Source organism: Neofelis nebulosa, chromosome 6, assembly GCF_028018385.1.
Source record: "Neofelis nebulosa isolate mNeoNeb1 chromosome 6, mNeoNeb1.pri, whole genome shotgun sequence".
Classification (NCBI taxonomy): domain Eukaryota; kingdom Metazoa; phylum Chordata; class Mammalia; order Carnivora; family Felidae; genus Neofelis; species Neofelis nebulosa.
The window spans coordinates 18,871,924-19,158,181 of record NC_080787.1 but is presented as its reverse complement, the minus strand read 5'-3'; the positions used below and the strand labels follow the sequence as shown (position 1 = coordinate 19,158,181).

Genomic DNA, 286,258 nt, shown 5'->3' with positions numbered 1-286,258 from the left:
GACAGAGGGGGGTGAGTTTCTACATCTCAGCCACTTTGCGGTGAGCACCATTGGTCATGCTCCTGAACGTGGTTACCTTGTGTCCTGTGCTCGGGGGCTGGTGACAAACAGGGTGAGCCTTGGTGGAGGAGCACGAGGGAACCATGGTCATGATTGGCTGCCATTCTGGCATTGGGGAGCAATCTTTTCTCAGGCCTCCTGGAATTGCTAGGTCTCCTCGTATCTCAGCTCTAGGATCCACGGTTCAGCGTCCATACAGCTGCGTGATCCTGAAATTTTTACCCACCCTATGCTCCCATTTTTCCCATCCCGAGAGTATCTATTTCTGGGGAAGGTGAGAGCTCATCCCACAGCAGAGCCTCGCAGCATCAGCCCGTTCTAGAAACATGTTGTGAGCCACTCGCTCTGTGAGCTGGGCACCGTGCGAGATGCTAAGCATAGAATGACAAGTTATCCGAGGTCCTTGTTCTCCAGGAGAGGAGACAGCTATGTAAGCAGGAAGTGCTGTTGGGTATCTTCAGACTCCGGTGCCGTCGTCTGTAAAAGTGAGATGCTGTGTGTCTATGCCAGAGGCTCCTTGTGAGGACTGAAATGAAAAGCACTTAGAACAGTATCTGGCACATGGTAAGCATGGGGTAAGGGGTGGCTAGAGTTATTTCTGTCATCATGATGCCACTGTTGCCGTTAGCACTGACCTACTTCGTGCCCAAGGTAGGTCTGCCGGGTGCAGAATGGAAGGAGGGAGGTAAGGACCCAGGAAGGTTCTTCAGGGCAGGTCATTTTTGAGCTGGATCTTGAAGGGAGAGGAGGAATTGACCAAGAAGACAAAACAGAGAGGAATGTTCCAAACTGAGAGAAAGTGGAGAAGGCCCAGGGGTGTGCAGACATCAGCTAGTTTGGGGAACGCAGTGGTTCTGGAGGGCAGGGGAGGCCTTGCATGCACACCTTGGGTTTCTCTGTGACGTAGGAGTAGCATCGTGCTGAGCGACGGGAGCCTTGAGGAGACCAGGGAAGATCGTGACAGCCCCATGTGGAGGATGTGAGGGACAAAGGCCACCCTGTGGGATTTAGGGGAGGGTGGACACTGAATTTGGGGGCCAGCAAATAGGTAAAATCCACAGGAGAGAAACAGTAGGAGATTCTGATCTACAGTCTTTCAGATATGGTAGGAGAGGCGGGGTTTTTTTTTTAATGTTTATTTCTTTTTTTTTTTTTTTAATTTTTTTTTTCAACGTTTTTTATTTATTTTTGGGACAGAGAGAGACAGAGCATGAACGGGGGAGGGGCAGAGACAGAGGGAGACACAGAATCGGAAACAGGCTCCAGGCTCCGAGCCATCGGCCCAGAGCCTGACGCGGGGCTCGAACTCATGGACCTCGAGATCGTGACCTGGCTGAAGTCGGACGCTTAACCGACTGCGCCACCCAGGCGCCCCTAATGTTTATTTCTTTTTGAGAGAGACAGAGTGTGAGCAGGGGAGGGGCAGAGAGTAAGGGAGACACAGAATCCAAATCCAAAGCAGGCTCCAGGCTCTGAGCTGTCAGCACAGAGCCCGATGCGGGGCTCAAACTCACAAACTGTGAGATCATGCCCTGAACTGAAGTCGGACGCTTAACCAACTGAGCCCCCCGGGTGCCCCGGAGAGGCTGTGTTTAACAGGAGAACCAGAGCAGGCTTCAGGAGGGAAAGTGTGAGCATAGAGAGATGACTTAAACATCTAAACACAGACCATGGGAGCCATGGATGATGTGCCGGGAAGGTGGGCTCTATTTCTATCTCTGGGGTTTAAACAAAGGAGTGACATCAGGTTGGTGCCCTCAGGATGTCACTTTGGCAGAACTGTGGGGGTTAAACTATAGAAGGCCACACGGGAAGCAGACAGATACTTGGAGAAAAATCTAAGTCCCCAGAACCCTGCAGTGCCCCCTGATGTGGATTCCAGCTGTCAAGTTCAGAGAGCTCTGTCTGCATCACACACATGCCGTACGGCCTTCCCCCTCCCCACCATCTTGCTCTTATTGGCTAGGCTTCTGCCAGGCCCACCCACAGCCCACAAGACCCAACCATGCCCCCCACCGGTGCTAGATCACGTCCCGGAATTTGCAAGGTCATCCCAAAGATGCCCCAAGGGCTGGTCTGTCCCGAAGCTCCCCTAAGTTTAGAGCATCTCTGGGAAGCTTCAGGGACATTGTCGTGGAACCAAGGGGTGTTGGGTGTGTGCACCTTCCACCGGGGCCCAGGAATGGGTAGTGGAGCCTCTCTACAGTTTGAACAGCCCAACTGTGGATGCCACATGAGTGGGCCAACGAGCCCAGTCACCATACTCAGACTTCATGGAGGTCAAGTGTGGAGGTGAAGAGATGAGCTAAATAGCCCACAGACCGTGGAAGCCTTGCCTCTCCCCGTGGGGGCACCTGAGCCCTAGGACCACGAATCCTCCTAAAGCATCATCCCCAGGTTCCAGATGAGGGAATTAAGGCTAGCAGTACCGATGCCGCTTGTGGAGGGACATGCCATTAATGGACTTGAACCTAGGGCTGGCTTCTAGTCCCATGCCTGTTAGAAAGTGAATTTGCAACTACGTGGATGGAACTAGAGGATAGTATGCTAAGCGAAATTGGTCAGAGAAAGACAAATACCCTATGACTTCACTCACGTGAGGACTTGAAGAGACAAAACAGATGAACATAAGGGAAGGGAAGCAAAACTAATATCAAAACAGCGAGGGGGACAAAACACAGGAGACCCTTAAACACAGAGAACAAACAGAGGGTCGCGGGAGGGGTGGTGGGAGGGGGGATGGGCTAAATGGGCAAGGGGCACTAAGGAATCTCCTCCTGAAATCATTACTTCACACTATGCTAATCAACTTGGATGTAAGGTGTAAATTGAAGAAGAAGAAGAAGAAGAATTAAAAAGAAAGTGCCGGCTGAAAAGGATTATGTTCACGTGACAGTGGTAAAATTGTAGACACCACGGCATTTCCTAGAGCAGGTCTGGTTAAAGTTCCAGGGGTTTCTGTGATCACATAGAGCGCATTCACTTCCCCTTCCTGCTGCTGGTGAGCCTAATACTTAGCCTGATGGCCGTGTGACCCACACGGCTAATCCCTGGGTCCCTGAGCTCCCTCGAGGCGGGAAACCAGAGCGGGTGGGTGCTTGGTGGGGGCACCAACCCTGCTGGTGTCTTCAGTGGGGGCCCGCGTCCGTGCCCACAGTCCCAAGGTGGGTACGAGTGGTGTTCTAGGTCTCTTCCGCGCCCCCCCCCCCCCAGAACTCACGTGTGCCTCTTGCCCTCCTTGTGCTGCAGATCCTGGCGCCCCTGTGAAATTGCCTTGTCTGCCAGTGAAACTGTCCCCTCCGCTACCTCCAAAGAAAGTCATGATCTGTATGCCTGTAGGGGGGCCAGACCTCTCCCTGGCGTCCTACGCGGCCCAGAAGAGCGGCCAGCAGAGCGGGGCCCAGCACCACCACACGGTCCTGCCGTCCCAGATCCAGCACCAGCTGCAGTACGGCAGCCTCGGGCCGCACCTGCCCTCCACCACCGGCTCCCTCCCCATGCACCCCTCCGGCTGCAGGATGATAGAGGAGCTGAACAAAACGCTGGCCATGACCATGCAGAGGCTGGAAAGGTAACTGGCGGGGGGGCGGGAGGGGGGGCGGGGGGGGGTGGGCGTGGCCGGGTAAGGTGGTCGGGGATCTGACCATGACTGAGGAACATCAAGACCAGGGTAAGGGCTCATTCTCACTTGGGGTGGGGGGCGGGGGGCGGGGGGGAGTTTGAGAGTAAAACCAGACCAAAAACCGAATGTCAAGGGAAGTATGGAAGAAGAAAAAAAAATGTCGCCTGTTGCCAAACTATAGAACAGTCACATTTATCGGAAAGGAGAAGTGGGACATCTGGATGGCTCAGTCGGTTGAGCATCTGACTCTTGATTTCGGCTCGGGTCATGATCCCAGGGTTGTAAGATCAAGCCCCACGTTGGACTCTGTGCTGACAGTGTGGAGCCTGCTTGGGATTCTCTCTCTCTCTCTCTCTCTCTCTCTCTCTCTGTCTCTGTCTCTGTCTCTCTCTGTCTCTCCCTCTCTCTCTCCCTCTCTCTCTCTCTCTCTCCCCCCGCTCTGCCCCTCTCCCCGCTCTCTCTGAAAAAAAAAACAAAAGAAAAAGTAACAGATGTATCCACATACGTACTGTGTAAATAGCATATGTGTAAATATATAAATACGTAGATATATAATACATATTAAACATTTATGTTTGTAATAAATTATATATTATATAAAATATATATTTAATGTAAGTTTTAAATATAAATATATTGATATATGTATTTACATGTGAGTATATGTAAGTACATAAATATATATAAAGAGTAACATATATGTGTTTTATATATAACACATATGCTTCTATAACAACATTTCTTGAAAACATATACATACAGTTATTAATAGTGGAGGGCACCTGGGTGGCTCAGTCAGTTAAGCGTCCGACTTCTGCTCAGGTCATGATCTCAAGGTTCGTGAGTTCAAGCACCACGTGAGACTCTGTGCTGACAGCTTAGAGCCTGGAGCCTGTTTCGGATTCTGTGCCTCCCTCTCTGTCTCTGTCCCTCCCCCAGTCGTGCTCGCTCTCTCTCTCTCTCTCTCTCTCTCTCTCAAAAATAAATAAACATTAGGGGCGCCTGGGTGGCTCAGTCGGTTGGGCGTCCGACTTCAGCTCAGGTCACGATCTCACATTCCGTGAGTTCGAGCCCCGCGTCGGGCTCTGGGCTGATGGCTCAGAGCCTGGAGCCTGCTTCCGGTTCTGTGGCTCCCTCTCTCTCTGCCCCTCCCCCATTCATGCTCTGTCTCTCTGTGTCTCAAAAATAAATAAATGTTAAAAAAAAATTAAAAAAAATAAACATTAAAGAAATTAAAAAAAAATAGTGGCTATCCCTCAGATGGGGAGAAGGAGAGAAATTCTTTTATTTTTCTATTTCATATATTTCTGTACTGCTAATTTTTTATCTTGTGTATATTATTTTTATGATGGAGAAAGATGATCTGAATATAAAATAAGAAAGGATGAGAGCCGGCAGGACAGCAGCGGAGAAGTAGGGGGCGAGGAGAGGTAGAAAGGCACGCCCTTGTTTTTGCTGATGAAGGAAGCGGGGTGCTGTAGTCTGATTACTGAGCCGTTAATGTTTAGCCACACCTGATGCAGACCCCTCCTTCTCCAGAATCCTCCTCTAGTTACCTTGCTGGGAGATCTGCGAAGAGAATCTGAAGGACTCGTTCTGAATTGTGTGTGTGTGTGTGTGTGTGTGTGTGTGTGAGAGAGAGAGAGAGAGAGAGAGAGAGAGAGAGTGAGTGAGTCTGTGTGTCTGTGTGTGTGTTCAAATACCACCCCACTTCTGCCAGATTTCCCAGTGTGATTCCAAGGCGTGTTGCTTGACCTAATTCCCTAGCATCACAGGAAGAAAGTGTTGCACTCTGCCGTGCAGAAGGTGTCTGAGTTCAGGACCGTCTGTATCTGTCCCAGAGCAGTGACAGCTGTTAGCTGGGTCCTACAGATGGGAGAATTGTAGTCTGGAGGGCCCGCTGGCCACCAGAGGGCCAGAGGCAAGATGAACCTGGTCAGGAGCTTTCTGATCTAGTGTCCAGACTCTCAGCCATGTATTCTGGGTTTGGGTTCTAATTGATTCCAGAGGAAGTAGCCATTGCTGGGAATTCTGACTTGATGGTATATTAATATCCACCCTCACTGAAAAAAGATTGCTTTGGCCCCTTACCATCCTTTCCAACTACTGTTATTGTTAATAAGGAAGGGAGTCATTTCAAATTTGGATGGCACTTTTTCGCCTTTGATAGACTATTATCTTAATCCTCACATCAGCTAGGGAGGCTGGGTTAGTAGAGAAACTAAGGCAGGCTAAGTGAGCTCCCCAATGCCAGCTTCTCGGAAGAGTGGTCCACAGATTGCTTGTTGGCCATCTGCAACCCTATAGGTACAGAAACTGAGAGCAAGCTTTTAGACACTTTCCTAGTGATTGGACAATGATTTTATGTCTGTTGAATATGATAATAGAAAAGGGTTTCATTTTTTATGGATTTTCTATTATGTTTTACAAAAGCATCATTTTGTGATAGATTGAAAATAGAAATATCCCAACCAACCGGCCAACAGAACTGGTCCTTCCTCACAGATGTTTTGAAAAGCACCATCCCAGGTAGTGAATCGAGGGGACACATCCCCCAGCCCGGGTCTTCCTAATGCAAATCCAGAACTCTTTCCGCAATAGGACAGCTGTTTTCCTGGAGACAGCTGATACTCAACATAATTCCCGATCCCCACGCCGACTATATGTCCAGTAAGTCTTTGTATCTCGTAGGAACTTGAATCAATTGAAAGAGATTCTCGCAGGAACTCAGGACAGCATGTTAGTTGCTCAATACGTCTCTACTCAAAGGATGCCATTTTAAGAGTTTCCATGGAAAGTACTAACCAAGTGACACGCTGTTCTTCAGTCATTTCTGCGCGTGTTTGCAGAACATTTCAGTTGAGCGTAGACCAATGGATAGGTCTTTTGGACCCAAACCAGGTCAGGTTCTTTACTGAAATGAATCAAAGAAAACAGATTTGTTCTGTTCCATAATATCACAATATAATATGGACACAGGGGATAGGAAAGGGAACAGCACGACCAAGGCAGCCCCCTGTGCTCCGTGCTACCCTCAGACTCTTATTACTTCCTGTCTCACTCCCTTCCTGTCTTCGGTCAAGACACAGGGTTGTTCTGATAGACCAGCCAGGACATAGGGAATTCATGTATATATCACTCTAACAAGATCACCCTCCAGAAAAAGAGAAGCCTACCACCGAAACAAATAAAGATGGAGAGATTTGGAGGCACCTGGGTGGCTCGGTTGGTTGAGCATCCGACTCTTGATTTTGGCTCAGGTCATGATCTCACAGTTCGTGGGTTTGAGCCCCTCAGTGGGCTCTGTGCTAATCAGTGCAGAGCCTGCTTGGGATTCTCTTTCTCTCCCTCTCTCTCTGTTCCTCCCCAACTTGGGCTCTCTGTCTCTCAAAATAAATAAATAAATGTAATAAATTTTTTTTAAAAAGATGGAGGGATTTTTCTGAGCATCCAGGAGTCCTGGAAGGATCCGAAGCATTGAAGTCACAGGCCACCTTTTAGTTTAGTGCGGGATCCGCCGTTCTCTCTGGTGATGTTGCCCTTCTTTTTCACTGCCTAAAACTTCTCCCGGTTGCCTGTCAACATGATTTCATTCTTGTTCTGACCAAATTTAACACAGAAAGGAAGAGTTATTTCGCCCTTCTCCTGCCAATTTCCAGTGATCCCAAAAAACACTGAAAGAAGGAAGAGACATTACTGAGCACTTATGCAAAGTGCGTGCCACCTGCGAAGACCCCGGGGTCTCATGGGATGTCACGTGTAGGGCATTGGTGCAGACCTGTGGCCCGATCCTGACGGAACACTATAAGTAATGCGAAAATTGAATGAGGAATTAAGCAGCATTCGTGCCAGACTTTGGGCCATAAATCTGAATAAATTGTCATGTTATCATTGAAAAGGACCATAAAAAGCATCCAGGCAGCCAGCCCACTGGCTACTGCAGTGTTCCTGACCACCTGTCCTCTACTCCCCGTGAGAACAGGAACCCCCCTGGGTCCCAAGATAGCCCACCCCGTTGTCAAGAAGGTACGATTATTACAAAGTTATTTCTTACATTAGGTCAAAAGCTTTACTTCTCATAACTTATACCCCCTCAGTTTTCTTTCCCTGCCTGTGAAAAGCTTCCAAAGCTTTGAAGGTAGCTACCACTGACTTTATGAAGGGCTTCTCTCCTCCGCACGAATAATCCCTAACTCATTATAATAATCATTTATTGAGATGGCTTCTAGACCCTTTATCGTCTTGTTCGTGGTCTCCCAAGAACACTCTCGATCCGTTCCAAATCTGTTCTTACTCGTTACTCTAACCTGAACTTGCTCAATGACACAGAAATGTGGCACGGGGTTCGTTGCTCACAGCATTGGCTCACCCGTTCGGGGGGGGGAGGGGTACAGGAGGAGGGAAGGAACTAGAGACTAAGTTGAAGCAAACTTGAAGAGGGCCGTGTTTATCCGAGGTCACGGGGCTGCCCTCGCCTGCGTGGCCAAGCTGGAGGCCGCCCCCGCATCACGGTAAGCGTCTAGGATCCAAAATCGTAAACTGCTGGGATTTCAACCTGACACCTTTTCTTTTTGCCTTTGATTCCTCATCCGTAAACCAGGGAAAATAACACCACCAGCAACCTCGTTAGGGTTGTTTATGGAGAACGAGGGACTTAGTCCATCCAATCAGTTGTCTTGCTGCATGGCACGCCCTGAAAGTGTCCAAGAGGCAGTAGTGAATGTTACACCAGATTCCATGGAAAGTCACCCTTCAGTGGCCCCTAAAAGGCACATTGCAAATCGGTTTGATCCAGTCTTGTTGGAGATTTTGTTTTTGTCGGTTTCCTGAAATCCCATGGTCTTCGTTTCCTTTCCTGATGATTCGTATCTTTGTTGAAAGTGATGTTTTATTCCAGGTATCATGTGGTGTTTAATATCTGCAGTACGCTCTGTGATCTAGTTGACATAAATCCTGGAATTCAGACCTGAAATCGTAATCAGCCACTAATTTTCTCATCTTAATCCAGTTCATCGGTTCCTTGTCCTCTGGCTTCCCTATTAGTAAAATGACGATGGGAGGGGCGCCTGGGTGGCTTAGTTGGTTAGGTGGCCAACTCTTGATTTCAGCTCAGGTCATGACCTCACAGTTCAGGAGTTCGAGTCCCACATCAGGCTCCACACTGATGGTGCAGAGCCTGTTTAGGATTCTCTGTCTCTCTCTCTCTCTCTCTCTCTCTCTCTCTCTCTCTCCCCCTCTCCCTCCCTCCATCCCTCCCTCTCTTCTACCCTTCCCACGCAGTCTCTCTCTCAAAATAAGTAAACTTTAAAAAAAATTTTTTTATTGTTTATTTTTGAGAGAGAAGGACACAGAGCACAAGCAGGGGAAGGGCAGAGAGAGAGGGAGACACAGAATCCGAAGCAGGCTCCAGGCTCCGAGCCGTCGGCACAGAGCCCGACGTGGGGCTCGAACCCACGAACCGAGAGATCGTGACGTGAGCTGAAGTCAGACGCTTAACCCACTGAGCCACCCAGGCGCCCCTTAAGGGAATACACTTTAAAGGATTCCTGCTTAATTAAGGAAAAGGAAAATTCATACTTCCAAATGCTCAGGCCAGAAATCTGGACGTCACCCTTAACGCCCTTCTTTATCTTGTATTTCATGTCTGATGGGTCTGCAAATCCTATCAGGTCTATACTGAGAGCCACTTTGTACCTGCTCCTGCTACCCAGTGGCCTAACCTCCACTGTCCCTCCCTCCTGGTCTCCTGTTTCCATTCCTTCCCCTTCAGTCAGACAATGTGCAACAAAAATCAGATCACGACATGGGGCGGCCTGGGTGGCCCAGTCGGTTAAGTGTCCGACTTCGGCTCAGGTCACAGTCTCACAGTTCGTGGGTTCGAGCTCCACATCGGGCTGTGTGCTGACAGCTCGGAACCTGGAGCCCTGCTTGGGATTCTGTGTCTTCCTCTCTCTCCGCCCACCCCCCCCCCCCCCCGCTCGCACTCTGTCTTTCTCTCTCTCTCTCTCAAAAATAAACATTAAAAATTTTTTTTTCAAAAATCAGATCATGACTGAATTTGTTTTCGAGGACGGCCATCACAAGGGACCGCAGACTAGGGCACTTAAACAACAGGAGTTTCTGTGCTCGCAGCTCAGGAGGCTGGAAGTCCACGATCAAAGTGTCACAGGGCTGGTTTCTCCTGAGGCCTCTGTCTCCTTGGTTTGTAGATGGTCATCTTCTCTCCTGATCTCTGCTCAGGACCTGTCCCACTCCATAACCTCATGTTAGATAGATTGAAGTAGGTTGTTAGCTCTAATGTGAATGTTTCTGGGAATATGGCTGTATGAGCAAGTCCAGACCAGTGATGGTCAACCAGATGCCGAAAGGCTTCCAGAACCATGTTGAACTCTCAGCAATGCTTCTTGAGTACCACATGCCAAGCATTGTGGTAGTCACACAATAACATCTGTGGCCTTTCCTTTAAAATAATAATATTGCTAAGTGTAGGTATATGACTAGTTTAGTGTGCTTGCTTGTAATGTCCCCATTTTTATATTTATATATTAGCTGGGGATTAAGTTACTACCTGTCAAGAATATTAAAAAAAAAAGAAATAACTTCAACTTTGGACAGAAGCAAATGAAATCAGTAGCCCCCGCCCCCAAGATTCCTTCGATCTTTCGAATCCCATTATTCCAGAATTAGAGAACTTTCAAAGGGCACAGCTGATTCATAGTCCTAGGATAAATCCATTCCATGGTGACAAGTACTTTTTTTTCATGTGACCTCCAGGGTCACAGGGAATTCTAAAGAATAATTCATGGTCCTGAACTGGATGATTTCCAAGGGTTTTTTTTTGTAGCCGTAACAGTCTAATTACCGCATTGGCTTGTGTTAATAACGCTTCCGTCTACAAATCAGAGTGTTCTGTGATGGTAAGCAGATGTACATTGGTGCCCTGGCAAGGATGAAACTGAGCACCTAAATGTCATTTGCTTATAAAGTAGCACTGGTTTGAAGAAGTTCAGCGTTTTGTTCGTCACATATGAAACAACGTACGTTTTTAAAGAAATGCGTTTCCGGGAAAGGACTTTCCTCCTCGTATTGATGACCGTATTTGTCCCTGACCTCAACACCGGTATCGTCAGCCTCTTACTTTAGGTCATATCTTTGTGAAGCATACATTTATCTTCAAGTGGTGGCACGTCGGCAGTGTTTTATAATTTAACTCTCATTCTAAGGGGGGCGTGACGTGATTTCAGTGCAAGGTGAGGTCACTGGGAGCAAGACCGATCTTGCGCTGCGAGGTGAGGAGCAGACTGCTTAAAAGGAAGGTTAATGAGACCGCGCAAACCATTGGCACCTTTTGAAGTCTTAAGAGGATAAAAAAAAAGGGAAGTATATCTTCAAAAGAGAATCTGCTCCTGAATTCCTACGTGTGCGTCAGCAGAAGCCCTGCTCTTGCCCGATGCATGACTGTTGATTCTTTGGTCTTCTCAGAAACCGTTGTCCGGGAAGATTTTTCAGGCAAAAAATACAAAAACGCTAAAGGAAGTGTTTTGATAAATTCATGGGCAATATCCGTAACGACTGGTTGATGAAAAATGGCCAGGGTTTAAGTATAGCCCTAGTTAAAACCACCACCCCCAGCATTGACCGATAGGAAGCTCACCACACCAGCATTATCCTCTGAGAAAGCAAACAAGTTTCTCCATTCAGCTGATGAGGAACCAAGCCTGGTGTGTGAGACCCTGGTGAGTGGCCCAGCCGGGTCTCAAGCATAGGCCTCCTCACTGCACGTCCTACCCTCCTGGCATCCAGCCAAGCGTGACCCAAGACTCCTGCTGGTGTCTGCGGACAAAGTCGTGTGAGAAAGCCACCACTGTTTGGCTCCTCCATCAGGACCAGAGGATGCTGGGAAGGGTGGGCTGCGGGTCAGACTGTGTGTGCCTTAGGGTTTTCTTTCCTGACACCCAGCCCAGACAGGATTTCAGAAATGTGGGTCCCTGGTCCTCGTAAAGGGCAGAGAAAGGGTTGTGAATGAATGAAATTAAATTCATCACCACTGCTGGGGAGAAAGAGGCTCCAAACACATTCTCCACTCGGGAAGGCTCAGATCCTAGTCTATATATAGAACGGCATAGTTTCCTGCTGACTAAAGTCCCACCAAAAAAAAAAAAAAAAACCCACAAAAAACAAAGCTCTGATGTTGAGTTTCTTATCTTAGAAGGCCACGATCAAACACACAAAGCGTGCCTGCTTGCCTAAAATGAAGCCGATTAACGATTTTCTTGGATTTCAGTGGTTATTTCTGTCACTCTTCAGCCTCGGGCGCTGCAACTTGTACCCTAATTTCTCACACGTTTTTGGTCTCCAGGAAGAAAACCGTTCTCTCTCCCCTCCGAAGACTCTCTTTGTAACTCGTGGGCACCAGAACTCAAAAGCTCTTCCTCGGGAAGTCTCATTTCACTTTCAGTGTTACATTTGTAGATAATCAATTTTCTCTGTCCTTCGAGGAGATTAACTCCGTCTTAAAAACTTTAACGAAGCGTTGCGTCTGAAATCCGATGCCAGAAAGCGGTCTCTCCTTATTACACGTTTTCCTTCAGTAAGGGATGATAAAATGGTCCCCAAGTATTTTCAAGGAAGATTAGGATTTAAAATAGACGGTTTTTAATTTCAAAACCTGTCCCCATTTTCCTAAAAGAGTATCAAAGGTGTTTGATAATCCCCCGACGCATGGATGAGGCCCAGTGTCCTTCTGTGCCTCTGCCCGTTAACCACATGATGGAGGTAAAGCGATGATTATGAAGCTTTCTTGTCAAGAGGCCAGCTGTGGTCATGACCCTGAATTCTTGTAGAGGTTTTGGCATGCATTTCTTTATGAATTATTAAAAAAAAAAAAAAAAAAAGCTGTTTCTCCCTTACCATTAAGACAAGGCTCTTAATTTTCAAAGTCCAAGGATTTCTTAGAAACATGTGACTATTTAAATGATAGGAAAATGGCGGAGGGGAGGTGGATGGAAATCTGAGGGATGCCTTTGTAATCTCAGTCTGTGTGTCTCCTACTTGGCTTAATAAGAGTCGAAAGGGGGAGTCGGATTTTCCAAAGACTCGATCAGTGTTATTCTTCTTGGAGATAGGACTGAGTGAGCAAATAAAACTTTTCACTTCTGCGATGTATCGTGGGGCCACGACGAAGGAGCAGAGAGTTGGAAACGCATGCTTTTTCTGATGTAGGACTGCCCTTTTGCTCTCAAGCTTTTAGAAGTTTTCTGTTTTCTGTGTGTTGAAAGCAGTAGGCATCCCGTTTGAGGTAAATTTGTCTTTATACTCTCCTGTTGGTTCATTTTTTTTTTTTTTTTCCTTGAGGGAAGATACCATTTTTGGTCAACGAAGGCAAAACAGCGTCCGCATCCTTGTGGGCTTACGTTTCAGTGGAGGAGACCGATGAAAACATAATGTGCTTAAAGCAGGGAGGGGGCACTGAAGAAAAATAAGGCAGGGAAGTGGGACGAGATGATGGTGAGGCCTTTCTACCCTCAGTGATATAGGCATTAATGTGGCCACAAGACACCCACTGCATTCCCCCTTTCTAGTGACAGCACTCCATTATCCAAGGCTGGATTATTCAGCCTCCCAGTTATTCTCTCTCTTGTGTCCTCTTCTGCCTGAACACCTACTCACCCTGAAACTATTATACTGCCTGAGTCCAGAATTCAGACCTGCGTCTGTGTTCCATGATAGCCTTAGGGCTCTTCAAAGCAAAATTCCTAGCAAGAGAGTAGTTGGGTTCTGTGAGGATCTTGCTTTTTGATGGGTGGAAAATTATGTTTCCCAGTGTGTTTTCTGGAATTTGGGGTGCAGATTGCATTTCACAGCACGTACATGTACAAGAAAATCGTCGGCATCAAGGGTTCTCTGGGACAAGACGGCATGGGTGATGCCGAGGGCACAGGCTCAGGACATAAACCCACGTTTATGTCCCTGCCGTGATCACAACCACGTGATCACTTGTTTTCTGAGAAACGTAATGCCCTCGTCCGTAAGATCATAACAGTACCCTTCCTAACTTTGCAGCGTTTTGTGCAAATTACATGAGATGATGAACATTTGCAAAGCACTTTTCTAGGGCCCTTAAAGGACCATTTGTGTTAGCTATTGTCATTGTTCGGCAGGATGCTCCCTGCTCCTTCATCCTGAGCCGTGGAGCCCCTGCTATATTTAATGCGTAGAATGGAAATAGTCAAAATGGCACAGCTGTCCGATGTGTCGTAAATATCACCGCGTGTTCATCCCCAAGACATTTGCTGAGAAAATTACAACACGTGGAGCTACGTGAAGGGGAAAGAGAATCTCCTCTTTTTCCCCATCCCTGGAGAATAATTTAGGGCCTTTGGTGTTTATTTAAATTCATTATAGAATGTCATAGAAGAAGAAAGCACCTAGATTTCGTCTAGCCCAACTACCTTACCTTACAAGACAGTCTAACTCTGGACAGTCTTAATGGAAGTGACCTGATGAGCTGTGAGTATAAAATTGGAAAACGTGAGTATAAAATGGGAAATGAGCTGGGTGGCTCAGTCGGTTGAGTGTCCGACTTCAGCTCAGGTCATGATCTCGCGGTTCGTGGGTTTGAGCCCTGCTTCAGGCTCTGTGCTGACACCACAGAGCCTAGAGCCTGCTTCGGATTCTGTGTTTCCTTCTCTCTCTGCCCCTCCCCTGCTCACACCCTGTCTCTCATAAATGAATAAATGTTTAAAAAAAATTTTTTTTAATTAGAAAACATAATGACCTTAACTCTTTCTTACACATGTTCTGTGCTCACGTAGTCCCAAGGTGGAAGGCACGTGGGTACCATGACATTCTTCCTTGCCTAGATCTCTTTGCCTCGTCTCAGATTATTTTCTTAGGGAAACACTCTCTCGATCACGGTTTCCAAAACCTTAATTCTCCTTCCACAAGGATATTTTCCCTACGACGGCAAGGCTCTAAAGGTCACGGGGATCGTTATTTTATGAATTAAATCATAGATACAATGCATCCTACTGTGATTCCAGGAGACTTCAGTTCAAATATTTGCCTGACTTTTCCATCAGTTCCAAAAGCATGCACAAAAACGGGGCTGGGGGATAAAGATAATTAATAACCCGCCTCCATCAGCGATGCTCACGGTCGGTGGGGCAGGGGGTAGATGCGTAGACACGTAATCACAACGTAAGGTGACCAGTGCTCTCTCAGAGGTGGGCTCAGGGCCTGGAAGCAGGGAGAAGGGCCTGGTTTCTATTAGAAAAGTCAGAAAAGGTTGCTCAAAAGCAATGGCACATGAGCTATCCCCGAAGGGAGGGGGATGCCCCAGGCCACACTCCGAGGGGATAGTTCGGAGCCTGAGCGATGGCAGGAACAGAGAGGAGGCAGGAAGGCTCCCAGTGTGCTTGGGAAGCAGCAAGCAGCCCAGTGTGGCTGGCTCTGGGGTGAAGAATAGTAACAGAGAAAGGAAGCATAGGACCATCTCATGAGGCGTCCCCCTAGTCCAGGCCACAGGGGGTGGACTTTATCACGGTGACAGTGACACCCTTCAGCAGTCTCGACCAGTGGGAGAAGTACCCGATCAGACCTGTCTGGCAGCCCTAGAGATGGTGGGGAGGGGAAGGTTCTGGAAGCAGGGAAAGGTTCAAAGCCATAGCAGGACTTCCGCTTCTGCCTGGGCAGCGGTACGGTGACGTCAGTAAGGGGTAAGGTTCTGCTGTCTTACTGCCTGAGATCGGTAACGCTTGCACCACTGCAGCTGTGACCTTGGCCGTGTGCCTCACTTTTCCTCTCTAAAACGGGGGGATAACAGTAGTACCTACCCAACAGGGTTGTTGCGAGGCTTGCCTGAACCAGTATGTGGCACAGGGTGAGCTGTTAAAATGTCAACTGTTACCCTCTTTGTGTGCAGTAGTATGGTAACGGTAAAGGAAGGTTCCATTCGGGAGGCGGGGATGAGAGGCCTTATGTTTACCTGTGGTTTTAGTTCCCAGGCAGCTAACTGGGGAGAGGAACCGTGAACACAAACCACAGGCAACGAGATCCATCTGAATGCCAAGCAAACTCAGTGCTCCATCCCAAGGAGTTTTGCCGTGAATGGTCTAGAAGGGATGTTATTACATGAGTCAGCTTTTTCCTCCAGGAGTTTGACCGGGTCCCCAGTTGGTCCCCAGGGACTTTTGGCAACGTCAGGTGATATTTTCGGTTGCCACACCTGGAGAAGGTGCCACTGGTATCTACTGGGTAGAGACCAGGGACGCTGCTAAGCCCCCTGCAGTGACCCTCACCACAAGGAGTTGTCTGTCCGGCCCGAATGGGAGTCGTGCCGATGCCGAGAAAATCTGGTCTAGGCCATTATTCAGCTAAAATGTGACATATGCATTCCTGGTAGCACATCAGTTGAGCGTAGGACAACTTTTCTCTAAAAGTTTTTAACAGTCGCGTATTTAGTTTAACCTAAGTTACAAACACACATAATAATTAGCACATAAAACCCGTGGTTACAAAGCTGTTGCTTAAGATGGGGCTGGAATGGCGTTTGTGTTCTTTATTTATGTTTTAATTTGGGGGAGAGACAGAGGGGCACCTGGGTGGCTCAGTCGGATGAGCCTCAGACTCTTGATTTCGGCTCAGGTCACGATCCAGGATCGTGGAATCAAACCCTGCGTCGGACTCCACACTGAGCATGAAGCCTCCTTACGATTCTGCCTCTCTCTCTCTCTCTCTGCCCCTCTTCCGCTCACGTGCACTCTGTCTCTAAAATAAAAAAAATAAAATAGTATAAATGGACTTCAAATATGGCGGGCGCACACACACACACACACACACACACACACGAACTGAGTGTAGGTGTGATCGAGGTTAGGAAACGTTGGTTTAAGCCAGCGGTCAGAAAAGCTTGTTGTTTTTCCATTGACTGTATTCCTCATGCGGTCCTTTCATCCCTGTGACCTCTTCATTTCCATAACTGGAAGCCTGTACCTCCCACTCCCCTTCACCCATTTGCCCATCCCCCCCCACCCATCTCCCCTCTGGCAGCCACCAGTGTGTCCTCTGTATTCATGGGGCTGTTTCTGCTTATTCGTTCTGGTTTTTAGATTCCATGTATAAGTGAAATCATATGGTATTTGTCTTTCCCTGACTTCTTTCACTTAGCATAATACCCTCCAGGTTTATCCATGTTGTTGCAAACAGCAAAAATCTCACTCTTTTTTATGGCGGTGCATTATTCCATTGTGGAGATACAGATATATGTCTGTCTCTCTATATAGACATATATACCACATCCTTTTTATCCATTCATCTATTGAGGGACACCTAGGTTACTTTCATGTATTGTATTTTTTGCCACACCGTTCTGACATGTGTAAGGTGATACCCCATTGTGGTTCCGATTTACATTTCTCTGATGACAAATGATGTTGATCATCTTTTCAGGTGTCTGTTGGCCATCGGATATCTTCTTTGGAAAACTGTTCAGACCCTTTGCCCATATTTTAATTGGTTTGTTTCTTTGATATCGAGTTGTAGAAGTTCTTTATATATTTTGGTTATTAACCCCTTGTTGGATATGTCATTTGCACATAATCTTTTCCCATCCAGTAGGTCGCCTTGTTTTATTGATGGTTTCCTGTGCTGTGCAAACGCTTTTTCTTTTGGTGTATTCCCAATGGCTTAATTTGCTTTTGTTTCCTTTGCTTGAGGAGAAAAATCCAGAAAGTTGTTGCTAAGGCCAAAGAGAGCCCTACCTATGCTCACTTCTAGGATTTTTATGGTTTCAGGTCTTACATTTAGGTCCTTAATCCATTTTCAGTTTATTTTTGTGTATATTGTAAGAAAGTGATTCAGTTTCATTCTTTTGCATTTGGCTCTCGAGTTTGCCCAGCAGCATTTATTGAAGAGATGGTCTTTTCTCCATTGTATAGTCTTGCCTCCTTTGTTGTAGACGAATGACCATTAAAGTGTGGGTTTATTTCTGGGTTCTCTGTTCTTTTCTGTTGACCTGCATGACTGTTTTTGTGCCAGTACCATACAGCTTTGTAGTATATCTTGAAATCTGGGATTATGATCCCCCCACCCCCGCCCCAGCTTTGTTCTGCTTTCTCAAGATTGCTTTGGCTCTTTGGGGCCTTTTGTGGTTCCACACAAATTTCGGAAAACATTTTCTGATCGCTCAGATAGTAAATATTTGAGGCTCTGTTGCAACTACTCACCTCTGCCTTTTTTGGGCAAAAGAGGCCAAGGCAGTCAGCGTGATGAGGTCCTCAGATGAGTCAACAGATGAGTCCCTTTCCCAACCTGACCCCTTACAATGCAGCGTCCAAGATGAAGCCTTTAAACTCCGTGCCCAAGGGTGGCCTGACTGTGGCAAGGTAGAACACTATTACTTACTCTGGTTAGTAAGATTGAAAATACTTCCAAAGAAGTAATGCTATCTTGTACACGTTTCCTCCACCTTGCACATGTACAGTTAGTGGGGTTTGTCTTTAATGTAAGTTCACAGTCTTCCCAGTATCCCAATTCAGTTTTTAGGTACGGCGTACTAAAACATGATGAGTTCAAATTCCCACCCCCTTCTGTACGTCCTCACGGGCCTATTAATTGCCCTCCCAGAGCCTCACTTTCCTGCCTACTAAAACAAGGATAATGACACTTCTCCTGCCGAGTTTTATAAAGATGAAATGAGATGCCAGATGTGGAAGTTTCTAGAACAGTGGACAGCCCGACCAGTAAATGTTCACTTTTTCCACTCCCTCCTTTCCTTCTCTTTCTCACTTCTTCCACATATTTGATGAGGATGCCCCCTTTTTGTCGTTAAGCCATTGATGAAAGTGCCTGCCCTTCAAGGAGACTACAGCTTGGCTGGGGAGGGGAGGCAGCAAGCAAACAGATGATCACAGTTTTCGCAGTGGTGGAGTCCCTGGAGAACATAGGCATCACCTCAGGCATCGCCTGATGCAGATATTAAAAGCTACATAAAATTAACCCCGTGGAGGTGGGAGGGGAGCACATTCCAGGCCAAGAGCATGTAACACGTCGTTGCATGTGGCTGAGGGGTAAGTTACATGGAGACAGGGAACAGGGAACGAGGGTGGGTTTAATAATATGGGTCCAAAGGATACAGGAGTGCTGATGCATAGGGGCACATGCACCCCAATGTTTATAGCAACGCTTTCAACAGTAGCCAAACTATGGAAAGAGCCCAAATGTCCATCAACTGATGAATGGATAAAGAAGATGTGGTTTATATATACAATGGACTACTACTTGGCAATGAGAAAGAATGAGAAAACTACTACTGGGCAATGAGAAAGAAAGAAGATGTGGTTTATATATACAATGGACTACTACTTGGCAATGAGAAAGAATGAAATCGTGCCATGTGCCGCAACGTGGGTGGAACTGGAGGGTATTATGCTGAGTAAAATAAGTCAGAGAAAGACTGATATCGCATGTTTTCACTTATATGTGGAGCTTGAGAAACTTAACCGAAGACCATGGGGGAAGGGAAGGGGGAAAAAAATAGTTACAGAGAGGGAGAGAGGCAAACCATAAGAGACTCTTAAATACAGAGAACAAACTGAGGGTTGATGCGGGGGCAGTGGATGGAGGAAATTGGTGATGGGCATTGAGGAGAGCACTTGTTGGGATGAGCACTGGGTGTTGTATGTAAGTGATGAATCACGGGAATCTACCCCCAAAACCAGGAGCACGCTTTACACACTGTGTGTTGGCCAACTTAACAATACATTTTAAAAAATAATAATAATATGGGTCAAGTTGTGCAGGGTCCTGCACATCGTGCTGTGTTTAAACTATTGCTCCCAGGCTGATGGTTTTCACTTCCCTTTAACAGTGAGAACTTTTCCTGGGAGCAGATCTGCTAAGTGACAACTCTATTATAGAAAACCAGCCTTTACTAAGACTGATGTTCGGCTAGGTGTTCCCCTTCCTGCCCACAAACGCCAGGGGTGGAGGCCAGATGTAATCAGGTGGTCCGTTTACGTTGCTTTAGTTCTTGGCCTTGACTAGTATAGCTCATAAGGTGTTAACTGGATTTTCCCTTTGTGTCACTCTTGGAGCATTGGTTTTGTGGATGGGGCAGGTATTCAGAGTCCTAATGGGCGAAGCAAGGCGATCTGGGGTTTTGGCAAGTTGCCCTGACAGCGGTGTGAACAGTCTGAAGCTGAGAGTACTTTGAATCCACTCAGAAGGCCATTTCTCTAAATACCAGGAGAGGGCCTCGTTTACAGGCACGTCACATGCACGAACCCTCCTCTTAGGATAGGTTTACCTAATTTTGCCCAAGGAGACTGGGGCTCAGAGAGGTTAAATAATTAGCCCATTGTGAAGATTTGACAGTCAGCGGCAAAACTTGAACTCGGATGTGTATATCTTGACTCCTCAGACTGAGGTCCCATAACAAACTTTGCAGCCTCCCCTCAGCTAACTCTCCTCTCCTTTGTTTTTTCTTGCTGCCCTTTGGCTCCCCAGTGACCCGCTGTGTGGGATTATCTGGGTATTTGTCTTCTACCTAGCACCTTTCCTCACATACCGCTGGCAGCCAGTGGATATTTATGAATCAGACCCTTCTGATGGATGCACCTCGCTTCCCCGGGAGGCACCTTTTTTATCCTTTGTCTATCCTTGTGGTAAATTAGACATTCTATCACCTGCTAGATGCATACTTCAGCAAGATAAAGTGATTGGCCAGGCGGGGTCTTCAGAAGTATCTCGAGGGCCCCCAACAGGTGCTCGCCGATCACCATGACCAGTCCCTGTTTCACGAGGTGGGTGGCCTGATGCCTCGCACCTGCCACCGTGGCCAGCGGGCCCTCCTTACGGTCCTGTCCTCCTCGAGGCCTCAGTCTCCCCTGCACCTGTTGTGAAGGAGGAGAAACCACGGCCTCTTGTTTATCACAGCCTAGCCATGAGGCTGAATCTCTTACCTACCTTTGCATGATCTTTCTCCTTTCTTCATCCTCTTGAGACAATTTGGAGCCTTCTGTCTTTTAAATTTTTTTAGCATTTATTTATTTTTGAAGGAGAGAGAAAGAGTGTGAGTGGGTGGAGGGGCAGAGAGAGAGAGAGGGGGAGACACAGAATCGGAAGCAGGCTCCAGGCTCCGAGCCATCAGCACAGAGCCCGACGCGGGGCTCAAACTCACAAGCCGTGAGAGCATGACCTGAGCTGAAGTCGGAAGCTTAACCGACTGAGCTACCCAGGTGCCCCATTTTTTTTTTTTAATTTTTGCTATGCACTTCCTAATTTGCCTACAGTGAACTTAAATGGTTTTCATAATGAAGCAAACCATTTTTTTTTTAATTTTTTTTTTCAACGTTTTTTATTTATTTTTGGGACAGAGAGAGACAGAGCATGAATGGGGGAGGGGCAGAGAGAGAGGGAGACACAGAATCGGAAACAGGCTCCAGGCTCCGAGCCATCAGCCCAGAGCCTGACGCGGGGCTCGAACTCATGGACCGCGAGATCGTGACCTGGCTGAAGTCAGACGCTTAACCGACTGCGCCACCCAGGCGCCCCAAAACCATTTTTAATTAAAATATATATTTTATCTGAATGGGTTCAATTTAAGAGGTAAAGCCAAGAACGTCATCATTGTCCCCTGGACAACTGATCTACGAAATAACCAGACTGACATGACCGGTGGCTGCTGAGAGTCTGACACTGTCCTTGGGAGAGAAATCCCTCTAAGGCATCCAGGGACCTGTTGGCCCTGATGGTCACACATGCATCTCCAGCCTCGTGGTCCCGCCTCTACTCTTCCTCTACGTCTCCATCCATGACATTCAAAATTATTTCAGTCTCCTGGGACACCTGGGTGGCTCAGTTGGTTGAGTGTCTGACTTTAGCTCAGGTCATGATCTCATGGTTCATGGGTTTGAGCCCCGCATCGGGCTCTGTGCTGACAGCCCCTTCGTCCCTGAGGACGGGGACATCGGAGTTTTAGAAAGGTTCTGATGCATTTATGCGACGTGTTCGCCAGAATTAACGGTCTCTCTGCTTCTTGCCTTCGAACAGCTCTGAGCAGCGGGTCCCCTGTTCCACTTCTTACCACAGCTCTGCTTTGCACTCCGCTGATGGCGTCACAAAAGCAGGACCTCTGGGCCTTCCGGAAATAAGACAAGTGCCAACCGTCGTGATTGAATGTGATGACAATAAAGAAAACGTGCCTCATGAATCTGACTACGAAGACTCTTCCTGCCTCTACACAAGAGAAGAGGAAGAGGAGGAGGAGGAGGAGGGTGACAGCTCTCTGTATACCAGTGGGTACCTGCCCCCCCAGCTCTTCCCCCGGGGCGGGGAGGGGGGAGGGCAGGGCTCATGGGGGGAGCTGCCCGCCGCTCCAGGTTCCAATCCGGGCGTCCACTGGCCCGGGGTCATAGGGCAGCTCAGTGAGGAAGATAAAAGGCTAAATGTCCCCCAGGGACCCTCATAGCTGCAAAACTTGCACCATCACGCTGCCCCTTTCTTATCTCCTAGGTGGCTTTTTCCTCTTACGATTGCTTCCCTTGGGATCCGACCCCCTTTCTGGAAAAAAAAAAAAAAAATGAGGCAGGGACCCTGAAACTCAGTTCCAGTCCACAAAGTACTCAGAAATACTAGCCACTGTGTATGCAACAAATTCATTTGTAAACGTACCTCAGTGTTCCAGAAGGCCTGAATTTAAATTTGCATTTAAGGCCTTCACCTGCGCCAAGACCCAAGCGAAGCAAGGGGGAAAAAAAAAGCAAAGCCCCAAAGCTGTCCTTCTGGCCGTGAATAGTAAATTGTAGTTAAGTGAGTATACACTGATTATTTGGTCAGCTTTTTTTCTTTTTTGTAAGTTTTTCATGTTTGTTTATTTTGAGACAGAAAGCAAGCAGGGGAGGGGAAGAGGGAGAGGGAGAGAGAGAGAGAATCCCAAGCAGGCTCTGTGCTGCAAGCTCAGAGCCCGATGTGGGGCTGGATCTCACAAACCGTGAGACCATGACCTGAGCCGGTATCAAGAGTCAGGTGCTTGGGGTCCCCGGGTAGCTCAGTCGGTTAAGCGTCTGACTTCAGCTCAGGTCATGATCTCACGGTCCATGAGTTCGAGCCCCACGTCGGGCTCTTTGCTGACAGCTCGGAGCCTGGAGCCTGCTTTGGATTCTTTGTGTCCTTCTCTCTCAGCCCCTCCCCTGCTCATGCTCTGTCTCTCTCTGTCTCAAAGATAAATAAACATTAAAAAAATTTTAAAAAGAGAGAGTCAGGTGCTTAGCCAACTCAGCCACCCAGGCACCCCTATTTGGTCAACTTTTTAATGAAGTTCCATAATAGCAACCTTTTACTGAATACATACTGTGTGCCTGCCAGTATGCTAAAATCTTATTCTCTTATGTGCATCTTACAACACCCGGTGGCATGGGTACTGTGGTCCCATTTCACAGATAAGGAAGAATAAAGAGAGGAAAGGAACTGGCCCAGAGCCTCACATCTGTCTAAGAGGCAGTGCTAGGATTTGATGCCCGCTAGGTCTCATTCCCAGGCCCTTATTCTAAGTCCAGTGGGGGCTCAGTCGCTTGAGCAGTTGACTTTGGCTCAGGTCATGATCTCACTGTTTTGAGTTCGAGCCCCACCATGGGCTCCGTGCTGATCGTGCACAACCCCCTTCGGTTCCTCTGTCCTCCTCTCTCTCTGCCCCTTCCCCGCTCATGCTCTCTCTCTCAAAAATAAACAAACATAAAATAAAATAAAATAAATAAAATAAAATAAAATAAAATAAAATAAAAAGACCAGGGCACCTAGGTGGCTCAGTTATTTGAGCATCTGACTCCGGCTCAGATCATGATCTCACCATTGGTGGGTTCGAGCCCCGTGTCGGGCTCGGTGCTGACAGCTCAGAGCCTGGAGCCTGTTTCAGATTCTGTGTCTCCCTCTCTCTTTCTGCCCCTCCCCTACTCATGCTTTATCTCTCTCTGTCTCTCAAAAATGAATAAATGGTAAAATTCTTTTTTTTGAATGTTTTTTTTGAGGGAGAAAGGCAGAGTGTGAGCAGGGGAGGATCAGAGAGAGAGAGAGAGAGAGAGAGACAGAGAAACTGAAGCGGGCTCCGGGCTCTGAGCTGTCAGTACTGAGCCCAACGTGGGGCTCAAACTCACGAACATGAGATCATGAACCAAAGTCAGATGCTCAACCGACTGAGCTACCCAGATGCCCCTAAAAATGAATAAATGTTAAAAAAAAAAAAAAAAAAAAAGACCAGTGGAGGAAGAAAGACCAGCACTATTAAATAAAATCTAAAGGAACCCCCCCCCCCAAACATGGAACTTCCCAGCCTCTCGCTGTTGGCTTTACGCACACCAGGCTTCAGACAGCTAGCTGAACTGGAGAGCTGGGAAGAGGCCTGGTGAGCAAGCAATGAGGTGGTGGAAATAACATCGAAGAGAGAGAACCACAGACGGGCCACCAAAGCCCAGGGGACCCCTGAGTGGGAGTGGCTCCCAGCCTCTGCTCACCGTTTCCTGCCTGGAGAATTGAACGATTTATACCACGGGTTCTCAGCCTCGGCACCGCTGACATTGGACCAGATCATTCTTCACTGGGGGGGTTACCTTGTGCATCGTAGCATGTTCAGCAGCACCCCGGGCCTCTGCCCGCTAGATGCCAGGAGCACCCTCCCGCCCCCCCCCCAAGACCCCAGTTTTGACAACTGGAAAATATCTCTAGACTTTGCCAAGTCTGTCCCTGGTGGGGGTAGGGAAATGCAAAATCGCCCTTGGTTGAGAACCATAGATGCATTCCAGGCATAAGGAATCCCTCTCCTCGGCTCAATCCCAGAATGTTCCCTGTTGGAATGATCTTGCCTCCACTCTTGCCCCAAACTCCTCCAACTTTGCCCAACTATACTTTCCTTCACACACCCCAGGGTCCCCTCCAGCTGTCTCCTGCGATTACCTGGCTTCTCCATCATCTCAAAGGCTTTCCCCCTGCAGAGGGCCGCCAGCCACTGCTGGCCCCAAGTGGCCTCTGTCCCGCCAACACCGGCCCCTTCTCCTCTTCGAAGATCCCACAGCTCCTCAGGGCCTCTGACCACTCTGTCTTGCATTCTGTTGCACTCCCCAGGCCCCGCCAGCCCTCCTTTGTGATGCTGCCTGCCCGCTGGGGGTTCCTGGGGGAGCTGGGACCCAATCACAGGCTCCCCCTGTGCTCCTCACCTGCAAGGCACCTGGAACCTGCTGCTTTCGGGAACTCTATCAATGAGCGCTTTGAATGAGGCCTTAGCCATGCCCCGGGTGTTAAACCCATTATGTCGGCCTTCCTGCCTTTAACCTTGAGGCCCAGCCTCGCAGAGGAGGACAGGCAGGTTTGCATCAGCATTAATGACTCGCTTCTCCCTCCTGCAGCCTCCCTGGCCATGAAGGTGTGCAGGAAGGACTCCTTAGCCATCAAACTCAGCAACAGGCCCTCCAAGCGGGAGCTGGAAGAGAAGAACATCCTCCCCAGGCAGACAGATGAAGAGAGACTGGAGTTGAGGCAGCAGATCGGCAGCAAGCTCACGAGGTAGGTCAGCCCGCCGGCCGTCAGCTCCGCGGCCTTGAGTAGAATCCAGTTTCCATCCCCAGGTCAGGCCCGGGTGCCCCTTGAACAGCTGCCGGCCGGAAAGGTCCCCAGAAAGCTTTCCACTTTTCCAGGGTTGCTTTTATAGTCCCTTCCCCTTCAAGACTCAACCAGATCTTGGGAATTTGACTTGAATAAAGGTTCAGGGAGAAGCCGAAACGGCAGCTTTCCAGGGCGAATAACCGCCCGTGAAGAAGCACCACCATCCAATAAGATGGGACCGCCTGCATCCGTAGGGGTTGTGGCTTGGCGAGGCCCAAAGCAGTGAGATAAATACATTTTCTGCTACGCTGTGCAGCTAGAGGGGACCACAGGTTAATCGGGCCTCGTTGCTAACCTGAGCAGTGGCTCGTATTTGCAGCTATTACAGACATAGGTGTAGCAAGCATGTTACAATCGTGTGTTAAACACCCGTGCGTGTGTTTATAACCTAGGGCATGTTGATGTATCAGCTAACGCTAGCAGAGCGTGTATTATGGGCCTGGCTTTTCTCCTACACATTTTGCGCGTATTGAGTCACTTAGTCCTTGAGCCTCGCTACGAAATGGGCATCTGTGTGCCCATTTTACAGAGGAGCACACCAGGGGTGGAGACCTGTAGTTACCCTGTGTGCGGTGCTGCACAGAATGGCTCCAGAGCGCCCCCTCTTGGCCACGTGCGTGACACCGCCTCTCTGTTCTAGGAGCTGGCACACGGAGCCCCTTCCCTTGTAGGAGGCGCTGTGCCCAGGGTTTGGGCTGTGCTCTGCCTCTTGGCACAGTCGCCTTGAGTGAGTCACCTTTCTTCTCCGCCTGTGTTTCTGCATTGGTAAAATGGGAGTTGCAAGAATTCAGAAGCATAAGGAAAGCCTTCAGGCCCATCCCTGGCCCACAGTACACACTCAGTCATCTGTTATTATTTCGTTTTCTCCTCCCATCAAGTCCGGCAGGTAGCTTTCGTGGTCTCCTCAAGGACAAGTGAGGAAAGTGGTGTATAAAGAGCTAACAGAGGCGTAGCCGTCACCCAGCAGCGTGCTGGTATTCTCCCCTCCCAGCGGATTTAGTTCTTTACTTCCGGGGCAGCTCCTGTCTCGTGGTCAACTTGGTTTCGGTCTGGAGGATGCTGTTTCACTGGTGCAGGGCTGTGTAACTCGTCGGATGCTGATGGACGATATGGTCTCCCTTCTGCCGCCTTTAGAGTCCTAGGATGCAAATCGGTCACCACCTGCCTCTCGCACAGGCATATCGAATGCGGTAACCCGTTCGGAGTTTAGTGATCCGCATCTCTCTGAAAACTGTGGTGACGGCTCCTTCCAGCGCCCCGGAGAGCCTGTCCCATCGTTGGCTCGTTAAACGTTGTTCCTTTCATGCAACAGACATTTCTGTCCATGCAGCTCTCACCCCTTGTCCTCATTCTCCTCCTTCAGCAACTGCTCAGAGCCTCCTCCCTATTATCATCCCTCCTGGAGACGGCGCCACTCCCAGGGTATAACCAGCTTCTCTTTCTGGGGGTGGGATGGGTGGCTATAGGTGTGGGCTGCTTCCTGAGCCAGCTTGTTCCGTTTTGCACCTAATACAGATAGGGCCGGCCCTTGGTGGGACTCGGGGAAGAAAGAAAGAGCCATTTCTTGAGCCCAGCCCATCTTCTCGAAGGGTAGCTCCCTCATGCCAAGGGTCAGCACCCTTTATTGTGTTTGTTCTCCTCACTTCCCACTTCCCTGGCTTTGCTGCCGAACAAGCAGAGCCCAGGCATGTGAGGGGGGGAATGGGGGAGTTCTCTGGGGGACATGATGTCAGGGAGAAGCCAGGACATCTGCCCACCCAGGGTGGCATCTTCACTGGGGAAAGGGGGGGGGGTGGGGGTGCGCGGTGTAGAAAGCAGATGTATGGCTGGCTTCTCTGCTTACCCATTGTAGAGGTGTTCCACCTGGAGGTAAGCGACGAAGTGAAACAGGAAATTGCTGTCCCAGAACATACTCCCCAAAAGGGAGACAGCCCCCAACTTCTCCTGCCTGAACCCAAGTTCCCATCTGGCTGCCATGACCGGCCAGCAGATGGGAAGAGACCCAGACCATGCACGTGCCGGAAAAAGTCCTCCTTGAACATCAACCCTTGAACATCAAGTTCAAGTTATCCTTGAACATCAACCCTTCCCAACCCTTCCTCTTCTAACAACACTTAGCTACTGCCTGGAATTCCTAAAATCCACTGAAGGTTACCATTCGCCAGCCTCTTTCACCCTGATGGTGGCCCGGGGGAAAAAGAGGGGGGTAGGGAGGGCAGCATTGGGCATATTTGAGGTGTTGAGCTGGCCGGCATCCTTGCTCCAAGTTCACCCCGTCTTGGCTCCCTCTTCCAGCTAGGGAGTTGATTTCCTTGCGGTAAGACCCCGGGCATCTCTAGCCAGACTGTAGAAAGTGGATCTTAAAGAGAGAGGATTGTCAGAAGTGTTTAGCGGGCTGATTACTACGGTCTCCAGCGGCCAGGCCAGTCTGCATCTCAAGCCCACCTTCAACATAGTGCAGCCACTGATTCACACCCAAGGAGTTTTCGAGACCGTTCCCTTTAGAATGAGAACCCAGCTCTGTGCTCACAGCCACTCCTTTATCCCGGAGCCAGGGCCGAATGGAAGGGACTTTCTGAGAACCAGAAGGTGACAGTGGTGGAGAGAACTAGTTGTAGGACAGGAACCTTGGGTTCTAGCTCTGGTTTCTGCAGTTTCCTGAGCAGGCACCTGCCTTCCCTGGGCCCTCACTCCCTAACCCGAGGGGATCAGATTAGGTCATCTGATCACCTTCCGCCATTTGTGAGCTTAATTATCGAAAAAGTCGCTAAAAGAATGTTAGGAATCTGCATTGAGTTTGCTGCGGGGCTGTGGCATTCTTTGGCTGCTGGAGGTGGCACAGAAGGGCTAGAAATCTTACCTGCTTTGAAAAACACGAGGCCAAGTCTGCTGTGCTCACGGAGTGACAAGCAAGATACAAAACCTAATGTTAGCCTGGCAGTGTTAATAGCATAAAACAAACAAACAAAGCAGCATTCCAAGAATGCTCCCAGCTTGGGGGTGGGAAGCAAAAACACCACGTAAAACGATGTCAAGCATAAGGCAGAGAATGCAAAAACATTGTCCTTTCAAAAATATGTTCTCGTGGATGCCATTGGGCACACTCTCCAGAACCCCAATCAGGGAGCCATCTGGGTGTCTTGACAGTCGGTTGCCATTTGAGAAATGTGGGCTGCCCTTGAGACATGAACATGGTCCGCTGGGTGCACATTGGCTCTGCGCCTTCTGTATACAGACTCAGGATGGGTGCAGAGAACCAAGGGGTGAGCAAGCCCATCTACTTGGGTGTCGGGGGGACACAAGTAGCAAGACTTCTATTTAAATGTATTGTGTATCATTCTTTTTCATTTGATTGCGTGCGTGCGTGTGTGTGTGTAGTATATGAGTGCACTTGTGTGTGGCTAAGAGAAATGGCATATGTGGGGGTGCATGCCTAGATTTTATTGATGGAGTTTTTTTTATAGTTTTTTATGTTTATTTATTTATTTTGAGAGAGATGGAAAATATGAGCAGGAAAGGGGCAGAGAGAGAGAGAGAAAGAGACAGACAGAGAGGGAATCCCAAGCAGGCTCTGTGCAGAGCCAGACGTGGAGCTCGAACTCCTAAAACTGTGAGATCATGACATGAGTTGAAATCAAGAGTTAGATGCTTAACCAACTGATAGAGCCACCCACGCGCCCCTATTGATGGAGTTTTCAAAAAGCATAGAGTCCCCATGTCAAAGGGCCCTTCTCAGGGCTACGTGAGGAAGACTTGTCATCTCCCGTGACCTCTGGTCCATGGAAACGTAGAACCTCAGGGTAGTCCCTCAGCCCACCGGAGCCCCGCCCAAATGCAAGACCGCGCTGCTCTCCATCTGGGCCTCTTCTTGAGAGCCCTCCGGGCTGGACCGTAGGAGGTGCTCAGCCCAAGTGTGTGCTGTTAGCTGTCGGATCCACTCCTAGTTCTTTTCCTATAGCAAGCTGGTTATTCTCCCGAGAGAAATATTCAGTCCACAGGATTCCATTTTATGTGCCACCAATTTACCACCCACCCCCCCCCCCCAAAATCACAGAAGAAATGAGGGAGCCATGGCTCTCAGTGTCCGTAGCTCAAGTGGCCTCCTGATCAGCCAGGGATATGACTTCTGTTCCTTCTCCGCTCTCCAGCCAGGGGTGGCGACAGGGCCAGGGAGTGAGACTCCCCTGCAGGGCACAGAGCCCCTGGGAAGGGGGCTTTCAGAGACTGCACAGAAGCCTGACACCTAAAAACATCATGCTGTTGTCTCTGAACTATCCTTTAGAAAGCAAATTGTTCTGTAAGTCGCCAGGACTGCTTGTTTTAAAAGGAAGGAACTGAGACTCTGGAACATGGCTCGTTCATGATCACTCAGCAGCCAGTGGACTTAGACCTTCTCTCAGGGAGCTGCCAGCTCTCCAGACCTAGCCGGCTCGGTCCTCTCCCACCGAGACCCTCTCCGCCGTCCGCTCAAGTGCCCTCTGGAACGTTTAGATGAGACAGAGGGAGGAGAGAAGCCTGGGAAGAAAAATCAAACAGAAGGCGCCTGGGCAGTGGATGTAGGAGCGCATAATCTAATGCACGCTCGGGAGTAAGTGGGGATTGAGGCGGTCTGCTTCCCTCACACACTCGCCCCCCAAAAATACCTCTCCTCCGTTGAAATATCAGCCTCCCGCTCGGGTGAAGTGCCTTCACCTTTTTTGCAGCCACGGTTGACCAGAATCTCTCAGCACCGGCCTGAGCGGGTGCGCGCCCAGCCCCCACTTGTCTTTGGAAACATCTCCGTGGGGAAGCTCTTGAAAGCCACGCTTGGTTTGGGGAAGGATGTTTCTCTTCGGGATGTCCTTTTTCTGGACCAGACGTGTCCAGAGATTCAGGCCGTTCCCCTATGATTCCACCTGAGGATCAAAGGAAGAGACTTAAGCTTCTCAAAGTATTCTTTGCTGTAGATGCATCACCCTGATTGACCTGTGTGTTTATCTCATCTCCCTAGGAGTACAGCTCTGTGTCAAAATTTCCCCTTTTTATAAGGAGACCGACCAGTCATATTGGTTGGGGCCCAACCGTAATGGCCTTGTTTTAACTTGGTTATCCCGGTGAAGAGCCTGTCCCTAAATAAGGTCTTATCCTGCGGTACTGGGTTACGACTCCAACCTACAGTTTTGGGGGAGATAGGATTCAACCCATAACATGTGGGGAGGTATAAAGTGGGTCTAGCTAGGAAAGGGGCCCCAACCGCAAATGCATGTGGGGGCAGCCAGAGGGTGAACATAAGTGAAGCAGGCAGCTCTGAGATTGTTAACAGAGAGTGTTGGGCACAGAGGCACTGGTACGGGACACCTGGGTGGCTCGGTCAGTTACGCACCTGACTTCGGCTCAGGTCACGATCTCGCGGTTCGTGAGTTCAGGCCCCACGTCAGGCTCTGCACTGACAGCTCAGAGCCTAGAACCTGCTTCGGATTCTGCGTCTCCTTCTTTCTCTGCCCCTCCCCTACTTGCTTGCGCTCGCTCATTCGCTGTCTTTCAAACATAAATAAACATTAAAAAAATATTTTTAATAAATAAAGGCACTGGCACCATTCACCTTTAGCCCCTGTTGTTTTGCAGAAATGAAGGACTAGTTTGTCATATCCTCTGAAAACAAAATCCGGATTTGTTTAAATGACAGTTCCAAATTTTTAAAACTTGGCACAGAGCAAGGAGAATACATTTGTGGACCAAATCCAACCCCGGGGAGCGCATCTCTGCCTGGGTCCCTGGTGTTGACCTCTGACCTGGAAGACGTACTCTTTCGTCCGTGTGACACAACCCTACCTTCTGTGGGGAAGTGCGCTACGCATTTTGCTGAGATTTTGACATGGGAATATTCTGTGCGTCGCGTGCGTAAATGTGAGAGCGTTGTATGTGTGTACCTGCAGCAGTTGGGAATTAACATCTTGTAGGTATCATCCAAGATACACCTTGAATGTAGGTATTTTTGTGGATGGATCCTTAAAGCAGTCCACCACGTTCCTAGAGACAGCTTGTGATCCAGCGTCCTCTGTCTCGGGAGTTTAGTCAGATGACTCCTGAAGAATACGTTAATTTGGATTTTTTTCCTCAATGCCCACGAGTCTGGGAATCAGAAGGATTTCAGAAGCACCTGCTGCTCGTTGATCGTTCGAACGTACCCCTAAGGTATGAAAACCAGCACTAAGCTCCAGGTCCGGATCGGAGGTAGAACCCTCCTTTGAGAAGTACGAAAATTCTCCTCTCCTCCTCGCTGGGTACAGTCCCCGTCACTTAGCGAGTCGCTATCGTTATTCTGGCGGAGGGTGGTGAACGAGATGGGGCCGGTGGGAAAATCCCCCTGGAACTTACTATGTTCTTGCCTTGTATTTAGAACGTAATAACGTGGTAGAGAGAAAGAGTGTGCTAAATCCGTGTGTTCCGCTGCCAGGTGGCTCACAACTAGAGTCACCACGAGCAGAACACAAAGTGATACGTGCAGAGGATTAGGTCCTGCGTTAAATCAGAGTGCAGCGTTCAAGGGAGAAAATTGAAATCCATTTCTTACGCTCGTGGCACAGGCAATAAAAGACAGTCATTCTGACTTGTAACTGTGGCTTGCTCACCCACCGCTTGTGGTTTGGGAAAGTGCCGCCATCAGTCAGCCACACCAACTCTCATTCTGAGGTGGCAAACAGCATTCCCCACACCCCCGAAATCTAAGGACCAAAGCAAAGCGTGAGCTGGCATCTCCCCAGGCTAGGTAATTTCTTTGTTTAATTTTTTTTACTGTTTATTTTATTTTTGAGACAGAGAGAGACAGAGCATGAGCGGGGGAGGGGCAGAGAGAGAGAGAGAGGGAGACAGAGAGTCCGAAGCAGGCTCCAGGCTCCGAGCTGTCGGCACAGAGCCCGACGCGGGGCTCGAACTCACAAACCGCGAGATCATGACCTGAGCCCAAGTCGGGCGCTCAACCGACTGAGCCACCCAGGCGCCCCTCCCCAGGCTAAGGTAATTTCTGCTGCTGCATAAGCACGTCCTAAAACTAGGGATAAGACTCGAAGGCTCTATGAGTTCAGTTCAACCTTGGATGAGTGCGCCCGGACACGAATCACCGCGAGCCCCCACTCCAGTGAGGAAGGAGGAATGTAGACCCGGGTGCACTTTGGGAGGGGTGCCTTGTAGACCCCGCCTTGCAGGCCAGGCGGCTCCATCATGGTCATCCCTGGCATCTTGACCGTGGCGCGGAGCCCAGCCCCGGGGGGGGGACCCGGACCCGGGGAGGAAGGGAAAGCGGGTCATGGCATCCGCTCTGCGTCCCGTCCACAAAGCCCGGCTGGCTATCGCTCCGACCGGTGGGCTTTCTCTGCGGATTCCCAGACCACCCCCTGAACCAAAGTGCAACGAGGTCCGAGTCACCTCGCTGACGCTGCGCGAGTGCACGTGGTTCTTTGGCATCTGCGTGGCACACGCGTGGACCCGTCCAGTGGCTCCCACGCTTGATGCCTCTCCCGTCACCTGGCCGCACAAAGCAGGAAATCCTCTTTAAAAAGCCCTTCGGAAGCGCTGGCATCTCGTGAAAGGTGCTGAGCTGAGATCTGCATGAGGCACCTTGGGAGGAGGTGGAAGAAAACTTGCAGAGCACAGGTGTGGAGGCTGTGGCCTTGAGGCATGAGCCACGCCCATCACGGGACCCACGGCCATGGCCAACAGAGCCTCGTGAAGACCCAAGAGCCTCTTGCCGCTGTTAAGAAATGCAGTGAAGACAGAGTTCTTGACGTCTTGTTACCAAGACAGGCTTTCTGAGCCCTGACAGCATGCGTGTGTGTGTGTCCAGGGTGGGGGGGGAAGGGCGGGATTGCACTTTGCAAGCCTTATGGAGGATGTCAAGGAACAAAGCCACATCTTGTCAGGCACTTCCAGGGCTCTGTGCTTGTGACTCGCAGCTGCCCCGGCTGTCTGTTTTTCCATCGTCCAGGAAGGGGTGGCAGGCAAAAGGGCTGCTTTCTACTCAGCGAAAACAGAATCCATCTATGTTTAAAACTTGCCAAGGTTAAAAAAAAAAAGTGGCCATCACTGGGGGGGGGGGACAGGGAGTCTCATTTTGTTTTCTGCTTCATAGCTTTTCTGAACAGCTGATGTTTCATGCCAGCAGCATGTCAAATCTGGGGCGCTGCGTCGGGGAGGGTACAACTCTGTGTTGCGCTACAGACGAAGCAAAGAATGGGGGAATCTTCCAGGCTGCCGTATGGCCACATTCTAAGTTGTTAACGGCCCTTTTCGTTCTCCGGTGATTTGTGTCCGGGTCGTTATTGGGGTACTCTGCAATGATCATGCTTGTTTGTCGTTAATTTAGCGGACGGCAGAAAGGCCCTCTCTGTCTCTTGGAATATTTGGCTGGGTAAGAGAGGAATCAGCCTGTCTGCATTCAGAGGCAACCACTCAGGGTGATGGCCCCTGACATAACATTACATAAGACTCCAGAGGCCTCTCTGTTGATAACAAGCTTTCCCACTGGCATTTGAGCTGATAATTTTCATCTCAATCCTGCAAGATGGCCGTTGTTGGGATCGCTTCGTGTAGGTGAGGAAACCGAGCTGAGGATCGTAGAGGTGATAAGCGGCAGAGAGAAAGACATCTTTCAAACCCCAGACTTTCCTATTTGAGGCAGACATGCTAAGAAAAATGTTTAGTCTGGTTTAGTTTTTGTGTTGGACGGAATTTCCATCCCAGGTCCCCGGGGTTGGGCGGGAGTTGTGTGGGATGGTGGTGGAATTCTGGAACAGGGGCTCAGTCTTATGTGTGCAGATATCCTCAAGGGAGAGAGAAGCTATGGAAGGAGGAAGGGATAGGAGATTTCCTTCCATCTTGGACTTCACTGGGCTTTTTATTGCATTTCAGGAACACTGCCCACAGAGGGTAGGAAGAGCTGAGGTTTGAGTGTAGAGACACTCCTGCCTGTTAGAATGTGGGGAGCGAGGGGATCCACGCGCTGGTTCCCACAGTGTGGTTAGTGGCATTAGCGTATCCTGAGAACTTGCTGAAATGCATACTTTCAGGCCCCACCCAGACTCTGAATCAGAAATTCTGAGGATGGGACCTAGACATCTGCATCGTTAACAAGCATGATTCTGACACACACTGATGTTTGGGAAGCAGTGGTCTGAGGAGAAAGAACAATCCAGGCCTATGAAGCTAGACCTTAGATTGAAATTGCCATCCTCCGTTTACTGACTGGGTTCCCGTCCAGCCTCAGTGTCTACCTCTATAAAATGGACCTTCCACCCAAGGTCATCAAGAGCTCTAAATGAGTAATTCTTTCAGTTGTCCCCGATAACGAACACTGGTTCCTTCCCTCTGTCTGTGAATTTGAGTGTTAATATTATGCCGGCCTCTCCCTACTCAGAATAAGTCATGCTATTTGCCCTAACAGGCAAATCCTAAATCCCAGTGGCCTAAGGCAGTAAAGGTTTGCTTTTCACTGGAGTAAAGCCTTATGTGGATCAGATGGCCTCTCCATCATATAGCCATCACAGGCTTCTAGAACACATGACTCCAGCGTCTCCATAGCCAGGGAAGAGGGAGTAGAGGAGATAATCCACATCGCTTCTACTTAAAACCCACCAATGAGAACGAGGCTTATGACTCCAACCCAACTTCAGGGGAGGCTGGAGAAGGTGAAGGAGCATTTGTAGTATTTGATGAGCACAAAGTGCCTTAACTACAACTCTAGCCAGCCAGCGTTTGTCATAGTCCTTCTTTCCTTAAGGGTTCCGGTCATGGTGCCAGTCATATAAAAGGGGCCATCGTATCTAAAACAGACTCGATTAAAAGACTTTTCAGAAACTGGGGTGTGTTCACACAGTGGGAATATTACACGGTCTTTAAGACAAGAAGGAAATTCTGCCATTTGCAACAGCACGGATGAACCCAGAAGACGTTATGTTAAGTGAAATAAGCCAGACATGGAAAGACAAATACTGCACAAACTCACTTGTATGGAGAGTCTTAAAAACCCAAAAAGATCAAACACAGACTTGACAGAGAGTAGAATGGTAATTACCAGAGGCTGGGGAGTTGGGGGGTGATCAAGCCGCACAGACTTTCAGTTCTAAGATGAATAAGTTCTGGAACAGGTAATGAACAGCATGGCAATGAGAGTTGATAGTAACACATTGTGGGGGCGCCTGGGTGGCTCGGTCAGTTGAGCCTCCAACTCTTGATTTGGGCTCAGGTCATGTTCTCACGGTTCGTGGGATCGAGCCCCACATTCAGCTACATGCTGACGTCGCGGAGCCTGCTTGGGATTCTCTCTCCCTCTCTCTCTGCACCACCCCCCTCACTCGTGTGGGTACACGCGTGCTCTCTCTCAAACAAACATTTAAAACAAATGGTAGGTAACACATCGTATACTGTAATTTCCCAAAAGAGTAGATCTGACATGTCCTCACCACACATCAAAAAAAGAAAAAAAAAAGTACCATATGACACGAGGTGATGGATGTGTTAATTTGAGAAAATCATTTCACATTTTAAGTATACCCAGTTTCCATCTGTCCCAAATGAAACATAAATAAAGGCCTTTCCACTGTTGGCCGAAGTACAGAAGGCAGCCAGTTGGCGGTTAGAAGGCAGAGAGCACAGTATCTCTGAGGGGAGCAGACCACGAGAAGAGTCTTGGAGAGTGTGTGTTGGGGCCAGTGTCTCTGCGTGCTCGCGAACGGTGTCAGTGGATGAATTGCTCCTGAGGTCCAGTTGAGTAAAGCAACTCATAGCATTGAAAATCATCTCACTTAGAGAAAAAAGAGACCCCCCCCCAAATAAACACTGCCTGCATCTAAAGAAGAAAAACAAAGCAAAAACTAGCTTAAGTACAAATGGAGGGTGTAAGGTGAACTTTCCAGGGCCACAAGTTACTAAGGGAGACCACGGACCCTCGGCTTCAACAAATTAATTCTATAGTAAACTATTAGTTAAGCACCCACTGTGTGCACAACACTGGGCTGAGCGTCATTAAAAAACGTAGCTGGATAACCATCCCTCTCAAAGGATTAAGATGAGCTAGTCAAGGCATACTCGTTTTCGGGTTTACTCTGGGAAAAGATCAAAGTGGCAAGTTCTGTGGGGAACGTGTGGATTCTTCTGGAGCGCGTGGTTTTATTGGCATGAATCTCTTAGACTATTTATCTTCCCATGTTTTTCCTTTATTCCCAAACGAATGGCAGGGGTCGGCGGGGTGGGGGGGGGTGGGGGGCGGGATCATTTAAATATTGAATAATCCAAACCTTTGATTCAGAGTCATTTTCTCTGAAACCAGCACATTAATGGGAACATCTTCAACTCGAGTTGTCATAGCACTTTTCCTGCGATACAGTCTTTTTCTCGCCGCAATCTTTTGGTCCCCTTATAAACTAAAACAGATAAGGACATGTCATTTCTATCACACTGTGATCCAGGAAAGGACTCTCGGAGCCATTTGTGAACTTGCCAGGAGGCAATAAATACACTGAGTTCAGTTATCTTGAGAAGCATTCAAAGTATCTTTCGATCTTTGGTTGAAAGATAATTTTGTTGCTTGGAATTCTACCTCAAAATGTGGTCTGGTGCTTTCAGAATGGCTTATTCAGATTGTCTTTTTTTTTTTTCTTCCGCGATGGGCTTTGTGCCTGTATCTCGAGAAGAATTAATATACCTGAAATTACTATCACACTGTGTGTTAACTTTGTAAATAAAAACTTACAAAATTGGGGCACCTGGGTGGCTCAGTCGGTTAAGCGTCCGACTTCGGCTCAGGTCATGATCTCGCGGTCCGTGGGTTCGAGCCCCACGTTGGGCTCTGTGCTGACAGCTCGGAGCCTGGAGCCTACTTCAGATTCTGTGTCTTCCTCTCTCTCTACCCCTCCCCTGCTCACACTCTGTCTCTCTTTCTTTTTCTCTCTCTCTCAAAAATAAATAAACATTCCAAAAAAATTTTTTTTAACTTAGAAAATTAATATCCCTCAAAAAAGGGAGAAATATATTCACGTCTCTCCGGAAGAAACAGGCCAGTTATTTGATTAAGAGCTTCACAAGTCATATTCTTAGTTATTTTTCTCAATTCATGTCTGAAAGAAAAACAGATTACTTACAGCAGAGGTTTTGAATTAAATCTTTGAGGAGCATTTTCAGTCATCAAAAGGCCCGTGAAGAAAGGGATTCTTGAATTCTCACAGAGGTGGGTTCTTCCATGGGCACCGTGCCCCCCTGGATCGTGCTTATTAGCTCATAGAACATTTCAGCCAAAGGCCCAAGCGAGAGATGATTCCCCATCTTAGCAGATGGGGATTCAACTATAAAGTTGAATCATAGCTCGGAAAGTCTCAATAATTTTGAAGACTGAGTATAGGTACTTTGGAGGATCCTTTACCCGGTGCCTTAGTTTGGAGTTTGCCTACTCTCGCTGTCATTCGGATGAATGAAGCTCTAATCGTGTATTCTGACGATTTCTTTGTTCCTTGTTTTGATGGTGAAGTTGGCATTTCTGGTCTCCGGGATAATTTCCAGGGTACCTAAGGTGCCTTCTGCCTCGCCCGCCAAAATCGGCTTCGGGTTGCATTACAGGTGATTTTTCTGCAGCTTCCGTGTAGAGCTTGCACACGGTCCTGAATACTTAAATTGCAGAGTTGGATTACACTTGAGAAATGTGCAGTACAGTTCTTTTTCACGTCTGCCCGCACATCTTTGCTTAGCGGCGAAATACCGCGGATCGCATGCAAAATGCTAATGAGAGTAATTCATTTTATTTATTTTCATTACATTCATTTTACTCTTGGTTACAACGCAAAGATTTTTGTAATAGCCTCGAAATCTGCATAGATGCTCTCACTAAATAGAATATAAACGGGAAAAATCATCCAAAGATACAAACCCTGGAGAATCGCTTTTCCCTCTGATTCTGAAGGCAATTCCTTTGAAATATAAGTGAATGCGCTTCTATTTTAGGAAGTGTGATCATGAAAATTTTATGTTCTTTGCCCGTTGAATCGTGAAAACAATAGTTCTTCAAAACGGGAAGCCTTGTTAGTTCCTTTGGAAAAAAAGTAGGCAGGCAGATGAATAGTTCACACTCACAGGTAATCCGTCTGTTGAAAAGAGTTTTCGCTACCTTAAATCCAGCCCTCCTTTTGGCTTCTAGGATTTTCCTTGTATTGTTCATCTTTATACTGTAACTTACCAAGCTCTTCTTTTTTTTTTTTTTAATACTTTATAAAGTTTATTTATTTTTAAGAGACAGCACAAGCAGGGGAGGGGCAGAGAGAGAGACACACAGAATGTGAAGCAGGCTCTGAGCCGTCAGCACAGAGCCCGACGTGGGGCTCGAACCCACGAACTGCAAGATCATGACCTGAGCCGAAGTCAGACGCTCAACTAACTGAGTCACCCAGGCGCCCGCACCAAGCTCTTCTTAAAAGACGCTAAGGTAGGAGCGCCTGGGTGGCTCAGTCGGTTGAGCGTCCAACTCTCGGTCTCCGCTGGGGTCGTCACCTCACGGTTCATGAGGTCGAGCTCCACGTCAGGCTCTGCGCGGACAACACGGAGCCTGCTTGGGATTCTCTCTCCCTCCTCCTCTCTCTGCCCCTGCCCCCCTCGTGCTTGCTCACTCCGTCTCTCTCTCAAAATAAATAAATAAAATATTAAAAAATGAAAAGATGCCGAGGGTAGTCGATTGCGTCTCCCCGTGAGTTACTGATGACCCTGTACCAGGGCTGCCCTCCTGAATCTGACCGAACCAGGCCATCTGCCATCTGTATGTCCATCCCAAGAAGCCCGGCCCATGTCCCATGCAGGGACACCCTCCTTGTGTGGCCTGGCACCCCCTTTGTACTCGTGGGAGCTAAGTGGACGGCTTCTGCCTGGAGCCTGCCGTATGGGTCCAGCACATCCCTGGAGCCCCTCCCCTCCCCACCCCGGGCGCCCCCCATGTCTCAGTTCTCTGTCACGGTGCCCTCTTTCCTCACAGTCCTTGACGAGCAGAGTCCTTTGGGATTTCACAGCCCGTGAGATCTGATTCTCACCCCACTGTCAACGAGCAGGGCAACAAGGACATGCGCAGGCGTTTTCCGTGAAGGAACCGTAACTCCACGTGGCTTCATCCAGACACAAAGGAAATAAGCCCATTGTTTTTCTTTTCTTTTTGAAAGCCTATGTGCAGTCTCCAGTTCAGGCTCCTTGAGAAATTAGCAACAACAAAAAAAAAACGGTCACAAGTTTGCACCGTGTGTCACCTGGTCTCTGGTTCATAATTTATTCATAATAGAATGCTGAGGTATGTATAAAACTGTGTCGGTCATTTTCTTAAACATTCATCGTTCCCATAAAAGATTTCAAACAGCCCGTTTGGTCTGGCAATGGGCTGGATCCAAGAGGACATTCTGATCTCCCTTATGTACATCACAGTTGTCCTCCCGTTGAGTTGATAACAGAGCCCTAAGGTCAGGGACCCCGTGAGAAGGAAGAAATCATCCTCATAAGGCCAAGGAAGGTGGGGCAAAAACTCTTATTGAGGGAAGGGTGCCGTAAGTGGGGGAGCTTGCAGCTCAGCCGCACGGCCACCGCTCTCCTCCAACTGTGGAGCCATCGAGACTGAACCCCCGTGTGGGCCAACGCACGAGAAAGGGACAGGAGCCTGGAAGCCCCGAGGGAGGAGGATAAGAGCATAGCATGGGGACAGTTGGCATAAAAAAAAAACACTGCAGGGGAGGTGATGCCTGGGAGACAGGGCGTCTGCCAGATATTTGATCTGTTATGGCCGTGACGAGGAGGAGAGCATTGTTGTGTTCAGGTTCGCGGTCTCGTGTGTCGGGGACCCGGCATATTGCCTCTTCTTACGCGAGTAAGAACCACACAGCACGTGACTAGAGAAGAACCCTTCCATTTTGCATTGAGGAACCAAAACCATTCGTGTTGTGTGTGCTGTGACACGTCTTGGGGTTCCACTGCGCTGGGCACGGTTTTCAGGAGCGGGTGACACCCTGTGGCAGGGGCCACGAGCTAGAGCGTGAGGGCCACATCCGGCCTGTTGGGACATCCCACTTGGATGGAACTCAATGGCTTTTCCCTGGTATAGTGACAGAGTAGAGTGGTAGTGACAGAGATCACATGGCCCACCAACCTTGAAGTATTTACTGCCTGGCCCTCCGAAGAAGAAAGAAATGACACATTAAAGGATCTAGACGGAGGACGTTTGGAGAAGGTGGCCTTGCCTCCTGCAGATTGACATTTACGAAGCGCATCAGCTTAAAATCTCCCCGTTACGGGGAGAAACTTTATCTTCACGCAGAGAGGGTTCTGTTCCCTGTACTAGTTTCTATAATCAGAATGGTTCCATTTGCTTTTGCTTACTTAGCCCAAATCTGAAGCCCCGTATTGCTTCACAGATTATACTAGGGATGTAGTGCATTGTTTTTAAATTCGCTTTATTACCTGAGCGACTAGAAAGGCTGCTTCCAGGGCAACCGGGTGCCATCAGAAGCGGCACGGCCGAGCCCTTGGCCAGCAGAGGAGGGGTGGGCTGTACAGACAGATGAGAGAGGGAATCGGTGTAGCAGAAGATGTGTGTTGTCCTCAAGAAAGGAGGGGCCACACGCCATGCCCAGCAGGCCCAGCTGGGAAGGGAGTTTCAGCAGGAGTGATAGGAGGGTTGTCTTGTTTTTATTGCGGGAGCTGGATTCCGGCCCCAGGAAGAGGTACGAATGTGCCAGGAGGAGGGACACGAGGAGGAGACGTCCAGTACTGGCACCCGGTTCCTTGAACACCAACCTCGGGACGGGAGATCCAGGGGACACCTAGACCCAGCCTCGCACAGACGGGAAGACAGGTTGCGACGGAGGTTCCAGGTTCCTCCTGGAAGGTTCCAGCAAGCCTCGGAACCACAGACACGCGGGATGTGTGTAAAACTGAGGTGTCCAGGGGCGCCTGGGTGGCTCGGCTGGTTAAGCATCCGACTCTCGGTTTCGGCTCAAGTCGTGATCTCACGGTTGGTGAGTTCAAGCCCTGCGTCAGGCTCTGCGCTGAGCCTGCTTGGGATTCTCTCCCTCCCTCTCTCTCCCTCCACCCCTCCCCCACTGGCCCGTGGGCGTGCTTTCTCTCGCTCTCAAACTTTTGAAGAATTTAAAAAATAAGATTGAGGTGACCAGAGCCCGACAGAACCTCTGTAGGACACTTACTATGTGACGAAAACGTGTACTTAACACACGTACCCCCCCCCCACGTGTGCCCATGTCGGGAAAGCCCACGTTCTGACTGGGGACGTGGGGTGCTGAGAAGGACCCAGAGCTCTGCTGTGGTTGATGGTCCCCCATCCCTCCCCCCACCACCCGTGAAGGCCCAGAGGGAGGCCTTCCGGGGCTCTGAGAGGCCGAGCGTCCCCCCGTGGGTGGGATCCTGCTTTCAGGCAAGGCTCAGCCTCACGGTGTTCCCCGGTGAGAGATGTGGCGGTCGGGGTGCTCTCCCGGAGGAGGAGACCGCTCCTGACCGAGGGAATGTTCCACAGTGAGCCATTTCCCTCAGGACGGAGGGGGCCCTCTGACACCTCGGGAGCTGGTTTTGCTGGTGGTCCTGGGAGGGACGTGACCGTCACGGCCCAGGGCCGCTCATGGAATCTGCCCAGTTTTGTCTGGGCTCGTACTGGGCCTTGCAGCCCTGAGACCCTGCCTGCCCGTGCCCGGGTGCCACTGTCGAAGTGCACACGTGGGAGAGTGAGGGGCTGTGTGGGCCGTGTACCTCATGCGACCAGAACGTGAGGACGTCAAGCAGAAAACCAGAGGGAGGGACAAGAACGTGGGCTCTCATTCACCACACTGGGAACTAAGAGTCCTTTGGTAGCTACGTGCTCTAAGTTCCCTGTCGCCTTTTGGGGAATACATTTAAGGAGAGACAGCCTCTTCTCACAAGGGGTCTCCCAGAGCATTGGGTGGATAAGGCCAAAAGAAAGTAGGGAGAAATCATTTCTGTTTCCCGTATAATCAAGGTAAAATGTATTGGAAGTGTCCCTGTCAGTCCGTTTTCCCGTTCCCATTAAATAGATCCTTTCCCGGACAGGTCAACCCTTCCCATTCATCTTTCCTGATCCTTTTAGAATTAACAAAAAGGTTGCCAAAGAATGCAAAAATGCAAATCCAGATTGTTTAGACATTCCTAAAATCCATGCTGCCAGAAAGAAAAAGGGTGGGGGGGTGGGGATTGAGGAGGAAGGGATCTGGTCTGTTACATCACATACACAGAAAGATACGTCTTATGAAAGATGATCATGCCACAGGAAAGCACTTACAGTTTCATGAGAATAACTACATTTGAGAGGCACCTGGATGGCTCAGTCAGTTAAGCGTCTGACTCCGGCTCAGGTCACGATCTCATGGTTCATGGGTTCAAGCCCCACGTTGGGCTCTGTGCTGGCAGCTCAGAGCCTGGAGCCTGCTTCAGATTCTGTGTCTTCCTCTCTCTCTCTCTGCCCCTCCCCTGCTCACGCTGTTTCTCAAAAAAATAAAATAAAAGCATACATTTGATAACACCCCTTTGGGCTGCAGGGTATATTGGCTTAAAAATGAAGCTTTACATTTGGGGCACCTGGGTGGTTCAGTCGGTTGACTGTCCCAACTCTTGATTTCGGATCAGGTCATGATCTCACGGTTGGTGAGCTCTAGCCCCACGTCGAGCTCTGCGCTGACAGCACGAGGCCTGCTTGGGATTCTCTCTCTCCCTCTTTCTCTGCCCCTCCCCCAAGTTAGCTCACTCTCTTTCCAAATAAACATTGAAAAAAAGAGCCAGTTTTACATTTAAAATTAAGGAGTGAAAGGGGCACCTGGGTGGCTCAGCAGGTTGAGCTTCCAACTTTAGCTCCGGTCATCATCTCCTGGTCTGCGGGTTTGAGCCCCGCATCAGGCTCTCTGCTGTCAGCACAGAGCCCAGTTCACATCCTCTCTCCCCCTCTCACCAAAACCCCCTCCACCCGGCATCTGAGACTCTTTGGGGTTTTTGTGTCCTCATCTCTGGGTTTCTAAACAGCCTGGGATCTCAGCTGAGCCCGAGTTGTTATTTTCTCTAGAAATAAAAGCTTGTGGGAGGCTGTGGGAAGAAACTGGCCTCCAGCCACGCTGGGCGAAGAGAGTTAGTCTCCAAAGGAGGCCGGGGCCTCGCGTCCCCTCGGACCTCTCCTTGTTGAGCACTAATGGCCCTGAGAGATTGGCCCGTTGGGGGTGAATGTGAAAAAGTCAGGAGCTGTACATAGTCTGCAGCTCCTAGAAGGAGTCCAGGTGGGAAGAGACCGTGCAGGGCCTACATCCAACTTTTCATCCCTTGCCTTCCTTCGGAAAGTAAATCAGGGATCCCGCCTGCTGTTTATTGAGACCCAGCAAAGCAGAGGCATTGGGGAAATTTGGGACCATAACATTTTTTGAATGAATGGATGAATGAGTAGGTGAATAAATTAGATGTATACTTTTAGGCCATTCTCCTATGGTCTGGGCTGTGTACGTCACCCTACCCATGATACCGTCCGTGACTGTCACTCAACAGTGACACCCAGAGCTTCCTCTTTTCATTGGAACCACCCGTCATCCTTGCCCCAGAGATCTGTGTCCATCAAAAGCAATATTCTTTAAAGAATTAAGAACAGTAAGTCTAGAGATGCCTGGGGAAGGCTCAAGTTCAGAAAAGACTCTGTAGACGCCCATGTATACTTGAAGTTCCTGCTTGAGCCTAAATCAGGTCTTTGCGGAGACTCGGACAGTTGTGGACAAGTTTGGTGGACGTGTCCTGAGTCCACCAGAGGTCAGCTTTCTTGCACGAGATCAGCTCCATTGGCATGAACATCCATGCCCGCACGCTGGGGAGGCAGCCACTGGCGGTAAAATGACCAGGTATTGCCAGGTGGCTTTTCCAGCAGTGAAGGCAAAAGCCATCGGTGAAGGGGTTAAGGCGTGAAAGTGGCCGATGCTATCTGATAATGGCAGGACATGTTAAAAACTAAGCGCAGGGGTGGTACCTGGGTGGCTGAGTCGGTTAAGCGTCTGACTCTTGGTTTTGGCTCAGGTCATGATCTTGTAGTTTGTGAGTTGGAGCCCCACATTGGGCTCTGTGCAGGCAGTGTGGAGCCTGCTTGGGATTCTCTGTCTCTCTCTCTCTCTCTCTCTGTTCCTCCCCTGCTTGCATACTTTCTCTCTCTCTCTCTCTCTCAAAATAAATAAATAAACTTTTAAGAAAATTTTAAAAAGAAGCCAGAAATCTGGATTAATAATAAAAAAAAAAAAAAACAGGGTTCACCTGGGTGGCACAGTTGTTTAAACGTCCAACTTCGGCTCAGGTCATGATCTCATGGTTCCTGAGCTCGAGCCCTGCATCGGGATTTGTGCTGACAGCTCAGAGCCTAGAGCCTGCTTCAGATTCTGTGTCTCCCTCTCTCTCTGCCCCTTCCTGGCTCATGCTCTGTCTCTCTCTCTCAAAACTAAACCTTAAAAAAAAAAAAAAAAACTAAGTGGGGACTCCCAGAAACCGTTGGGATAATTTGTAAAGATGGGAGATTATATGTTTGTATGACATGGGACTATTGTACGTATGTCATCTGATTGTTTTTCTTGGCTTATTCCTCTTGGTTGGAGCACCGTACCCATGTTGAGCCTCTACCTTTAAAGAGAAATGGCACGATGATTATCTAATAAAGGTACTATTATCTCACATTCTCTTGATCCACCAGAGTGGATATGTGTGACAAAGCAGGTGTCTCCTTCTCCACTGGTTTTCCTCAGTGTCTCAAACAGGAAGCTTTCCATCCATCTTTCCACCAGGAAACGTATGGTTCACGAATTACAACCATTAACGGTCTTAATTTCTCTTGTAAACAACTCAGACACCCTTTCAAAAGTGAAGTCTTCCTGATTGCTAACGTTGGGTTTATGCCTGAACATGCCAATTAATACTGAAAGCATTCGCTGTGGAGGCTCTCGGGTCTTTTGTTTGTTTTTGAAGATTTTTTATTTTTTTCAGTAACCTCTGTACCCACCATGGGGCTCAAACTCACAACCCCGAGATCAAGAGTCTCATGCTCTACTGACTGAGCCAGCTAGGCGTCCCTAGGCCGTCAGTTTTTGTAACTTTTTCTTATCAAACGGGTTTGATGTGTAGCAAAAGCCCTTGTCTTTTCCAACCTGAATTCAACTCCACACAATCAGCATTATTTCAGTGTTTTCTCTGGTTTGCAACTCACAATACCTGAGCTTAGCCGTGGGGCCTCACACTGGGGCCACAGCCTCCAGGGGGGTAAAGCCAAAAACATTTTTTCTTTCTTTTTTTTCTTTTTTTCTGAGAGTTTATTGAGAGAGAGAGAGAGAGAGAGAGAGAGAGAGAGAGAGAGAGAACCGAGCAGCAGGGGAGTGGAGGGCCGAGAGGGGGGCAGTAGAATTCCAAGCAGTTTCCACACCGTCAGCACAGAGCCCAGTGCGGGACTCAGACTCACAAACCGTGAGATCATGACCTGAGTCGAAATCAAGAGTTGGACGCTTAACCGACTAAAAACAAAATGTTATGGTTTATAGTTACTTTTAAAAGGGACGTTTGCCTCCCATTCTCACCCGGGCCTCTCGGCCCCCCTGGGTGGCCAGCAGGCTGGCTTGTGGTTATGGCCACTTGTCAGACAGCGAAACTCGGCGCAGAGGTACTGCGACACGACGTGCCCTTCTGGTTAACGTTGGAGGCAGGCCAGGAGGCAGGCTCTGGACCCCAGTCCATTTTCTCCTCTCTGGGCTCTTTCCCGTGCTGTAGGCAGGCTACCTGTGAGTAGCTTGAGGGGAGTGAGGAAGAAGAAGAAAATTGAAAATCATTGACTGAAATTCCTGGAAGGAGTTGGGTGCACGGAGCAGTGATCGACAGAAGGGGTAGCAGGGCGTAGTTCTAAGGCATAAAAGCGGAATTGCTGTTCACTTTGCCCAGAGGAACCTCTTCAGTGGTAGGGGCACCTCAACGTACGACGCACAACTCCCGGGACGGATTATTATTCATTAATTGAATCACCCAAGATCTGTGGAGCCCCTCCCGTGTGCCAGGAGCTGCACTAAGTCTAGAAACACAGAGATAAATAAGACATCATTTGTGCCCGCGAAGGATTCCCCGTGTACTTGAAAAGGTGGTGGCGTCAGTGGGTGGATAGGCGTGAGGCCAGGATCTGGATGGGGGGAGCCCAGCAGGGGGAGCTGTTAGATCTGCTGGGAGGCTCCAAGGAGGCCACGCAGGCACGAAAGGCTGAGGCGTGGAGAGAAGTCCGGCTCTTCCGAGGTCCCCCCGCCTGTTAGGTGACAGACCCACGCTCGTCGCTGGCACGCACGGTGGTGTTTCTGAAGCCACCCCCAGGAGAGGCCACTTCTGGGGCTCTCCCCACGCGTGAAACCTGCTGAGGCGCAGGAGCTAGGGGTGTGGACAGAGAAGTAGTGAGAGCCCTCGAAAACCCAGCAGAGAAAGAGCTTCGAGAAGTAGCCGTTCACTAGAGGTGCCGCGTGGTAGAGAAAGGTCCGGTCAAATGAGGGCTCCGTAAAGGCCACTGGATCTGGGAGATCCATCCTCAGGGACCTGGACAAGAGCTCTTTCGTCACTTCAACGAGAGTTGAAGAGAGAACAGAGATTCGGGAGACCAGGGTTTCTGAACCTCGTCGCCGTCGTCGCTCGGCCCGGCTGGTTTTGCGTTGTGAGGGGTAGGCGTGTGCACAGTAGGACCCCGAGCTAGATGCCAACATGGGCCTCCCCGGTCGTGACAACCCAAGTGCCCACAGATGTGGCCGGAAGTACTCCGGAGGCAAAACCATCTGGGGGGAGAACCAGGGCGATAGAATGGTGTGGACTGATGGTGATGACTTAGTGTCCCCTCACGCTTGGACCACTCTTTGGAAAGGTCTGGAAGCCCAGAGCGGGCTGGAGATGGAGACTCCCTGGGGGAGGAGCAGGGTGCCAGGAGGGGAATCTCTGTTGTTTCTAATGGAAAACACACGTGCTGGGCCTCAGGAAAGAACTAGAAGACAGGGAAAGGCTACAGACAAGTGACAGTCATGGGGCAGCGTTCACTTACTGATTTCCCAAGTGTAGAGTATATCCAGTCACCAGACTCTGTGTTGGCATTGTGCATGCCATGGTGAGCCAAGGAAGGGCTCCTCATTCAAAAATTACTGAAAATTTCAGGGGCACCTGGGTGGCTCAGTCGGTTACACGTCCGACTCTTGATTCCGGCTCAGGTCATGATCTCACGGTTTATGGGATCGAGCCTGGCATCGGGATCTGAGCTGACAGTGCAGAACCTGCTTGGAATTCTTTCTCTCCCTCTCTCTCTGCCCCTCCCCTGCTCACACTGTCTCTCAAAATAAGTATTTTTTTTTAATTGCTGAAAATTTCAAAATGGCAGAAGGGCATTAGAGCCCAAGTGTGGGGCCCTATGCAGCGGCCCCGGGTGGTGAGGGTGCAGGGCAGCCCAGCCTTGCAGAGCTCAAGCCCTGGGGCCAAGCACCAGCATGAGGGAGATCCAGGACTGTTGTCACACCCTGTCAAGGCGCCTTCACCGAAAGGGTAGTAGTGACCAGAGTAAGTGAAGTGTAAGAATGAAGCTGTGATCTTGGGGATTAGCCTCAGTTACCCAAAGAGAAATGCTTAGCTATAAGGAAGGGCATGCATATCGAGAGGAAACCAGGAAAACACAGTTCTGTCCGAAGGATGGGGTCGCGGGGTTCTTGGCAAGTGGCCAGATCAGGAAGACTCTCATAGGACCTGGTGTTTTGACTCCCTACTGCAGGCACTGGGCGGGCATGTGTAGTTCTCAAGCAGGGAGTGGGGTGACCGTGTTTCCCCGGGGAAAGAGGACCCGAGTTGGATGGGCCATAGCAACCAGGAGAGGTGCTGGTGGCCTACTTCCTTGAGGTGGCTGTGGTGGGCTGGGACGGGGGACCATTTGGACCTGGTGGTGGACTGGCTGTTGAGGGTGAAGCCGAGCGAAGACAATTCCTAGTTTCCTGGCTGGGGCACTTCACCAGGATGGGGGGGGGGGGGGGGGACGCAAAACCATGAGGACAGAAGGGAAAGATGGATTAATTCGTTTTGGACCTCCTGAGTTTGACCACCTATAGGAGTATAAATTAGAAAGGCCATCTGGAACTCAGAACTACTACTGGAGGTATAGACGGCAGAGTCATCAGCATGTAGATGCCAAGTGAAGTCTTGAGTGTTGATGGGATCATCCAATGAGCGTGTGCGGCTAAGTAAGTACTAAATGAGCACCTATTATGTTGGCCGTGGTCTCCTAAGAACTGGGGGTGTAGCAGTGACCAAGGCCAGACAGACGCCCAGCCCACAGGGAATGGACGTGTTCTCTGGAAAGATTCCAAAGGAGGGGCCATACTTCAGTGCTTCTCCCCCTTCCCTGGCCCCATCATGCCTGTCTGTCTCCACTCGCTCCATTTCCCATCCGGGGCACCAGTTGGGAAACCCAAGTCCTTCCCGATCATTTTCTCTTCCCCTCTGTTCGGAAGGGCAGTTCCCTCCCCCTGGGCCTGAGATGCCAAAGACCAAAGTTTCCGCTTTGCTTTTTCCCCCCCGAAATGCAGATGGAGCATCAGAGATGCCAAGTTTAAAAAAACAAGGCCCTTGGGGCACCTGGGTGGCTCGGTCAGATCAACTTCAGCTCAGGTCACCAGGTCACGATCTCGCAGTCCGTGAGTTCAAGCCCCGCATTGGGTTCTGTGCTGATGGCTCAGAGCTTGGAGCCTGCTTCGGATTTTGTCTCTCTCTCTCTCTCTCTCTCTCTCTCTCTCTCTCTCTCTCTCTCACTCCCTGTCCCTCCCTCTCCCTGTCCCTCTCCCTCTCCCCCTCTGTGTCAAAAATAAACATTAAAAATTAAAAAAAAAATCAGAGCCATCCAAACAATAAGCAGTTGCAAATGGTAATGAGAGCCTTGACCTTGCCGTTCTGATGCCAGCAGCTGGCTCACTAGCTCCATGCGGCAGAACAAGTCCCTGTCCCCATCGAGAGCCAGAGCAGCCCAACCTACCGGGGTTTCATCACTTCTCTGGGGAGACAGCCTCCCCTGCTCTGCATACATTTAAAGCGTCTGGACACTTCATTCTCTAGCGTCCCCTTATTCCGAGGCAAATCCCACGTTGCCATGAGCTTCGGGCTTGTTTGTTTTTCACAGTCTTTTCACGCAGAAAGAAGAGCCTTCGTTCATTTGGTTGTTTCTTGTGGTCACCAGCATAGAGTCTTTCGCACTGATAATACACAAAATCCATTCTTAAATAGAAGGCTTAGATAGGGGGCTGGCATGTGGCCATTGATGGCGTGTGGCATTTAAACAGGAACTCCGTGACTTTTCGGTTTGCGGCCAATGCAGATCGTTTCCCTGTGGACCGTGGTAAAGAAGAAATCATCTGAGGAGTGCAAACAATTTTGCAGCTCAGAGCGGTCTTGTAAACCAGGGCCACACATGTAACAGCAAAGCGATTTAAACAGGTCACTTGCGCACACATTTTAAACTTCTACTTTTGGATAGTTCACTTTATGTAAAAGTTTAACTCCCAAGAATGTTTCTCTTACCGTCTAGCATATAAATGGCCGTGTCTGAATACCTAGTCAGGAACAACTTTTTAAAGTTAATGTGAGTTTATTTTTCTTAATATCACATTTATTGTCAAATTGGTTTCCATACAGCACCCTGTGCTCATCCCAAGAGTTAATGGGAGTTTAAATCAAATATAATTAAATTGTACCATCGAATCAGGGGTAAGATACAGCGCATTCAGAAAGCACCTCGGTCGTTTTCTTTCTTTGTTTTGAGAGACAGCAAATGTGTGAGTGGAGGAGGGACACAGAGAGAGAGAGAGAGAGAGAGAGAGAGGGAGAAAGAGAGAATCCCAAGCAGCCTCTGCGCTGGATGGAGCCTGACGCGGGGCTCGATCTCACGAACTGTGAGCTGAAACCAAGAGTCGGAGGCTTAACTGACTGAGCCACTCAGGCGCCCCACACCTCTGTCCTTATTCTGGAGTCGTCAGCAGCTTGGGATCACTCATAAAACCGACCGCTTCATTCATACAGTAATTGTGCTCTGCCGTCTGGCTTTCTAGTAACCACTCTTTCTGCACAAGGTAGATCTCGAAAGGAGCCAAGCAGGTGGCTGCCTTACATGGACCATGCCGGACTGCCCTGGGTCCTTCCCTAAGATGCTGGTCGCGAGAATTCTGAAGCTGGAGCTTTATCGTCCCTTTGGTTTATGAACTTGGCTCTGTGCAAAGACAGATCTGTCAAGGATAGAGAATAGTTTATGCTGATCAACGTACTTGTGTTGCACAGCACGTGAGAGCCATCCATTGGGAACTTCCTGAATTCTGATACCAAACTCACCCTCCTACGTACAGCACTCCCCGTCCTGCTCTGTCACGGTAAAGAGCCATCCCTCCCGCATGTGAGAAGTAAGGTCTTCCTTCTCTGTCCCCGGACCCCAACCCCTCCTGCCTCCTCGGGGCTCCGACACTACCAGCTGAACCCTCTCCCTCCCTCCGTAGGCAGCTTCTCACCACCACCACCTCATCTGGAGTCTTTCCAGGAAACGGTGTGAGCCTCACCGGCGCCCCCTGCACCTGCACCCTCTCTTGTCCAGCCAGGCTTGGGGAAGAGTCGCCCATACTCCTCCGTTTTCTCACCCCCCGTTCTCAACCCGCTGCAGCCTGGCCTCCGTCCCCTGCGCTCCCTAAAAGAGCGCCAGGCGAGCTTGCTAACGGCCTGCACCCTGTGCTTTTCCAGCCTCACCAGCCTTTCCAGCCTCACCTCCCTCTGTTGGCCGGGCATGTCTTCCCCCCTCGCTCCCAGGATGGGACATCCTCCGTCTTCTCCCGCCCTCACGCACTGCCCTTCTCTGACCCCTGGCGGGTTCATCTGGCTTGGTCTGCAGCGTAAATGGTGGGATTCTGTGAGGTTCCGGCCTACGGCCTCTCGCCTTCTCAGGCCATGCCCCGTCATGCTCCTGGCTTCGAATATTCTCCGTAGTGCAGACCAGCCACGGGTCTCTGTCGGTGGCCCAGACGTCTCCTCCCCACTGAGCTCAGTGCACGCCGCCGCCTACTTGACCTTGCCATTTGGGTGGTACAGAAGCATTCTGACTCAGCAGATCCAAACTCAAACTCGTGGCTGCCTTCCACCCTTCCTGTCCTCCTCCACAAAGCCCCGCCTCCCTTCCAGTGTTCCCATCTCAGCAAACGGCATTACTGTCCACCCAGTTGTGTTACGTCACGAAACCTAAGATAGATGGACAGACGGATCTCCCCCCCACACACCTGCTTCTCCCCACCCTGTCCATCTAGGCTCCGTCTCCGTGGATTGTCAACTTGGCTTCCTAAGCGCGAGCGCCTCAGCCGCCACAGCCCAGCCTGGGTGACCGTCCTCCCCCAGCAGGTGGCCACTAGCCTCCCAGGGCCTCTTTCCCAACTGCCTCTTGCCCCCCCCCCCGCCCCACCCCCAGCCCCTTCTCCATAGGACAGCCAAGGAGATGTGTTGTAAAGCTGAAATGTGACCCACTTTATCTAAAACGTAAACCCTTCGCGGCTTCCTGTTGGCTCCTTGAGAAAAGATCAGAACCCTGAACACAGCTTCCCTGGGCCACACGGCCTTGCCCACCTTCCTTCTTCCCCTTGCTCTCCACTCCGGCAAACTGGCTTCCTCTGTTCTTCAGATTAGGGCGCGATGTCACTTCCCCCCCGGGACCCCTCTCCCAACCCAATCGGGTCAGATGCCAGAGGCCCTGCCCCGGTGCCTCCTGTCGGAAGCTCTCACCACAGTCACATTCCATACTTACTCCCGTGACTATTTGATTAATGACTGCTTCCCCCAGAGGCAAGGCCTCGATCTGTCTTTACTCATCCAGTGCCTAACACAGAACCTAGCACAGAACTGGCCCTCAATAAATAATGAATAAATGAATTTACATTTGGATGGGGCTGAGAATATGGCAGCTGCTTCTAAGAACCATTCCTGCACATAATAGGCATTAAATCAGCCTTAGCCTCTTAAATTGCTATTTACTCTTTGCAGGGAAAAGAATGGAGTGGAGTCCAATACCTTGTCCACAGCAAGTCGGTTCAGAGCCGAGCCACGGCTAGAACCCAGATCCTTGACCTCCTGAGCTGTTCTATGCCTTATCCTCACAAAGCCACAGGATCATTTTCCTCCCCAATCTCATTTTTTTTTATAGCTTATTTATTTTTGAGAGAGTGAGAGTGTGTGCAGGGGAGGGGCCGAGAGCGAGGGGAAGAGAATCCTGAGCAGGCTGTGCTCAGTGTCAGCCTGGAACCCATTGTGGGGCGGCTCGATCCCATGAACCGTGAGGTCACGACCTGAGCCACAGTCAAGAGTCGGACGCTCAACGGACTGAGCCACGCAGGCCTCCACCCCCGCCCCCCAGTCTCATTTTCAAAGCCAAGATAGCTAATTATATAGCACATGTCCTTCGGGAGGGCTTAGCTGCATTTTATGGCTAGGATTAGCCTCGATGTTCTCAGACCCTTTCAAGGAAATGAAACATATATACAGGGCCTCATTCGAGAGCATGTATCTTTGACTAAAGGCTGCCTCGTTAACAGAATTTGCTCTGGTTGCAGTTCACTCATTGTTTCGTCCCCTCCAAATGTGACCCATAGGAAACACAAGAACGAAAAAGCTGGCACAGAATCAGCCGACGGGTCTGGCAACAGAAATCGATGGGCTTCTCAGCATAAGCCAATGGCGGAACTTTCTGCAGGCGCTTCTGGGCATGAGCTTCGAAAACGTTGGCCTGACTCCTGGGATGCAACCTCCACCTTGAATGTGGGGCTTGTTCGAAACATACTGACCCCAAAGCCCTAGCTTCATTCAGAGCCTGGGTTCTAGCAAGTGGTCCCATAAAGATGGCTGCACACCCCTTACCGATGAGCCAAGGATTCTGGGGGATGAGAAAGGGAAAGGTAAGGCAGGGCTTCCAAGAAGCTCATGCCGAGTGGGGTCTGCATTCCAGACAGATGACATAGTTTCCTCCGGAGGTCTGAGAATGCTATTTTAGGAAAGGCTTCGAGACTACGGAGTCCAAATTTAGAGCCTCCGATATTGCAGATTTCCATATATACAGCTGGTCCTTATCAGTGGGAATAAATAGCGCCTTAATGGGGCATTTCGAAAAGAAAATGACTAATGAACGGGAAGACGTTCTTATAAACTTAAAAATGCTTTGGAATACAATTTCCAGCAGTTTCCAGGGTGCTGTAGATTTTACAGACAGCTGACCAGAAATCCTTTCTCTGGTATCAAAGCCCATTCCCTACCTATAGCATATACGGTGATGACATTGGGGTTTCACAGGATCCATTGCTTGGCCCAGGGCAATGAGGAGAATTACAAGTGACCTCAAGCATTGCATTTGAGATATTGGCGCTCGCTAACTCCACGGACTTTATATTTTCACGCTGGGTGTCTCTGGAGATCCCGTGGTTGTAAACACCTTGCCAACTAGAGACACTTGGTTGCCGATATTTGGAGAAGCAGCAGGAGAGCGCCCCTTTCCACCCCTTAGGTCACAGTGCAGGACTCCGAGGAGCCTCGGACTCCTTCTACAGTTTTCTCATCTCACACACACCTCATCCCATGGGTGAAGCAGGAGGCTGAACTTTGCCGGGTGGTTGGTTAACCAACTTCCAAAAGCTTCAAAACAAAAACGCACAAACATCTCTGTGGATGGTGAGGCCCGCTGTTTGTGTGACTCATTCCTGGAATCTTTTACGCCCGTGCCAGCTTGTAGTTCTCCCGTGTGGCACCCTTCCCACTTTCTGGCGCCTTCTGTCACCTCGTGGGGCCACCATGGTCTGTCCCCTCCCTCCATTGCCGCATCGTGGCAGAGTTCATGCCCTTGCTGTCATGGTTCCCTTGTTATGGCTCAGTTCCGTGCCGGCGACAGGAGAGTCATTTCTGTTCCTGCTCGCTCGTCATTCCACGTCTAAGGCGGCCCTGGTGGTGACGGGTGGGGACAAGAAGACCGTCTATTGTTCTTTGCAGACAAGACATGCTCTCTTGCGTCACCCTGGGGCCATGACCCTCTTTATGGTCTAACTGGATCTGCACAAACATGGCAAGAAGCAAGCTCTAGCCTGGGGGGTTGGAGAAGAAAGGCAGAGGCCACAGGAGAGAAAGGGACCTCTGTGAAGAGAAGAGTCCACTTGCCTAGAGGCCCCAGAGGAGCAGGGCGGGGCAGGGGCCGATGACGGGAGGAAGGAGGAGGGTCAGCCTGGCATGACGTGACGCACGGTGCCTTTCCTGGGGTTGAAATTGAGGAACTGAGGATGAGGTAGTAGTAAGAGCCGGTCGTTCAGAGCACAGGATGGAACGGGACCTCCGGCCGCTCGCTCTGTCTCATGCATCTACGAGGGCTGAAGAGATTAATGACCCAAGGAGGATATGATATGGTCCAAAAACTTTTCCTGGATTTTTTCCGTAGGCGGCTGAGCCAGAGGCCGACCGCGGAGGAATTGGAGCAGAGGAACATTCTAAAACGTAAGTGACTGAGCCCGTGGCGGTCGCTGATGTCTTGCGGTGGCTTCGGTTATTCGTTCATCCGTGGGCCGCCAGCTTTGTCCCTCGTGCCCGCGTGGGAATGCCTGCGAACCGCTCTGCCGGTTGATGCGTGACCCTCCTCGCGTGTTACAACAGCCAAGGCAGCGTCCCCACAGAGAAGGCAGATTCGGGTTCACTAGGCCCACCCAAAGCTCACGGGCTGCAAGGGCCACCTTCCCTTTCGTGGGCTGTAAAGTCAGAGAAGCTGCGAGATGAGGGCAAGCAAAGCCACTCAATGATTCCGAGCAGGGTTAGGGTCACCTTCCAACCCAAATGGGCTGAGAACCCACAAATTTCTATACTGATGGCTAAAAGGGAGGCAGACAGCCGCTGGAAGGCGGGGGCTCGAAACCATGACCTTCCGTTGCAGCTGGCTCCCCCCCCCACCCCGCCCCGCTTTGAACATGAAATGCAAAGTCTAGGAAGGCATTTCTCAGGGAGAACGCTTCCTGTCCCCTCTCGGGATTTCTACAGCTGGCCCACGGCCTGCCTGCCGAATGCTCTCACCCAAGAGAAACTCGCCCGTCACCCTGGCTGTGGCCAGAGACCATGAACGAGCCCCTTGTTCGGTTCAGGACACAGGGATACTTGAGTAGAGCGAGGGAATCCACTTGGCGTCCCACCAGCGTAAAACGAAAACACACAAACATCTCAGGGACTGCATTTGGCGGGAGATCTTAAACAGTTAAAAAACAAACCCCCTCTGCCCACATCTGCCCCATCTTTATTACTGCTGCCACCAGCACCTGTCTAAGATGGGCAACAAATACTGTTTTTAGTTTCACTCATGACCCTTTCTCCCCACGCACACATCCGCTTCTACTTTCTAGAAAGGAGAAATAACGTGCTGTTGCACAGTTTCCTGGGAATGTCATGGCATGTGCACGCGCGTGTATGCATGCACGTGCACGCGCACACACACACACACGCCAGCCACGTGAAGCCTGTTTGAGCAGCTGGATATTTCCACTTAGACCAAACTCAAATGTGCTTGATCTTTTCTACCCCCCACCCCCCCCCCCTCCCCACTGTGGCCTTGAGACTCGCTGGGTTTTGAAGGGTTTGCTGCCGGGAGCTGTTGAGTTGCTGTGGGGGCAGGCGTGTGGCCCGCAGCCCCTGCAGAGGACCTGTCCCTGCCATATCTGCCTCTGTGGACATCCTGCCCGCCCTGCTCCCGGCCTTGCTGCCTCCCCAGCTCTCAGCAGGTGTTCTTTTCAAGGTTGGCATTCCTCATTGCTGCCCGTACCTCACATACCCGCTAGGTCTCTAGGAATTCGTGTATATGTAGTTTTCTAACCAAGAATGCCCTTCACGGTTTTGAAGCTAAATGTGCCATAAAATGAAAGAGAACTTTTTCAGATGATTTCCAGGGTTGGGGGCGGGGGGGACGTTTGGCCTGTGTGCTGTCTCTACCTTTCTGTCCCAATCGGACACCTGATCCATTGTAACCTTTCTGTTGTTGGAGACAAAGAAAAGCAGGTGTCCATTTATTCCTAAAGTGGGAAGGCAGGTAAGGGTGTGTCCTTGCCCCTCTGTTGCTTCACCCACACACATACACACACATAACACGGATCTGTGTTTTCTGGAGGAACCAATCTCCGTGCCATTTACTTGCTGTTCAGTGGCCTCCAACCTGCCCCCAAACAAAGAAGCTACCGCTTGGGGCGTCTGAGTGGCTCAGTCGGTTAAGCATCCGACTTCGGCTCAGGTCATGATCTCCCAGTTTGTGAGTTCGAGCCCCGCGTCGGGCTCTGTGCTGACCGCTTGGAGCCTGGAGCCTGCTTCAGATTCTGTGTCTTCCTCTCTTTCTGTCCCTCCCCTGCTCATGCTCTGTCTCTCTCTGTCTCAAAAATAAATAAAACATTAAAATTTTTTTAAAATAAAAAATTTAAAAAAAAAAAAAACGAAGCTACCACTCTCTGGGGGATTATTCAGGTCTCAGAAAATAATTCTCTCAGCAAGGGCAGGGGGTTTAGAAAGAGGAGGTCTAAAATCCCCAGCTCACCTCTGGCTTCCAGAAGGCACCAGCTCCTACTTGCTTGCCCAGATCCCTGGGAGACTGTGGGCAGGTCCTCACATTGGCTTTTTGTTGCCATCTAGAAAGACCTTCAGATCTTAGAGACCATTACTTTTGTCTGGTAAGCCTGAGAGGCTTAGATCCAGGGACCAGAGCAGAAAACATTGTTCGCATGCTCCCCTTTGGTTCTAGCCGCCCCTCTCCTCCTCATCCTGTTCAAACAGCCAAATGAAAGAACTGCCTGACCGCATTCAAACAGGTTGATCATTTCAGTTTTCAAAACTTCTCAGAAATGAACTTCTCCTTCGTGTGAACTTTTATTTTTTTCCTCTGTATTGTGGAACTTGGTTTTCCTAAACGTGTTTTTCTTCCTTTCTTTCTTTCTTTCTTTCTTTCTTTCTTTCTTTCTTTCTTTCTTTCTTTCTTTCTTTCTTTCTTTTCTCTTTCTTTCTCTTTCTTTCTTTCTTTCTTTCTTTCTTTCTTTCTTTCTTTTTCTTTCTTTCTTTCTTTCTTTCTTTCTTTCTTTTTCTTTCTTTCTTTCTAAGTTTGTTCTGATGGTTACTCAAGAGATGTTTTCATGGTGTAAGAAAACACCCTCAAACAAATTCTTCTAAACCTTGCTTTCTGGGTTCTGAGTCATTTGAGGAACCCGATCTCTGAGGGTGCTGTGGAGACACAGGTCGCGGCTCTGCAGTAGAGCTCGGAGGGCCCGCAGCTACCTTCCAGCCCCACCCTGCCCGCCCCCTGGAGGCAGCACCTGCTTTGTCCCGCAGCCAATGAGACACTGTGCACATTTGAGCACATAATGAGCACACTCTGATGGTGGCAGCAGGTGATGACATCACGGGCCTTTCTTAGCCTCTCTGTCCAGTGGCCTAATGGGGTTGTCTTGGTACCCTCAGCCTGAGAATTCACGGCCCTCGGTTTGTAAATGGCTTTGAACTAGAGGTATAGATTCCATAGGTGGTGGCTCGTGGCCCTGCCCCTCAGGGGGACCTAAGAAACACACACAGGAGAGGAAGGCTCCCTGCTCTGTCGCAGAATGCCGCCCTCTGTGGCCCGTAGGGGCTTGTAGGATGAGGAGAGGGTCCGGATTGGAGTTTGAGGCCAGTAACCAGTAATGAGGAGGAGGGGCTGGCCCCAAGCAAAGCATGACGGGGAAGAGGCTGCTTATTCCAGTGAGAAAAAAAAAAAGAGCTGGACTGTTTGTCTAACTAGCTGCGTGGCGTGGGAGTAGCCACTTAACTCCCCTGGGCTTTCGCATCCTTATTTCCAGAATAGGAGTGTTAGACTTGGTGGTCTCTTGGGCCCCTCGTGGCCATACTTTCCTGTGAGCTTGTACATTTTAACCAAGTTCCCTTGAGCTGCCTCCTGGGTACTCACTCTCCAGACCAGACCTCCCCTTCTGTACTCCAGCCACCTGCAAATGCAGCTTGCCAGGGGTCTCCCTTCTTCTTGCTTTCTGCCTTCCCGTTTCTCTCTGTTAGATGAGTTCGTACTAAGATGTTGATGGCTGACTGGTTTCATGGGTTTTTATCCAAGAGAAATTTGCCTATTAAAAAAAATGTTTTTAGTGTTTATTTTTGAGAGAGAGACAGAGTGCGAGCAGGGGAGGGGCGGAGAGAGAGAGGGAGACACAGAATCCGAGGCAGGCTCCAGGCTCTGAGCGGTCAGCACAGAGCCCGATGCGGGGCTCGAACCCATAAACCGCGAGATCATGACCTGAGCTGAAGTCAGACACTTAACTGACTGAGCCACCCAGGTGCCTCTCGAAACTTGCATTTTTAAAGGAGTTCTGGGAGGGAGATGGGATATCTTTAAATCCAAAGGAAAGGGCTCTCATGTGGGGGGCCAGGGCCCTGTGGGGCAAGCTTCCATGGAGACCGATGGTGGCCTTTGCCCACCGCAGGATGTGAGCATTTCTGTGCCCCCATACAAGATCCTCAGACGCACCCCACCCCCCCAGGCAGCCACAGCAGGCAAGCTGTGCCCCTGGGGGTGTCGCTCAAGGGCCTGAGCTCTGCTCTGAACTGCCATTGTCCCTTCCAGCCGGAAGTGTGAGTTGCCTCTGATTGTGGTGGCCGCTGTCAGGACCCGCAAGGAGGAACAGGGTGGGACCCCGCTTCCGTGCACAGGGGCTTCCCTCTTTTACCGACCTGGCCAGTCGTGAGCCAACTGAATGGCAAGCAAGTGTGCCCTGAGTTCAGTTACTGAAACATAATTTAGCAGCAGTGATTTGATGCGAAGACCAAGCTGAAGGAGATTGCCTTCACGGATGCCGTTCTAAATTCAGTGGGTGAGAATCAGAGACCTTCTTTGGACACGGTTTGATTTCTGTGACCTTCAAGGTAGACGATATTGGGCTTAGACCCTCGCCTCCATTCCAAGGCCCGGAAGGAAAGTGACGTACCCAAGGTCACTCGCTTTGCTTAAAATAAGCCCGCATTCTCTGCCCTCCATACCTCTGCTCCCTTCCCCAGACCCTCTAACCTATGGCTCTTTAAACATCTGGTGAGTAAGTCACCCCGCATATCAAGCCAAGAACGTTTAGACTCCGAAGTCTGCTCTCCTAAGACACTCCTTAAAAGTCTAAATGCAGGCAATTGTGTCCCACACTCTGGCCTCACACCTGCTCTGTGGACTTCTTGGAAGATTCAAAGAATTAATGGAATCAGGGCTTGCGAAAGGTGAGCGTTTTGAAATCCCTCTCCGCGTGCCCAGTGCTGTGTTCGGCCTCAGCCGTGCCTGGTTTCATTTCTGCAGCAAGTGGCAGGCACCCCCAGAGGCTGGTCTTCTGTTCTGTCTCCACGGAGCACCAGACATGAGGCCACATCACAATGAGCCCCCGTCAGTCACTGTGAGGCCCAAGGCAGAGTTGAGCCGGCCTGAGTCTTGTCCAAAGAAGGGAGCCTCGCCTCCCTCCAGAGGCCCATGTCCCTGCTAACAGCACCCTCATCCTGTTAGGACCTATCTCCCTGCCTTAGAGCCATACTTCTCAGCCCGGCATTTCTGCCTGGAGACTTGAAAACCCGTGACACACACGGAAAACACAGTAAGGTCAGCCAGCTCACTGTCAATTTGAAACAAGGCAGGCAGTTTAGAAAGCGTCCCTTAGGCAGGAGGGTGGCCGCGGTGGGGGGGGGGGGGGGGGGGGGGGAGACAGGAGCTCGCTCTCCCCTTGTTCAAGTCGTGAGGGGCTTGGCCTGGAGCCTGCAGAGGTTCAGAGGGTACACCTGCGTGTGACACTGTTTCCCAAAACCAAAGCATGGTCAATGTTTCTTGCAGCTCGGAATGAACAGGAGGAACAAGAGGAGAAAAGAGAAATCAAGAGGAGGTTAACTCGAAAGGTGAGCGGGTTCTCCAGGCGGGAGCTGGGACAGGACAGCGCGGGCCGCCCTTGGCTCCCGTGCCGCCTGCGGGCCCCGGTGGCCTTGCAGCTGCCTGGCCCGGAGGAAGTTCTGTCAGTGGCCCCGCGCCTTGGCTGTGAGAGCGAGCGGCTCTCTAGATTCTCCGGGACTCCCCCCGGGGACGGTGGTCAGCTCAGTTTCATGGCCTTCAGTGCTTTGGGCTGGTGACATTCCACTGCTTGATTCTGTGACGCCCATGCCTCCCTCCCCCCAGGCAGCTTGATGTCAGGTGCATTATGTTTTCTGTTACCGCGAACGTTTTGTTTTTGAGAAATTCACCGTAATGCCACCAAGCATGGGAACGTCATGATCAAAATCGGTAGTTCAAATGTAATGCAGTTATTTGCTGTGACCCTGGGAGAGTAAGTTTTCCTTGCCTCCCCTGATACTGTTCCTTACCTATGAACTGAGAACTACTTGGTTTGATTATGCCAGGTCCAGCTTGAATTACTGAATTTAGGAAGATGCCCAAAGTGCTGATAAATTTACTGCAGGTGTTTGAAAAGCACTTAAAGTCACAAAGCTGGAATTCTTATGTATTTTAACCCCCAGAATAGGTGATGCGGCAGCGTGACACAGACCCGAGTGGATCTAATTCCGTATGAGTGGCCTCTCTAGTAACAGACTCTTAGTTGAGGCTATTCCTGGATGGTGTTGACGAGTTTAATTAACTGATAACACACAGGAAACGGAACTATGTTCTGTTTTTAATCAGCCTCCTACAGTGACCTTCCTGAGAGAAAGATACTCAAATCTTAGAGACAGTTAAGAGACCCATTAAAATTAATTTTCAAAGGTTTATGAATGGACTTTTCTCCCTAGAAATATTATGTAAAGGAAGAAATGCAGAGATCCTAAAACATCATGCCAATTATTAAGGTGATGATTTGTGCGTCTCTGACTTTGTCTCCCTTGGAGCATCCCAAATACCCAGTGACAAGCCAAATGCTATCCCAATTATAAGGAAAATAAACAAGAGCCTGAAAGGCCAGATGACAGGCTGGCGTCCCCCTGGTTGGGAACTCGAACAAGAGCTAAGTGACCTCACTTTGTCCAGGTGCCCTCACCCAAGTCAAGGTCTGATTCTTTAAATCCCTAAGACCACCCCATCTTTGGAGGCAGGGCGTCCTTTCTCCCGAGCCTGAGTAGTGAGGAGGACAGGGGAAGATACACCACCTTGTTTTAAGTGTGTCCTTGAAATGACTTAGACTATCCAGAGGAGGCTGGTGATAACCCCTCCTTTCTGATACAGAAAGGTCTAGACATTTCAGGGGGAAAAAAAATCACATTTCTATAAAATTCATTGGGGTTGATTGCTGCGCCCAAGTCTCCTAAACTTGAGGGTTTCTTGCTAAAAGCTAGAAATAGGAAAATACTTAAGCCTATATTTAGTTTGTATCTTTTTAAAAAGAGTATACAAAAAGTCAGCTAATTGCATAATTTGGCAAGGGAGGAGGGTTCCCTCCCCAGCCATCTCCCGAAGGATGGGTACCGCTAGGGACAGGTGCCCCCAAATAGCCCCTCATTTTTGCAGGTCTCCAAGGCAAGAGAACTTCCTTCTCTTCCTCCTTCCTTCTCCCAGGAAAGCTGCCTTATAATTTCAGCATTTGCCCTTCCCTGGGACTGGCTTGGGGAATGAAAAATGACTTTAAGGGAAGGGAGAACCGCTTTGAAGGGGAAGACTGGAAGGCACTTTCACCTCTGTTTTTGACGACAGAGATGTGAGCCTGCCAGCAGGTAGGGAATTCTGTAGTGCCTCCTGGCCCTGGGCAGATCTTTCTCCTCTGGGGCCTTGAGCACAGCAAGACCAGATGCCAGTGACGATGGCTGTCGTTCGGTTACCCGCAGCCCTAAGGTTTCCTCAATTCAGTTCTATTTCGTTCTAACGCAGTAGGGAGAAAAATGAGAGCCAGGAGCTGATACAGGACACTGATAGCAACAGACCAGTCGTTTTCTTCAGCCAAATTGAGACTAACCTAAAAATTATGTGCTCTGTCTTTTAATAAATGCCAGCCTCCCCCTTTGGAAAAAAAAAAAACATGCTGGCTAGCTAAATGGATAGATGGATGGGAAGAAGAAAGGAAGGGAGGGAGGGGGGGGAAAGGGGAAATGCACTTGGGTCAAGTTGTATTAGTGGTGGATCGGGGGCCTCAAGTAATTTACTTTTCAGTATCTGCTTGCAAGTGATATTTCTGCCATAGATTGAAACATAATGCTTCCAACCTCTGCCCCCCCCCCGCCCCTTCTTCTAGCCCGCCATCCCCAGAAAACGGACTTCGGCCACAAAGATCATTTCCTCGCCATCTGAGGAGGGACCCTAGGTTCATGTACCCCAAAGGCAAGCCAAAGGCACATCTGAGCACTAAGTAGCCAGGGGCACGAGCCCATGCTCGCAGGGGAGAGTCCCAGGGGGCATTGGTTAGGTGGCCGACACACCACCCGAGACCCCCCCCCCCCGGGGAAGAAACCGGTCCCCTCCTCATTCCCTCCCTCCTAGCACTTGGGAGCAGCGCCTTATCGATTTGGAGAGATCGTGTCTAAAGTCTCCGATGGGACTCAGGCATGAAAAATAGCCCCTGACCTTTGGATCTAACATTTAGTTTTCTGTTCGCTCCAGACTGCCACCAAGTCTGTTGGTAAAGTACCCAGAGCATGATTTCTGGAAATATAAACTAGAACTTCCGTGCTTAACCTTCCTCTTGTCACAGTACACTTAGAAATTAGCACCGTCTGCCCAGCATTTCGCGGTAAATCTTGCTAGTCCTAAGAGGCACAAGAGATGTTGAGCAGAGTCCTTGTGTAGCTGGGGAAACAGGAAATGTTTGCATGTATTTTAACGAGTGTGCAAAAGCTGCCTGAACTCACATTGCAGAGGGCACATGTTTGAGTCCGGATGGACTGTTCACAGTACCCCACGAAGCCTGGGACAGCTGTGGGTTTCCTGCGACAGGCCAGCACTGACACCAGAAGGTCCTGTCCCAGGAACGCCAGGGCTGCCTCAGCACAGATCTGAACCACTCTGACAGGGGGCTGCGTGTGGCCCAGGCAAGTGGGCCACAGCCCGCTAGGCCTCTGATCCCCCACATCCCCCCTCCCACCATTGGCCAAGAGGGAGCCGCAGGCTGCTTTGGTCCCGCCTGCAGCCTGGCCGTACCCGGCTCCATTCTGTTTGATCCCAGCCGGGCAATCATCTAACTCCTTTTCCGCGTGCTCTTCCACGGTCCACCAGCTGGCAGCGGGCTGGAGCACGCTGGCACCACCAACGGTGTGTGGCAGCCGCGGGAAATCGAGTCAGGACAGCCAGGGTGGTTGGGATTCACTTGTGCGTCTGTGTGTGTTGTACAGGCCTTTGTGGTGGGGTTGTATCTGACTGCACTTTCTGTTGGTAGAAGTGAATACAGCGTAGGGCTTGGAGGAAGAAGTGCTTTAAGATAACGTCGGTTAAACGTGCGTTCACAGCATCCTGAAGACACGGCGACGGTGTTGCTCCAGGAGAAATAAACCCAGTGACGGGAAGCGATGATAGAAACGTCAGCCTTGTGCTGCCCAAGTACAAAGGGACGGTGCTCGTGACTGGGACCGCGAGGCGGCTAAATAAATACACATTCTCGTCCTAGTTGTTGCACCCCTCGCCGCAGACCCGTCCTGAAGGCCTGTCCCATGCCTTCCTGGCCTAAACCCAGCCTCGCCCTGCATTTGCAGACGGACTGTGAGGAGCAGGGTCCCCTCTGGCCTCCTACATCATGGCTGCGGACCCCTGAATTTGCATATTGTTTGCACATCCGCCCTTTGGGGGGGGTCTAAAACACACGCATTTAAAACGATTTCCAGCCCCATCCTGCAGAGCACACTCAATCTGACACACGGGCGTGGCTTACAAATCCAAAATGAGACCGAAGCCTGGTGTGAGGTTCCCGTCCCCGAGTGGGAGGCTCGGCACAGGTGTGGGAAAATCCACAGCAGACGCCCGCACCCACGCGGGCAGACAGGCCGCTTACAAGGAGATGCTGCAGTGTTATTAAGACCCAGCCTACCTGTCTATCCGGAAAAGCCTGAAGGTAGCTCAGGGGATAATAAAGCTCTCTCTCTTTGAGTTCTGGAAAAGTCCCAGGTCCAGGAGTCAGAAGCCCTAGGTCCCCACCCCGGGCCCTGCCCCTCACTTGCTGAGGGACGTGTTGGTTGCCTCTCAGGACCTCGTTTTCCCACCGACCCAGCAGTCTACACTCCTCTGGCTGACCGGGTCCGTCTCTCCCTCCCTGCAGCTCAGCCAAAGACCCACAGTGGAAGAACTTCGAGAAAGAAAGATCCTCATCCGTTTCAGTGACTACGTGGAGGTGGCTGACGCTCAGGACTATGACCGCAGGGCCGACAAACCGTGGACCCGCCTCACCGCTGCCGACAAAGTAAGCCGAGGGGCGAGGAGTGGGGTAGGGGGTCCCCGTGCCTCGGTCTCCCCCCGCGTTGGCGTTCCCGCTTGCTGCCGGGACCCCGGGCTGAGACCAGCAGCGAGGCTGTGGTTGCAGTGGCTGTCATGGGGTGCCAAGCGCCCCCTGGGCCTGCTTAGGGTGCTGCTTCTCCCAGGGCTCCAGATAACCTGCGGGGAGGTCACCAAATTGATTCTCCACTGCCGGAGAGAAGGCACGCGACAGTCACATAATGTCATGCTGAGTGACAGCAGGAGGAGAGGCCGTGTGGGCGGCTGTGCCCACAGAAACAGAACATCTGTATGGGCACAGAACAGTTCACGAGTGCGAGGCTCCAGGCTTCTCGCAGCCCTTTGTGGAGAGGACGCTGTCCTTGGCACCCAGTAGGATTCACAAAACTAAAGAGAGACCGGCTCACTGTGTCTGCGGTTATTATACCCTAACGGTAGAAACGGGCCACAAATCACAGAGATGGCAAAACGTGCCTTGCTACGCTAAACCGTCATCCGTTTGGAAAACAAGATGAATCTGAGGCTGAGTTTTGTAAGAAATGCAGTGAAGCAAAAGGGAATTCTCACCTGTCCCCTGGACCATAAATCGAAATGAACCTCTGCTGCATAATCCTTTGGGACCCTAGTCCAGTCACCGTTAGGAACTGGAGAGCTAAGGGCCTTTTAAAACAAAATCTAAAATAATGACCACGTCTGGTGTGCAGGTGACATTGGGGAGACTCTGGCACACACCGGGGGCCTTCTCTTGAGTCCTGCCTTCGCCCCACGAATTTATGTGGGCTGTAGGGTGAGGCCGTCTACAGCGCAGACTCTGGCCTGATCGAACGCAGGGAGTTTGAATACAGGGAAGCCGCGGCACGCTGGTGGGAACATTGGGGCCAGAAGCAGGCTTTCCAGAAATGCCTCCCACACGGTGGGTCCACCCACAGGTCCCGATGAGTGGAAGCCTCTGCCCTCCTCTTAAACGTAACACTCATTGCTTCCCCGGACAGGCATCTGTGGTAGTGACCCCAGGAACCGGCACCACCATCCACCAGACCCAGAGGCCCAGCCCCCAGGCTGTTGTGTCATGTAAACGGGAACAGAGGAAGGAGCCCTGGCGCCTTCTGCCTTTTGTTCACAGCCTGACTGCAGCACCCTTGCTGACCGAGGATGAGGGAGGGTATCAGAAAAGCGGGGGGAAAGTACAGCGCGTCTCCCCATGCACGTGCTGAAGTTGTGCGTCGCATTCAGGGAACCCAGTTCCTCAAGAGCTGCGGCCCAAGAACAGGAAGTGGCGCCCACAGAGGTGGGGTGTGCCTGCCTTCTCTGGGGGGAGCCACTCTGATCCTGCCTGTGGGCCTTTCCGGCCTCTCAGTGCCTTGACAGTCCCATCGAAGGAAATACAGCAAAACCTCGGATTGTGAGGAAGACAAGCAAACGTTTCTAATAAATGTTAACTTGATAAATGAGCGACATCTTGGAATGTGAGTAGAGCGTGACGCCGAACGTCACATGATCACAGCTGAGCCAGCGGTTCTTGAAATTCGCTTTGCTACACAAGTGCTTTGGATTACAGGCGTGTTTCCGGAGTGAACTATTCTCACAAACCAAGGTTTTGCTGCACTCCCATTAGAAGGAGCTCTGGGAGGGAGTGCCTGGGTGGCTCAGTCGGTTAAGCGTCCGACTTCAGCTCAGGTCATGATCCCACGGTTTGTAGTTCGAGCCCCGCGTCGGCCTCTGTGCTGACTGCTCAGAGCCTGGAGCCTGCTTCGGATTCTGGGTCTCCCTCTCTTTCTCTCTGCCCCTCCCCCCCCCTCAAAAATAAATGAACATTAGAAGTAGCTCTGGAAAAGAGCGCATGTTTAGAATTTCAGTGCCTGGGGAGGAAGTGAGGTTTTCTGCAGTGTCAGAACCTTCTGTTCCACCTCCTCGTCTGTCCTTGCATCCTGCCTGCCTGCCCTCCCTCAGCCGCAGCACATCTACGGGTGCTGCTGGAAGGGGGCAGCTACTCAAACGAGGCCATACCCTTGATAATGGCATAGACCACCTCCGAATCAACAGAGCTGTGAAAGAGCGAGGTCTTTGTAAATCAAACGGAAAGGAGGCAGCTGGCAATCACCCATTCCCTTAATTTGACTGAGGAATTTGACCCACCCCTTCTAGAAGGACCCATCCTGAGGCAGCACAGTGCTTGTGCTGAGCTTAGATTGTTTGCCTACGGAAGATGAGGGGTTGACATTTAAATGTGCACTCGGGGCACCAGGTGGCTCCGTCGGTTGAGCGTCTTTGTCTCAGGTCACGGTCTCACGGTTTGCAGGTTGGAGCCCCGCATCAGACTTGATGCTATCGCTGCAGAGCCAGCTTCGGATCCTCTGTCCCCCTCTCTCTGTTCCCCTCCCCTGCTTGCACTGTCTCAAAAAATAAAACATTGAAAAAACACCACAACTTTCAAAGTGCACTCAGGACCCCAGGAGTGTGGGGCAGATCTGCATGGCCTCTTGCTGCCCCGGAGGCACTCCTCGGAGAGAGGAAGAAAAAGACACTTTGGGCAGTAGGCCAGATATCATTTGCGATTTACATTTAGGGGGCGGGGGGGGGGGGATTCTCCGTCGGTTCCAGGTGATTTTCTTTCCCCTCCCAGTGAAGGAATTCATTTTCCGTACTTATACTGGGTCGTTCGGCTTTGTCAAACAAAACAGGTAATAAGCGAACTCCCTTCCATCTGTCTCTTCTGCATATTCACGGAGCTCTCTTCTTTCCAGGCTGCCATTCGAAAGGAGCTCAATGAATTTAAAAGCACCGAAATGGAAGTTCATGAATTGAGTAGACATTTAACAAGGTTAGTCAATTGAGGGGTTCTTTTCCCTTTTTTTTCCTTCAAATGGTCATACCTGCCTCCCGACTAACTGCCATATGCTGCCGGATTACAGGTGGTGTGGTGGGGAGGGGTGGGGGATAAGAGAAGGTCCGCTGGGGTTTCCGAATGGAGGGGAAGGAGCACCGCGACCTTCTGAAGGCCTAGTTTTTCACTTAAAGATCTGTTAAGTGCCAGACCGCCCGTAACCCCAGAGTGGGTTTTTATGGAAACCTAAGCTGAGAAGAAAAGCCCATTGACATTTATATCCAGTCAGCCCAAGCCAAGCCTGGGCAAAATACCAAATCCACATGGGACTTCCAGAGTGGGTTTGCTCCTGTGATTCCGTGTGCCCGTATCCTCCTTTGGGGAAACTTAGGCACAGAGAGATTTAAGGGGCTGATATAAGGTCACATGGCTAGCTAGTGGCAGAGCCATTGACTTAATTCTTAGGACTCCTGTGGCGAACACTTAGAGAAACAGGACGTGCCGACTGGTGCCTGGGCTCAGAGATGCAAGTTGGGTGCTCCACCTTGCTGCCGAGTCCAGGCTGAGAGCGTGGGCCGAGGGCCACCAGGGCTGTCCGGTTTGGGCCCCCAGGAGCTCCAGATGAAACTACTCCCAAACATAAGGTGAATTCCGTGGGGGCTCGAGTACTTGAGGAGTTCTGTTAGGGATGTGCCTTTGGCCGGAGGTTTAACCAGATTTAACCTGCCACTCGTCAGCCACGGGGAGTCTGAGGATGGGAAGCTCGGGCTGTGGCGTCCGGCACCTCTAGCAGCCCCTTGGTCTTGACTTAATTATTTGTTTTCTAGGTTTCACCGACCTTAACAGTCAAATTCCTCCTGAGTGCTATGCTGTCTTCGAAACATAAATTTATAAGAACCATAAGTGCTGGTATTTATTCACTTCCCCATTATGATGTAAATCTTCTGAACTGCCTTTTTTTAAAAAGAAGAAGAAGAAAAAGGAAACCCGATCAGGATTCTCTTTGCGAAAGCCCAGTGGCCACCACTCCGCGGTCAGAGCTGCTGGTACCGCCGCGGACTCCGAGGGCACCGGCAGGCCAGAGTGGAGACTTCCCGGCGCTCGGAGCGGTCCCGGTCCTCTCCCTCCAGGCCTGGCAGGTGCCGTGTTCATTTAGGCTCCAGCGAACCTCTTCCCCTCAAGTGTCTGTCACCTGGGTCCAAAGAAAGCTGAGGCAGTGGGTTCGGCCTGGAATGGACTGTGCACATGGTCTGGTTGGCTTTCTAGACTTGGCCAAACACACTGGCTCCGGGTGTGGCATCCGACTTGGGGGCCTCTTAGGAGGAGGCTGAGAGGGAGCACTGTTCTCAGTCACCCCTGTCCTTTCTCTCCCTTCAGCCATCATCCATACCGTGAACAAAAGGGAAGATGCTTTTCTGGGGGAGTCTGTGGTCGACTGTCTGTCTCGAGAGTGTGTGGGCTGCAGGTATGGAAGGCTGGCACTGAGCACCTATCCTGTCCCCTCAGACTGAGCGGAGCTGCCTCCCGGGAAGCTCTGGTGTGCACAGGGGAAGCTGTCATCTGCTCAGTTCGAATTAATTGACCCATCTGTGTTAAAAAAAGCCAAATGTCACGGGTGGTCTTGTGCACCTGGCCACTGCTGTGGGACGCCCGTGGCATTGGTGCATCTGAGTGTAAGAAGCCTGGTGAGGACAGAGAGGCTGGGGAGAGAAACTGCTTGGCTGATGTTCGTTTTCTCCACGCACCCCAGGGCCAGTGACTGTATGGGTTGGAAGGTAACAGCTTCTGAGTGTAGGACCAATGCATGCAAGCCAGACACCATTCCTGAAAGACTGGCTCGCCGGTCTCTGATGGACTGGGACTCCAGAACCACCCGATGGCCTTCTAGTCTCCTTTGCACTGAAGAGTTTCTGTGGAGGGCCTTCAGGGTTCGGCATATGCCAGAATGGCGCAAACACCAGCCACACCTGCCCGTGCTGTACCTTCCTGCTCCTACCCATCTGGAGAGCATCCTTCCTCTCCCTCGTGGTGCTGGTAAAGCTGATGGGAGGTGTATCTCTAGCTGTCCCATTCGCTTGGGACCACAGGAAGGCAGTGCCCTCCTGATGGGGACACCCCGGGTAAGATGTGCAGTGAGTGGAAGGACAGCCCCCAAACCCTAACCACTCTCTTCACGGGGCCCGTCGCGGCTGCTTCTGTTTTCCTGCCTGACAGACCCTGTAGGGCCCTCTGTCACCAAGCCCTGCCCGGACCTCCGTCGTGGTCTCACAGTTACCGTGATTTTTCTCGGTAATGGCTTGCTCTCCTCCACACATGCCCGAGATTTAGAAAGATCCCAGACTGGCCTTCACAGAAAGGAGTTGACCAGTTCCCACCCCAAAACGTGTGGGAAGCAAGTTACTCTTGGGATGCACACCCATCAGCGAGGCCGTTGAATTTTCGGCAGGCATTAACAGCCCCTGTGGCTGCCGTTAACCCAGGAGCTGTGCAGTCTGGGGGGAACTCAGGGCAGTTCTTCAGGCAGTGCCCAGTAGCCGTCGCAAAGTTGTCCCCGTACCACCGGGAGTGAGCACGCCGCTCCCTGGCCCAAGGAGGGGCCGTCACTAGATCCTTTTCTCTTTGAATGTGGAATCTGATAGTTCAGGGAAAACGTGGTCGGGATTTTAGCGTGGCTGTAAACACAGTCTTCCCGAAAGGCTTACTGACGTTTGAATGTGCAAATGATATGACGAAAGATGTAGGGCTCTTTCGTTTAACTTCTCTACAGCGGGCACGTGTTCCAGGCGGAGGTGCCTGCCTTGCCCGGGTTGGAGTCTGAGCTTCCTGTAACTCACAGCTGTCTTCATGCGGCTCACAGGGCTCTGACATGATGGCCAGGCCTTCCGCGGGCCCAGGAGCGAGTCCTATGGAAACTCATTCCATCGCCTGGACTCCTCCCTCGAAGGCCAATGGCTTCTTTGCTGGCTTTGGTTTTTGGGCCTCTGATGCCCTGGGAACGTGACGCCCAAGTCTGTTTCCTGCAGCCAGCCAGCAGCCCAGGTTTCCTGCCCAAAGTGCCCTGTTCTTGCAGTCCGCTTGGAGCTGGGGAGAAATTGAACACAATTTCAGCCTCCATCCCTGAAGAGCACCCTTTGGGAGAAGTCAGTCGCAGGAATTAGGGGTGCACCTGCTGTGCTACAGAAATCCCACCCGCCATCAAGGTGGGCGATTATTTCAAGCGCAGCTCAGGGGGCTCTGCCACCTCCGTGGACCACAGGTTGGCCCTCTGCCGCCTCCTCCCTTTCATGAAATCCTGAGGTCTTTCTAGAAATCTATCCCAATTTCTTTTTTTTTTGCCATATCGTTAGGAAAACTGGAAGAAGTGTTACTTTCTAAGATGGCAAATTGACAATTACAAAAAAAAAAAAGAGAGATGGGCTAGATGGTTTAAAATGCATCCCCTTTTCTGAAAAAGCTGCGATTCTCAAAGGTCTTGTGTGTGTCAGTTCCCAGTTGAGCCTTCTGTCCTCTGGGTCAGTGTGAGGAAGAATGTGAAGTTTCTCAAGAGGTTTCCCTCTTGAAAGCAGATATTGCCCCATGCTCCGCACCACCTCCTGTGGCAGAAGGGACTCCTGTTGGCCTCCTTGCTGTGTTTCAAAATTGCTGATCGATTCCTCTCCAAAGGCCCTCAAAGCCCTGTAAAACTTTTAAAACGTTAGCCTTTATGTCCAATTAGAGAAACCAAACAACGTGATGGTAGGTGTGATAAAAAAAAAAAACAAAAAAAACAAAAAAAAAAAAAACCTCTGGGTTTATTTTTCTCCCGCTATGGATGTGTATTTATATTTGCCGAATGAATATTGTGGTGTGTGCTTCGATGAATGGGATTTCAGACTCTCCCTGTGCACAGCCAGTGGGTGGAGGTCACCTCCGATGACTTTTTCTTCCCATCTGTCTGTCAGTCCCCAAACCAGTTGCTTTTTCCAGTGGCTTCCCGGGTGTCTGTACATAGTTTGTCTTCGTATAGGAGCGCTCTCCTGTGTTCTAATTTAACAGATGATGGCTGTGTGAGGAAGACGATGTAAATACAATACAAATTAAACTGGATCTCTATGGCCTAGGTTTTGTACATACAGAAACTGCATGGTATTTAAATTATTGTTTGTCTCTGATGATGTATGCAGTTTCTTTAAAAACAAACCAAAAAAAAAAAGTCTAAAAAAAAAAAAATCCTTTCCTTGGCTCCCGTGTGTCTTGTCAACCACCAAAAAGAGTTGGGCTGCGGCTGGGATGAAGGGCAGGTCAGCTCAGCAGCAAAGCGTCAGAGTTATGGAGGCAGACAACCTCCTCGTGTATCAGGTGTTACTGGGTGCGGGGAGGACGGCTGCACGTAAATTAGCTTTCTAGGACTTTCTAAGACATACTGCCCAGCTGCCCTTTAATAAACTGCAGTCCCTCAGAGTCCTCCCCATAAGAGCAGCTATGAGACAGCTTTGGGTACCAGCAGTGCCATGGGGTGTCACTGCCCCAAAGCAAAAGCCACCAACTACTTGGCTTTAGAGTACTTTCTTGGTCTCTGGGCGAAGTCTGAGTATTTGTCCTGTAAAGCTAAGAGCTTTATCGCCTAACTTTCTGGTCCTGACTTGTCTTTTTGAAGTGCTGGGGGGAAGGCAAGACAAGCTTCGGTGCTTGCTGGCTGCATTTTTCTAGGTGGGTGAAGTGACCGGACAACCAATGTTTGGCCCGGCCCTGGAAGAAGGTGACCCTAGGGACAGGGAGCTTACCCTAGCGCGGCTCCCCTGTGCCGCTCCTGGGAGTCCTGGTGAAGGTCTTACCACGCAGGTGCCAACTCAGGAAGTCTGGGTGGGCCTGAGAGTCTGCATTTCTAGCTAGCTCCCAGGACATGCTAATGCTGCTGGTCCAGAAATCATGCTTCTGAGTAGCAAGGGCTTGGACGACAGAAGCCACTTTTGCTTCACCTGGGAATCTCCAGCTCCGAAGACCAGAGTGAGCACACACACCGCTTACTTCTTTGCTGAGCAGCGACCACAAAGCCCGCGCTGGCCCTCAGCACTCTGCAGCATTGCCTCAGAGGGCACACGGGCTCTCACCTGTGCAGGCGGAGGGACTCTTGGAGCAGGAGTGGCTATGGCAGAGGGGGCGAGGGGTTACAGAAAGGTTTTCACGTTTCGTGCCGAGAGCTTTGGCCCCATTCTGCCCCTGCGCACCTGCAGAGCTCTCTGACTCATAATAAATCTAACCGCAGGACAGAACTGCAGGTACCGAAAGGCATGGAAGACCTATAAAGAGAAGCTTTGGTGGCGCCCCCAATAGGCTTCGCCCTGCAAGACGGAAGGAAACGGGCCATCATCCTGAGGGATCCCTTTCTGAAGTGAACAGAGGCTATGGCTCTACATCCCCAATAGGTAGAGGCGGCCGGGCGTGTCCCATCCTGAGATGTTTAGTCATCCTAGGACAGAATAGTGGTGGCTATGCCACAACACCTAACCAAGCAGTTTGTCTGAGTCATTTTATTTCTCTGGGCCTCAATTTTCTCACCTGGAAAATGGGGACACAATCAGATGTCCTATGATGTCCTTTAGGACATCAGCTTTCTATGACTTGGGTTCGTCTGAATTTTAAAACACTATGTCCCAAAGAAAGAGTAAGCTTTAGGTAAGTCCTGGCAGGGCAGTCTCTTAGAGAACAATCTGGCTTCCTCTCCTTCAGACCACCTGCAAGGCTGACGTGCATGCCTGCCACCCCTCCTTGCCTTAGGTTGGCCTCCTGGAGGGCTCGTTGCTGGTGGGACCTCCCTGCCCTTTCCCAGTGTGCCTTCGTGGGAGCTCATCCTGAAGCTGCTATCGACCAGACTACCTTCTGCTGTCCTGCCTTCCCCTTCCTCTGGGCAAAAAAAAAAAAAAAAAAAAAAACATCCTGGAGGGGCTTGTGGGCCCTGAGCAGTGATGCTTAAGACCCAGTCTGTTATCTTCTACACACCCCAACTTTGGGATGCATCAGTGATATGCTTGCCTACACCTGATTATTAACAGAAAGGACAAGTTGGACACCAGAAACACTCCCTAGCTGGCTCTCCACAGGTGCTAAGCACTCGCCTGGCCTCAGATGAACCACAGATCTACAGATACAGCTCAAATCTACCCTGAGCTCCTGGCCTGGGTTTCTGGAGGTCACAAAGCAGCCGTGGAGCATATGTGTTAGGAGCATGCAGTGCTGCTACCCTGGGACCACCTGGCTTGCCAGGTCACACTCTGTGTGGAGCCCTCCAGGCCCCCAGGCTGCACCTGCCTTGGCTAGGGTACTCCCCATGCAAAGCAGCCTGGGACCGTTCAGCCAGCACCCCGCTTCAGCTTCAGCTGTTCTGCCAGGGCACCCTCTACCTGGGGTGGCCCAGTACCCCCGGCCTGCGCCTGCCTCGGCTCCAGAGGCTCCATCAGGGTGCCCTCTGCACAGAACACCATGGGACACCCCAGCTCATGCCCACTTCAGCTCAGGCCATTCCACCAGGGCAGCCCCAAGCACAGCCTGTCCTGGGACCCCCCCCCCCCCCGCCCTTGCCAACTACAGCTCCAGCCGGTCAAAGTCACCAGGCACACACAGTCTATACAGGGCATAACCATACACAAGACCATTCTTTCAAATTAGGGGAAGTAGGTGCTCCCCCACCCCCGCCCCGCCATTCATATAAACACAAAATTGAGCAAAATGAGACAGAGGAATATGTTCCAAACAAAAGAACAAGACAAAACCTCAGAAAAAGAAAAGGAAATGAAGATAACCAACGTACCTGATAAAGAGTTCAAAGTAATGGTCCTTAAGACGCTCACAGGACTGGAAAGAAAAGTGGATGAATTTAGTGAGAATTGCACCAAGGAGAAAGAAAACTTTATGAAAAAGAACCAGATCTGAAGAGCACAATAATTGAAATAATCAAGAGTATATTCGAGGATGCAGAACAGATCTGGGAGATAGGATAATGGATGTATACAAGCTGAACAGCAAAAATAAAAAGAATTTAAAAGATGAAGATAGGTTAAAGGATCTCCTGGACAACAGGTCCAGCAAACAAACATTGGCATTACAGGGGCCCCAGGAGGAGGCGAGAAGAGAATGGGGCAAAAGGCTTGTTTGAAGGAATAATAGCTGAAAACCCCTAAACTGGGGAAGGAAACAGACCTTCAGATTCAGGAAGCACAGAGAGTTCCAAACAAAAGGAACACAAGCAGGTCCACACCACACCACAATACATAATAATTAAAATGCCAAAGATTAAAGAGAAATTTAAAAGCAAGAGAAAAGCAAAAAGTCACTTACAAAGGAAACCCTGTAAGACGATACAGTTTTCCAGACCAAAACAAAAAAAAAAAACAAAAAAAAAAACCCAAAAACAAAAACCATCATCACTAGACCAGCCTTACAAGATATGTTAAAGGAATCTCTTTAAGTGGAAAAGAAAAGGCCATAATTAGAAGAAAATTACGAAAAGAAAAAAATTTCATGAGTAAAAGCAAACATACAGTAAAGGTAGTAGGGCAGTCATTTATAAAGCTAGTATGAAGCTTAAAAGACAAAAGTGGTAAAATCAATTATACCTAAAAAATTAAGGGTAACAACAAAATTGAGAAATGTAAGTGTACACACAAAATGTGGAAGGAGGAGTAAAAAGACAATTCTTTTAGAATGTGTTCCAACTTAGGTCACCATCAACTTAGTATAGATTGCCATATATTTAGAATGTTATATATGAACCTCTTGGTAACCACACACCAAAAACCTGTAATAATAGGTACAAAAAAAAAAAATAAAGCCAAAGAAAGCCAAGCATAACAATGTCATCAAACACAAGAAAGCAAGTGATGCAGAGAACTATAAAACAGTCAGAAAACAACAAAATGATAATACATACCTACCAATAATTGCTTTAAATGTAAGTGGCCTAAATGCTCCAATCAAAAGACATAAAATGGTGGAATGGATGAAAAAACAAGACCCACCTATATGCTGCCCACAAGAGACATCAGATCCAAAGATGCACACAGACTGAAAGTGAAGGGATGGAAAAAGACATTCCACACAAATGGAGGCTGAAAAAAGCCAGGTATCAACACTTATATCGGACAAAACAGACTTTTCTTTTTTTTTAAGTGGACTTCACACCCAGCATGGAGCCCAATGTGGGGCTTAAACTTACAACTGTAATATCAAGACCTGAGCTGAGATCAAGAGTTGGACACTTAACCAACTTAGCCACCCAGGTGCCCTGGACAAAAGAGACTTTTAAAAAAAGACTGTAACAAGAAGGGCAATATATAATGATAAAGGGATCACTTCAAAAAGAGGATATATAACAATTGTAAACATCTATGCACCCAACATTGAAGCACCTAAATACGTAAAGCAAATATTAACAAACATAAATGAAGAAACTGACAGTAATGTGATAACAATAGAGGGTTTTAACACTTCACATCAATGGATAGGTCATCCAGGTAGAAAACATGGGAACAGTGTCTTTGAACAACCCATGAGACTAGATGGACTTAACATATATACAGAACATCCATCCAAAAACAACAGAATACAATTTTTTTCAACTGCACATGTAACATTCTCCAGGACCTATCACATATTAGGCCACAAACAAGTCCCAATAAATTTAAGATGACTGAAATCATATCATGCATCTTTTCTGACCACAACAGTATGAAACTAGAAAAAAATTACAAGAAAAAAATGACAATAAAAACAACACAATGGAGGCTAAACAACATGCTACTAAACAACCAATGGGTCAATGAAGGAATGAAAGAGGAAATAAAATACATGGAGACAAATGAAAATGAAAACAACAGTCCAAAATCTTTAGGAAGCAGTGAAAGCAGATCTAAGAGGGAAATTTATAGTAATACAGGCCTACCTCAAGAAACCAGAAAAATCCCAATCTAACCTTATACCTAAAGGAACTAGAAAAAGAACAAATAAAACTCAAAGTTAGTAGAAGGAAATAATAAAGATCAGAACAGAAATAAATGAAATAAAGACTTAAAAAATAGAAAAGATTAATGAAATCAAGAGCTGGTTCTTTGAAAAGATAGACAAAATTGATAAACCTTTAGCCAGACTCAAGAAAAAGGGAGAAAGGACCAAATATATCAAACCAGAAATGAAAAGAGGAGAACAACCAACACTACAGAAATACAAAGGATTGTAAAAGACTACTACGAAAAATGATATGTCAACAAATTGGACAACCTAGAAGAAATGGATACATTCCTGGAAATATATAATCTTCCAAAACCAAATTAGGAAGAAATAGAAAATCTTAATAGACCAATTACTAGTAACAAAATTAAACCGGTAATAAAAAAAAACTCAACCAAAAGTCCAAATGGGTTCACAAGTGAATTCTACAAAATATTTAAAGAATTAACACCTAATTCTCTACTCCAAAAAACAGAAGAGGAAGGAAAGCTTCCAAATACTTTCTGCAAGGCCAACATCACCCTAATACCAAACACACTGTTTAAAAAACAAAACTACAGGCCAATATCCCTGATGACCATAGATGCAAAAATCCTCAGCAAAATACTAGCAGACCACATTCAACAATACATTAAAAAATCATTCACCATGATCAAGCAGGATTTATTCCAGGATACAAGCATGGTTCAATATTTGCAACTCAATCAACATGACACGCCACATTAACAAAATAAAGGATAAGAATCACAAGATCATCTCAATAGATGCAGGAAAATCATTTACAAAATTCAACATCCATTCATGATAAAAGCTCTCAACACAGTGGGTTTAGAGAGAAATACTTCAATATAATAAAGACCATGTATAACAAACCTATAGCTAACATCACACTCAGCAGTGCAAAAGAGCTTTTCCTCTAAGATCAGGAACAAGACAAGGATACCCACTCTCACTGAGCACTTTTATTCAACACAGTACCGGAAGTCCTAGCCACGGCAATCAGACAAGAAATAAAAGGCATCCAAAATATAGGTTTAGTTTTTTTAGGCATCCAAGTTAGTAAGGAAGAACTAAAACTGTCACTATTTGCAGATGACATACTATACACAGAAAACCCTAAAGACTCTACCAAAAACGATTAGAAATTGTAAGTTAACTCAGTAAAATTCCAGGCTACACAATTAACATACAGAAATTTGTTGCCTTTCTATATACACTAATAATAAAGGAGCAGAAATGTAAACAGCAAACCATTTACAATTTCACCCAAAAGAACAAAGTGGCTAGGAGTAAAGTTAACCAAAGAGGTGAAAGACCTGTACTCTGAAAACTATAAAACATTGATGAAAAAAAACTAAAGATGACACAAATAAATGGAAAGACATACCATGCTCATGGATTGGAAGACTATTGTTAAAATGTCCATACTAACCAAAGCAATATATAGATTAAATGCAATCCCTATCAAAATGCCAATAATATATCTCCTAGAACTAGAAAAGATACTAAAATTTTTATAGAACAAAAGACCCCAAATAGCCAAAGCAATCTAGAGGGGAGAAAAAAAAAAAAAAGGAAGTATCACCAGATTTCAAGGCATACTACAAAGCTCTAATATTCAAAACAGTATGGTACCAGGACAGAAGGAGACATTTAGATCAATGGAACAGAATAGACAACCAAGAATTAAACCCATGTTTATATGGTCAATTAATCTATAACACAAGAATACACAATGGAGAAAAGACAGTCTCTTCAATTAATGGTGCTGGGACAAGTTAACAGCTACATGCAAAAGAATGAAACTGGACCACTTTCTCATACACCATACACAAAAATAAAGTCAAAATGGATTAAAGATGTAAATGTAAAACCTAAAATCATAAAACTCCTAGAAGAAAACACAGGCAGTAATCTCTGACATCAGCCTAGCAACATTTTCATAGATAAGTCTCCCCGGGGAAGGGAAACAAAAATAAAACTCTTGGGACTACACCAAAATATAAAGAAACGTCAACAGAAGATACACAACCTCCTGAATGGGAGAAGATAGGAGCAAATGATAAATCCAATAAGGGGTTAATATCCAAAATATGTAAAGAACTTACATAACATCAAAAAATAATCTTATTAAAAAATAAGGAGAGGATCTGAAAAGACACTTTTTCCAAAGAAGGCAGATGGCCAACCAGACACATGAGAAAATGCTCAACATCATTAATCATGAGGAAATGCAAGTGAAAAACCACGATGAGCTATCACTTCATACTTGTCAGAATGGCAAGCATCAAAAACGCAAGAAACAGGTGTTGGTGAAGATGTGGAGAAAAGGGAACCCTGTGCCCTGTTGGTGGAAATGTAAATTGGTGCAGCCACTGTGGAAAACAGTATGGAGGTGCCTCAAAAAAAAATTAAAAACAGAACTACCATAAGATCCAATAATTCCACTACTATTTACATGAAAAAAAAATGAAAACATGCACCCCCGTTTATTGCAGCGTTTACGACAGCCAAGGTATGGATGCAACCCAAGTGTCCACTGATAGCTGAATAAGGAAAACGTGAGAGTGAGAGCGAGAGCGAGAGAGAGAGAGAACCATTTGCAACAACACGGATGGCCCTAGAGAGTATTCTACAAAGTAAAATAAGTCCAGTGGAGGAAGACAAATAGCATGTGATTTCGCTTACATGTGGAGTCTGAAAAACAAAACAAATGGGGGTGCTTGGGTGGCTCAGTCAGTTAAGCGTCCGACCTCAGCTCAGGTCATGGTCTTCGCAGTTCATGGGTTCGAGCCCCACATCAGGCTCTATACTGACAGCTCAGAGCCTGGAGCCTGCTTCAGATTCTGTGCCCCCCTCTCTCTTTGCCCCTCCGCTGCTCACACTATCTCTCTCTCAAAGATAACATTAAATTGAAAAAAAAAATCTTAAACAAGCAAAAAAAATGGACAAAAGCAGACCCATAAATATAGAGAACAAACTGCTGATTGCCAGAGGACAAGGAGAAGTGGACAATTGGTGAAGACAGAGAGAAATATAGGCTTCCAGTTCTGGAATGCATAAGGCACAGGAATAAAAGGCACAGCATAGGGAATATGTCAATGGCACTGTCGTGGTGCTGTAGGTGACAGGTGGGTAGCCACACTTGTGAGCACAGCAAAACACACACACTTATCCAGTCACTAGGTTGTACACCTGAAACGGGTGCAACATTGTGTGTTGACTCTACTTCAATAAAGAAAGAGAAAAAGAAGAAGAAACAACATATGGCACTGAGCCCAGAAGCTCTGGGGTCAAATTCTGGCTCTACCCGTTACCAGCTATGTCGGGCAGGTCAATTTCCACTGTGCTGGGCATGTTACACTGTGCCTCAGCTTTCTCATCTGTAAAATGGGAGTAAAGGCACCTATTTTATGGGGCTCTGATGAGGGTTAAATGAAATATACATAAGGTGCTTAGAACAGTGTCTGCCGCATTGTGAGTTCTTACCGACCGTTAGCTGTCACGCGTGACACACGTCTCCCAAGCACCACAGACTCAGTTGTGTCTCACACTTCTGTTTCCACGTGTTCAAACCCTGCCCTTCTGCCCCAATCCTCTTCCTCCTCTTCCTTCCTTTTCCGGTGAACGTCATCACCTAGAAGTCACCTTCTCTCTTCCACTTCCAGCTGCTGATGAACACCTGCCAACTGGCAGGAGACAACTGGCCGATCATCTCCGGCCTGAATGATCACAGTCGCAGCCTCCTCGCCTGTGCCTCTACCAGTCCACAGGTGCCCCTGTGGTGACCACCTCCGGGACAACAAAGGGGCTTCAGGGACTGAGCACCTAGGCCTCCTTGGAGTCTGTGAGGGGGCTCGCTTAGGTGACCCTGGACTCTAACGAGGAGCCAGAGTACTCGTGCGTGCAAAACCAAAACAGCTGATACGAACAAATTGTTGTCCCCTATGGTCCCTGGCGTGTGGCCAACATCTAACGTAGGCTGTGTGGGCACCACACACAGCTCCCAAATATTAAAACGCTCATTACATACCCAGACTGCGCTACGCCATTTTCATGCATGATTTTATTTAATCCTTACAACACCTGGTGGCTTCCAAACCGGGTCTGACTCTAAAGCATCGCTCGTAACTGCCCTCCTAGGCCAATGGCTTTCCTGAGCTCTCTTTCTCAGCCTGCACCCAGTTATCCCACCTGCTTAAGTAGTAATATCATCTGACATCGATCAGGAAACACACCCAGCTCTCTCCAAGCCTCCAGGTAGAGACAAGCTGTTTCCCTAACAGCTCCACCCTCTCCCCTCCGTGCACAGCCTGTGACTCCCACCGGTGCGGACCTCACACAGTCATGAGCCAGTGGGCCAATATTTATGACTTCCTGCAAGGGAAATAATGTTGAGCCAGGCACCGGCCTGGCATGGGTCCCACCTGGGGCTGTGGCAAAGGCAGGAAGAGAACAGCATGCTGTCCAAAGCCAGATAGGACGAACATATCCGACATTTAATCAGTCGTGGACACGCAACCAGTCCCTTTCCCAAATACTGTTTTTGGTAAAGGGGGTCCTGCTCTTTAGGTGCCATTAATTAAAAAAAAAAAATTCCACATTTCACAGTAAGAGGCCATGATCATTCATACTTCCATGGGGCAACACCCCAAATTAAGGCAAAGGGCCATTTTAAATGAAGCAGTGAATTTGTTCGCAGAAGAGACAGGAAGAATAAACCACAGAAGCAGAATCGAACGGATTCCTCTAAGTTGACAAACCCGTCAAGACGCATGCCGTGCTGAGCTGCAATTCTGCACACTCGTCTCCCTTCTCCCCTGCAACAGATCAAGCCTCAATCTCGTGTTCTCCCATGTGGAGATACCCCTGCCGCCGTTGTTCCTTTAGGAAAAGACAGAGGGACGGTATGGAAGGGAGGAAGATTCCATCCGTTCCTTAACCACCACCCCGGAGTGGGAGTGAGACGGTTGTCACTGACACCTTGTTCAATGGGGGTTTCAGGGGTCCTTGGGAGGCCTGTGATTTCACAGCCCCCCTCCCAGAGGAGGGCAAGCGAGTTTTCTTCAGCTAAGCAGGTAAAAATACTTCACACCCTGGTGAGGCCCATTAGCTCAGAAAGTCCCTCCCGTGAACAGAATCAGGGTCAAAGGCACTTATCCCAGCATCCTGGGGGCGGGGCAGTGCATGTACAGGAGCTGGGGCTTTTCTGCCTTAGCCCCTGGGCCTCCGCAGAAGGAAAGCCCCAGCCGGGGTGCCAGCTCTACAGGGCCCTGTGGCTAAAATAGCAAAAATATCACCAGGCAGGAGGCTGGCCTTACTCACTTTACGTGCTGCCTTGTTGGGGGGGGGGGGGGGGGGGGGAGGGGGGCGGGTGCCACCTTTCCAAGCCACCATATAAAATGCTTATGGTCCTCCCCGCTGGCCCCCAGGCTCACCCCACCTTGTGACACCCACCCACCCACAGCACAAAAGCCCTCCGGCTGCAGGTGAACTCTCTTGGGTTTTCCTCAATTCTCTCACTGACTTGGTTATGACAGCCCCCAAAGCAGGCAGGACACGCTGTCCTTTCTTCCTAGATAAGCACATGCAACCCCATGCTTGTGTTTAGGCGGACAGGCGGCTTCTGAGGAAGGGAACCTGGGGCTGTCGCTGTTCACTGCATGCCCTCTCACCCTGGCTGCCTTCTATCCCCACACGCACACATCCCTCTTCCACTAAAAAAAAAACTTAGTTACAATTACTTAAAAAAAAAAAAAAAAAAAAGGAAGAAGAAGAATAATTTAAAAGTATGTATAGTACTGATTACCTTTAGTCATGCCTGAGCGAGGAACATACCTATGTGTAATGTTGTTTACTTGGACAAACCTTATTTTAAGCATATCAAAATTTAAAATCTGGGAACAGACCACAATAAGGAAATGGAGGCATTTTTCAGACCATCTGGCAGCTGGTCAGACACATGCAACCTCCTGGGGCCCAGCAGTTAGGTTCCTAGTTCAGGTCTCCACCCATCACCTCCTCCCCCTGCCAGGCTGGGAGATCAGGCCGCCTCTGCCTCTCGGTGGTTTCAGTTTCTTGTAAAGACATAGTTTTGCCCCCCAGGAACCAGCCAGCTCTGCGAGAGTGGAAACAGTGCAGGTGCAGAGCATGATTCCCTGGAGCTGGAAAGAGGACGGCTTTGGGTTTGGACGGTGGGGGAGAGAAATTTGAAGCAAAAATAAATAAATGAATAAATACATAAATAAATAGTCCCTGATTTGGATGGAAAAGGTGCAGCCCGTTCCGTTGTGGCTGGAAACACTCCTCTGTGGGCCCCGGGTCAACAGGAGAGGGAGCAGACACGGGCCCATTCCAAGGGCTCGGAGCAAGCAGCTGCTGTCAAGCGATTGGCGTTTCGGCAGCAAAGCGACGAGGGGAGGGGAGAGGTGGGCTGAGCGGCCTCCAGGGCCTCAGCTCGCAGCTCGCGAGCTGGCAGAGGGAAGAGGCGAAGGCACGTTTCTCGAGGCCCCCCCGAAAGCTGTTTGTGCTCTACCGCGTCCCCTCAACCAAATCACACGGACAGAATGTTAATGCTCACAGGGGCACGTCGTCCAGCCCCCCGGCTTGCGGCAGAGGCAGCAGCGTTCGCTGGCCCCGGCACACCGAGGTGCCCGCCTTGATGGAAGCACTGGGTGGTGGGTCCCTGCCTCCACCCCAGCCGCACCCCTGCCTCCCTTCAGGTCAGCACCGGCCGCTGCTGCCGGGTTGACCGTTGTGCCCTCACACCGTCATCCTGAGACCACCCCAACCCCAGCCGACATTAGCTCTGCACCCGGACACTTTCATCTCTCCTCCCCGTTTGACAGGCAAGGAGACTGAGGCTTAAAAGAACAGGACCACGCAGCCAGGGAACGGCAGAGCTAAGAACCCCAGGCCTCTGACTCTCAGTCCAGTCCCCTTGCCCCTACATGACTAGGGAAGCCCACAAAGGGTGCTCAGAAGGGGGTCAGATGAAGACGCCGATTTAAACCCGCGTCTACCCTGCTGAACCGCATCTGCTCTGGCAGTGTCAGCAACGGGCTCAGCAGCCTTCAGAGAACAGGAAACCCAAACTGTGGCCCAAACAACTGTACTTATTTGTTTGTGCAAATGAAGTCCGGAGCTAAGCAAGGAAAAGCTCGTGACGTCATCAGTGAGCCGCAACTCCATTTTTCTGCCCCATCATCCTTATCATGTGGTTTCCATCTTTGCGGTTGCCTCATGTTCCAAGGTGGCTGCTGGAGTTCCAGACCTCATGTACGTGTTCTAGGCAGGAAGTAAGATGCCGATTACCTGCCGACTGAGTAAATTCTCTTCAAATAAAGACCTTTTCTAGAAGGTCTTACCTAATGACTTTGCCTTCCGTCTTATTATCTGTCCCTCTTTGCACAAGAGGCTGGTAAATAAAGTTTTTGTAACATACTCCTACCTCAAATAACCTGAGGTCTGGTAAGGAAAGAAGAAAGGATGGATATGCCTGGTCAGCTATCCTTGTGTGGACAGCCACACAGCTGTCCTTGGTAATGAGCTGACTTGTGATACGTTATAGTGAAGGCACTTCCCGTGCCCCAGGGGAGAGAGAACAATTCATAGAGAACATCCACATCTCAGTACTGAGATTAAATTCAGGCTTTGATGAAGTGCTTTATAAACTTCTGGTCATATCCCTACCATCACCTAGAAATGAAGTCAGACGAATCATTTAAAAATGAGAAAACTGGGGCACCTGAGTGGTTCAGTCCATTAAGGATCCAATGCTTGATTTCAGCTCAGGTCATGATCTCACGGCTCCTGGGATTGAGCCCTGCGGTCAGGCTCCTGCTTGGGATTCTCTCTCCCTTCTCTCTCTGCCCATCCCCCACGGGCGCTCTCTCTTTCAAAATAAAGAAACTTAAAAAATAAAAATAAAAAAGAGAAAACGGTACGGGAAGGTGGCATTGTCTTACTTTGTGTATTTCTTTCTTTGTCAGTCAGAGTTAAACACTGTACTAGGCAAAACCTACTTTCCCTAAATCCTTGTATTCAAACTGTGGTCCCACGTCCAGAAGCATCGGCATCACCAGGGAGCATATCAGAAATTCAGAACCTCAGCCCCCCACCCCCAAAACTAAACCAGAATCTGCATTTTAACAAGGGCCCTAGGGGATTCCTCTGCACATTAAAGTTGAAGAAGCCCCATTCAAAATGTATGATTTAAAGAACCTGTAACGGGTTCGTAGTCTCCTAAAAGCCTCATCTCAGGAAGCAGACTCGTCTAAGACATTTCGTCTTTAGTGAGACTGAAAATTACAATGCTGCCTCTATGAGAAGAACAGACACGTGAATCGTTATCACCGGTGAGGCAGTTGCACCTAACGTTTATTGAGAGCTTATTCTGTGCCAGGCACTGATCGGAGGACAGTGTGCATCCTTCTGCACTTTTCCCTAACAACTCTGTCAGGTGGCTACTGTTACCATCATCCCCCCTGTTTACGGATGAAGACGACGGCCACGTCACCCAGCCAGCAAGCGCCAGCTGGGGGACACCCGGACAACGTTTTATCCCGATGGAAGGGACCCTGAGGATCAGAGAAGAGACTGGGGCATTGCTTCAGGGTGAGGGAGCAGCTCGATGAACCGAAGTACACCCCAGCCAGGAAGCAGGATGCCTGGGCTCTAGAAGCTGCTTGGCTATCTGTGGTGACCTTGAATAGCCCCCTTTACCACCGGAACCTCACTTCTCCTATCTGCACCCTGGGGAGGGGAGTGTGGAAGCAGATGACTTTCAGGCTTTCGTCCAGCTCCGACATGCCTCAGGTCTAGGTGTGCCTCCCCTGTGATCTTGAAATCAGCCGGCCATAGCGGCTGCAAACCCTAACTGACCTGACGCAGGTTCACCCAACTGCCACCAGGTCTGGCCGCCGCCCGACTCCGTTCTGAGACCCAGACGTTGGCCACCCCGGGGAGGAACATACACCCTCCCAAGCAATCAGAGGCAAATAAACACAACTGCTCCACTCGTCACCAAGCCCTCCCACTTGACTCAGGTTGGGGGAAGGAGCTGGGTGAAGCCAACTTTCTGTAGAGTTCCAGAATGAAGTTAGACTTGATACAAAATGTCCACAAACGCCTAGCCCTAGGAGACAGTTTGCTGAAGTTCCTAGTGGGGCATTCCCACTCTTCCTACCCCATCTGAAAGAGCTGACTGGGCCACCCTCCGACCGGTTGTCAGAAACCAGAAATGAGTGGTGACCAGAAAAGTCACTCAGACTTGGTTCAAGGCAGAGGCGCCTGGTACCCTTCCTGGCACCTTTGCAGGGTACGTATCCAGTTAACAGATTTGCTAAATGGAGAGAAAAGCTTTTCAGAGTGTCTTCTCAGTTCAGAGTGGACCCCGTAACAATGTCCCTCCCTCACCATCCCTACACTGCCATGGACACAAGGGAGGCTCCCGGTAGCCACGTGTGTGCTGAATGACCCCCTCCATTCCCACGGCTAGAGATGACCGGTCTGTGGGTAGCACCAGACCCAAGCTGGACCACAGACTCTCTCCCACAATCTGACGAACTGGAACCGAGAGCCTCTGTCTCCAAAGACTGGACCTATGGCAAACTAGCTTAGGATCTTAGGATAAGGCATCTTCTACCAGAGCGGTCCGGACAGCAAGGAGGGGGAACACAGCAGACACACAGAGCAGGTCAAAGAGAAGAAAGTCCAAGAGCACAGACTCTCTTTACCCCAGATCTAGCCCTAAGCCCTCTGGGTCCTGACCCTCACCCTGTGCCCTAAAATACAAATCTCCTGTAAGCCAGCTAGCCCCAGAACAACCCCACTGTGTGTCACCACAGCAGTCTGCATCAACACTGAGCCGGGCATGTACTCAAACTCCTATCCATGGCGAGCCCAGGCTGGCTGAGATGTGCTTGGCCCTGAGGGAAAGGAAAAGGGAAAGAAACACGATCTCTACCCTTGAGGAGCTCACAGGCTAGTGTGGGACCTCAGCCAGTGTAATAAAGGACACAGAGTGCCAGGAAGGAAACAAGCCTGGGGCAAAAGGAAAAGGGCAGGGAGCCAGGAGAGCTTTTTGAGGAGGGGCTCCTTGAGCTGAACCTCAGAGATGGGAGCCCGGCTTTAGGGAGTGGACGTCCCTGGCAAAGGTGACCGCACACCGAGGGAAGGGTGGGCCAGCACGGTTTGGGGGAGAAAACATTCATGAAAAGCTGGACTAGGTAAGGTGGGGATTGGGGAAAGGGAATAAGACACTGGCCTCAAGAGGCTTGCAGTTTAGAGGAAAACCGCATGGAAAACTTAGTAAAAGTCCAAGACTAGCAAACAAGACACTTCCAAACAATTACTACAAAATCAGTGGTGCCTGGAACAGCACAGCAGCTGAGAGGAAGGAGAATGCCCCTCCAGCTCAGAAGTTTACAGAGACTTTCAGAACGGGCAGAGCGGAGTTAGGCCTTGAAGCACTGTGTGGAGTCAGAGGCAGCACCTCGTCACATTCTTGCACAACGTGCTGTTAAAAATATTCAGTATTCTACAGAGCTCCAGATTTCTTAAACTGCTTTCACATCAAACTCATTCGATGCTCATGGGCATACAGAGGAGAGAGGTCACGAGTGTAACAGAACTGCCGTCTGGTCATAGGGAAGCAAATACACACCGAGTGAGCCCCTCAGGTCACAGAATTAGCGAGGGGCACAAAAGCTCAGGCCTTTCCCCCACACCCTGGCCCCGGCCCCCGATTAAAAAGGGACAAGGGACGGGGACAAAGAACGACACACATCAGAGTAATCCTGACCCTGGTCCGGAATTTCTGGGCTAACCCATGTTACCTTCTCCCCTACGGGGCACAGAGAGGATTGAAGAGTCCCTCTTAAAGACCAAGAGAACACAATGCGTTGGGCTTGTTTAATTTCGTATCTGTCTTCCCCGCGTGATTAAAATCTCCAAGAGGTCAGACACCCCGTGACTCGTGACTCGTTCAGCAGTTCGGCTCAGTTCCCGGCCCATAATTAGGAGTGTGTTCATACCGATTTCAATGACTGAATGAGAACTACTAGCAAAGTAAACGAACCAAACAGAAGGGAAGGGGGAGAAGGGGAGGAAGGGGAGGTGGGGACAGACGTTCATCACGGCGTTGAGGGCAGCCTTCTGACATCTGGAAGTGAACTGTCCAAAGCTCTCCTCCTCCTCGCTGCCTCCCTCACAAACCTTCACGACATTAAGTCCCGAGTGCAGGCAGAGGTGAGAAAAGAGAGACGCCAAAGCTACAAATGCCAGGTTGCTACTTGCTAACCCTCTGGGAGAAGGAGGGTGGCGGGAGGGACCGAACAGGGGGGTCAGAGGTCAGAGGCGAGCGTGTGCGCCTGCGGTCCCTGGCATGTGCACGCACAAGTTCCTGGTAAACGACACGTTCGTACCTCCATTTCAGGTGGGATCTGAGGTCTGAACACTAAGCACCCACTGTGATACTCTATTTGGAGTTCTGCCCGTTCAGGACAAGTTGCTTGCTTGAAGGATTTTTCCCATGTTCCTCTCGGATCACATTCTCCAGCTTCCTCCTGTGGTTACCCTATAGTAAGACCGGCTCCCAGGAGCAAGGTGGGGAATCCTCACCTCACCGGGCAACTAAATGTCCACTTACTTTTTAACCTCCAGAAGGCAACGCTGAAAGAAACCAAAACGGAGAGGGAGGAGCTGATCAGGAAAGCAGGAAAAAGGAAGGCATCCCCACCCCACCCTGTGGTCCTCCAAGAAACTTCCCAGCTCCCTCCATTCTGCCCCCCCCCCTTCCTTCCCACAGCCCTCCCTCCCACTCAACCTGGCGCCGACTGTGGGGAAGCCAACAGCGGACCTAGGGAGGTGAGGCTGCTGCCAAGAGCCACAAGCAGTTTCATTTGGCACGGCGTCTAAAGGAGAAACAGCTCTTTGTTTCATCAACCAGGGGGAACGCCACCGACTCCTGCTGCAAAAATTCCCACACTCCCCTCTCTGGCGAGGCAAAGGACAGTGTCCTCTGGCCCTTCCAAACCCAGACCATCCAGCTGAAGACAGAAGCGGCTTATCCGGTGTGACCACCGGCAGATGCAAAACGCAGAGCCAGAGGACCCACCGGCTGCCCACACCCCCAGCCTCCCAGAGGCCGCCTCTGGCTGCCGAAGTCTGGGCTCGCCTCCCGCTTGAAATCTCACGGCAGAGGCTGTCACTTGGAGCGAGAGGCCAGGCCAGGGCATATATGCTCTGTTTTTGCACTCCTCATCCTCATGGACTTCCCTCCAGATCCTTCATTTTTAGGGAGAAAACAAATCAACCCCTCACAGCGGGGACGTGATGACCACGTGACGGGGGACAAGTCAGAACCAAGGACGGACTCCTACGTAAGTCAAGACATGGCGGCAGGCATGTAACAGGATGGGGGCCTTCAGGGCTCTTCCTACACATCCTATGACTTGAGGGTCCCCCCATGACTTTCAGGCAAACTTTCCATTAACAACAAAAGCACTTCATTCTAATGAACCCAGACCCCATTTACTTAGGTAAAGTCAGACACACACCCACAAGCCCGTGGACAATGTGTTGATTCCATCTGTTATTAGGCAGAAGCCACACACCCCCCAACCATCCAATGGCCCTCAGTATCTCCTAGCAGAGCAGAGTTAAGAGCTTTTTCATCAGTGTTTATGAAGACACTGTAAAAAATAAATGAATGTGTGTGTGTGTGTGTGTGTGTGTGTATGTGTGTGTGTGTTAAGACATTGTGGAAGGGAAGGACTAAGCCTAAACAATGTTAAATTAATTTTCCAAGGGACAGGGAGGGAGAGCCCCCACGTATTAGCTGAAACAGTTTTGGTTACAACAAGAACCCTGGGCTGTAACAGAGGGGAAATTCTGCAGTATCCTGGCAGAAAGTTTTGAATAATGGGAATATGGGTGGATTTTCATCAGGAGCTTTCCTTCTCACCAAAGGCAGTGGGCAGAAACATTTTCAAAATACTTAGGCTCTCTGCAAGATAAAATTCTGATACCAAAATGAAATTGGACCCTCACCTATTCTATCACTGGGGGCCTTAAAAAACCCTGCTGCTGAGATGAGCCATTTGGCTTTCTAAGAAAACTGGTGATGGTATCAGATTGACTCACTTTAAAAGAAAATCCCCCAGGCCACAGCCCATAGCCAGAAAGGTTTGTCCAACCTGCTGTGACAGAAGATACTTGCAGAATACTTCTGTTTTGATCCCTTCGTAGGACAGTAAGAGTCTTCCCTTCAGTGTATCTAGACCCTCCCCTAAGTTGTAAAGAGGAATACCCCTGCCCCCTGAGCTTCTTTCCTCCCAAGAATCCCAGGAGCCCCCTGTGCCCCTCTCCCCCCCCCACACACCCGCTCTAGGGCATGCTAGTCTTCCCCCAGAATCCGGGATGAAGCAAGAGCACATACCTTGAAACTATCCTCTTGTTGAGAGGTTGCTAATTCTTTGTTTCTTCTTTTTCTGAAGTTGAAATTTACTATCACTTTATAATCTGTATTTTACTAAAAAGTTGTACTAATGTTATGTGGCTATAAATTAAATAGAAATAAAATTATTTTTGTTATAGGACTTGTCTGTGAATTTCACGTATCCCCCAAAATCACCAAATAGTAGACAAGTGGAGCAGGAATCCCTTCTTACATGTTTTCTCTCAGATCTCCAACTGGCTGGAAAGTTCTTTTGGGGGCAGAACCAGTCACTGAATGAATGCAAAGCATCAACTATAGGCAGCATTTTGCTTTAAGAAGTTTTCTTCTGGGTGTATTTTTTTGTCTTAAACATGAAACACTCTTGGATACGTTACTATACAGAAGTACCAGCTGGTTTCAACGACTTGACTCCGTTCTGAGTTTTTTCCCAACAGTTATTTTACACATCAGGGAAGGAATGAATTGTCCGAATTATAGCTCCGTAATTTCATGGTCTCCCTCCTCTTCTGGGTACAGGGTCCAAATCACCCCTCGGGCTCCTGCAGGTCTGGCAGCTCAATCAGGGCCTCGTCTCACTCACCTCTCTCAATGCCCGTAACCGCTCAATGAACAGTCACCATCGTGTGGCACAATATGGCCCAGGCCTGTTAGCTGTTAACCTTACTTAACCTGCCACTTCTCATATTCCAATTCTAGGTGGCAGAGTGCTCCCTAAAGCCCACCCGACATTGAATGACCCATCAGGAAGAAGCAGGAGTCCAGCAGGACATCAGCAAGCACTCTCCCTCCTAGTAGGTAAATTTAGACATGTTTTGTTCAATAACTGTTTCATTCCAACCGAAACTGAGAAAAAAAAAAAAAAAAAGTAAGGCTTTTATTTAAACCGATTTGGCAAGACAAAGCCTCAGAAAGCAGCCGGCTTAGATTTCAACAAGTACTGCATGAACGAAAGCCGAATCTGAGCTGTCAACAAAAGGAAGTTGTTCTTTATTCCAGAAATAGACCTTAGAAAGTAACAAGCGTGGTGCTAAGGAGACAGAAGCAGGGCGGGCTTGCTTATACACTGCCTACCGTGGCACGCGCTCACCCTGACTGAACTGCTTTGCAAACAGAGAGGCATTTTCGAATAACCCTTTTAAAATGCTATTCAGAGTTGAACTTTGTACCTCTGTGCACCCAAAAGGTGCTGCTCCACAACACAACGTCACCAGGTGTCGTAAATCATTTTACTGGAAAAAATGATGCTTTGAGTGCCAAAGCAGAACCCTATTTTCAATGAGTTTAGTAGACCGTGTCCTGAGAGCACTCTGCTCAGGGGGGACCTGGCAGGCCGTGCACGTGTCGGGAGTGGTCAGGCTGAGTGCACCGGGGTCCCACAGTGCTTGTGCCATAAGTCGATGGCCTTGCTCACGATTGCGTCCGAGCTGTCCTGGGGAATCTGTGGACAAGCAAACCAGTCTCTGTGAAATTTCAGGGTTTATAACTTCATCACGTCCCTTACTCACTATGGCACAGCACTTAATTCCCACCGGAGTTTCCACTACTTGCCAGAGAGTATCGTATAAAAGGCTGCTGCCAGGATCTTTGTTTCACGGGCCACCTGAGGACACACTAAGGAGCTCGTGACAGACCGCCTGGGTTTAAAACCTGCCTTGCCCACCGTGCGCCCCTGGGCAGGTTACCGAAGCTGCCCAAGTTCACATCCCATCTCCACAATGGGGCAAATGACAGCCTCACTTCCTAGGGCTGTTTAGGATTACATGGGAGAATCCATGAGAAATACTTAGTATGGGCCCTGGCACTGTTAGCCACCAATACAATGCTGATGATTCATTTACTCATCACATGTTCACTTAGTACTTACTATTTACTAAGCCACTATTCAAATGTCAATAGTGACCAATTTAAAAAAAAAAGAATAGACCTGGGGTCCAGTGAAATTCATCCAGATTCATTCATCCATGAATCTCTTCTACCTCTCGCCCGGTTAAGTTTATTTATTCTAAGATACACAGAGATTCATTTAGACCTTTTCCAACATGCACTAAGTATATACTTAAGCACATTAACAAACCCAACTGGGATTCAACCAGAGACAGTAACAGTAATGAAAAGGCTTACAAGCCCCCTCCCCCCCCCAAAAAACCATCAAGCTTCCTTTCCACTAAAAAGGATTATTCAGCCTCACATGACAGACCTCACCTCTTCCTTTTCTCAACAAGCCTTCTGAGAGTCACATCAGGGGAGGAGACTCTAGTCTTCAGTGCACACGACAACGGTCTCACTGCTCAGACCATCATCCCCCAAAGAGAGAATGCAAACTGTAATCCACAGACCAACTTTAAGCTAAACTTTTCCAAGGGGAAAAAGTATTTCTTATAATGTAAAAATATCAGAGAAAGAATGTGACGCAATAAAAAAATCTGGCTTCCCAAACGACTTCCTTTCTAGATTCAAAATCAAATTGGAAAAAAGCATACTTACATTTTCCAGAAACTTTGTTATCTTCTCTGCACTGTTCAGAGCCATTACTTTTATTTTAAAGGTTAATAAAATTTCCACAGCTACAAAAACTAAGATCTTACAGGATCCACTTACAACTTTATCCCAAACCCTATAAAAACAAAAAGATACAATAAAATCATTTGAGTGTGAAATTTATGTTTAGCTAAACATCTCAAATTACAATATTAAACCAAATTTCTTCTTTTAAGTATAAACTTCAGAGAAAAGCTATAATGAAATAATCATCAAAAAAACAACAAAATAAATCAGCCATTTGAAACTTATTTCAGACATAATTAGCACTGGAAGGGAAGAAGAAATAATCACTAAAAGGTACTTGCTCTGCAAGGGAGCTAAGAAACACCCATTCCCTAATGTTTTAAAACTGACATTTTAGGGAAAGGAAGTCTTTTTTTTTTTAATTTTATTATTATTTATTATTTATATAATTTATTTATTATTTAATTTAATTTATTATTAAAATTATTAAAAATTATTATTTAATTTTTTGAGAGAGAGACAGAGACAGAGTGTGAGCAGGGGTGGGGCAGAGAGAGGAGGAGACAGAATCCAGAGCAGGTTCCAGGCTCTGCGCTGTCAGCACAGAGCCCGACATGGGACTCAAACTCATGAACCGTGAGATCATGACCTGAGCCGAAGTCGGACACTTAACCGACTGAACCGCCCGGGCGCCCCTAGGGAAGGAAAGTCTTAAACCAAAGTTTGGATTTCACTAATATTGTGTAATGCTAATATAATCATTAAATACTAAGGAAAACAAAAGCATCATTTGAAATGAGATTGGTGCAATGGTTCCAGTGGTTCAAATTCCTAAAACTTCTCTAAGAGCTTGAGCTAGTTATTGATCTCAACCACCCTAAACACAATTATTCTGGTAATTCTTCAAGCTGGTGTTACACTCTGTGTGCTTAGTCACGTACTGTCTTGTGATGTCCTCTGTATGTCACCTCCCCTCCCAACCACCTCACACGGTCTTTGAGCAGGAAGGCCCAGGGCTCTGAACTACTGGCAGCACGTATCTGAGCTGAATGAGAACGGAGTTTGAGTCTTAGCTCCCTGCCTGCCTTCACCTACTTTAAAGATGCCATGATGGAACTAAGAAATAGGAAGGTTTGCTTGGGATTAGGATCCCCCACATTTCTGGCAAAGGAAAGCCTATATCCATATAAACTCCTAGAGACGGTTTCAGATGTGAATAACCTACAGCATCTAGCATATTGAGGGCCTTCAAGTTTTCTAATGTTACATTTAATATTTCCAGCATTAACATCAATTTGTATTCATATTAGATTAATATTACTAACGTTCTAGTATTTCTAACTGTATACATAATAAGTAGAATCAAGTGTTGCTCTGTGGTCTGCCAGAGAAGTTCGCTTCAAACTGTGGTATTGTTCTAAAGCAAATTCATACTTTGAAGGCTGATCATGTGAAAAACCAGGACGCTTCTCTGACTCCAAGCCTTCAGAACATCCATGAAATACTTGCCTCTGTAAACTGGATTCGGGCAAGCACCCTGCGAAGCACCTCTTGAACCAGAGATCATAAGGAAGTTTGGACAGCGCAGAACACGTCTTCAGATGACTCAGCAGTCGGCTATCTTCCAGATTCAAGTATTGTTCAAAAGCCTTTGGCTAGTGATTAAAGAGGAAGAGAGATTACTCGTTTCCTGTGACATAACATTACCCAATCTTACAGCCTGTGGTGAATAAAATGTACCTGCTGACTGCAAGTAAGTGCTAGAAAACAAAATTTCAGACTCATCCAAGTCATTAGTGACGCAGGTTTCCCAGGTCAGCACCATCAGAGCAATCAACAATCTGGGGCTCAGGGGTTTTCCGGGTTGTTACCCTAATGCTAACGGCACTAATACGGATCAACTGAAGGTCAAAGTCCAAAGCAAAATTCAATTGTTCTGGGGAACTAAGAACGGCCCATGACACTCCTGGCTGCTCTAGAGTAGATGGTATACTCAGGAAAGAGGGGGAAGGGGAAAGGGTAAGACCAGAGAAACAGAGTGGGACCAAAGCGGGGAGACGGGGTTCGGAAAAATTAGACCAAAAGAGCTGGACGTGAAACGGGCCCACCCGTCCCTGGCCACACCGATGTCGACCATGCTGAGCACTGCTGTGCACCATGCCAAAGACACTCCTAAAAGAGACGCCCACAGGAGGAACTCTGTACCCCACGTGCAGGAGAACTCTCAGGAGGCAGAGAAATAATGGGAAGGGGACGAAGAACCTAGATTCTATCTGGTAGCCTCTCCCACAGAAGGTTAAGCAGCAGCCAATTCTAGGAGCTGGGAGAGCTAACAAAGCTGGCTCCCAGACCAGCCAAATCCACCTTGCACGAACCGCTGCATTTAGAGTCCGCTGGCCAAGAATGGAGCCTGGGGGTCAAACTCTGCCAACTCTGAAGTCTGTATTCCCTAGCCAAAAAAAACCCCAAAAAACCAACCACATCCCATATCACCTGAGCAAATATAAATGTTTATTTTCCTAAATATCTGCATCTCAGCCAAAGAAGTAATCCATATCCCTTACCACGTTCACTACAGCAAACACTACGCTACATACAGGGAACAGAGTAAAAGAAAATATGAAGCCCCTGCCTCCAAGGAGCTTGCAGTCTGCTTGAGACAAACGTGTAATAAAGCTATCATGGGGTAAGCACAGGATGCTGGACACGTCGAGGTGGGAATCCTAACCCAGCTTTTAGAAGCCATCAACAGTCTCCCAGAAAGGTGACATGTGAGTTGGCTTATAAAGAATGACAGGAGCTAACCAGGCAAAGAGAGGCCCACATATTAATATGGGGCCCAATTTTCTCCTCTCTCAGGGGATCTCGAATTTTTTCTGTTTAACCAACTTTCCTACACGACCTAATAATTCCTGGAGCTTCTCAAGAACACTACACACAACTCCCCCAAAGCCAGAAGCTTTTCTCCAAAGTACAAGTCAAAGGACTCTTGTCCTCGCCTTTCACCTCTAAAATCCTATTCTAGAATTTTCATTGGTTCTGCCAATGGAATGTTTTTTCACAAACATGGATGAAAACACATATATCACGCACTTATATGTTACGTCCCATAGCAAAGAAACTCTCATCTAAAAGTCAGTACAAATAATAGATAGGGAGGAGTGAAAATTTTAAACCATTACCTTTTTCCCTCACCACAGTGTAAGCTCACTAAGGGCAGAGACTGTGTATCTATTTTGTTCACTTCTAGTTCTCTGGTACCTAGAACATTACTCAGCATTGTAAGCACTCAACATAGAATTGAGAGTAAATGAGTATCTTGAATTAAATGAAATGCTGAAATACATTAATCAACATCTTTTTTTGAGAGAGAGAGAATACGAATGAATGAATGGGGAGGGGCAGAGAGAGAGGGAGACACAGAATCCAAAGCAGATTCCAGGCTCTGAGCTATCAGCACAGAGCCCGATGCGGGGCTCAGACCCATGAACCACAAGATCATGATGTGAGCCAAAGCCGGACACTTCACTCACTGAGCCACCCAGACGTCCCTGTCAACATGTTGATAATCACTCAATGTACATCTTTTTGCCAGTCTTATTAAGTTTTTCTAAACATTTTTTCTTGATTTATAATATGTTCATTATAAGAAATCTCGAAAATACGGTAAAGAATAACGAAGGATATAAAGATCACTTATACTCACTACTGATAATGTACAGATCGTATAGCATCCAACCGTTTTCCTGTCCCTTCCAGCTTGTGTGCACACGCACCTGCACACTCTCTGGCTTAAAAAGCACAGCAATGGCAATGAAAGGAAACCCACTTACTTTAATGACTACACACAATTAAGTCTGAGATGGCTTACAGACAGTCTGCTCTGAAAAGAGATTAACGAGGGAGGCCATCCACATCACAGGATGGTTTCTCTTCTCCCTGCTGGAGAGACCCTGTCAAAGAGCAGAAATTCCTAAAGCTTGTAGAGAGAGGAGTGGCTGTGATGTAAGCCTATGAATCAGAATACTGCAACATAATCAATGTGTCATCACCAGATCGAGTCTTGTCTTCTGATGCCAAAAGCCCATCACTGCCCATTGCATAAGCATTTCGCTAGAATTACAAACCAAGCTGTGCTTTGTGATAACCACTTTAGTTGGTAACAAAAACCTGATGATGATAGGAAAGATTATAAAAAGTCTCCTTTAACAAAATCCAGGAAGAAGAGGTCGACTAACCACAGTAATGCAAACGTTAAGGTAGACCAAGCACAGTTTAAATAAAGAGAAAAGTTCAAGTAAATGAGTAAATCAAACAGCAACGCAAAGGAAATTTAACTTTTCTTACACATTCTGAAGAACTTTAAAAAAAAAGCTTCATAACAATTTAAAACTATGTGCTGGGTACTATAAACATACATATTAAAATAAACCTCTCTTTTGAAAATGAAGAAATCAACTTAGGAGGCATTAAGTATCTTGCTGATTTAAAATTCATTTCTAAAAAGCAAAAAGAGTTCAAGCATAGCCAGAGCACTTTTGAAACAGAACAACAATATGAGGGAGTTTACCCTACCAGGCACCAAAACATACTAGGAAGCTATATTAAATGACTCATATGGTGTGGACCTAGGAATAGACATATAGCTTGAGGGGGGAAGAAAAAGTCTAGAAAGAGATAGAAGTATATATGAAAATCCAGTATATAATAAAGGTGGCATTTCAGATCTGTGAAAAATAAGAATGAACCGACACTGTAAATGGTAGGCAGTTCTGTTTCCTAATTGTTTAACTTTGGGCAAGGTACTTAACTGCTCTGTGCTTCAGTTTCCTCACCCATAAAAACAAAGATGTGTGTTAAAATTAAGTTTTCATTAATAAAGCAAACTTCCTGGCATGAAGCACAGTCTTAATAACTGTCAAACAGAAAGAGGAAGTGGAAGAAGGTTTACTGCAGTTAACAACCAATAAACAAAGTCAAATCTGAGTCTGATGTCAAGCACAAAGATAAATCCCTTCACAAATTAAAGGACTAAATTTTAAAAGGTTTAAAAGACACATAGACCAAAGGAGTAGAATAGAGAACCCAGAATTGGACCCACAAATGTATGGCCAACTAATCTTTGACAAAGCAGGAAAGAGTATCCAATGGAAAAAAAGACAGTCTCTTTAGCAAATGGTGCTGAGGGAACTGGATACCAACATGCAGAAGAATGAAACTGAACCACTTTCTTACACGATACACAAAAATAAACTCAAAATGGATTAAAGACCCGAATGTGAGACTGGAAACCATCAAAACCCTAGAGAAGAAAACAGGCAACAACCTCTTTGACCTCGGCCACAGCAATTTCTTACTTGACACATCTCCAAAGACAAGGGAATTAAAAGCAAAAATGAACTATTGGGACCTTATCAAGATAAAAAGCTTCTGCACAGCAAAGGAAACAACAAAACTAAAAGGCAACTGACAGAATGGGAGAAGATATTTGCAAATGACATATGGGATAAAGGGTTAGTATCCAAAATCTATACGGAACTTATCAAACTCCACACCCAAAAAACAAATAATCCAGTGAAGAAATGGGCAGAAGACATGAACAGACACTTCTCCAAAGAAGACATCCAGATGCCCAACAGACACATGAAAAGATGCTCATCACTCATCATCAGGGAAATACAAACCAAAACCACAATGAGATACCACCTCATACCAGTCAGAATGGCTAACATTAACAACTCGGGCAACAGTGTGGCGAGGATGTGAAGAAAGAGGAACCCTTTTGCACTGCTGGTGGGCTGGTGGGAATGCAAACTGGTGCAGTCACTCTGGAAAACAGTGTGGAGGTTCCTCAAAAAATTAAAAATAGATCTGCCCCTATGACCCAGTAATATCACTACTAGGAATTTACCCAAAGGATACAGGAATGCTGATGCATAAGGGCATTTGTACCCCAATGTTTATAGCAACACTTTCAACAATAGCCAAACTATGGAAAGAGCCTAAATGACCATCAACTGATGAATGGATAAAGAAGATGTGGTTTATATACACAATGGAATACTACTTGGCAATGAGAAAGAATGAAATCCTGCCATTTGCAACAAGGTGGATGGAACTGGAGGGTATTATGCTGAGTGAAATAAGTCAGGCAGAGAAGGACAGATACGGTATGTTTTCACTCATATGTGGTCCTGAGAAACAGAAGACCATGGGGGAAGGGGTAAAAAAAAAAATAGTTACAAACAGAGAGGGAGGGAGAGAAACCATAAGAGACTCTTAAATACAGAGAAAAAACTGAGGATGGGGTGGGGGAGAGGGGAAAATGGGTGATGGGCACTGAGGAGGGCACTTGTTGGAATCAGCACTGGGTGTTGTATGTAAGCGATTAACCATGGGAATCTATCCCCAAAACCAAGAGCACACTGTACACACTGTATGTTAGCCAACGTGACAATAAACTATATTTAAAAAATAAAATAAAATAAAATAAAATAAAATAAAATAAAATAAAATAAAATATAAATAAAATATAAATAAATAAATAAATAAATATTTTTAGGGGTGTCTGGGTGGCTCGGTCGGTTAATCATCTGGTTAAGCATCTGATTCTTGATTTCGGCTCAGGTGATCTCCTGATTCATGGGATCGAGCCCCGCATCCAGCTCGGTGCTAACAGTGGGGAACTTGCTTGGGATTCTCTCTCCCTCTCTCTCTGCCCCTCCCCTGCTCATGCTCTCTCTCAAAATAAATAAATAAATTTAAATAAATAAATATTTTTAAAAGTTAGAGCAAAGTTTTTTAAAAATCTGTTTTTCAGGAGTGACTGGGTGGCATCTGACTCCTGATTTTGGCTCAGGTCATGATCCCAGGGTCATGGGATCGAGCCCTGCATCAGGCTTCATGCTGGGCATGGAATCTCCTTCAGATCCTCTCTCTCCCTCTGCCCCTCACTCCCACTGGCACATACCCTCTCTCTCTCTCTCTCTAAACAAAGCATGCTTTCTCCCTCTCTCTCTCTCTAAAAAAATAAATAAAAATTTCAAAATAAAACCTGTGTTTTAATCTTGGAATTAGAAAGGGCTTCAAAGCAAAAGAAAAATATCGACAGATCCAATTGTATCAACACTGAAAAATCTCTGTATGACAGGGAGAAAATATTGTCAACATATGTAACAAGGGATAAATATGCAGAGCATATCAATAACTCTTACAAATTAAAAAGAAAGATGCAAACAAAATAGAAAGGTGGACAAATACAAGTGGCCAATAAGCATATGCAAAGCTGCCCAGCCTCACTAGAAAATGAGGATATGTAAATTAAAATGGGAGACCATGTTCACTATCAGATTAACAAAAATTTAAGAAACTGATACCATCAAGTATTGGCAATGGAGTGGAAAACAGAAAATCTTCTAATCTGTTGTGGGAAGCAAAATTGATATGCCTTCTGGGTGAGCAACCTGGCAATTAAAAAATTTAAATACATCTTTCAACCGAGCAATCCCTTTATAGGTGCCTGACCTACAAAAACATATATGTTTAAAGGATCATGTACAAGGGCAGGCTGACTGTCAACACAGATCTGTTATATTAAAATATGGCAAATTCTTAACAGGCAATAATATCACATTTTTAAGAGGGAAAAAAAAAAGGTGGTTCTGGAGGAGTGGCTCTCAACCCTAGCCATACTCGAGAATCACCTGCTGCTTTTTAAAACATAGAATTCTGAGCCCCACCCACCCCCAGAGATTCGGACTTACTTGGTTTGGGTGGAGGAAAGGCACTGGTAAGTTTTTAAAAGCTCCCAGGTGGCGCTAATAGGAAGTCAAGGCTGAACACTACCGATCTGCACTGAAGTGGAAAAGTATTCCAAGACATTAAGTCAAAAAAAAAAAAAAAAATTGTTGCACCATATGAACAATGTTATATTTATGTATTTTTTAAAGTTATACATGTAATAAATACATGAATCATTACATGGACATATGTGTATATATTTGTGTACATATGTGTGTGCATGGATGCATTCCATCCATCCTAATGTACATAAGATAGTATAGAATATATACACTGAGCTAATGACAATATTTACTTCTTAGAAAGTAGGGGATAAGGAGGTGTCGGTACAGATCTTTGGGAACACTGGATTTATCCAGATTGTTTAATACTTCAAGAATGTACTTATTACTTGTGTTATCAAAAATAAAGAATTCTGGGGGGCGCCTGGGTGGCTCAGTCAGTTAAGCATTCGACTTTGGGTCAGGTCATGATCTCATGGCTCGTGAGTTCAAGCCTCGCGTCCGGCTCTCTGCTGACATCTTGGAGCCTGGAGCCTGCTTCAGATTCTGTCTCCCTCTCTCTCTATCCCTCCCCCACTTGCACGCGCACTCTCTCTCTCTAAAATAAGTACACGTTAAAAAAAAATAAAGAATTTTTTAAACATAAACTAGCAAAATGCTACTGAATTTGCTCCAATACGAAATAAGAAAAGCTAATGAAATCATGGTATAATCTGGATCTCTTGATTTAATTAGGCAGCCAACATTATGCTTCCCTCACCGTGTTTGAATTATTTTTATTGAAATCATACTAAGTCAATTAAATTTTAAAATTCTGAAAATCAAATTTTACTTAACTGAAATCTAGAAAATACTCTTGTAACAGTGCTCTACAAAGCTGAAGGGTCTTGCCAACTGCCCCGGTAACTGTTGTAGTTAGCACAGTTATCCTCGGGGCTCAGTCAGCCTCCGTCAGCGCCCCCTCATCGGGCCCTGCAGCCACTATCATGGTCACTGATTTCAAAAGAATTTTCTAATGGAACAAGTCACTGATTTAAGAAAAAGACATTCATACAACACCCAGTGCTCATCCCAACAAGTGCCCTCTTCAACAGCCATCACCCACTTTCCCCTCCCCCACTCGCCATCAACCCTCAGTTTGTTCTCAGTATGGAAACCAATTTGACAATAAATTATATATATATAAAAAAAAAGGAAAGAAAGACACTCATTTTTATAAATGAGAGAAATAAAGGAAAAAACTAGAAAAAGAGAATGGCAAAGAGCCACTGGCTTATGCTGACGGAGCAAGTGGCCGTAGTTCTCTGGACTTGCGGGTCAGAGCACAGCCGCCAGCAGGCTGCCTCTGTCACATCCAGACACCTTTCCTTCTTCAGTAACAGAATCCTGTTTCCACAGGAGATCACAATGTGATCCCAGCCTCTGCTGCAGACAGAGGTGGCCGGGTGCCATGGTCCTGCCACTAACAGAGGTGCAGAAGCAAAGTCTGTCCAAGGAAGACAGACGAGACTGGCTGTCCCTTCCACTCCTTCCCTTTGGTCTTTGCCCTTCCCTTTCTACCATCTTAGATCATAGATGTCATGGCTGTCACTCTAGCATCCATCTGTGAACAGAGGAGGAAGAAGGGTCACACCTAAGAATGCCAGACCAAAAGGACAGGAGCCTGGGTCCCTGCAGACATCATGGCACTATGGCACCCGCTCTGGACTGCCTTCCCTCTAGACTTCTGGTTACAGCAGAGAAAAAGATAAAGCTTCTGTTATTTAGGCTATCCGTTATATGCAGCCAAACGTAAACCTTAAGTAACAGAGAGGCAATCCTAGATAAATCCAGTATATTCTAGCCCAGGATAAGGAATACAAAAGAGCAGAGGTTGCAAACTATGGCCTGCAGCAGGCCAGATGCACCGCGACCATTCTTTCATGCACTGTCAATGGCTGCTTCTGTGCAACAACACCAGAGCTGAGTGTTTGCAACAGAGAGAGACACAGAGACCATCTGGAAATAGTTACTGTTGACCTTTTACGGAAAACAGTTTGTAGGGAGCCCGCTCATAATTGCAGCAGCACCAGGAAGTAAGGCTATGTCCCTAGTACCACCGTCCACTGCTACCCTCAAGAGAAAGAAAAGCATCCCTCACCAGCTGGGGTAAAGACTCCCGGTACTTGTTATTTAATTGGTTCACAAAGCATCGGATGATCCAGTAACAGTCGACGCTGTCCTCCACCATCTCTTCCACGGCTTTGGCAATGGCAAGAAATACTTCATCTTCTGGCTCCTGAAAGATTAGTAATAAATCTCTGGTTAAAGGACGGAAGCCAGCAGAAGAGAGGGATACATATTTCTTTGATGAAAATGAAACCTTACCCCCTAACTTTTGAAGAGGCTGCATTAATAAATCAAAGTGGAACTGAAAAGCACATGGTCCATGACTAAACAGAAGACTAAGGCGGAGGTAAGGTTGGGTAACCAGAGAAATTTATTTGGATCAGTGGTGCTCATGACTGCCCAAGTTTCAGATTAAGCACTCAGAGATCTTCCACTTTCTAACGTTTAAGGTCATCAAAGAAAACATAAATCATAAGCAAAGTGCTGGCTCTCTCCACCCAAAAATATTCTCAGGGCTAGAAAAGAATTTCTTCCAAAAGGATGTGATAAATATCATAAACAGTAACTGGATACATCTGTTAATACAGTAATTTGCAAAAATCAGATGACTCCAAAAAGACTAATAAAGCATTTTCTTTATTGGAAAGCATTCATACATACCTTTAGAATTTTGTTCTGTCTTTAAGCAGCTAATAAGTTAAAATGTCCCTAGAATCAGAATTTTAGGAATGAGAAAAATGGCATTTCTCAAACATTGTGTCAATACTCAAAATATGAACATAAACCTTCAAGTAAATTTAAACAAGGTAATCTTATAAAAACTAGAATCTACTAAAACCTATTTTGTTTTCAAACACCATATCGTACACAAAATTATGTTTTCATCTAGGATTTAACAGCCAAGGATTTTAGTGTTAAAAACAAACTAAAAAGCATCTTTCTATTCCTCTTAAAAGCTCCAAGTTAAATCAAAATTCCCATTTTGTTTTTTTTACGAACTAAGCTCTATGCTTTATTTGGATTTTATTAGTCCCCCCCCCACCACCACCACCACCAATATCCTTTTTTCCATTCCAGGATTTTTTTTTATTTGCATCCAAATTAGCATCTAGTGCAACAATGATTTCAGGAGTAGATTCCTTAATGCCCCTTACCCATTTAGCCCATCCCCCCTCCCACAACCCCTCCAGCAACCCTCTGTTTGTTCTCCACATTTACGAGTTTTGTCCCCCTCCCTGTTTTTATATTATTTTTGCTTCCCTTCCCTTGTGTTCATCTGTTCTGTGTCTTAAAGTCCTCACATGAGTGAAGTCATATATTTGTCTTTCTCTAATTTCGCTTAGCATAATACCCTCCAGTTCCATCCATGTAGTTGCAAAAGGCAAGATTTCATTCTTTTTGCTCTCCAAGTAATACTCCATCGTGTATGTATGCCACATCTTCTTTATCCATTCATCCGTCGATGGACATTTGGGCTCTTTCCATACTTTGGCTATTGTCAATAGTGCTGCTATAAACATGGGGGTGCATGTGCCCCTTCGAAACAGCACACCTGTATCCCTTGGATAAATGCCTAGTAGTGCAATGGCTGGGTCGTAGGGTAGTTCTATTTTTAGTTTTTTGAGGAACCTCCATACTGTTTTCCAGAGTGACTGCACCAGCTTGCATTGCCACCAACAATGCAAAAGAGATCCTCTTTCTCCGCACCCTCACCAACATCTGTTGTTGCTTGAGTTGTTCATGTTAGCCATTCTGACAGGTGTAAGGTGGTATCTCATTGTGGTTTTGATTTGTATTTCCCTGATGATGAGTGATGTGGAACATTTTTTCATGTGTCAATTGGCCATCTGGATGCCTTCTTTGGAGAAGTGTCTATTCATGTCTTCTGCTCATTTCTTCACTGGATTATGTGTTTTTTTGGGTGTTGAGTTTCATAAGTTCTGTATAGATTTTGGATACTAACCCTTTATCTGATATGTTGTTTGCAAATATCTTCTCCCATTCTGTCAGTTGCCTTTTAGTTTTGCTAATTGTTTCCTTTACAGTGCAGAAGCTTTTTATTTGATGAGGTCCCAGTAGTTCATTTTTGCTTTTGTTTCCCTTGCCTCCAGAGACGTGTTAAGAAGTTGCTGTGGCCAAGATCAAAGAGGTTTTTGCCTGTTTTCACCTCGAGGATTTTGATGGCTTCCTGTCTTATGTTGAGTGAGGTCTTTCACCCATTTTGAGTTTATTTTTGTGTATGATGTAAGAAAGTGGTCCAGGTTCATTCTTCTGCATGTCTCTGTCCAGTTTTCCCAGCACCACTTGCTGAAGTGGAATATCTTTATTCCATCAGATATTCTTTCCTGCTTTGTCAAAGATAACTTGGCCATACGTTTGTGGGCCCATTTCTGTGTTCTCTATTCTGTTCCCTTGATCTGAGTGTCTGTTCTTGTGCCAGTACCATACTGTCTTGATGATTACAGCTTTGTAGTATAGCTTGAAGTCTAGGATTGTGATGCCTCCTGCTTTGGTTTTCTTTTTCAAGATTGCTTTGGCTATTCGTGGTCAAAATTCCTATTTTAATAAAAGCATTTCATTTTAGGTCTCCTTTCGACTCCTTAATATTCTAGAAAATGTCAAGAGTAAGAGAATCACAGAAAATAACATTTTCTTAACATTTAATTAATGTCAGAGGAAGAGAAAGAAGAAGGGAGACTCCCTTCCCAGACTCCCACCCAATACTGGAACTCTGCCGGGGGCTCCCGAATGTGGCAGCTCACTGGCTCCAGGATGGTCTGAGAGGCCAGGGAGGAGGACCAATGTCCTCGACCGTGTTCCCAGGCCTGTGTCGAGCACTGTCACGCACTCTGCTATACAGGAATACTAAACAGGCTGCGTGGGGCTCAATGACTGGGGAGATGGGGGTGCAGAGCCAACACCAACACTTTGAGGTCACACTTGCCACAGGCCGCAGTAGAGGTGTCGGCTTGGAGCACGGACCAGCTGAGTAGGGATGAGATGCATCACTTAGGTTTCTTGAACTAATAGATAGTCTAACCTCATTTAATATATAATTTAAGAACTTGCAGAGAACTATCCACTTCGCTTTGTCAGAGGTAAGCAAAGTTTAAAGACGTTTGTTAAGAGTTCCAATTATTTTCAGTTCTCTCTTGATAAACTTAACAAAAGTGGACAACAACCTAAGCTCTATCCGTGGGAACCACATCATTAACTTCAAAAAGAATGAATAAGTCAAAACTCTCAAAGTGCTATACTGACTGGTAGGCTGTAAACTGCAATGAAAAAAATAAGCTTGTGGGGGGCGGGAGGTGGCCTGGGTGGCTTAGTCAGTTGAGTGTCTGACTTCGGCTCAGGTCATGATCTCGCAGTGCGTGAGTTCGAGCCCCGTGTCGGGCTCTGTGCTGACAGCTCAGAGCCTGGAGCCTGCTTCAGATTCTGTGTCTCCCTCTCTCTGCTCCTCCTGTGCTCGTGCGCTCTCTCTCTCTCTCTCCATCCCTCTCTCTCCCTCTCTCTCTCAAGAATAAACATTAAAAAAAATAGTTAAAAAAAATAATAAGCTTTGGGGCACCTGGGTGGCTTAAGTCGGTTGAGCATCTGACTCTGGATTTTGGCTCTGGTCATGATCTCATGGTTCATGAGTTCAAGCCCCTCATCGGGCTTGCACTGATGGTGTGAGCCTGCTCGGGAGTCTCTCTCTCTCTGTGCCTCCCCTACGTGTGCACACGCGTAGGCATGCACCCTTTCCTCTCAAAAATAAATAGACTGAAAAAAATGTTTTATTGAAGAGCACAGCTTGCAGGCAAATCCCGATTGTGAGCAGTGTTTTAGCCACATACAGACACAAAAAGTTAAAACGCCAAAAATGAATTTCGAACTGCATTAAAATAGCCAAAGCCCAAGAGTTATCATCATTCCTTTGCCTGAACTTCTCCTCTTGACGAACAGCAAGCAGTCCAAGTAACTGGAGTAAAGGTGTGTCAAAGATGGAAGTTTAAAAAGCAGGTTGGGGCCTCCAGGTGAGGGCCAAGAGGTAGCTGGCAGTGCTGGTTCCGAGACGAACAAGCAGATCAATAAGTGTACCAAAGAGGACCGGAGCCTTTCATATTCGCAACTGTCAGACAAGGAACTCGCACACACAGGAGGGTGAAGGCTAGAGGCACTCGTGGTACTGGACTAGAACCAGAGGGATCAGTGTGAACGGAGGGCATCCAACACCCAGAGCCAGACACACAAACACACCTAGGTGTGTGTGAATGGGTGTGGAGGATTCTATATATTTAGAGAAGGTGCACATTGTCCCAGCTCTGTCTACGGACAGGACCTAGAAGCCACCACCACCACACACCAGCAACAACACGAGAATATCCGCTGCCCTGTAAAACCACACTTGATTCAACACGGAAACAGCTGATTTGGGGCTTGGGTAGAGAAAATACAAGATGGGTTGGGAATATTTTTTGTGTCGGAAAGTACAGAAATGCTCCAAACGATGGGAACTTATCATAAAGAGAGAGGAGTCGATCTGAAGGGGCTCCCACTGGCCTAATCTGAGACAATCTGAACATCAAGTAAATAATAGGAGTAATGGATTACAGGCCATTGAATAAAAGAGGAAACCATAAATTCATTCTGGCATAAATAAATAAATGAGGGAGAAGGGAAAACCCTTCCTTATAAAAGAATGCCAATTAATAAACGCAGAAGAACAAAGCAGTTAGAAAATCAGCATCTGGCAACCAGCACAGTAAAAGTTACCTCAGGCAGGAATCATTAGTGCATGGACATTGACTTGGTCTCAAAGCATCTCCTCACAAATGACTTCTTAGTTACAAAAGGAAAAATAATAATCTTACTTTGAAGAAAAAGGGCCGACACCACTTTAACCAACTGGTCAAGTTAGCGGCAACAGTAATTAAGTATCATTCTTCTGCAGTATTCCTGCCAAAAATTCATAATCGAATTTTAATCATGAGGAAACAACAAATGAACCCAAACTAAGACACGCTCTACTGCCCAGTACTCTTCAAATGTGTCAAGGTCATCACAGCCAGACCAAGGAACTTTTTCCAGATGAAAGGAGACGAAGATGTGGCAATAGATGCCACCTGTGAGCCCACACTGGACTCTAGACCCAGAAAAGGAAAGCAGCAGGACATTCAGTAAGGTTTACAGATTCATGGTATTTTATCAACGATAATTTTATGGGTTTGATAATTATATAAGATGAAACATTTGGTGACACTAAGTAAAAGTACATGGGAACACTATACTATTTTTGCCAGTTTTTCTATTTCTAAAATGGTTTTTAAATGAAGAGTTAAAACACTTAAAATATTTTTTAAATCATCAACAAAGGTTAAAACTAGTGGGTGAAAGTTTGGTAAGAAAGTCTGATAAGTTCTGAACAAAACTTTTTGTTGGTTGGTGATACAGGGCATTATTGGGACAACTAGTCAAATGTGAATGGAGTCTGAAGATCAGATCTTAATACTGTATCAATGTAAACTTCTTGTTTTCAATGATTATACTATGGTTATCCTACACTGTAGTGACCTAGGGGAATGTTATTTTCTTTAGGAAGTATATACTGAAGGAATTTCAAGTAATGGAATATCATGTCTGCATCTTATTTTCATATGGTTTAGAAGAAAATATGTATACATAACACAGGGAAAACAACAAAGCAAACATGGTAAGATATTAATGATGGAGAAACTTGGGTAAGGAGTATATAGGAATTCTTAGTATTCTTGCAAGTTTGCAATTATTTCAAAATAAAATGGATTTTAAAAAATTAGATTGAGTAGGAATGTGCAGGGCCACGAACGCCAGGGAAAGATGTATTGCTTTTATTGCCCAGAGAGAGGAGAGCCACTGAGAGTTTCTAAGGTAAAATATGATGTAGTCAAATGCTAGCAGGATGGGACAGTCTAGACTTGAACTAAGTGTTAAACAAAAGTACCACTAACCAGTGGAAAGGAAGGACTTCGAGGCAACTTTCCAGACTCCAGCTGGTACATGCGGAGATAGACTTCAACCTGAGGCGTGGCCTCAGTGACACAGCGAACGACTTTCAGGGCGTGAAGGACGTCACAGTACTGCTCCTTGCGGTACAACATCACCTGGGCATGGGACTCATGGTGTGGAGGCAGGATCCCTATATGGAGACGGAGGGGGGGAAAGAAAGTGCAAAAACACTGAGATGCAAATCCAAATCCCCCCTTTATTGGAGAGAATCAAGTGAGAAGCTGCCCATTACAATCAGACTAGAATCACACAGATATTTAGTTACCATACAGATTCTGTTTTAGAAATTCTCTCTATAAAACAATCTTAAATTTTAAGTACTATCATTATTTCAATGGTACCTGCATCACTGATATTTAAGAGAAACGAAAGTGGCATCATAAAGCCCTTGAATAGGTGTGCCACTTAAACTCACGATAACCACATCGTGATCAATTAATTACATCAAGATGATGTAATTAAATGTATGGTTGTCAGCCCGGGGCCACCCTCGGCTCCTACGGACCGGTCTCCAGTTGTTGCATGTTGCTCCTGCTATGCACTGAACTGCTTCCCCCAAAATGCAGATGTTAAAGCTCCGACCCCAGTGTGGCTAAATGTGGAGACAGCGCCTAGAAGCAGATTAAGGTTAAATGAGGCTGTAAGGGTGGACTGCAATCCAACAGAGCTCGGGCCCTTACAAGAGAAGGAAGCGATACCGTTTGCTGTCTCTCTCTCTGCCATGTGGGGACAGATCGGGACGGTGGCCATCTACAAGCCAAGTGAGGCCTCACCAAGAACCAAACCAGCCAGCACCTTGATCTTGGATTTCTCAGTCTCCAGAACTGAGAGAACATAAACTGTTGTTTAAGCAGCCCGGTCTGTGGTATTTAGTTACGGCTGCCCTAGCCAACCATACAGGCCCCTCATCTCAGGACCAGCACCAACTTATCAAATCCTTCTCTTCCCCGATGATCAAAACTTGCTCACAAAGTAGCCTAGCTTGGGGACCACAGAAATCTCTGGTTCTCACTGATGAGACCACTTTACATCATATTCTGATGCCATTTTATGCTCACTGGCTCATTTAAACATGCCTACCTATGAGGTTTGGGGGCAAAAACCATCTTTTTTACAAACAAATGGCATGGAAAGAGCAGAGCGGGAGGAGCACCGGACAGGCTTTCAGCAAAAACATAGTTTCTAGTCCCACGTGTGAGAACAGCAGGACTCTCAAAATGTCTCTCTGCGAACTTGTTTCCTCAGCTGTCAGAGGTGGGAAATGGGACGGGTAAGCATCTCACTGAGCGTCCTCTGCACAACACGAGCCCTAAAAGCCCGCATGAAAAGAAGGATGCCAGGGTCAAACAGGTTTGTAAAACGCTGACAATGAATTTTCAAGGCTCTAAATTCTGCTATAAAAAAAAAACACATATTTATTCCGGCCTCATTAAATGTAACAAGACTGTACAGGAACATGGACTCTGGAGTCCAAGTTCCTGGGTTTGAACTCTAGCTCTACAATTAAGTGGCTGGACAGCTGTCGGCCACTTACTCAATCTCCCCGTAGAGAAGGCTGAGCTTCTCCATCTGAAAAATGAGACTAATAATATGTGTCATACAGTTGCTGTAATGGATAAAAAATTATATAAAGTGCTTCGAAAGTACACAACACATACTAAGCCAGCGTTAAGTGTTAGCGTACATCTGATAAGGATCACTCTTTTAGTAGAAAACACCACAGATACAGTATGCTAAAGAACAGTCTGGAAAACAAAAGGTGGGTGAGCGCAAGAGACTTTAGCTAACATGACGCAATGTTAACATCCAACTCGCTTCAATGTTCTTTGTCCTGACAGAAAGCTTTACCTACCTTAGCTTTGGAGTTCGTACCAGGCTTCCGCAAAAGCCAAGGGAATACACTAACATGTCTGACTCCCAATGTCCTAACTAACTCCTCCATGTCCTCCAAATCTGGGCTAACAAAGATTAAACAGCTGTAATTACACCCTCCTCATACTACTTGAGGCAGCACAGTGCCTCCCATGTTCAACCTCAAAGAGCTAGTTCTAAAGTTCCGACAGTTCCCTGAAATGGTATCAGCAGGCCTGACAAGGTCCCTGAGTAATCAACCCGTTCTAGGAAGAGTCAGCCTGTCTCCTTACACGGCATGGCGGCTGCAAATCTCCAGTGTCTTTACCACAAAAATAACAACAAAGACTTACCTGGTAAAGACAAGTGGGGAAACAGGGGTGACGAACAAGCCTGGACACTCTCAACGTGTCACAAAGCGCAACTGTACGTCTGCCACCCAATCCACTGGTGTTAGTAACCGATAAGACACATAGTATTTCCCAGCAGAAAGAGTGTCAGCATCCCTGGAAGGCATTTATTTTGATGGCCACTGGAAACACCAAGACTTAAGAACGAAGGCTCAAGATGTAAGAAACACTAAAATGGTTGATACCTGCTCTCTGGGCAGTAACCGCACTGTCACCCACCAGACATACGAGAGCTCAAAGACTGTCGGGATGCACGACAAAGCAAGGCATTCCACTTTCTAGAATGGACTGTGCTTGCTCGCTGCCTCCACATTACATAATCAGACTTAGGACAGCAGATGTCTCAAGTCCTGCAAATGCAGTACATTTTGGAAAGAGAACGGGGCCGACAGTCTATCTTTTACCTTCAAACGGGCTCCACCAACCTAAGTTCGAACCTTAGCTCTGCCACGTACAGACTAGAAGGCCCCAGGCAAGGCATTTAGCCTCGCAGTCTTTTTTCCCCATCTGCAAAACTGGGATATTAATACCTACCTCACAGGAGAATTGGGCGATTACTCGAATTATTTGTTTGTTTAAGGAAGAAAGAAAAGGAGGATGGCAACGGACAGGTATTGTAAGCATCAGCAGGCCCAGCAGAAATCGAGGAAAAAACACTTGGCTCAAAAGGCCAGTCACCTGTGGCCCCTAATACACTTTTTCTCCCACGGAAACTGAGCAGGCGCATTTCTCCTTCTCCTTCAGCCACTCGTCACTGGAATGTATCCATTTATGCTTCTAGGAAGTAAAAACGCCTCCATTTCTTTCTGACTCTGCTAGCACTCATCAGGAAGTTAGACCCCCTAGAGCTGGGAACCACAGAAATAACCAATTGAGAGCCACAACCTGGCAGTTAATTTAATTTAGCTCAGTAACGTCATTTTACAGGTGTGAGAGCTGAGGCCTCGCCGGGGTCTTCCTCAGGTTCACCCAGTTGACAGTGAAGCCCAGACCAGCTCTTGCTCCCGTCCAATGCCCTCCCCGCACCTTGTTTCAGGAACACACCTTCCTTCCTCTTCTATTATTACTGACGCCCGGAGAGTAATATTTAACGTACCGCTACTGAAATCACCTTCTTAAAGGCGTTCACAGTGAGCAATAATTCAGTCTCCTGACAGTAGGCCCAATATGCAGCAAAGGGCCTAGAAGAATCCTCTCCTTCCTGACTGATAAGAATGACAAATGTCCCATCACTCAACATTTTTGAAGATAAATCTTCCAACTCTTGAGTCTCATACCTAGAAGCACCTTCCATACCAACGCACGGTACATGGACGGGAGAGGGAATCTCTGACTAAAAGTACAAAGTTTCTCGATATCTAGAGGAAGAAACAAAGAACAATTGGTTAGAAACTTTTTATGCTGACGACACGAAAGTGCATTTTGGTTTTTTGTTTGTTTGTTTAATTCAAGTACAGTAAGACATTTCTCCAGAGGATGTCTAGTAAGTCAGTAAATCTAGAAAAGGCAACACTGGTCTGATTTCTAGCCCGGGGGTTTCACCAACTGGCTACTTGAAAACAATCAGTGCTTCACAGCCTAGGAGATGCATGTTGCATACATTACTACGTTCCCTGTGTCACATTAGCAGTAGTCACTATTTACAGAATTTCATTTAATCCACACTGCAAGCTTGTTGGGTAGTTATTGTTTTAAAGCTGCAGAAACTGAAGCCCCAAGCAGTTAAGCGACTTTAGTTAGCAGAGCTAGTGAATGGCATGGTCAGCCCTTAGATCCCCACATTCTCCAACAAACCACACTCAACTGTCCTGAACCTCAATTCTCTGTGCTCGTCAAATTCCAGCCATGCTTGGGGCGCCTGGGTGGCTCAGTTGGTTAAGCGTCCGCCGTCGGCCTAGGTCGTGATCTCGAGGTCCGTGAGTTTGAGCCCCGCGTCGGGCTCTGTGCTGACAGCTCAGAACCTGGAGCCTGCTTCTGATTCTGTGTCTCCTTCTCTCTCTGACCCTCCCCCCATTCATGCTCTGTCTCTCTCTGTCTCAAAAATAAACATAAAAAAAAAAAAAAAGCTTTGTCTTTAAAAAAAAAAAATTCCAGCCATGCTTAAAACACAAAGATCAGGAGGGAAATGGTTTTGAAATTTTAGAAGCATTCTATGCATATAAAGTACTATTTTTACCTATGGTTCAGTTTATTTTACTTTAGTCAGCAGAACAGACCTTATTATTACTACAAAGCAACTAAGATGTCAACACATAATGTAGTCTCATGGTATTTGCATCGGAGAAAAATCGTCTGGAGAGTTATGAATTTACCCAGAAGCTATGATAACAGCTCTGAAAACAGAGGAAATATATGGGTCTAATATGAGAAAAAATACCACAGCCTTCTTAACAGTCCTCTCAAAGACATCCGACTCAGCCTCAGCAAATAGAAGCTTGAAAAATCCATAACCTCTCCCAAAATACACCATTTACCTGTCATCCTATCACTAAAAGATACAGCAGGTAACAAATACTTCTGAATGTCTTTTAAGACACCACTTCTTTCAGGACAGCTGGGATGACTAAAACCCAATAACCTCAATCTAACTTGTAAAACTCACCAAGCCGGTCATCTTTTAGGAGAATCTCCAATGATTTCTTTTCTTCAACTCCACGAAACCCCACTTTCTCATAATACACTGAACGGAAGTTTCTCTGAGAGTCCTCAGTCATGTTTCATTCTTGGAGAGAGAAAGAGTAGGGAGAGGGAAAGAGTGAGCTTAAAAACAGAGACTGGACAATTTGGGAACTTTTCCAATGATTTTCTCAAACATCCCCCACGAATTCAATATACTAAAATAAACTGGCTGCCTTTGCATAGGACTCAACATTATCTATTTTTTTAATGTTTATTCATTTATTTTGAGAGAGAGAGAAAAGGAGGGGCAGAGAGAGAGAGAGAATCCCAAGCAGGCTCCACGCTGTCAGCACAGAGATGAACAGGGCTGGATCTCACAAACCATGAGATCATGACCTGATCTGAAATCAAGAGTCACTTAAATACTGAGCCACCCAGGCGCCCCTAAATGTCTCATTTTAAACAACTAACACCACCTCACCTATGTTCCTTGGCCAAAAACCAGGACATAAAACTAAAGTCCTCTGAGCTGCTAAAATAGATTTCACAAGGTGCATGCACTAAGGCTCCTACTTTACTTATGGGAGTTCCTGGCCATTATACACGTTCAAAGAAAAGAAGGAAAAAAAAAACAAAACACTAGTGAAATACGAGGACAAGATGTCATACAAAAGGGGTTACCAAACAGTCTCCACTAGGAATTGTTTTTGTTTTTACAAATATTATGCATTAAAAAAATGAAACTATATTCTAAAATGCAGGCAATGTGTCTTTAGGTAGGATTCTGGGTGATTTCCTTTCTTTTGCTTTGCCATATTTTCAAATGGGCATTCTGTGAAATAAAAAACTAAACTATAAAAAAAGTAAAAACAACAACAACAAAACAAGCTTCTCACTTAGTTTTCCTTTAAACACAATCCTATCAAATGCAGTTATCGAAATCAGAGCCCACAAGAGACGAACAGCACTGAATTGTAAACCAGAAGGGGGGCAGGAGTGAAGCCTATTAATAAACGATGCCACAGAACTGAAGACAGAATAACGACTTAAAATCTGGCATTGGGACTCAAAAAGTTCAGCGGTGTCAGGTTCTTTCACAATAATGTTCATAGGACTGACTGCAAGACATCGGGGGGGGGGGAAAGGTGAGATTAGGTTGGCATTTTAAGAATAAAATGGATGTAAGGCATTTTTCAGAAAGTATTGCACTGCCTGAAATCAAATACTTAAAATGTCAGTGCAAAAAGGAATCTAATCCTCAGGTTTTAGAAATCCTGACAAGTCCCCAGCGAGGAAGGGAGGGTTGAGTTCCAGACAAGCCAAGGTCTTCCTTATCGAAAACTCTGCACCCCTTCGGTCTCAGGAAAGGTAAAGATTCGTTAAAAAGGAGAAATTCTAAAGGGTTCTGAGCTTTGGGGACCACACGTTTTAAACAAAAACAAAAACGAAACAAAAAACAAAAATTCCAGGGTGGCTCAGTGGGTAAGCATCAGACTTTGGCTCAGGTTGTGATCTCGCGGTTTGTGAGTTCGAGCCCCTCGTTGGGCTCTGTGCTGACAGCTCTGAGCCTGAAGCCTGCTTCTGATTCTGTGCCTTCCTATCTCTCTGCTCCTCCCGTGTTCATGCTCGCTCTCTCTCTCTCTCTCTCAAAAATAAATAAGCATTAAAAAATTTTTTTAAAAAAATTCCAAAGCACTAAAACGCCAAATGAGTTCGGGGATTTCTTTAAAAGCAGCAAACAGCTGCAGGGCGGTGCGGTGCCCGTTACCTACACACACGATTCTCAGATTGCACTACGATGGCTACAGGTCCTCCCGGAAGAAAATCCTGTAATTTACACGCCGGCCCCTGAGCGTCCACCTGAGGAAAAGTCAACACACCCTGCTCCACGACCCCAGGTCCCACTCTCCCTGTTATGCTTCACCTCTAGCAGTGGAAACCACACCCGGGTTGAGACTAAGTGGTCCGGGGGGAGGCGGCGGAAACCAGGCCCAGCGCGCTGACCGGCCGGCGGGCAGGGGAGGCGACGTGAAGGCCGCCGAGGGGACGGGCGCGCCCTAGGGCGGCCCCCGGGGCGGAGGGAGGCTACGGGCCACCTGCGCCCGGTTAGCCAGCGCCCCGTCGCCCCCGCCGTCGCCGGACGTGACGTCAGCACCCGTCGGAGGGGCGGTGCCGAGAGTGCGCGTGCGTGTGGAGCATGCGCAGAAGTTCCACTCGCGCCCTGAGACCCGGGCGCTTTGGAGAGCAGAAAGCGTCTGGCGTCGTTGGCTTAGACTCTCTCCGCGGCGCCTGCCAGTGGGAGCGGTCCTCTAATTCTCCACTCCTGGTCCGAAGAGTCTGGCAACCACCTTATTCCTTCCGTTCTGGCTAGTGTTTGGGATGCTCTCTCCTCTCCGGTCCTTAAGGTCCCCGCCTGCATGGGAGGGCGGGGAAAGCTCCTTGGAGCCTGGGAAGATGCTCCTCCGCCCCGTCTGCGGTGGAAGACTCCTGCTTTCTTTCTTTATTTCCTTTTTCTCCGTCCACTATGTGAAGACAAGTAAAGACCAACCACACGAGAAACGCAAAGGCAATTTATTCAGAGCTTGCTATGCAAGAGAGCCACCATTACTTGAGTTTTGGCAGAAAATCAAAGGCAGGCAGAGGAGTGGGAACGGTTGGTGGAGGAAAAAAGGGAATGAATGCGTCAGGCGTGCCCCTCGTTGGAGGCTGCAGGGGAAGCGGTAGGGAGACAGACTAGTTAGATGTGGGACGTGCTGTGTGATCCCTGGCCATCGCCAGTTAGCCATGTATGGCTTTCGTTGGACCCAGGTCGGGAGAAAAATTAGGGAAGCTGTGAGTTGTTAATCACGCCCTGGCCATTTGGGGGCAATTGTTACAGTCTTTATTGTTTACTTTCCTGGGTGGTTATTGAAGCCAGCAGCCCGGCTTCCTGCAAGTCTGACTTCTAGCAGGCAGGCTTCCTAGGCAGATGACTACAGATAAGGGGTTGGTTTTCTAGCTAGGCTGCTGCAAGTTGTGGGTCAGAGTCCTATTTTTAGATGTGTCTATTCAGGCTCTCACGTTAAACACTAGAAAATGAAGTTCTATGGAAAGTGAAGTTTAAAACCAAGGTATACTAAATACAAGCCCCAATTTATTAGATTCAGCAGACATAAAACTACTCTGTAAGATGGCTCCTGAAGTTTATAAACATTTTCAGTTTCCCTCCTTACCTTGTCACACACCAGCACTGGTCCTGGGGGCATCCCTCTGAGCACACTGCCTGGGTGGGTTTTTAAATCACCACAGCTTGAGAGGTACTCCTTAGAGAAAAGTCCGTTTTAAGGGGGGGTGCTGCCCTCTTAAAAGCCCAAATCTGTACAGAACAAACCCCACGGAGGCCAAGCTCTACAGGGAAACTTCGGAATCAGTGGTCTGGAAGTCAGTCCAGTTACGGTGTCCGTAAGTTTGTGGTGTAACGGCTAAATAGAACTTTTAAAAGAAGCGTGTGGTGGTGGAACTAAGCCCTTATGGTCCTCCCAACCCCCCTACCATCACCGTCTTTGGTTCCTGAGTATTAGGGTACTAAGCCTTGCTTGGGCAGTGTTTCTTCAAATTGGGAGGAATTCTTTAAGTTACAGCTTTCAAGAATTCCACTTTATTTACTTCATCTGAAACTTGGACCAGTCACTAATTTTACAATTTCCTTTTTTTTATTTTAATTTTTTTAATTTTATTTATTTATTTATTTATTTATTTATATTTGAGAGAAAGAGAGAGAGTGACAGGGTGCGAGCAGGGAAGGGCAGAGAGAGCGAGGGAGACACACAGAATCCGAAGCAGGCTCCAGGCTCTGAGCGGGTCAGCAGAGAGCCGGACACGGGGCTCGAACTCACGAACCGCAAGACCATGCGTGACCTGAGCCGAAGTCGGATGCTTGACCGACTGAGCCACTCAGGCGACCCCCACTTTTTAAAAAAAATTTTAAAATAGAGCTAATCATGGTGACAATATCATAGAGGTATTGGAAGGATTAAATGAGAAAGCGCTTGGCTCAGTGCCTGGCACTTGGCACAGTGAGGGTATATGCACATCAGCTGCCAATAGCTAAAGGGTGACAATATGGTTGTCTTTAACTGCCATTCACTGTGCTTTTTGATGAGCTGATAAACAATGTTTGGAAGCTTCTATAGGAAATAAGTCTCTTAGAGACTTATTAACTTTGCAGCCAGAGTGACCTTTTTTTCTTTTTCTTTTTTTTCTTTTGGAGAAAGCATGAGCAGGGGAGAGGAGCAAAGGGAGAGCGAGAGCGAGAGCGAGAGAGAGAGAGAGAGAGAGAGAGAGAGAGAGAGAATCTTAAACAGGCTCCACACTCAGCATGGAGCCCAACACAGGGCTTGATCCCACAACCCTGGGATCATGACCGGAGCCAAAATCCAGAGTCAGATGCTCAGCTGAGCCACCCAGGTGCCCCAGAGTGACCCGTTCAAAATGTCCTTTCTCAGGGCACCTGGGTGGCTCAGTCGGTTAAGCGTCCAACTCTTGATTTGTATTCAAGTCATGATCTCGCGGTTCGTGGGTTCCAGCTCTGAGTCTGCTTGGGATCCTCTCTCGCCCTCTCTCCCCTTTCCCTGTCGGCACATGAGCCCCTCTCCCCCCACCCTCTCTCAAAATAAATAAATAAACTTTTTTTTTTTAAATGGCCTTTCTCTGCTTAAAATCCTCTGTGCCTCTTTTTTTTTTTTTAATTTTTTTTTTTTTCAACATTTTTTATTTATTTTTGGGACAGAGAGAGACAGAGCATGAACGGGGGAGGGGCAGAGAGAGACGGAGACACAGAATCGGAAACAGGCTCCAGGCTCCGAGCCATCGGCCCAGAGCCTGACGCGGGGCTCGAACTCACGGACCACGAGATCGTGACCTGGCTGAAGTCGGACGCTTAACCGACTGCGCCACCCAGGCGCCCCTCCTCTGTGCCTCTTTACCTCAACCTCATCTACTATCCGGGTCCCTCTTGCCTTAGGACTTTCTCACGTTTGTTCTCCCTTCCTGAAATGCTCTTTTCCCAGACAGCCACATAGCCTGTTCCCTGACCTCAATTTTGGTCAAATGCTTCCTCCGAAAGGCCTGTTATAACCACCCTACCTAAAATGGCAAACGCATTGCCCAAATCCCAGTTTCCTCCTACACTCTACTTTTCCTTTCTTCCGCATCACTTACCACCTCACACACAACGTAATCCGCATACTCATTTTAGTTGTTATTGAGTCTCTCACCAGAATGCCAGTTTCACAAGGTGAAGAACCTTTGCTTTGTTAACTGATGCATTCCCAGTTTGTGGGACGGGGCTTGGCACATAGTAAGGGCTCGACTGGGACTCCAATGAAAAGAGATCCCACACTGTGAGTGGACAGCCATTCTGTCCTTCTTTAATATTGTACGCTCAGAGCTCCTAAAACCCTTGGAATGTCCTAAGTGTAGAAAGTGATAGACGCCTTGCGTCATGTTAATGAGGTGACTTGGGAACTACACCTGAGGATGGGGGCTGGTTGCCTGGAAAACCAACCAGGTGATTAAAGGGTCAGGAGTTTCAGTCCTGCCCCCGTGACCTCCAGGAAGGGGAGAGAGGCTGGAGGCTGACTCAGTCCTCAATGGCCAATGATTTAATCACCCATGCCTGTATAATGAAGCCTCCATCAAAACCCCCAAGAGGAGGGGCTTTGGAGAGCTTCCCGGTTGGTGAATACTTGCAGATTTGGGGATAGTGGTGCACGCGGGGAGCGCATGGAAGCCTGTGCCCCTTCCCCCACACCTTGCCCTAAGCAGGTCTTCCATCGGGCTCTTCTTGAGTTATATCCTTTTAGAATAAACTAGCAATCTAGTAAGTGAAGTGTTTCTCTTAGTTCCGTGAGCCACTCTAGCAGATTAATCAAACCCAAGGAGGAGGTGGTGGGAACTTCCAGTCTACAGCTCGTCAGTCAGAAGCCCAGGAGACAGCCTGGATTTTCAACTGGAATCTGAAATAAGGGTGGCGGGACACCCATTTGTAGGACAGAGCCCTTAATCTGTGGAGTCTGATGCTATCTCTCGGTAGATAGTGTCAGAATTGAGTCAAAATATAGAATACCCAATTAGTGTCCCAGAGTTGCTTGGTGGTGTGGGGAAACCATCCCCTCCGCACACTCGCACACACACACACACACCAGAATTGGATGACACAATCTTAGCGGGCAATGCAATTTTCACGAAATTTAATTGAAATGTGAATTTTTCAAAGTCACAGGTGCGCTTCATTTTGACCATATACCTTGCTGCCCGGTTGTGGCGTCACTTCTCACTGCCTTGTAACCTGACTGCCCCCTGGTGGTTAACTGTCCTCACTAAATCCCGGGAATAATTGTATCGCTAGTCAGTCCATCAAATCTGGTTGGAAGCGATTCAGAGTCAGCCAGTCCCATTAAATGTGCAGAGACCTAGACTTCAGGCTATGAAAACAGAGTATGTTTAGGAATGGCATCATAGCTTTCCGATTTTGATTTCACTTTCAGCAGGCTAGTATTTACCAAATATCATCTACCTCAACCCCTGATGTTTTTTTCAAGTGATAAAGAAATGGAGACCCGGTGAGGTTATAGCTCTAAGGCAACTGTCTTCGTTCTGAGTAGCAATTAAAATTGATCTAATGACAATCCATTACATCATGATTGGTGGATATATAAATTCAGGTACTTGATGTATTAAATCGCATCTCCAAAACATCGGAAGAAAGACAAATCTCGGATGTTCGTGGAGGCTCATTTTCCTGGTCATTTGACCAAGAAGTGGCTCAGCGGGTCTGAGTTGGCTCAATCAAATAGGCAGATAGCAGCTGTGGGACTCTGGATGTTCCCCTATTCTGACCGGTCATAGAAGTTCTCTACCCCACTCTGATCCACCACTGTAACACATATGTAAAAAATTAAGGGCAGGGGGGCCCCTCTTGATTGGAATGTTGGACCCTCTATGACTGGCCTAAGCTCTGGGATAATTAGATTTGAGGGATTGCATGCAGTTGACTACTTTCTACGAGAAGGTTTTTCTCTAATAAACCTGCATAGGTTTATTGATTTATGAAACAAACCTATTTTATACCTGCAGCATTTGACCCTACAGGTGCTTCCATGACCCTTTTCCATGATGCATGGCAACACACAGGAGTGTCCTGTGTAGGAGGAGACTTCCGCTGACCTGTCAAAAGTGCTGCCATGTGTATTATGTAGATATGATTACAGACTTCGGTACTGTCCCTATGGTTAGTCCCATAGGCTACCTAGCGCTTAAGGAGTGATTTAACAAATAATGAATCCATTAACCACTAAAAATTATTTGGCCTTGGCCCTGTCTGATATTTTGCATAAATCTTTGGCCCTTTTAGTGTCAAGATGGCATGTAAAGTCAGCAAAGTAAAAAGGAAAACTCCATTTTCAGTGAAACTAGAAAAAAATATATAAAATAAGTGAAGAAAGTTCCAAAAGCAGTGGAGAATAAGCAGGGCTCAAGCAGGAGAGAGAATCTGTGAGTTCGGAGTCAGTTTCAGTTGCTTGATTTTTCTTCCCATTATGAGTGATATTTTCTTCTCTCTTTTCATGCCTGGTAACTTTTTATTGGATGCCAGACTTTCACCTTTTTGGGTGCTGAATATAATTGTGTCCCTGTAAATATTCTTGAGCTTTGTTCTAGCATGCAATTAAGTTACTTGGAAACAGTTTGGTGCTTTGGGGTCTCGCTTTTAGGATTTGCTAAGTGGACCCAGAGACCCGTTTATCCCAGGGCTAATTATTTCCCACTTCTGAGTCCTCTACCTGATGCTCCATGAATTATGTGGCTTCCCAGTCTGGATGGTGGGAAAAGGCACTAATTCTCCCCAATCCAGTGGATACAGTTCTCTCTAATCCTTTTGGATGATTCTTCCGCCGAAGGTTGTCCCTTTTCACATATGCAACGATCAGCACGCTACCGGGAGCTTGAAGGGGACCCTCTGTAGATCTCTGGAGTTTGCTGTCTGTGGTTCCTTCCTCTCCAATACTCTGCCCTGTGAACTCTAGTCACTTTGCTTTCCCTGGTCTCTTAGCTCTGAATCCTCAAACCAAGGAGTCCACCAGGCCCTGAATGGTCTCCCCGACTGCACCATGGATTAGAAACTCTCTCAAGGCAGTAAGCTGGGGTTAATATCATGGGTCATACTTCATTTGTTGCCTGATAGCCAAGGTCTCGAAAACAACTGTTTTGTTTATTTTATCCAGGTTTTTTGGGTGGTTGATTCAGGTGAGAGACACATCTGTCCTTGTTAGGCTACATCTTGGTTAGAAGCAGAGGACCAATAATTATTTTTAATTTTTATCCTTTTCTTTATTAGTTCCAAACATGTCAACAAAACATTTTGTCAGGGGAGAAAAATGTTAAGAAGAAATTTACCCAAGTAACAACACATTTGATACTGGAAACCTGAGTAGTACGTAAGAAATGCCATAGAGGGGTGCCTGGGTGGCTCTGTGGGTTCAGCATCCAGCTCTTGACTTCATCTCAGGTCATGATCTCACGGTTTGTGGGTTCAAGTCCTACATTGGGCTCTGCATTGGCAGCACGGAGCCTGCTTGAGATTCTCTCTCTCCCCATCCTACTTCTCTCCCCCACTCCCTCTGTCCCTCTCTCCCTCTCCCTCTCTCCTCCCCCCCCCCCGCCCCTCCTCCATTCACACAGTCTCTGTCTCAAAATAAATAAATAAACTTTAAAAAAGAAAAGAAACGCACAGAAGTTTAAGCCGTGTTTCCAAGAATGGGAAGAGAAGGCGCTGTGGAGGGAACAGCATTTGTAGAAAAGGGGATATTTTTATCTACTCCTGAAATCATTGTGACACTATATGCTAACTTACTTGGGTGTAAATTTTAAAATAAATTTAAAAATTATTAAAAACAAAAAAATTAATAAAAAGAAAAGAAGGGGTATTTTTGGCAAGAGATATGGCACCCACCGAACCGCAAAGGTTGACGATGTGTATTTGGAGAATGGAGTCAGCCTGTGGAGGCTGTGTGGGTGTCATGACAGATAAGGCTTGAGAGAAGGAAGGTCGGACATAGAAGGCCAAAGGAACTTGGACCAAGAACGGTCAGGGGAAGAGGTGACTCAGATCCGAGGGAAACCTTAGAACAGATCTCAAAGACCTATAAAGGGGAGAGACCTGGAGGGAAGAGGGCCTTGCTGGAGGTGCTAAAAACCATTGCAGAGGGAGGGCAGGATGGGCTCCAACAGCTGAGAGAATATGAGAGGTCGCAGCCAACCGGGGACTCAAATCTGGGGCAACTGGGAGACAGTGGCACAAAAAAGCCAACATGAGGAAGTCAGCAAGGAGCAGGCTTGAGAACTGGCCAGGTTCAATCCCAAACTAGCTAAGCCTGAGATGTGACAAAGGTCAGCATTTGATGACAATGTCCAGATGCAGCCGTAGATGGTACACCCATGGGGGAGAAAAAAAACCGCAAAGCTAGGATGTTACATGCATTTTAAAATGAATTCTTGGGCATTCAATCAAATCCTGAACAAAGTGCCTGTCGAGAATCCCCTCCACGTGGGGTTAGATTTTCCCCGTTTTCCAGCAGTAGAAACGGCTTGGTACAATTCTCAACAGCAGCAGCAGAGGGTAGCAACGGCAGGTGGCTGGGATATTCCTCCTGAGGCACCCGAGGGACTTGGAGTTCTGCCTCCAGGTATTTCCAGATGCTGGGGAAGAGAAGGCTGGGCCGGGCTTGCCAGGAAAACCACACATCCATCTTGCGGAGGGAAACGCTGAGCAAGACAACAGGGACCTCTTTATTCCCTCAAGGAAAAAGAGTAATAGCTAAATTTCTTGAGTGCCTATTTCAAGAGCTATGTGTCTATTAAGCCACTTAATTATCTTCACAACCTGAAGAAGTTGCTATTATTATTACCATCCACATTTTGTAGGAAATGAGTTCAAGTGGACACAACTTGTAAATAAATGGTTGATATTCTGGTTCCAGAGTCCACATACTTCAACATTACATTGTATTCCGTCTCCAGGAAGTGGTATTGTTATTGGAGTGTGTGTGTGTGTGTGTGTGTGTGTGTGTGTGTGTATGTGTTTGCATTTTGGTGCCGAGAGAGTTTTTGTTAGTTTGTTTACATTTCGGGTAAGATGAATAACTTGTAGATATTTTTATCTTTTCTTTTAAACTAAGACACCGTAAGAAACAAGTTACTTTGGTTTGCGAGAGCAGAGCCACTCAAAGCGTGTTCTCGTGACTAGTGCTGGTCCCTGAACTATCATGGGTCTGCAACAAGGAAGTACAGAAATTCAGAGCAAGCATTTAGGCCCTCTTGTAGCAATTCGACAGCAATTTTATGCCTGTTGGATCTAATAATGAAAATTGAGGGCTTGTATTTTGTATCTTTATTTTATTCCCCTAGTAGTGTATATTTATTATATTTGAGAAAAGTGAAATCCACAACAGATTGGACTTTTTTATTTTTAAAAAGCTGATTCTTCGCCGCAAGATTGCTTGAAATCACTGCAGTAGAGTTCATAACACAGACATAACAGTCTGTAGGGTTTGGGACAGGTTCCTTTTACAGCGGAAATGAGCAGCTAACATGGTTATTACAACATGGAGGGGCTACAAAATTATGAAAAAACAGATGGAGTATGGAATAACTTTTAAAACCCTGTTCTCAGGTATTGCTGAAGTGCAGACATTTGATACAGCAAAGGATTCTGAGGTCCATGTAATAAAAGAGGCTTTCGTCTTGATCTATTCCTAGTCATTTACCTTAGAAAATACCTGATTTTCAGTTGAAAGATGAGCCCTTGGTCTCCTCCATCCAGCTTTGGCATCAAAAAGTTACTATTTAGGAATGTAGGGAGAAAATTTTTCTGGCATTTCTCAGGGAACAACAAAAATCAAACAAAAAACAACTTGTCAAGGCATAAGTAAAATTTTAAAATGGGGGCAGTGGGGAGCCTGGGTGGCTCGGTCGGTTAAGTGCTGGACTTCAGCTCAGGTCATGATCTCGAGGTTCAGGAGTTCAAGCCCCACATCAGGCTCTCTGCTGTCAGCACCCAGCCCACTTCAGATCCTCTGTCTCCCTCTCTCTCTCTCTGCCCTTCCCCATTCACTCTCTCTCAAAAGTAAATAAACATTAAAAAAAAAAAATTAAAATGGGGGTGGAGTTTGTTAGGGTAAAGGAGAAAAAAAGTGAACCGTTCATGGCTCACTGGCAAGTGTTTTCCTCCTCTGAGGAAATAAAGGGGAAAATGCTTAGTTGTCTTGATTCAGGAGAACCCGCTTCAGAGTGCACCAACACGGAGTAGATATCCATCCGTGTAATATGATTTGCCAGGATGTGTTTCCCAATTCCCGCCCCCCCCCAGCATGCCTCCCCTGCTCCTGCTCTGCATTTAAATGCCCTTCTTTGGGGGTGCCTGGGTGGCTCAGTAGGAGGAGCGGGTCCAACTTCAGCTCAGGCCATGATCTCACGGTTCATGAGTTCGAGCCCCGCATGGGGCTCTGTGCTGACAGCTCAGAGCCTGGAGCCTGCTTCCTATTCTGTGTCTCCCTCTCCCTCTGCCCCTCTCCCCCTCACGCTCTGTCTCTTTCTCTCAAAAATAAATAAACGTTAAGAAAAAATTATAAATGCCCTTCTTTGACTTACGATTCTGCCCACTATCAGAAAGCAAGGAGCCCTGGAAGGACCAGTACATGCAACCAAACTGATCACTTGTATCCTGGTGTGGACGAGTTTATCAGACCGACCCAGAGAGCCTGATGGGAAAGAAGGGCTCGAGGGGCCTGGCAGTGCTTCAGGTGTTCATTCCTATTGAGCAAACACTCCGAGTCACCGCTGTGTGCCAAGTACCGGGATCGCACGTCCCCGCCCCCAAGGAGTTGACCGTCTACTGAAGGAGATACAAATGAATCCAGAAAAATCACGCAGATATTGGATGCTTTCACGCATATACAAGGTGGTACAGAGGGGTCAGAGGAGAATGCATGCAGCCTGGGGCAGAGGGCGGGGCTGTGCCAGCCGTAGCCAGAAAGGTTAATGGGGAGGTGGTTGGAGCCTACTGGTGACTGTGAGACCTTGGGCCTTTTCTCTGAGTGAAGAGGGGAGCCTTCTGCAGAGGGGTGACATGATCAGACTCATACTTTATTAAAAAAGAAAACAGAACAACAACAACAACCCAGGGGCGCCTGGGCAGCTCAGTCGGTTGAGCATCCAACTCTTGATTTTGGCTCGAATCGTGATCTCAGGGTCATGGGATCAAGCCCCACTTCGGGCTCCATGCTGAACATGGAGCCTACTTAGCTGAAGTCGGGTCTTTGAGAAGTGACCTAAATCAAAAGTCAAGTCACGTGTGGCCACTGCTGAGAATTTGGAAGCTAGCTCTTGGTGGGTCAGAGTGGGGGAACTTCCTGTTGGGGTGTCACAGGGCCGTCAGAAACAAGACCGTATTTCTCAGCCTTGCAGGCAGGTGTGGCCATGAGACTTAAGTCCCGGACCAAAGGATGTGACGGGGGCGGTATGTGTAAAATTTGGGGTCATACCCTCAAAGAGAAGGGACCCGTTCTCCCATTTACTTTTTCCTGCTGCCTGGAATGCAAAGACAGGGGTGAGCCATCTAGAACCATCCAGACAAAGTCAACTTCCTAGGAAAGACAGAGCAACCAGACCAAGAAGCCAGGTGCATGACACCTTAGCCGAGAACACCCACGACTCCTGCTTTAGCTGTTACGAGAGAGAAAAATATCCTCATCTTCTTAAGCCTCTGCTGTTTTAGACTCTGTTTTATGCAGCCAAACTTATATTCCAATGAACACAGACTTCCAGAAAAATATCCCCCCAAGACCACTGCTTTGAAGGCCATAAAACCAATTTGAACAGACATATGAACACAAAGGTGCCAACTTTACATCTGGAAGAAGGTCAGCGACAGAGAGGAGATCAGAGAGCTCTTTGTGGGCTAAGAAGAAGTCTCAGCAAGATCCACTCCCACCCCCGATTCTGAGCGCTTTTAGCCTTGGAGTGCTGTTAAGTTATTCTGAATCTAGTCCTCTTTCCATCTCTGTGAAGCCTTCACTCTCTTCATTTTCCACCCTTATCCAAGTCATTTTGCCATCACTCCTCCTCCAAAATGCCTGAAACGAAATCTAATCTCTCAGTCTTACACTTGACCCGATTATCCTAAATTTCAAACCAGAGGCGACTCAATTCCAGTCTCCCAAAGGACTCTCTCAGCACTCCTCCCCTATGTCCTCACACTTCCTCAGATTGGATTCTCCTGATGTGTGGTTCCAAGAGGACCCTAAAACCATTTCCTGAACCCAGAGGTGGCTTACCCAATGTAAGTTCACCCTTTCTCCCTCTTCCCACAAACGTGTATTAAGCCCCTATTCTTTGCCAGGGATCATACTGGGCACCAGCCTGGACCACTGGCACCGGGCGACACACGTGCAAAGTCCAGGCATCATGTGACACAGGTGTTCGGTGACTCACTTCTGTCTGTAGGATTTAAGGCTGTATGTATGTGTGATGCAGGTACGGGGAAGGGAGTATGTGAGAACTTTTCTGCATGGGGTCGGAGCAGAATTTCAACACAATGTAAAGAATGAAAGTCTAATTTTAAAATTAAAAAAAAATGTTTAAATGTTTATTTATTTTTGAGACACAGAGAGACAGAGTGCGAGCGGGGGAGGGTCAGAGAGAGGGGGAGACACAGAATCTGAAGCAGGCTCCAGACTCCGAGCCATCAGCACAGAGCCCGATGCGGGGCTCAAACTCATGAACTGTGAGATCATGACCTGAGCTGAAGTCAGATGCTTAACCGACTGAGCCACCCAGGCACCCCTTTAAATTTTTTTAATGTTTATTTATTTTTGAGAGAGAGAGAGAGAGAGAGAGACAGAGTGCAAGCGGGGGAGGGGCAGAGAGAGAAGGAGACAGAGAATCCGAAGCAGGCTCCGGGCTCTGAGCTGTCAGCACAGGGCCCAATGTGGGGCTCAAACTCACCAACCATGGATCATGACCTGAGCGGAAGTTGGACGCTTAACCAACTGAGCAACCCAGGTGCCCCTAACAGTCTAACTTTAAATAGGTGGGTGATAGGTAGTCCTAAAGGAAAGCCAACTTAGAATTTTAGGACATTTCCAGAAATCAACATGCTAGTACACCTTAACATTAATTTATTTTATAAAATAAATTGCACTGCAGACCTCGGCTCAAATTAATATTCTATTGGGGGGCGCCCGGGTGGCTCAGTCGGTTGAGTGTCTGACCGGCTCAGGTCATGATCTCCCTGTTCTTGAGTTCAAGCCCTGCATCGGGCTCTGTGCTAACGGCACAGAGCCTGCTTGGGATCCTCTCTCTCTCTCTCAAAATAACTTAAAATTTTTTGAATAAAAAAAATGAGTGTCCTCCTGGTTTATCAAGCAAGTCCAATGGGAAGTCAAAGGGATCTGAATATTTCTATCAACACAGAGCTGCAGTTTGCAAACTGTGGATTGTAAAGAGTCCTCTTTGCTTTGGATCACCAGGAACACTTTCTCCTTGGAAGTGGTCTCTCAAATGCCGCCTGGAGCTCTTGGCCTGGCCCTTCTCCTTAGCGCCTGATCAGTGGGAGATTGTTAGCACTATCAGAGGAGGGAAGTGCTAGGGTAAAGGTAGCAGTGGTCAGACATCGCTGGCCTTTCCCAATGTAATCTGCCCTCCGTACAGATATTGGTTAGGCTATGACATCTATCATTTGGTATCTGTGTTACCCGTGGCAAGTTGCTCAGCCTGTCTGAGCGCTGGATGTGGAAGAGGGTAACCCACAGTGAGGGTGGTTGTAGGATTAAAGGAAGGCACCGTCACACTTGGCACACTTCTGTGGCTGAATAGGGTTCCAGCTCCTGCCAACTCTCCATGGACGAAGTTCTTGCCCTCCTACCTCCGCTCCCTTGTATATTCGTCTTTTCTAGCGAATCACTATAGAGTTACCGGTCCCGCCTATGCACAGCCAGAGCCACACCCCCTCTCTGCACCACTGGCAGAGAGTGGGATGGAACCCACTTCTCTATAAAGTCCTGCTCCCCCTGAGCAGTCCTGAGTGCCACACCACCCACTCACTCTTACTTTGGCCCCTGTCTTGGGGTCCCTCATCCACCAATCAGCAGACGCCAAGGCCCACCAGCCCTTATCTGTGCAGATTGTCTGTCTTCCATCAACCCCACGTAGGCCAATCAGGGCAAGGTCGGCACCCCTAGAACCTTGTGAAAAAGGTGGGGGAGACAGAGAGACTTGGCCCACCTCTCTGCCTTCCCCAAACCTGCTCCTTTTCTTTTTTTTTTTTTAATTTTTTTTTCAACATTTTTAATTTATTTTTGGGACAGAGAGAGACAGAGCATGAACGGGGGAGGGGCAGAGAGAGAGGGAGACACAGAATCGGAAACAGGCTCCAGGCTCCGAGCCATCAGCCCAGAGCCTGACGCGGGGCTCGAACTCACGGACCGCGAGATCGTGACCTGGCTGAAGTCGGACGCTTAACCGACTGCGCCACCCAGGCGCCCCCTGCTCCTTTTCAAATGGGTGCCATACTGAAAAAAGATTTGATCACTCAAGTATCTTTCAGGCAAAATCAACAAGCAGCTTTCATCGGGACTATTTGTACTTTAGTATGGGTAAACCTCTAGCCAGTAGGACGAAGTTTCAGCTATAAACAACAGGACGGGAAGAGAGAATTCCGGGATTCCAGCCGTTCCAGACCCTCAAATCGGACTAGCTGGGCCAGTTTATTTCACCGCAAGGCAGGTTCTACTCATCGGAGGATTGTACAAGGAGCTTCTTGCCTAGGTGGCCTTGAAAAGATGTCTTAGGACGCACGTATTATAAAACCAAAAGGTTGGAGAAGTTGTCTTAGAGGCCACTCTGTCTAATCAGGATTTAACAATAGAAGTTACAACTGGGGCACATGGGTGGCTCAATCTGTTAAGCATCCCAATCTTGATCTCAGTTCAGGCCTTGATCTCAGCATGGGGAGTTCAAGCCCCATGTTAAGCTCTCCGCTGAGTGTGATGCCTACTTTAAAAAAAAAAAAAGAAGAACCAAAATCTGTAACGAACTTATCAAACTCCACACCTGAAAAACAAATAATCCAGTGAAGAAACGGGCAGAAGGCATGAATAGACACTTCTCCAAAGAAGACATCCAGATGGCCAACAGGCACATGAAAAGATGCTCGTCACTCCTCGCCAGAAATACAAATCAAAACCACACTGAGATACCACCTCATGCCAGTCAGAGTGGCTAAAGTGAACAAATCAGGAGGCTATAGGTGCTGGCGAGGATGCAGAGAAACGGGAACCCTCTTGCACTGCTGGTGGGAATGTAAACTGGTGCGGCCGCTCTGGAAAACAGTGTGGAGGTGCCTCAAAAAATTACAAATAGATCTACCCTATGACCCAGCAATAGCACTGCTAGGAATTTACCCAAGGGATACAGGAGTGCTGATGCATTGGGGCACTTGTACCCCAATGTTTCTAGCAGCGCTTTCAACCATAGCCACATTGTGGAAAGAGCCTAAATGTCCATCGAGGGATGAATGGATAAAGAAGATGTGGCTTGGGGCACTTGGCTGACTCAGTTGGGCATCCAATTTCAGCTCAGGTCATGATCTCACAGTCCGTGAGTTTGAGCCCTGCATCGGGGCTGCTGACAGCTCAGAGCCCGGAGCCTGTTTCAGATTCTGTGTCTCCCTCTCTCTCTCTTCCCCTCCCCCACTCATGCTCTGTCTCTGTCTCTCTCAAAAATAAATAAACATAAAAATTTTTTTTTTAAATAAAAAAGAAGATGTGGCTTATATATACAATGGGATACTACTTGGCAATGAGAAAGAATGAAATCCTGCCATTTGCAGCAACGCGGATGGAACTGGAAGGTACCATGCTGAGTGAAACAAGTTAGAGAAAGATGGATATCACGTGTTTTCACTCATATGCGGATCCCGAGAAACTTGACAGAAGGCCATGGGGGAAGGGAAGGGGAAAAAATACCTATAAACAGAGAGGGAGGGAGGCAAACCATAAGAGACCCTTAAATACAACAAACTGAGGGTTGATGGGGGAAAGTGGGCGATGGGCAGGGAGGAGGGCACTTGTTGGGATGAGCACTGGGTGTTGTATGTAAGCCAATTTGACAATAAATTATATTTTTAAAAAAAAGAAGTTAAAACGTCCCCACAAGTACAAAAAAAATGAATCACAGACCCAAGCAAAAAACTGAATGGCCCACAAAAACCCCATTAGTCATAAAGGCAGGAGGGAGCGCAAGAATGTGTGGAATCTGCACATCTTGAACGCTTACCTGTGTCCCTGAGAATTTCTAGGCGCCATGATGAAACTGACGACCTGACGCCCAGAATACTAACCTCAGCCAACAGCAAGGGGAGAATGCGGGAAAGAGAACTGAAGGCACCTGTCCAGATCAGAACACCAAACGAAAAGCATGGCCCTCATTTGTAGCCAGCTGCACTTGAGTCTCCCGAATTCAAGCTGAGAAAGGAAGGCCTGTGGGATAGCTCACTGGCTGTGGAAGGCCTTTTGCCTCTACCTCTCCTCTGGGAAAGGCACGTTCTCTACGACAGAAATGGGGTGGGCAGGGGGCATCTGCGTTGAAGGTGGGACACCGGTGCGTGCGACATGACATCCAGATCTCTGCTGTCCCCATGGTGACCGGGGCCACAGCTGGGAAGTTCCTAGGGTCCTTCCATTTTTAGTTTTTTTCCTTCTAAAAAAATTTTTTTAATGTTTTTATTTATCTTTGAGACAGAGAGAGACAGAGCATGAGCAGGGGAAGGGCAGAGAGAGAGGGAGACCCAGAATCAGAAGTAGGCTCCAGGCTCCGGGCCGTCAGCACAGAGCCCGACGCGGGGCTTGAACTCACGGACTGTGAGATCATGACCTGAGCTGAAGTCGGATGCTTAACCGACTGAGCCACCCAGGCACCCCTCTTTTTCTTTCTGAAGGAATTCCTAGACATTACAGGTTGGCTTGACTATTGACATAGTATGGTTGACACACTATCACCTTGAAATAATTTACCATCTTCCCCCTGCCTTCTAAGCTTATGACTTAAGTGTTAGGAGGCAGAGTATGGGGAGGGTGGAATATCAAGCCATTTGGTTTTCTGGGAAGACCAACGTGACCATCCCCCAAAATATATAGGTGTGTATATATTAGGCACCTGGCTAAGGAAACACCTGACCAACATGTTCCCTTTCTCCATCCTGACCCATTCTACTTGTTTTTCACGCAGACAAGCTCCATGAAGATTAATCACAGCTGATGAGTATACTTTTTGCAGAGCCAGAAAAAAAAGAAAGAAAGAAAGAAAGAAAAGTAAAAAGGAGGAGTTAGGAAGAAAGGCAGGTAGCTGGTAGCTGGCTAGAAGCAAAAGGACTCAGATGCCCGTGAATGTGGGGGAAGCTGGTTGAACGTGAAAGCCGTCTGCTCTCCAGATAGACTGCTGAATACCCAGTGGAACCTCTTAGGGCACAGTAAGAATACAAACCACTCTAGCAGCTTCCTTTTTTGGCATCTGTTCGCCTGAGCATCAACTTCTTTTAGGCTCGACCCATATTTGTCCATACTGGAAAAACACAAGGTTGACAGGCTCACAATGTTCTTGCCCATCCTAGAGAGAGTTAAATCAATATTAGCAATTCTAAGCTGAAGACCAGTTCTGACCTGTTGAAAGCTCTTAGAATCTGAGATTTATTTTTCTGCTAGAAAAGACTTTAGGAGACTATCAGCTGGCTCTGTGACTTGAAGAAAGGAAAGAATTATTTAAAAAAAAAATTTTTTTTACATTTATATTTGAGAGACAGAGAACAGTGAGGGAGGGGCAGAGAGAGAGGGAGACCCAGAATCCGAAGCAGGCTCCAGGCTCCGAGCTGTCAGCACAGACCCCAAGGCAGGGCTTGAACTCACAAACTGTGAGATCATGACCTGAACCGAAGTTGGATGCTTAACCAACTGAGCCACCCAGGCGCCCCAAGGAAGGAATTATTAATGCAATTTCTGTTTTGGAGTAAGGCAGCTGAACCGTAGAAGAGAGGAATTAATTTTCCCAAAGTCCTGCAGCCAGAAAGGGGTGGGGAGTGAGAATTGAAGCCACCCCCTTTGGCAAAGTCCTGTCTTACATCCTGTTGTCTCTCTGGCTGATGAGTGAAATCACGATGCGTTCCAAGGAATCAATCCCTTCCATGCTGGGAAGAGGCAGTGGGGAGCCAACAGGTGGTTACTCACAAGGCTGCTGAAATCTGCAAAGGGAGTAACAGGAGTGTTTCTGGAACCCTGGCTGTCCATTAGAACCATCAGAAGAGCTGTGATTGAGCCCCCCCCCCCCCCCCCCGCCTTTGTGATTTCTGATTTGGCAGGTCTGGGGTGGGACTGGCCATTTGTATGTCTAACAAGTTCCCCCGCTGAGGCTGATGCCATGAACTCAGGACACCATTTGGACAAACTCTGACCCAGAGGCAACTCTTCAAACTACGATTGCTCGTCCTGAGCCTAAGAGTCTGTTGTGCCCCCTTAGAGGGGACTTGGGGTGCACAGATGGGCAAGAGGGTAGTTCTGATTAGGAATCCCAGTAAAAAATGATCACAGAGCACGTAACTCCCATTATCCTATGTACTATTTCTCAGGTGTCCTGGAGCACGAAAAAGTTGCCAACTAGCAATCCAGAATATAAAGGTCAGAACTGAAAGGTTGATCTTATTTCTTTTATGTTTCTTTATTTATTTTGAGAGAGAGAGAGAGAGAATCCAAGGAGGCTCCGTACTGCCAGCACAGAGCTCATTGCGGGGCGCGAACTCACGAACCGTGAGACTGTGACCTGAGCCAAAACCAAGGGTCAGACGCTTAACCTCCTGAGACACCCAGGCGCCCCGATCATATTGCTTTTCTTAGCTTCAAGTAAAGTCTCTTGAAACTCATGCTAGAACTAGTTAATCCTCGCAAACAGCTCTAAAAAGGCTATAAATGGTTTATTATCAGGCGTTGTGGCAAGCCAGTAACCCAGAGCAAGAAAAGCAGGATACAGGGAGATCCGGGGCCTGTCTTTCCCCCGTGGGGCTTGTCTGGACTCCTCTACTGCACCTTATAGGGTAATTGCCAGGACTTCGGTCACAGAATGAGGTCTGAGAACAATCTGCTCTCAGAGGAAAGGCAGCAGTGAAACAAAAACACAATGGGCGCGGCAGCCTCCTGGTTCTCTGAATTTAACCAGCAGTCTCTGCTGCTCCCTGGATCCCGAGTCTCCGCGCTGAACCATGCCTGAGCCGGGCAAGTCCACAATGGAAGGAATAGTGCGTGAGTTGGTAAAAATCCGACAGAGGGGGCAGTGGAATAGAAGTCACAGAGGCGCGGACGGTGTTGGTGACCCAGGGGGAGAGTGTTACATGATGAGAGCCATTCTCGAGAGGCGGCTATTAATCTCCGATGCACTTGTAAACCCAGAGCCGTGCCTCACCCAACCCAAGATCCCTTCCACACAACGCTGAGATGTTGATGTGCGCAGTGGCACAGCATAATGTAACGCTCTAGAGAGTGACGAAACACAAAGCTTGGGGGAATTCGAATCCCCAACCGAATAACCTCCCCCCACCCCCCCCCCCCGCCGGCCCAACCCTACTGGTGGGATTGGGGCAAACCCACAGAGCCAAGCTGCTCGAATGTGGGAGGCCTTGAGACTTTGAGACTTGAGATTTTAAGTGATTCCTTAACAGGGAGAGACAAGAATTTAGGGACCCCCCGGTAACTTTGCCGGGTCACTACGGCCCCTTTGGCCAGTGTCTGAGTTGGCGCCCTACGTCAGTCTGTGGCCAAAGCCGTGCTGCTCCTTGGTTTCTCTGAGTGACACGGAAGGACTGAGGCTCTGGGGGAATCTATCCGGCTGGGGTTGAAGGTTTCACGGTGCCATACTCTGGACCCGCTTTTGTTCCCTAAAATCTGAACTGCCCCAGGGTATGGATCGATGGAAGCAGTTTCAACCCTACAGATACGCCACATGGTGTTGACTTTCAGGGGATTTAACTTATCTGAACATATCACTTGTGAAAAGGCTCTTTCTAATACCTTTAGCCGGGGTCAAGGACACCAAAAGGCCGGTTACAGAAAGTACAAGGAGGCTTTAGCACAAACTTTGGGGGTTGTTCGTGACCGGGGCTTGAATTGTTTCACAAGCCCTGGCCTAATTTCCGCAAAGCTTTCAACTCAACGCTGAGGATAAAAGGCATTCCAGAGCTGAAAAGGATTCTATCCTCAGAAGTGCTGGGCCTACCAGCTCTCTGCTGACTTCCGACAGGCTTCGGAGAGAACCCTTTCACACTGGCTACCACTCATGGTAACAGCCGCGCCCTAGAAACGAGATCGTCTTTTTCCATAAAGAAATACACATCGTCCTTTGGCTTGCAGGTTCTCCAGCGCGACAGGGCTCTGGGTGGCGGCAAAGAGGCTTAGGAGAGGAGGCGTCCCCTGACCTGATCAGGGGAAGAGATATAGAGGAGGAGGCTCCGTCACCTGGAAAGCTTAAAAAAATTTTTTTGTTTTAAGTTTTGGTAAAATACGCAAAACATAAAATTGGCCAACGTAACCATCTTTAAGCGTAGCGGTCAGTGGCCCTTGGTACGTTCACGTGATGGTACAACCATCAGCACCCTCTCTCTCCAGTTTTACAATCTTTTAATGAGAATTTTAATGTAGATTTCTTCTTAGAAAGCCATTAAAAAGAGTGAGGTCGGGGTGTCCGGGTGGCTGTCAGTTAAGCGTCTGACTTGGTCTCAGGTCACGATCTCGCGGTCCGTGAGTTCGAGCCCCGCGTCGGGCTCTGGGCTGACGGCTCGGAGCCTGGAGCCTGCTTCCGATTCTGTGTCTCCCTCTCTCTCTGCCCTTCCCCTGCTCATACTCTGCCTCTCTCTGTCTCTCAAGAGTAAATAAAAATATAAAAAAATTTTTTTTAACAATAAAAAAAATAAAAAGGAGGAGGTCGATCTTATATGCTGATGCAGAAGGATGTTAAAAATACATTATTAAGAGAAAGAGCCAGACACAGAGCAGTGTGCACAGCACAGATAACATTTGTGTGAGTGCTCAGATAACTTCAGGGAGAGGGTACGGATTGTTGGTGGGGGTTACCTCTAGAAAGTGGAAATGTGGGTCTGGGATGGAAGGGATTTTAACTTTCATTGTATACCTCTTTCACAGGGTAGGCTTTAAAAAAGTGTCTTTTTAAAAAAATGTTTATCTTTTGAGAGAGAGAGAGAGAGAGCAAGCTGGAGAGGGGCAGAGAGAGAGGGAGACACAGAATCCAAAGCAGGCTCCAGGCTCCGAGCTGTCAGCACCGAGCCCGACGCGGGGCTCGAACCCACGAACTGCGAGATCATGACTTGAGCTGAAGTCAGACGCTGAACCGACTGAGCCACCCAGGCGCCCCAAGAAACAATATATACTAAGTCACCAGGAAAACAGGTAGGTAGATTCTCATCACGCAGCCTCGGTTTGGATGAATGAAAGCAACATGTGATTATAAACAGGGAAGGGAGAAACCTGGATGTCACAGGCAACCTGATGAGAGAGAGGAGCCAGGTCAGAGCTGAGGACCGAGCCAAGGGTCCAAGACCACAGAGGCCGGGACTAGATGTAGCCCATGAACAGCTATGCCTGCTGGGCTGGGTCCACTCCATCCGGGGACTTCCTTCAAAAACGCTCTGGTACGAGAGGCGGAGGCAGATGGGAGTGGCGTCCTGGTGGCCAAGGTCTTTGGAAGCTGAGGAGGGGCGAAAGACCCTGTGTGTGCACAAAAAAGGGGGGGGGGGTGCTGAATAACAGATTCTTCAGTGGAGGGTGTGTCCCCGGGGCCCAGGAGGGAGACAGCAGGGGGAGACGGCAGATGATGAATCCTTGAAGACTTCAGGTTTGGGAGAGTGGCAAACGGGAAAAGCACCAAGAAAGGAGGGTGGCATCCAAGATACACTTGGCTTCTGGTGCCCATTTAACACAGAGGCTGGCCCTGGAAATAGTCCAGCAAATGCCAACAGCTTGCTCTGAGCCGCTCTAGAGGCGAATCAGCCAGCCTTTTTAAGGTTCCCGTAAGACTTCCTCCTTCATTCCTTTTTGTCTGCTCTCCTCGTCCTCACCCAAGCTGTTCTCAGAGCACAGATGAGGCCTGCCAGTCACAGAGGAGCCATATTTCAGATACCTCATGTAACAGTTACTTACCTCTAGAACCTTCCCTATCTTACGTGCATAACTCTGGCCTTTCATCTATTTTCCCCATCATCTGCTTTTACCCTGGGCACGAACTCCCACTCCCTTCCCCCCCACCACCGCCCTCCCTTCCCCTCCCTGCCCCCCATGACTGCCAGCTCCCCCTTCTCTTTCCTCTCCCCATCCCTTGCCTCCCACGAGCTTCATCAGTGATCCGTAGAGTGTTAGTCCGTCACAGCCAGATTGATACACGGCTGTTCTTTCCAGGCCAGCTCTTCTCCACCGTTTCATGGCAGGAACCTGAATGTCAAGTCCAGACTCAGCCTGGCATATTGAGGAGTGACTGACTGACTTCTCCGGGCTCCCCTGTTAGCTCCCACATCCCGGACAAGCAGCCTCCGAAGGCTTAGAGGGACAGTGGGGGCTCTGGTCTTGCTCCCCACCCCACTCCTGACCCTTGTTATCTCACTGGCTGTCATGGCTTCCTGGGCCTGGATTTTGAGTAGTCTGGAGTCCCAAGGCAGCCTCAAACAACCCTTGTCTGACTTCTGACTTCTGGTTTAGACCCCTTGGTGCTCTCTAAAAAGGGTGTTAGTGCCTTGGGGGAGTTCCAGACTGAGGACTGCTTAGAGCCTTGGGGGCTGTGGACTTGCTGTCCATATCTGCAGCCACACAAGACGCTCTTAGGGGTCCCCTCCTTCCTGATGGCCAATGATGAATGAGTCAGAGACAATGGGATGCACATACATATATGATCCAGACTGCGATTCTGGGATTGAGACCCATCAGTGTACCAATCATTGACCAAGAAATGAGTTAATCTAGAACTGCCCAAGAAGGGGTCCTAAAAAATTATTTAGTCCTTCATTTTCACGCATTCCTAAAGAGAGAGGGTTCCAAATGATACAAGGCGACCAGAACCTGTGTAAAAGTAGGAGAGCAAGGTGTTACCAGGATTAGGATGACGCTTTAGAATAAATCCAACAACCGGTTTAGATGTGGGGAGCACATCTTGTAGAGCCGTGGTTGGCCCCCAGCTATGCTATCAGGCTGTTATAGTTCAAGTCTTGGGAATTTAGCCGGCAGATGTAGGTGCAGAAGAAGTCTGAACTTGAATGAACAAGGCAAAGGATTTTAAATATTTTGTACCAGCTTTTTTTGCAGAGGTTTTGGCTTAAGTAGGCTGTAAAACCGTCTATCTGGTTGTGAATTGGCCCAAACTCTCTGCAGGGGCGTCTTTTTCGTCCTTGTCTCGGACAGCCTTCCAGCAGGGGGCACTGTGACTGCAGAGTGTACCTGCCCAGGGATATCTAGGCGGAGGGATCTTTTCTGCTTAGGCAAGAGTGAGGTGGGGGTGGGTTAGTAAAATGGGAGCCTACTCTCTAGACTGAGGTGAAATTATCTTTCTCATTTCTGTACAGAATCCTGCATACTTTGTATAGGTGTGATTCTCGTAACAATTGTTGCAGTGATTTTGACGTTCAGACTGAACCAGCCAGACTTGTCCCAACAGGTGCTAAAAATGCACGAGATAAAACAGCAGGTGAGAAGAGAAATGGGAAAATGGCTGTGTGTGTGCATGTGCAGCAGCAGGCGGAGGGCAGCGGTGAGAGGCAGGTGGGCATAGGTGGACACGCAGGTTTCTCTTCCTTTGACCTTGTCAACGATTCGAATGCCTTGCAACACAATTGCATCCGTTCTTTTTAAGCAACAACCGAAGGACTGTGAAAGCAACGCTGGTCAGGTCCTGTGATTTCATACGAGGCGGTAGAATCCCTGGTTTACAAAACAGGAAACGGGCTTGAATGGAAAGAAACCAACATCACTAGGAGATTCCAAATGTGTAGAGGCACAAATGGCTCCTGGATTGCAAAGGTACATAAATGCTCAGGTGAGTGCAGTCTCCCATCAGGGCCGGGTGTCAGGCCACTCTGGTGCCCGGACGACTAGACCCCATCACCACCATCCCTTATACTCGGGCAGATGGCACCTTTAGCTTTGGCAAAGACTCATCCTTACGGCCTTCTTCAGAACCTTCACAACAGGTCCTCGATTTACCGCAGTGCCGTAAGATGTGAGTGTTACATGTGCACTGTAATAATCCATGGAGATGTAGGCTGTCCTACTGTCTTAATGGACGGACTGCGATCTGAATTCATTAACATCAGGACCTCCTTGTGAAGGAGTGAATAACGAGATTGCGGCTTTGTGAAATTATGTCTAATTCCTATTTTTTTTTTTTTACGTTTATTTATTTCTACAGAGAGAATGAGTGGGGAAGGGGCAGTGAGAGAGGCAGAGAATCCCAAGCAGGCTCTGCGCTTATCAGTGCAGACTCCGACGCGGGGCTCGATCCCACAAACCGTGAGATCATGGCTGGGCTGAAATTGAGAGCTGGCACTTAACCGACTGAGCCGCCCAGGCGCCCCTCCTAACTGTTCTCAAGTGATGGGAAAGCATGGACCGTAAGATCTATCTATGTGCAGAGAAGTGGAAAGACAGCAGGAGGTGGAAAGGAAAAGCCAGCCCATCCATGGGGAATCTCATTAGGCTCAGCTCCATCCAAGATGGTTGCTCTGACATGCTGCTGACAACGAATTAAGCAAAGATGCTCTTGTAAGGATGCTCTTGTTGGCCCATTAGGGTATCTTTCCGAGCTTGGTGTGAGATATTAGGTTAAGGTATTAAAATAATAGAATTCTAAAACCTGCTCCCCCATTGTAAAGTCTACATTGTCATCTTGTTGTCTGGACTAAGCTTTCACACACACACAGCCCTCCAGGCATCCTCAGCACCCCCCCCCTTCCCCCAGCCAGGTGGCCTCAGGTAGATTATCTCCCCTCCACCTCCACATTTCCAAAATGATGTTTTGTACCAGACTGCTCTAAAGTGCCTCCAGTTCTAACGTTCAGTGAATCTTTAGGACAGTTGATTCCCACGGTCAGTTTCACGGATGCTGACACATGGACAGCATCCCTCACACCACACACACACACACACACTAGAGGTACCACCATCATTCCTTCCCACCTACGTTCTTGCCTCAGAGCCCACAGACTGGCCAGGTACCTAAGTCATGAGCCAGAGCACCCGGGTCTAAGAACAGGAAAACAGAAGGAATTGTAGCTTCTCTTCAATCTTTATTGGCTACTTTCATTTCCTTATCCCACCAATGCAGGTCGGGGAGGGCAGCAAAAGGCCATGTGTAAGGTGGCACATGCCAGCTGGCTGAGCGATGCTAACCACGGTCCCCTGAGTCTTGCAGCAGCAACAGTGGGCATCTATCAGCTCCTGGGTCTGGAGCTCAGACTGCATGGCCCAAGGACCGCCCTGCCCCCCCTCCCCCCCCACCGCAGGGACCGTCTCCTCCCACGGTAAGTTTGGCCTTAAAAACACTACAAACAGTTGCATTCATTGTCCTTTTTTTTTTTCCTTTTTCTTTTTGCCTTTAATAATAATAAAAAAAGAAAACCAAAACCTTCTATAATTTATAAGCTATTTTTTGCTATCTACATTATATATAAAATATAGACTCTGTTTACTGTATAACACACATCTTTTCCCCTTGATAAATAACTCTTTAAAATATCTAGTATACATGCCTTGACTTTTTATATAGAAGTTTGGTTTTATACATATACATACATATATATATACTCATGTTTGTAAAACGCAATAAATACATACTTGACAATATCCACCAAACAAATGTAATTTGGGTTAAAAAAAGAGAGAGAGAAAAAAGAAGAAATGGTAGTAAAAGCACCAGGCAGCAAACAGAAAGCCATAATTGCTAGAAACTTCTCCCTCCCTTGGGCAAGGCACAGGGCAGAATACTAAATATATTTAAATATGTTTAGATGCCTGAAGGAGAAGGAGGGGCGCAAAGTAGCTGCTGGGGTCACTTGCTTTTGTTTTGTTTCTCAACCTGGGGTTAGACCAGAGTCACAGGTAGGTCATTGCGTTTATGAGGAGAAACCACGGGGGCTCATCCAAAGGCTTAGCCCTTGTGACGGCTGCAGAGGACAGCAGAGATCAGGACGAGGAGTGACAGAAACAGCATGACCCTATGGCTGTGCTGTAGGCCCCGCCCACACTGGCCCAGGCCAGCTTTTGACGCTTCACTAAGCGGAGAGCTGTTGCATGGACGCGTCTTAGGATTACTCGCTGCTGGTTTCAACAAAAAGAGGGCACAGCAGATTCAAGAGCATTCAGCAGTGCAACACTTTAGTAGCCTGGCCAAGAGCCAGGGGCTTCGGGGGCCCTCGCAAGGGCTCCAGGAAATAGGGACTGACCCGGGGAAGAGAAGGCTCAGGAGGCCACCGCCTTCCGCTGCTAACGGCTGTGGTCGCTTGGCTACGGTGCTGGCCTCACCTCCAGGCTCAGACCACCGAGCTCATCACCCCTGACGGCAGCGCGGGAGGACTTCGCTCCTCTTGCGGGAAGTCCTGGGAGCCCGACTCAGTCAGGGTCGTCCCTGGAGACTCAGCACTGCCATTGGCCGGCTTCCCTGCCTGGTGGGGGGGCAGCGGCGGGGGTGGGGGCGGGGGTGGGGGGGGGGGGGTGCAGACAGGCCAGGTAGAACATGCCAGCTGCTGCTTAAGACTGAAGCCGCACTGCAGACGCACACGGCTTTCCTTTCATGGCCCTCCTCCCCTCCTCCCTGTCCCGAAAAGGACTGGAGCGCAGGGGCTCTGAGAGTTTGTTTTCAACGAGCTCTCCAAGGTCATGGCCTCCGCCCTGTAAAACTGCAGGGCTCTGATGGCCAACAACTAGGAGGCAACAGGTGAAGCAGGAGGCCTGACTCTGCACCTAGGAGGGGAGTGGAGGGCCACCGAAAAAGAGCGGGCCCCAGGAAACCCCAAAGGTGGTGTTGTGTCCCCCATCCTTGCCACGTAGAACACCGACTACGGATAACTGTTCGCACCACCATCACGATGGAAACGCAGAGCAGCTAGTTTCTGAGGACATCCAAGACCTAATGGCGTTGCTAAGAAATGGATGCGACCGCAGCAGCTGGGGGAACACGGTCGTCACAGGTCTGAATTGTAATCGTCGCTCGTTCACCCACTAGCCGGGGGACCTCAGACGAGTCGTTTCACCTCTCTGCCTCCCTGTCCCCATCTGAGAGCCCTGACGGTGCTACGTGCAGCCGCAAGGGACTTAGAATGCAGCTCCGAAGAAGCGGGGGTGACCTCTGCTGTCACCGAACCTCTCGGGGCTGTGACAACAGGATGTGAGTACCCGGGGCTCTGACATCCCTTCAGAGACAAACAGAGCTCCTTCCTCCCCGGGATGTCTCCCCAGCGTGCTGCCATCCCCCCGCCACAATAAAAGGCGATCCTCCGGGAGACCTAATTTCCGACCCAGGTCAAATTCAACAGCTGCGACTCTGAGCCAAGATGACGAGAGTTGACAGAGTGTGCAGGTATGAAGGCAAAACGCACAGGTAAAACCGGAGTCACAAGCAAATGAACTGGAAAAGCCCCGCCCCCTGAGAAGAACACGCGCTGCTGTTAGACCACCAAGGGCAAGATTCCAAGGCCACCTGTGACGGTTGGCCAATGACGTCTTGAAAATCCCCAGCTCCTCGGTTTGCTGCATCACCGACGATCGAAATCGACTCAGCAAGTCGATTTTCAAGGAAGGAAGCTGAGTGCTATTTCCATTCTGGAAGGGGCAGAAACACCGACTACTTCTATTCGCGGCCCTGTCAGGAACCTTCTGGCAGAACATCAAATGTGGCATTCTGCTCAGCGGGAGGGTACGGACTGCAGTGGCGTAGAGCCCCACACAAGTCACACTCGGCATGAGTCCCGGATGCGCCACAGGGCGTGAGGACAGCCCCCTCAGTGTTCAGCGAGGAGTGCTTTCCTGCCTGGCGACAACTTCAGGGGTACGCACCTCTCTTCGTGGGAGGCAGCGTGGTTTGGAGAAGACAAGCTTTGGACCCAGGTGACTCAGCTTCTGCTTTAATCGCCGTGTGACTGTGCGCAAGTCACTCTTCCTTTCAGAGCCTCGATTTTCTCACGTGTGTAATGGGAAGAACGAGAGCCAATGCCTTGGGGTTGCTGAGGGCATTAAGCGAGATCATTCACCTAAAATACCCTGCGCACGGTGGATGATCAAGAAATGTTGGCGCACGGAGGATCCTTGGATGGCTCTCTGCAGACGGGAGAAGGGGGCTGGGAGAAGCTCAGCTTAAAGTGGAGTCAGCCACGGCTGCCACGGCAGGGTCCACGTACATGTGACACACAGCTATTTCCCGCCCAGTAGATCAGGAGTGTGTGTGGCACCCTGCGACGTCTCTCCCCACCGAGAGGGGACGTCAGAGAAAAGCTGACGGTGGTCATGGACTTGCTCTCCAGAAGAGCACTCAAGAGAATCCAAACTTTTCAAATAAGCCCAGAGCGTCCCCAGCCCTTGTGAATGCCAGGTGAGAACCCGTGATGCCCCGTCCTCTCTCAATCAGTAGCACGAGCCAATGTTTCCAGGACCGGAGGCGTGAGTCCCCAGAAAAACGGGAACAAATCAAGCCGCAGGGACTAAATGTGAGACCCTAAGGCGGTGCCTCCGGGACACTAGATCTTTGAAACACAGTAACCTAAGCAGACACAGGCCGGATCGCTGCTCGGGGCTTCATCCTGGGTCAGAGTGGTGCTGAGGGAACCCAGACCCCAGAGCGCACGAGTCGGCGTTGGCCCCAGCGAGCCCTGTGGGGAGCTTGAGATCTCAGCTGCCCGCTGCGGCTCCCAATCGAGGTTTGCCAAGTGGTAGTTCGGAGGTAAAAGGAGCACGAAAGAAATATCTTAAACTCATCTCCGGGAATTTTTGTATTTAAAAAAATGAACTACCGGGGCGCCTGGGTGGCTCAGTCGGTTAGGCATCCGACTTCGGCTCAGGTCACGATCTCATAGTCTGTGGGTTCCAGCCCCGCATCGGGCTCTGTGCTGACAGCTCAGAGCCTGGAGCCTGCTTCCAATTCTGTGTCTCCCTCTCTCTCTGCCCCTCCCCTGCTCATGCTGTCTCTCTCTGTCGCAAAAATAAATAAAAACATTAAAAAAAAGTTTTTTAAAAATAAAAAAAAAAATGAACTACCTAGGTCTTTTCTTCCTCTCGTTCCTGTATCTACCTACTACATGCATTTCAGTAGGTAGGATTTGAGAACACTCACTAAAATATTTTTCATGCTTCTGTTAAAGAATATATATTCTTTCTATATCCCCTAGCCTCAAACGAGAATCTGTGTTTTAGACACTATTTATCACAGGACTCAGAGGCCTTTGGAAGAAAATAAAAAAAACTTCCCAAGTCTTTGGGTTAAGTACAGAAACATAAAATTAAAACCCCTGGAATATCCCTACTTAGATTATAAACGACTTAGAAAAATGAGACCCATAGAGTTTAATCTAAGTTTTCTTTCCCTTCATCTTTAATCACAGCCTTTCAGGCTAGACAGAAAAAAAAAAAAAATTCTTTCCACTCAGTTCCTACAAAAGTTATTTCTCCAGAAGGCAATTTAGGAGAACCTGAACTGACAGAGTCCACGGCACGGCTGTCTGCTCCCACTATTACTGGGGCACATCCATGCTACCAAATCTCTGGTTTTGAGTTGGTAGCTACGAAAGCCAGCATGCTCACCACGAAGTAATGATGTCAGGGACCATAACATACCCTGGAGAGTTCCAGCTGACTCACCTAGCCGTGTTGCAGCAGTGGGGTGACTCTTCTGGGGAAGGCAATCCTTCCTCACTGTGCTGGAAAATGACCCAACATTCCTGCAGTGTTTGGACATGCCCACCAAGCACCCCCCCTCCCCCCCCCCCGGGGCAGCCTGGGCATCACAGTGTATTGACCCTGGGAGGAGAATGGAGAATACAATGGACTATATATACTGTTCATTTCCAGATTCTGCCTCCTCAGAGCCTGGGGCAGGGGTAGGGGGTGGGAGGTGGGGTGGGGAGGGGCTCTCGGCCCCTTAAATTCCCTTCTACCCCTACTGCCAGTCATCTGAAAAGACGTCTAAACCTCAGGTGTGTGCCAAAGACAACCGTTGGGTTTCCGTGACCTGTGAACAAAAGCTATGGAGATTCAGAAGTTCTCGTCTTCCCCAGTCAACCCTGACAAGTGTCTAATGGGGGGGGGGTGAAGGATTAAGGATAATTTCCCAGTTTCAAAATGTTTGACTTGGTGTTTCTTTCAAGAGAGAGGTCTGAATTTTTAAGAGCTATTTCAGCGACATTTGGTGGTGGTGAGGACTGACAAACCCTTATGTGTGTGTGTGTGTGTGTGTGTGTGCGCGTGTGCGTGCATGTGTGTGCATCTCTAACAGTTCCCCTTTGCAACCACCCCACTCCAAGCCTGCAGCCGTCTGCCATTTCCAGTAATACCTCTCTGTAATCAGGGTGTGACAAGGGAGACAAGAGACCAAGGAGGGGAAAAATACGTTTTTCCCCCCAACGTGACCCTTCTCAACCCTACGTGAAGATACCCCTCCGTGGCTCTAACACCCCATATTAGAAACACTGAAAGTGATGTTCCTTAATTGTCCTTCTGTTTTAATACCCATTCAAAAACTTGCAGGTGTCAGAATCCTGAAAGCAAAGGTCAAAGCTAAGGAAAACACCCTTGACATTTTCTTTTTTCTTTAAGGGAAGACTATCATATCTGCGTGGAACCGAAGGCTTCCCTTTTAAATTCACAAAGCCGGGTGAATCTCCTAAAAGTCCTTTACCGGCTTGGTAGGAGACACGGGTGTTGGAGACCAAAGCCCGCCAAGGGCTGGCTCCCTTTCCCATCTGCTGGGACATCCCCACTGCAACAGGTGGGGCCCGCAGCATGCGAGGGCGGCTCGGGAGCTTGTAGTCTGACCCATTCAGGCTGTGCCCTTGACTGGAGAGCCACCGGAGAGGACACTTGAGCGCCACATCCCTTTACACTTAGCTCTACCCCACCGGAAACAGGATTAAGGGCAGCTCCCCGCCGCTTTGTAATTGATGCCAAACCCAAAGGGCTATTGTTTATTCTCTGCCTAGTCTGCTTCCACGCAGCCTGCGTTCTGGTGCTCTCCTCTGGGCTTACTTGCTATTCCCGGCTCTCCCTTATCCCATCTGGGGGCCGGGCGCAGGGCAAGGTACCCATTAGGAAGACACACCCTCCCGCTTCCTATGAGGACGACCAATCAATCAAGCACACTGTTCACTCTGCTATCAAGTAGCCTTTCCTCCAGATATTTTAAGTGGCCTTCCGGAATTTGAGCTTTCTCATTAGCCCACTGCACCCCCGCCTCCCCCCAGACTAACAGGCTTCTGCGGACGGGTGAGGATTTGCCTTCTCCCGCCAGAGGCAGGGTGGCCGGGAAGCCGGCACCCACCGAGCTGGCCACTGGGTCGCGGGAGCATTTGGCTTGCCAAGGAGGCCGATGGGTAGGGGAGGGCTGAGGGAGGAGGAAAGCACCCCCTCTTTGCTTCTCATGGTAAGGGGGCCACAGAGGCTAAGCCGCCTCCTCCTCATGCAAACGCCCCGCAGGGGTGATCTCGGGAAGAACAGGCCCCCTGAACACTCCCGGGCTGTTGGCTCGGCCAGCCGACAGTCTTATTAGGTGCCCCTCACCCAGGCTGGGGGGTTCACCTTCCCAGGCGCCGCTTAACTCACCCTGCCCCTCCACCTTCCCGCCCCCGCACTCCTCGCGGCCACCTCTGCCCCAGCACGCCTTCCCCCTCTCCGGGCTCCACGCTGAAGACCTGAGTCCCCCTGGGTCCCCCCGTCCGTGCTAACAGTACAGGGACATCCTGCTCCGGCGCATGGCCTCGCTGATCAGGTAGGCGGGGCTCAGCTCGGGCTCCTCCGTCATGATGGCAATGTTCTGCCACTCGCCCGTCTGGCTGGACCTCTTGATGGTGTCCACCACGCACAGGGCGTACAGGCAGTCGTCGAAGGTGGCGGCCATGGTGAGCGGCCGCCCGTCCCACGTGCGCCGGTCGTCCTGGTCCTGGAAGGCCTGGCGCACGGCCTGCATCATCTTGATGGTGCCGCGCAGGTAGGGCGCGGGGATGTCGCTGAAGGCCTTCTCGGGCAGCAGGGAGTTGCTGACGGGCGTGGCGTCCTGTAGCAGCAGCTCCTGCTCGGGGGCGCTGTTGCGCTGCCCGTACAGGTCCGTGCCCACCGCCAGGAGGCGCCCGGCCGCGCCCACCACGGTCACGTCCTGCTTGAACTCGCCCGGCACGTTGAAGTTGAGGGTGACGGTGCAGCACACGCCGCCCTCCAGCACCATCTGGAAGGTGCAGAAGTCGTCGCTGGTGATCTGGCGGATGCCCTTGATGTGGTCCGTCTGCTTGACGAAGGTCTTGAGCAGCCCGTGGACCTTGACGGCCTTCTGGCCGGTCAGGAAGGTGAGCAGGTCGATGATGTAGGTGCCCACCGAGTGCAGGCCGCCGCCGCCCATCAGGTCGTCGCAGCTCCAGTTGTACTTCTTGCCCAGCAGGCTGCCGCCGTGCACCTGCACCTCGCACACCAGCAGCTCGCCCACGTAGCCCTCCTCGATGAGCTGCTTCATGCGCACGAAGGCCGGCAGGAAGCGCAGCACGTTGCCCATGATGCTCATGAGCTTGGGGTAGTAGTGGGCGGCCGACATCATGCGGAAGGCGTCGAGCGGCGTGGCCGTGCGGTCACAGATGACGTTCTTGCCGATGCCTGCGGGGCGGGAGCAAAAACAGCCGTGAGGGCGCGGGCGTGCGCGGCGGTAGGGGGCGCTGCGGCCCCCGGATGCTAACCTTGCAGCGAGCGCGCCAGACCTGACCTGATCCCCGCTTTCCAGTCTGAAAAGAGCTCGTAGCGCCAGCTATTTAGGCAAAAGTAATAGAACCTAAGGTATGTTTAAGATCTACTCATGGGGCGCCTGGGTGGCTCGGTCGGTTGAGCGGCCGACTTCGGCTCAGGTCACGATCTCGCGGTCCGTGGGCTCGAGCCCCGCGTCGGGCTCTGTGCTGACCGCTCGGAGCCTGGAGCCTGTTTCGGATTCTGTGTCTCCCTCTCTCTCTGATCCTCCCCCGTTCATGCTCTGTCTCAAAAATAAATAAACGTTAAAAAAATTAAAAAAAAAAACCCTACTCTACAGTATAATTAAATATTTGAGTCGAATTCCTTTAGTATGAAGCCAAATTAAATCAACTAAATATTAGCTTATTTTAATATATTTAAATAGGCTCTATTTTGGAGATTTTTTTTTAATGTTTATTTTGGGAGAGAGAGACAGAGTGTGAGTCAGGGAGGGGCAGAGAGAGAGAGAGAGAGAGAGGGAGGGAGACACACAATGGGGAGCAGGCTCCAGGCTCTGAGCTGTCAGCACAGAGCCCGACATAGGGCTTGGGCCCCCAAACCGGGCGATCGTGATCTGAGCAGAGGTCGGAGGCTTAACCCCCTGAGCCACCCAGGCGCCCCACAGAGATTTTTCGATATACGTCAATGTAGAATATAAAACACCTCATTTCATGCTTTGTGTCTAGAAGTCTAGGACATTTTATATACAAACATATGTTCCTTGTGAAATATTGATAAATCTAAACTATTTAAATAGGGGCACCTGGGTGGCTCAGTGGGTTAAGTGTCTGACTTCAGCCCAGGTCATGATCTCACAGTTTGTGGGGCTCTGTGCTGACAGCTCCGAGTCTGGAGTCTGCTTAAGATTCTGTGTCTCCCTCTCCCTCTTCCCCCACCCCATTCACACCCTGTCTCTTTCTCTCTCTCTCAAAAATAAATACACATTAAAAATTTTTTAAATAAAATATTTAAACATAAAATATAAGTCCTATTGAAGTATACAAGATCATCTTCTTACATGTTTTATTAAAATTATCTTACATATGAACTGTTTTATAGCTTTAGTTTGTAAAATATAATTTATTAAAAATGTATCACTAGAGGGGCACCTAGGAGGCTTAGTCGCATAAGTGTCCAACTTCGGCTCAGGTCATGATCTGATGGTTTGTGGTTTGAGCCCCGCATTAGTCTCTGTGCTGACAGTGTGGAGCCTGCTTGGGATTCTCTCTTTCTCCCTCTCTCTCTGTCCCTCTCCCATTCATGCTTTCTCTTTCAAAAATAAATAAAAACTTTAAAAAATGTATTATTAGAAATATCATACGTAAGGAAGAGAAGAGTGTCTCTGTCTGGACAGAACCGGAATATGTAAGCTTAAGTCATAGCCAAGGCAAGTCTGATTAAATATGAGGAAGAATTTCTTAATGATATCCTCTGAAGGTCTAAACATTTAGCTCTCTCTCCTACAACCACCAACAAAGGATTACATTTTGAAAGTTACCTGCTTGTTTCTTTTGCATTATGGATTAGGGCTGGCAGTGGTCAGACATACATTTGTTGAGGTTTTTCTGCTCTTTACCGGCGGGGGGGGGGGGGGGGCGAGTGGGTAGTCCCTGGATCTGAGGGGTGTGCAGTGGCCGGTTCCTGTCATCTGTCTCATGGTGGGGTTCCGTGCTTTTGGCCAATGCACCTGGGGCCAAATAACAATGAGGCTTGATATGATGACTGTAATGGGTGTGTAAATTACAGGTAGGTTCAAGCCCTTTGGGAGACTAAGTGATTCTGGGTCTGGAGAAAACAAAAGATCAAAGGAAAGGAGAGTGACAATCAGTGGGAAAGGGATTTATTCAGTAGAAGCCAAGAGTCAAGGGAAGAAAAATAAGTCAGTAAACCTATAGAAGCAGTCAACTGGAACATGCTCTGCACATAGACCCTTCCAGTAGAGACCTGTACTCTCCAGACAGGGGAGATCCCACAGACAGGGGAAATGCACAAGGGAAACGGAGCAATGAGACACAGCTGTCCTGGCTGTTGGCACTCAACCGGACAGAATCCATGAACTCTAACGACAAGCTGAACTGAGACCGGGTTCTGTGGAAGTCCTGCAACTGTAGGCGTCTGTCCAGTGGAGATGTCCGGACAAGCCCGCACCCTAGAACATGGCTCTAATGGCCAAATGACACACATGGTCAGAACAGGTTGTAGAAAATAAATATGCGTGATGGCTGTCCATTTCCACATGCACGTTTCATTCTGGCCCCGCAGGGAAAGGGCCGGAAGCCACGCAGTGACCACGTCTCCTTGACTTTTCCATGTTGGCAGAGCTGGCTGGCTCTTCGGATGACCAGGAATGACCAGTAAGAAGCTCCTTTAACTCTTAGCAACCAGTTGAGGGCTGAGGCTTTGGCACAGGGATGAGAAAACACTGGTGGGTATTACCAAAAATGCCACACGCTTACAACACATCATGTTCTGATAACACGATCCTGTAGGCAGCAGGCTCACGTAACAGTGGCTTGTGCTGGCAGGAGCAGATTTATATGAGAACGGATTGGTAGGTCGCCGCAGGGACAGGTGACTCATGCTGCCAATATCTGCCTGGCACCTGCTGGGTGTGGGTGATGGCCTCTCCTGCACCCTAACCTCAAGGTCGCCCTAGCCAGGACCCTGTCTTTTTTTTTTTTTAATACTTATTTATTTTTGAGAGAGAGAGAGAGACAGAGAGAGAGACAGAGTGCAAGTGGGGGGAAGGGCAGAGAGAGAGAGGGAGACACAGAACCCGAAGCTGTCAGCACAGAGCCTGATGCCGGGCTCGGACCCACAAACCGCAAGATCATGACCTGAGCCGAAAGCAAGAGTCAGACCAACTTAACCAACCGAGTCACCCAGGCGCCCACCCCCCCCCCCCCCCCCCCCCCCGCAAGACGGTCATCTTCTCAGGATGCTCTTTTGGTCTTATCTTAATGGCACATGAGAAGTTTACCGTATTTTTTCTATTATAAAAAAAAACCATAGAATGAAATAGTAAAAGAAAAAATAAATGGAGAAAATTCATTTTACTTCCCATCCGCACACCCCAAACCGTCACTAAGTGGGTAAGGCTTCGCAGCTCTACAAATGGAAGATTCTGAGGTGATGAAAGCTCCTTTTCCAGAAAATGCCAGGTGAACACACACCAAAAGCCCCTATCGGGGTCTGAAACTCGTGCCTGGCTGCCCCAAGGATCTGAGACACAGGACCTCTTCCTTGAGGCTATTTCTGTGCGCTGTGAGTCCACACCACACAACCACATTCTCAGAGATAAAGACTGGTTCTGACTTCTTAAGTCTCCACTCCGCCCACGGCACCTAGAGGCGCGTCGAGCTCCGGGCAGGAGCCTGGCAAACTTGCGGCCTGGCCCCGCCTCGCCGCCCGTGGTCTTCAGCAACATCCTCGCTTCGCGGGCGGGTCTCAGCAACATCTTAGCTCCTGGTATTCTCACGACGCACAAGAGACTTCTAGAAATCTATCATAGAGAATAATCTCAAACATAAGCACGGCCTCTTGCCCAAAGAGGCTTCTCACTGAATTATTTATTAGAGCAAAAAGCTAGGAACGATGCAAATGCCCAACGCGAGAAGAATGGGGGTGTTAGTTCTAGCATGGATGTACAACAGAACGTTGTTAAGCTGCTGAACGCGATGCTAATGAAGGCTTTTTAATGGCAAGCAAGAGGATTATGATGTAATGTTAAGTGAAAAGGGCTCTATTCATAGACACCCTGTGATCTCAACTCTCTCTTAAAAACTACACAAGAGGGCGTCTGGGTGGCTCAGTGGGTTAAGGGTCCGACTTCGGCTCAGGTCACGATCTCATGGTTTGTGGGTTCGAGCCCCGTGTCGGGTCTGTGCTGACAGCACAGAGCCTGCTTGGGATTCTCTCTCTCTCTCTCTCTCTCTCTCTCTCTGCCCCCTCCCCACTCTCTCTCTCTCCCCAAATAAACATTAAAAAAAAAACGCACGAAAGGAAAGGAGAAAATCTGGAAGGGAACACCTCAAAATTCGTTAGTAGGATTATGACTGATTTTTATTTCCTTCGCTACATTTTCTGTATTTTTCTAAGGGTCTACTTTGATAGCCAGAACAACTGTTAGCTTTTCTTTCCTAAGCCCAAAGGAGGCACGAAGCCTTTTGAAGGATGGGGCTCACATGATGGCAGAAGGGCCTTTCGAAGTCTGGGATGGGCAGCCGGGTCCTAGAGCAGGCCGGTCTGTCTCAGTGCCTGAGCCCTGGGGGTGGGCGGGGGGGGGGGGGGGTGGGTAAAGGCGCCACTGACCCTGAACTGTGAATGCTTCAGAGACTCAGTCCAGGTCTCCTGGCTCCGCCTCCTCAGGACTCTCTGATTCTCACGGAACCTATGGACTCTCTCCAGAAGAGGCAGTTCAAACTGCACCCACACGGTGAGCCCGTGCACAGTCTTCTTGGGTTCCCAGAGCAGGCCTCTCCATCATAAACTGTACAGTTACTTCCTATTTTTAAAGTACTTACGTATGAATAAATGTTATATATGTCTTTAAATTTTTTTTGGTAGGCTCTATACCCAACGTGGGGATCGAACTCACAACCCCGAGATCAAGAGCCCATGTGAGCCAGGTGCCCTTGTACGATAACTTCTTGAAGGCGTTAGGACATATTGTTTACAAACAAGATAATGCTTCCAGTTTTAAAAGAAACCCAAGGGGCGCCAGGGTGGCTCAGCTGTTTGAGCAACCAAGTCTTGATTTTGGCTCAGGTCATGATTCCGGGGGTTGTGGGATGGAGCCCCGCATCGGGCTCCACGCTGAGTGTGGAGCCTGCTTAGGATTCTTCCTTTCTCTCTCTGTCTCAAGAAAAAAAGAAGAAGAAGGAGAAGAAGGAGAAGAAGGAGAAGAAGAAGAAGAAGAAGAAGAAGAAGAAGAAGAAGAAGAAGAAGAAGAAGAAGAAGAAGAAGAAGAAGAAGAAAGAGAAGAAGGAGAAGAAGGAAAAGGAGAAGGAGAAGAAGAAGAAGAAAAGGAAAAGGAAAAGAAAACAGAAAAGAAACCCAAAATGCAGAGCAAGCAGGCCCCTTACTGATTTGTAAAGTTTGTTTTCTCTCGGTTCTGGACACTCTTCCCTCAACTCTACCTCTTGGTGGGGCTTCTGCAAAGCACACTCTGGACCCCCCAACTCCTCCAGTTGTCTTTCCCAGAGTCTCCCCACCAAAATGCCCAGAACCTGAAGCTCCAATGTTCTTGGCAGTTTAACAAGAACAGAGGGCTTAAGCTAAAGAAATACAAGTCTATTCTTTGTTGTTTGCTTATCTGATTTTTCTAATTTTTGTTTTCTTTCAGCTTACTTGAGGTACAATTGACATAGGAAATTGTAAGATATTTAAAGGAGACATCATGGTTATTTGATGTATGTATGCATTGTGAAAGTATTTCTACCATCGGTTTAATGAACCTCGTGTTTCTCTCGTGTGCGAGAGAACACGTAGGTTCTACCCTCTTGGCAAATTTCAATTATACAATACAATGCTATCAGATATAATCATGTTTACCTAAGATCCTCAGGGGTGCCTGGGTGGCTCAGTTGGTTAAGCGTTGGACTTTGGCTCAGGTCATAATCTTGAGGTTCTTGGGTCTGGGCCCCATGTCGGGCTCTGTGCTGACAGCTCAGAGCCTGGAGCCCGCTTCAGATTGTGTCTCCCTCTCTCTCTGCCCCTCCCCTGTTCATGTTCTATGTCTCAAAAATGAATAAAAACATGTAAAAAAAAATTTTTTTTTAATTAAAGGGGCGCCTGGGTGGCTCAGTCAGATAAGCGTCCGACTTCAGCTCAGGTCATGATCTTGTAGTTCTTGAGTTCGAGCCCCGCGTCGGGCTCTGTGCTTCACCTGCTTCGGATTCTGTGTCTCCCTCTCTCTGCCCCTCCCCAACTCATACTCTCTGTCTCTCTCAAAAATAAATAAACATTAGAAAGAAAAAAAAAGATCCTCAGACTTTATTCATCGTATAGCTGAAAGTTTGTACATAAAGAAATATGATTCTAACTGGAGACTTCCAGTCATCAGACAATGTGTGTGTGTGTGTGTGTGTGTGTGTGTGTGTGTGTGTGTTTCACAGAGATTTCACAGAGGATCCCCTCACCCCCAAAATCACATGCAGCAAAAAGGACATGTATACTGCCGGGGCATAGAATTAACACACCTCACAGTCCGGGCTGCATCAGGTGCCACCGAATATATGCTGGGATTTCTTCCAAGGAGAGCAGATAAATGCCTACCTTCCAAGTTGCCTGTCAGCCTGGCCTTTGGTCTGGCTGTCCAGAAAATACCACAGGTCTTCAGTGTCTTTGTGATTTTCAGGTGTCTTAGCACAATGCCTTTCCTGCCACCCCCAAGAAAGTGCTAGAATAGGCTCTTTGGAGAAAAGCCCTTCTCTGTTTTGTGCTGAAAAGGAAACAATAAGGTTGGGGCCAAATCTGTATGCCTCCCTGAGCACGGGACTCTGACATTCCTTTGATATGAAGGTACATAGACAACACCAGGCCAACAGGGGTTGAGAGAGTCCGTTTCGCAAGGGAAGGAGCTCGGGGAGAGACCGGAGGCCCCTCCATATGCTGGCCCCCCCAGAGAGCCACGGCTGATTCCTAATTGGGAACCACGAGGGGAAGAATATAACCCTCATCTCTGCTTTGCAGACCCTCAGAGGATAGTGTGTGTTTTCTCACTCCTGGGAAGACAGCTCTACCTCAAGGACGGGAAGGCTATCTCTCCCACCTGTATCCACACATCCTTCCCGGAGCCATGGAAACACATTCCCTTAGGAGTTTATACTATCTTGCAGCAAGATGTGGTATCCTCCTTCCAAGGCAAAAGATCCAAAACTTGGGGACCCCAATCTTTTTTTTCAATGTCTATTTTTGAGTGAGAGGGAAAGAGAGAGAGTGTGTGAGCGAGCAGGGAGGGGCAGAGAGAGAGGGAGACAAAGGATCTGAAGCAGGCTCCCTGCTGACAGCAGAGACCTCCAGGCGGGGCTCGAACTCACGAACTTCGAGATCATGACCTGAGCCAAAGTCCGACACTTAACCACCTGAGCCACCCAGGCGTCCCGGGGGCCCGAACAATCTTCAAGAAAATCGCGCCACAGAGGATCAAGACAATCCAGGCCCCCAAACATATGGATTCACTTTCACTCCAAATAAACAGGCCGTGCAACATGGAAAGCAGGAAAAAGTACTCCGTGAGAAAGAAAGAGTATGTTGTGCTTCGCCAAGCCCCAAGCATTTCCCAAGCAGTTGGAGAGCTTCAGTTATGCCCACAGAGGAACAACAGGACCTTTCTGGGCATCTGGGGACTATGGTGGATGTGGTCACCCCGCTGCTAACTCCCCCGGGGACGTGACATGAGCCATTACACCACCGCCGCCGGCTCAGCTCTTTCCACCGAGGGATCTGCCCCTGCACCCAGAAATGGATGTCTTGGAATCTTACCACCTTTGTCAAGGCGGTCTAGTGTGACTCAGGGCGGGTGGCAGACAGCACATCAGGACTGCCCTGGCATTCTGGGGAAGTCTTCATAGCCTGCCTCCACGGAGACCATTTATCCTCTCGTGTGGACACAAAGAGCCTAAGTTGGGTCTTTCGGGGATTGACGGCAGCAGAATACGTCACCCTAGAATGGGCCGCTCTGGCATGTGTATTATTTCGAGATCAAAGACAATCAGGGCTCAGCAGACTCAAGAAGAGCTTTTTACCTTCCCCTTAACTACCTGAAAGAATTTAGATGGGGGCGGCTGTACCAGGAAGAGAGCTGTTACCAAAGATAGCTTTTTATATCGGAAAGACTTATCTGCATGGCCTGGAGAATATTTACCAAGTATTTGTCCTTCTCATCTTCCTGTGAAATGTCTTCCTCCTCTCCTCCCAAGCCCCACACCTCTCCCCTCTTCTCCTTAGCTTGGTTATGATCTCTCAGCCTTGACTACCTGCCTGCCAGGGAGTCCCCTATTTTTATGGGGCTCTCATCCATAAGAAGCTTGTTTTTCTCCTCTTAATCTGTCTTATGTCAACCTAATTATTTAGCCAGCCGAAAAACTTTAGAAGTTTGGGGAAGATGGGGAATGTTGTCTGCCCCTGCAGTGGAGAGCCTTGGGGCCGGAACAAACTTCACTTTTCAAGCAACCCCTTCCCCCCAGCCCACCCCACCCCCGCATGAGCAAATAAAGCGAGATCTCCCCATCCATAAAATGGTGGAACTAATACCTTCCCACCTCTGTCGCGGAGCTGAGGTAGGGGAGGAAAGGAGATCGGCGGGAGAATTCTGGAGGGTGAAGGCACAATGTGGAAGGCAGTGTGCTTGGCTCTTTGTCAGAAGCTTTTAAACGAAATCATTTCAGAAGGAGCTTTACTGCCCTCCTGAGATCTCTCATGGGGAAACGGGAGATCGGCCCCCTCCCAAGCCCGCTGAGTGTGTTCTCGGTAAATGAGCCACAGCACAGTATCCCCGGCCCTCACCAAGGGTTAGTGCCGTAGAGAAGGAGTTTCCAACCAGTAGACCCCAAGGTGCCTTCCGGCAGCAGGGCCCCTGCCCTCCAAGCTCGAAGTCTCCAAGCCATATCTCTTGCCAGAGACCAGAGCTTTTGTGGGGGCTGACACGCCATCCAGATGGGCCCCAGAAAGGAGCAGAGGCAAGGGACTTCCCCCTGACACCTCTAGGGAAAAAGACAGGTGCCGTCTGCCATCCGAAGAGCAGCTATCCTCTCCTGCCCTTGATCAGGTAGGTTATCCCTGGCTACCTGGAGTATCGCTGTCACCTGGCCACCCAGGGACCAGAGCCATTCCCGAGCAGAATCACCCTGAAACTTCAAAGCATGCTTCCCTGCCAGCACCCTGCCAATTACACACTCCCTTATCTAATCGATGGGGGAAATCTACGAGGCTGAGGCGACTTTCCCACCAGATCTTCCCAATTTCTCCACTCGTGTTGACAATTCCTTATCTTCTGAGAGCCAAAGTGGCTGTTGGGTCTGCAGGCTGGCGCACAGCTGTCCTGGCAGACTGGCAGAACTCCCACAAGAAATTCCACCACATACAGCTTCCCATTCTTTTCTCCCATTCACAGAAGGTAGAGAAGATTTCTCTGCAATTCAAGCCGGAACTCATGATCTTCATTTGTACTCCATTCTGCCACCATTTCTGTGCTAGGCACTGGGACTGAAAAATGAGTAGGCTATGGGGCGCCTGGGCGGCTCAGTCGGTGGGGTGTCTTGACTCTTGGTTTCTAACCAAGATCTCATGGTTCGCGAGATCGAGCCCTGCGTCGGGCTCTGTGCCCGCCGTGCAGAGCCTGCTTGGGATTCTTTCTCCCTCTCTCTGCCCCTCCCCACTCGTTCTTTCTCTCCCTCTCTCTAAATAAAAATTTTAAAAAGGGATAAAAAAAAAAAACCTGAGTAAGATAGCTGAATATGAGCTCCCAGTCTAGTAGAGAAGACCAACCAGAAATGAGTAATTACAGTATTTTATAGATTATGGGATCTAATATAGGGATAAACAATGAGAGTGCGAAGAAGGGCTGCCCAACTGATCTGGGCATGGTAGAAAGCTCTGTTTCAGGGCGCCTGGGTGGCTCAGTCGGTTAAGCATCCGACTTCAGCTCAGGTCACGATCTCGCGGTCCGTGAGTTCGAGCCCCGCGTCGGGCTCTGGGCTGATGGCTCAGAGCCTGGAGCCTGCTTTCCATTCTGTGTCTCCCTCTCTCTCTGCCCCTCCCCCATTCATGCTCTGTCTCTCTCTGTCCCAAAAAAATAAATTAAAAAACGTTTAAAAAAATAAATAAATAAAAATAAAAATAAAGGCATGCAAAAAAAATTCAAATAAAAAAATAAAGACATATATATTACAAATTAAAAAAAAATAAAAATAAATCGGGGGGATGGCCCCTTTGGAGAAATCCCTCCTCTTCAGTTCCCTGAACAACGTCCCAACTCAAACCACTAATCTGACCTCTTCACAATAGTAATGACATAATTTAAAATAGCAACAACCATCTCCTAAGCACTTGTGCCAGAAGAGGCTGAGCATTTTACATACACTTGCATTTTTTATTGTACACAACTCCATGAAGCAGGTACTCAGACAGCCCCCGTCTCACACATGTGGAAACAGCCTTTGAGAGGGTAACCACTAGCCTGCCCTCCACAGTTCGGTGAGCGGTAGAGTTGGGCTCTGAGCCCAGATTGCCAGCCTTCGAGCAAACCTGGTCTTAGCTTTCTTACTCCAACTGCCTTAGCCCCGCCGGCTTACGGCTGGCTCAGTTCCTCTCATATCTAAATTGTATACGACACCCAGAGATGACATCCGCCTCCCCGATGCGTGCCTGTGCACTTGTGAGCAATGCCAGTGCTTCGGGGGGGGGGGGGGGGGCGGCTCCGAGGGGGACCGCGTAACTGACCTTGGTGAGCATCAAAAACCAGGGCGCTGGGAGTGGAGGGGCCTGCTGTTCAGCTGGATGACAGCCCAAAGTCCCCAGAGCACCACGATTAATTTCAAACTTGAGATGGAAATGGGTCATGGTGACCCACATTCCCTTCCTTTTGTCAAGGCCCCTGACGCCGCCAGTGGGCTCTGAAAGGGGGGAACAGCCACGGAAAGGAAATCAGCACAGCTGATACTGATGGGACTTGATACTGAACTGAATTCAATGTTGAAGTGCTTTGTTGAATGTTTATTTTTGAAAGAGAGAGCGAGCATCCGGCATGTAAGCGGGGGAGGTGCAGAGAGAGATGGGGAGAGAGAATCCCAAGCAGGCCCCGAGCTGTCAGCAGAGAGCCTGATGCGGGGCACAAACCCACGGACCGTGAGATCACGACCTGAGCTGAAATTGTACGCTTAGCCACCCAGGCGCACCTCAAATGCTTTTTTTAAAAAGTTTTTAAAGGTTTATTCATTTTTCAGAGACAGACAGAGTGTGAGCAGGGGAAGGGCAGAGACAGAGGGAGACACAGAACTGGAAGCAGGCTGCAGGCCCCGAGCTGTCAGCACAGAGCCTGATGCAGGGCTCCAACTCACCACCGCAAGATCATAACCTGAGCCAAAAGTCGGATGCTTCACCGACTGAGCCACCCGGGCACCCCCCACCCCCCGCAGCAACCAGCGCTTTGTACAGACTTCCTCCCGCTACTTAGGCTTGTTGCCTGAAATTGCCTGTTGCAGAGGAACCCCTAGCAGTAGTCAGATTTTCTCAGATGGTTTCAGGGGCATTCTGTCATCTAACCGCTGAGCCCATGGCAGCAGGGACAGCACTCCTGAAGCACTTTCCACTTTCGGTTTCCTTATCTGTAAATCCCACGCACCTGCATCACTGTGGCCTACACGTGCGGAGTAGGAAGTCACTAGCCAGCCCCTTCCAGCCTGGGCATTCCCCAGGAGAGAAGAGCAAAGCTTGCCACTTCTATCCAGCCCAGGGGAGGCCCAGGGTAGAGGCTGAGACACGGCACGTAAGGTGTGTGGGAACCAGAGACCTTCCAGGCCAGTGGCAAGCCTTCCAGAAGGTAGGTAGGCCTGCCACCTACAGGTGGCACACAGAGACCCCGGTGTGAGGGGCAGGAGGCACTGAGAGGGCCCATGGGAGAACAGAGAGGCCTGGGGTTGGATGTAGTGGCTGCAGTGGTCAGGGACTTGGGGACAGAGGAAAACGGCCAGGACTGTGGGCTCAGCTGTGGAGTCCTGCTACGCTGGTCCCAAAGAGCCAAACACCACCCACTGTGTCTCGGTGGTCATCATTCTGCGGAGTGGCCTGGACCAGCCCCCCTCGAGCCTGCACCACTATTCCGCACCCTGCCAGGCCAGAATTCAGAGGACACCACCCGTATGAAGGTGGTGCATGTAAGCCACACTTTCCCCATGGAAGCAGCCACCTTCTGCCGTGGGGGAGGGCAAAGGGCAGAATGCCGAATAACTGGGCCACCAGGGTCATCTAAAAGAGACAGCGACTCGAAATGTAAATGATCGGGTTGGGTGACTTTACTGGATTGCACTGTAATTCCGTTCCCTGCCCGCCCGTCTAGCAGGATGGGGCCCTGAAATGGTATAGAAGTATGGTGTGAATTTCCATCACACATCCAAAAGGGTGGGAGCCCCACATCATCTCCCAAAGCCCCTCCGTTGTCCTCTCCAAAACCTCAGTACTGAACAGCCGGTTTCTGAGCCAAGGCTTTCCAGAGAAACACTATCCTCACTCACTGTGCACATCGTATGCAAGACAAGAGACTTCAGGCAACTCCTCAAACAAAAAGCAGGAAACTCTCCATTCAAGACAAACTCTCGAGCGAAGGAATCGCAGCCACACTTACCCAGCGATGTGTTTTATTTTTTTAAAATCAGGATACTGTATTTCATGCTGCCTAAGTTTTTGGCCGTTCTGAAACAATGGAGAGATCCAGAAACACTGGGTTTCTTCCCCACGACAACAATCAGTTGGAGTGGTACAGCGGCTTCCACAGGTGGGTCAACCACTCCCAACCCTAACCCCTAACCCCCAACCCTAACCCTAACCCATAGACCACAGCCCCCGCCTGCCCCTATTAATGGCTGTATTAGTTTTCTATTGCCACCATGAACACACATGCATAGCTTAACCCAACCCCCATGTATTATCTTTCAGAGCTCTGGATCAGAAGTCGGGCAGGCTCAGCGCGGTCTCTGCTTAGGCCTCTGGGGAAGAATGTGTTTCCAACGTCACAAGGCTGTTGGCTGAATGCGTTGCTTTGGAGCTCTGGGCCCAGCTTCTCTGGTGGTTTCCTCGCTGGCTGCCCAGCTTCTAGAGGGGCCTGCATTCTTCATGTGCTGTGCCGTACCCAGGCCCGTAATAGTTCCTCGAAGTGAGTCCTTCTCCCGCTGGAATATCTCGGACCTCCTCTTGTCTTCAAAGGGGTCCTGTTATCACATCAGGCCCACCAGGGATCATTCCCCTTTGGCCATAGAACTAATCGCAGGAGAGACACCAGGGAGCAAAGGTCATCTTAAATTCCACCAGCACCTTCCGCCAGTTTGCTGGTGAAGCTCCAGAGAAAAAGTCCTGCCAGGAGGAAGATTCTCGAGTGATTCACCTCAGACACGTGCAGACGGACACTCCTTTCAAATCATCCTTTGTTTCTGTGTTCTTTCAGTAGTTTTTACTCCATCAAAAAGAGAGCCTCCGTGAGGTACTCCAGGCTTTAAAAACCTATTATTAGTCTCCTTGTTACCACGGAGATCGTGTCCCCAATTCAGGGCTCCCTGTAGACAGCCGTAATAGGGACAGTGCTGGGCCGGGTGGCGGTCTGGGTCTCTGGGGGCCGGAATGAGCACGAGGAAGGGAACTGTCATGCAAGGATCCACTTGGCGCCCGGCTGCCCGGCGGCTCAGTTAAGCATCACTCGGGCATCCTTATCCCCGTTCGTCCGGAATAGGTAATCGAGGCTCAGGGAGATTAGGATTGCCTGGGATCACAGCTGTGTGACAGGCTCCCGCTGCCGACTCGGTTCTGTGATCCCAAAGCCCGAGGTTTTCCACTTTCCGCCTACGGAACCACTGCAAGGGGAAGGGAAGAAGCAGGATAAAATGCCCGGGCCTGGGCGCTCCCAGATGGGTTGATAAAAAAGGGCCAAACCCCACGGGTGCCTCACTTCCGGCACTGAGACCAGAAGTGACTTGGGAAGGCAGTGGAGGTGGCGTGGGGGGCAAAACCAGTGCTCGAAGGGGGAAGGGCTGGAGAACAAGAGGGCTGGAGGCTCAAGGCAGAACGGGGGCACCTGCCGTCTCTGCAAGGCAGGTGCCCGGCCCCCACTTCTGTGGTGGTGAGCGGGCAACCGAAAGAAGCCTGTGAGGAAGGAAGGGGAGTGGCTGGGCAAACAGGTCACGGTGGACACAGGGTCCCCGCGGCCGAATCAAGGAAACCCTGCAAGAGCCACAGCCCTGTGCACGCGGGGCCCCGCCGACCCGGCCAAAGGAACCGGGAGGCAATGCGCCTGCCACACACTTCACTTCTACGAAGCAGACGGGGCCATGCGGTCACCACCCCGTGGGGCCTGTGGGTGCAGATCCTTGCAGGGGAACAAACACCTCCATGGGGCGCCCAGGAGAGGAAAGCAGACCAGGGCACGAGGGAACAATGGATCTCATCCCTCAGCCAGGGCGGCAGGGGGGACCCACGAGCTGGGAGACGGTCTTCAGTTCTAACTCTGCACTCCTGTCGACAGGGCTGGACAACAGCAATAAACCCAGACCGGGGGCTCCTGGATGAGAGGTCAGGATAAGCATTAACAAACCACTTCCCCCAAGCACTTTCACCTACATCATCTCTGCATGTTGGACCGAGTCTGTGACAAGGTGTAGGGGTGTGGGAAGGCAGTGGCGGTTAGAAACAGAGAGGTAACCGGGGCGCCTGGGTGGCTCATTGGGTTAAGCGTCCGACTTCGACTCAGGTCATGATCTCACGTCTCGTGGGTTCGAGCCCCGCATCGGGCTCTGTGCTGACAGCTCAGAGCCCGGAGCCTGCTTCAGATTCTGTGTCTCCCTCTCTCCGTCCCTCCCCCGACTCACAGTGTGTGTGTGTGTGTGTGTGTGTGTGTGTGTGTGTGTGTGTGTGTGTGTGAAAAATAAATAAATATTTTAAAAAAGAAAGAAAGAAACAAGGCAACCTACGATTCGGTGAGTGTGTTTGGGGGAGGGGTGGGTAGTAGAGATTCATAGTTTTCAGGGACCGCCTAACATCTGAATCCCCCTGTTCTATCTGGGAAATTCCTCACCGTGTGAGTCTTAGTGGGAGGTAGAACTTCTCCCCACTATGGAAGCCAAGCCAGGGGCATGCTTTCCCATCAGTCTTTGTGGGAAAAGTCATGGGCACACACCTGGGTTTGGCCAACCAGGGACCCCGCCTGGGTCTGGTTCAGAAAAAAGGAACAGTATGGAGAATCCGCGCTGGCAGTGGGAAGTGGGCAATCTCTGGTTTCCAAGGGTTGCTGTGGCAATGACTGCAGTGAGGACACCTATAATCCAGTGCCAACACCATCCAAAGCAACAGGGCCATCCACGTTGGCTGGGTCCTCTGGCGTGACTCATTCCAGCTGCCCAACCTTTCTTTGTTCCTCTTGTTTTCCAAGCCTACTTCCCCAACCTAAGTTTCTGCGATGAACTAATCTCCTTTCTAGAAATTCTCTTCCGCTAATATCAGTCAGGTAGTTTCTGATGTTGGCCGTTGAAATGCTTCTCCAGCACAACAGGTTTACCATTTCTGGATCCCTTTCGGAAAAGGTCGATTTGAGCCCAGAGGAACCACGGAGAGCCTGTTAACAAAGGAGCCTAAGATCCGGCGTGCTTTATTGGAAAGTGAAGTAGAATGAGGGTCAGGTGACCTCATAAAAGTTCCAATTCCAGCATTTGGGACTGTGTGACACTGAGGGAACTCCGTTCCCTTATCTATAAAATTGGAATAACGACGCCTTCCCAGGGCTATGCCGAGGATGAAATGATGTATCGGCAACTGTCCCGACACATAAAAAGTGCTCCTGAATGTCTACTGAAGTCAACAATGGATCTAAATATACACTGCTTCTGTCAGTTCCTAGAGCTACAAGAATTCAAAATAGGGGCGCCTGGGTGGCTCAGTTGGTTAAGCATCTGACTTCAGCTCAGGTCATGAGCTCACGGTTCATGAGTTCAAGCCCCATATCGGGTGAGCTCGAGCCCCAATGGGGGGAGCATGAGCTGTGCATCAGGTGGTGAACATGAGCCCCGCTTCAGGGGAACCCCACTTCTCTCCCTCTCTCTCTCTCTGCCCCTCACTCACTTGCGCCCTCTCTCTCTCAAAAAAAAGAAAAGAAAAGAAAAGAAAAGAAAAGAAAAGAAAAGAAAAGAAAAGAAAGAAGGAAAGAAAGAAAGAAAGAAAGAAAGAAAGAAAGAAAGAAGGAAGGAAGGAAGGAAGGAAGGAAGGAAGGAAGGAAGGAAAGAAAGAAAGAAAGAAAGAAAGAAAGAAAGAAAGAAAGAAAGAAAGAAAGAAAAAGAAAGAAATCAAAACAAGTCAGACAGCAGGGCGGTGGGTAGGTACCAAGACTTGAAATCAAAATGGGTTCTACCTCTGGCTCTGGCACCAATTCAACGTGCAAAAACCATCTTTGAAACAGGGCTGGTATCTGGCCCTGGCAACTTTCTTTTTAAAAAAAAAATTTTTTTTTTATTTTGATGTTTTATTTTATTTTTGACAGAGACAGAGGGTGAGCAGGGGAGGGGCAGAGAGAGAGAGAGAGAGGAAGACACAGAATCGGAAGCAGGCTCCAGGCTCCGAGCTGTCAGCACAGAGCCCGACGCGGGGCTCGAACTCACAGACCGTGAGATCATAACCTGAGCCGAAGTCGGATGTTTAACCAACTGAGCCACCCAGGCGCCCCGTGGCCCTGGCAGCTTTCTAGGACCGCTGACAGCATGAAACAAGTGGTACGTAGGGCAGTCTGCCGGAAGGCATAGCCTATTACACAAACAAAGTTACTGCTGAGATACGGTAGCAAACCAGAAAGCCTAAAAAACCAAGCCTACAGCAGTGCTCTCTGTCTGGAATCGCTGGGCTGGATGCTAGCTGCGGTCACGAATGACACAAAATGCGGGAGCTACAGGCACTGGCTGGGGTGCTGACTTGCTCCATAACCCCGGGCAGGGACTTCTGTCGGCCCTGGTGGCTGGGAGGCGTGGCAACAGGGCGTCAAGGCTGGGCAACTGCGAAGCGAAGGCAGCGCCCGAGACATTTAGCCGTGCACCTTATTACCGGCTCCTGGCAAATAACTAAAGCTCAGCTGGTGATGGAAGGGTAGAACCCTTTCTTCCTGAGAACCAAACCTCACCCTTGGTTGCCTCTGATATCTTGACAGATCTGTGCTAACATCATGGCCAGGAGGAGGGTCCTGTCTACAGAGCTCAGAACCTCAGGAATGGGCAAGACTGAGGGAGGAGGCTGGGGGTGCGGCGGGGGGCAGTTTTACAAAGCACCTCGCAGAACGCGGAGATCCAGGCTTTCCTGAGCAGCCCAGAAGCCAGCAACTTCTTCCCTCCCGGAGCCTGCTCTCTTAAAGGGACTGTGCTCAGTTTTTCATCCGGGAACCAGATGACAGCCCTCTGGGCATAGCTGATGACAGTTTCAGCCAGCCCCTTCCAGCCGAGGCTAAAAGCTGGAAAATTGCTCCCTGGGAGGAGCAGAGACCAGTCACATTGCCCAGTCGCATTGCCCCAGGTGCTGGCTGTGGTGAGTCTCGAGATTTTTTTTTTTTTTTTTTTTGGCAACAATCTGCAAACAATGCAGACTCTTTTTAAAAAGAAAGAATCCTAGTTGGCAGATTCCCAGGAAACTGGGCATACCTGCGTCTGTGCTTGCCCCAGTAATACCAGTTGAAAGCTTGGGAAACCGGAAAGCCCTTGGCTTGCTTGGTGAGGTCAGGTGGCCGCCGCCCCATTTTACAGATGAGGAAATGGGCCAAGTCTTAATGCTTTCTCTTCTCCGTAATACTGTGGGGCCCTGGAGGAGGCTGGGATGCAAACATACAGATGGTAAAGGCTCTTAAGGCTCCATCTCAGGGGAAAGAGTCCCAGCAAGGCTATAACGGCTCCAGATACATCCTGCAGAAGCTCCTGCATGAAGAACTCTCCCAGACTCCCAGGAGAGGGGTCCGCGTGGGCACAGTGCTGGCCTGGGGCTCCTGAACTCATCAGACTTGCCCAGGACTCGGGTCGAGTATGTGGGGAGATGTGCAGATGTCTTAGACACAGCGGATGCCCTAATGGCGGGCCAGAGACAGAGAACAAGGACAGAAACCACGCTTGGTGTGGGAGGGGTGTTGTAGGACTGGTGTCCACGCCTAGGGAGTTCTTCAACCCCTTTCGGGCCCTCTGAGGGCAGAGAGCTAGCCTCTGCCAAGGGGCCTCACGTGGCTTGTCCCCTTCCCTCTGGGAGGGGGCTGTCCTCCACCTCTGCCCTCACCCATGCTCCTAGTACTAACGTTGCATCCAGAGAAAAGCTTGTCATCATCACTCTGAAGTCTCAATGCACCCCAGTTAGAAGACGAATAGAACGAACACCAATTCACTGAAGCATTACCATGTACCAAACTCCTAGCAAAGTGCAATTATACTCCTCCCAATACTCTGGGAGGTCACTGCCCTTCCCAGGTCACAAACCACCACGAAGGGTCAATAACCCAACCAAATTCAGATGCTAGTAACAGACAGAGCTGGGATTCGAATCCACATATTCTGGCTCTGTGTATCTGTGTCTCACCTTGAATATTACGTTGCAATTCTAAATGCAACCTGCCAGGCACTAAAACATGATGACAAGAACCGAGGTGTAATTGCGGATTTTCACGTAACCTTTTGTCCCGTTGCAAACCCTAATGGAAGGCCTCCCGGGGAAGAAATGGGAGAGGGTGCCCTGGCCTCTACCTGATCTAGAATCTTCCACCGCGAGTTTCTGTGCTTTACAACCATGGTTCCCAGCCTGAATGCCTTGGCACCCAAGGCGTCCCAGAGGTCCCACAGGGAAGTCACAGGGGCACTGCGGTGTATTTTCAATGTTTGAGGACCACGTAGTCCTAATAGATGCTCTATTATCTCAAGCTCAAGGAAATTAACTACCAGCTCAAGGAAATTCAGTTTTGATACTGGATCGTATAACATTCCTTTCAGTAATACCAACTCTCTGTAAAACTTGGTTTTTGGCAGTTGCTGTGATGAAAACAAAACAAACAAACAAAAGTACCAGGCAAAAATTCAGGCAGGATAGAAAATGAGAGCGGTTGTGTTCTGATTCCAGGGTTTGAGAACTTGCACAGTGCCCAACAGGCACACATACATCCTTACAATTCATTCTGATTATTTAAGAATGAAACAATTACAGGGGTGCCTGGGTGGCTCACTGGGTTAAGTGTCCAATTTTGGCTCAGGTCACGATCTCGCGGTTCGTGAGTTCGAGCCCCGCATCCGGCTCTGGGCTGACAGCTTGGAGCCTGGAGCCTGCTTCCGATTCTGTATCTCCCTCTCTCTGCCCCTCCCCCGTTCACACTGTCTCTCAAAAAGGAAAAAATGTTACAAAAAATTTTTTTAACAGAATGAAATAATTATTCTTTCAATGTAGGTGTCATTTTTTCCCCAAGTCTCCTGCATGTTAGAACACAAATACTTATTATTTTGACTTACTAAATGAAATTTCTAGGTATTTCTTTGGCCCTTAGGAGCACCATGAAAAAGTACCGAGACACTAAAAATGTTGAATGGAGAATGCTGAATGGAGAATGTTTGGGAACTTCTGTTCTAGAACATTCTGTGAACGCCCTCCTCTCACCTATAGTTATAAGTTCTTTAAAGGCAGGAACCACCTGTACTGGTCAAGACTTTGATTTCCCCTCAGCAAAGTACCTGCCTTGCTGTATTTTTTTTTTTTTTTTGTAGCATCTGTTCACAATTGACAACAAAAGACTGAACTGAGCTATGAGAGGCCATTAATGATCCACAGACGTCCAGCCAGGTATGAGTGATTATGGGGTGATTACACTTCAGCTAACAGGTCCCACTAGCTGGGGGTCAGGGACACATAAGGCACCTGCTGGGCCCTACAGAATAAATACAATTTTCTGAGCTCTCTGATGCAAAGTAAAATAATCTAGCTGCCTCTTACGGGTTTTGAATTCAAATAAACATACAGCATTTAGGTATTAACCACATTAAACTCCTCTGAAAAGGAGACTTCTCTTCCCATAGGTTGGGATTCTGTTTTATTTAAGCGGAATCTGTCATTGTGGCATTGAGCTACATCATTCCCTCCCGTCTCAAAAGGCAGACCCACACCCCCAGGAAGAAGGGGCCCTCGGCATACAAGAGCGGCTTGGAGCTGGCAGGCAGCAGCAAAGTTCGAGTCCAGCCCCCACCTGTCTTTCATATAACCCCCCCCCGTCGCCCCCGCTCCCAACCTGGTTTCTCATGGCTGGAACTCTCCAGAACAGGGAGTTGCTTCCCTGCTTCTCTATCTGCTGACCAGGGGATAAACTGGTTGCTTAGCAACAGCCACATCCCGCTGCCAGAGCAGAGGAGTTGGGTGTCCAGTGTGTGGCTGACATTCTAATCTCTGGCATGTGCCAGTCTTCTGCGTGGGTATCTCGAGATAGGGCAGGCGGGGGGGGGGGGGGCGTGCCCCCCCCCCCACCCCCTCAGTCACCTGCTCCCACAGGGCTCTGGTCCTAAAAAACAGCAGATGATATCAGCAACCTAAAAGCGCGACTGCAAACTGTGACGTTCACGGAACTGTCTTTGGCCCCGTCCCCCACCAGCCAGAGTCAGCAGAAGCATCGTTCGCCAAGCAGAACCCGCTCTCGGCAATCCACTTGCCTGCCATGAGCTCTACTCCCCCAACACCCCTCGTTCTGCTGCTCTCCCTGGCGGGTTTCAAGAGGCAGCATTCCCCTCTACACACACCTCTGCTGTCAGTATATACGGGCATGCATTTGGTGGCAGGGGTTGAGCCTTTACGTGGACATCTGTTCCCGTGGCCCAACTCTGCCACCATCCATTTTCTCATCTGCAAAAGGAGGAGACTGAGCCAAAGCAGATCTCTCAAAGGGCTTCTGATTCTTTTCATGTTTATTTATTTATTTTGAGAGAGAGAGAGAGAGAGAGAGAGAGAGAGAGAGAATGTGTGCGTGCATGAGTGGGGGAGGGGCAGAGAGCAAAGGAGAGAGAGAATCTCAAACGGGCTCTGAATTATCATCAAGGAGCCCAACGACACGGGACTCGAACTCACGAACCACGAAATCATGACCCGCGCTGAATCAAGAGTCAGACGCTTAACTGCGCCACCCAGGCGTCCCCCAAAGTGCTTCTAAGGAACACCGGTGCTCCTGGGTGTTCGTTGCCGGGCCATACACGAGAAGAGGACTCCAAGGCCGAGAAGTTTGGGAAGTGCTTGTTAAAAATGTTAAAATGCTTCAATTCTGTGTGCCACCCTCATTCCCAGCCTCCATCCTATTCCTCACAGGGCTAGGAAACATCAGACCCACCTACTAAGGAGCCAATGACCGCTTAGCCTCATATGCTGGTGTATGTTGGCTTCAATGTTTTTTGGGTTTTTTTTAAAGTTTATTTGTTTTGGGCAATTCAGAGACGGTGTGAGTGAGGGAAGGACGGAGAGGGAGCGAGAGACAGAGAATCCCAAGCAGGCTCTGTGCTGCCAGCTGCAGTGCCCAACGTGGGGCTTGATCCCGTGAACCAAGAGTCAGATGCTCAACCGACCGAGGCACCCTGGTGCCTCTTGATGTTTTTTTTTTTTAAAGCAATTTTAAGCACCCTGTCCCAAAGGCACACAATAAACTGAAGCTGCGAGCGCCCTCCCCATTAAAAAAAAAAAAAAGCTTCTCTAATATGGCACTTTTTTTGCACTATTAACATTTACATGAATCTCCAAGGAACCAACGGTGTGGAACGACCCCCAAACTATCTGACCGTTCCCTTTTATAACAAAGCATGCTGGGGAGAAGAGGGACAGCCTGTGTTTGGACTAGATGTTCTATAGGGTCCCTCCAAGTATACTTGTCCCATGACGTATATTCTCCGTATACTGCCCTGCTCGCGAAACAGCCAATCTGTATTTATTTGGGGGTGTAGGAGCAGAGACGAGATGACAGACAGGAGCTAAATCAGAGCTAACTATGGTCCCACCAGCTGGCCCTCCCGTAGCCTCAAGAGAGGACAGTGCCTGTAGCTGTTCTCGTGGGTACAATTCATGGAAGTGTGGGGAGGTGAGAGCATAAAAAAAACACGTTGGGAAACAAATGCCACCCCCCCCTCTCGCATACACACACCTTGAGGTTGAATGAGTAGAAAAGGGGGAAGTGCATGTGTGGAAAACTGCTCAGAACAAAATCCAAGCAATTAGACATGTAAACATCTCCCTACAAAATTCAAGTAGAGGTGCTTTGGCCAAATGCTGATATGCAATCAACTTTCTAAAGGTCCACAATCAATGCGTGTCTTTAAAAATATCTGACACTCCTTTCCAATCCATCTGACTACTAGAATCTTTTCCAAACGTTGATACAGAGTGTGTGTGTGTGTGTGTGTGTGTGTGTGTGTGTGTGTGCGCGCACAGATACATACACACCTTCCCGTTTAGAAACGTAATCTATCACTGCCCATCGTATGGCATTTGAGACTTTCCCTGCCTCGGCCATGCCGCGTCTCTTCAGTTTCTCAACATTCCTGCTGCTAAGTCCTCAAGTTCCAGCAGGTTCAGCCTCTCACCATGCACTTTCCTCCCTCAAACCTTTTCTCCTTCCTCTGCAACCTCTGTTCTGGCAACCCCCATCCATGCTCCACCTGAAGTCTTATTTCAATGCAGGGTTTGAACCCATGAACCCTGAAATCGTGATCTGAGCCAATATTAAGAGTTGGACGTTTAATTGACTGAGTCACCCAGGCATCCCTCAAGTATTCCTTTTTAATAATGCCAAGCAATGTTTGAGTTTCAAGAAACCATTTTTTTTTTAAGTTTATTTATTTATTTTGAGAGAAAGAGAGAGCATGAGCAGGGAGGGGAGGCAGAGAGAGAAGGAGAGAATCACAAGCAGGCTCCATGCTGTCAGCTCAGAGAGCAACACAGGGCTCGATCTCACAAACCAGGAGATCATGACCTGAGCTGAAACCAAGAGTAGGACACAACTGACTGAGCCATCCAGGCACCCCTCAAAAAATTCTTTTAGAAGCTGCTCAAAACAACTTTGTTTTTGGTGGGGGGGGGGGGGTCATTACTTAATAAATTTGGACTCTACAAACAGCACATTATTTTCTTTCCCCAATTTCTTAAAGAAATAACCTACAGGTTGCTAGCTAACTAGCTAATAAAAAAACACGTAGCCTGTTTTTAGAAGATCTGTCATTCAATGTTACCTCTCTCGTGACTTTAAATTTTGTATTTCACATAGAAAATGAGAAAGATAGGAGTGCCTGGGTGGCTCAGTCGGTTAAGCGTCCAACTTAGGCTCAAGTAATGATTTCACGGTTCATGAGTCAGAGCCCCGAGTCGGGCTCCATGCTGGCAACGCAGAGCCTGCTTGGGATCCTCTCTCTCTATCTCAAAATAAATAAAACTTTAAAAAACATTTTTTTTAAAAAACGAGAGGAGTGCCTGTGTGGCTCAGTCAGTTAAGCGTCGGACTTCAGCTCAGGTCACGATCTCACGGTCCGTGAGTTCGAGCCCCGCGTCGGGCTCTGTGCTGACGGCTCAGAGCCTGGAGCCTGTTTCCGATTCTGTGCCTCCCTCTCTCTCTGCCCCTCCCCCACTCATGCTCTGTCTGTGTCTCTCTCAAAAATAAATAAACATTAAAAAATTTTTTTCAAATAAATAAATAAAGGAATATACTTTTGGGGCACCTGAATGGCTCAGTCGGTTAAGCATCTGGCTTCAGTTCAGGTCATGATCTCGCAGTCCGTGAGTTCGAGCCCCACGTTGGGCTCTGTGCTGACAGCTCAGAGCCTGGAGCCTGCTTCGGATTCTGTGTCTCCCTCTCTCTCTGCCCCTCCCCTGCTCATGCTCGCTCACTCTCTCCCCCTCTCTCAAAAATAAACAAACATTAAACATTTTTTTAATAAAATAAAAAAACAAGAAAGCTCTGCCTACAAGATATAGAAGTTAGAAAGGAGACTATGTAGGCAGGAACCAAAGTACATTTGCTTATATTTACGTCAAGCACCTCCGCAATAAAACACTGATAACCAGTGACATTGGCTCCCCCTGCACAGGAAATGGGTGGATGGGGACAAGGGAGGCGGGGGGCTTTTCAGTGCATCTGCCTTTGTACTCTGAATTTTAAGCCAGATGACCACATTCCTAATTCAAAAACAAACAGACAAAATTACAATGCTTATTCAAAAAGCGAAAAATAACCCTTACGACGTCCTTCACCTGGACGTGGGGGGGGCCTAAGTGTCAGGCGGGAGGGTCAGGACAGATGAAACAAGGCGGGGGCATCTCCTGCAGCACGACACCCCCGGCCTTTGGCACGGCATTCTGCCGAAAGGCACTGGTTACACGATAATGAGCCTATAAATCACCCGATAAAACGCCTATCAGTGGCCTTGCCTCTGATAGAGGAATCTTGTTTTTCCTTTCTTATAATACAATAGATTCATGAACTATCCAGAAATTGCAGTGTTGCAGGCTGGCTGGCTTCGGAGCTGGACGGATGCCAGACCCATCCCTTGGTGACTGTGCAAACCCAGATAAGAGTTAACCGCTCAGGGCTGGAGCTTCCTCACCAGGCAAATGTGGACAGCGATATCCCGAGGAGCAACTAAAGTTAACTTACGTAAAGTGACCAGCTGCCAGCACTCACTTACAAATGGGAGATCAGGAGCCCAGAAGCCACCACAGGGGGAGGCTTGATGAGTTCCCCAGTCTTTGCCCTTCCCCCAAAGAAACCTTCCTGGCATAAATACCGCTACCCCCAACCCCACTCGAGTCAGTTCCTGGCCAAGAACAAGGAAATCTGGGGACCTTCCCTGGGGAGGTCCCACTGAGGCTTGCGTTATCCCGGCTCCCGGGGGCCCAGGGCAATTCCAGGTCCAGCTTGGGGTTCGTTCATTCTGGGGAGATCTGATCTTGGGAGGAACATGGCAGCCACCGAGCCTGGGGTGAGTAGGGGCAGACAGAAGGGAGTGCAAGAATGTAATCCTACTTTTTCCCTACCTACTGCCTTTTCTAAACTTGCAGAAGGAGGCTCTCGAATTTGGGAGCCCGGGGAGCAGCATTTAGATGTGCAGTTAGTACTCATACTCACATAGTACATACACGTATCCGGGAGGCTACACGACATGAAAACTAAGCTGAGGAACAGAGTCAGTCCCACTTCCATGGAGCTCACCAGAAATTCTCCAAGGGATCATAGGCATGATTCATTGAGCACCTACTGTTCGCCAGGCACGGTGCTAGACGCTTTATCTTCATTTTCCCTGCAAAGTTAGATTACTGTGTCCTTTTTACAGATGAGGAAAACAAGGCTAGTATATTCAACCTGCGAGAGGTCATAGCGCCAACCACCGGGTGAGGATTTGAACTCAGGTCTGAGCGCCCACCTGCTTTCAAAGGCACCTCTCAAAGGGAGTGCCACACTGAGGGTCTGAGAGCTGGACCAGCAGCAGTCACCCACAGGACAGGCGGCCTTTCCCAGGAGCTCGTGCCGAAGATTCCGGGTCCCCTGGTGTGGGAGGCTGAATGTCAACATCCTAATCCCCAGAATCCGTGAATGTTCCCTCATACGATGGCAAGAGGGACTTTGCAGATGTGATTGAGTTAAGGATCTTGAAATGGGGAGATTATCCTGGATTGTCCAGGCCAGTCTGATGTCATCACAGGGTCCTCATAAGAAGGAGGCAGGAGATTCGAATGAGTGGGAGGGGATGCAAGAGAGGTTGGAGTGATGTGAGAAAGTAGTCACCGGGGAATACAAGCAAGGCAGCTTCTAGAAGCTGGAAACGTAAGTGGATTCTCCCCTGAAGCTTCCAGAAGGAACACAGGCCTGTCAGCACCTTGAATTCAGACTTCTCACCTCCAGAACTGCTCAGAGAATAAGTCTGTGTTGCCTTAAGCCACCAAGTCTGTGATAATTTGTTTCAGCAGCCATAAGAAACTCACATGCCAGAAGATGCTTCCTCTCAGAGGGAGGGATACGCAGGGAGGACCTCTGCCAGGGAGATGCACAGGCTCTTGGGTGGCAGTGACCACAGTATGCAGTGACTCACGGAGGACCCACACCTTATGAGCCACGGAGGGGCTCAGCTGGAAACAGGTGCTCATGGAAGGACCAAGGCACTCGTGATTGTCACTTCCGGAGCCCACAGCAGTGACTGGGGACCTTGGGCCCCACAGAGGCCAGACTACAAAGGGAAAGGGATGTCAGCCTTCAGGCCCCTCCCTCTCCACCTGAGGACAGCCACCTGCTGTCAGAATTTATCCGTACCTTCACTGCATAGCTTCTCACTTCTGCTGTCACTCCCAGACCCTGTATCATCTCAGGGGCAGGTGTTGACATATCCCAAAAGGGTGGGAGCCAGCGCTATATCATGAGACCCAGAGGTGGACCACGGGGGAGACCTGGGGACCCTGTGACCAGCTGGCAGGGCAACATTCGCCTGCAGCTACTTCTATGGTAGAAGCCAGCACAAGGGCCACCTGGGTGGCTCGGTCAGTTAAGTATCCGACTTCAGCTCAGGTCATGATTTCATGATCTCATGGTTTAGGAGTTCGAGCCCTGCATGAGTTCAAGCCCCACCTCAGGCTACCTGCCATCAGCACAGAGCCTGCTTCAGGTCAGATCCTCTGTCTCTGTCTCTCTCTGCCCCTCCCCTGCTCACGCTCTCTCTCAAAAATAAACAAACAGTAAAAAAAAAAAAAAGCAGCAGCCAACACAAAACAAAAGAGCTGTGGGGAACAGGGAATATACATGGCCAAATACCAACTCAGTCATACGAGTTAAGAAAAGACAGTGGTGTTGTCTCCTGGCCCGTATGGCATCTCCCTGAAGTGTTCTTTGACTTGATTATTGGGGGGGGGAGACAAACATTTTCATATTAATCATATTTTACATTAAAATGAACACAGACATGGGGCACCTGGGTGGTTGAGTTGGTTAAGCGTCTGACATCGGCTCAGGTCACAATCTCACAGTTCGTGGGTTTAAGCCCCGCATCGGGCTCTGTACTGATGGCTCAGAGCCTGAAGCCTGCTTCGGATTCTGTGTCTCCCTCTCTCTCTGCCCCTCCCCCATTCATGCTCTGTCTCTGTCTAAAAAATAAATAAACATTAAAAAAACATTTAAAAAAATGAACACAGACATATCTGGAACTGAATACAAAGTCTGCATGAACTTTTAAAAGAAGAGATTTCCTACTACAGACCATGTCCCTAGATACTCCCTCTGTCTCCCAAAGTACGCATTCCCTTTTCGTTGTCCTTAACAAACGTGTCAGAAGAAAGTCCAAGAAGCCTGGTTTAGGGAAAAGTGCCAAACATTGGAGCCTTCCCAGCTGTGTCTGACTCCTGGGATGGCCAGCAGTTAGCTGTATCATGTTAGTTACGGAATATACGTTATATATTGTTAATATATATGTTCATATACAGTTACATAATATACACTATATAACATGTGTAATATATAACACATAATATGTAATACATATACTCTATGTTGTATCGTACTATGTTATATAATGTTATATAACAATACCTATACACATACATGTATTTTACACATATACATATTAGGTCAGTCATGTCTCTAGGCCTGTTTCCTCATCTGTGCAACAGAAATAAGAATTCATACCAGTTTTGACTAATGGGCTTCCCTGCGCTCAGAAAGGAAGTAATTCAGGATCCCAAAGCCTGGAGGCAGAACACGGCCCTACTGGGCAATGAACCGCCCGCTCAGGATGCCGGCTCTTCAATGGCAACTTGTCTACCCCACCAGTCAGTGCTCAGGCCAGCCGGTGGCCGTCATCAAGCACAGTGCCCCAGAACGGGAACCAGAGAGGGGCATTCTGGGGCTCACGGTCGTTTTGGGAAGCCTCTCTGTTGACGAAGATGCCACAGACACCAGTCAGCTCTTCTCGTTCTCTCCTGGTTCTCCCAGCGGAAAGCGTGAGCGACTTAACGGTAATGCTGGGCGCTCAAAACAGACAGCTGGACAAACGCTTTGGACAACGGGCATTATTTTTAATAACGAGAAACACGTATCTACCCTAGAGCCCAGAAATTCCACTCCTAGAAACGTAACTGAAGGGAAATGAAAACCTATGTCTACACAGAAGACCTGAATGTGAATGTTCACAGCGACTTTTTTTTTTTTATATATACAGTTAGCTCCAAACTGGAGACAACGCAATGTCCCTGAGCAGCTGAGTGGATAAACAAATTACGCTACACCCCCAAAATAGGCTATTCGACAATAAAAAGAAACAAACCAGTCAGACATGCAACAATACGGAGAGATCTCAAAAAATATTACCCTGAGTGAAAGAAGCCGTATGCAAAGGGGTACATCCTATGTGATTCTAGTTATAGGCAACCGTAAAACAGACGAAAGCAAGCTATCGTGACAGAAAGCACATCGGTAGGTGCCTGGGCTGGGAGGGTGGAGTAGGGACCACAAGGTCACACGGGAAACCTTTTGGAATCGTGGGAATGTTTCATATTTTCAGACTGGGGTGGTGTTAAGTGATAGATATATTTATTAAAGCTCATCCACTTATACAATGAAAATGAGCGCATTTTGTTACATGTAAACGACACCTCAATAAATAGAAACAATTGAGAGACAGAAGGGGGAGTAGGGTGGTGGAGAGAAGAGATGGAGGGAGAGAGGGAGGGGGAAAAGGGGGGGGAAAAGGGGGGGGAAAGGGAGGGGAAAGGGAGGGGAGAGGGAGGAGGGCGGGTGGGAGGGAAACGGGGAGACGGAGAGGTGTCTGATGTCTTCGATGGCACGTTCCATTTGGGGAAGGCCAACGCATCATTTTCCCTTCTCCTAAAATGCTTCCCACAGTTGTTCCCATGCTCGCTAAGAAACAGACTTTCATCCCAAAGGAAACCGTGGCAACACTGATTTGTTTTTTAAAGGAGGGTAGAAGACCTCCAGCCTTCGGACACATTAAAGAGAGCAAAGACTTCACGGAAGGCGACGCCCCAGAGAGGACACCGTACAAACTATGACACTGAAACAGACACAATGCCTGGGCCGACATTCGACTAGCACACAACACTCACAGTGGAGGTAGGAAAAAAAAAAAAAAATTTAAACACGGATTTATCAGTCGGCAAGTAGTTGTTGGCCTGAGATTCCCAAGTATCTCTTCATCACCCAGGACCCCTCCCCACCTCCTCATGGTCCAGCAGTTTGGTGGCTTGGCAGCTACCAGACCAAGACCCTACTCTTAGCTCCACGGTGGCTTTTGTATGGTAGGTTGGTGCCCGGCCATACTGGATGGGGAAATATTTCGAAAGCCCTCCTCCGCCTGAACAATATAAATTACGAATAATCGGCAAGCATATGGTGATCAAAAGAACATGCATTTTGTCAGAATGGAGTCGTGTCAGTGGAAAAAACCCACAGAAGTGGGATGTTTTTAGTCTTATGCCATGTAACACACTTCAGGGATTTTTCCACTTGGAAGCGCTTTGACCCGAATTGCAGACTTGTATCTTGCTTCCAGACAAACATTTTAAATGAAGGGAAGGGGAGGGATCTCGGAAGAACAGAAAGAAAACCACGTCTGGGGACTGGAGGCCAAGGAGGAGATGTGGGAGCATGAGAGGCCCTCAGAGAGAAACAGAGCCCCCCTCTTCTGCGGGGCCAAGGGAATCCAGCTCTCCACCCTATTAAATAAAGTGAGATGAGAGAGAGCCCTGTTTGTCAGTCCTTATAACAATTAGTCATTGATGCTCAAGTATTGGGGACGTGGACAGACAACAATGGTGTTCTGTCCAATATCTTCAGCAAGGATTAATTCTCCTTAACAGGTGTCTGGAGAGCCAACCCCAGCATCGTGCACTTGTGTAGACCAGCGGTCGTGCTGCTGAAGAAAATAATTTCAGGTTTCAAATTTCTTTATGTGAAAGAGGGAACCGTTTAATGAGGATTGTCTGACTACAGAGGTTAGCCTCGAATGAGGTTAGAGACTCACTGTGCCTTAATCATATAAATTTGAATCTTCAGGGCATAAAAAAAAAAAAAAAAGGGAAAAGAAGGCTGTTAGAAAATAAAGGAGAGTTGGCCGATATGACTTCAGGTACAAGGGGAAGACTTGGTTGGACCCTGATTTGAGAAAGCTAACCGTGAGATGGCATTCTACAATCAAAGAAACCTGAATGTGAACTGTGTGGTAGGTAAAAGCAGGGAATTTTGTTAATGGTTATGGGTCCCAGGGTGACTTGGTGGCTATTTAGAAAGGCAAGAAAGAAAGCAAAGGGAGGAAGGAAGGAAAGAGAAAGGAAGAAGGAAAGGAAGAAAAAAGGAAAGAAAGAAATCAACAGATGCTACGTTAGGTATTTACAGGTGGAATGTCAGTACTCTGGATGGTCTGACACTGTTTCAAATTTCACAGAAACATTAACAATCTGAAAACGGAAGTAGGAAAACAGTTCATTTAGAACAAGGCCGAGAAGGATGAAGTGCTTTGAAATAAACTTCAGAAGTGCAAAACTTGCACTCTGAAAACTAAGCAACACTGTTGAAAGAAATTAGCAAAGATATAAGTAATGGAAGGACTTCCTGGGTCCTTGCGGCAGAAGGCTTCATATTGTTAAGATGGAACGCTGCCCAAATTGATCTACGGATTCAATATAATTTTGACCGAAATCCCAGCTACCTGTTTTGTAGAGATTGGCCAGCTGATCCTAAAATTCATATGGTAAGGCACCCAGAACAGTAAAAACAATCTTAATAATTTATTTTTTTATCTTAGAGAGAGAGAGTGTGTGTGTGTGAGCAGAGGAGGGGTAGAGGAAGACAGAGAATCTCCATGCCATGCGTGGAGCCTGACATGGGCTCTATCCCACAACCCTAGGATCACGACCTGAGCCGAAAAGAAGAGTCAGATGCTCAACTGACTGAGCCACCCAGGCTCCCCGAACAGTAGAAACATTCTTCAACAAGAACAAAGCTGGAAGACTTGTAATTCACGATGTCAAACTTACTACAAGGCTATAGTAATCAAGATGCTGTGGTAATGGCATAACCATGGGCAAATCGATCAACGGCACAGAACTGGGAATTCAGAAATAAACCTGCACATGTATGGTTAATTGATTCTCAACAGGGATGCTTAAGGCCATTCAATGGGGAAAGAATCGTTTTTTCAAGTAATCCTGAGACCACCATATATCCACATGCAAAGAAGCTGGGTGTTTAGCTTGTACCCTATGCACAAATTAACTCAAAATGGATCAAAGACCTAAACGTAGGAGCTAAAAATATAAAACTTTCAGAAGGAAACACAGGAGTCAAACCTTGAGACCTTGCAATGGCAGATTTTGACAGTAGCATCTGAAATACGTGGGCTTGAACCTCATTTCTGCCATTTTCTTGCTGTGGCCAAGTGGGTGGCCTGATTTCCCTGAGCCTCAAAGGGAACAAAGATACGATCATCATCACGGCGCTGTTAGAAGAACTATACCAGGCACCGCTCTCCTGACAGCTCCCAGAATATGAACTCAACGCCAGCTAACTGTTGGGCACGTTCTCAGTACAAGAACATGTAAGCTACAGAGTAAAGCTATAAGTGGACTTGGGTGCCAGGGTTAAAATCATGTCATTTCAAGATTTAAAAAAAGAACTTCCAATTTACAAAGCTCGGTTTGAACTGTCTGCAAGAGGTCATTTTCAGGAGATCTATAGCACAGAGCAGCTTTCGAGTTTTAAAGGCCCCAAGGGACACTTGGGTGGCTCAGTCGGTTAAGCGTCTGACTTCGGCTCAGGTCCTGATCTCACGGTTTCGTGAGTTCGAGCCCCGCGTCGGGCTCTGTGCGGACAGCTCAGAGCCTGGAGCCTGCTTCGGATTCTGGGTCTCCCTCTCTCTCTCTGCTCCTGCCCCGCTCACACACTGTCTCTCTCTCTCTCTCAAAAATAAATTAACATTTAAGAAAAAAATTTTAAAGGTCCCAAGAGTGGCACACAGGAATCCTCTGGGTTGAATTCCGCCTGAAGACGTTGCTTGTGGAGCACCCGGTGTTTTAAAAATTTTTTAATGTAAGGGCGCCTGGGTGGCGCAGTCGGTTAAGTGTCCGACTTCAGCCAGGTCACGATCTCGCGGTCCGTGAGTTCGAGCCCCGCGTCAGGCTCTGGGCTGATGGCTCGGAGCCTGGAGCCTGTTTCCGATTCTGTGTCTCCCTCTCTCTCTGCCCCTCCCCCGTTCATGCTCTGTCTCTCTCTGTCCCAAAAAAAATAAATAAAAAACGTTGAAAAAAAAAAATTTAAAAAAATAAAAAATAAAAAAAATAAAAAAAATAAATTTTTAAATGTAGATGCTTTTACATGGGTTACTTCACCTCAGTGAACCACACGCTCCACCATTCCCTATCATCTAACCTCGAGCCCACCCCACTTATTTGTATCATTACCTGGTTCCTGAAGGGGATTACATTTCTCAGCTCTGTGTCAAACACTAGCACATCTCTGTTCGTTAACCAACCTTCTTCCTACAAAGTGTGAAGAGCCTCTCTTCTTTTAAAAGTCTTTTTATTTTTATTTAATTTTATTTAATTTACTTAAAGTTTTTTTTTTATTAAAACAATTTTTTTAAGAGAGAGAGCGCATGAGAGCGTGTGCACACAGGGGAGGGGCAGAGGGAAAGGGAGAGACAGAATATCAAGCAGGATCCACACCCAACACAGAGCCCAACGGAGGGCTTGATCCCAAGACCCTGAGATCTTGACCTGAGCCGAAATCGAGAGTCGGACGTCCAACAGACTGAGTCGCCCAGGTGCCCCTGAATATGTGTTTAGATATCTTTACTAATGTACAATATGAAGTTCTAAACTAGTTGAAAGGATAACATAGACCAGCATTGCCCCAGTAGAAACGTAACAAGAAATGCAAGCCACATGTGTGATTTTGAAGTTTCTAGCAGCCACATGAAAAATGTAAAAAGAAACCATGGATTTTGATAACACCTTTTGTAGTCTACTGCATCCAGCATATTATCAGCATGTAATCAGTATAAAAGTTTGAGATGCTTTACCTTCTTCCCACCTACGTCCTTGAAATCTGGCGTGTGTTTTATACTTACTTACATCTCAGTTTGGAATGGCTACATTTCAAGGGCTCAATAGCTCCGTGTAGCCCCTGGGCTCCCGAACTGGGCAGAGAGATACAACCAACAATAAATCATGCAGTATTAAGACCTTAAGGGGAGGAGGGTCTTGTGCAGGAAGAGAATATCTACGTTGGAAAGTACTGAAGTGGCAGATTCTGGGGCTTTGGTGGTCCTGGTGGCGGCCATGGTCACGTCGACACTTACGACGAGCGAAACTGAGACCACGTTATTCCAGGGCAGAGGGGGAGGGGAGGATATCCAGGGCTTCTATTTCTGCTGCTGTTTCCACTTCTATCCTTTGTATGCCATGCGTGCTGGGGGTGAGGTAGGGCAGGTCGAAAAAGAAGTAAACAGAACGGAATAGAAGGTGGGGTTGATAGACCACCATCCCTAATATTTATCGCTGCCTCAAGTCCTGGCCCCAACTCATCAATGGTTCTCAAGGTCCCCAGGCCAGGGAGTTGCCGGTGCGGGGATGTTTCCTGCCCTTCCTGACTTCGCCTCTCCAGCTTCTGAGGCAGCCTTCTCGAGCTCCCAAGAACAGGCCTTCTGCTCCTGCTATTCAAGGAATATTATGTTCTCCCAACTGTGATATTTTGGGCCTTTTTGGCAGGAGGTGGGATGGGCAGGGGTGGAAAAAACTCACGAATGTTCTCTGAACAAGGAACCAGTAAAGCACAGACATCTGGCTCCAGGATTTTGCTGGCTCCAGGGATGTCACTGTAAACCCACTAACACTAATTGCTTTCACGTCTGCTCCCATTTCTAGTGGAAATAAAATGCCTCTCTGGCTAATGGAAAATGAAACGCCCAATGGTTGTCTGTTTACCATGTTACATAACAGCTCCCTGTACCTCCAGTCCTGCCCCCAGCCCTCATCCTGAAACCCTCTGAAGGATCTCTTGTCCAAGACTATAAGGGCTCCACACATAAAGGGGAACAAGGCTCAGAAAGGATACCTGCATTCCTGCCAGGGCCATAGAACGCCTTAATCCTAGACTAAATGGATGAGAGGGGAAGGAAGAAAGAAGAGAGACAGAAAAGGGAAGGAATGCTACTTTTTTTTCAATGCGTATTTATTTAGTTTTTATTATTGTTTTTTAATGTTTAATTTATTATTATTTTTTATGTTTTTATTTTATTTTTGAGAGAGAGAGAGAAAGAGACAGAGCATGAGTGGGGAAGGGGCAGAGAGAGAGGGAGACACAGAATCCGAAGCAGGCTCCGGGCTCCGAGCTGTCAGCACAGAGCCCGATGTGGAGCTTGAACCCACGAACTGTGGGATCATGACCTGAGCCGAAGTCAGACACTTAACCAACTGAGCCACCCGGATGCCCCAATCCTACTTGTTTTTAATTCATGCTTCCATGAATATTTTGGGTCTCCTTACTTGACCTAAATACAAAGATCTGAGCCTCAATTTCTGAATTCAGTTTGACTGCCAAAGAAAAGAAAATATAGGTTCAGTTGAAACTGGGATTTAGGGAAATGGCTCTCCACCCACTGGGTCTAATACAGCTGTCCTTTAAAATGATTTACTGTTGTAATTCACTGGACAGCCTTCTTTGACAGTCCTGTTCCAGCTTGGTTGACTGTGTTTACCCATTAATTACATAACGTGGTAATGAGTACTTTATCTATCTCCCACTGACCACTGGCAGGACTGCATCGTAAGCATCACTTTATTTCCAGTGCCTAGTGGCAAATCATAAGAGTAGTGGAGACCCTGAGCTGTCCCTCCCCACCCCCAAGGATGCAGTGACAGAACCATTTGTTGTTAGCTCTGCACGTGGTGGGCAAGAATAAAACTACATTTCCCAGTATCCTTTGCTGTTAAGTATAGCCATATGACTAGGTCCCAGCCAATAGGGTATGAGTAGAAGTGTGATGTGTAGATTTCCCATGGTGCCATTCAACATTTCCCATCTTGCTGTGTGGATCCCACGTTAGGCCACGTTGGCGAGGACAACACCCTAGGGATAGCAGAGCAACAAGACAGAGACCCCTGGATCCTAGATAACATGGAGCTGCCAGATGGCTTTCAGAGGGACTGTCATGTGGGGCAGAAATAATTATTTCGGATCCGGGTTACAGTAGCTGAAATTGTATGCTGAGGACTTATTTGTTGAAGAGGAGAAAGGAGAACACCCATACGAGAAATAATAATTCCACTGTGATGGTTATTTTGTAGGTCAACCTGAATGCACCAGAGTACCCAGACATCTACTCAAACATTACTCTGGGTGGATCTGGGAGAGTGCTTCTGGATGAGATCAACATCTGAATTGGTAGACTGAGTAAAGCAGATAGTGTTCCCCGGTAAGGGTGGGCCTCATATAATCAGTTGAAGACCTGAATAAAAACAAAAGGACTGGGGCGCCTGGGTGGCTCAGTCGGTTGAGTGGCCGACTTCAGCTCAGGTCATGATCTCGCGGTCCATGAGTTCAAGCCCCGCGTCAGGCTCTGTGCTGACAGCTCAGAGCCTGGAGCCTGTTTCAGATTCTGTGCCTCCCTCTCTCTCTGACCCTCCCCCGTTCATGCTCTGTCTCTGTCTCAAAAATAAATAAAACATTAAAAAAATATAAAAAAAAATAAATAAAAACAAAAGGACTAAGTCTTTCCCTGCCTTTGGACTTGAACTGAAATACTGGCTCTTTTTCGGGTCTCAAACATGCCAGCTTTGGACTAGAACTCACACCACTGGCTTTCCTGGTCCCCAGGCTTTCCCACTTGGACTGGAACTGTGCCATTTGCTCTACTGGGCTTCCACCCTGCTGACTGCAGATCTTGGGACTTCTCAGCCTCCCTAACCATGTGACCCAATTCTTTTCTTCCCGGCAACCATGGGTCCGGCTAAAAGCTAACGGTTCCGCTCCTAGAGAGGGAGACAAGAACTGATTAGGGGAAGGGGAGGGGTAGCCAGGGGTCTGTGCTAACCCTGTAATTCACCAGGACCCGTGCTAGAGATGGTGATGTGTAAGAAGACGCAGGCTTGCCCACGGTCAGTGGGAGAGAGACAAGGGATTGTGTAATTACAGCATCTGTGACACCTCCCACTCTTTCTCTCTCTCTTTTTCTCTGCCCCCTCTCTATCTCTATCTCTCCTATTGGCTCTGGCTCTGCTTCTCTGGAGAACCTTGACTAATACACCTACGATGTGGCTTTCATTGTGGAGAGCCAGCCTCCGGCTGATGAACAACCTCACATCCCCAACCGCTCTATGTGCTCCCGGGCTGCAGAGTGCCGTCTTCCTCACCGCCTCCTTTTGCTATATGATGTCTCCTCCTCCATGGCTGGATACAGAGCAGGACCTCTTGGCCAGATCAACTTAGACACTTGGGATAAAGATCACATGAAAAACAAAGCCCTCTGTCATGTCCCTTGGGAATGCCTTTGAACCGTTCGGTTACGACGGCTGAAAAAATGGTCCAAGACGGCCAAGTCCAAAGGGCTTATCTTGGAATCAAAACCTTCTTGGACGCAGAGACCGGGTTTTGTATAAACACCTTCTGCGAAGCTATGAAGTTCTATGTAGCAAACTTTAGGGGAAATTAAGATGAGATGGGGCTCGGGGGAGCAGCTATTACAACAGGGTTTATTTAGTCAGATGGTTTTTCCTGAGTCACTCCATTTCATCAGGAGAGGAGTGCAAACACAAACCCTCTGTCTAACGTCGACAGTGAGGAAATAAATAGGGCGACTCCAGCCCCAACTGCCTCCCTCCTCACATGCGCCCAACGGACTCGCCAAGATTGCCCAACCAAAGAGCGACAGTTGGACAGTTTGCAGAGTATCTCTTCCTGGGTCACCTCCCAAAGGATGGGAATGCTTGGCTTTACTCCCAGGAAAACCGCCATCTGGCAAAGGTATGTGAGAAATGCGCCCTTCCCTACTGACCACTGCAGAAGAGAGTGGCCAAGAGCCCTTCAAAGTGGCGTTTGTCCCCCATGTGGAGAGTGTTTATGAACGGACACATTCTCTCTCTAGCTCCGGAAATAGCCGCCTGATCAGAACACAATTGAACGTGACCTTGGGCCCAGCTGTGGTAGGCAGAGGTTAATTTCCTTTCCCGCTCAGGGCAGGACCCAGTTCCAATTGTGTCGCTTTGCCTAATTAAATTTTCTGCACAATGTAGCAAGTACCTTATCTTGGACAGTGAGGCAAAAGCTCCCCCTTGTTCCTCCCTGCGGTTTAAAGTGGAAGTTTGATAAAGGGCACATTTTGCCTTAAAAAAACAAACACAAAGCAGCATTAATGGTGACGAGAAAGTGCTTTTTCTACTGGTGGCTGTTATTCTGGTAAAAATTTATACTGGCCTATGAAGACCTCTCCACCTGCCCCCCCCCCCCCACTCCGCCACATGACCTGACAGGGAGGAAAGATAAAGCAGCCGTGTAAGGGAGCTCAGGTGGACGACTTAGGACCCAAAAGAAAGTAGGCCAGTGGGTTGAAATAAAATCCAGCCACGAGCAAACAAGAGGTTTAATAAACAGGAGACAATCTGCTGTCAGCACAGTCCCCAGGCCCTCTGCCCCTCAACGCTTTCCTGGCCAGCAGTACCCCACACTCACCTGGCAAAGACAGCTCTGGAAAGGGAACAGAGGGGCTGATACATTTGCTCCCTTACATATTCATTTATTTTGGAATGACTTTATGGTTCTCGGAAGAAAAGGATCCATGTTCCTTTCTTTTCTTCTTTTTTTTTTTTTTTAATTAAGAAATGCAGAAAAATCTGAAAAGGGAAATGAAACTTGAAATCCCACCACCTGTCAAGAATCGATCAGGAAGTTAGGTGACTGTAACCGAGTTATCTCTTGACACACACACACACACGGGGAGGAAGACGGGAGCACACCCCGCACGATCTTTAATAAAGAGGATTTCATCATTTAAGTCAACAGACAGAAAAGAAGCAGAATGAAGCAGCATCTGCTGACTTTCCGAGATAATACAGATTTCCAGCCTGGCAGGATTCTGAAGGCGGGGCCAACGTCCAAGGCCAACTGAGGTAAGGGATATCAGAAAGGCAGATAACACAGGGATACAAAGCCCCAAACCCTAAGTGATTTGATGGTGCTTTCCTTGGCACTCTGGAGAGATGCCTTCAGCTGAGATAAGAGAACTCTGTTCTGGGAGCCCAGGGCCCGGGCTCTCACAGTGCGGCTGGCTCACCCCGTGTCCGGATAGATTTTCTGACCTCTGAAGAAGGGAACATCGGGGCACCTGAGTGGCTCAGTCGGTTGAGCCTCCGACTTTGCCCCAGGTCATGATCTCACAGCTTGTGAGTTCGAGCCCCACGTCGGGCTCTGTGCTGACAGCTCAGAGCCTGGAGCCTGCTTCTGCTTCTGTGGCTCCCTCTCTCTCTGCCCCTAACCCACTCACATTCTGTCTCTGTCTCTCTCAAAAATAAATAAACATTAAAAAAAGTTTAAAAGACAAAAAAAAAAAAAAAAAAAGAAGGGAACGTCTACCTGGCACCCGGTGAATCCAGAAGGCAACAATGAAGTGTGGGAAGAAGGATGGGAGTCACCTAACATGCTGGCAGGAGAAAAGTGGGAACCAATTGGGAAGCTCAGAATTAGTGTCAGGGGACTCCCTGGACAGGCCAATGGAGGTCTGGGCACTTGGGATCAAAGAAGAGAAAGAAGGAAGAAGGAGAGCATAGGAGAAAGAACCAAAGCCTTGCCTACCCCAAACGCCACTCCCACCCTCTGCCTCAGGGAACTAAGGCCAAGTAATTATTCACAAAGCAGAGCAGTTTAAGTGCCAGGAGACAGTGGGCAATGCTTTCAAAGTGACCGGGACCTCCTACATCACCGCCTGGGGAAGCCTTGAGCTCTCCCACAGGAAGAGCCCAGGGCCCTACAAACAGCTGAGTGTGTCTGCAGTCCTGTAAGCTTGCTGTCACTGTCTCACAGCACTGGCAGAAGGAAAGAAGGAAAGAAGGAAAGAAGGAAGGAAGGAAGGAAGGAAGGAAGGAAGGAAGGAAGGAAAGGAAGGAAAGGAAGGGAAGGAAGGGAAGGAAGGGAGGAGAGGAGGGAGGGAGGGAAGAGGGATGGAGGGAAGGAAGGAAGGAAGGAAGAAGGAAGGGAGGAAGGGAGAGAAGGAAGGAAAGAAGGGAGGGAGGGAGGGAGGGAGGGAGGAAGGAAGAAAAGGGAAGGGGAGGGGAGGGGAGGGGAGGGGAGGGGAGGGGAGGGAAGGGAAGGGAAGGGAAGGGAAGGGAAGGGAAGGAAGGAAGGAAGGAAGGAAGGAAGGAAGGAAGGAAGGAAGGAAGGAAAGGAGGGAAGGAAGGGAAGGAAGGAAGGAAGGGAGGAAGGAAGGAAGGGAAGGAGGGAAGGAGGGAAGGAGGGAGGGAGGGAGGGAAGGAAGGGAGGAGAGGAGAGGAGGGAGGGAGGGAAGGAAGAAGGGAGGGAGGAAGGGAGGGAGGGAGGGAAGGAAGGAAGAAGGGAGGGAGGGAGGAAGGAAGGAAAGGGGAGGGGAGGGGAGGAGAGGGGAGGGAGGGAGGGAGGGAGGAAGGAAGGAAGGGAGGAAGGGAGGAAGGGAAGGAGGGAAGGGAGGAAGGGAAGGAGGGAAGGGAGGAAGGGAAGGAGGGAAGGAAGGAAGGGAGGAAGGGAAGGAGGGAAGGAGGGAAGGAGGGAAGGAAGGAAGGGAGGGAGGGAGGGAGGGAGGGAGGGAGGGAGGGAGGGAAGGAGGGAAGGGAAGGAGGGAAGGGAAGAAGGGGCCAGCAGAAGGAAGGCTCCAGGTAAAGTAAGACCTTGGATCAGAGAAAACAGCTGTGAAAACAGCAGGCTCCAGCCCTGACCGGATCAAACCCAGGGCTGTAGGGCCTGCCTCCTCTATTACCCAGAGAGGACCCACACAGACATCAGCTGGCCGTCCGCATGCGGTCGTGACTCGCGGCCTGCTCACACGCAATGATATAGTATCGCCTGGACGATCTCCTTCCCACAGGGGAAGGCCTGTTGTCGCAGACTGTGAGGGGCACTAGGCATGAGCATAAAAGAGTACCCCAGTATCTCCTTCTCTTTGATGAGCTGGGACTAGGCCTTTCCCCAACCTCTCCGGTGACATCACCTCCAGTGAGAAAAGTGGGGGAGGCCTTCGCCTCTGCGTGGACCCTGAACACGGCTTCGGAGTCAGGCTGACCAGTCTCAGTGTTCTAGCTGTTGGAGTCAAAGACCTTCCGTTCCCTGTGCCTCCGTTTCCTTGTCCATGAGATGAGGGAAATACCAGTCGCCACTTTAGAGCTGCTGCAGAGGACATGGTGCTCACAAAGTGTCAAAAGCCATTCCAATAGAGAGTAAGGCCACCCTGACCATTACCATCAGTGCCCAAGTGTTATGGGCTAAATCGTATCCCCCAAAATTCATGTTTTGTGTTGCTAAGCCCAGGACCTCAGAATGTGATATTTGGAGATAAGGTCTTTATATATATATTGTTTTATGTTTATTATTTTTGAGAGAGCATGAGCGGGGGAGGGGCAGAGAGAGAGAGGGAGACAGAGAAGCCAAAGCAGGCTCTGAGCTGTCAGCACAGAGCCCGATGTGGGGCTCGAACTCATGAACCGCGAGATCATGACCTGAGCTGAAGTCAGACGCTCAACCGACTGAGCCACCCAGGCACCCCTGGAGAGAAGGTTCTTTTTAAAATTTTTTTTTTTAACATTTTATTTATTTTTGAGACAGAGAGAGACAGAGCATGAACGGGGGAGGGGCAGAGAGAGAGGGAGACACAGAATCGGAAGCAGGCTCCAGGCTCTGAGCCCTCAGCCCAGAGCCCGACGTGGGGCTTGAACCCACGGACCGCGAGATCGTGACCCGAGCTGAAGTCGGACGCTTAACCGACTGAGCCACCCAGGCGCCCCGAGAAGGTTCTTTTAAAGAGGTAATTAAGGTAAAGGGAGTCACTGGGGCCCTAACCCACTATGACTGGTGTCCTTGTAAGAGAAAGAGATTAGGACACAGACACACAAGGAGGGAAGACCCCGGGAGGGCACAGGGAGAACCTGGCCGTTTACAAGCCAAGAAGGGAGAAGCCTCAGGAGAAACCAGCCCTGCCGACACCTTGACCTTGGGCTTCCAGCCTCCAGAGCCGTGAGCGCACGAACTCTGCCGTTTAAGCACCACCCCCAGTCTGCGGTCTCTCGGGAGGGCCGCCCACACAGACTGATACATGCCAAGGTTGTCCCTTATTCTCAGCAGAGCTGATGCCCACCCAGCATGCACCAGTGTCAAAGCGGGGCCAGCGTCACATCCGGGTGGGGATATCGGCCCTAAAATATTTCAAGTGCTTTCAGCATCCGCCCCTCCACACGCTCGTTGGTCTCGGATGGTGAGGGAATCAGCCTGGGCTGCAGAAATCAGCAAGAACATGTCTGCTTCCTGCCCGCCTCCCCCCGCCCCCCCCTTTCCTCTTGCCTTCCCTCCTGGGCTCGCACAGCTCGGTGCCACCAGCCCCCTCCTTCCTCTGAGGCATGTGCCTGGTGACAACGTGCTCTTCTGCAGGGGGGCTCCTCTGAGCAGAGCCAGTTGCTAGGCCCTCACCTGAGAAGCCCCACAGGGACGCTGTCTGAGGACTAGGCCAGGGTTGCCACGACAACAAGCACGCTCGCTCTTTGCTGGGCCCCCCGTTCGGTCTTTCCAGCGATGGCAGCGGCATCCAGTGTGCACACAAGAAGCCCAGAGAGAGGTCACCTGTGAAAGAAGTTGTGTCAGAGCACCAGGTGGGCCTACCCCCTTGGCTCTGTCATGGAGGTAGCCTTTCTCGACATGTTCCCCTGGAATGTCTGCACCCAACATTAAGTGCCACTTTGATGTGACATTCTCTTTTTTTTTTATTTAGAATTTTTTTTAACGTTTATTTATTTTTGAGAGAGAGAGAGCGAGAGAGAGAGAGAGAAAGAGCGCGGGGGAGGGGCAGAGAGCGAGGGCGACCCAGAATCCGAAGCGGGCTCCAGGCTCCGAGCTGTCAGCACAGAGCCCGATGCAGGGCTCGAACCCACGGACCGCGAGATCGTGACCTGAGCCGAAGTCAGACGCTTACCCGACTGAGCCACCCAGGCGCCCCGTGACGTTCTCTTTTTTGTAAGGTTGCTGGCTGCACAACTCGGTGGAATATATTTGCCCATGGTGCCCTGGCCCCCTTCATGCCCTCTTGGGTAGCAGGAGGAAGGAATGCAAGGGACCTATGAGTCTTAAAAATCTGCCCGGGGATTGCCGCCAGAGGGTTAGGTCACCCACTCACCACGGGCTGTTCAGCCTGGCACTGGCCTCCATTTTTGCCCCTGCCACTGAGGTATACGTGACAGGCAGTAAGTATGCATTCCTCATCCAAAGATAATCCACAACAGAGGTCGGATCCAAGAATAACCAATAAAACCCTTTCTAATGGAAGGTAACCGCTGTGGCATCCGTCCGGAAGGGCAGGGTACCCCCAGATGGCTATAATTTAGCTCCTTTCCTCTCCTCATCTAAGGTGAGCCAAGGGTGAAGCAAGCTGAAAAGAATGCCTGAGCATTCTTTGACCAAAATAGGAGGGGGAAAAAAAAAAAACCAAAACAAACTGAAGCACGTACTGTCCCTTCCCTCCACGGCTGCACCAGCTACCTCTCCCCGGCTCGTCGGGCAGCCCTCGCTCCTTCTCAAACAAGCATGTGGGCTAATCGACCAACAGCAGCAAAGCAGAAACAACCCGGCAGATCAGACCCCACAGCCCTGCCAAGCAAACCAAATTCAATGTCAGAGCTCATTTGGTTCTGTCTTTTGAACAGATTCCTGAGAACAGCAGTCATCTCAGGAATTACACAGCACAAAACACCCAATATAGGGGTGCCTGGGGGGCTCAGTCGGTTAAGCGTCCGACTTCGGCCCAGGTCACGATCTCAACGTCCATGAGTTTGGGCCCCACATCAGGCTCTCTGCTCTCAGCACAGAGCCTGCTTTGGATCTTCTGTCCCCGTATCTCTGTGCCCCTCCCCACTCATGTTCTCTCTCTCTCAAAAAATAAATAAACATTAAAAAAAATAACAAAATAAACCACTCAATATAAAGAGGCCAATATAAAATGCATAAGAACGCCATGTCCCTGACAACTCTCCCAAAAGTCTGGTTCTAAGAGTCTATAGATGATGTTCTCCTCTCCTTTACAGATAAGGGCTTTAATAACAGCCCAATGCAAGCTTCCTCCATTTCCAGAAGTCTGCTACTTACCAGGCAGGCTACTCTGTCCCCTAGTCAGGCTAAAGGGCATTAAACCACTTCCAAGTGCCCAATAACATGCCAAGTGCTGTGGGGAAACTGGAGAAAAATCAACCATGGGCCCTTTTCCTTAGCATCTTGCAATCTGGAGGGAAGAAAAGATGTGCATATTTGGAAATGACTCGAGATGGCAGTACGGTCCCGCTGGATGGAGTGCCAGATTGTGTGACGCAGATCTGTGAGTGCTAGAAGAATCCGGAGAGGCCCAGAGTCAGCCAGCCCCACTGCAGACCCAATCGACTGAACAAGACTGACTCAAGAGGCCAAGAGCTGAGCTGTTTGCCTTAAATAGAAAGCTCACGGTGATCACGGCTCACTCGGGCGGGGCACGCTGCCTAGCTTGGGGCTGAAGCAGGCAGGTCTGAGAGTCACTCTATGTGGGTTCAGTTCCTGGCCCCCGCCCCCCACTCGCTGGACGTGTAGCCCTGGGTCCCTCACATGACCTCTGGGTGCCTCCACGGCTCCATCTGTAAAATGGAGACCAACAAAGAGTGCTGACATCATTGGGCTGCCGTGGAAGCGTTTCAGCACAGTGCGTAGTAATACGCTTCATAAATGTTGTTATTATCATGGGCCTGAACGTCTAAAGGGGTTGACAGCAGGCATCAGGGTAGTCAGTCGAAGTCAAAAGACACATCACGTAAGTAGAACATAATTTTAAACAAGATTTTCTTGGGTGGGGGTCGGGGAGGCCCGAGATTCCCAGGAATATGGCGTCAGTCAAATATGGCGTCAGTCAGAAGAGGCTGGTACTCGAAGTAAAGGCTGTCGTAACCCCAGCTGATGCAGCGGCCAGAAACAGAACTGGCCTGCTGTTCCTGCTGCTGGTGATCAGCGGCCACAGCGCCCAAGCAGGGAGGAGAGGTCTGCGTTGAAGAGAAAGCGTGTCAGGGATGATGTCCCACAACACCCAGCGGCAGGGAAGGAGCAGGCTCTCTGCTGGAAGGACTCCCTCTTCCCCCTGCACTGCCTACCTTCAGATCCCTCCCCAGCACTGTTGGCCTCTTTGGTGAGCACGCTTAAAACATGCGTCAGCAGCTAGACCCGAACGACCAGCTCTTCTCAGGTCCTGGTTAAAGTTGGTCCCCTCCCCTCTTGGACAGACGGGTCTCCTCATGGGACAGTTCTAGAACACGCTGGACTACAAAACACATGGCCAGCCAGTTTGCCCTGCCCTTCCAACCCATCGAGCCCCTTCAACACTGACATTCCCTCCGAGAGGGGGGAGTTAGTTGTCCTTACGGAAACAGAAGCGGTATCTCTGAGTCACCCCACCTCTTCCACCCACCTAGCCTTGGCCACTCAAGCTCCGAGCACAAAACCTAGTTCTCAGGAGGTGGATGCCACTGGGCAGGCAGCTGCCAACCTCGATGCCTTCCCACCCCTCATTCTTTCCTTAGGGCGAGGCACCTGTCCGTGTCCTGGATCTGACGGGGGCTTGGCCTAACCTCCACACAGCATCAAGTAACAGCCCAGAGCCTGTGTGGTTCTGGATTCAATAGCCAGACAAGCTGACCCACTGGATGGCTCACTTTCTCATCACACGAATATCTGCTCCGAGCTGTGGAAGTGGCCACTTGACACGAAGAACACAAAGCACGCACTTGAGGGCTCGGCACATGCTGGCCATTTGCCTACCTGATCGCTACCATCATTATCTGTGTGGTTATCATGACCAGCATCCAGCTCTCTATCCATTCATTCAACAGACACAGACCGTGTTTTTCTAGCACCAACCACGCGCCAGGCACTCGTAAAAGACAGACGGGGTCCTCAGCCCTCATGGAATTTAGGGTCTACAGGCAGGGGGTGGGGCTGTTGGCCCTGGTAGGCCCTTGATTTTTATCCGAAGGGGAGTCTCAGAACAGTTTTAATCAGGAAACGGAAGTTCATATAGATGCATCACGCTTCTCGGATTATCCACAGTCAACATTTTATATCTATCCTCTATTGAGCACTCACCATATGGCAGGCTCTGCACTAAGAATTTTACCTGCGTTATCCAGCCATGGCTACCCGCAATGGGAGCTGGGGTGACGGCGGTGGGGACAAAGACAAGTGGTCAGATTCAAGAAAGACATGCTGGTAGAATGAAGGGGGCCCAGGGAAGAAACCAGCACAGACCCTGCCCCTGGCTTCTCAAACCTCGCCCATTACCCTCGTCATCATCCCAGGTCACGATTGTCATCCACGCCAGGAACCAGATTAAATCAACTTGTCAACGTCCTTATAAAGCACCTACTATACACACTGCGCTTTGAAAGACAATGAGTTCCCTAACAAGCCCGTGCTAGGTTTCTCCGTGCCCTAGAGTATTCCAGTAATCCATGCTTGGGTACTCCGCCTTTACCTCCTTTCAAAAGCTGAGTTAGAAATAGGTTCCAAAAGAACCCGACAACTGCCGAACGGTCCCACTGATTTAAGTCAGCTCCAAGAGCAAAAGCGGAGAATTAGACCACAGACCACTAAGTACCAGTACTGTTTACTGACCCAGCAGTGCTGCTACGAGAGACGGGCATCACCTAGCACGGAGGGCTTCTTATTGGATCACGCAGCCTGTCACGCACAAAGACCCACAACAATGTCAGGCTCAAAGCAGCAACCAAGCCCTGAGCCTGGGGACAGCGTCTCGTAAACATGGCAGGGAAAGCATTGCTAGAATATGGGTTCTTTCAGCCACAGCATGAGTGACGCCATCACTTGCCACATCATCACTGAAACAATAACGCAGGCCTGCACTGGGACCTGCTGGGAAACCAGTAAGTCGAAAGAGCTGAATCCACCCCTCCGTGTAGAGCACACACGCAGTAAGAACATTCCAGAAACATGTCAGTACATTCCAGAACATGTCAGTACATTCCAGAACATGTCAGTAAGAACATTCCAGAAAACATGGGCCACTTCCATCAATGTAAGGATGAATTAACTGCACAGCAGGTGTCAGGCACATTGAGAAGATGGAAACAAGGTAAGAGGGAAAAGGGGCTTTCTAAAGGTGAAGGCCTTGGGGCTCCCATCCTCTTCTGCCTGGAAGAACCTGGGTAGCTCGTAGGCAAGAAGAAAGGTATTCAGCCCCAGACCTGGCTTAGGCCTGTCGTTTTTGGAAGCCAGCCACACAAAAATCCAAGCAAGACACACAGCCTGGGTGACGCGTGGCTGATGACACAAGGTCCTTTTGCTACATATGAAGCTGTTGGGGACGATTCTCCCGGCAGGGAAGAAGTTTTATTTTCTTATCCCATCCTTCAAGCCATGAAGCTTCTGATATCTTGAAAATAATGAATATGGATGTCCTAAAGGGGGGCACAGAGAAGCCTTCCCTGAATCCAGACCTGGGCCACCACTTGTAGGAATCTCTCTCCTGGAAGCCCAGAAGAGTGGCTTGATCGGTCACCTCTGCTGTATTTCTTCTTATATTCTTACTTAGAGGTGTAAGATGTTAAAGCAGAAAGGCATCTTGAAAGTCAAGCTCAGACTCCAGTTAAAGCTTAAGAAGTAGTCCCACCATCTGACACCGGTTGAATGAAAACCAAGTTCTTCTGAGCACTGGTCAAGCAAGGGCCTTCCTGTTATCCTGGGAAATGTTTCTCAGTCCCTTTTGCTGATATCATCGATAATACAAAGCCCCAGAAGGAAGTCAAACAGGCAGAGAAGCCAACAGACGTTTAAAATGCATCCTTAGCAACAGCAGTCAAATTATGGGAAAAGCCCAAACGTCCATCGACTGACGAATGGACAAAGAAGATGCGGAATATTACTCGGCGATGAAAAAGAACGAAATCTTGCCATTTGCAACAACGTGGATGGAACTAGAGGGTATTATGCTAAGCCAAAGAAGGCAGTCAGAGAAAGACAAATACCGTATGATTTCACTCATATGTGGAATTTAAGAAACACAACAGAGGAACATCGGGGAAGGGGAGCAAAAATAAGATAAAAACAGAGGGAGTCAAACCCTAAGAGACTGTTAAAAACAGAGAACAAACTGAGGGTTGCTGGCGGGGTGTTGGTGGGGGGATGGGCTGAATGGGTGATGGGCACTAAGGAGGGCACTTGTTGGGATGAGCACCGGGTATCATACGGAAGTGATGAATCACTGAGTTCTACTCCTGAAATCATCACACTGTATGTTAACTAACTTGGATCTACATTTTCAAGAGTCGAAACAAAACAAAAAACAAAACAAAAACAAAATGCCTCCTAACGAAGTGTCTGTTCCGTGTTTCCTGGTCAGCCCGTGTCGTTGGGGAGCTGCAGCAGGTGGTTCCTGATTTTGTTTTTTTCCCCTTAATTTCCCATCCAGCAGAAGGCTTGGCATGGGGGGGAAAGGGAGCAGATGGCTTTTGCTCGAGGCCAGGCTGCCATGTTGGACCTCTCCTGCATTTCCTGTTGAAGAAAGAACGCAGAAAGAAAGACTCGTGCCAGTTGAAGGGGTGAGTGTCTTTCCAAAGGAGATGGCTGTGATTGGCACCTGGAGATCAAGATTCCAAAAAAGGAAACAGCCTATTTTAAAAGCTCTTACTTTGCCCTGTGGGAGGGAAGGATGCCAGAGAGCTGCCCGGGACTCTACTGGCCAGAGCTCTACTCCCAAGGGACAGAGTGATGGCAAACGACACCTGGCCTCCCTACAGCGTAGGATACCAAATGGGCCACTCCTGGATCTCCACGTTTTAAAACAGGACCTCAGGGGCACCTGGGTGGCTCAGTCGGTTGAGCGTCTGACTGTTGATTTTGATTTGGGTCATGATCTCACGGTTCATGAGATTGAACCGTTTGGGGCTCCGCGTTGTCAGCGCAGAGCCTGCTTGGGATTCTCCCTCTCCCTCTCTCTCTGTCCCTCCCCCAGTTCTCTCTCTCTCTCTCTCAAAATTGATAAACAAACATAAAAGGAAAAACAAAAGTGAGACATCAGATCACACTGCCCTCCTGCCAGCCACCCTCCGATGGCTTGGTGGCACCCTGAACAGAGAAGCCCCGAATCCTTACCATGGCTTGCTGAGCAGTCCTTGATCTGCCCCTCCTCCCACACAACCCCACACCACGGCCCCTCGGTCCCTCGGCCCCTCGGCCCTCTCCCCGTCACTCGTTCCCTCCCAGCCCACCGGCCTCCTCTTTGTCGGGAACACACCAACACATTCCCGTTTTGTGCTTGCTGTGGTTTCCACCTCCAACATGCACCCCGGGAATGTCCCCAGACATTCACACATCTCGCTCCCTCGCTTCCTTCCATTCTCCGCTCAGCTGGCACATCTTCAGAGAGCCCTTCTCTCGTGACCCCAGGAGGCCAGCATCCCCCCGCCCCCATCACTCTTGGTCCTCCCCCTGCTCTGCTTTCTGCAGGGCCATCATCATCCCCTTAGCGGACAGCATCCCCCACGGGAAGATGTGTAACCTCTGTGCGGGCAGCGCTTGGTCTGTTTGCTACCCTGTCCCCAGTGACAACGGCTAGGACACAGAAGGCAACCAAAACATACCTGCTGGCTTGCGCGGAACTGAGCCCATGCCCTTCAACCTGGTCTGGAGGAAGAAAACTTGATTTTCACGGGAAAACCCAAGGCCGGCGGGCCCCCCTGACTTCTCTGTATACACAGGCTTGTTTCCAAATATAGATTCTCCCGTTTGTCCGCATCGGCGCCGTTTTTAAAAGGCGACACCCCACCCAAGCCTTCGGACATGCCACATGGAGCCAGGCAGAGAGAGCCGGGGGGGAGGGCTCAGCAGTGGAATCCCCAGGGAGCGGCTCTCCTCCCGCTCAGAGCCCACGCGTGGCCCTGACCCTCAGGAGAAGACCCCCTCCCATCTCCTTCCGAGAGACAGCTAAACTCGAGAGTGCAATGCTAAGGAGGTTAACAGTGGAAGAGAAGCAGGAGCAAAGATAAAAGCTGTCATACACCAGGAGGGCCTCCAGAACCCTCCTGAAAACGTCCCGACTCCGTGGGAATGAAGGCAGAGTTTTTCCTTTCCAACTTCGCATCGGATGGACACCCAGGAGAAGACCCAACGTCCTTTCTTCTAAGTCTCTAGAATAAACTAGGTAGTCCTTTTAGCTCTCTGCACTTCTGGTTAGGCAGCTGGCTGATGCCTCTACTTTGACAAAGGACTGATTTTTCAGAGTCTTTAGGAAGAAGTAGGCACAGGCACGTTCCTCCTTTGTGTGGGAGTAGAACCTGGCTCTAAAGCAAACCTGCACGAAGCATGTTCCAAGCGTGTTTTTTTAAAATTCCATGCCCAGTAACTGTGCTCTGAGAAGTCCACTCCACAAGGGATGTCATAAATCAGGCAAAAAGTTATATGCTAAGGTAGTCATCTAAGCACATTTATACTAGAAAAAAGAGCTGGCAACAACCTAAACATCTGAACATAAGAATTATTTTGTGTGTAAAATTCTTTAAAAAAAAATTTTTTTTTGAACATTTATTTATTTTGGGGAGACAGAGACAGAGGACAGAGTGTGTGGGGGGAGGGGTAGAGAGAGGGAGACACAGAATCCGAAGCAGGCTCCAGGCTCTGAGCTGTCAGCACAGAGCCCCACGCAGGGCTCGAACTCACAAACCGTGAGATCGTGACCTGAGCCGAAGTCGGCTCAGATGCTCAACCGACTGAGCCACCCGGGCGCCCCTTGCGTGTAAAATTCTTAGCCCAGTGCCTGGGACACAGTGAGTATTCAATAAGGGGTAGATATTAAATCTGTGTTGTGAATAATTACAGAAAATGTGGTATACGAGATGATGAATAATTTCTTAAGCTTCCCCTCCCCCCTCCATTGGTGTGGCCACATGCATATCAAAATCTGAGCGAAAGAAATACTTGAAGAATTACCTTGCAGTGGGAGACTGGATATCTGCCGGTATTGTCAGAAAAAGCCCCATCAATCTTTTTCCACCAGCCCGAGCCCCCTGTACTTGACCAGTGCACAAGAGGTACATGCCGCCCCCAACACCTGTTTTCTCTCCCCTGACTACGGCTTTATTCATCTTTACTGAGGCAGCGGAGAAAAACCTCATTCTGTAATCCAGTCAGCATCACTTAGCGTCTCTCACTTTTTGGGACTTGGCTAGGATGAACGTCACGGGGGCTGGACGCCCCTCCTGTCTAAGGCGGGTCCCTGGAAGAGTGCAGAAGGGTTTGCTGGGCAAGCCGAGCCTCCCTCTAGGGCTGTCAATCAAACAGACCCAGCAACTGGGAAGCAGCCAGGGGCGAAATCCGAACTTCCTAGCTGCAGCTCCTTTGAGGAGAAATGCATCCAAGGGATCCCAGGGAACGGTTGGGGCCCCTCCCCTTTTTCACTTCTGTACGTACATCCAGGTGCAAACACATTTGCACACGCAGACCTACTCACACAGACACACACGTGAAGACACGACGCACAAATAACGCATGCACACGCAAATGCACAATACACGGGATCGCCCTCCCTTTTCCGCTAACAATACCCTTCTCCCTGCAATCCAACCCTTGCGTTCCAGGGACAACAAAAAGAGCCAGAAGATCCAGGGTGTGTGATGCCGTGAAAACCCCAAGTGCTACCATAGCTGTGGTATTCTGGTACGGCCGGAAGGGACCGGAGAGACAGGCCACCCTGCAGAGAAGGGCACTGGGGTTCCTCAAGGGATGCTGGGTGTCCCCAAGATGCTACAGCACAGACTCTCTATTCCTTCCCCAGTAAATCCCTCCCTCCACCCCACCCCCACCCCCGCCACTAACCACGAGTTAGTCTCACTAACACCTCCCCAGGACAGGTGCAGACGCTCCCAAAGAGCAGAGCGGAGATGCTTAGCACATGTCCACACTTGGACCCTTGGCACGTGAGTCACTGTTTCAGGCAGATGAAAAGAAGAGAGAAAGAAAAAGGAAACCCACGTTCCTTTCGATTGAGATAATTTCTATTTTAGAAAGCCAGCCAGCAGAGTAGACTGTGAATACGAATGGCTAGCGATTTCACCCCAGGAAGTATTTTCAATCCACCTTGCTTTTCTTTTCTTTACTTTTCTTTTCTTTTCTAAGTTGTATTTATTTAAGTAATCTCTGCACCCCACATGGGGCTCGAACGCACAACCCTTGAGATCAAGCATCGCGTGCCCTGACTGAGCCGGCCAGGCGCACCCCTACCCCCCACCACCTTGCCTTAATTGGTGGTTTCTTCAACATCCGATGCTGCTTGAAATGCGGATTCTTCCAGGAGGGAAAGCACGTGTGGGAATGAACGTGGCACCCACAAAATGCTGTACCCCTTACAGCTGGTTCACTCAAAACTTTCTTGCCACCCAAGTAGGTGACAGTCTGCTTCACTTCCCAAAAGCAAACGGGCAGAAACCCCAGACAGCATTACGTTTGAGGACACATCCAAAGTGCCCAGCGAAATGCCTGGCAGGCAAAAAGCAACATAAGCACCAGACCCCCTCACTCCAGCATTCGAGTGAGACAGACTCCTAATGACAGCTGAAATTCATACGCAGTAATGCTGACAAGGACACTCCTGAGAAAACAGGACCGGTCCACTTATTGAGCACCTGCTGTGTGCAAAGCACTGGGCTAGCTGCCCTCCAGAAGGGTCACGTGTCGCCCTGAGAGTACAGCTAAGCCCACTCTCCCATACAGGGGAGGATGCTGAGGGCGCTCAGGCTGCGAGGCCAAGGTCATTCCGTGAGTAGCTCAGTACACGACACCCTACCTCCCTAGCTCAGCTTCTTTACGTGCAAAGAAAACTCCTGACCTGCAGATGTGATACTTCTGCTCCCTGGGATGCCGACTGAATATGCTGCTCTCATTTTGCAGGCACCAGGGAGCGGGCAGCCGCAAGGGCCTGGGGGCAAGCAGAGGGAATGACACCACTGGGGACCGAGAAGCACAGGTCAGGGTGGATGGGTGAGGCAGGGACTCCCTCCAGCAAGGGACGACCCGGTACCCTGCAAGCAGGATGGGACTGGGAGCCAAGCAGCAGAGGACAGAGAGCCCGTTGCCAAATGACACAGGCTCTTTGCAGGGCTCTCCTGCTTTGGGAATGAATGGCTGGGAGAGTCCACTGGGGAGAGAACACAGCCCTGGTGCCAGAAGCTTGGGGTTCGAGTCTTGGCTCCTCTCATTTCCTGTGTCTTGGGGCAGGTCATTTAATGTCTCTGGGCCTCAGTTTTCTCCTCTAGGAAGCAGGAATAGGACGGCATTTCTTCTGTGGTTGTTGTGATGAGCAAGACTACGGAAAAGCATTTTCAGAAAACACAGGAAGCTGGAAACGGCCCCGGTGTGGTTCTGTGGGAACCCGCAGAATGAACCAGAGGTAGCAGAGGCCCCCAGCATGCTGAGTTTTTCCAGTCTGACTCAGTCGTCTGGAAATTACATTCTCAAGGTCATGCAGAATCTGCCCAGAACCCAGGGCCACGTGTCTTCACACACAAATCAAGCCCCTGCAAGCGAGAATGTGTGTGCAGGACGGCTGGCCTTTCGGAAAAATCCAGAAACTGTGCAAGAATCCAAATGGACAAAAGGAGAGACTCGAGGGAGGTAGCAGAGGCGAGCAAACTGTGAAGAGTTCAAAACACGATTTTTTTTTTTTGCAAGGATCACTTACAGAAAACTTCCCTGATGCTTTTGGGACACTCGGTTCACTGAAGTCTGACGCACCCACGTTTCACAAATGCCCGACTGCAGTTGGTAAGGAAGGAAAGTCTGTGCCAGCATCTGCTATGCCGGGAGCTCCCTTGGTCTGTGCACATCTGAGAGGCTTGGGGGCGGGGGGTGGGCCTGCTGGGCACCTCTCCATCGTTAGTGTGCCCCAGGACACCAGACTGAGCCTCCTGACCCTGAGGCCACCAAGCACGGGATGGGACTACCAAATTTTGAGGCCAATCTTGCCAAGAGAGAAAACTGACCAGTCCCTGATGGCAGGCTGCTGACTGCTCCCTCTTCAAGCAGCTCGGAGCTGGGCAGAGCACAGAGTCCCGACGGCACCCCCAGCGACAGCAACACAGTCAACATTCAAAGACACACAGGCCTGGGGTGTCCGAGCATCTCGGGGCTGGGAAAGTCCAGGTGGGAACCAGTGACTTTTTCCTCCCAAACATCTCTGAATTCCACATTCCCTTTCCTTAGTGGCGTTAGAAAATAAAAGGGGGGTGGGGAAGACGCCGGGGAGGCTCAGTCAGTTGAGCCTGCGACTCTTGGTTTAGGCTCAGGCCATGATCTCACGGTTCGTGAGTTCGAGCTCCGTGTGGGGCTCTGTGCTGATGTGTGGAGCCTGCCTGGGACTCTCTCTCTCTCTCTCTGCCCCTCCCCTGCTTGCATGGGCGCTCTCTCTCTCTCAAAATAAATAAACTTAAAACGAAGAAAACAAAAGGAAAACCAGCCCACGTGCAGTGTGTGGAGAAGGCTGGGTCCCAACCACATGAACTTCCCTTGCACTGGTCCCAGTGCCTCTTCTGCTTAAACGTGAGCCTGGCTGGGTCCAGGGTGCCACCAGTCGCTGAGCCCCATGAAAACGGGGCGCTGGAGAGGAAGTGAGGAGGGCGTGCACGTGGAGGCTGGGGGAAGTGCCACCCAAAGCCCCGCCGCAGCCTGTGAAGACACACACTTGACGTTTCCATTTTCCGGTCCCCTTCTCAGCTCGGGCACCCAGGGTGACTGCGTCGGCTGCTCGTTTCCACCGCGTTATGCACCCAGCACGTGAAAGACGTCCTCAAGTTTAAGGAAAAAAAAGGTTCAAGGGTTCACATTGTGAGGCTGAGGTGTCTCAGCAACGTCTCCAACGGAAGCACAGGGAACTTTCCCCCAGGGAGTCCGCCAGCCCGTGCCCCGCTGGGGCGGGGGAAGGGATCACCTACGCCCCCGCACCGCCCTTCCATGCTTCCGGCCTGTGACCTTCCGTCAGGGGCAGAGAACTTTCTGATCATTCAGCCGCTCTGATCAACTTCCTGCCTTGCCTTCTGGTCTGCTTAAAAAGTACCGTGTTGGGGCGCCTGCGTGGCTCAGTGAGTCTGACTTTGGCTCAGGTCATGATCACACGGTTTGTGAGTTTGAGCCCCGCGTCGGGTTCTGTGCTGACAGCTCAGAGCCTGGAGCCTGCTTCGGATTCTGTGTCTCCCCCTCTCTCTGTTCCTCCCCCGCTCCTGCTCTGTCTCTCTCTCCTTCAAAAATAAATAAACGTTAAAAAAAAAAAAAAAAAAAGAACAGAACAGAAAATAGAGTGTAATGCATGGAATAAAGGAAGTATTACCCTGCAAAACTTGTTCTATATGTTCGTATATTTATATATTTTATAACATATGTAATATGAATATCGTATATATTATGTGTTATTTATACGTATGTAACATATGTTATTGCACAAATATGCTGGTATGGAAATATTGGTTTGGCAAACTGTATTTTTCGAATGTGATCACATTACTTCTGGTCTCACATATTCTAGAACCTTGCCACTTCCGGATGAAGAATTAGAATCTATGGCTCTCCTCTTGAATTTCGGTGGGTCTTTGTAACTGGCACAATGGGAAGAAAGAAAAAAACAAAAAGCAGAAGTGACACAATGTGACTTTGAAGGGTCAGTAATAATAAAAGGTGATGCAGCTTCCAGAAGACTCCCGCTTTCTCTCAGGATGCTCTCTTACAGAACCCAGCCACCACGCTACGAGGAAGGCCAAGCCCCATGCACGTAGCTTCGGCCAACCGTCCAGGCTGAGGTCCCAGAGAAGAGCCAGTGTCAACAACCAGACAAACGAGTGAGTGAGCCTTCGAGTGATTCTAGCCTCTTGCCCTCTTTAGAGCTACCCAGACGATGGAGTGTGGAGCAGAGAGGAGCTGTCCCTACCAACCCTGCCCAAATTACAGACCTAAGACCTAAATATATGGCTGGTATTGTTCCAAGCCACTAAGATTTGGGATAGCTCATTACGCAGCAACAGAGAAGCAGAATCAGTCAGTGGGTTGCAATATAAAACATACGTTATCTCTCACTATGGATCATGTTAAAAAAGTTTGGGAAACATTAGGGGCGCCTGGATGGCTCCTTCAGTTAAGTGTCCGACTTCAGCTCAGGTCATGATCTTGCGGTTCATGAGTTCGAGCCCCACATCAGGCTCTGTACTGACAGCTCAGAGCCTGGAGCTTGCTTCAGATTCTGTGTCTCCCTCTCTCTCTGCTCTCTCTCTCAAAAATAAATAAACATTAAAAAATTAGGAGGGGGAAGTGGGGGATGGGCATTGAGGAGGGCACCTGTTGGGATGAGCACTGGGTGTTGTATGGAAACCAATTTGACAATAAATTTCATATTAAAAAATAATTTAAAAAAATAAAAATGCGGGGCGCCTGGGTGGCTCAGTCACCTGGGGCGACTTCGGCTCAGGTCATGATCTCACGGTCCGTGAGTTGAAGCCCCGCGTCGGGCTCTGTGCTGACAGCTCGGAGCCTGGAGCCTGTTTCGGATTCTGTGTCTCCCTCTCTCTGACCCTCCCCCGTTCATGCTCTGTCTCTCTCTGTCTCAAAAATAAATAAACGTTAAAAAAAAATTTTTTTTTTTAATAATAATTAAAAAAAATAAAAACGGGAAAAAATTTTTTTTAAAAGTTTGGGAAACATTGAACTAGACCATCGGTACGAGGGAAACTTACATGTACTCACACATTTTTCTAGTCATTTATTCACTTATTTACTCTATAAATGTTTACTGCGCCTAGTACTATGCTGGGCATATTAATATACTATTTGTCCCCTTTTCCCAGCATCCCTGAAGGAGCCGACCTCAAAACCCAAAGCTTGGCAGAAACCATTGATGTTTGCAGCCTGTGCTCCCAACGGCACATTTCACAGAAAAAGCCACTGTCTCCACTCTCGACCTTCACAAACATCGATACGAAGGCCATGTCTCCCCGCTGACATCCTCGCTCTCCTCTGTTGGGGGCCTTCTCCCTCATCACTGACTCAGCCCCAGCCTGTCCCTCTGCACACCAGGTAGCTTCAGAACCCACCCTGAGCAGCCCGATGTCAACACGAGAAGCTACAGGTGCAAAGGTACAGATCAGTCAAGGAACGAAAGACAGCCAGGGCCCCAACCGGCGACCAGATTTCGTCTTGGCCAGATGACTTTCCAGAGTGACAAGACTCGTAGGAAGCCAAGAGAAGGGGGAGCTCCTATTTCTACGTCTACTCGGATACTTCTCTCAAAGTGGAACTTGAGGGAAGTTTCCCCATCTGGTCCCTTCACCTCTGTCTCGGCCCGCTCGGGCTGCCGTAGGGCTCCAGGCTGTGGGGCTCCAACAGCAGACATTTCTGCTCACAGTTCCGGAGGCTGGGAGTCTGAGATCAGCATGATCGGTTCCCGGCGGGAGCCTCTTCCTGGTGTGGAGACGGCCACCTTCTCCTGTACCCTCAAATGGGGGAGAGAGATCATCCCTCTGGTGACTCTTCTTAGAAGGGCGCTAATCCCATCATGGCGGCCCCATCATCCTCATGACCTCATCGAAACCTACTTATTTCCCCGAGGCCCCGCCTCCAAAGACCATCACAACGGGGGTTAGGGCTTCCAGGGAAGAATCTGGGAGTGCGGGGGATACAACACTCAGTCCACGGCACCTCCCTCTCCTCGGGACACATGGTTCCTCTTGCAGCTCCACACCTGCCAACGGCCTGTGCACGAACACAGCAGCCGCTGGGGCTGTTCTGGGAGCGGGCAGCACAGAGGACGGTGCAGCCTCTATCTCCTGCCTATCTTCCCATCTCAAGCCCTGACAAGGGGCCCACTGAAGCTGGGTCCTGAGAGAAGACAGAAGACGTCAATGAACAAAGCAGCAGAGGGCCCCCGACCCACTTCCTCTGAGGTTCCCTGGTCATAAAACACTTCCTGTCAACGGTCACCGGTCATGTGTGCAAGTTAATTAGAAATATGACCATTTACTCACCTAGCCCTGGTCTGTTCATCAGCATGTGACTAGGCCACGGTCTGCTTACAACAGGGTTTCTCAACAGCAGCACGAGGGACATTTTGCACGGGCTCATTCTTTGTTGGGGGGTGGGGGGGTGACTGTCCTGCCCTGTGGGATATTCACAGCAGCATCCCTGGTTTCTACTCGCTAGATGCTGATAGAGCCTCCTTAACTGGGACAACCAAATTTACTTGCAGACATGGCCAGATGTTCCCTGGGGGGGGGCAAAGTCTCCCCCCCCTGGGAACCGGGTTGACCTGCAGGAGGGAGTCCAGTGGTGGGGAGAAGGCCACGGGGGTCCTCCAGATGGTGTCCACTCTTTCTCTCCCCCTCCACTCACCTCGCATCACATTCTGTCTCCTCGGTGAGTTTCCCCTGCCTTCACTCAGCTGCCTGTGGCTTCCTCCCACTCTGCCACGAGGATCAGCAGAGAACAGATCCCTCCTTTCAAGGCTTGATGGGAGGCTCAGTCCATACAGCATCACCCTGATCCAGTTCCTAAAGGTGTTGTCTGCAGACCATTTGTTCAAAAAACATTTTCAGCGGGGCGCCCGGGTGGCTCGGCTGGTTAGGCGGCCGCCTTCGGCTTAGGTCATGATCTCGAGGTTCACGAGTTCAAGCCCCATGTCAGGCTCCGCACTGACAGCTCAGAGCCTAGAGCCTGCTTCGGATTCTGTGTTTCCGTCTCTCTCCGCCCCTCCCCTGCTCACGCTCTCTCTCTTTCCCAAAAATAAAAATAATAATAAAAAATATTGAAAAAAAAGAAAAAAAGAAAAGAAACATTTGTGGAGCCTCCTTGAACGGCCTCGCCAAGTTCTTAAATGCCAAGAGAAAGTAAGCAGAGACCTGCGAAGCACCATGTCCTGGGAGAGCCTCAAAGTCACAGACAGACGGCTTCACAGCATGGCAAACCCAGGAGTCCAGCGCCCGACTAGGGGCTCAGGCTTGAAGGACACGAGGAAGGAGTCGACGTCCCCCAGAGAAGCCATGTCAGGGCCACAGCTCCAAAGTCCAGTAAGAAGCATCCAAGCAGGTGGAGCAGGGAAGGCCTTCCTTGAATATGGGGTCAGAGGAGGCACAGTGGGTTCTTGGGAGAATGGGATGGGGGTCAATGTGCTGCAGAAACACCAGGGGGAAAAAAAAACCAAACAGCAAGACAAAATGTGGCTGGAAAGCCAGAGGCCTAGAGAATTTGCCACACGCTCAGCCAATGTCTGATGCACTTCAACTGACAGGCTACCTGTGGCAGCAAAGGTCACTCCGCAAACTCACACAGTCCTGAGAGGCATGGGTTCCCCAACCCAACACCGCCAGGGCAACCTCAGAGCTGCTCCTTTCTAGAATTTTCTCTCGTGGGTATCTTCGGGCACAGGCTGTGTGCTGTACTTATTACCCTCTCTTACCAGACCCTTCTTGTAAGAAGCTGGGAGTCTGTCAACCTCTAGCTACTTACCTGGGAAGGGGGTGCCAATAAAAAAAAAAAAAAATCAAGCAACTAAACTCAAGCCCAGAGGAACAGAGAACTCTAGAGGAAAGTATCTTTGATTTGTAAGAAATGATGGTTGTCGGGGCACCTGGGCAGCTCAGTTGGTTGAGTATCCGACTCTTGATTTCAGCTCAGGCCATGATCTCACGGTTCGTGAGTTCGAGCCCCGCGTTGGGCTCTGTGCTGGCAGCACAGAGCCTGCTTGGGATATTCTTTCTCTCTCTCTCTCTCTCTCTGCCCCTCCCCTGCCCACACACTCTCTCTCAAAAAGGAAGAAACATTAAAAAAAAAAAAATGATGGCCGTGGTTCTCTACATCCTTTGCTTGCATATCGTGAGAAAGTTATCGCGCGAAACCTTGGCACATGCTGTTCCCTCCACCTGGAATGCTGCTTGCTCCCCATTCTCCACCCTCCTCCCCATCCTCTCCTTGCCAACAAGACTTGCTTTGCTAATGGCCTTCCCCAGACCCCTAGTGTATGCTCTTGTTTCTTGTCACGTCTCATACTATAACTGTAATTAAATAACCGACTGTGTGCTGTCCTCCACTAGACCAATAATCTCCAAGACAGCAAAGCCCGCGACTGTCTTGGGTACCACATCTCTGGACGGGTCTGCCCAGGTGCCTCCAGCACACCAAGCAGTTGTGAGACTGCTGAGCTATCTCTGTACTGGCTGGTACCCGCCACAGGCCTTGCCTACGACTCAGACTCGGTCCAAACTCAACAACGGGTGTTCACAACAGGCGTTCATTGTCCTTCCTGTGGACAAAGGGCAGGCCCTCAGAAATGGGCTGGCCTGGGATTCTCAACGCTTGCCTTTTATCCATGGCTAACAGGCTGAGAAAAATTTAGTGTCTTCCCCGACTAGTTTTCTTCTAAAAACCCAGTATTATAAATATAGTAGTTGGGCAGTGGAGACTATGACAGAGAGGATGTCAGCTTGTGTTCATGTTTCCCTGTGTGATTAGAATGCTAATATCAGGGGCGCCTGGGTGGCTCGGTCGGTTAAGTGTCCAACTCTTGATTTCGGCTCAGGCCGTGATCTCACGGTTCGTGAGATCGAGCCCCATGTCGGGCTCCAGGCTGAGCATGGAGTCTGCTTGTGATTTTCTCCCCCTCTCTCTGCCCCTCCCTTGCCTGATCATGCAAGCCTCTCCATGGGGTGGAGAGAGAGGGAGATTAACAGTTCGTGGTTTATTCTTTGGAACGTTTGAAATTTGAATCACACGCATGTACTTCCTGTACAAAAAAAAAAATACACACACACACAAACACACACAAATGAAACAAGTGTTTAAAAATTAAATTTTGGAAGTACCAAAAATTATTTTTAATGTTTATTTTTTGAGAGAGAGAGAGAGAGACAGAGTGTGAGTGGGGAAGGGGCAGAGAGAAAAGGAGACAGAATCCGAAGCAGGCTCCAGGCTCTGAGCTGTCAGCACAGAGCCCGACGCGGGGCTCGAACTCACGGAACATGAGATCGTGACCTGAGCCGAAGTGGGACGCTTAACCGACTGAGCCACCCAGGCGTCCCAAACAAAATTTAATTTTAAAATGAAAACAAAATAGGGACGTTAAAAAAAAAACAAAACAAATCTGACACTACAGGATATAAAATGAAAATAAGTTTTCCCTCACCCATCCCTGTCTCTTCCCCAAACAATTATGAACAGTTGCTTGTATAGCCTCCTAGAATATTTATCTTTTTAAAATAATTAACCTAAATGGGAGCATGCTATACATGCTATTTCACACCTTCACTTTTCACCTAAAATCTCGGAGATCTTTCCATATCCGCGGATATGTATCTGAATTCTGTATATTATACTTGCTGTATATTATATCGTATTAATATAGCACAATTCACACAACCCATTCCCCTACACATATACACTCAGGATGTTTCCAGTTATTCAACATTATAACTCAGGCTGTAATAAACAGTTGTGCCAAAATAGGTAAACGAATCCCCAGACGTGGAGGGAATTGCAGGGGTGAAGGGTAGGTGTGATTTGAACGTTGCTATTGCTGCATTGTTGGGCATGTACTCAATCACTGCATGGCTTTATTTTCTCCATCTATAAATCAGGAAAATATTGACGGGCTATCAGGTTTCTCCCATAAAAGGCTTCGCTAGCCTGAGAAATACAAAGCAGGGTCATTTAAGGTGACATTCACTCAAAGGCACTGTGTTCATGCAAAAGCTCAACACAGAACTATGTCTGGGGCCAGACACTGGGCTTGGCTGGAGGTCCAACAGCATGAGCCTCAGTGGCCCTGGATGTCTTGTGGCCAAGTAACAGGTCTGCCTTGCCAGGAGGGCTTTTTGCTTTCCTCCTAAAATCACGTTCAAAGCCAAAAAGGTGCTCTCATGAGTAAGGTATGAGAGAAAGGGGGAGCCCGACCCAAAGGCAGCGTTCACTGGGTCTCAGTGAAGGCAGCGTTAAAGAGTTCCAGCCTCAGAGCCAGGGGTTTAGGAAAAAAAAACCCAAGAAAATGCAAGAAAGTTGGATTTATGCTACTTCTCCCTTGACCTTAACCCACTTTTGAGTTCCCACAATGAGACACCAAGCCCCACTGAAGGTTTAGCTTTGAAAACGTCCTTCCTAGGGGTGCCTGGGTGGCTCGGTTAAACGTCCGACTTCGGCTCAGGTCATGATCTCGCAGTTCAAGAATTCGAGCCCTGCGTCGGGCTCTGTGCTGACAGCTCGGAGCCTGGAGCCTGCTTCGGATTCTGCGTGTCCCTTTCTCTCTCTCTCTCTCTGCCCCTCCTCGGTTCACACTCTGTCTCTCTCTCTTGAAAACAAATAAACATTAAAAGTACAGATGCCCTTTTAGTCCTGATCTCTCTCAGTCGGCTCGCTGAACACAACAGACTCCCCAGCTATCACATAACAGGTGGATGTACGGCGGGGAATACCCCACAGGCTAAAATACTGATCACGACCTTTGGCAGTCCCTGCTTGCGTCTGGTGACAAGCCGCTGCACCCTAGACAGGATCAATTGCTGGTGCACTTGAATCTGGGGAAGAAAAGACACTCCCCCTCCCCTTCATTCAACAAAAATCCATTACGTCTGTGCTGGGCTGGGCTCCAGGGTAATCGATGTTTAAGATGCATGAGAGGAAGAGGAGGAAGAAAACATATACATGTGGAGACAGAGAGACCCCCAAGCCACGCAAACCACGTGCTGAGCCTTCTGTGGGTGCTGTTCCGTGCGGCATCTCATCGGTTTAGCTTAACAGCGAAGATCCTTAAATGCCGAGTGACAACGTGACGTGATCAAAGGGGTGAGTCATCCTACGTACAGAGAACTCTGAAAGCCTCAAAGGGCATGTGGTGAGTTAATAAGGCTTCACCTCTACTCCAACGCATGATTCCGTAGATCTAGTCTGGATGCCCCCCTCACCCCTACCTGGATGCCCCCCTCACCCCCACCTCCATCCACCGTCGCACCCATCCTAGTGAAACCTAGAATAAAGAAGCCGGGCACGGCGCGCTTATGTAAGAAGGAGCAGAAGAGACAGTTATTTCGACGGGGAAGGCAAGAGCAATGAAAACGTTGAGGAACCGAGGATGCAAATTATCTTCTTTACAAAGAGAATCACTTATAATCATACAGACTCTTAACAGATCTTGTAGGCCATGACCGGTTCCCAAGCCTGAGAAAATACGGTGCCGTCTATGAACATAAAATTTTGCCTTCCCAAACACGAACAGAGAAAAGTTTTAATTTTGAGACACGATGATCCGTCCCTCCCCGGAAAAGACATTAATATTAATTATATAACATTATACATGACATATGTTGCACATATTACATATAACACTCATATATTAATCTATGTTGCTGAGCATTTATGGACTTGACATTCGTATGATTTGTATTATTTCTAATCTTTACCACCGACCACCCTGCAACATAGGCACCGTTGTCCCCATTTTACAAATGAAGAAAAACTGAGATTCAGTGGCCAAGTCCTGACCTAGGATCCTAACCCAGACCTCCTGAGGTCAGGACTTCATGCACGCCGCATGTTCTCATGACCTCAGTGCAGTGCTATCAACTCTCTATTTCCCTCCAGAAGCGAGCCCTTGGCACTACACGGTCCCAAACGCGGCCCGGCACAGGGGTGAACATCTGGCCCCAAGCAGGTGTCAGTAAAACCCCCCGAACCAGCGAATCTGTGTCACAGCCGGTACTCTGGTGAGGGTACTAGCTGATAATATTCCAAGAGAATTGTTAACCCAGACACAATGAGTACATTTTTTCTAATTGATATTTAAGAGGGCGATACAGACACCTACTAATATTCCAGAGGTGGACGTGATTTTATATCAGGGAGTGAGAGTAAAATCACAGAAACAGGGGCCCATTTGCATTCTTGACTTCTGGAGACATCCTCCCTGCAGTCACTGCCCTCGGGACTTAACTGTTCCAGATGTGCTGGGTAGGAGGGTAGAGATACTATTCAACCTTCACTCACATTTGATTCTCTGGAGACTGCCCCCTTGTCAAACACTGCAACAGGCTCGAGTTTTAAGCAGCTATTGTAATGCCGAGGCAAATGAGAGGGAGGGTCAAAAAATAAACAATTGAAAATTTAAAAAATGGTGATGACAAATCCCTGAGATTTCAAATGGATTTGGGCGCGCCGACAAGCCTGAGAAAGTCAGACAACGTCAGCACCACTGCCCCGTGCGGGCCCGACCCAGAAGGGGCTCTGATGCCCAGCTCTCCTCTACAGCACAGCTGCAGGCTTGGAGGCTGTCAGTCTGTCTGTCTCCAATGCACCAACTATTATCCAGAGCCTTGGACCCGAGAAATAACACCAGTTCTGCATTTCAGGAGGGTTTTGTTAGTTTGCTTCTTTTGCACATAAAGAAGCTGAGCTTGTAAAGTTGGGTGTCATTTATTGAGCACTTACTATGTGCTGGGCCCTGCACTAAGCACCTGGCACGTATTACCTCCTTCTACCTTCACAGGGACCATCTATGTTAGAAAATATCATCCCCATTTGACAGATGAGGGAACACAGCCACCGAACTGCTAAACTCCACGGTCTTCCATCAACAGTCGTTCTCAGCGTGGTTATCCACTGTGAAGGGAGAAGACGAATTCTTTACAAAAAATACCCGTGCCTGTGTTCCACCCCCAGAGATTCTTAGAGGCTTGCTCTAGGGTGTAGCCTGGGCACCCAGAGTTTTAAAATCAACCTGGGTGACTCTAGTGCGCAGTCAAGATCGAAAAGCCCTGCGCTAAGGCAAGTACACGGAGGAGGGAGCATCTGGACCCAGGTCTCTCTAATTCCAGAGCCTGGGATGGCAACTGCTGATCTCTGCAGCCCTCCCTGCTGAAATTAACATTAGGCCCTGCCAGTCGATAATAATTGTTACAGGAACGCCAAGCGAGAGTAGTTCTGCCATCTCAGGCTGCCCAGGCCTCCCTGCAGCCAACGTAAGGGTTAATGTGAGCTCTTTGTGAACCATGCCCACCTGGACTGTAATCCATCAATCTGCAGACGACCGGGCTCAGAGCCCTGCCCCTGGACAGCACCTCTCCCTTCTAGAAAAGCAAGAGCTCAGACGCTCTCCCCTTCCAGGGCTGGCTGGGTCTCCTGGCAGCAATTCTGCTAACAAATGTTTGCAGAAATCAAAACCAGATATGTTTCCTATTAAATCAGAGAACAGCTTTCAATGTAAACAGTACTCGGGTTATGATCCAAACATCCGTAGCCCATTTTGAGAAACGCAGAGCCCTTTAATACTTTAAGAGAAGTGCTTATGTTGTTATCCTGGGGTGTGTCCGTCCCGTGGGTGTCTGTCCCGCCTTCCGTACATCCTCCACTCACTTCTCTTCCCTAGTGTTCCTCCCCACTGGATAGGCAGGAACCACTGCAACTACCTGGGTATCCAGACACACTGATTATCTCATCTGCTAATCTACAAGTAATCAGACCGCGGCAGAGAACTCATTCCCCGATTCACATCTGCCCAGGCTGATATGATTTCACGATATCCTGAGCACTTAACATTAAGTTCGCCTCCCCCAGCCCTCCCTACTAGCTAGGGGTAGGTAGTGCTGTGCCCAGATGCGTGTCATGATCTTGCGGTTTTATGAGTTCCAGCCCCTGGACTGAGTCTGACTTTGGCTCAGGTCATGATCTCGCGGTCCGTGAGTTCGAGCCCCGCGTCGGGCTCTGTGCTGACAGCTCGGAGCCTGGAGCCTGTTTCGGATTCTGTGTCTCCCTCTCTCTCTGACCCTCCCCCGTTCATGCTCTGTCTCTCTCTGTCTCAAAAATAAATAAACGTTAAAAAAATTTTTTTTTAATTTTTTTTAAATAATGAGGAGCAAAATGGGGTACAAACATGTTTGATATGAGCTCATCGGGCAGGGAGGTGAAAGGGTAAGAATCTGCATGCACCCCAGTGGCCGCACTGTCCATCCCTGGGTTCAAATGGTTTGCTCTTGTTCATGGAAAAGTGACTAAGGCCATGGTGTCATGGAAATGACCAGACTTATCTCACTGACCATTTCTGTTCCAAACTAGCTGTGACCTCAGGCAAGCACCCTAAAACCACTCGGGGCCCAAGTTTCTTTCTGTATTCTGAGGCAGTCTCCGACCCGCAGGTCCGTGAGCACCACACAGAAATTTGCTCTCCTCTGTCCTCACACATTCCTGTTGCCACAGCACACATAGGGGCTTTGCCCCGATTTCTGAGCTGGTGAGGGTTTGGGCGAAAAGCTGTGGGGGAAACAGCAAATCTGAGATCACTGCAAATGACACGATCTCTTCAAAATGAAATGCGGCAGGGGTGCCTGGGTGGCTCCGTCGGTTAAGCATCAGACTTCGGCTCAGGTCATGATCTCACAGTTTGTGAGTTTGAGCCCTGTGTGGGGCTCTGTGCTGACAGCTCAGAGCCTGGAGCCTGTTTCAGATTCTGTGTCTCCCTCTTTCTCTGCCCCTCCCCTGCTCACGCTCTGTCTCTCTCTGCCACTCAATAATAAATAAACGTTAAAAAACTTTTTTTAATGAAACGCGGCGCACAGAACTGACAGGTCCCACAGAGAGACACCTGCCAAGAGGAAAGGAGAAGATATTTGAATTTAGACTTGTCTTCAGTTTCATACTTCATGCAAAAGAATTGCATCGTCTCAGCTCCACTAGAAAAATCAACCTCCTCTAATTATCAAGTGAATCCCCTAAACCTAACTTGATAAATAATACAAATACCAGCCTTCCTACAACAGCACATTTATTGTCAGTAATGCAGTAACAGACCAGCTTATGTGCACGGTAGAGGGGATTAAACACGGGCAAAGAAACAGAGCTCAGCCTCTGGCAAAAGGCAAAGTGGAGGAAGAGGGAGGAGGGAGGTCGTTAGCATTCTGGTAAAGGAAAAGTCTGGCAGCATTCCAAGCCCGCACTCCTGTCTCCATAAAGGACCAGATTTCCTGATGCTCCATGAGCACCACTTCTCACTTATGCTAATATGCGAATATTCAGGAACTAATATGCATATCAACAAGATCTAGACACTGCCATGGCCATAATCTATTTGATGACTGTAATAATGTTTGCACTTGTACTGAGCCCTTAATCTTTTTTTTTTTTTAAGTCTATTATTTATTTTGAGAGAGAGAGAGAGAGAGAGAGAGAGAGAGAGAGAGAGAGAGCACACACGCAAGTTGGGGAGGGGCAGAGAGAAGGAGAGACAGAATCCCAAGCAGGCTCTGTGCCATCAGCTCAGAGCCCGCTGTGGGGCTTGAACTCAGGAACTGTGAGATGGTGACCTGAGCCGAGATCAAGAGTCAGATGCCTTGGGAGGGGGGATGGGCTAAACGGGTAAGGGGCATTAAGGAATGTACTCCTGAAATCATTGTTGCGCTACATGCTAACTAACTGGGATGTAAATTAAAAAATAAATTAATGAATCTGAAAAAAAAAAAAGAAAAAGAGTCAATGCCTAACCACTGAGCCCCCCAGGCGCCCCTACTGAGCCCTTACTCAAAGGAGACCAAGATCCAACCCTACCTTTCCCCTAGCAGCCTAGCCATAGTATTCAAACAATTCAGGAGAATAAGCTCTTGTCTAACATTTTCCAGGGCCAAAGGCAAACAGATTTTTGTCCTTTGGCAATGCCTGGCTTCTTCCCTCGCAAAGCCACCGTTCTGACGTGGAGAGAAGATGCCTGCCACCAGCCAGAGGGAGGGACAGCTGGGTCTGACCTCACCGTTGTTGCCAACAAGCTCGCTTCCCTTTCCAAAGAACCAAGAAACGTGCTCTGTAAGAAGACATCTTACTGCTGCAGCTTAGAGCAGGCACACACATAAGAAAACACAGGTCTGATCTTTAAGAAGCCAGGAGCTTGTCCCGCTGGGTCGCACAGTCCATACATCCCACCCTTCGCCGTCCTAAGCCTCTGGGGCTCGACACCGCTGTGCGGGTCTGATCTCTTCATAGGGCATCACGTCAAGGAAGCAGCCAGGTGCAGAAGGCTTGATTAGAAGAGACGTACACACGGTAGCAGAGGGAAGGTGCGAGAGCTTCTGCCTGCTCCACCGCAAAAGGAGGAAAGCAGTGCTGGCAGGGACTAACCAGGACTCGCAGGGGGAGAGGCAAGCACAGAGCCACGGGCTGGGGTCTGGACCAGCCACCTTGTCCACGTGCCTAACACACACAGCCCCACTGCCGGCATCCAAACTGAGGCCAGAAACTGAAGTTCAACAAAGCCGCAGCTCTGGGGTCTATGAAACGCAACAGGGCGTGGGTTTTTAAACAGCCACCCGGGTCAGTGGCATTTATTTCAAATCACTTTTCTTTGTTTTTATTTTTAAATGGAAGGGCTTAAGTTTATTTGTTTATTTTGAGAGCGAGACAGCACGAGAGGGGGAGGGGCAGAGAGAGAGGGAGAGAGAGAATCCCCAGCAGGCTCTGCACTGTGAGCACAGAGCCAGATGCGGGGCTCCAACTCACAAAACCGTGAGATCACAACTTGAGCCGAAAGCAAGAGTCGGACGCTTAACCGTCTGAGCCACCCAGGTGCCCCTGAAATCACTTAAAAAAAATTTTTTTTTAACGTTTATTCATTTTTGAGAGATGGTGGGGTGGGGCAGCTGAAGAGAGAGAGAGACAGAGAACATGAGCAGGGGGAGGGGCAGTCTAGAGAGAGGGAGACCCAGAATCTGAAGCAGGCTCCAGGCTCTGAGCTGTCAGCACAGAGCCTGACACAGGGCTCAAACCCATGAACTGCAAGATCATGACCTGAGCTGAAGATCATGACCTGAGCTGAAGTCAGACGCTTAACCGACTGAGCCACCCAGGCGCCCTCAAATCACTTTTAAACCCCCATGGACCTCTTCACCTGACACTTCAAAATCAAACCCTAGGAACCAGCACTCCTGTGCTGCCCTAAGAGAACAAGGGCAAAGCTTGGAAACAGAGATCTGTATTTGTTAGCACGGTAGGGGCCACCAGTGGGGTGATCAGTTATAACAACGCACGGCCCCGATCTCTAAACCTGAGGCTACTGTCAAAAGGGAGGACCATCCTTCTGGAAGACAGTCAGCCCAGGAGAAGCCTGGGCGTGCAGCCCCAGGAGAGGAAGGCTAAGCCGGGAGGAGCTGGATATCTGCCAGGTCCAAACAGGCCTGCTGCAGCCACCTGCTAATCCCAGAGTGACATTCTCAAGCAGTGTCAGCAGACACGCCCCCAAGATTGGTGGTGAATCCCATGTGCAGGCTGCGTCTACTCCCTCAGACACATCTATGCAGGTGGCAGCCAGTTACGGCAAGGGAGGGCTTGCAAGGACGTGGGCATCCTGAGAGAGAACGTGCAGGCCGCCATGATCCCACCAATCTGTCCTGCTGACAGCAAAGAGAGCTTTTAGACACTGGAAGCATGTATTTGAGTCTCCCCTCCTTCTACCAGCCTGTAGTAATGTGTCCCTTACCCCCACCAGACCCTTCCTGCCCACCTCGTAGGGCCTACAGCTGAAGTGGCTTCCTGAATTCTAGGCCCATCCGCTCTAGGTGTCAACGTTTTTTGGCAAAAATTTCCCAATCTAGAAGGGAATGTTTAAGAACCCTTTTTGGAACCTGTATGCCCTCCTAGATGTTAAGCAGATCCCTATGTTACCATCATTATCGAAGAGCAAAGATTTCAGTTGGAAGGTGTATCAGTCTGCTAGGGCTGCATAACAAAGTACCCCAGATGAGGTGACTCAAGCAGCAGAAATGTGTGGTCTCACAGTGCTGGGAGCTGAAGATCAAGGTATCAACAGGGTTGGTTCCCTCTGAGGGCGCGAGGGACAACCCATTCCACACCCCTCTCCTGCTTCTGGCCATTAACAGGCAACCCTTGGCTGGTTCCGGATCGCTCCAGTCTCTGCCTTTGTCTTCACATGGAGCTCTCCTTGGGCAAGTGTCTGTCTCCAAATTTTTCCTTTTTATTTTATTTTTTAAAGTGTATTTATTTTGAGAGAGAGAGAGAGAGAACAAGTAGGGGAGCAACAGAGAGAGAAGGAGAGAGAGAACCCCAAGCAGACTCGGATGCTTAAACCGACTGCGCCACTCAGGTGGCCCCGAGTTTTCCCTTTTCATAAGGACACCAGTCATACTGGATTAAGGCACACCCAACGACCACATTTTAAGCTGAAGGCCCTATTTCCAAATAAGGTCACGTTCTGAGGTATTCAGGGTTAGGACTCCAACATAAATTTTTTGGGGGGCGGGGGTGGGTGGGGAAGGGGCACAATTCAACCCATAATAGGAAGGAATCTTAAAGATCCAGGGATTTTCAAGCTATATTTTATGAAACACCAGCTTTTAAAAATGCTCCGTAAAAAGAATCTCTCCACAGGTGTATACATACCCCCAAATTCACTGAGTTGCCTACATTAAATATGTATAGCTTTTTATGTGTCAATCATACATCAATAGAGTGTTTTTCAAAAATAAATTAAGCCCTTTTTAAAATTAATAAATTAGAAAAAAAGAGACACAGACAGAATCCTCTGGTCTGCTATGTTTGAGAATTGCCACGACCATGTCCTAGAAATTCATTATTATGACACAAACTTAGGAGACACCACTCCTCCACGTCAGGCACTGAGCTTGCTGAAATTCCAGAATTCAGTAAGACCTGGTTGCCTCCAAGGAACTAGGGGTTTTTTGAGGGGGATGACGGTGGGGGTGTACAGAGAGGTAAATGTCACTGTACTGTGGTAAGTGCTATGACAGAGGCAGGTGCAAGTCACTTGGGAGCCCAGAGGAGAGAAACTTACCTTAGCCTAAGGCATAAGAGAAGGCTTCCTTTGAGGGATTTGGGGGAACCTACCTGGGTTTTTTAAAATGCCAAGGTGGGGCACGTGGGTGGCTCAGTCAATTAAGCATCCCGCTTTGGTCCAGGTCATGATTTCATAGACCATGAGTTTGAACCCTGCATCGGGCTCTCTGCTGTCAGCACGGAACCCGCTTCAGACCCTCCATCCCCCTCTCTCTGCCCCTTCCCCACTCATATGCTTTCCATCTATCTCAAAACTAATAAATAAAAAAAAAATTTAATGCAAAGGAGTTTGCCAGGCAAAGTCATCAGGAAGGAGGGATTCCGGTCAGGAAAGTAAAGGGAACTGAGGTATACTGCAGTGTGTATTTGAGGTGCTCCTAGAGAAGAGAGGACAAGGGCAAATGACGGGGGGGGGGGGGGGGGGTGGAGGTAAAAGATGAGGACGTACAGAGCCAATGAGGGCTTGAAGTTTATCCCAAGAGTGAGAAGAGCCAGGGGAAGCCCTGATGCGTGGGGGATGACAGAACGAGAACCAGTTCTGAATAGACACGGGGTAGATAAGAAAGACTAGAGGCAGGGAGGCCCGCGGGGAGGCCTGCGGGGAGGCCCACGGGGAGGCTGGTGTTGGCAAAGCATCATTTCGCAGCCATCCTAACAGAGACCGGCTGAGGTACAATGCCACCGATGGATGTTAAACCCAGGGAGCAGTTGTGAAGGTGAGCCAGAAATAGTCTCAAAGAGTCTCCCCACAGACTGCTTGTTAATTGCAACCGAACAGATAGTAACAGACACAGGAGCAACCAGGTATGCCTTGAACTGGGTGATCAAAATTACCACCACCAATGCCGGGCAGAGACATTGTGCATCTCCACACGGGATCCTGAGAACAGGAGAACCTGAATTTGACCATGAAGAAACTCAGACGAACCCAAACTGAGCGACATACTATTAAAAAAAAAAAAAAGAAAAGAAACTGTATTCTTTCAAAATGTGAATGTCATAAGAGAGAGAGAAAAACTTGAAAATGCTAATGAGACATGACAGGTAAACACAATGTCTGACCCGCATGGTGCCTGTGTCGAGGATAAAGGGCTACCGAAGACACTATTGGGTCAAGTGGCAAAGCTGGGCTATGGAAGGGAGATGGGAGGGAGACAGCGTGTGGATGGTTAATTCACGGAAGTTGAGATAACTGCATCGTGGTCTTGTAACAGAACGTCCCGTTCTTAGGAAATACACACGGAAGTATATTGGCGTTAGAGGCCATGATGTATGCAAATCACCCTCTAACGGTTAGGAAAAGATTAGACAGGTGTGTGTGTGTGTGTGTGTGTGTGTGTGTGCGTGTGTGTGCATACATGTGCATGTGGGAGAGAGAAAATAAGAGTGCATATACAACAGGGATGAGATGTTAGCAGCAGGGGGACCTGGATAAATGGCAGATGCGTGTTCTTTTATTCTAGAAATTATTTCCTCAGAGATAATGCTGAGGGCCTGAACTGGGGAGGCGTTGGCAGCAGTGAGGAAGGGAGGAGGTCAGATCTGCAGTGGTTGGTAGGATTCGGGGGGACGAGGGAGGGGGACGCACAGAATGGTTCCAAGTCTCTGGTGTGTGCGCCCTGAACACAGGCAGGGAAGAAAGAAGGGGAGCCGATCTGGCAGGAAAAGGAGAGGATTTCTGGATTAAGTGTCAGCTTGCATGGCTCCTTCAAAAACCTCTTCCTTAATAATGTCGGTGTAGTTAGCCACATCTGACTCTGGCTACGATACATCCTAAATGTAGACAGGGGAATGCTCACCTCAGGCAGCTATTTTTCATTAATTTCCCTTTCTGCTTTGCAAGCACCCATCCGCCATTTTTTCCCAGGTGATGGTGGCACTGTGGCGTTGCCACCTTGTCCTGTCCAAAGGAAAGTTCCAGAAGGGAGAGGAGAAGCCTCTTCTCCCAAGTGTCTCCTCCACCCCCATAAGGCACTTCGCACACCGAGTAATCTGCACCAAGGACGCGCTCTGCAATAGGGACTGGCCCACAGTTCCCTTTTGTGTCATGTCGTCATTTTAGCTGCCCCCCAAAAAGGGTATTCTTAAATTTTTTAACATTTATTTACTTTTGAGAGACAGAGACAGTGTGAGCAAGGGAGGGGCAGAGAAAGAGGGAGACACAGAGTCTGAAGCAGGTTCCAGGCTCTGGGTTGTCAGCACAGAGCCCGACGTGGGGCTTGAACTCACAAACCGTGAGATCGTGACCCGAGCCAAAGCCGGATGCTTAACCAACTAGCCACCCAGGGGCCCCCAGAAAGGGTCATCACCCACCAAACGTGGATCTCTGAACAACTTGGAAAAGAAAGTGAAAGCTTCCAAATGCCATAGCAACACTCAGACTTCCTCCCACATGCCAAGAAGGGCAGAATATCTACATCATCGGCAGCAGCTCCGTGTGCGACTCGATGGCTTGCCTCCACTCTCCCCAGGATGAAGAAAAACGCCCTTAAGCCGCATCCAGGTAAGGTCAGCGTCTCATGCCACTAAACTGCCACAAAATCTACAGACTCTCAGAACGGGCCTCTGGGGGTCATGCTTCTAGCACCCCAGTGGGTGGGGTCCTGGCACCACCTCCTGAAGATGTTCTGGAGCTGCTGACCTCCAGCTCTGGCTCCAGAGAGAGAGCCAAAGCCATTAGCAGGGGCTAATTTTAAATGCTGGAGTAGGAGCAGTGACCTTCTGCCCTTGGAGAGCAAGTACCTCAACCACCCAGGCAACCCAGCCCAACTGCCAGCAGAGAAGACAGCTTCGTAGAGACTCAAATACTGGGATTAGAGTCCTCATGGGCCATAAAAGATCTGACCGCCAGACACACAGGTCGTGTTCTCCACGACTTACTTATAGACTCCCAGGTCTTGCCACTAAGGGGGCAAGACCATACCTCCCCAGGGCAGGACTTTTTTCGGAACAGAACGCTTCCCCAAAGCATTCTTGCTATATTTCTTCCCTTGCTTGCATTTCTTCCCAAATGATCTTCCTCCGTCAGTCATTTTTTTTTTTTTCTCCAACTTACACAAGACCCAATAGCTTCGCTACTTGGCTCTGGAGAATGCGTAGCCTCATTTGATCAAGAATCCTGAAGCATGCCGCCAGAGTTGCCCTGATGAGAAGGAATGCCAGCCAAACTGTTTCAGAAAATTCACGCCATATTATGGAATGTCAAGCCGAACCGAGGAGAGTTCCTTGCTGAGTTTTTACACGGGGACTACGAATGCTCTGGCCTCTCACTGGATTCTATGTGGGGCTAGTGGGGACGTTAGGACTCAGGACACAATTTTAACTAAACTGCCGCTCCTCTTGGAACAGGCAAAAACAAAACAAAACAAAACCCTAAGTAAACTCTGTGCCATGAATTAGCACTGGGGAACGGCACAGGGGTGTGGGGTTGATCTTTACTTATGGGACACTCCAAAGTCCGTGAGTATCCAGAGTCCCCAAGACCCACCCAGGCTTGGGAGGAGGATTAACAGGACTCGGCATATAGTTATACCCAAGGCTATGACTGCTCACAGTGAAAGAACAGGAAGCGAGAACAGCAAAGGGAAAAGGCTCACAGGGCAAAGTCTGGGGGAACCGGGCACAAGTCACCAAGACTACCTTCCCGGGTGGGAGTAACGCAGGACATGCTTAATCCCTCCAGCGGCTGCCAGTGACCATAGGCGTGAACTGCTGTCTGTCAGGGAAGCCCATTGGAGACCCCGTGTCCAGGGTCTTTACTGGAGGCTGGTCACGTCGGCACTTCCTGCCCGGAACGCACCAAAATTCCGGACTTCCAGGAGGAAAGTCCTGGAATAAATCATACACGCTTTGCGCAAACAGTTTAGGCACAGTGACCCATGCTTATCGCTTAGGGAAAGTTTTATATCCGTGTAGGGAACTATTTACAGCCAAGCTCCCAGATGCCACAGCCAAAGGTCAGCCTTGCAAGCAGGCCTTTCTCAGGCGGACAGTCTCGGGCCTGCGTCACAAGTAAACCGAGACTCGGGCCGAGGTATGTGAATCCCAGACCACAGCTGCCCTGGGAGGGTGCTCGGTAAGGTTACCTACCCTGATGTTAGAGAGGCTCTCACTTATGGACTGCCCAGTTTGACACGTATGACATCCTTTTTATCAGCTGTGATGCTCACTCTTTGTGCGTGCTCAGCAACTCCCGCCAGAGTCCCCCACGGACATCACAGAATTTCTCAGAACCAACAGACCCCTGAAAGAACATCTGGTACATTCCCTTCAGGATACAGGATGAGGAAAGAGACCCATAGGGAGGTTCAGTGATTGCCCCAGAATAAATCTGGATTTGAAGGCCCCTTTTCCTCTTCCAGACTCTCCTGGCCCCTGACACTGACCTGGCCCTGGTCCATGGCCCTCGGCCATGACCTCCAGACCTGAGAGAACGGAACAGACCAGCAACGTGGAGGCCTGAGCCTAGGGAGCAGCCTGGCCCTGTGACTGGACCTCGGGAGATCAGGGAGGAATGACCAGTAGCTGAGTCATGAAGAGGTCGTGGAGTATGCAGGGTCAAGTCTAGTGCATCTTGATAAACACTGGGTCACTCTGTAGGCGTCTTGAGACGTCATCAGTAAAGCCCTCCAAGTAGTGTGTTAAGGTGGGTCCCGGTATCGTGGCTCCAATATGAAGCCAGTAGCTTGGGGGCAGGGGCAGCCAAAGTCCAAACAGCTTGCTAAGGTCAAGGGAATGTTTACTCCAAAGACATAGCGAATGCTAGGTTGAGGTCAGAAAGACTAGTGATCCTGATCAAATCCACCACGGGAGGGAGGGCCCCTGCATGCTGTGTTTTCTTTAACCAGACCTCCATTCCCGCCCCCATTCTCCGTTCTCACATGCAGAAAGGTAACAGGATTCGTCTCTGAGGAGTTAGAGGGCTGCATTTTGGTGGTAGTAGCTGTTTTCTAAGTGTGGACTAGGAAAGAAAGTCAGTGGCCACACAGGGAAACCCAGGTAGAAGACAAAGAGAGAAGTCGCTCAGGATCCCTGTACCCCTCCTCCTAATGCCTCCTGAGGCCGAGGCATGGACCTGTACCCTAATCATACCTCACCCACCCACCCCCCCGACCCCTTTCTGTCTACTCCTGGGGCTGGTTTCTGTGACCTACAAGCAAAACAGACTTAATAAATACCAGTAGGACTGGCTGGCCCAAGCTTGTAGAGTTAGCCTCTTCGTTCTTATGACAAAGAAAGCCTGTGGAAATGTTCCAGATTAAAGGAGTTTAAAGAAATGAAGGCTGGGGATGCCAGAGGCCAACAGGTAAGATGACAGGTAAGAAGTCTGCCCCCCAGCCTTCCCCAGCTGGGGAATCACACAGTGACCAAGCTTGGAGCCCTGGACAGAGAGGGCTGGCTCCGAAAGCCAGTTTCCTCCCTTCGAAGCTTCAAGATCTGAGCAGACAGCTTAACTCCTCTGAACCTCGGTATTCCTTGTCTGTAAAATATTTAATTATACAGGCTCACCGTCCTTTTTCCAAACTCTCTGGAGCCAGATACAATTTAGGTCTCCCAGATCTTAGAAAAATACGGTGCATTTACTAGATGTTACGTATCACCCCCAGCATTTTTCTACAGAGAGATGTGTGGGATGAACACTCACGTGCTGCGGGCCAGAGAAATCAAACCATAAATTGTCTCGCATCAGTTCAGCTTCGGCTCTGTGATCAAATGAGTTTGCACAAAACCAAAGAAAAAATTCAGTTTTCGGACTTTGGAGTGTTTGTTTGCTTTGGTTTTAGATTTTTGTTGTTGTTGTTGCTGTTGTTGTTGTTATTTGTGGATTCAGCATTGAGGCTTGGGGGCCGTGGCCCTGTTATCTATCTTGCCGGATTATTGTGTGAATACACAGGTTAATCCAGGGACAGCACTTTGCACAAGGTCTGTTACCGCCTACGATCACATCAGCGTATGCCTGTGTCTCTCACTAGGCTGCGAGCTCCTTAAAACCCAGAGATATTGGGGCACCTGGGTGGCTCGGTCGGTTAAGCGGCCGACTTCGGCTCAGGTCACGATCTCGCGGTCCGTGAGTTCAAGCCCCGCGTCGGGCTCTGTGCTGACAGCTCGGAGCCTGGAGCCTGTTTCAGATTCTGTGTCTCCATCTCTCTGACCCTCCCCCATTCGTGCTCTGTCTCTCTCTGTCTCAAAAATAAATAAACGTTAAAAAAAAAAAACTATTTAAAAAATAAAATAAAATAAAAAAATAAAAAATAAATATAACCCAGAGATATTATTTTAGTCGTTTCTAAATTCACCTGAACACCCCAATGAAGTGTTTTGCGCACTGCAAGGTTTGAATAAATGTTTCTTAAACGGATAAATCCAGTTTCAAAGGTAAATTGTTTTCTGCATTCAAAACACCATGGATCCTTGCAGATTCCCTGCAGGGGACAACTATTTGATCATTTGAAGATGTACACATGTAGGAATCCAGGTGGTAATGTCCTTATTCCTTTCAATGCATCTTTTTTTTTTTTTTTAATGTTTATTTATTTTTGAGAGAGAAAGAGTACAAGCGGCGGGGGCTGGAGGCGCGTGGGTTGCAGAGAGAGAGGGAGACACAAAACCCAAAGCAGGCTCCAGGCTCTGAGCTGCCAGCACAGAGCCCAAAGTGGGGCTCGAACCCACGACCCACATGATCCTGACCTGAGCCGAAGTCAGATGCTCAAGCGACTGAGCCATCCAGGCGCCCCTCAGTTCATCTTTTTAAAGCATCCTTTATGATATGATGTCCTCAGAACTTTAAAAAACAAGTCAAACGATAGCGATAACAGTACAGCAGCTTACATTTAGTGAGGGAACGGTAACATGCCAACTGCTTTCTAAAGAACTTTATACATATTAACTTATTTGCCTCTGTCAACCTTTTTATTCATTTATGTTTTGTTTTGTTTTTTTTAATTTGCCCATTTTACTGATACGGGAGCAAGGCAGGCACCTTGCCTACAGATACACAGACAGTAAGTGACAGCTTTCGACCAGGCCATCAGACCCCACAACCTGTGCTCCCAAGGCCTCCCACGGAAGGTGAGCACAGAAACCCTTTTAGCCAAATCTTATGGGTTGAGTTGCGTCTCCCCTCCGTTGCCAACTCTCCGTGAAAGATAAAGTCCTGACCCCCAGCATCTGTGAATGTGGCTTTATTTGGCAATGAGATCTTTGCAGATGAGCAAGTTAAAACGAGGGAGTGGTTGGGCCCTTGCCCAATATGACTGACTGGTGTCCTTATAGAAAGGGGACATTCAGACATACGGACACACACACACAGGGAGGCCACCACTGAACATGAAATTGGAGACAGGGAGGCACGTACAAGCCAAGGAATGGCAAAGATGGCCAGTGAACCCCCGGCAGCTCGGGGAGAGTCCTGGAACCAATTGTCCCAACACCTGGGTTTCAGCCTTCTGGGCTTTAGAACTGTGAGACATTTCCGTTTCTTAAGCCACACAGTTGGAGGTACTTTGTTAGCATCTAGGCCCAGGAAACCAATACGAGTGCATTAAGCCAATAAATCTGCTGGAACCAGCAAAGCCAACGTGTCCTGAAAGTCCTGCAAAGGAGCACACGTAACATGGTGACACATTCTAGCTGGAACGACAGCAAGAGACCCAGGACACCAAGAGGCTTCTCACTCACTGGCGTATCGACAAATCCTCCTTTCTGGCCTTTGAGGGACTACTTCTTCCGAGCCAACCAAAAAAAGAAATGAAGAGAAGGCACATTTCCATGATTCGGAGATGAAAGCTGACAGCCAAGGACCACGGCCAGCGCCTCCTCGTCCTTCTGTGACTGCCAGCGGGAGACAGAAGTGGCCCCATGTGGGACAGCAGAGCAGGAGTCAGGGATTGGGGGAGGGGGGGGGGGTGCGGCAGAGAAACAGGTCTTTCAGACCCCAGGGCCTTGGCTTCACCCTTCAGCTGTCACTCACGGCAAACCTGTGGCTACCCCAATATGAAAAACCTCAAAGAGACTATACATGCATTGGGATGAGACTGTATACCATCTGATTCTGTGGTTCCCGCTAGAGTTTAGGGTTTAGTCATCTGAGGCCTTCTGATCTAAATCTCTCTGCTCATGTGCCTGTCACACTGGGGCTCTGGGCATACTCTCCTCCCCCACCCCCAGGCTCCCGTCCCTGCGAGCACCTAAACGGAAAACCCGTGCCTCCTGATGGATTCTGAAAGCTTGGCAGCAGGTGATTACGCCTTGAGGGGTGCATGGTGGATCCCGTTACTGACCCGATCTGGGCTGAGTTTTACACTCAGGGTTACTTCTTTCAGAAGTCCCTATCACTCAATCACCTTGGTAATTCCAGACGCCCATCAGGGGTTTTGTTTCCAGAGAGGAAAGCCAACCCCGGGGCTCACAGAAGTCCTGGAGAAGGCTTCTGGGCAGGGAGCCTACCATGAGTGGGAAAGCCCCCTGGTCTCTGGCCTGAATCTGGTTGTAGAAACGCCCAAGAGGTGGACAGGTGTTAACTCTCAAGAGGAGATCCTGTGTCTCCCCAAAGGCTGACACACTGAGACAGAAATGGAATCGTTAGGCCCAAATGGGTAGCAAGCCAGACATCCCACTGCCCTCTGTCACCAGCGCCCCACACGGGCCACCTGACATTCTGTCAGAACAGAGGAAGCCCAGGCAGAAGGGAAAAAAGTGTGTCTGCTGAATTCGGGACAGTCACCTACACGAACAGCAGCGTTCCATCAGGAAGAGCACAGAGGGTCCAGCTGTCCCGATCCTGCCTGCCCTGCTGTGTTCATACACCTACCCTCGGGAATCTGCTGAAAGGGAGGAAAACGAATAGCTGAAGATCTCACCCGACCGGCCAGGTGGTCGTGGTTGAACACCTGCCTGGTCAGCACTCTGTGGACAGCATTTTCAAACAGTATGAGAGTTCAGGGACCCATTCCTCCAGCTTGATTGCTGCTTACTCTTAACCTATTGCTGGCCATGACTTTGGCACAGCAGGCTTGACAGGCTGGGGCTTTCCCGGTTCAGCCCAGCTTGGTCCCGGGAAGCCCTCATCCCGAGAAGGTGACTCTCAAAGGTGGCCCATAGCATGGCCGCCCTATCTCGCAGGAAGCTCCAGAGGGTTGAGAGGAATCTTCTTCTTATAGATTGGTTTCGTTTTTTAAAAATATGAATGAATGCTGTCGTGACAGATCAGGTTTATTCCACTTTCTTTGAGCCATTGAATACAGGCTAATGTTTAAGCTACCCGTAGCGGCCACCTCTAGTCCTTTCTAGAAAAAAAGCATGAATCTAAATAATATACAGGCAGATCTCAATGGCTCTCTTACTGCAGATGATAGGTGCTGAACAGAGTGTTAGGCTAACAGAGTGTTAGCCTCGAGCTTCACAGACCAGGGCACCTGTACCTCCCCGCCCAGACAAACACACCAGGCATATGATAGCCTCCTGGGAATAAAAGTTGATCTAATCATACAGTCACAGGAACGTGGGCATGCAGAATGAAGAGCTCACGTGAATTTTTGAACTAAGAACAAGAGACCTCGTCATCCCTGCTGGGCATGCTGAGCTGTGCCCCTCCCCCGCTCCGGGGGACCTGGGCAGAGGAGTGTGGGGAGCACCACACAGGGACACGTTCCCGCTCCTCTCTGCTCTCACGACTAGTAGGTGACTTAGGGGCCAGCCCACATGGGAAAATCAAAGACGGGGCTTTCTATCGTAAATTTGAGCCAAAAAGGCAATGCTGCCTACGGCACGAGGCTGTGCAGACCAGAGACACACGTGCCCGATGAGGAAAGCGGGAAAGACTGCACGGGGAGCTCAACCTGCCCAGACACGCTCCTGCCTGTGGATCCTGGCACAGACTTGCCAGAAGCAAACGGGCACCTGCCAGGGACTTCAGAAGTGACCCGGATTTGCTGTGATTTTCCAGAGCCTAAAATGGAGGCATGGTCTCTAGAAAGTTCTACGGCCTGTAAAACCACACCCTACAGATAGCAGGTGCTCAGGAAATGTGTGGGGGTGATGATTAATAGGCCTGCCACCAGCAGAGAGTCAAACAGGGCATGTGGCTCCCCCGGCCACCGGTGGTACCTCATATGACACGGTAGGGCCCAAGAGTCTCCGTTTGTAACCAGTTTCTTGTCCCTCCCAATTCAGGGTCCTCAGAAACACTGGGAAACTGGTGCAGAGAACAAGACATATGCGCAGGGAATGATGGAACTGGGGCTCTGGGTCTGGATGACACCTCACTTGCTACTTCTATGCCAGGCTCTTGATTATTGATTATTGATGGAGAGTACAGATTTCCCGCTAAGTGTTAGCATCCATCTGTAACACATTCCTGCAGCTGGATGGGATTGAGAGTAAGCAAGTCATCCTTGGTATATAGAGTTGTTTTTTTTTTTAATTGATTTATTTATATTGAGAGAGAGAGAGAGAGAGAGAGAGAGAGACACAGACACGCGGGGCTTGAATTCACAAACTATGAGATCACGACCTGAGCCAAAATCAAGAGTCGGACGCTCAACCAACTGAGCCACACAAGCACCACCTCCTTAGTATAGTTTTAAACTGGACTTTATAACTTAAATTCTTTGGAAGTAGCTGCCAGCCTAATCTCACAGGAAAAATAAACACGGAGCTTTCACTGGCTCTCAGCATCCTTAAATCACTAGCTTGGGCTACCTCAGAGACAGCCTTCCGATGAAACCAAAACGTGTTTTCTATCCAGGCAACAGCAGAGGTTCCAGATGTAATTCCTGGAATTCAGACTGGGATCAGTGCTTCAAAAGGATGATTTCACTCGTATCCCGTCCCACAAGCCTAGAGGCCTTGGCTCGCCCAAAGGGAACTAAGGACAATTAAAATACAAGTCTAATTGATTGCTTCCCAGTCCCTTGGCCCCGTTTTCCTCCTGCATATTTTTTAAACCTCCTCTGTATTATTTATCATCTAATAAACCATTTCCAAACTCCTTTGAAATAGAGATGTAATCAATAATGCTCTCCCCCACTGAACTCATCAGGCAATGTGGTGTGGTGGAGAGGTCAGGCTGATCTTGACTACAGTCCCAGCCCCTCCTATGAGCTGTGTGGCCTTCAGCAAGTGACCTAAACTCTCTGGGCCCAACCTTCCTCCTTTATAAAATGGGGCCAATGTCTGCATTATAGGGTCACTGCAATGATAAAAACGAGGTGAACCTGTTTTGTGGGGGTGGTATGGTCCTGATTATCATCACCAAGGGCAGCCAGAAAAAGATTCCATCACTCCTCAGGCAAGAGAAGGGAATCTAGAGGAAGATGAGGGGGAGCATTTGTGATGGGATTTCTTCTAAGAAGCGACGTGGGATGGTGAGAAGAAAAGCCCAAAGGACCGCCATGGTGGTAACCAACAGATCAGACCAGCATCTCCTCAGAAGCAAGATGGGCAAATGAAGAAAGGGGCAGGCGGGAAGGATCCAGAGATTCTGTCCCGTCTTTACCAACTGTTAGGAGTTGAATTATGAGTCTTCAAAGACGTTGAATCCTATCCCCCAGTACTTCAGAGTTAACCTGAAAATAGGGGCTTTGCAGATGATCAAGGTACGATGAGGTCATCCGGGTGGGCCCTAGTCCAATGTGACTGGTGTCCTTCTAAAATGGGGACAGTTGGACACAGGCACACGTACAGGGAGAAGGTCGCGGGGAAAGGAAGACAGAGGTGGGGATGATGGCATCCGTGAGCCAAAGAAGACCAGAGAGTCAGCGAACTACCAGAAGCAGGTCAGAGGCATGGACTAAAGTCTCCCTCACAGCGCTGGGAAGGAAGCAACCCAGCTCATGCCTTGCCCTGGGATTTGCAGCCTCCAGGACCGAGAGACAATAAACTTCTGTCATTGAAGCCTCCCGTTTTGTGACAGCAGCTGCAAGAAACTAATACGCCAATCAGCCGGAGGATGCTCTTATAACTGTCACGATTAACTATCGTACTTCCACACTGCTGGGCACAAGACCGATGCTGAGGAACGATGTCTGCGGCTCACGCCTTCATGGTGTCGTCCGATTACGGTCTAGACTTCTACAGCTCTCTTCTATACCTCGGGGCCCTTCCCCTGGCACTGAGGCTCACGCTTGGTACCAGGTTAACAGGCCTGAACACATCCTCCCCACTCACAGAATCCGTTCTGGAACGCTCCTCCACTCCAGCCTGTGCCGACTCTGAAGCACTGACTGGTCTATTTGTTCCCACTTCCCTCCTCCAGGGCCCCAGGACAAGCCCACCCTGGTGCCAGCTTTGTCAGTAATGGTCCCACCAAATTCCGTTCCCTCTGAACTCAGACGTGGAATCCAAGCAACTTGCTCCCTAAAGGGGGGGGGGGGGGGGGGGATCAAGTTAGGACAATACCTGAGTCTGGCAGAGAGCCTCATATCTCTAAAGAATATGCCTACCTCTCTCTCGCACTCTCTTTTAAAATACTTATCTTTGAGAGAGAGAGAGCGTGCGCGTGAGCAGGGGACGGGCAGAGAGAGAGGGTCACAGAGGATCCAAAGAGGGCTCCACGCTGACAGCAGTGAGCCCCATGCAGGGCTCGAACCCACGAACCCTGAGGTCATGACCTGAGCCAAAGGTGGAGGCTCACCGAACTGAGCCACCCGAGCGTCCCCTGCATCCCCAATTCACAGGTCCCCTCTCCACTTTCTTCTGTGATAGATGCTCCCAATAGGGTTCTAACACTACTTTATCCCCTCTAAAAACCACAGTGGTTAAATTTAATCATAGACTCGTGGAGGATGGTTGGAAACACCTCCACAAATTCCTTTAATGTCCCTCCCGTCAAGAGGGGTGATCTATATCCCCTCACCTTGAGCCCAGGGCCTTTGTAACAGCCGCAGTGAATAGAATGAGGCAGGGTGACGATGGCATAACTTCTAAGCCTGGGTTTGAAAAGCCACACAGTAGCATCTGCTGGGTTCTGGGACGCTCGCTCTGGGAATGTCCAGCTACTCTGTAAAAAGTCCAGCTACCCCCCAACATCTGGTGGGGAGAGATGCGAGAGAAGGTGGTAGGGAGCTGAGGAGCCCCACCCGTTCCAGCCCCCCTGTTGATCTCCTCTTCCCTGCCCAGGTGTGGGCAGGAATCTTCCAGAAGATCCCAGGCCCGTCCGCTATCAGACTGCAGCACCAGGAAGAGAGACCCTGAGTGAGAACAATCTAGCTGAGCCCAGTCACCTCTAAGCTGGTGAGCAAAAGAAATGATTATCAGGGCGCCTGGGTGGCTCCGTCGGTTGAGCGTCCGACTTCGGCTCAGGTCATGATCTTGCGGTCCGTGAGTTCCAGCCCCGTGTGGGGATCTGTGCTGACAGCCCGGAGCCGGCTTCCGAGTCTGTGTCTCCCTCTCTCCCTGCCCCTCCCCCGCTCGTGCTCTCTCTCTTTCTCAAAAATAAACATTAAAAAAATTTTAAAAGAAAAAAAGAAATGATTATCACCGGTTTTTTGCTGCTAATGGACTCAGCCACTGTTTTGGAGAGATACGTCAGCAGCTCTCACTTATCATCACGACTCTGTGTTGAGTGTTCGTCCATCAGGGACACACACGGCGGTCCCACGCCCCCCGGAAGGAAGCTCATCCCTCCGGAAGCCTCTCCTCTCCCCTCCCCTTCCACCTCCCACTTCTGCCATCTGTGGGTCCACTTGTCCACGGCCTGTGTTTATTACAGTGACGTCCTGCCCACCAGCCACAGCGGGTCCTACCACCTCGGCTGGCCTCCCTGCCTCTGGTCGCCCGCCACCTCCAGGCTCTCCCGAGCTGCCGCTGAGGGACCGGTCTTCCCAGCACGGAGCTGGTGGTGACCCTCCCCACCGCCTGGACGGCACTCTGCTCCTTGGGCTGCTGGCTTTGACAACAGTCAGTGCTGTTCGGCGCCTCCAGCTCCACTGCCCGCCCGTCACCCCACACTCCAGCCGAACTCACGTCCTCCCCAGGCCCCTTCCCTGAACACGCCAAGCCCATCACCTCCCGCTACTCCCTTGCCGGCAAAGCTGTCCTGGCTCAGCCTCCATTCAAATGTCACTTCTGTGGACAGTTTAATGGAACTTCTATAAAGATCCCCTCCGGGCCCCGACACCCTGGCCCCCTCCTTTCCCAGGCTCGCAACAGCCTGTCGCTCTGTACCACAGCGTGTCCCCCAGGGGACTAGGAGCTCTTCGAGGGCAGGACCCCAACTCGTTCCGCCTCTAACAGACTCGAAGTAAGCGTCTGCCACATCGTTGCTGAAGCCAACTTTAGTAAGTCCCGTGGGCTGCCTCCCCAGAGGCCACAGGCTCCTGGCGCTGGATGGAGAGGTTTCCAAGGAGAGATGAAGGCAATCGGATCACCCCCCCTGGCCAGCCCCGGAATCTGCCTTGGGTTTCGTTTCTCACCTCTCAGAGTAATGGGTACCAAGGACGCCCGTGTGTGTGTGTGGGTGACAAGGACGTCAGTGGCACACAGTGAGTCACAGGTACCCCGGGGCACCTTGAGCTCGTCATCCTTGAAGTGGAGAGGCAGCTTGCGTAGGTTTAAATGTTGACTCTGACAGTTTTTGTTTTGTTTTTTCTTTTTTAAGGTTCTATTTTTAAGTAATCTCTACACCCTACGTGGGGCTCAAACTCCCAACCCCGAGCTCAAGAGTCCCACTGACTGAGCCAGCCAGGTGCCCCCGCTTTGTTCTGTTTTTGTGTAATGTCTATCTTTGATTTCCCAACGTCAAAATGGTGCAGTGGTAGGCATGGGAGATGGGCTTTGTCAGATCCCCCCCACATAAATGCAGCCCGTTTTGCCACAAGAACAAATTTCTGCCACGTGCGGGCATCTCGCTTAATTCTCACCACCACACTCTGAGGAAGTGAATTATCTTCATTCACGGCTAGAAAAACAGAGAGGTTAAGTAACCTGCCCAACGTTATACAGCTGGGAACCGGCCAGAGGCAGAACCCGAACCAGCCGTCTGGGCTATTAAATTGCTGCACTGCCTCTCGGGAACGCCTGGGTGGCTCCGTCGGTGAAGCATCCGACTTCGGCTCAGGTCACGACCTCTTGGTTGGTGAGTTCAAGCCCTGCGTGCGGGTCTGTGCTGAGAGCTCGGAGCCTGGAACCTGCTTTGGATTCTGTGTCTCCCTCCCTCTCTCTCTCTCTCTCCAAAATAAATACAGATTCAAAAAAAAATTGTTTTAATTGCTGCACAGGCAACTTCAGGCCTGACAAGCTGAGTGCGGCCTGCTGTGTCCCGGGGTCCTGGTGACTCGCTACAACCTCCTTGGTACACGCAGACGGTACATGGGGCACACGCTGGCATCCTTCCGAGAGGTGGGCAGGCCGGTCCTCCCCTTGCCTGCTTTCTTGGTGGTGGATGAGCCTGGCTTCTGTGCTTTCTGGGGGAGATGGGGGGGGGGCTGTGGGGTGAGATGGACCGATGGAGAAGGAGGCTTCTTGCTCTCTGGACTCAGGGGGAGGGAATCCTCGGTGGGGGAGAGGGGTGTACCCCGTGAGAACCAGATGAAGGAGGAAGACAGCAGCACACTGCTCACAGATTCAGCCAACAGGAAACAGTTGCTGGAGGAGAACCGGGCGGGCGTGCAGGCGTGTGGGGGCAGAGTGGTGCCGCCCTGCTCTGGAGGGTGGAAGGTGTGAGCTGACAGTGGATGGAAAAACAAGGCGGGGGGGTTGGGGGGGTGGGGAAGGCTGCTTTGGCTCATTAGTCAACGGAGTCACAGCTGTGAGGGCTGACACAGGACACCCAGGGCACTTCGGATGGCACTGTGGCAAGGTCTGCACTCGGCCGGTCCTGGGGGGGGGGGGGGGGGGGAGCAGACACAGCCCATCCCTCTTACGTAGGGGGAGGGGGGTGCCCTCCCTCCTTCCCCAGCGGCTCTGGCTCAGTGCTGTGACAGGAGCAAGCCTGGTGGGCTTATGCACACACAGAGAAAGCAAGGAAGAAACCAGATAAATGCTCCCAGCAGCCTGGGGTCATTTAATTCCAACCAGGGGCTGGTTATTTAGGGCCTTTCCTAGAATTTCGGCCTCTCTTTCAACCCCTCCCATCAGAGCCAAAATCTACTGGCAGAACCTCTCCGATCGCTCAGTGATTGGGCTCAGCACAAATCACTGGGCTGTGAGCTTCTCACCGAGCTCACCTCCAGTCCGGTCAACAGCAAGGGCCTGGGAGAAGAAATCACTTTCCGAAAAGTAAAATGAGCTCTTACCTGCCCCAAACCCATCCTGAGTCAAGGTTGATTATTACCGGAGCTTTTCTTTTTGGGGGGTGGGGGAGAGAAAGAGAGAGGAAGAAATCACCTCTTCTTCAGTCCTTTCCTGGGTCCCCTAATTTTCCCAGCCAGGCCTTGAGGTCAGCAAAATAATGGGCCTTTTGAAATTCCAACTGCTAGAATTTAAACAAATTCTGTCCTCCTCGAACATAATCACCAGCTGTGTAAACCACATGCCCCAAAAATAACGCGCACCCACCCTGATGGTTAACCGATGCACCCACATTCCCACTGCCGTGTTCCTCTGGGCCCAGACACCTGGTCTGGAGAGAGGCGAGAGCGGACCACCTCGTGTTCGGGTTACAGATGCCACCCGCGGAGTTCAGCCAGTCTGTGAGGATGAGCTGCTAAGATTTCATTAAGCAGAAAGCATCTCTCTTTTCAGACTGTCAAGTCACACGGGTGAGCGGTTAAGCAACTGTAAGGGAAGAAGGGAAAGGTTTCTTAAGGAGCATTTAAAAATGCAGAGCACGTTACCTGTAACACCGCCCAGGGCGCTCAATTAACTTGTACGCCCCACGTCAGCATCCAGGCTAGCTTTCCTGACCACCAGAATCCAAAAAGCTGGAGCTAGCAGGCACGGTGGCCATCACAGAGTCCAGCATCCCAGTTTATAGATGCAGCACCCAAGGCCTGGGCGTGTGGGACAAGGGCGTACGGCGAGGGAGGGGGCTCACTGCCCTACAGCTGGTTAGAGGCAGAAGCAGGGCGGTATCCCAGGTGTGCGCTGTCCAGCACGGGAGCCACTAGCCAGACGCAGCTACTCACATTTAAATCAATTAAAATGGAATAAAATAGGGGTGCCTGGGTGGCTCAGTCGGTTAAGCGTCCGACTTCGGCTCAGGTCACGATCTCGCGGTCCGTGAGTTCGAGCCCCGCGTCGGGCTCCGTGCTGACAGCTCAGAGCCCAGAGCCTGCTTAGGATTCTGTGTCTCCCTCTCTCTCTGCCCCTCCCCCTCTTGCTCGGTCGCTCTCGTTCTCTCTCAAAAATAAATGAACATTAAAAACAAAAATAAAATGGAATAAAAGATAAAGTTCACGTCCTCATTTGCCTGCCCATGGCTCATGTGCTCAACAGACACATGGGGGCCTGTGTTGGACAGGGCAGAACAGAACATTTCCATCATCACAGAAAGTTCTGGACGGTGCCACTTAGAATCACAAGACTCTCCAAGTTCTTTCACTCCTCCAGGGTCTGGGTCTCATTTTTACTGCAGGTTTCCACCCATGAAGCATCGTGAAATCGGTTCAGTGGGACAGAGTCAGCTTTCCTTATCCATAATGAAATAGAAGAGAATAGAAAATATCATAGTGCATCATTTGCCAATGAAATACGGGTAATGCCAGGTAATTATTCAGTTGTATGCAATTTTATTGATACACATACACACATTATCTATATCTATGTATTCATAGTTGTATATCCACTCGGCCAGAGTGTAAATGTATTCCTTCCTGCGGGTCAAAGTCAGAGAACATCGGGCCCTCTCATTATAGTGGGATCCTTGTCTCTAGATATTTAAGTATTTTTGCTCCCATTCCTCTTCCCCTTTTCCAGATGATTCAAATCACAAGACAGTGAGACGGAATGCTTGCTCCATAGCACCACACACGGGTTTTTCTCCAGACCTGACTTTCTTTGTGTGTTCTTCCCTATTTGTCCGTTTCCCAGCCAGGCAACTGGAAGGCTCAGACACTTGTCTAGGCTCCAGTGCCCGCACACATGAGCAGCAGCAGAGGGGAGGGCGGGCAGACAGACCCACTGAGCAAACACAGATTCTGTGGCTTGTGAAGTCTGGCTCTTCTACATGTATAGCAGAACCAAGACTTGTCAGAACATCAACAGCAAAGATTAAGAAACGCCCAGACGCCTGGGTGGCTCAGTCGGTTGAGCGTCCGACTTCAGCTCAGGTCATGATCTCCCAGTCCGTGAGTTTAAGCCCCGGTCATGATCTCCCAGTCCGTGAGTTTGAGCCCTGCATCGGGCTCTGTGCTGACAGCTCAGGATTCTGGGTTCTGGGTCCCCCTCTGTTTATGCCCCTCCCCTGCTCGTGTTCTCTCTCTCTCTCTCTCCCCCTCAAAAATAAATAAAAATTAAAGAAAAAAATTAAGAAGTGCCCAGAAATCATTCTTATTCCCCTGGACCACAACCTCCTCTATTTCCAGCTATAGTCCTATAATTCACAGAGGTCAAAAAAACTGAAATACCCCCTCCCTGTGATGGTTAATTTTATGTGTTAATTTGGCTAGGCCATGGTACCCAGATATTTGGTCAAACATTATTCTAGATGTTTCTGTGAAAGTATTTGTTAGGTGGGACTAACCTTGAAATCAGCAGACTCTAAGCAAAACAGATTATTCTCCATAATGTGGCTGAGCCTCATCTAGTCAGTTCAAGGTCTTAACAGACAAAGACTGGTCTGCTCTAAAGAAGAGGGAATTCGGCCAGCAGACTGGTCTTTGAACTTGAACTACAACACTGACTCTTCCAGGGTCTGCAGCCTGCTGTCTGGCCCTGCAGATTTCAGATTTGCCAGCATCCAGCATCAACCACGGCACAAAACAATTTCTTAAAATAAATCTCTCTCTTTATACACGCACATCCCTCATTGGTTCCGTTTCTCTGGGAAAACAGACATTTCCCTGACTAACACACACTCATATTCTGTCCAAAAAAAGCCTCCTCATTGTTCAAGGCTCTCTCAAATACCACCTCGTCTATAAAACACCCCCTGATTTCCTCTGTTAGAATAATTTCCTCTGTTCTAATAAAGTTTGAGAATCACTGTGTTAAACAAAGCTCCTTAACTGTGAGGACCACTAAAATATACCAAAGCCCAGTGACCACCCTCAGAGACTGATGTCATTGGTCCAGGGTACAGCCTGGGCATCAGAATGTTCAAAACCTTCCCAGGGGTTCCTGATAGGCAGCCACATTGGAGAACCCCCATAAATGAACCCTTCATTGTTATAAGAGGAATCGAGAGAGCAAAGTCAAGGGACTGTGTCAGGCCACAGAGCGAGTTAATATCAGGAACAGGACCCTACCAAGGTTTCCTGTGTCCCTGAACACGTTAATGAAAGAGAAAAAAGATCTATATGCATGATCAGCAAATTTAAAACGAAACCTGGGTCATCCAACACCCAGCTGACAAAGGACATTGTTGTCACACCAACTGTCTCCTTTGTAAAGAAGAACTGACAAGATTCTCTATGGATTGAAAGAGCCACTCAGTTTAGGCTGGATCTCAGGAACCCTTCCCATTTATAATGACCATCAAGCACTGAAGCCCAATGTAAAATCAGTGCTGGGAAAGACAGGAGCCATCCCCACTGCCCGGTCTAGGGTGACCCAAAAACATCCCATGCCAACAGAGACAACACCCCCACTGGCTTCTTCCTTTTGTACTGGTCCCCGATCTCTGCTTACATAACTTCTGTGAAAGGTACAAGATGCTCTATTACCACGCCTTCTTAGTGTCTTTGCCATATGGCATGGCTTCCCTAATCTGAGTTAGGAAGCAAATAGCTATTACCCTTCAAGACTCTGCCTGAGTGTTATCTTGATGCTGACCTGGTGAGGTCCACTCATCCTGCCACCAGGGGTCACAAACAGTAACAACAGGCTTCCCTCCACTGCTTAGCCACGTCATGTGCTCTTTTAGCAAGGGTGATGACGTGTAGAGGGGCCCATCTTGGTACCAGCGTGGACGTCAGTTACTCAAGGATGACAAAGTGACGTTCTCTCTTGTCCCCCTCCCTCTGGCCTCCTGTAAACTGTCCCCAGTACAATTTCAGGTGCGGAGTTGGTTGGGATGAACATCCCTTTGACACTGACATGAACATTCCTCTGACATGAATATCTCTACTGTTGCTGACAGTGCAAGAGTTCTTTTTGGGCAAAACTACATCTTTCCTTATTGCAACAGAGCACAATCTGCCTAATGAGGCATGGCAGAAAAAGCTAACCCCCAACACACACTGTGCCGATAAATTTGTGCCCAGAAATTATACTGAACTCCACAGAATTACCAGCTTGACAGCTGGTAGCAGCAACTACACATACAGATGTGTTCTCAGCAGTGACATTAACAGAAGAAAAAAAAAAAAAAACATACCATCAAGGGCGCAATGCACATCAGCAGGCACACACACACACACACACACACACACAGCTGGCAAAAAGCCTTCCCTTAAGCCACACCAATCATGCCACTTTGCCCCCAAGATAGGGTAAAACTGCTTCCTGGTATAAAGGAGAGCTATGTGTGTTTGTGAAATAGATTAAAAAAAAAAAAGTCAAACTAAACAACAATCTGGCAACAACAGTAATAACACGGTGCTTAAAAACATTTACCAAACCAAATAATTCTGGCCAGTAAGTGCCAAGTTTTTAAGTAAGTTTTACTGGAGTAGACAGACAAGGTGGAAACTGGCAGGGACTCGTAAGTCGACTGTGGCACCTGCATTTTACAGTTAAGGAAACGAAGATCTAACAGGTGAGGTCACTTGCCCAAGGTCACACAGCTAATTCGCTGTGGTATCGGGACAAGAACCACCTGTCCGGGATCCCAGGCCAAGACACCACCATCCCCACGGCCCAGAGGGTAGCTCCAGCAGACTGTAACGAATTTTCTGAAGCTGCTTCCCATGTATACCAGGGCAGGTCTGGCTAAGTAGAAAACTTCCCCCAAAGAAATGGGGAAATGTAAACGTAGCAAATACATCACTCCTATATTCCTTTGGAAGGCTGAAGCCAACAAAAGCATCACTCTCCACTCTGGGCCAAATTCAGAAGCCAGTGAGAAACGATGCTACCACACAGCCCTCTTCAGGGTTGTGTTGGGTTTTGGCTGTACACGGTTAGAATTACAAATAAATTACCCTACAACCAAGAGAGGCTACGGCTCTCCCCAGATTCAGAGTCACATCCAATTATCCCCCTGAAAACCAGCAGAGCCTTGACCTTTATGTATCCACTTCCTACAAGATTGCTAATTTTCCCTTCGGCCAATGCTGGACAAAGTTTTGCTTCACCACAAATGTCTGCACGTGCCTGGGGAGAGCCGTCCCAGATCAAAAAAAAAAAAAAAAAAAAAAATCACAGAAGGTAAGAATCAGAGTCACCCCCAACCAACCAATTTTCCCCCATGCTATTGTCTCTCTCTCTCTCTCTTTTTTTTTTTGGAAAAATAAATTTATTTTTTCCATTAAAATCAAATTTGTTAAATTGACAATTTGGAGAGGAAAAACCACCCATAATCCCACAACCCCATAATAACCATCATTAGGATTTTGGCTTATTATCTGCCAGGCTTTTAATTTTCTGGGTGTGTATGTGCATGTGTGTGCTTCCAAAAAGCCAGCATCAGGATATGGAAACATTTCTGCTTCTTTTTGTCTTTACGCAGAATTATAAAAACTCCCCATAAGGCTGCAGTCTTCCCACACCTAATTTCAATGTCTATTAAGTATTTAATCAGCTGTATTTGCCATCTTTACATAACTGTTCCCCCGCTGTGGAACGTCTGTGTTGGTTTCCAGTGTTTCAATAACATAAATCAGGCTTCGCTAAACACTATTGTGTATGCAGGTCTCTTCATAGTTATTATTTGAGGTTCCTTCCTTAGGACGGCTTCCCAGAAGTCAACCTTCCCCATTTGACTCCTTCTTGGAGAAACTCAGCGCCCCCAGTGAGTAAATATCTGATAAGCTGAAAGGAACATTCTCTGGAGACCTAGGTTGGATTAGCAGTGTGAACACTGACAAGCCACTCCACCACTCCGAGACTCGGTTTCCCTGGGGCATCGGGAGATAGGTCCCAGCAAGGCCTGTCACGGCGCTCTGCCCGCCAGAAGTGCCCCCCGTTCTGCTACTCCACGCAGCCTACCAAGGACACAAATCACCCAGCCAGTCTCCCTCCTGCTTCTCTGCTTTTCACATCAGCTGCTCTGGAAAATGACTTACTGAAAGCCCGCCACAGGACCTGATTTATTTCAGCACGTGGGGGCTGTGCAGATCAAGTCCAAGGTGTGCAAAGCGAGCAGAGAAATCGGCTGTTCCTCCCCCTGTCGTCCTTGGCCCTGCTCTCTCAATCCAGGTCAGCCATGGAATAGTCCAGACCTCGCTGCATACCTGGGGGTGGTGACCATAAGGTACTGCGACAATAATAAACACACACAGGCCGGGACTTGGGGACTTCCCAGAAGCCAGGATATGGGGGAGGGTGTCAGTTTGTGTCTCCTGTCTTCCAGGACGGTAAGGAGGCTACTGTGCCCACGACTATGGGTCACATCCCTAGGGGACGTCTGCAGGTAAAAACACTGCCCTCGGCCCAGAGCAACCAGGATTTTACTCGCTACCAAGAAAGAAAGCCTCTGCCAGTTCAGCTAGGACGTGCCATCGACTGGAAGACAGATCTGTATTGTAGATGCAGAAGTGTGAAAACATGTGCCTTAGAATCAATGATACGTGACGTTTAACCCCTCTACACTTACGCTTCTCACTTCTAAGCTGGAGATGCTAACTGTCCACCTGGAAGGTTGGCTGTGGGGTGGGAATGAGAGGGCACTGAACTGCGCCTGACTCGGGTACGCAGTGAGGCTCGATAAAACATCAGTTCCTCTGCCCATTTCGAAGTGATGGGAACCAATCCTGGAATTAAAAGGAAGGAAGGAAGGAAGGAAGGAAGGAAGGAAGGAAGGAAGGAAGGAAGGAAGGGAGGGAGGGAGGGAGGGAGGGAGGGAGGGAGGGAGGGAGGGAAGGAAGGGAGGGAGGGAAGGAGGAAGAAAAAGATACACCAGGTGGCTCAGTCGGTTAAGCGTCTGACTTTCGGCTCAGGTCATGATCTGAGGGTTATGGGTTCATGTCCTGAGGCTGGCTGTGCATTAACACCGTGGAGCCTGCTTGGGATTCTCTCCCTCCCTCTCTCTCTGCCCCTTCCCCGCTCACACAAGCACTCTCTCCCTCTCTCAAGATACATAAATTTTTAAAAACAAACAAAAAGAAAAATAAATTAGAAAAAGAAAAAAAGGGTGAGGAGTAGTTTCTGGATAGAATATAAGCTCTTTCAGGGGAGCCTGGGTGGCTCAGTTAAGCATCCGACTTCGGCTCAGGTCATGATCTCACAGTCCGTGAGTTCGAGCCCCACGTCGGGCTCTGGGCTGACGGCTCGGAGCCCGGATCCTCTTCAGATTCCGTGTCTCCCTCTCTCTCTGCCCCTCCCCCACGTGCAGTCTGTCTGTCTGTCTCTCTCTCAAAAATAAATAAAACATTAAAAAATTTAAAGAAAAAAGAATATAAGCTCTTTCACAGTAGACACCGTGTCTTGTACATGTCTGACCTCTCCTCACCCCCTCATGGTCCAGAATACTGCTGTACCCTTTGTAGGCACCCAACAAATGGGTGGTGGATACAAATGCTGAACTGGTTTGAAAACTGATACCCAAGCAGGGAACTGTCGGCAGAGGATGGGACCGGCGCAATCCCCCTGGCTTCCCCAGCACCTGAAAGTGACAGGCACGGCTGCCAGTATGGTCTTCACCATGGGGGTGCTGTGGGGGGCTGGAAAGGAGAAGAGCGAGTGTCAGCTGCTCGGTGCACATCCCCCACCCCACCCCCGCCAGAATCACCCCTGCAGGCGGCCTGTGGGTGGCGCCCAGTGGGTCGGATCCGCACGCGCGCGCGCACACACACACACACGCACAGCCGGGTCTCAGTTCCACAGACAAAACAGCACAGAGGTACCCCTGGGCCTCCCAGAGAGAGCCAGCCTGTCTGTGTGTCCTAGATGTGAACGGCTGTGCACATGAAGTCAGACAGGCTGCGTCCCCAGGGGCTCTAAACCTGTCCCCCAGGACGCTCTGAGAACAGTGCCATTCGGTGTAAACAAATGTCCCACGTGGGCGGTGCTAGGAGGAGCAGAAGTGTAGACAAACAGAACCATGCGGCACTCTTTTTTTCCCTCCGTGTGTTTGCCTGCTGCTTTTTCCTCTCCTCGGGGGCCCCAGCACTACTGGAAAAGGAAAGCGACGGGGCAGGAGAAAAAAAATCGCACTTTCCACCGCCCACTTTGGATTATTCACATTCAGGCAGGTGAGGAGAGGGGCCGCGAACGGCACATTTCGGTAACAAGTCACCTCAAGTCCCCGCTTTGCCCTTGACCTCAGGCAAGCGACATTCTGTGGGGGGCACGGGGCACGCGTGTGCTCACGCCCCCTGCCAAGGCACACTCACCTCGCCCTCCACGCTCCAAATAGCTGGAACTTCGAGTCCCAGTGCCCCAAAGCAACGCTCAGGCAAACGGGTATTGCTTTGGGGGCGCCTGAGTGGCTCAGTCAGTTAAGAGTCCAGCTCTCAGTTTCGGCTCAGCTCATGATTTCACAGTGTGAAATTCGAGCCCTGCATCGGGCTCTGTGCTGACAGTGCAGAGCCTGCTTGGGATTCTCATTCTCTCTCTCTCTCTCTCTCTCTCTCTCTCTCTCCCCCCCCCCCCGTCTGCCCCTCCCCTGCTCACTCTCTCTGTCTCTCTCTCAAAAATCAATAAATAAAACTTTTTAAAACATTATTTTTAAATAATGGGTATTGCTTTCCCCCAGAAGGAGGGGGAGAAAATCACAATTATAATTAGAAAAAAGGAATTACCTATTCGATGAGGCTTTGTGCATTAGCACTTCTTCAGCCTCTCCCCTCGGCTTCAGGGACAGACAGGGGTGCAGAGAGAGGAGGCACGCGGGCAGAACCCCCTTCTCCCCTGGTGTGGTGGTGGGAGAAGAGGAAGCAACCTTCCCGTGAAGTCGGGGTTCTCCCCCAAAGCGCACCCTCAGGAACTGGCTGCAAGTGTTCTCGGTTCTTGTGGGATCAAGGCACCTGTGACAAGTCCCTGCCCGCTGTGCTTCTCTCTCCTATGGGCTCCAGATTGGCTGAAAGGAGGGGGACCTCAAGTACCTGTGACGACCCCACGGTGAGGAGGGGTGTCATCCACCTGCTTACCCACTCCCAACATCTAATGGGGATTTTAGGAAACTTTCCACAGCCGGCACATCTCCATCTTGTTAATCATAGAGTCCTTACCGGGGCGCCTGGGAAGCTCAGTTGGTTAAGCGTTCGACTTCAGTTCAGGTCATGATCCCGCGGTTTAAGTTCGAGCCCTAGGCCAGGCTCTGTGCTCACAGCTCAGAGCCTGGAGCCTGCTTCGGATTCTGTGTCTCCCTCTCTCTCTCTGCCCCTCCCCAACTCGTGCTGTGTCTTTCTTAAAAATAGACATTAAAAAATTAAAAAAAAAAATAATAATAGAGTCCTTACTAATAAATAGAGGAGGTCATGCCCACACCTCAAAGTTCTACGAATTACTCATGAGACCAAATGCACTGTGTAGACTATCGTCCTATGCCTGGGAGAAAAGGAAACACACCCAAAAGTTTGGATTTCTCAAGAATCCGCATCTAGATGAAGCATAAATGAGTGCTACGTTCGCCCCTGATTCCCCAGCCTCAATTCGCGCCATCCGACAGAACGTTTTCCACAATGATAGAAATGTTCTATGCTGCACTGCCCAACATGGAAGCCATCAGCCAGCCACGTGGGACCTTCAAGGACTTGAAATGTGGCTAAGGCAACCGAGGAACCGAGCTGCCTATTTGATTTAGTTTCAATTTATGTACATGTAAAGAGCCACTTAAAAAAAAGAGAGAGCTACATACAAGGGTACAGCGAATGGCTAGTACATTTCAAAGCACGGATCTAGACAGTGCCTGGTATATAGCTGGTGCTCAATAAATACCTGCTCAAGGGAAGAGTGAATAGATAGTAAGTAGCTCACTGTAGTAAGTCCTGATAAAGCAGGATTCTCATGTTTATTGAGTATTCACTTTAAACAAATCCCTGATTAGAAATGGGAACACTCTTGCACTGTTGGTGGGAATGCAAACTGGTGCAGCTGCTCTGGAAAACAGTGTGGAAGTTCCTCAAAAAAATTAAAAATAGAACTACCCTATGACCCAGCAATTACACTGCTAGGAATTTACCCAGGGGATACGGGAGTGCTGATGCAGAGGGGCACATGTACCCCAATGTTTACAGCAGCGTGTTCAACAATAGCCAAGTTATGGAAAGAGCCCAAATGACCGCCGACTGATGAACGGATAAAGAAGAGGTGGTTTATATACACAATGGAATACTACTTGGCAATGAGAAAGAATGAAATGTTGTCATTTGCAGCAATGCGGATGGAACTGGAAGGTATTATGCTGAGCGAAATAAGTCAGTCAGAGAAGGACAGATATCATATGTTTTCACTCATCTGTGGATCTTGAGAAACTGAACAGAAGACCATGGGGGAGGGGAAGGGAAAAAAAAGTTAGAGAGAGAGGGAGCCAAACCATAAGAGACTCCTAAAAACTGAGAATAAACTGAGGGTCGATGAGGGGTGGGAGGGAGGGGAGGGTGGGTGATGGGCATGGAGGAGGGCACCTGCTGGGATGAGCACTGGGTGTCGTAGGTAAGCCAATGTGACGATAAATTATGTTTAAAAACCAACCAACAAACAAATCCCTGATTAAGTCAGCAACCTTCAGAGTTAGGTACTTTGATTAACTCTGTTTTACAGATGAAGAACCAGAGGCTCAGAAGAGTTAAGCAGAGGGTCCGTGGCCACTCAGAGGGTGGCAAAACCAGGACTCAAGCCCAAGCAGAGTGACGGGCAGCCTCTGCAAACTGGTCAACTTCGCCCATGATAGAACAAGCATTCGGTGCCTCACTTTACTTTCTACAGGTTAACAGAAGATTCAACAGGCAACTCCTCCTTTTGAAATAAAGCAACAGAGATACAATGTGTCATACAGTGGGGGGTGGGGGGTTTAAAAGCCCAGCCAGTGCACTCAGCTAGCAAGGCTCGGTTGACTGACTACCGGACCCCGGGGCAAGAACTAACTACCCATCCCCCCCACTGTGGCCGGCCTTTCCCTAAAACCATCTCCCCCAACAGGGGCGCCTGGGTGGCTCAGTCAGTTAAGCATCCAACTCCGGCTCAGGTCACGATGTCGCGGTTCGTGAGTTCGAGCCCCGCGTCGGGCTCTGTGCTGACAGCTCGGAGCCTGGAGCCCGCTTCGGATTCTGTGTCTCCCTCCCTTTCTAACCCTCCCCTGCTCACACTCTGCTCTCAAAAGCTGAATAACGTTAGAAAAACATTATTTTCCTGAGGTTGACATGTGCGTCCACATATCATGCCCAGAGTGTTCTTCTCCAAGGAGATTCCTTCATCCTTTCTCTTGTGGTGCATCACAGCCCCACCCCAGCACTGACCCCTGTACCAAAAGGGGTTCCCCTGTATCACACAGGGACACGCACAGACCCAGAAACTGAGCAGGCTCCCCCTGTCCTCACCGGACCCCACTCTCCACCAGAGCATGGCCCCCAACCCCATCACACAGCCAGCTTCTGTCTTTACAAGGTCTCTTGCTGAGGGGCGCCTGGGTGGCTCAGTCCGTTAAGCATCCAACTTCGGCTCAGGTCATGATCTCACGGTTCGTGGGTTCGAGCCCCGCATCGGGCTCTGTACTGACAGCTCAGAGCCCGGAGCCTGCTTCGGATTCTGTGTCTCCCTCTCTCTCTGCCCCTCCCCCACTCGCGCGCTGTCTCCCATTCTCAAAAATAAATAAACATTTAAAAAAAAATTTTTAACAAGGTCTCTCGCTGAATGGATTTTTACAGCTCTTTTCACACCCCATGAGGCCGCCATTGTGTTCCTCTCGAGGGGGTTCTTTCCAATGATCCTGCAAGCTGTTCCCTTTGCCTACCCCAGAGCTGTGTCATCTGTGACTGTCACCGTTTGGAATTGAGGGGAGAGAAAGATATAAGTGGAACTTCCTGCTGATGTGGTGGCGGGGGGGGGGGGGTAGGGGGGCAGTCAATTTGCCGGCAAAGAAGAATTTTTTTAATTCTAGACGAGAACAATTTTTTTTTTATTTTGGACATTTTTTTTAATTTAATTTTTTTAATGTTTATTTATCTTTGAGAGAGAGCACAAGGGGGAGAGGGGCAGAGAGAGAGGGAGACACAGAATCCGAAGCAGACTCCAGGCTCCGAGCTGTCAGCACAGAGCCCAACACCGGGCTCGAACCCAAGAACCATGAGATCATGACCTGAGCCAAAGTTGGATGCTTAACGGACTGAGCCACCCAAGAGCCAGTGGGTAGCCACCCAGGAGCCAGTAAATTTTGGACATACTTAAACTACTCTTTGTCCTAAGTGGTCAGTCATACGAAACACAATTTTCCTCAGAGTGTTGTCCCAGAACCACATGGTTCCTTGAAAAGGATTTTACTTCATAAAACCTTCTATATCTTCCTTTTCAATTATTTAAATCCTACCCCCTCTTCTGGGTCCATAGAAGCCCCACCTCCTCCAGAAGGTCTTCCTGGACCCTCTCAGCTCTCAGAATTCCTCTTTCCTCAGCTTTCAGGCAGCATCCATTATCGGCAGGGCCACCTCCCTTGGGACCCAGGCTGCCTGAGGAGAAGGGCCCTGGGGACCAGCGTGGCCTTTCGTCACAGGCCCTGTTCATTTCCCTCTCTAACCTCAAACCCGAGTTCCCCACTCAGCAAAACCAAAGCTCGGCAGTGAGCATTATCCAGCCTCTAGATCCAGCCCTTCTAGAAGACAGCACAGCAGTAATTCAGCAGCTGTTAGAAGACGCTCCTTCCAGCCTCTCTCTGCTCTAAGTCTTTTATTCACACACATAGCACCTTTTGTGGGGGGAATTCTCTGGGTTTTTTCTCTGCTTTTTCTCCTTCGCGTTAGTACCCTTTGCGGATTGGCACTGGGGAGCTTCCCAGGTGGCTGACCCTTAACCCAACACTGACATTTGGGGGGTTATTCAGTTGCCTCAAGCAAACACTTCCCGGCCTCACAGTATCACAATTCACTATACTTCATGATACATGTTATTGCATTGTTGCGTGTTTGCACATGCTTCTCTTCGGGCAAGAGCAAAGACTGTATCTTACCATCTGAGGCACGGCTGGTGGGCTGGTGACAGCTAACAGAGTGCTATAGGCATCCAAAGACATTTATTAAAGAGAAGTGAATGAAGAAGAGAAACATTCTGCAGACAGTGGGCAGAATAAGCGACTGAAGGATCCTGGACCCCCTCAGATCACCTTCAAATTGGAAATCTGAACGTTCAGCACAGGCGAGCCTGGGCGGTTCAGTAGGTTAAGCGTCCAACTCTTGATTTCGAGTCAGGTCATGATCTCATGGTTCGTGGGATCCAGCCCCGTGTTGGGCTCTGTGCTGACAGCGTGGAGCCTGCTTGGGATTCTCTCTCTGCTCCTCCCCCATTCATGTGTGCATGAGTGCACGCTCTCTCTTGCTCTCTCTCTCTCTCTCAAAATAAACATTTAAAAAAAAATTTTTAATGGTTTTTTTTTTTTAATTTATTTTTGAAGGAGAGCGACAGAGCATGAGCAGGGGAGGAGCAGGGGGAGAGGGAGACACAGAATCCGAAGCAGGTTCCAGGCTCCGAGCCATCAGCACAGAGCCCGACGCGGGGCTCGAACCCATGAACTGTGAGATCATGACCCGAGCCCAAGTCGGACGCTTAACTGACGGAGCCACCCGGGTGCCCCTCAAAATAAACACTTAAAAGAAAAAGGATTTTCAGCACATTATCAGGGCCTGGGGCAATGCTGGTGCCCCAGACATCAGCATCCGCTCACATGGCTGTCTTGCTTTTCTAAATAATGAACCATTTCCATGAATATCTGGCAAAGCTCATCTTAATTAGGTTGGAGAATTAGTTCAGCTGCATCTAGTTCCAAAATCAAGAAGAAAGGAAAGTATTCAAAAACCAAAAAATCTACCCCTAACTGAACAACACAACAAGATCCCAAAACCAATGCTTACAACTCAACAGTAAGAAGAAAATTCAATGTAAAACTGCTCAAGAAATCTGAAGATACATGAGTGGCTAATAAGCACACAAGAAGTTGCTCAACATCAATAGTCACTAGGGAAAAGCAAATCAAAGTCATAATGCAATAGCTCTATGCACTATCATGGTTGTCCTCAAAAAGGCTGCCAATACCAAGTGTTGGTGCTGGTGTAGAGGAATTAGAATATCCCTACATAGCTGGTGGGAATACAGAATAGTACATACGAGGCAAACATATACATAGCATACAACCCAGCAATTTCGCTCTTAGATATGTATCCAAGAGAAGTGAAAAAAACCTGGGTCTACAAAAGACTTGCATGCAAATGTTCAAAGCAGCATTACTGATAATCGCTAAAAACTGGGGGCGCCTGGGTGGCTCAGTCAGTTAAGCGTCTGACTCTTCTTTTCAGATCAGGTCACGATCACGAGGTTGGTGAGTTCAAACCCCGCATCAGGCTCTGCACTGACCGTGCGGAACCTGCTTGGGACTCTCTCCCTCTCCCTTCTCTCTCCCCCTCTCCCCTCTCTCTCCCCCCTCTCCCCTCTCTCTCCCCCTCCCCAGCTCTTGCTCATGTGCTCTCCCTCACAATAAATAAACTTTAAAAAAAAAAATAGCTAAAAACTGGAAGCAGTACAAACATCCATCAGAGGGTGAATGGATGAACAAAATGTGGTATGTTACTCGAAGGTTACTAGGCAATAAGAAAAAGGAATGAATGTCTGATAGACGCAACGATGCAGATGAACATCAAAAAACATGCTAAGGGAAATAAGTCAGACACCAAAGACTACATACTACAGGACTTCATTTATGTGAAATTTCTAGAAGAAGCCAAATGACAGAGACAAAGCGTATCCCGGGTTGCCAGGGGGTTGGGGTGGGAATGGGGGCCAGCTGCAAACAGGCAGGAGGAAACGTGTGGGGATGTTGGAAGCGTTCTAAAACTTTTTGCACAATGGTATATGCTTACTAGAAATCATTGGCTCTCAGTGGGTAACTCTCGTGATACATAAAGCTTATCTCAATAAAGCTATTTAAAAAAAGCAATGCGAAAGCTACATACCCATTTAAATCACTGAGGCTTCCACACTCTATAGTTTCAGTTTATGGGCGTCATGCTAATTGAAAGAGCCTCTCGGTACCACGAAAGCCGTTGCAGTTGGAAATCAGAAATTTTAAAAACAATTCCTATCATTGTAAAGTTTTGTGGTTTTTTTCCTGCACTTTTTAATACTCACGGGGCATTAACAATTCTCAAGGAAAGTTTAAACTCCAGGGCGTCCTAAACTTGCTTAAACCTGAGAAGCCAGCTTCCCCAAAGCCTGGATGACAGAGGTAAGAACGGGTCAGGGTCCCTGCGGCTCTCAGCATCGAGGGTTCTACAGCCTTCCCGCCCCGCCTTGTTGGAGTCTAAACCAAAAAGATCTTTTGCCTTCAAAGTCTTCCCGTTCTAGAGGACAAAGCTCAGACAGTGCTCTCCTCGGGGCCCACACTCACCAGCTGAACTCAATGGAACAGCTTCAGCACCAAGGAGTCTTGCCAGATCCACACTTGGGTGACATCGCCCAGCTCACCTGGCCAGGTGGACTGGATCCAGGCAAAATGTGTGTTCATCAGTGGGCTCCAGAGAAACAGAACCAATAAGGGGTGGGCGGGTAGATGGGGTGGGCGGGGAGGAGAAAGGGAGAAGGGAAGGGGGGAAGGATGTGGGGAAAGTGAGGGGGAAGAGTGGGAGAGAAGGGAGGGAATGGAAGAGGAGGGAGGGACTACGGGTCGGGGAGTGAGGGCAAGGCAGGTTTATTTTTAAGGAACTGGTTCATGCAATTTGCAGGGCAGACTAGCAGGCTGGAGGCCTAGGGAAGAGTTTTGCAGCGTGAAGGCAGTCCGAAGGTAGAAATTCCTCTTCCCCAGGAAGCTCTATCCTTTTCCTGACTCCTTGGAGGCCCTACGCTCACCACAGTTCGCCTCTGGCACGTGCCAAGCAGAAGGTGCTCGGCCATCAAACCCCATGGAGCCGGTCAAGTTTATCCATTCTCCCATCACATATTTTACAAACACACACTCCCTGAACTTAATACTAATGACAAGGTTGGCATTGGGTCGTCACACACGTGTTTCTTCTGTCCGCTGTTTTACTGCGATTATTATAAAAGCGGCAAAGTGCTGAGCGTGTGTTTCAGCAACATGGCTAAAGAACCCACAGTATCCAGAAACATCTACGTTTGTAAAACCTTCACCCAAGTGTGTGTTCTTAGAATTAGCACCTTGAGGGAGTGGGGCCCAGCTCGGGACGCCCGCTTGTCATCCCTCCACCCCCCCACTTCCCTGCAGTAGAGGGTCCCCCACGGCATTTCGTGATGGGTCCCCCATGTTACAAGATAACCTCCAAAAAGACCAGGCCAGGGGAAAGCATTAGACACAAGCGGGGACAAGGGGAAGTGGGGACCGGTGATAACTGCATTTGGGAGTCCTGGACACCATATTTGGTGTTCTGTCCACCACATGGATGCAGGAAGGCAGAGAAAGGTGGTTTAAAGCAGGACAGGCGATGAGGCCAACACGTGGAGAGAAGCAGAGCACAAAAACGATAAAATTCCAGGAGTTCATAGTTGCCAGGCGCCTCCTGAGACCTGAGCTATGCCCCTGCCCCTGAGTTCCGTGGAGGACCCGGCATCCTTCTTGCAGGGGATGATGAATCTCATCATCCAGGTGTGGTGAGTTCCTGGGAACACCATCAGCACCTTCTAGATCATGCATCTGTGAAGCAAGTACTGTATTCTCAGCAAATCCCACATGTGAAGTGTGGCTTATGCACGTTTCCTCTAAAAGAGGACAATAATAACTTTCAACTGTATTTTCCAAATCTAGCAGGAGGGAATCACCTCTTTGAAAAATATGATAAACAAATCTTCAAAAGTACCACTGGTCGGGGGTGCCTGGGTGGCTCAGTTGAGCGTCCGACTCCTGATTTCAGCTCAGGTCGTGATCCCAGGGTCGTGGGCTCAAGCTCCGCGTCGGGCTCTGTACTGAGCGTGGAGCCTGCCTGGGATTCTCTCTCGCTTTCCCTCTGCCCCTCTCCCCTGTTTGTGCTCCTGCTCTCTCATATTAAAAACAAACAAACAAAAAAATTAAGTACCATTTGGAATAGGTTGAAGAACTGATCACATCAAGAAGAAATAGAATAACATTTATTGAGTTTAGGCAGATAGTGGGTGGGGGGCGTGGGCTCTTTACACACCCCCTCTCATTTTGTCACACCAACCTTGTATGATTTTTTTTTTTTTTAATTTATTTGAGAGAGAGAGAGAGCGAGAGAGAGTCGGGGAGGGGCAGAAAGAGAGGGAGACACAGAATCTGAAGCAGGCTCCACACCCGACGTGGGGCTCGATCTCACGACCATGAGATCATGACCTGAGCTGAAATCAAGGGTTGGACGCTTATCCCACGGAGCCACTCAGGCGCCCCCCATGATAATACCTTTAAATCCATCTTGTTGGCCAGAAACCTGAGGCTCGACAAGGATGGTTACACACTTGTGACCTGCCAACCTACCCTATCACCAGTTCTGCGAATCACAATGTTGTCTACAATGACAGGCCACGACGGCCCTCAATCAAAATATGTAACTAATTGCCTGTGTATTTCCTTCTTGGTGAAACCTTTAAAACAAGCTATTTACTTCCACCATTTTTTTTTTTTTTTTTTATTCCTCCCTAGTTTCAGCATCAAAATGTCCAGTTTCTTCCTTTGGCTTTTTCTCATTTCCGTTTAATCTTCTGCAGAATCGTACATTTTCAAAGCCAGATATCATCAGCAAAATAATCACTCAACTGCACCTAATTTCAGTTAGATGGATTGGGATTGGTGAACCTTGACTTTTCCTAACAGTACAGAGTCATTTCTGCCATGGTTAGACATAACGCCCCAGGGCGTCCTCGACCCTACAACAAACCCATAGACCCAAACCACCGCACTCAGTGCTGAGCGGGCAGAAACTCAAGAGAGAAGAGCACATTGCCTTTTCCACCCTGTGTTCGGAGAGGAAAACATCCCGAAGCGACTTCGAGGGGGGAGCTGGAAATGCGGGGTTTGCTGGGATTTCAGAATGATGACCTCCAAGTGCAAAAATGATGTCTGATTATCTACAGCCATAGCTCCGCGCGTGTGGCCATGACGACCATCCCCGTTTTCTGTCCCGGCAGCCCTTGTCCGCCTTGAGCAATTGCAGACACTATGACGCAGGGGTGGCAAAGGGCATGGAGCTGAGGACGCCAAACAAGCCCGGGCAAGATCCACGTGCAGCACCATCAAAGCTCAGAGAAACTCCACAGCCTTCGTCACCATCCCAAAGGAGCCTCCCATCCCGCAGAGAGGCTTCCCCCAGCTCCAGAAACTGGGGCAGGGACCAGGAAAACAGAGGTCGTCGTGTTACACACAAAGGCACCAGATACTTTAACACCGTCCCCCCCCCCCAACCCCCTCACCAGTTTAATTATTCACGGCGAGGTTGGTCTTGTTTTCCCAGAGGCACAGAGCCATCACATCTCTGTGTCCAGCTGTCCCAGCATCCACACCACCCGGCGGAGGGAGGCGGGGCTGGATAGAAACTCTGAATCTTGGGTCCCACCCTGGAATCTGCCTTTTGACAAGGGCTCCAGGTGGTGAGACCGCGTGTGAGTGTCTGGGAGACACTGGGCTACTGCGTGCAGGGCAAAGCGTGGTTTACTGATGGACCCATCCTCTTTGTAACCTTTTGCCTTCCCCAAGCATCCATTCATTCATTAAAAAGGCATTCATTTGTCATTTAGCAAATATTTACAGGGTGCCTAGTAGGTGACTCAGCGCCTGGCACTGTCTAGGGGAGATAAGGCCACCCCGGAGAGCAAAGCAGTCGCAGGCTCTACCTCAAAGAACTTTCTTTCCACATGGGGAGATAAATACCGAATAACAGAACTAGCAAGGGAAAGAGGTCACACGAACAGCAACAGCGCTACAAAGAACATAAAGAGGGTGCAGAGGGAGAACTGAGAAGTGGGGGAAAGAACTTTTGGTTGGAAGAGGAGGATCAGAAAGGCCTCTCTCTTGACATAACATCGGAGCTGAAACGTGAAGTCAGAACGAGCTAGCCATTCAGAGGAGTGAGGGAGAACCTTCCAGGCAGAGGGAAAAGCCAGTTTGCAAAGGCCCAGAGTCAGGAAAGAGGCTGGTGTGTTTGAGCAAAAAGGCCCAAGGTGCTGGAGGGTAGTGAGCCGGGGAGAGTGGACAGTCACCAAGGAGGTGACAGGGATTACTAGGCAGGGCCACTCAGGCCAAGAAAGCTGAATGATACCCCAAGTGCCATAGGAGATAGCACTGAGAGATTCTGAGCAGGGAATGACACAGTGCCATCTATATATATAGACAGATAGATGGCACTCGCCTATCGTATAGAGACTAGACTGGATAAGGAACAGGAGTGGACCTAGGGAGCCAGCGTGTGGCTCATTGCATACTCTAGGTGCAGCAGGGCAAGTTGGAGACAGGTTTTGACTGACCCCAAAGGCTGGCTGGGAGCTTGTGCTGATCTGGATACAAAAGGTGAGTGAGACCATCCCGGCGAGGAGGGGCAGGCTGGAACCTAGTTCAGAAGCCTTCAGACACCTGGCAGGCAAGGAGCTTGCAGAGAGAGAGGCACACGAGGAAATGGACAAACAGCAGTGTCATTTTGGGCGCCGGTTAATTTGGCAACACCTTTGTTAAAGGAAATGAGCACATACTTTTTGACCAGCCGCTGGCATATTTGTCCTACAAGCACGTTCGTGGATGCGCAAAATGACACAGGTTCTAGGTTGTTCACTATGTGTTTGTATAAGCAAAAGATTGGGAATAACCCGAATGCTCAGTAATAGGGAACTGGTTAAATAAATGTTGATTTATCCATATGATGAAATACTATGCAGCCAAAAATAGGAAAAAGGATACTTTCAGATGCTGGTTTTTATATACATATATATGAATATGTGTGTATGGTATGGAATGTTACCAGCTACGTAAAAAAGGTTTTAGAATTTTTCACCCACATGTTTGCCACTACATACCCAGCCAGATCTTCAAAACTGGTAAGAGTGATTGCCTCCAGTTTGCTGCGATGCACTACGATCAGTTTGGGGAAAGATTGGGGGGCATGTGGTGCTGAGACCACCGCAGGGTACATGAGGGGTGAGAGGGAGAAAGGGGGAGGCTTCCGGGAGGAGGTAACCCAAGGGCAGACTCTTCCAGGATGAACAGGCAACCCTCACAAGGCAGGTGTTCCAGACAGAGGCATGGACATATAATCAAACAGGGGTCCATTCAAGGGCACACTAGTAGTTTGGGGTTTAGCTAAAGCTCATGGGGTTCCAGAATAGCCAGCAGGATATGAGCCCGGGCAGGCTCACCCGAGGCCAGCTCTTGCCCGACATGCCAAGCACTTGGGACTCTTCCTAGAAGTGACGCAAGGGGGGCACAGTGACATGACCGAGTGTAAAGTTCTTCAAGGAAATTCTGGCAGCAGCGTGGACAATGGAGGCAGCGGCGAGGAGGGGCAGGCTGGAACCTAGTTCAGAAGCCCAGGTACGGAGCCAGTTCCTTCTCTGGAGGAAGCAATGATAGCGAAAAAGGAACAGATATAAGAGGGAACTAATTCCATGGGTGGGAGAAACAGGAATAAAGGATAATTCTACAGTCTCACCCGAGCTACCACGATCTGAGAAAAGGAACTGAGGCAAAGAAGCAAGGTTAGGGGATGGAAGGGGGAAGAAAGGACTCCAGGGAGGCAGAATGGTGGTGTTCAAATCCCCAGCAGTATTCCCTTGAGCAATTCCACTCGGGTCTCTGGATTTTAGTTGCCTCACTTGTACAATGGGCATCACATCTATCTCAGAGGACCATTCTCATCATGAAACGAAACGTTTTCCATACTGCACCTACCATATTGGCCGGCACAGGGTAGGTATTTAATAAGGGGCAGCCCTGGGCGCTGGAGAAACTGTACAAAAGAATGGCAGGAAAGTCTCTACAACAGAGAAATGCCTAGTTCACCAAAGCAGGGATTTCAAGGGAATTTTTAAAAATTAAAGGAGGATGTATGTGATTCTATTTTTTTAAGGTTATTTATTTTGAGAGGGAGAGAGAGAGAGAGAGGGAGAGACAGAGAGAATCCCAAGCAGGCTCATACTGTCAGTGCAGAGCCCGATGCAGAACTCGAACTCACAAACCCTGAGATCACGACCTGAGCCAAAACCAAGAGTCAGACACTTAACCGACTGAGCCACCCAAGTGCCCCTGTGATTCTACTGATTCCAAGTGTCATTCCTCGATGGTCCCCAGACCAAACCCTTACCTTGACAGGCCTGAGACCAGTTATGAGTATGGATAGATGACCACAGACCACTGGCCACTGCTGGGCCAGCAACTCAAAGCCCTAGCCTTTGCCAAAAGAAGGCCAATTCACTAGGACCCGTCAAAACCAGCTTGTTTCTTTTTAACGTTTTTTTGGTTTTTGGTTTTGGTTTTTATTTTTGAGACAGGGAGAGACAGAGCATGAACAGGGGAGGGTCAGAGAGAGGGAGACACAGAATCTGAAACAGGCTCCAGGCTCTGTGCTGTCAGCACAGAGCCCGACGCGGGGCTCGAACCCATGGACCGCGAGATCATGACCTGAGCCGAAGTCGGCCGTTCAACCGACTGAGCCACCCAGGTGCCCCAAAACCGGCTTGTTTCAATTCCGGGCAAACTCTAGCATCTATAAACCCCAACGGCCAAACCAGGCCTCTAACTGTCTGGGGTGTTTCACTTCCTGTGTTGTATGTGCTGAACCTCTAACTATGACAGCAAAGCATACCAAGATGACCACCAGGCTGCATATTTGCAGGTACATCGTCAACGGGAGTGGCCTGGGGATTTTCCAGGAGAGACGATGTGGGGCATGAGACCAACATCCGGCCACATCTAAAGCCGATGCCCCCCTTCATTTTCGATAATCACAACCTATCTCAAGTTACCTGCAAAACCAGGAGTTAAAAAAAGAAAAAAAGCTCAAAACTTCCTACAAAACATATACACAAAACCCTATTCCTTAGTCATGCTTATTAAACTAAGTCTGTTTCTGAAGCCTCTTTGCTTGGCTTTGAAGAGGTAACTCATGTTAGTCTTGTCAAGGGAAAAAAAGAAGTCACGGGGATTATTGCAAATAAGAACAGAAGTATCCAGAAATGTATATAAGGTGCACCCCTCCTCTCCAACCAAATGCTCTTTGGGCTGAAGTACAAGAGTTGGTCAGGAAACAGGGACATCCTTGTCCCCCAAATTGCCACTCTCCTGGTGATACGCCTTAGGGGTGCTGACCGACAGGGCTGCGTTGCCATAGTGGGGAGAAGCGATGTTACAAGGTCTGTCTGATATGACCAGGCATAAGCTCTTCAGTAGAAACCTGGTGGACACCAACTGTCCTAATAGGTTCAGGCCACAGGAGGGTTATGACCTATTTGATAAGGCACAGACCCACTGAAGCACAGAGGTCAGCTATCCCACATATATGACACCAGACAGAAAAGAGAGCCCAGAACCCAAGGACATTCAATTCAAGGCCAAAGAAAAATAAACAAAGGTCAGAAACCTAATCAAACTGACATGAAAACGGACAGGCTTGGGCAGCCTCCTTAGGAATTCGATCAGATGTCCCGTCTGAGTCCAGAGTAGAATGGCCTAATTTTTTTTTTAAAAAATGGTTTTCTAGGAAGAAAGAGTTCTACCTTCCGGTCATAGGTCTCTGCAGTTAATTAAAATATACGTACATTTCATCTACCCTTAATCCGCGCCCATTAAAACGTAAAAATAAAACACACCTTCCCAGATTACATAAATTACCATGGACTTCTGGGTACTGTCCCTGCCCTTCCCTTGAAACACTTCTTTAATGTCGCGTCCTGGGCCATAAGCTTGGTCTCTTTCCCCATCAATAAAAATTCCAACTTTCAAGGGCGGGCGGTACACTTTCTGGGCGGGTTCCAGAGGCAGGGATACTGCTGGGATCGTCTTAGGTACGTGTGAGGACTGCCAGTGGACAAAATTACGCTTCTTTTTCCCCTGGGCACGGCAAAGCTGCGGTTGCTCTGTGCTCGGAGATTGTTCAGACTGCCTGGGTTATACAGGTGGGGGGACCGGATGGCCAGGGGGCGGTGAGCCCGTTCCCAGCCTCCCTGCCCACGTCAGACCTGGGAACTTTCCCCACGGTTATTAAGGAGGGACTAGTACATGCTCCCACGTGAAAGGGGCTGCGCGGGGCCTTTTCCCACACAAAGCACCCATGCCTCTGTAACGGCTGCGTTCGTCCCCTAAAAATTCAAGACCTATCATTCCAAACCCACGCAGAAGGCAGCTCCTGAGCTGCCACGCTCGACACTTAAATCCCCCTGGTTTTATCAAACCAGTCGTCACTAACCCACGACCTCCTGGAAGACGTCCCCATAAATCCCTCTCCCCCCGCCCCATCTAACCACTCCCGCCGTCCTCGCTTACAGCCAAGATTTAGTAATTCCAGCTGATCGTCAGATTCTAACCTCACACCAAACTAACAGCAGAAAGAAGCAAACTGGCCGGGCAGGACGTCACAGCTGCTCCGGATCAGGCAGTCTCCCGCCCTCAGGAAAACCAGACACACGTGTGGGGCCCTTGTTTCGGGTGTTCCCGGGCGCGCACTCGCCTCTCCCAGGCGCGCACCCACGCACACACTCGGGGCACTACAGACACAGCTGGGGACTGAGTTTCCTCTCCCTCCGAGCAGCCCATGCCCAGTCCTCGGCATCCGATCCGCCTGGTCGACATCCCGGGAACACACGCCTCCTCCAGCCTCCGCGCCACACACGTGGGAAGGCGCGTCCAGGTGGTGCCAGAAGGGAGGAGAGAAGCGCAGAGGCTGGGAAGGCCGGGGATGAGGAAGGAGGGAGCTCCGAGTGGCCTGTGGCATCTCAGGTCCCCGGGCCGGCGTAGATGCCTCATAAGCCTCGGGGATGAAGAGGGGGCGAGAGCAGAAGAGCAGCAGGGAAGGAAGGAAGGCTGCAGGGGAGGGGGGAGGGGGTCGCTCACCCAGGGTTTTGACAGCGATCTGCCTGGTGAGGGGCGGCGGCAGGTTGATGCACACCAAGTCCACGTCCTGATGCAGCAGCACCTCGTCAATGCGGCTGGTGTAGAAGGGGACGCTCATCTCCTTGGCCAGCTCCTCCGCTTCCTCCTGCGTGCGGCCCCACAGCGCCTTCACCGCGAAGCCCTCGTCTTTCAGCAGCGGGATGATGACACGGGCCGTGAGGCTGGTGCCGAACACGCCCACCCCGGGAAGCATGGCTGCTCCGGTCCGCCGGGTTCTGCTTCAGCTCAGATCTCCAGTCCCACAGGCTCACACACCCCCGTGTAGCCAGTCCTGCGCCCGGCTCGCCGCCGTGCGCCAGCAGCCCGTGCACCGGGCAAGGCGCCCGGGTGCCGAGAGCGCACCGAGCTGCAGGCGGAGCAGGCTCGGGGCGCCTCAGTGCGGCGTCTGCTGCAGTGTCCGCCACGCGGGGCTCCCGTCCCTCCCGGGGGCGGCGGCAGGGACCCCCCCGGGGCGCCCGAGGCCCCGAAGCCCCGCGGAGCCCCGGCTCAGGCAGCGCCCCCGCCGCAGCGCCGGCCGGCTCCGCGAGCCCCGCCGAGGCCGCCCCATGGCCGGCTCATCCCCGCGCCCGCGCCGCCGCAGCCCGGGACCCGCTCTCTCCCGCGTGCTTTCCGCAGCCGGCGAGTCGCACACCCTGCCCGAGCACGGACCGGCGCGGCTGCGGGGTCCCCCTCTCTCCCCCGCCCTCGGCTCCGAATGAAATAATCCAGCGGCCACCAGGAGGCCGGCTAAGCGCGCGGCTCGCAGGGCGCCGGACGCGGATCTCGAGCTGCAGCGCGGCGCCGACGGCTACGACCCGGCGCCAGCCTTCTCATTCTGCTGCCATGTTCGCTCGCAGCGCGGCTCGGGCGGCCTCGGCCCCAGGCCGGCTCGGGCTCCGGGATCCCGCGGGGACGAGGGCGGAGTTGGGGAGTTTGGCTGTCAGCAGCCGGGTGTCGCCGCGCCGCCCCCGCCGCAGCGCCGCGCGCCATTGGCCGCCGCGCGCCGCCCCCGCCCCCGCCGCCCCGGGCTCCCGGAGCGCGCCGCGCGGGGCCCAGGGACCCAGCCCGGCTCCTCCCCCGCCCCGCCCCGCCCCGCGCGCCTCCGGCCCCTCCGCCGCTTCCCTTTCTTCGCCCTCACCTCCTCCCTCCCTCCTCGCCTCTTCCCAAACCCCGCCCCAAGCGGGCCAATAAATCCACCCGCGCGGGCGCGCCCTGATGGGCTAGGCGTGCGTCCCTGGGAGGGGGAGCGCGGGGGACCCAGCGAGGTGTGAGCGACGGAGCGGGAGCGAAGCCTATATGCCCAGAACACACTAGGGAAGCTTTCCGGGCATTCTCTCTGAATCCTCGCGCTAACCTTAAGGTTATTGGAAACCCACTTAACTGGTGATGTAATTGAGTCCTGGGAAGGGTAAGTGACTCGCGCAAGGTCACACAATAGGTGAGCAGCGGGCCTGCCATTGGAAGCCAGGCTAGGCTCCAGAGTTTGGGCTGCGGGCTGGAGAGTTCTCTCTCCTTCTAAGAGGTCTCGCTCCAGTCGCGCGCCACCCCTGCCGCTGCGCGCGCAAGGTCCTGTAGCCTTCCTCCTCCCAGTCGTCTTAACAAAAGCTCTGCTTTCCCCCGCGAGGCCAGCCCCTGCTATGTGAGGGGTCCCCGGAGTGGCTGCTGCACGTGTGTCCACGTCTGGGTTCCGAGAAGAAGAGGACGCCCTGGCCAGAAGCTAGGCCAGTTGCTTGGCTTCGAGCTTTGGCTTCTTTGGCAGCTTCCCGTGGCCTCCACTCGCTGGTCTCTCCCCCACCCGCACCCTCTGCTCCTTTGGAGGAAGGGGGGCCGGCTAAAGTTGGCTCTGCGTCCCTGGAGCCCAGGGAATCCTGCGCCTGTCTGGTCTCCCATATCCTCCACACGGATCACACTGGCATGTGTGTAGTAAGCACTCAATAAACATTTGCTAAACGAATGAATATTCACCGAATGTCCGCTGCGTGTCCACTTGGTGCTGGGATGCGTGACCCAAAGCTGAAAGGGACCTGGCTTCTAGCTCCAAGTCTCTTGAGAGGTCAGGGGTCCTGTTCCTCTCTTGTCTTCAGCACTCAGCTCAATGTGGCACACGGTCTGCTTCAACGCAGGAGCGGAAAACGTGATACTTGCAAGCGTTTGAAGCAACTTGTAACAATCAGGCGGGCAACTTGTGGCAATCGGGCAGGCGCGTGGAGAGAGCAGGATACCAGAAAAGCTCATGTGTTGCAATGAGGGGGGAGGTGGCTGACCTCAGGGCGTTAGAAGAAAGGCACAGAGGACACTGAGTGCTCTGAGTGGCTGCCAACGGCCTGGGAAGGTCTGAGACAAAAGGAGTATTGCCATCAGTACTGACAGGCTGCTTTTGAGCAGAGGTTTTGTAAGAACCAAGGCAGGAACGCCTACCAGAGTAAGGGGTGCAGGCAATGGGGTCAGACACGAGGCACCATCTCGGCACACAAGAGGCCAGGTCATAGGTCAGGGATGGCAACGGCTCATCCAGAGCAGGGGGGTGTGGAGCTTGGCATGGGGGTTGGAAGCAGAGACAGAGCACCTGGGGTTGACTCTTGGTTCTGCCATTTACCAGCCATGGGGCCTTAAGCGGATTACTCTATCTTTTGGTGCCACGGTTACGTTCCGTGTGTTAAATCGGGGTAACAATGGCATATACAAAGAGTTTTTGAGGATTATCAAATCCTTAGAATAGTGCCTGGCACATAGTAAGCTCTAGATAAACGTTAAATACATATGGTAAATAAACATGGAGAGGGGTCTGTTACCAACGTCATGCTTGATAGGAGAGACAGCTGTCCAAGGGCAGCAGTATCTAGCCAGTAAGAGAGAATTTTGTTTGTGTTCTTTTCTTTATTTTTTTAATGTTTTATTTGTTTTTGAGAGACAGAGTGCGAGCCGGGGAGGGGCAGAGAGAGAGAGAGGGAGACACAGAATCCGAAGCAGGCTCCAGGCTCTGAGCTGTGGGCACAGAGCCCGCTGGGGGGAGGGGATCCCACGAATCGTGAGATCATGACCTGAGCCGAAATCGAGAGTTGGATGGTTAATCAAATGAGACACCCGGTGCCCATGCTTGTGTTCTTTTAAAGGGGACTGTACCCATAGGTGCAATGTGAATAAAAATAAACCTTACTTCTGTGTAATATCAAAAGAAAATGACCACAAGTGTATAAAACAGACATCATCCCCATTTCGTAGAAGACAAAACAGAATCCTGGCAGCATCTCAGACTGAGGGATCTAAAACAGAAGGCTTCACTTCCAACCTCCCCCCCCCCCCCCCCACCGCAGACTGTTTCTCCCCCCATCACCCCCATCTTAACAAGTGGCACCACCAGCCCACAGCTGGCCAAGATCCTTGGAGGTGGCCAGGGCTCCTTTCTCGTACACTCTACAGTTGAGCATCACCAGGTCCTCAGCTTTCAAAATGCATCCAGAGTCTGACAGCTTCTCTGCCGGGTGGGGACCTGGGGTCCCCGTCATCACTGCCCGGACCAGAACATTCACCTCCCTGCTGGTCTACCTCCTGGCTCCTTTTGTACTGCAGCCAGAGTGAATCTTTAAAAGGTAAGTCCAGTCACGTCCCATCAGACTTGACACCTAGCAGTGAATAAACCCCAAATTCCCCAGGATGTCCTGAAAAGTTCCTCCTGAGCCAACCCTCTGCCTCGCACATCTCTCCGCCTCCAGCCCTCCACCCCACCGCCTGTACTCCAGCACACTGGCCTCCTCTCTGTGGACTCTACCCACAGAGCCCCTTCTTGACTCAGGGCCCTTGCACTTGCTGTTTCCTCCACACGCCCCCTTACACACACACACACACACACACACACACACACCTTCCACCCCCATGTATCCACCTGGCTCACTCTCCTCACTCTACTCCGGTCTCTGCTCAGATATCACTTCCTTACACGGCTTTGCCCAACCATCCTGGCTAAAATGACATTTTGTCACATTTCCTCCCTGTGTCTGGCTTTGTTTTTCTTCATAGCTCCTCTCACCGCCTTGCAATGTGTAATATACCTATTTATCTGTTTATCATCCTTTTGCCTCCACAGATTAGAAACTCATGGAGGTCAGAAGTTTGTGTGAATGCCCAGCGCCCCAAATTGTATCTGGCGCCTGTTAGACACTCAATATGCATTTGTTGAACAAATCCTTAGATGTCCTTCTACCCACCGTGTTTTATTACGAAGTTCTGCACGAGTTAATGTTGATAAACTCCTTAGAACTATGCCAAGTGCCATGTGCAAGAACGATTTAGGCCCCGGAGGAGCAAGATTGAGTATGGCAGGGCCCCCGCCTTCAGGTTACTCATGCCTGGTGGCCTGTTGATATGAATCGACAATGGCAATGTAGCGTGACTCGCACCATGGTAGGAACCTGCGGGGGGTGATCTGGGAGTAGAGGAAGCCTTCCAAGACTTGTAGCCAGAGGAGACAACTAGACTCAGGTTTTGAAGGACTTGCTGGAGTTAGCTGGAATAAAGGGGAGAATATTCTAGACTGGGGGAGGCTAAAAATAGGCTAACTCAAGGGGTGCCTGGGTGGCTCAGTTGGTTAAGTGTCCAACTCCTTATCTCATGGTTCATGAGTTCGAGCCTCACATCGGGCTCTGCAATGACAGCACAAAGCCTGCTTGGGTTTCTCTCTCTTTCCCCCTTCCCAACTCTCATGTGTTCTCTCTCTCTCTCTCTCTCTTTTTCTCTCTCTCTCTCTCCCTCCCTCTCAAAAATAAAATAAACAGGGGCGCCTGGGTGGCTCAGTCAGTTAATCGTCTGACCTCAGCTCAGGTCATGATCTCACAGTCCGTGAGTTCGAGTCCCGCGTCAGGCTCTGGGCTGACAGCTCAGAGCCTGGAGCCTGCTTCAGATTCTGTGTCTCCCTCTCTCTCTGCCCCTCTCCTGCTCATACTCTGTCTCTCTCTGTCTCAAAAATAAAAATAAATAAAAACATTTAAAAAATAAAATAAATAAACTTTAAAAATAGGCTAACTCAAGTTGGAAGCGTTTGCGTGGAAGAGGCTAGGACATGAGGGACGGTGGCCCAAAGACTTAAAGCAGACAGTGAACAATCAGATTGGAATTTTAAAGATTAAAAAAAATTTTTTTTTAATGTAATGTCCCAAGGTGGGACTCGAACTCATAACCCTGAGATCAAGAGTCACATGCTCTACCAACCGAGCCAGCCAGGTGCCCCACATTGGCCTTTTACAACCATTACTCAGGCTCCATTATGGAGGCAAATTGCAAGAGGGCATACCACACACAGCCCCACAAGGAGCCCACCGCAATACCCCGAGTGTGAAGGGAAACACAGGCATGGGAATGAAAATGCAGGCACAGGTACATGAGATACAGCAGGGCACTCTGCTATGACAAGATGGAGTCTCCCAGGCCTTGCAACTAATTGGACGTGCGAGGGGGGTGAGGAGGAGTTGGGGTGACTTCCCAGGTTGGAGTAGGGGAGAAGCCAAGTGTCCATTTGTGTCTCACCTGGTTCACGGTACTGGGCAGGGGAGGACTGCTCTTAGCACACATCGATCCCGAGCTTCTGATAACATGGACCTTTGCACCCCAGTGCTTTTGCACATGATACCCTCACAAACATCTGGTGTTTATTCTTCATGTTCTTTGTGCAAGACCCTCTTAAACCTGGATCCTGAATCCCAGCACAAGCCGACGTTCTGACCTTTTAAACAGTTCTGAAAATAAGCCTAAAATTTTCTCTCCCCTCATTCCACGATTTATCTGCCAATCTCTACTGTTTGCATTTGGGTAAAGAGTTTAGGCCCATTTTCATGTCATTTAAGATGAGTGTCATGTGACTCCAAAAAGAACATTCTAAACCTTTCTTTAGAAATAAAAATAGCGTGGGGGCGCCTGGGGGACTCAGTCGGTTACATGTCCAACTTCGGCTCAGGTCATGATCCCACGGTTAGTGAGTTCGAGCCCCACATCAGGCTCTGTGCTGACAGCTCAGAGCCTGGAACCTGCTTCAGATTCTGTGTCTCCCTCTCTCTGTGTGTCCCTTCCCCGCCTGTGCTCTCTCTCTCTATCAAAAGTAAGTAAACATTTAAAATGTTTTTTTAAAAAAGAAATAAAAAATAAAAATAGTGTGTGGGGCACCTGGGTGGCTCAGTGGGTCAAGCATCTGACTCTTGATTTTGGCCCCAGTCATGATCCCAGGATCATGGGATTGAGCCCTGCATCAGGTTCCATGCTGATCATGGAACCTTTTTAAATAATCTCTCTCTTTCCCTCTGCCCCTCTACCCTGCTCTCTCTCTCTCTCTCTCTCTCAAAATAAGAAGAAAAAAGAAATAAAAATAGTGGGGATTCATTTTTCTATTCATAGCCCTAGGATGATGATAAAATGGAATTTCTTCTCATATTAATTTAGTCTAATGATAATTTTAAATATTTTCATTGTACAAGTCACTGACACAGATTACAGAAATTTCAGAAATAAAAGGAATTCTACCTTAATCTCTCCAGCTTTACACAGCCACTGTAAATAATTTGGTTTATTCGCTTCCACAATTTTAGAAATATTTTATTGTTTTAATGAAAAATAAAAGAGAAAGTCTTGTTATCTAGCTAGATTTGTTTATTGTTCTTTTTGATACAAAGTAGAAATAAGTTTTGATCGTTTTTAGCTGAGAACCCATAAATGCCCAATAGCCTTATAAATCTTAATATTTGTAGAACAAAATACTTTTGCTCTTGGTAGAAACCCAGCTTTGCCAAATGCCTTGCTGGAGATCCTGGGATTCTACTAAACATTTCTAATATGGAAAGTGCTGAAATTTATTCCTGGACTTGTCATTAGTAGAGTTTTAAAAGTACCCATTCAACATTGGGTACAAAAGACTGGGTGGCTCAGTCTTTTGAGTGACTGACTCTTGATCTGGGCTCAGGTCACGATCTCAGGGTTGCTGGGGTGGAGCCCCATGTCCGGCTCTGCATTGACAGCAGGGAGCCTGCTTGGGATTCTCCCTCTCCCTCTCTTTCCCCCTCCCCTGCACGCGCTCTCTCTCAAAATAAATAAACTTAAAAAAACAACTACCGTTTATTGAGTGCTTGCCATACATGAGCCACTAGGCTAAGCCCTTGGCATGTATTTACTCCTTGCAGCTCTTGCTGGTAAGTATCCTTATCCCCACTATACAAATAAGGAAACCGCTACCTAAAAAAAGTTAACTTGCCTAAGGTAGGTCATAAAGGCATGCGTTTGACTGAAATCACCAGACTCCAAACTCACAGGGTATTACCACTGAGCCCTTGAACTTACGTTAGATACCACAGCCTCTGTTTCCCCCCTGACAACAGGGCACCGGGCCCTCTAAAGAGAAACACACTTACATTTCTCCCCTATGTCTTTCTCTCCTTCCCCTAGCAAAGGCCAACAGGCTCCCTGAGGAGGGGTTCCCTACAGCTGTGTCCAGGACAGAAAAATCAGTGTGGTACCTGTGCTGTTGCTCCTGGGGACAGGGACATGGGACAGGATTGCCCACCAGCATCTCTCCCCTGGACTCCTAACAGGCCCGACCCTCACGCTGTCGCTGCCTCCCACCTGTAAGTAATCAGAACTTTGAAAAGCATTAGCCATTACTTCAATAATTAAAACATATTTTTTAAACGTAAAAATTGTATGTCAAGTATACCTCAATAATGAAAAGAATTTGAAATATATATCAAGACAAAAATAAATAGAAATAAGACCACTGGCCATCTGGATTAACCCTCTGCTGCTTTCCTCCGGCACCTGCAATACTGGCCTAAGGCCCTCGCTATGGCCTCGAAGGTGCTCGGCTCAGTCCCTCTGTCCCAGGAATCGGATTCTTGGGCCCGGCAGGGATAGAAACGAGGCCAGACCTAAAAATCAAAGACACAGGGAAGGCTTTATTGGGGTCACAGATGGAAATAAAGGAAGACAGGGCAGCAACAGAGAGGAAGTCCTGCTTCCATACAGACAGTTCTTGTCCAGGGTCCCTCTCTGGTGCAATAGGCTAACGAGGAAAGAGGGGGGAGATACCTCATTCTGATTGGCTAGAAGGACCTCGTCCTGATTGGTCGATATTGGCAGGCAACTCAGGCAGCTCATTGGTGTTTTTCCCAGCCTGAGTCTTCTGGGGTTTTGTTTTTTGTTTTTTGTTTTTGTTTTTTTTTTAATGTTTTTATTTATTTTTGAGACACAGAGAGACAGAGCATGAGCAGGGGAGGGGCAGAGAGAGAGGGAGGCACAGAATCCGAAGCAGGCTCCAGGCTCCGAGCTTTTCAGCACCGAGCCCCATGCGGGGCTTGAACCCACCAACCGTGAGATCATGACTTGAGCTGAAGCCGGAGGCTTAACAGCCTGAGCCACCCAGGCGCCCCCAAAGAGTCTTCTGTTTTAAGTCTGGCTTGTCTGTGGGGCCACATCCTGGTCACATCCTGCTTCTGTTCTGTAAGAGAAGACGTTAAAACAATAGCCGCTCACAAAAAGTGCCCCGGGTGCATAATATTTTTTTAAATGTTTATTTACTTTTGAGAGAGAGAGATAGAGGTGTGAGCAGGAGAAGGGCAGAGAGAGAGAGAGAGAGAGAGAGAGAGAGAGAGAGAGAGAAAGAGAGAAAGAGAGGGAGACATAGAATGTGAAGCAGCCTCCAGGCCCCACGTGGGGCCTGAACTCAGGGACTTGGAGATCACGACCTGAGCTGAAGTCAGACGCTTAACCTCCTGAGCCACCCAGGCACCCCAAGGTGCATAATCTTTTTAACCTGGGGCCTGTTTCTATGGTCCCTAACTGTTTCCCCTTCACCTCCTTTGTCATCCTTGAGCTGTCAGTTCTGTGTCAGTGACACTGGTGCCTTCTCCTGATTCCTCCTCAGTCTCGCCTGGTTCTCTCCTGCCTCCAGACGTCTGCACTTTCTGTTCCCTCTGCTAGCAATGTTGTTCTTCAGCCCTTCATTCACCTGTTGGCTTGTTCACAGCCTCTAGGCAAATCGCATCTTCCCCACCATATCCCGGTAGCTATTCTCTCCAACCCCCCCTGGCTACTCTCCAACACACCCCTGTCAATTCCACCCTCAGCATTTATGCTACCTGTGTGAGCTCGCTTTCTTGACCATTGCCTGCCTCCCCTGGCTGGGACATAAGCTCCTTGGGCCCCGGGTTCTTGTTGGTCTCATTCATCGCTTTATCTCCCCAGCCCAAAACAGTACTTAGTACCTCACTGATACACCGTAAATCCTCGTTGAAAGAATAAGTTAATCATCTAGGCAGTAAAACACTTTCTAATGTCGTGCAGTGGAATGGGAAAATGCTTAGAGCATAATGTCATGTTTTAAACGCCAAAACAGGTTACCTGGGTGGCTCAGTTGCTTGAGCACCTGACTTTGGCTCAGGTCATGATCTCACCAGGTTGGTGAGTTCAAGCCCCCCACATCAGGCTGTCAGCACAGGGCCCGCTTCAGATCCTCTGTCCCCCTCTCTTTGCCCCTCCCCGACTTGTGCCCTCTCAAAAATAAATAAAAAACATTAAAACAAACAAACAAAAAAAAGCCAGGGCGCCTGGGTGGCTCAGTCGGTTAAGCATCTGACTTCGGCTCAGGTCATGATCTCACGGCTCATGGGTTCAAGCCCCGCATCAGGCTCTGTGCTGACAGCTCAGAGCCTGGAACCTGCTTCGGATTCTGTGTCTCCCTCTCTCTCTCTGCCCCTCCCCAGCTTGCATACTGGCTCTCTCTCTCTCTCTCTCAAAAAAATAAATAAACATTAAGAAGAAACAAGCCAAAACAATGTTGCATATACAATATTGCAACTCTTTTTTGTTGGCATAAAATAGACATAATATGAAATTTACCATTTTAACCATTTTTAAGTATACAGTTTCCACTGTTGTGTGTACAACTATATATTTGTAAGAAGAAATAACCTATCAAATGAAAACAAAGCCACTTTTTTCTCCATGTCTGTATTTTCCTTACATTTAAGGTAAAGAAAAAAAAAACCATTGAAATGTTTACGTGACCAATCAGTTCTGGTCACAGGCTCAGAAATTCGTTTCGTCTCCAACTCCCACTCTGAGCAAATGAACTCAGTGGAGGAGGGAGCCTAAATGCATCTGGCCCTTTTGCTCGTCCTTTGAAATACCAAAAGGAGTAGTGGACGCAGCTAGGATGCCCAGCAACAGGTTCTTGACCTGCGTCACTCATGGGGCCAAGGGAAATGGAGACATCGTTTAAAATGCTACCGCCGAATCCGTAGCTCTTAGACTGTGAGGACGGGCTTAAAGGAAATACACCGGAGCCTGGACATCGCTGGCTTCTGTGGAAAATACAGAGCTTTCTTTCTTGACAGGTGAAAATCCTCAGGGCACTTTCACTTGGCCTCTTCATGCCAAGAGAAACCGGGGGGTTTCTCTGAGAGAATGCTGTGTTAAGTAACTTTCTGCTGCCTCAGTCGGTGTGTTAAGGCATGGGGGCAGATGATAGCATTGCTCTATAAATAAACAGAAAGGAAGTATGGTGCTTTTTCCGGACAGATCAATAAGTACACAAGAAAACTATTTAGCATCCCAAATCATTAACACATTGCCTACACACACAGATGAGTAGACCAGAAAAATAATACTCTTAACCGTCTCGCAGAAAGTAAATATTATTGGAGAGAGAGTAACATGGCCTTTGCCATTCAGATTAAGAGCATTATTCCACTCCCTCAATTGCTGGTTTAAAGGGTAGCCACATAAAACAATATATGTTCCATTTTATTTTATTTTTTTTAGTTTATTTATTTCATTTTAAGAGAGAGAGAGAGCAGGGGAGGGGAAGAAAGAGAGAGGGAAAGAGAGAATCCCAGGTAGGCTCCACACTGGCAGCATGGAGCCTGACACAGGGCCCCATCCCAAAACCGTGACCTGAGCTGAAATCGGGAGTTGGACGCTTAACCAACTGAGCCACCCAGCTGCCCCTGTGTGCTCCATTTTAAACAGGCCTCTCCTGTTTATTAATTAAGGCAATATACAGAACCCCAAATCAATCACCTGAGCTATACATGTCTAGGCAGTGACACCGTAACATGGGCTGTGGCCTCGTAATTCTGTGGTCCAACGGAGGGCCACCCAAAGGGCCGAGAGACCCAGGGCTTATTCTTGGAGAGGTAATCCAGGCCACAGTGTGGCCTGGGAGAAAGATGGCAGGGAAAACATGTCACACAACTCAAGCACAATGAGAATGGAAGGAAACCAGGGTCGTTCGTTCACTCATTCATTCATCCAGGGATGATAGCAAAATTATTTAGCACCTGGTGTAGCATAGGCACCAAACAATCCAAATGCCAATGCCCTGGAGCATGGTCTTGGAGGTCCCCGGCTAGATCAAGCATATTCCTGGGTCATGGTCAGGCCCAGGAGACCTGGGGGAGAGGTCAGGGTGATGGGGTGGCAAAGTGGCACTCCACGCTCAGAGTGTTGGCTGAGCGTGTCCACAAGAGGTATCACCTATGCTGAGATCATTCATGCCAGCTACCCAGCAGCCCTCAGTTCGGCCAGGCTCGTGTACTGCCTGCTCTGTCCGAGTCCCTGAATTGCTCACTGGAAGTCTCCATCACGTGCCTAAAGGTGCTCATAGCCTCGTGTATCACACACACAAGCAGACAGACACTTGCGATGGAGTGTGGGCAAAGCATCATCGTGGAGGTAAACCACAGTTTTGTGGCAGTGAGACGCACACACAGCAGGTGGGGCGGGGAGGGGAGGCAGAGGAAGAGTGGGGACAAGTTATGAGAAAGAAATAGGAAGTGCTTCTTGCCTCAGTTAATTTTAGATCCTCTATAGTAAGCAATGGAGGGACAGTCCCCATGGGAGCAGCAGCCACTCTTCTCCCGGGATTCTCCTTCCCCTTGGAGTGTCTCACCAGCTTTTGCTACCACCACAGGGATCCAGCTGTCGTGCCCCATGGCCCCACTCCCTCCCTCCCCATCACCCCCTCCCCCACGCCCATGCCACACGCATTCATCTCTTGTTTTTTCTCTCCACACACAGCCAAGACATGACTACAACTTTTACATTTAAGTTTAGTTATTTATTTTGAGAAAGAGACACAGAACAACTGGAGGAGGGGCAGAGAGAGAGAGGGAGAGACAGAGAATCTCAAGCAGGCTCCACACCAATGCGGGGCTTGAACTCACGAACTGCAGGATCATGACCTGAGCTGAAATCAAGAGCCAGACACTTAACCGAATGAGCCACCTAGGCGCCCCGACATGACTACCACTTTTAAACAAAGGGCTGGGAGCGGAGGCAAAGGGCTAGGAGCTAATGGCAGAGAAATAATATCGGGAATAGCATTAAACTTGAGAACGTGGCTTACAAATTAAAGCATATTTATCTTCAGCGCAGAACTCCTCACAGGGCTTCCCTACCTTTACCATATCATGGTATGCAGAGAAATAGTATTTGACAGTACACTGGGGTAAACCAAGGAAGGCCTCATGCAGCTGGGGTGATCTGCCTGTGGGTCATCGGGTCTCCCAAGGAAGGAGTGACCATCTCTCAAGTAAATTGGGAGATCCCTCTAGCCTGTCCCTCTCCACAGGGGTTGGTAAGCTCACTTGTGCCCCAACTGGAAGACTGCCATCTAGCAAGAGAGTGGCGCTCATGAATGTGCAAAATCACAGTCAGAGAGTAAAAAGGAAGGTAAGCCACAGAGTCCCTGGCTACCAAAACGCGGAGCAACAATGCTTAAGGAGGAAAGCCTTGTCTATGAGAATCCAAACGAAGAAAATTAGAAGTCCAAAAAAAAAGTTCTTGCCCCAAGGAATATCTGATGACAATTTTCCTAGCTAAAAGAAAGAACCTGCCCCACAAGGACTCACATGGAACTTAAAGGAAAGGCTGGTTGCAGAACCAAGACCTTCTCTAGCCACCCTTTGGTACAATACCAACCTCGGGCCGAGCTAAATCAATATTCAATTCACTTTAATTCAATCCAATCTGATCTAATGAGATAACATCCCTAGTGAAACAACCCTATCGGGTATTGGCAAAGGAGAAATATTTGAAATAGGAAGGGCCCAGTTAACCTGTGGGTCACAACTGTGCTGTCTCGGCAGAGGCTACTTCTCTGCCACCTACTGGGTCACTAGGAATGCAAAGGCAGTGGCACAGCTGGCACCTATACTGTCCTGCTGTTCCGGCATTTCCAAGGGCAGGACTGTTACATTAGACCCTCCCCCACCTGGGGGTCAGAGAGGTAGTTTGTTTTTCCAGGACTACATAGTTGCTGTAGCGTTTGATTTCCCGGGATCGTACTCAGGTTCTGCTTCTCGAACTCTTCCCTTCCTGATAAGATGAGGTTTCTGAGACATAGACACTTTTTCACTCCTCTTTTCCAAACAATAAGCTATTTATCAGTAAAACAGCAGTCATACTGAGAAATAATAATGGATATGTCGAGAGAATCTTTGCCCAACAAATACAGAATGCATAGCCTTTGTAAGCCCACCCAGAATGTTTACACACTTGACCATTTGTTCAGCCGCACAGGAAATCACAACAAATTCCAAAGGACTGAGGTCATACAGATCATGTTCCTGCACCACAATGCACTGAAAATAGGACCCAACAGTAGACATTTATTCTCCCATCCTATAAATTTGACAATAAGAAATATCATTCCAAATAATCTCGGAGTTAAAAATGAAACCATAATGAAAATGAAAAATGTTTAGAAATTATACATGAAGAAAGGATAGATATCAAAATATATGAGGTACAGATAAAATGGTATTCAAGGGGAAATTTAAATCTTAAACGCATTTTTTAAGAAAACAAAAGAGATGGGACTCCTGGATGACTCAGTCAGTTAAACATCTGACTCTTGATTTCAGCTGGGATCCTGATCTCATGGTTCGTGAGATCAAGCCCCGCGTCAGGATCTGTGCTGACAGTGCAGAGCCTGCTTGGGATCCTCTCCCTCCTGCTCTCTCTGCTCCTCCCCCACTCACTCTCTTTCTCTCAAAAAATAAAAAAACCAAAACTTTAAAGCATACATTTAAAAAAACAGAAAACAAAAGAGATTTGAAAACTAATGAACTAAGCATTCAACTGAATGATCTATAAAGTAAAGAATCTAAGAGAAAACAGAAATTAACACAAAACACGAATAACAGTATCTAAAACCAAGAATTTAAGAATTATCAATGAAAGCAAAAGATTGTTGATTAAAAGAATAATAGGCAAATCTTTGGAAAGACTAAGTTAAGAAAACAAAAAAGGCAAGATAAACAATATTAGGGACAAAAAAATGCCATAAACAAATTTGTTGCCTATACTTTTGAAAATGTTCATGAAATGGACACCATTACAGAAAAATATAAATTACAGAAGTGACCCAAGAAGAAATAGAAAATATGAATATGCCAATAACTATGAAAATAATTGAATGGCTGTAAATATCTCTTCTGCTACAGGTTCAAACAACTCAATAGGCAAGTTTTTCTAAACCTTCTAGGAACACATAATTCTTAAATTTTTTTTTAACATTTTTATTTTATCTTTTGAGAGACAGAGACAGACAGAGTGCTAGTTGGGGAGGGGCAGAGAGAGAGGGAGACACAGAATCTGAAGCAGGCTCCAGGCTCTGAGCTGTCAGCACAGAGCCCGACACAGGGCTCGAACCCATAAGCCGTGAGATTGTGGCCTGAGCTGAAGTCAGATGCTTACCCGACTGAGCCACCCAGGCACCCCATAGGAACATATAATTCTTATTTTAGCCAAATAGCTCCACATAATGGGACAAAAAGAAAAGCTACCTAGTTCATTTTATGAGGTTAACACAAGTAGAAAGTATTTTGTAAAGCAACAAAAGGAAAACATAGGTCAATATAATTTTATAAATTAAATGCAAGGATTCGAAATAAAAAACCAAGAAGATCTAATTCTGCAGTACATAAAGATATCATAATTAAGTAGGCTTCATCCTGTAAAAATATACATGACTCCACATTAAGAAAATGTATGAAATTACTATAAAATATGAAGAAGTTAAGAGGAAGAAAACTATATGGTCATCTTGAGAAATATAGAAAGATGTAGGCAATAGAACTAAACATTTATTCGTCTTAAAATATAGTAAAACTTTTAACAAAGGATAGACAGCAACTTCTTTAACTTGAGAAAATATCCCTCCTCACCCCCCAAAAAATCCCTATAATAATATCACACTTAGTGATGAAACTTTAAACAATTCCTATGAAGTTCAGGTACAAGTCGAGGTGCCCATTATCACCCCTACTGCCTGACGCTGAACTGGAAGTCCTTGCCAATGAAAAGAGACAAGAAGAGGCAAAAGAATCAGGGAGAAGGCAATAAAATGCTCATCATTTTCCAATTGTCTTCATCAAAAACCCGAGAGAATCCTCAAACTGTCAGAAAGAATAAGAGTTTGCTGGGTCGCCTGGGTGGCGCAGTCGGTTAAGCGTCCGACTTCAGCCAGGTCACGATCTCGCGGTCCGTGAGTTCGAGCCCCGCGTCAGGCTCTGGGCTGATGGCTTGGAGCCTGGAGCCTGTTTCCAATTCTGTGTCTCCCTCTCTCTCTGTCCCTCACCCGTTCATGCTCTGTCTCTCTCTGTCCCAAAAATAAATTAAAAAAACGTTGAAAAAAAAAAAAAAAAAAGAGTTTGCTGCATACAAGGTCAACATAAAAATAATAGCATTTCCTTATGCCATCAATAACTAAACAGAAAAGGTAGAAAAAATACTCACTTGCAATAGTAATAGAAATTACACTGAATCTAAGAATGAATTAAGCAAAGGATATTCAGGGTTTGATGGGGAAACTATAATGATCTGTTGGGGTGGGGGAAAGCTAAGGGTGCCTGGGTGGTTCAGTTGTTTGAGCATCAAACTCTTGATTTTGGTTCAGGTCCTGATCTCAGGGTCATGGGATCGAGCCCCATGTCAGGCTCCATGCTGAGTGTGAGACCTGCTTAAGATTCTCTCTCTCCACCTCTGCCCTTCTCCCCAGCTCTCTCTTTCTCTTAACAACAACAAAAAAAAAGATGGGGTGCCTGGGTGGCTCAGTCAGTTAAGCATCCTACTTCAGCTCAGGTCATGATCTCATGGTTTGTAAGTTCAAGCCCGGCGTTGGGCTCTGTGCTGTCAGCTCCAAGCCTGGAGCCTGCTTTGGTTTCTGTATCTCCCCCTCTCTCTCTGCCCCTCTCCTGCTTGTGTTGTCTCTCTCTCTCTCTTTCTCAAAAATAAATAAATATTTTTAAAAAAATTTTTAAGGAAAAAAGAAAAGAAAGAAAAGCTGAATACATGGGCAAAAAGAAAGACCCAATATTCTTTCCCCCAGTGAATTTATAGGTTCAATACACAGTAATTTTGCAATAGAAGAGAAAGGAGGGGGAAAGAGCTATATGTTAATCTATTGATGTGTAACAAACTTCGCCCAAACGTGATGGTTTAAGATAGCCATTGTGACCTTGTGGCCTGGGATGCGCTCAGCTGGGAAGTTCTACCCCTCTCCCAGGGACACCTGGCCAGATGCCAGCCGCTCAGCTCAGGGCTGGACACAGTTGGCTTGCTAAGATGGCTAGGCTCCTGTCTGTCTCTAGGGAGTCTCACGGCTCATCACTCTCCACACGCTCTCCCACCGGGGGGGTCTCTCCAGCGGGACAGCCAGACAATTTATACGGTGGCTTGAAGGTCCTAAGAGCACAAAACAAAAGCTTACAGCCTAAGGCCTAGGCCAGGAACAAGGAATGTATGCCTTCTACCTTATCCTAAGATTGAAAAGCAGGTCACAAAGCCAACCTAGAGTCTGGACTAGACTTAGGGAATAGAAGTGGGCTCACTTCTAGTGAATAGAATAAAATGGAAGTGACAGCGTGTGACCTAGAGACTATGTCATAAAAGGCACTGCAGCTCCCCGCTTGCTCATCCTTTCCCTTGAATGGATCACCTGCTCTGGGGGAAGCTAGCTACCCCATCCTGAGGACTCTCGGGCAGCCTGTGGGGAGACATCTCTACAGGGAGATACTGACGCTTCTCGCCAATAGCCATGCGAGTGCTTCATCTTGGAAGCACGGCTTCCTCATGATTGTACCCCTGACCAACATCTGACACAGCCTCAGGAGAGACCTGAAACCACCCCCCCACCCCCCCCACCCTCCCACCCCCCCCACCCCCCCCAGCTAGGCTGCTCCCAGATTCTCAGCTCTCAGAAATTGTTGAGATAATAAATGTTTGTGGTTTTAAGCTGCTAGGTTTGGGAGTAATTTGTGGTGTAGCAACATAATATCTCATCCCCCAAACGAAACAAAATTGGGTCCTTCCTTGGGGCCCCTCAGTGGCTCAGTGGGTTGGGCCACTGATTTCAGCTCAGGTCATGATCTCACAGTTCGTGGGTTCCAGCCCCACGTTGGGCTCTGGGCTGACAGCTCAGAGCCTGGAGCCTGCTTCGGATTCTGTGTCTCCCTCTCTCTCTGCCCTTCTCCCCACTCGCACTCTGTCTCTCTCTCAAACATGAATAAACATTCAAAAAAAATTTTAATTGAATCCTTCCTCACACCTCACACACACAACTTTAGAACTTTCCAGAAGGTGATGTGGGATAATATCTACGATTATAGGAAAGATTTCTTAAAGCAGACACATACACACAGACATGTGCCATAAAGGAAAAGACACTACAACCAAGATGAAAAGGTACATGAGGTAAAGAAGAAGGTAATTTGCAATGTATAGTATCTAGAAGGCGTAAAGAATCTCATCAAATAACTAAGTAAAGATAGACAGCCCAATAGAAAAATAGGTAAATGTAATTAATAGATAATTCATGGAAGAGGCAAGCTAAAATAACCATTAACCATCTTACTAATAACCAGAGAAACGAAAATTATGAATTTTTTTAAGTTTATTCATTTTGAGAGAGACAGTACAAGTGGGGGAGGGGCAGAGAGAGCCGGAGAGAGAGAAAATCCCAAGCAGACTCCATGCTCCCAGTGCCGAGCCAGACACGGGACCTGAATTCACGAAACCATGAGATCACGACCTGAGCGGAAACCAAGAGTCAGACACTTAACCAACTGAGCCACCCAGGCGCCCTGAGAAATGCATATGAAACCAGGGTGAGAGTCTATTTCTCATCCATCTGACTGATACAAATTAACAAATCTAAAAATATCAAGGGTGTACCGGGATGTAGACAAATGGGAATTCTCCGACATTGCTGGCGTATAAATTTTTATAGCCATTGTGGAAGCAATTTGGCAGTCGGAAGTAAAACTGAATGTGTGCACATACTGTGAACTGACAATTTCACTTTGGCCATCGGAGAGTTTCCAGAGAGAATCTCTCGTGCCATCGAACGAGAAGACTCCCGCAAGGACAGTTATTGCTGAATCGATGATGGTAGAGAAATACCCCAAACAACCTAAATGTCCATTAATTAGATGGATAAATATTAAAAATCATATATTTAAACCAAACACTACACCAGAGTAAAGGAATAACCTATAGAAACATACTGTTGATTAAAATAAAAATATACTTTTATACCGATTTTTAAATCACACGCAAACATTCTGTGTTTTCATGGATATATTTGTGGTTTGTGTGTGTTTAAAAAAAAAATTGGAAGAACCCATACACCGGTACATTCAACTATAAATTAAGCCTCAACAGGAGACTTTAAAAAATAGATTGGCAAGACTAAGATGGTTAATTTATGGATCAACCTGACTGGGCCACAGGGTGCCCAGATACTTGGTCAAACATTATCCTGAGTGTTTCTGTGAGTGTATTTTTGGTTGAGATTAACGTTTGAACTGGTAAACCGAGTAAAGCAGATTGCCCTTCCAAATGTGGGTGGGCCTCGTCCAATCAGTTGGAGGCCTGAGTAGAGCAAAAAGGCTGACTTTTCCTCAAATAAGAGAAAAGGCTTTCCTGCCTGACTGCCTTCAAACTGGGACTTCAGGTTTTTTATTGCCTTTGGACTTGAACTGAGGCATCAGCTCTCCCTGAGTGTCCATTGTGCCAACTCACCTTACATGTTAATAACTTTTAAAATATACTACCAAGCTACTTTCCCCAACCTTTCCAGAGTTATAAAAAACCAACTTATACTTCCCTAAGCCCTTGTCAGCACTGAAAGCTGAACCCTCTAGGACTCTCTTAACCAACATATTCTCTGTGGTTTATTTATTACCTCCAAGCCTTTAGTTTCCTGGAATTCTTTATTTTTTTTTTAATGTTTATTTATTGTTGAGAGACAGAGCATGAGTGGGGGAGGGGCAGAGAGAGAAGGAGACACAGAATCTGAAGCGGGGTCCAGGCTCTGAGCTGTCAGCACAGAGCCCAACACAGGGCTCGAACTCACAAACTGTGAGATCATGACCTGAGCCAGAGTTGGAAGCTCAGCCGACTGAGACACCCAGGTGCCCCAAGCTTCCTGGAACTCTTAATAAAATTCCCAAATCTTTGAATCCTTGACTAATAACATAGAGTTTTTGTTTGTGCCAACATCAAACTGAAAAATCTTATTTATATATATATATATATATATATATATATATATATATATATATATATATATAGTGGCCCTCAATCCTCATTTCTCTTTAGCCTAATGGACTCTCCTCCTGCCTTGGAGGAGAGGTATTTTAATTTCGAGCTGTTTGACGGCACCCAGAATTGCTAAGTAGGTTCTGATCCTTTTTTGAAATGAGCTCTGCATTTATGGAAGTGACGGGATGTGCAAGGTGTCAATGGTGGCATCTCTATCAGTGACCAGGGCACGCTCCTGCGAGGTGTGGGGATCACTGGCCACTGAGCACCTAGATGCAGGGGCTCGTCCCAGAGGTGGCATAGCCATGTGATTTAAGGATCTCCAAAGGTAGAAGCACCAGGTTGGTTTTTAGTTAGCTGTTCAACTGCTCAAGATTTCTTCCTTCTATGGATAACTTCTGTTTCCAGTCATTTTTCAACTTACAAAAGATTCTACTTGGCCAAGTGCCCAGCAGGTGACCCGTCATTCCTGCATATGCTACGGAAACATAAATGAGGCCATATTTTTATGGTGTGTTGTAAAAAGAGTCTGTAGAATGGTTCAGAGTAGCAACGGAAGCATCTTAGGATCTATCCCCCCTCCGCGCCCTCCCCCACCCCCCACCTCGGGGGAGAACACTGGCATGGAGACAAGAGGTCAAACGAAAATCCCAGGATTTATTTGGAACTCTCAGTAAAGAGTGTAGGACTTTTATGGGAAGCATCTGAGATGGCAATGTGAAAGCCACGCTTTGGAAATAGAGGCTGAAGGTAGCCCCAGGAACGGAAGGATAAGGTAACCGGTTTCTGAAATCAGCTACGCCCCGGACGAGTAGGCAGCAGGGTGACGAGAACTGGGAAACCCTCTGCTGTGGCCTCTGATTCTCAGATCAGCTTCTCTACCCAAAGCTCTGCCAAGTAGCCCTCTAGCTGGCCGCCCCGTTCCACCAGCCGGAGGGGCAGAGAGGGATCCGGACAAGACCAAAGGGAACCCGCAGCCTCTTTCCACCTTCACAGTTGGCTGCTGTTGGCGGCTCTGGTCTGTAGCCTCCTCATCTGAAAACGGAGGGGAATGTTAACAGGTGTGCAAGGGCCCGTCCTGCTTTCATTAACCAGCATCCACTGTCTTGTCATCCATTCATCCCATGAACAGTGAATACCTGTCAGCTACTGTGCTGGACCATTCTGGGAGGGCCTACGTGATAGGAGAAAGAAAGCAGAAACTGAAAACGTTGCCGATAACAAAGTTTTGTGTGTGTGTGTTTTAACGTGCACAAAAATAAGAGATCTGGGGTGTAACTACAGACCAGTCAAGGTCTTTTCTTCCCTGTGACTCCCTTTAACCCCTGAATATTTTTTATAATACCGGTGCACAGGTTGTGTGGTAAAGCATGAAACTCCCTGAAAACTGGCTCCAAAATTCCATAACCACATTTTTTCTGGGAACAATGGAAACACTTAGTACTGTATCCTCTTCGTGGAAACCTTACTACCCAAATATTCCCATACTGGGTATTATGCCAATCTCCTTAACGTTCATGAGGTAACTAAAAACATGAGAGACTTGGAAGGAAAACTTGGGTGATTGGTTTTAATCCTTCAAGAACTCCACAAATCGTTACTCTTAGCAGGAGCATGTCAGCCATCGGTAAGAAAACTGAAATAGGCAGAAAACCATTTATCATTTGAACACTTGGAAACTTTCTGTGCATGCCCGAGTTCCAATCCCATGTCAAGATGGCGTCAAGATTTGGAAATCCGTATTGCAACTAGAGAAGAGTTGAGCTGTTCAAAAGTGAATTCTTTCTTTTTTTCTTTTCAACTAACAGAAAAGTGAATTTTTTTACTTTGTTAATTTTTTATTTTTTATTTTTTTTAGTGAAACAGCATTTTATTACAGTTATGCAAAAATTGTTTTTATTGGTTTATCTTAAAGACACAATTATTTTGTAAAATAATTCACTATTAGATTAATTCTATCATTTCATCTAATGTTTGTCACTGGATTAGATTTGTTGAGCTCATATAACAATCTGTCTTTCCCTATTAATTTTTCATGTTACCATACAAATAGTAGCACATTAATCAACAAACTCCAGTTACTTCAATATGAGCCATTTAATGGTTCGCTGAGTTAAATTACAACTTGAAATACTCCCCAGTTGAGAAAATTTACCAAAGTTACTTAGTCATTATCCTCTATCTCTTGTCTTCTTTTATGAAATAAACAAAATTGTGATACTTTTTACTTTCTAAATGTGCAACATAAGCTTCATATTTAACTGCACATTTATATGGCTCTTTCTATTTAGATACTATTATGAATTTCTAATGGAATAACAACTTTTGGTGCCATGGAACATGCTTTTAATGTTAATTCAATAACAGAAAAATAGGATTTCTTCCATTTTATAAAAAGCTGTATTTCAAAGGTCATTCTTTCAGAAAAGTGAATTTTTAAATGAACTTAAAGAAAACTTCGGTTTATCAGAAGGGCGCCTGGATGGGTCAGTAGGTTAAGCATCCGACTTTGGCTCCGGTCATGATCTCACGGTTCGTGGGTTTGAGTCCTGTGTCCAGCTCTGAGCTGACAGCTCAGAGCCTGGAGTCGGCTTCGGGTTCTGTGCCTTTCTCTTTCTCTCTCTCTCTGCCCCTCCTTCTCTCACTCGCTCGCTCTCTCTCAAAAATAAATAAAAATTAAAAAAAAAAGAAAACTTCAGTTCATCAGTAAAGAGAATTATAAGAGTCTATAATCGGGAGATCCATTGATTAACTACTTTTGTTCTGACCTAAGTTGTTAAACTGATGTCCATTCTGGGTGTTCCAAATGATTCAAATACTCATTTATCTACTTTATAAAAGAGGCTACTTCTAATTAGATAAAGTAATAGGGATGAGATTTGGGGGGAAAGAATGTCGTTTTTCAGATTTAGATTCTTCTAAAATATCAAAAGCTCATGAGGTTTAGAATACACTTACTTATTAATTTCTTTATTTTTAAAAACTTGTTTGCCGATCAAGTGGATAGTGAATTATCACCAAGTGCTTACACCTGTGCAACCACTTTCCTCGTCAATAAGCAGAGATTTTCTGGCACTGGAGAAGGCCCCCTCCAACCTCTTCCCTCTCTGTCCCCTCCCCACCCTCCACTGTTCTCACCTCTAACAACAACGACTAGTTTTGCTAGTTTAAAAAAAATTTTTTTGTATAAATGAAATGATATGATATGCGTTCTATTTTGTATGACTTCCTTAATTTAACGTCTTGTTTTGGAGTGTCGTCCAAGGTGTTATGCCTGGCTGTCGTTCATTCATTAATTTTTTTTTTCGATTCCAGTATAGTTAACATAATGTCGTATTAGCTTTAGATGTTTCTACAATTCTATACATCACCCGCTGCTCGTCACAACAAATGCCCTCCTTAATCCCCATCCCCTATTTTAACCCAGCTACCCTCCTCCCCTCTGGTAACCATCAGTTTGTTCCCTGTAGTTAACAGTTTCCTGGCTTCTCTCTTTGCTCATTTGTTTTGTTTCTTAAATTCCATACACGAGTGAAACGTTACGGTCTTTGTCGCTTGCTGACTCCCTTATTTCACTCAGCATTGTACTCTCTAGCTCCATCGTGCCATCGCAAATGGCAAGATTTCATTCTTTTTTATGGCTGAGGAATATTCCATTATATTTATATTTATCCCCCACATCTTCTTTATGTCTACTCATCTATCAACGGACACTTGGGCTACTCCTATAGCTTAGCTATCGTAAATAATGAGGTTATAAACATGGGGGTGCAGGTACCCCTTGGAATTAGTGTTTTTGTATTTTTTAGTAACTACCCAGTAACATAATTACTAGGGTTGTAGGGTAGTTCTATTTTTAACTTTTTGAGGAAACTCCACACTGTTTTCCAGAGTGGCCGCACCAGTTTGCATTCCCACCAACGATGCAAGATGGTACCGTTTCCCCTACATCCTCACCAATGCTTGACGTTTCTTGTGTTGTTGATTTTAGCCATTGTGACAGGTGTGAGGTGACGTCCCATGATAGCTCTGATTTTCATTTCCCTGATGAAGCAATGTTGAGCCTCCTCTCATGTCGGCCATGGGTATGTCTTCTTTGGAGAGGTGTTTATTCAATTCTTCTGCCCATTTGTAAATCGGATTGTTCGTTCTTGGGGTGTTGACTTGTATGAGTTCTTAATGTATTTTGGATTCTAACCTTTCATTAGGCATGCCATTTGCAAAAATGTTCTCCCATTCAGTAGTTTGCTTTTTAGTTTTGTTGAATGTTTTCCTTCACTGTGCAGAAGCTTTTTATTTTGATGTAGTCTCAAGAGGTTATTTTTGCTTTTATTTCCCTTGTCTCAGGAGACATATCTAGAAAAAATGTTGCTGCCACTGATGTCAGAGACCTTCTTACTTCCTGTGCTCTCTTCTAGGATTTTTTTTGGTTTCAGCTCTCACATTTAGGTTTTTAATCCATTTTGAATTTATTGTTGTGTATGCTGTAAGTAGTCCGGTTTCATTCTTCTGCATGTTGCTGATATGGTTCATTCATTTGATTTCTATATAATATTCCGTTATATGGCTGTACAATAATCTATTCATTCACCATACTATTCATGGATATTTGGGTTTGCTTATAATTTGAGGTTGTTAGAAATTGTGCTCGTATGAACATTCTGCTACGTGGCTTATAGTACATATCTCAGCATGGTTTTCTATTGGATGTATACCCAGCAAGGAATTATTGGGTCATAGGTTATATGAATGCTCAATTTGGAGAAATCATGCCAAACAGTTTTACAAAGTGGTCAGGAAGCTTCATCTATTCTGGGCCATTGTTCTTTTTCTGTTTCTGGCAAGGGGAAGTCGAGTGAATCGGATTCTTAATGTCTCACAGGTGTCTTGGAACAAAACATCGTTTTATAAACACTATTTGAAGAAGTACAGTTTAAAGTAATTAAGGGATTAGAGATTTCATTTCTTTCTAAACTATAGACATGTGTGTGTGTTTTTTTGGTAAGGAGTGTAACAGTGCTGGGGGAAGAAGCCATTGGGGATTTCCTTGTTGCCAAACTATCTGAAAAGTAATCCCAGGCACTCAGCTCAAATGCTCCACGGCAGGGCCAGCGAGACCCTGACTTGATATCATCCTGGGGTTTTCAATAAAATAAATAAATACAATACAGAGAGAAGCTGGGGTCTCCACTATCAAAGCAATGGCACTCCCATGAACTTAAGCAAATAAGCATACGTTTTCAATATAGCCAGAGCTCCGGCAACAAATAGGCAGGTGTGGGGCACTTGCGTAGCTCATCACTTAAGTGAGAGACTCTTGATTTCATCTCAGGTCATGATCTTGCAGTTCTTGAGTCTGAGCCCCTTGAGTATACATGTCATGCTGTGTTGACAGCATGGAACCTGCTTGGGATTCTCTCCCCCCGCACCCCCCCCCCCCGGGCCTCTACCCTGCTGGCAGTATCTCTATCTCCCTAAAAAATAAGTAAATAAACAGACAAAAAAACAAGTAGGCAGGTTTGAAGATTTTTTTCATGTATTTACTTTTAGAAAGAAGGTGAGCGTGTGAGTGGGGGAGGAGCAGAGAGAGAGAGGGAGAGAGAGAATCCCAAGCAGGCTCCACGCTGTCAGCACAGAGCTGGACACAGGGCTCAATCTCACAAACCGCAAGATCATGACCTGAGCCAGAATCAAGGGTCAGATGCTCAACGGACTGAGCAACGCAGGTGCTCCGATTGTGATTTTTTTTTTTTTAAACAGTCCAGCAGCTCACACTGATGCTGAATAGCCCACTCCCTGGTCAGAAGGACACAGCCTCCCTACAACTTTAGCCGGATGAAGGTAAACAGCCAGGCCAGCCTGGAAGGGGGCCAGACTCAGAAGGCCATGCACCAGAGGCCAGTGTGCAGTCTGAGGAGTGGGCACCCAGGTGGAGGGGTGGGGTCCAGGCTTCCCGGCCCCGGCTCAGGTTCAGGCCAACGATGTGCTACCTGGGTCCTTGTCACCTAGCCATTTAGGAGGTTGTCCTGGCTCACCACTGCTGCGCGGCAGAGGCAATGTAGGCTTGGGACGAAATTCAGATATGCTGGGGGCACCCAGGTGGTTCGGTCAGTTGGGCGTCCGACTTCAGCTCAGGGCATGATCTCGAGGTTCACGAGTTCGAGCCCCGCGTCGGGCTCTGTGCCGACAGCTCAAAACCTGGAGCCTGCGTCGGATTCTGGGTCTCCCTCTCTCTCTGCCCACCCCCCCCCCCCACTCACACTCTGTCTGTCTCTCTCTCTCTCTCAAAAATAAATAAAAATATTTTTTAAAAATTCGGATGTGCTGTAGAGGCTTGCCTACCTGTGAGCTCCAGAAGGGGCCACATCAGACAATGTCCATTCATAAAAGGTCAGTTCAACCCGGACTTACTCTTCAGTGATTAAACCCTGATGAACCGCATGTCTCCCCAGGTGCTGTTATCACAGCTTGGAATGCTCCCTCCTCACCCCAAACCGAACACACACGCCACCACCTCCAGGAAGCCTTCCCAGCTCTCTGAGCCCACAGGGCTCTCTCTCTCATTTTAGGGAGTCTCTTCCACAGACACAGTTACATTTAATCTTCAAAGTGGCCAGTCGGTGCTATCCTCTTTTCTCAGTCAAGGAAACCAAGGCCTAAAGAGGTTCAGGGGTTTGCTTGAGGTCAAAGTGCTCACAAATGGCAGAGCTGGGAATCGAAGTCGGGTTTTGCCTCCTAATCGCTCCACGTCCCACACTCTGTCCCGAATCTCCCTGCACTGTTATCCCATAGCTCCCTGTGCTGCTGGGTCTTTGAATGTATCACCCGGTCCTGTAATCACTGACTCATTTGCCTGTCTCCCCGGACTTGATGGTTGAGGCAAACTTGGAGAGGTTTATCTGGCTGGATATCCCCAGTCCTTAGCAAAGTGCCCAAGAAACAATAAGTACTTAAAAAGATTACCGGGGTACCCCGGGTGGCTCAGTCAGTCAAGCGTGGGACTCTTGGTTTCAGCTCAGGGCATGCTCTCATAGTTTGTGACTTCAAGCCCCGCATGGGGCTCTCTGCTGTCATCGCAGAACCTGCTTCGGATCCTCTTGTCTCCCTCTCTCTCCGCCCCTCCCCTGCTCATGTTCTCTCTCAAAAATAAATAAGCATTAAAAAAAAAAAAAAGATATAAAAATCAGCCCCGTTTCATAAGGTTGTTCCCCTCATTCAGGCTACTAAAACAAAATACCATAGACTGGATGGCCTAAGTAACATTTATTTATCACAGTTCTGGAGGCTGGAAGTCCAAGATCAAGGTACCAGCAGATTCAGCCTCTGATGAAGCTTGCAGATGGCCGCCTTCTCGCTCTAGCCTAACTTGGGGGAAAGAGAGGGAGCTCTCGCACCTCTTCGTCTTCTTCTAAGGGTACCAGTCCATCGTGGGGGCTCCACCCTCACTCATGACCTCATCTAAACCAAATTACCTCCCAATGGCCCCACCTCCTGACACCACCACATTGGGAGGTCGGGCTTCAACATATGAATTTGGGGAGGACACAACCATTCAGCCCATAATCGTTGTTAAGAGAATTAAGTGAACTGAAATATGTTAAGTGCCTCAAGTAATACCTAGTACATAGAAGTAGACATACCTAGTCCAGGGGAAAAAATAGCCAAATTAGCTGGGCAGCTTAGCAACAAAACCACCGTGGGTGCAAAGGAGAAAATTGTCACCTGGGATTCTTGGGTGGCGCAGTTGGCTGAATGTCTGACTTTTGATCTCAGCTCAGGACTTGATCTCAGGGTGGTGAGTTCAAGCTCCATGTTGGGCTCCGTGCTGGGGGTGAAGCCTACTGAAAGAAAGAAAGAAAGAAAGAAAGAAAGAAAGAAAGAAAGAAAGAAAGAAAGAAAGAAAGAAAGAAAGAAAGAAAGAAAGAAAGAAAGAAAGAAAGAAAGAAAGAAAGAAAGAAAGAAAGAAAGAAAGAAAGGAAGGGAGAGAGAGAGAGAGAGAGAGAAAGAAAGAAAGAGAGAAAGAGAGAGAGAAAAAGAGAAAGAAAGAAAGAGAGAAAGAAAGAAAGAAAGAAAGAAAAAGAGAGAGAGAAAGAAAGAGAGAGAGAAAAAGAGAAAGAAAGAGGGGCGCCTGGGTGGCGCAGTCGGTTAAGCGTCCGACTTCAGCCAGGTCACGATCTCGCGGTCCGTGAGTTCGAGCCCCGCGTCAGGCTCTGGGCTGATGGCTCGGAGCCTGGAGCCTGTTTCCGATTCTGTGTCTCCCTCTCTCTCTGCCCCTCCCCCGTTCATGCTCTGTCTGTCTCTCTCTGTCCCAAAAATAAAAAAAAAAAAAAAATGTTGAAAAAAAAAAATTTAAAAAAAAAAAAAAAAGAGAAAGAAAGAAAGAAAGAAAGAAAGAAAGAAAGAAAGAAAGAAAGAAAGGGCAAGCATTGTCACATATTCCTTGGTTTTATGTATGGGCAAGCAGATACCTAGAGAGGTGAGAACACCTGCCCAAAGTCACCCCGCCAACCAGCTGTGCAGCTGGGGTGTGGACCCAGGTGTACCTGCCTCTGTGGTCCATGCTCTTAAGCAACTGGCCGAGGTAAGCCTGGGTAGGGGCGGCTGGGGACGGCTTCAGGGTGAGAAAAGATGTAGGAAGAATCTTGAAAAAGAAGTCGGGTATTAAGGAGTAGAAATATCTGCAGTCTTCATTCTGGCACTCGGTGCCCAGGATTGTGTTTTGGCCAATGGGTCTGGCTGGGTCGGGGCTTCTCAAACTCAATGCTGGTAACATTCGTTGTGGTGGCCGTCCTATGCGGTGAAGGAGAAGTAGCAGCATCCTTTTTTCTTTTTTTTAATTTTTTTTAACGTTTATTTTTGAAAGAGAGAGAGAGAGCGCACAAGCGGGGGGAGGGGCAGAGAGAAGGGTCAGAGGATCCAAAGCAGGCTCCGTGCTGACAGCACAGAGCCCGATGCGGGGCTCAAACCCATGAACCGCGAGATCACAACCTGAGCCGAAATCCGATGCTCAACCGACTGA

The 286,258-nt window shown here is 48.7% G+C and overlaps 3 protein-coding genes and 3 long non-coding RNA genes across 25 annotated transcripts in view; 2 read left to right on the top strand and 4 right to left on the bottom strand.

Annotated features, from left to right (window-relative positions):
• Positions 1-71,712, top strand: part of PHACTR1 (phosphatase and actin regulator 1) — a 565,269-nt gene extending 493,557 nt beyond the window's left edge. For 6 of the 8 annotated variants that reach the window (XM_058732981.1, XM_058732978.1, XM_058732983.1 and 3 more), the window contains 8 exons: positions 3,310-3,631; positions 21,734-21,978; positions 25,078-25,234; positions 54,828-54,883; positions 60,246-60,307; positions 64,630-64,770; positions 67,547-67,623; positions 68,454-71,712. In XM_058732981.1, coding sequence (XP_058588964.1) covers positions 3,310-3,631; positions 21,734-21,978; positions 25,078-25,234; positions 54,828-54,883; positions 60,246-60,307; positions 64,630-64,770; positions 67,547-67,623; positions 68,454-68,469 — 1,076 coding nt within the window. In that variant the 3' untranslated portion in view covers positions 68,470-71,712. The remainder of the gene's footprint in view (positions 1-3,309; positions 3,632-21,733; positions 21,979-25,077; positions 25,235-54,827; positions 54,884-60,245; positions 60,308-64,629; positions 64,771-67,546; positions 67,624-68,453) is intronic. The other 2 variants (XM_058732982.1, XM_058732986.1) reach the window with 1 other exon arrangement.
• On the bottom strand, positions 49,247-57,386 carry LOC131513777 (uncharacterized). Its single transcript, XR_009262784.1, has 2 exons — positions 56,949-57,386; positions 49,247-49,746 (listed from the first exon to the last, which is right to left on the bottom strand). It is a non-coding gene; the product is annotated as an uncharacterized LOC131513777 (long non-coding RNA).
• Positions 71,713-87,508: 15,796 nt separating the features above from the next.
• TBC1D7 (TBC1 domain family member 7) lies at positions 87,509-115,542 on the bottom strand. 5 transcript variants are annotated; one of them, XR_009262781.1, is made up of 11 exons: positions 115,321-115,541; positions 113,380-113,499; positions 112,055-112,135; positions 108,459-108,646; positions 102,518-102,655; positions 94,085-94,230; positions 92,555-92,684; positions 91,237-91,508; positions 90,050-90,609; positions 89,169-89,303; positions 87,509-88,281 (listed from the first exon to the last, which is right to left on the bottom strand). XR_009262781.1 is itself a non-coding variant. In XM_058732987.1 (8 exons), exons 2-8 carry the CDS (start codon positions 113,489-113,491, stop codon positions 91,422-91,424), a joined length of 882 nt encoding a protein of 293 aa, XP_058588970.1. In that variant the 5' UTR covers positions 113,492-113,499; positions 115,321-115,541; the 3' UTR covers positions 91,030-91,421. The 5 variants fall into 5 exon arrangements, 2 of the variants coding, with proteins under 2 accessions (XP_058588970.1, XP_058588972.1); XR_009262782.1 differs by having other exon boundaries at positions 90,050-90,169; XR_009262783.1 differs by lacking the exons at positions 89,169-89,303; positions 90,050-90,609.
• Positions 115,543-139,789: 24,247 nt separating this feature from the next.
• On the bottom strand, positions 139,790-144,616 carry LOC131513773 (uncharacterized). The gene is made up of 2 exons (XR_009262777.1): positions 143,765-144,616; positions 139,790-143,519 (listed from the first exon to the last, which is right to left on the bottom strand). It is a non-coding gene; the product is annotated as an uncharacterized LOC131513773 (long non-coding RNA).
• Positions 144,617-144,856: 240 nt separating this feature from the next.
• Positions 144,857-258,715, bottom strand: GFOD1 (Gfo/Idh/MocA-like oxidoreductase domain containing 1). Of its 8 annotated transcripts, none has more exons than XM_058732970.1 (3): positions 257,620-258,715; positions 188,889-189,038; positions 144,857-147,361 (listed from the first exon to the last, which is right to left on the bottom strand). In XM_058732970.1, exons 1-3 carry the CDS (start codon positions 257,870-257,872, stop codon positions 146,442-146,444), a joined length of 1,323 nt encoding a protein of 440 aa, XP_058588953.1. In that variant the 5' UTR covers positions 257,873-258,715; the 3' UTR covers positions 144,857-146,441. The 8 variants fall into 8 exon arrangements, with proteins under 8 accessions (XP_058588953.1, XP_058588956.1, XP_058588955.1 ...); XM_058732973.1 differs by lacking the exon at positions 257,620-258,715 and adding an exon at positions 197,421-198,004; XM_058732972.1 differs by lacking the exon at positions 257,620-258,715 and adding an exon at positions 196,076-196,971.
• Positions 184,013-185,750, top strand: LOC131513774 (uncharacterized). 2 transcript variants are annotated; one of them, XR_009262779.1, is made up of 3 exons: positions 184,013-184,211; positions 185,240-185,353; positions 185,487-185,750. It is a non-coding gene; the product is annotated as an uncharacterized LOC131513774 (long non-coding RNA). The 2 variants fall into 2 exon arrangements; XR_009262778.1 differs by having other exon boundaries at positions 185,444-185,750.
• Positions 258,716-286,258: the final 27,543 nt, after the last annotated feature.

Coding starts and splice junctions, on each gene's coding strand:
- TBC1D7 (XM_058732987.1), bottom strand. CDS start 113,491: ATGACTGAGGACTCTCAGAGAAACTTCCGTTCAGTGTATTATGAGAAA. Junction 108,647..112,054: donor GGTATGGAAGGTGCTTCTAG/GTATGAGACTCA, acceptor GTCTCCATATAG/GGATCCTGCCTCCACACCAT. Junction 102,656..108,458: donor GAAGTCCTTCCTTTCCACTG/GTTAGTGGTACT, acceptor CTAATCTTTCAG/GAGCCAGAAGATGAAGTATT.
- GFOD1 (XM_058732970.1), bottom strand. CDS start 257,872: ATGCTTCCCGGGGTGGGCGTGTTCGGCACCAGCCTCACGGCCCGTGTC. Junction 189,039..257,619: donor GATCGCTGTCAAAACCCTGG/GTGAGCGACCCC, acceptor CTTCTTTCACAG/GTGACCTCTCTCTGGGCTTC. Junction 147,362..188,888: donor GTCCCTGTGGGGCTTCTCAG/GTGAGGGCCTAG, acceptor CCCGCCCCGCAG/GCATCGGCAAGAACGTCATC.